Genomic DNA, 217,691 nt, shown 5'->3' with positions numbered 1-217,691 from the left:
TGACAACCCTGCTTGAGCAGGAAGATGGGCCCAGATCACCCACTGTGGACCCATTCTGTGCTTTGGTGACTGACGTTGTCTCTGCATTCTCCTGACAGCCAGGAGCTCTTCCCTGGCTGGTCCCAGTGCCCGAGCAGCTCCAGGTGACATCCCTCTCCTCAGCGTGTCCCACGGGCTGCGGGCACTCGGCTCCTCAGGCCACCCAGCGCTGTGGCCGCGCTGTCCCCTCAGGGCACCACGGCGTGCCTGTGGCTCAGGCCAGCAGTGCTGGGCTGCCTGTGAGCTGGAGGGAGCCCCAGGTACCACAGAGCCCTGGGGAGCAGCACCAGGCAGGGCCCAGAGCTGGAATCGCACCCTCCCCAAGTGAGGTGTGGCAAGCTGGGCACATCCCTTCATCAAAATGGCTCCCTGTTATTATGTGCTGCTGCTGCTGCATCCAGTGCTGTGGCTGGGATCCCTGGTTAGGCTGGATTCCATCCTTTAAGGGCAAGCAGAACAAAATGTCTCTCCTTGTCCTGAAGGAGGCTGCAATCATCAATGTGATTTGCCTAGATTTAAAATTTAGGTGTTTGCCCAAGAGCCTCTGTGGCTGAGAAGTCGAGGCTCATGTGGGAGGGACTGTTCCCAAGGCTGATATGCAAAGCTTGGATGAAAGCCTGGGAGTCCTTGCTCTCTGCCAGGCTTTGATGCCCAGACTCCTTGCCTGTAATCTGCCATCTATGCAGACAATATCAGAGCTATCAAATAGTTCCACCACAATGTGAACCTTGGGAAAAAAAAAAGAAAAAAAGAAAAAGAAAAAAGAAAGAGTCTGCTAGGAAAAGTACACAGAAATGTCCTTGGATAAAAGTGAAAAATTGGATCAAGTCAAATGCATTATGATTTTTGCTTACCGGGTTATGCTTACACAGACTTTGGACTGGGAAAACATTTTGTATTGGTGCAGTGAAACCATCACAGCACATACCAGAGTTACCAGGAAACAGCAGGGCTTACAGGCTGCTCTTACAGGTGAGCCTTGAATCCTTCCATCAATTCCTATCTGGTGTTTTCAAGGCTTTGAGGCACTGCTGGTATTTTTTTTTATTATTTCTGTTTCCAGCCTATTAGGAAAGAGCCTGCTAAATATTTGATATTTACAAGCTGTGCTGCTGAAATGCCAGAGGCATCTGAAGAATCCAGCCCAGTTCTCACACCTCTCCTGCCCCAGCACATGCTGACAGACGTGTGGATGCTCTGCTCCCATCCCTAGGTAAAGGACAAACGATCCCTGTGTGTGGTGTGGGAGGAGACTCTGCTATCTGCTATGATTCACTCTGGTAAATAACCTTCTCGAGGGCTTCTCTTGTTTATAGCAACAGCCTCAAATGCTAAAGTTTACAGACACTTTAATCCTTGCTGTTCTCACGCATATTTACTTTGCAGTTTTATCAGAAACATCTCTTGAAAACCTCAGTGTTTTTATAATTAATTGAATAATGTGACTGATGTTAAAAATAAATGGGTTTGGAAGCATGCCCAGCGAGCTGCTGAGCAGTGTGTAGTGTAGCAACCAGAGCTGCAGTCTCAGGGATGTGTGTATTTTCCTAACAAACCCAGTCTCATGACTGAGAGATTAAATCTTTATTAGTTCAAAATTCACCCTGTTGCTTTTGCTGTGTTTATGCTGCATAATTGTTTCTGGAGAAATTCACATGGTTTAAAGGGACAGAGCTCCTGTTCACAGAGGGGATGGGTTAGTCTGAGCCTCCCACAGAGGGAATGTGGGTGTAGGGTATCTTCATCCTTCCACCATCCCTCTGGCTTTGTGTTGTTGTCTGCTCCAGGTGCAATCCATGGGGCCATGTGTGTGTGACCAAGGTGCTTTGGTTCTGCTGATCCCAGTCTCACATCCCATGGATTTCCCTCTGGCTGTGCCCACCTCACCCCTGCTCCAGGAGCCCCAGGCACATCCCTGCCCTGTGCTCTTCCTGCCCCAAGCCTTTCCTGAGGCCGCTCCCCAGTGCTGCCACCACTTCCTCAACTTTTGCTGGCTCAGGGCACTGTCTTATCAGTCTGGGATATTTTTATCAGTCTGTGCTGTGCAGTTAAGTGTGGGCCTCACCTCTGCTCTCCTGGAGAGGTGTGCCCAGCTGGCCAGGGCTGGCAGTGCTGTGCTCTGAGGGTGAGCACCATCAGACACACCTTGTCTTGCCTCCTCTCTTCTCTGAGGACAGAGATAAAGCAGCAGTGGAGAAACAAGGTGAGATAAATGCAGGAGGGACAAAAGCCAGTGAGGTGAAGTGAGGTAGATCCTGTAATGCATTTGGTAAGCCTTCAAATCCTATCTCTTATCCCAAGGGAATCCCAGATGCACAAGCCCTGCAAAATACATCATCAGCATCTTCCTCTGGAAAGCATCATCACGCTAATTCATTTGTCCTGGCAGCCAGATGATTAAAGTTTTAAAACTAAATTACACACGTTGCTGTAAGAGCATAAACACAGTAATGGTTCTCTGTTACACCTGTCGCCTCTGCTGTAATGGCCTTAATGAGCTTTCAGCCTCATCATCCAGAAAAAAAAAAACAAACAAAAAAAAAAAAAGAGATTATCACAGTCGGTTTAAGCTGTAAATGCATTCTTGGAGCTGTGGGTGGGAGCTGCAGTGGGTGGGTGCCTTCCCCAAAACTGGGGCAGGTCCAGGCTGGGGAGCTCCCAAAATGGGCAGGGGGTGCAGACACCACAGCAGTGCCTGCTGCCAGTTCCCCTGTCAGGCGAATGGGTACCATTGCACAGGATTATCCCATGGTGTGGAGTTATTCCAAACTTGCATCTTCTCAGTTTAATAACAGGCTGTGAGCTGCACTTTGACCTGCTTGTGTTTTTCACTTGTTCCATATTTGACTGAACTCATCATCATAAAGGCCAGGAACTGTTTCACTTTCTGTGCCAGGCTGGGTTTCCTGTTGGATGTGCAGAGGACACACCTGCACGGTGGGTTTCTGGCCTGCCAGCACTGGGAATCCTGTTGGTGAAAAAAGGAGCCCAGGAATCTGGAGTCAGTGGATTCCTTTCCTCAAAAATGTGGTTAGACCTGAAAATCCAGCTGCCTGGCTTTTTGTGTTTACTGGTTTCCATGTCTGCTTCAGTGTGTCCTGGGAATGTGCAGCAGAACTCTCTGCTTCGTTCTGTGAGGTCTGTGGGTGGAACTGGATCTTGTTTGCCCCTTCCAAAATCTGCAGACTTGGAAGCTGCTTTGCCTCAAGGCTTGTTGTGTTTATCAAGCCTTATCCTGTGTCTGTAGGCCAGCTTCCATCCCTTCAGTGCTGTGCTGGACAAGAGACTTGCTGGTTGTGGCCTGGTCTGCCCCACTGCCTGCTAATGCTGCTGTTACCCCAAATACATCAGAAACAACAGAAGGTCTGTGGTTTTCTGTGACACAGCAACCTCTAATTTGGGATCCCAGGTGACAGAGGAAAGAAACTGTCCCTGCTGATGCTGGGATTCTGCCTCAGGTTAATCACCTGCACGTCTGGGACCCGTTTGCAGTGATACTGACTTCATTCCCCCACTCAAACATGGGCTGGAAGCTGAGCTCCTCCGTCTCACGAAGCTTCTTATCAGGTGCTTTCAAGCGAGACAGAGAATATTAAATATGTCAATTTTCACACTGACCTGATCACCCTTCTGCTGACAATACTTGCTGGCAACAACCTGTCATGTGAAAACAGGAAAAAACCCACAAACCATCCCCAGAAGGACGCTTTGCCAAAACAGGCTGGAAAACTTTAAAATCCTGCTGGAGGAAGTAGAGGTTATTTGAGTGAGTGTGTGGGGCAAATCATTCTGTCCCTTGGGGCGGATCTGCTCCCAGAATTGTGATGCGGTGATGGCAGTGGTGGGAAATTGACACATGTAAAAAAAAAAACATAAAAAACCCTTAAAACTTGTTTAAAAAACCTTAAAACCTGTTCCTTTGCTCATAATGAAGGACTTGATGTGTTTTTTAAATCCTGTGTTTGCCCGTTTGGTTCTGCAGTGAGCTCATCCCAAAGGCAGACAGCCCAGTGTCCTGTGCCGTGTCTTTGGGAAGCAGAGGGACCTGCTCCGAGTCCCCGAGCATCATGACTTTTCCAGGGATTTCTCATTGCTGCGCTCTGCCCTTTGAATTTCCTCCTCTCCAGGCTCTCAGCCCTGACAATTTTGCCAGTGGAGGGTGCAAGCAGGATCGCCACAAGGTCTGGAGGACAGGGGTGGCTCCTGGGACAGTGCAGTGCCACAGCTCGGGATCCCGGCGCGCAGTGCCACCTCCTGGAAAGCCGCGCTGCAGCTTTGCTCCGGAGGGAGCAGCGGTGGCTTGGAAAAATATTTTCTTCTCACCATTGAGTCCCCTGCTAAACTTCCCCTTCCCCAGCAGGCACGAAGATGCTGCTCAGCCCCATGTCCAAGGCACCCTGTGGCAGAACAGCTCTGCGTGGCTCCTTCCCAGTCTGGATGTTGAATACAAATCTCTAGGTACAAGAAGAACACTAGAGGAGAACAAATAAACATCTATAAATATTCCTCCTTAGCTTTTGTTCTGCTTGGGCATCAGCTGGTTGTTCAGTTGAATGTCCTGTGTTCTTGTTTGCCCTCTCAGTGTCCTGTTCACCTATTCATCCTGGTTTTAACATTAAGGGACACTTTTCTCTGTCCCCCCCAAGTTTGGTGACTGCTTCATGAGCAACAACCAAGCCCCTCATTGCACAGTTCACCCTGTATTTAAAATGTTGCCACATCTTTTTAATGAGAAAAAAATCTGTTACACAGAACACATGCTTGGATGCTGCTGGCTTGACTCAGCTCTGCATTTATCCTGAAGAGACAGGAAAAATGTGTGGTTCCAATGGCAACACGTTTAGTCCTCTAGAAAAGCAACACAGCTGAAGTGCTTAGTCACTGAAAAAATGCACACTGCAATTTAAAGCCAAAGGCTGGTATTTCTACCATTATTTTAGGCTATTGTGGATTCTTCTGAGCAGCTGGGAGATTACTGTATTACTGTATTTCAGTATTCCATCAGACACTGTGAAATAACTCATGCTCCAAGGTAAGCCTGGAAAAGCTATGATTTGGAAAAGACTGTAATTATGTAAATACAAGGCCACAAGATTCACAAACAAGAGGAAAAGCTCCTGTGACTTGTGATTGTTCACAGCTCTCCTTGGTCCCTTCACAGTGAGGATTCTGTGTTGCAAAGTTGCTGTCATGAGCTCATTTTCACTTCTGCACACACCAATGAACTGAAACAGCCTGTTTACCAAAATGTATTTTTTATTAAAATTCATATTTGTAAAGGAGAGATCATTACACAAATGAGGTAAACCAACACATATGACATAGTTCTCACTCTAAAAATAAATTTCAGTTCAGCAATTGATTTGATTCCACAAAGTCTAAGAGGAAGAGTCAGGCAAGTGCTACTCATGTGGTGAGATGCCAGACAAAGGCAGGATCCACCCTGACTCAGCTTGGAGGTGTCAGTCCCAAGGGCTTGGGAGTCTTCAGGGACCAAACCCTTCTCACTGTGGTGTCCTTTTCTCCCCCATCACATGTGTAGAAAGGAGGAGATGAGTAAAGGCTAGGGACTGCAGCAGTGACCTTGTCACCTACTGCTCTAACAGGGGTCCCCCATCAGCATCTCCCCATTAAAGGCTGTGTAAAGGTTTCATTTGATTGTGCAAATTCACTCCCTCCTCAGCCCTAAAGGAGACTTAACAGCAAGTAAATACCAGCTTTGGAAAAGTTCTGTTTCAAAAGTAATAACCTGGCAAGCAACAAGCCTGTAAAATGTAAGCCACTTTGCAAGGCAGAAGGAGAAGACTTCCACTTCCTTGTTTTCTTTCCCTAAGTTTTCTTCCATGCAGGTACCAGTGGACCTTTAGTCTAAAAGTTTATGGAGTTACTGCAAGTCTGTGAAAATCATGTTGACCAACCTGTGCAATGAGGCTTTCTCATCAAGGACCAAGATCCACAGACTGCCTCAGAAGTGGCTGTGATGTTGTTTCACCCTGTATAACGATATAGGATAGTGAGGAGAAGCTCAGCTCTGTTTGTCAGGATGAGGCCAGCCAGCAGACAAACACGGCATGGCTGCACTGGCTTCCAGCTCCCAAACAGTACAAAACAAACACCACCAGCAGCAGAATCAAGTAATGCCCCAAAATTCACTCAAATCAGTGGCTGACAAACTCCTCGACACTGGGAATTCCTGTGTGGCTGCAGCTTAGTCCAGGACCGTAGTCCAGGTCCTCTTTGATGGATCAAGGTATTCTGGAGGTGACAAACAATGCAGATGAAGCAGAGATGGAGTCTCACCGTTCCATCCACCCCAGGGAAACTCATCCAGGCCCTTGGGTGGCTGTGACAAATAAAGACATTGTGCCAAGATGCATCCCAGGAGAGCTTCTGGTACCCAAGACATGAAACTTTCAGCATATCTCCCAAGCTGATAGAGAAATTTCATGACAGCACACAGATGAAACACGAGGTGAATGCACTGTTTCAATCCCACTGGGATCCTCAGGGGAGTGAGAATGCACAGAGGCTGGGTGCTGGTCTGCATGGGCAGGATGTGATGCTGCAGGAGCAGGATCCAGGGCACTCAGTGCAGAGGGAAGGTTCTACCACATCCAGTACCACGTTTCCAGTAAATGCTTGCAGCAAGAGGCAGAAATGCATTCACTGTGTGCACTGTGGGTTCACCATCACTGTACCTTGGCAGCTGCAGCACTGATGTCCTGACAGAACTCTCCACGTCAGAAGTCAGTTTTAAATCCTATAGATCAAGAGAAAGAGAAAAGAGAGGTGTCACAATTAGGACAGATCAAACAGAAATTAAAAAATAACTTTAAAAAAAATAAATCTATTGTTTGAGGAACTAAAGCAATCCATGTTAAGTTGCTGGTTTATTCCACATCCTGCTGTGGCTCTGTATGAGAGTCTGAAAGGGCAGATTAGCACAAGATTGGCAGAGAAACCTGTTTAGACTCAGCCAAACTCCAAGGGAGCCATTCACACTGAGAAGAGGCAGCACCCCATGCTCCCAAGTGTCCTCTGCCAGCATAGGTAGGTGTTTAGCATGGCAGATGTCCCATAGAATCACAGAATTGTTTAGGTTGGAAAAGACATTTCCCTGGCACAGCCACATCCACCATTAACCCATGTCCCCAAGTGCCATATCTACACATCTTTTAAATCTCTCCAGGAGCGGTGACTCCACCACTGCCCCGGGCGGCCTGTGCCAGGGCTTGGCAACCCTTTGAGGGAGGAAATTTTTCCTAATTCAATCAATCTAAAGCTCCCCCTCCCATCACTGTTTCTTCCACTGGATCATACCATCTTGCTGCCCTGTCTGGCCAGGCTCAGTGGTGACCGACGGGCTGGGTGTATTGCTCTGCAAAAATCGACGGAAGTCCTTAATCATGGGGCGGAGGACCTGGATGAGGGCGCTCAGAGCCGCCTGCGTGCCCTCCATGGCCTGCGCCTGCCGCTCCTGGGCGCACGCCTGCACCTCCTGCGAGCGGCGAATCATCTGCAGCAAATCGTTCTGCTGCTCCAGGTGCTGGGCAATCTCCTTCACGTGCAGGTTGGTCACTCGCTGCTCCTGCAGGAGCTTGGCTGAGTTGAGGGCAATGCGGCTTTTCAGCTCCTGGGGCTTGGCAGACACCTCGTGCTGGTGGGCCATCATCTCCAGGGGCGCCTCGGCCGTCACCGTGGCGGGGGCCTCTGTGGTGCAGTACTCCACGACGCCGTCCTCCAGGCTGTGGTAGGCTGTCTCTGCAGGAACTGAGAACAAAGGGCAGATAGGGAGTCAGGGGTAGCTGGCATACAGGATTTTTATCTGCAGGACTATTCAGTGAATATCACAGGAATATGGCCTGCTCAGTGAGATAACATACAATGGCCAGCAATGCACAAAATGACCTATTTAAGTCTACTCCACCCTCAGTCGAGCTTCCTTCTGGGCTGCACAATCCAAAGGAATAGGGAATGCCTTATCTGTCTAGACAATATCATTTCTCAATCTCCAGTTTAGAACAATCTTTTCAAGCAGCATTGACTGACTGATATAACAGCAAAGACCCCGAACGGCCCCTGTCAGTAGCAGAGCTGCTCTTTGGGGCACTGCACACTGGAAAATCATCCCTGAAGATGTTTTTCCCCAGAGAGGGACTGAAGAATCTCCCAAGGTGCAAAGGATCCTTGATTCCCCTGCCCTTTAAGGCTGAGTCCAGCTGTCGAAGCTGACTTTCAGTACCTGCTTTCTTGCGGCCACTCCCCTACACCACAAGGGCAGACTGGGAGGAGCATTTCATTACAGAGAGGTGGGGATTTCTTTTTGTTGGGGTTTCTCTCTGCCCAAAGAACTTGTGGGCAGCCTGTCCCTGGAAATGTTCAAGGCCAGGCCAGGATGCATCAACCTGTTCTAGTAGAAGGTGTCTCTGCCCATGGCAGGGGGTTGGAACCGGGTGCTCTTTAAGGTCCTTTCCAACAGAAACCATTCTGTGGTTCTGTCCCCACACAAGGCTCGGGGTCCCTTCGCAGGGGGGTGCCAGGGGCTCTGTGTGACCCTCCAGTCCAGCCCAGAGCGTTGGGGCGGGCGCAGCACTCACTCTGGGTCAGGGTGACCGTGGTGGCCGACGCGGTGATGGGGATGTCGCTCCCGTCACCCGCGCCGCACTCGCCGCTCGGCAGGCTGATGATGGTGGCCTCTCCCAGCAGGTTGCAGATGCGCTGCTGCATGGGGGTGAGGATCACCGGGGCGGCCGCGGCGCCCGCCGGCTCCTCGCCCTCGGGCCCGTTGCCGCCGCCGTTCTGGCTGTCGCCTCCCCCTTCCATGGCAGCCCGCACTTGGGCCACTTTGCGCCGCACCTCGGTCTTGAGGTCGGACCACTTCTTCTTGACCTCGGGCAGCTCGCGGTGGCAGGTGGCGACGGCGTTGACGCGGCGCAGGATGTCGTGCCAGGCGGCGGCCTTGGCGGCCAGCGGCACGCCCGCGTTGAAGTGGTTGACGAGGAGGTGCTTTCCCCGCTCCAGCTCCTCCACGATGATCTCCACCTCCCGCTCCGAGAAGTTCATCTTCCGCTTCTTGGCCGGGGGCGCCGGCGGCGACGCCATGGCCATGGGGGGCACCGGGGACGGGGCACGGGGTCACACCTGGGGGGCCTGGGGGACGCTGGGCAGGGCCGAGGGGCGGCAGGGCCCCCCCACCCCCGGGGCCGGGGACAACAGGGGGGCCCCGAGGCCCCTCAGGGCCCCGAGGGGTCGGTCCCCCCCGCTCCCCCTTTGGCACCGCCAACGATACGCAAATTGCGTACGGCGCTCGCCCGGCAGCCCCGCACAACGGCCCCCGCCCTGCGGCACTGGCGTAATGGCTTCCAGAATCGGCCCCTCTTCCTGCCACGCTTGATTGGCTCGCCCGCCTGCCCGTCAAATGACTTGCCCGCCTCCCGCCTGGAATATCGCATTATTATTGGTTAACAGCCCTGTCCATCAGGCAGACACCAGGCGGCCCCGCCCCGCCTCTGGTCTCAGGGCACTGGGCCTGCGTGGGGCCGCTGAGGGGTTGGGCCCACCCCTGGATTTCCTTGCTGTAATCCCATTGGGTGCTTCTCCTGTCCATCATTTCAGAGCGCGCACTCCTTTCCGTCCTACCGGATGCTCGCGACGTCCGTCAATCTCAAACTGCCTGCCGGCTCCAGCTCTGATTGGAGGAGCTCTCCTTATCACCGCCCCCCCAGGCGGCTCAGCCAATCGCGGCTTGTCCCGCGCGCCTGCACCGCCCCCTGCACCGCACTCCGAAACACCGCGGCGCTTCCTCCCGATTGGTGCAGGCGGGGGCGTCCCCCGTGACGTCACGGCCCACCTCTCCGGGTGGGCGCCAGGGGCGCGTCCAGGGCGTGTCGCCAGCTCTGATTGGCCGGCGCGGGGCGTCACGTGGAGACGACGGCGCGTGGCGCGAAGGCGGAAGCGGCGCCATTTGCCGGTGCCGCGGGCGTGAGGGGTGCTCGGGGTGCTCGGTGCCGGCGCGGCCATGCCGGGGGCGCGGCGCTCTCTCGCCTCCCCGGTGGTGAGCGGCGTTCTCTGCCCGTGCGGTTCCCCACACGGATCTGCGGTGGAAAGCGGCAGCAGTAGCGGTGGCAGCGGCGGGGGGAACGCGGGGTCCTGCGGGCGGTCGCTGTGCGAGGCCTCCGAGCAGGACCGGCGTCTCCGCACCCTGTTCCAGAAGCTCGACGTGAACCGCGACGGCGCGCTCTGCATCCACGACCTGGCCGTGGGGCTGGGCCGCCTCGGGCTGCACCGCTCCGAGCTGGATCTGCTGGTGAGCGGCGGCGGGCGGTGGGGTCTGGCCCGGCGGGGCTGAGCGCGCCCGGGATCCGGGGCTCAGGGAGGGTTCGGCCGCTCCCCGCATCCCGTGTCCGCTCCGGGGCCCTCTCTGTGTTTGTCTCGGGAGCAGGACGTGGACTCTGGAGGCTTTCCAGCTGTGTCCCGTCGGGGCGGCGGTAGCACTATGACAATACCTGGGTCCTTTAGCGTCTCGTTCCCGAGCGAGAGCGGGGCTGGGATCCGACACGGCCGCTCCGCTCCCCTCCCCAAGCTCCTTGCCTCAGAGCCACCCTGCTGGCTTCCACGCTAGACCCGGAGGAATCGGCTTGCTTGCTGCCTGTAGGCATGTACTGTATTAACTATCCGTAGTTAATAAGATTAAAACCTTGCTGTTTGGGCAGGGAAAACCATAAAGGAAATGGTGTTTGTGCAGGACTCGGGACAGGGCAACTTGCATGCTGGCTTACACTAGTGGAAGGTCCTTTGGGAGTGATTCCTGCAGTCAGAGTAATTGTGCAGGTTTCATCCCATCACTGTGTTCCTCATATGAGTCTGGCAGCGTGTTGCTTCTCATGTTTGCCCAGGACGGCTCATGCCAGACTCGTTTATTTTATGGGTTTGGAAATATCTTAGAACGTAGGGAGGCTGCTGTGCTGTACAGTTTGCACATATAAAACATGCAGCCCAGGGAGCTTTTTGTACTCACCACTCTGTGTGATGCTGTACGCTGAGGGCTCCAAGGTTCAACATGATGCTGCTCTATTAACTGTGACTAGTGTGATTTACATGTCCATGTGGCTTGTCCTCAGTGCTGCACAGTTTCCCCTGCCCAGTCACTTGTATTTTATGTGCAGGGCCATAAAAAAACTCGGTATCATGTGAAGATAGGAGATAAACACATGGGTGCAGCCAGGGATGTGGCACTGCAGAGTGCCTGAGTTGTACAGGAAGGAAGAAGAGTTTAAGAATAACTTCTGAGTCACTGAAAAGATACTTAATTCAAGTGACAGCTCCTATTCTCTCCCTGTTCTGGGAGTGGTGCCCCACTTTGAGTGCTTTAATTACACAGTCCTTTCCAGAGTTTCTAGTCCGTTTCTAACTTTGATTCTCCAGCATCTTAACTTCTGACATTTCTTTTTGGTTGGCATCTTCCTAGCTGCTGTAAAATACGAGAATTCCTTGGGAGTGTGATCTTGTGAGTAGTTCAGTTGTGCTGTTTCTAGAAAAAACATGAGTTCTGCTGGGTGCATTTGGCTATGTGGATCTGCTTGTACCACAAGTCATCTGTGCATGCCCTGTGACACTGACCTGCTGCCACCTCTGGGGCCAATCCTTGACCTCTGGTGAAAGAACGTTCTGTGCTTACACCTGCACTCCTGCCTCTGTTTGCATTCCCTTCTCTTTGCATGCAGCCTAGCATTCTGCAGCCCAGGAGGAAGCACCTTCACACCAAGTGCATTTTTACTTCCCAGCAGAGTTTCTGTGCTTGGTGGGAGCGGCACGGAGGAACCGTTCTGCGGGGACCGGAGCTCGCTGCCGAGGGAAGCCCTGCCCTGGATGCTGCTTAACAATCCTGTCTTTCTGCTGAAGCCCCTGGCTGTCAGTATTGTTCCTCTGCCTTTTCCTTCCTCTGGCTCCTCTTCCACAGCGTGAGGGGGGTGAAATGTGGCTCAGGGTGCACAGAGAAGCTGATGCTGCCCCATCCCTGGAAGGGTTCAAGGCCAGGCTGGAATGAGCAACTTGATTTAGTAGCAAGGGGTTGGAACTGGGTGCTCCTTTCCCAACTCAAAACATTCTAGAGTTTGCAAAGCATTGTTAGTATGGTAGAGCATCCCCTCTAGCAGGGTAAAACCCATTGAGAGTGAAAGCATTGAGAGTGAGGATGCAGAGTTCAAAACTCTCAAGTTCCAGTTAAAAATGTGGGAAGAGCCCTCAGCTGGCTAGCAAACTTCTGTGTCGAGCAGTTTTTAGGGAAATCAGATAAACTTCCTGTTTGCAAGGCAGTTCTATTAATAAGTCAGTCCTTTTTCTGCTCCATCCTTAGCTAATTATGGCATCTCAATGCCTAACTAATGTGAGGTCACGCTCAGGGAAAGTGCTCAAGTGTCAAGATAGAAAACCCTTCTGATTTATCGAGCACGGTATTTGGAGACCAATTTGGGCATAAATCACATGGATTGCTTGTGATTAGTAAATTACTTGGTGCCTGTGGTGCACTTTATTTTTCCTTCCATGCAGCAGTACATTTGATATGGGAGTTGCCTTCTAATGTTTGGGAGCAGATGGAGAAAACATTGGGCTTGTAAAGTGAAGTTATCTCCCATCTTAGCTGTGAGCTGCTCATCTCCCTGCCTCAGTGGGCTAAAAGTCCTCGTGGTAACAATAACTTTTGGGCTGAACTTGAAAAGAAAATGAGCAATATTTTGGCTCCTTCAATGCTTGAGAGTTCTTGCTTGAGATAAAATCCTTTGTGGCATTCCTGGAAAATTGCTGCTTTCTCTTTCAGAGGTGGCCTTCTGTGGTGGGGGAGAGAAGGGCTTGCACTCAGATGTCCTTTGAGGTGGAATTTGCTTATGTAAACGATGTTTTCTTTTTCTTATTTTTTTGTTTTAAGCCATGCTGTTATCTTTAAACCAATTGACAAATACCAGTGTGCCAAACCAGTGAGCCTTGTAATGAAATGCTTGTTTGCACTGGTCAGCATGAAGCAATCCCCACAGTTCACTCTGTTTGGGCAGTAAAATGATAACCATGTGAAGAATTTTTTAAAAGCCTTTTTTGTTCTACTGTGTGAAGGGATAGTATTTTACTGCTAAATTTCATCTACCTCTGGGATGGTAAATGTCCTGTTACTGTTGCTTTCTGACTTTATATAGACCTATGGAGCTTGAAATATGCACTCAATGGAAATATGCTGAAACAGAATTGTTTCCTACTTTGTATCTGTAGATGTCCTATTGCTGAAGGAATGTGTGATGGTAATATTTGTGTGTTTGCTAATATAACTGTTTTCCTACTGAACCTGATTAACTGCAGGGCTGGAATGCCATTCCAAAACTTCATCTCTGCTGCTGAAGTTCCAGACAGTCTGAACTGGTGGAATTAATCCCAGCTGCCTAGAGACAGACTGAAGTGGTGAACTTTGTCTGCAGCTGCCTCTTCTGTAGTGCTCAGCATCTTCTGCTGGACCAGTTCACTTTAAGAAACAGAGAAAACATAACCCTTGTCTCTTTTCAGTCCCAGATGTCCTCTTTGCCTCTACCCTAACAGTGATGTCCTCCTTGGTCTTGTGATACTCTCCCCTCCTCTAAGTTCATGTTTTCAGCTGTGATTGCTCCCTTGGAATCAGCTTCCCTGTGGAAAACTGTATCAGCTCCCAGGCTGCTGAAATCTGCTTTCATCACTTCTTCCTTAGCCTCATATCTCCACTCTGATATTCAGGTCCTGGCTGTCCAGACTTCCCCCAAGGTCTGTTTTTTACTTTTCCCATGTCCTGAAGAAGCAAAGCTGTGCTGCTGCAGCTGGACCCTGCAGTGTTCTGTTTGCATCAGGCTTTTCTCCTGAACAGCTTTGCACTTTAAGTGTGTCCCTGGACTCTTCCAGCTGTGCCTGTGCCATTCTGGGACAATAAATCAGTTTGCTCTTTGGCAAGTGGCTCCATGGATGGATTGAGAAACTTTCTACTGTAGCAGTCGCAATCGTAAAAAAATTTAATCTTGTTTCTGATCAATGCTTTATCTCCTGTCATGACGTCATTCAATTCCTCCTCCCAGGCTCTGTTTCTGTAACTGTTTTTTTTTGTTCTTCAGCACTTTGGAATACTCTGTTTTATACTGTGCACAGTGTACTGCAATTCTGAGCAGCTGTAAGGGGCAGAAGGAGCAGGGACTTTTTCCAGTGTGATGCTTTCACCTGTTTTCCATTCACAGCCATCTGGAATTGGAGGACCTGAGTTTTGATTGTGTTACAGAAGTCAGTTTATGATAAAAAGAGCAAAATTCTAACACAGTTCTGTAACTTGGACTGGAATATCTCTCCTGCTGTCATTTAGATCTCATGATACATCTCCAAACCCACATGCATTTATGCATTATCACATTTTCATGGTTTGTGTGCCCTGAATCCTGCTGGGGCACTTGTGGAGCTTTTAGCTGGGCTTTTGTAATTCACCTTGAAGGGTTGAGCAACACAAGGTTGTATCAGACAAATCCTGTTACAGTTTGATATTCCAGCTGATAGCCTTCCCTCTGCTGCCAACAACTTCTCATCCACCCATCTCCTTACCAATCCCAAAGGATTACCTTTTGTGAATACCCCAAACCAGCTTAATACAAGGTGAAACCATTTTCAATAACATGTTAATTAAATTCACACATTCATGAGTAATGTTTATTAAAATAATAAACAGAATAGATCATATCTGCTGGATCTGCAGGGAGTGGAGGCCTGTTCTTGCTCTTTGTAATTATGAAATGTGTGGTTTGATGGAGACCCTGTTCTCATGCACTTGAGCAAGAGCAGAACTGTAGGTCAGTGATTTAATTGTAGATAAAACTTTCCAATCCGTGGTGAGTGGTTAGTTGGTATGAATTTGGGGTTGTTGCCTTCTCTGATTCAGGCTGAGGACGCAAATGAACTCAAATCCATCACATGAGTTCTTGACAGCTGCAGAAAAGACTTGGAGAAGACAGGCCTTGGCTTTGGCACAAGGAAACTTCTAGTGTTGGTTATTAATAGCCTTGGCCAGCAGCCCTGCAGTGAGAGCTGTGGGACAGGGGATGCCAGGGAGACGGGCTGTGACCCTGCCAGGGACAGCAGGAGGAGAGGGGAGCTGAGGGCAGGAGCCTCAGCCTGTCCTGGGGAAAGGCTTTACCCACGCCTGTGCCTGCTCAGCCCTGCCTTGGTGTGATTAATGCCTGAAATGGGCAGTGTGTCCACTCAGTGTTCTGAGGGGAGGCTGGTTTTAAATGCAAATATTGCACAGGAGAAACTTGCTCCTGCATGTTTTCCTTACATATAAACAAACAATTGCAGATGAGACAAGTGTTGCTTTATGTACATACATATAGGACCAGGTATATAACTCTTGAGGGATGTTTGTTCTTCCAGGATTGTTTTTGTCCTATCTTGCAGAAAATTGGAGAAGCCTGCTGGTTCTCTGGTTTATTTAGCAGAGACCTTTGTCCTATTTGCACAGTGCTGATGACCAAGGGCTGCTGGCTGACCTTTGAGAGGTGTAGGTGCAACTTGGACTAGAGCATAGAAAATTTAAATGTCAGCATTGTGTGAGTAGAAGGGCATCCTGAATGTCACTGATGTGGCCCCGCAGTGTTGCTTCCTGCAGGATGGGATCTGTTCTGAACTGTGTAGGGGAGTGAATGCCTGTGGGAACCCCTCAGCCTGAGTGGAAAGAAAGAACAGAACTCATCCAAAGCAGCTGATTGTGCCTATGTAGAATATGCAGCAGGGCTTTGGTCTTTCAGTGTGTTCTGTGGGACATTTTTTAATGACCAGCACTCAATACCTTGGTAAGTAGTGGACACATCTGCTTGTCCTCATCTGCATGGATTATTAGAATAGTTGATGTTGGAAAAGACCTCCAGGATAGAGTCCAACCTTTGACTCAACACCACTGTATAAACTAAACTGTAGCACCAAGTTGTTTTGAGAACACCTACCAGAATGGTGACCTCACTGGACAGCCTGTGCCAATGCCTTACAATCCTTTCAGTGAAAAATGCTTCCTGATGGCCAACCTGAACTTCCCCTGGTGTTGCTTGAGGCCATTTCCTCTTGGGCAGTTGCTGGCTGATTTGGAAAAGAGGTTAACTTCCTAAAACCTCCTTTCAGGGAGGTGTCAGATTACTGAGATAACAGCAGGTAAAAAAACTCCAGACTTCAGCACACTTACTGTTTTTTTTAAATTTTATTTTTAAAATCTAGTTGAATATTGAACAGAACCTTTAAATGGTTGGTGAGCATTAATAAAAGACATCAAAGCCACAATAAGGACTTGGTGTTTTGTTTGAGAGCCCTACAAGATGGTGATGCTGCAGCCCTGGGCCCTGGGTTGCACACAGTATAACATGATACAGTGCTGGGAGGAGGAGAAGGGGGAGGGAGCTTTTTCCTACAGCCCTACTTGTAGCAAATGGGAAATGAGTCTTTGTTCTTGTTCATGTCCTACTGCTATATTTGTCCCTGTGAATGTGGGACATGAGCACAGTTTAATGATGGCCCAGCCTTTGTCTTGGGTGAAGAAGCAAAGCTGTGATAACTCATGGGAAGGCAGCTGGGATGGCTGAGTTTTTCCAACTCCCAAGTCATGAGCTGCAGGGAGGTTTCTGGCAGCTAAGCTGGTTTGCAGTGAAGAATTCTACTCTTAGAGAAATATTTGAAATTTTTAGATCATGAGTTGCCTGGAAAGACAGAGCTGCTTGGTATGTGAACCTACATAGTTCAGCCTGAGGAGAGCTGTGTGGGGGCAGGCCTGGGCCAGGGCTGTCCTTCCTCACCACCTGCTTTCTTCTTAACTGTCTGGTGCAGCAAGAAGTTGATTCTCTAATTTCTGAGTATTAAGGATGCTCTGTCTCTTGGTTAATCCCTCTCTTCATATAACATGATATGACCTTGGTGGAACTCTCAGTCCTGGGCAGTGGCTCTGTGCTCCCTGTCCCTGGCCAGCTCTCTCTGTATTTTTGCATTTGGCACTGGCTCTGGATGCCTGAATAGATCAGCCTGGGTAGCTCATTCCTTGTGCCAGGGTTTCTGTAACAAGGAGACCTGGGTTGCTGTGTAGTGTTCCCTGAACTATGCTGTGTCACCTTAATATATGAAAGTACTTGAATGTCACCAGACAGTTTAATTATTTAAGCAGCACTGGCCAAGCATTGAGATTTTATGTCATGGTGTGAGCAGCACCGTGCAGGGGTTAACTTCAACTCTTTAAAAAGTGTGAAGTAGTGACATACTTAACGCTTTCCTCTTTCAGAAGTTAAATTTGAAAAGATAAGAGGTGATTGGCAGCGTGGTGGTGGCCCATCCCAGCTGGGGGCTGGGTGCACACCCATGTGGGCAGCAGGGCTCCTTGGGGTGCTGCTTCCAGGAGGCTCCCAAGGAGATGAGTCACTGCTCGTTCCTGCAGGGTCACTCAAGGAACCAGAGATGCCAGCAGCTCTTCCTGTGCTGGAGGAGGAGAGGGGTCACTGCCTCCCCCTTCTTTTTGCCCTCCCTCTCAGTTTTCACATGTTTGCCAGTTGTGGGTGATGAGGCTCACAAATTCACGCTGTGCATTTACTCAAAAGTCTTCTAGAAACCATCTTAAAGCAAAAGTTAATTTCTGCCAGTGTACCAGCCTGGAAAAGGCAAGTGTCTGTCTGAAAAGTGGAGTTTTAGACTCAGCAGGTATTGTGATGTGGCTGAAAAGGGTACCAGGATACCTGAATTTATGGCTTATGCAGAACCTCCCTCTGCCAGCTTGCAGTACTGAGGAAAATAATTGAGCAAAACATGTCAGTCTCTTGCTTTTTTCTCTCTCTTTTGTCTCCATTTGGATAGATTACAGCTCTTTATTGTCAGCTTCTGCCCAGGCTATCTAATGCCTCCCCATTTTGGTGTGCAGGGCTCTGAGGCCAGCTGCCACAGGCGCCTGCTGTCCCCATGGCTGGTGTGCTGGCCAGGAGCCAGCGTTCAGATCAGCCCTCCTGCTTTTTCTGCCTTAAACCCCACAGCTGGGTCATGCCAGCAGCTGGAATTGCAGAATAGCTGTCTCCTGATGGAGCTGAGGTTGGGAAAGCTGTTTCACTGTGGTCTAGGTGTTCATTCATGATTTCTAGAAAAAGTGAATTCTTGTTCCTCGCGTTCCTTTGTGTCACCTTTCGTGCTGGACTCACAGGATTTATTTCATCTTTTTTGTGTCAATGATTTGCTTCCTGGTGGTGTTGGTAGAGTAATATTTCCTTACAGATTCCCTGTAGGAGTGCAGTTGTCTTGCTTCTAGCTATAATCATCTTGCTGTTACTAGGTTTATAATTCTGGCCTAATAAAATTCCCCACTTAGTAAAATAAATGCTTTTAAATTTTTTTTTCTTAAATATGATTAGAAACTTCTGTCTGTTCTCAAGGCAGAATTAGTGTGCTGGCAGAATTCCTCTGAGGTTTCCTTCAGTGAGGACAGAGGCCAAAGAAGCATTGCTAAGTTTCTGCTTTAATTACACCCCAGGCATGTAATTTCTTGCAGAAATTATTATTTTCTTATGAAATCTCTGCATGAACAAAGGAAGATGAGGGGGTCCCCGATGTGCACACACCACTAATATTAATACTAATTCAGGAGAACAATTGTAACAGTGTCAGGTAACATCAGCTGTTAAATGGAGCCTTGTGAGTATTGAGTGACCACAGAGGACAAATCTCAAGTTGTGCTTTGGGTGCTTTGCCTTCTCTCTGGTGACTTGTAGCTGTGTGAGTGGCAGGGCAGCCTGCCTGTTGCTGCAGGCAGCTCAGATGCCCTTTCCATGCTTTTCTGGACCCCATCCATGAGCAGCCTCAGCTGGTTACCTCAGCAGGAAAGCTCTGCAGGGTTTTGGCTGGGTTCATGAGGTTTCAGAAGAGCATGGGGGCAAGGTAAGAGCAGGGCTTAAGTGGATGTGTGAGATGACTTGTAGTGGCAGTAAGCTTCAGATTAGTTCACAGCTGCTTGTGAAACCACAGCCTTAGGCTAATAGAAGCTGATTTTGAAGAACTGTGCCCAGTTCAGAAAATCTGCTTTGTTCCTTTGGCTTGAGAGCATTAAAAACTTCCAAATGTCATCTTAAAGGATCTGATTCACTATGTGTTAGAAAGTAGTTTAACTTTTGTGCGTGTAGCTGGGATGACTGACAGCAGCTCAGGGTAATGGAGGCATGACAAGAATTCCTCAGGCTTTTCTGCCTGTGCCTGAGCTGCTGACTGCATCCCAACTGGAACCAGGCTGTGCCATTCCTCACAGAGGGACTGGGCTTTCCCACACCCTCACCCCAGTGCTACTGCCCCATCATTTTTAAGTTTTGTGTGTGGTTACTTGTTGGTATGTGTCAAATTTCAAGATAAAAAACTTTGTTGCATACTGCACATGGACCTTGTGATTAAAAAGCATTTTTTTCTTGTTAAGTAATTCTGGTGTATTTTAATGTGGCGTCTTCTATGTACTTGTCTCTCACTTTTTCCATTACTTAGGTTCATTATAGGAATTCAATGACAGCAAGTTCCCAAAAGTGATGTTCATCTCAAAATTTATGTGCAGTTTGGCTGCTTAAGGCTCTCAGACCTTTTAGATTTTGGACTGTATTTCACATCTAATGTTTGTATACTGGAAGTGTCCTTCAGTCTGTCACTCTCTAAAGTTAAAAGCTGCAAACTGAGGTCCTTGGTAGCTCTTGCTGTGCTGTGTTGGGTGGCCCCAGGTGATGGAAGCTGTGGGTTTGTACTCATTTTTTCTGCCAAAACTTAGGGAAGAGTTGCAGTACTTTGGAAGTGAGGCATGCAGTGCCCTCTGTGGACACAAAGAATCTGGGAATATGAAGTAAGTTGATGAACTGTAAAATGGAAAATGCAGGGTGGGCTCTGGTGGGAGGCCGATACAGCTCACTAATCAATGAACAAATGCTGCTGTGGCATTCCTTGTGGAAATCCAAGCAATATCATGTGTCCCTGTGCTTATATACATCAATATCCTACCTTAGCCTAGGTTCCTCCAGCCGAGCTCGGCCAGCCGGCCCAGCAGCGATGCTTTGAGCCCAGCTCTCTCTCACTCTGCTGAATGGCCGTGGGCGCTGTGCTGGCAGCACAATGCAGCACCGAGAGCTATTGTAGGCACGGATGAGACCATAATAGACCGGGGAGAGAGAGAGAGAGAGAGAGAGAGAGAGAGACAGAGTGCGCTTAGAGGTTAATGCGGCCACGGCTGGGCAAAGCCGGCTTCTCTCTGCACAACCATCTGCCGCCCTAACAAAGAGCCGCAGCCGGGGAGCCACACGCACGCCTCGGCCGCTGCGCATCGCTCCGGGGCCGTCAGTGCCGGTGCCCGGGGCAGTCAGTGCCGGTGCCCGGTGCCCGGGGCAGTGCCGTGCCCGGGGCCGCGGGCGCGCTCCTCTGCGGGCGGCCTCCCGCGCCCGGGGCGCGCTCCCGGGCGGCTGCGCGCGCGGCCGCGCTCCGGAGCGGCGCAGTGTCGGGAGCGAGGATTGGCTGGGCACTGCTGCAGTGGGGACGCAGCCCCGGTGCTCAGCATCGCCGGGAGCCGGGACGCGCAGCTCGCTTGGCGGCTCCGAGAGGCTCCTGTCGGAGAGGTTCATCGTTAGCTCGGGCGTCTCGGCTTCTCTGCGCGAGCAGTCTCGGCTTCTCCGTGCCACGGGGCTTGTGCTTTGTCTGTTGCCATCAGATTTCTGAGGCTCTGGTACAATGAGCTGCTTGTCAGGCCAGGCACGACTGCAGTAGCAGCAATTTCAAAAGGCAGGAAGCGTCCGCAGGAGCGGTCTGTAAAGAATCGGAGCCGGTGGAGTCGCTGGGTTGAAGCTCCCGCTGGCTGCCGTGCCGGTTCCCGTCTCGGGGGTGCTTGGTAGTGCAGTCACATCATCCTTGGCAGCGGGCAGCTCCTGAGCGCTCAGGGTTTCCCTGCCTGGGATGCTCGCTGGAGCAGCAATGCTGCAGACCCTGTGGCATTTTCTGTCTAGCTTCCTTCCCAGGGCCATATGCCAAGGTCCTGCAGATGAAAAAGAGGATGAGGCCAGAAACACCACCCCACTTCCAGGCCCCGGGGAGAAAGGGCCAAAGGTGTTGGGGAAGACACAGGACAGAGGGACTGATCCCACTGAAAGGAGACCAACTATCCTACTGGTGGTTGGACCCGCAGAGCATTTTCCAAAGGTAATGGGATATCCAGGGGCCTGAGGAGGGGTTGGTGCACATGACAGTGAGTGTGTGGTCTGCTGGGAGAAGGGGTGTTGCAGGTGGAGTGTGTGAGTAGCTGTGTGTGTGTGTGAATTTGGGGAGGGGGGAGAGGAACAGGAAAAGGGAGCAGGGTCTAACGCGTGTGCTTGCTAGAAAGGAAGGGGGCGGGGGGCAGGGGAGTGACTGAAGAGAGGAGGTGATCTAACCCTCCAAACACGATGTTCAAAGTGTGGGAGAAAAACGCTGTTTAGGGGCAAGGGGGAATATGGGGGCCTCCAGGACTCCTGGGCAACTTGTAAAAAGCATGACTGAGAGGACAGGGAATGATAATGCAGGTTAGTGGCGAGTCCCACCCCTGCACCCCAGACCGGCAAAGAATCAAATGCATCCTGAAATGTTCTGGAGGCAGTCTCTGGTAATTTGGCAAGCCTTTGGTAAAACTTGCATATTTTGAGCAAATGAATAACTGGCTGAATTATTTGAATGGCAGAGCCCGGAAGAGAGTAAAGACTGTCCCTGGGGAGCGGGTGGCATAAGGGAGAGACTGAAATCTGCGTGAGGATGGGAAGTTCCCAGGGGATGGGAGAGTGGGGAGGTGGTGGGGGCGCTCAGTTGGCAGAGAATAAATGGTGAGGCTTTGTTTGGGGGGAGGTGAACAAAAGCTGCTTAGTTTAGTGCTGGAGCTCCCAGCACAGTGCTGGCCGACTGCAGTTCTGGCTTATTTAATGGAGGGAGTGCTGTCTGTGTCCCCTGAGGATGGTGCAGTCAGCTCTGACTACATGTGGTTTAAAACCAAGGGTGTGAGCTGGGATTAGGGGGGAAGGAGTTGGGCATAAGGCCTCTGAAGGGTGGGGATGATACTGAAGGGCTGCAGCAAGGATAGGGGTGTGTGACTTTCAGGATCCAGTTTATTTCACAGGGAATTTGGCATGGTTGTTGCTGTGAGCTTTCTCTTTAAATTGAGGGATGAACAGGTTTAAATTGTAGAGAGGATTAATTTCTGTTCTGCTGCTGTTTTGAATGGAAACAAGCAGGGCGGCATTTCACATTCTGGGGAGCAGAAGCCACTCCCTGCTTGAATCAGGCTGAAAAATCTGCAGGGACTTTTGCCTTCATCTCTATCCTTAGCAGTTAGCACTGTGCATCCCCTTCCAAAAAAGGAGCATGCGCGTTTTCAGGAGGACTTTGGTGCACAGAGGTTGAAGAAGGACAGAGGCTCAGAACTGAAGGAAGTGGTGACGAAAACCTTGGAATTACAGAGCTGAAAATCTCTGGTGTCTTCCAGAGAACAATGGTCTCTCTGTCAGGGAGAGTCCATCTGCTCACACCTGGAAATAAAGCTTTCTCTGAAAGCTGATACCAATCTCCTCTTTCCTGTGTGACCCTGGGAAGTTCTGCTGCATAGGAACCGTAGGATTGGCTGATGGAGAAATACCTAGAGGATAAAGATGTGGTAAAATGGAGTTATTGCATCTTAGCAAGTGACTGCCCATCTGCCAGGAGGTTGTGACTGTGTAATTTTAGCTTGCCCTGATTGTAAAGTGAAATGCAGTGTAAAGCTCTTCTGTTGAGGATTATGCAGATATGTTTCACCTTGCAATTCAGGCTGGCTTATGCTTCATCCAGCCCATGGCTCAGCTGATGGACAGTAAGTAACTTGTTAAGATGCAATGACTTGTTTGTGCTTGATCAGATATCAGTGTTCCAATTACCTGGCTGAAGGAGAAGAGACTTTGGGAAAAGTCTCATACAGCCTTAGGGATATATAACAAACCACAGTGAGCAAAGAGTGTTATTTAGTGCTAATAGAAAATGGGGGCTTTTGTTCTCTGCCACTGGCTGGCTGTAACCTTGGGAGCAGTCTCTTGATTGATAGGCCACTTCATTTTGTAAAAACACCTGTTACTACTTCTCTTCTAAAACCACACAAAATACCACACCTGGTACTGGGGTTTCTGTAAGGAATTGATGTGTATCCATAAACTTCACTGGAGGGGCTTCCTGCCTTGGTTCTTCAATCTTGTTATTGCTGTGTTCCTCCTCAGATGTTTACCTGTTCCAAGCTGTTCCAACATAAGGCTGTTATTGCAAATATGGGGAGAAAACACTGATTGCAAATGTGTTATGCTGGCCCTGGATCTGTGTACACAGGAAACAGGCATGATCTGCCCCTGATGTCACCATCTGGACTTGTAACTTTGGATCCGTGTGTTGTTGGTGGAACAGGTGACCTTCCCTGGTTACCTTTATGTCAAATATCACATAGTGCTCTCTGCTGTGCCTGCTCTCTTATCCCTCCCCTGGCAAAGCTGGGCTGGTTGCAGCTCTTTACTCTGCTGGGGTCTCTTAAATCATTAACTCCCCTCCTTCATACACTGTACACTCTCTGTGCTTTGTGAGGACTTTCTGTACTGTCCAATTAATTATAAGCTAGTTTCCAGAAATTGAAAAAGACCAAGTCAGCAGAACCCAGTGAAACCTTCTAGCAATAGGGTTGGAGCCCAGAGAGCTGTTTTGCCTCTGAAGGAGGATGTTACGTGACTGTGACGCTTGCTGGTACTTGGTATTTTTAGAGCCTTTTTTTTTAGTAAAGTAAATTCAAAATTAAACAGCATACTTTCCTGCTCCTTGTATGGCTGCATCTTTCCATCCCTTGGGAGGTACATTCTGGAGGTGATGTAGTAAACCAGTGATGAAGCAGATGCCCAGAAGTGTACAAATTACTTGGAAAGGTTAGCAGGGATGGCAGGGTATGGAAACTGGTACCTCATGCAGCATTTAAAAGAACCAAATCCTATAAATAAAATGAAAATGAGTTTGCTAAAGGGACAAAGAGCTATGTTTGCCTTCCTTCATGGCTCACTTTTCTTGTCATCAGGGAAACTGCAGAGGGTATTAGCCAGGCTAGCTCCACATGGCCCAGCAATGTGTCGGTTCAGAGTCAGAAATATCAGGGAGGAGTGACTTCATTTGAGCTCTGTGCCCTGTCCTTGCTTTGGTCAGGAATAGACAGTGCTAATGAGGGATGTACTGTCCATAGCTGGTGCCTGGAGCCCTGGGCCATGTGTGCTGCTGCCTGCAGGTGCTGGGGCAGTGGGACTGGCTCTGTGTGTGCTGAGATGTGGCCAGTGACCCCACGCCAGTGTCCCAGCAGCACTGATCCCTGCAGCTTTGGAGAGCTGCCTGGCTCCTGAGTATTTCCAGCTTTACCAGGATTTTTAAAGCTGAAATACAAAAACTTCTTAATACTTAAGTTCCCTTTGTCATTATAACCTGAATTGCTGGTATAAACTTCATTTGTAATCTGTCTCTCCTTCTTAGCTCACTGTTCTGTAATTAATACCCTGCTTAAAATCAGCTTTAACTTCATTAGCTTTCTCCTTTCCTCTGACGTAGGTAGAAGGGCTTTTTTTCCTAAAATATGCCGATTTTGCCTTTTGTCTCTAGCTGCCAAGTCCAAACAGAGTTTCTTAGGAAAATCTGCATCATGTTGGCATAGCAACTGAGCTGCCAAGCAGCTATAATAGTGATGCTTGGCAACTCGTGGGAAGGACTACGGAGGATCTTAAGGCTTTGTGAAGCAAATCTGAGTTAGATTTGTTCACTTACTGCCTGTTGCTGGGGGTACCCACTCTGCTCCCCTCAGTTTGGTGCTGGACAGTGGGGTGTAGGTGTTGTTAGGGTGCTGCTTGCAGTGGGACTGGCCTTGGTGGGAAGGCTGGGCTGTGCTGTGGGCATGCATGCAGTGAGCTGCTGCAGCAGCTGATCTTTAAGAGGATCTGGAGTCCCTGAGAAGATCCTGTTTTCATGCAGAGAGACGTCAGCAGGGAGTAGGTTAAGCCTAGTTAGGTAACCTGGCCGTGGTGCCATGGTAGGTGAGGTGCCCCAGGAAGGGCAGAGGACACCATAGTAGGTCACGAATCCCAAGGGTACTAAGTTGCTGTGGGTCGTGATCCATTAAGCTTTTATAAAAAAAAAATCCTTGAAATGAAGCCAGAGATTAAATATTCCCAGTTGGTGTGATTGACATGCAGCTCCATGAGCAGCTCATTACAGACCTTGGCTTTGCTGCAGAGAACAAAACACCACGGCAAAGACGTGCAGGCACCGTGGGCATGAGGGCCTGAGGAGGGGAGTGCTGCTTGGACTTTGCTCGGGCAGGCAGGCTGTTCAAACACAACCAGCACTCGAGAATGTTGCTGTGTCCGCAGCACTGGGCACGGCTGTTATCCTGGCTGGCTTGAACCAGTTCAGCAAACACACTTTGTTACTTCTGCTGCAGATAGGATTTTAGTGTTTGGGTTATGGGCTGTGGCTTTTTGCGTCTTCCCTGTGTGATAACTTCTCTTTGATTAATACCAAGACTATAACTTTATTTAAAAATGATGTCAGCAGTCAGTGATTCTGTCCTGAACAGCATTGTTACCTCCTGCACATTGGTACTCTCTCTGGAGAGCGAGGTGTTATCTGTACCTCAAACTCCACCAAATGCTCAGGAAGCTGTAATTATACCTGCACTAAATGGTGCTTGTGCCACACTCCCTCCAGCCTGGCTTGCACCTAATGAGAGCTCAGGAACTGCTTACAAAGCAGTTAAACTGTCAAGGGTACAAACTGGAAAATTGTTCTGCCCAGGACACTTCTTGTAGCACACAAATGATTGCAATGTTTAATTGGAGTCAGAAGAGGATGAAAAAAATTAAGCTGGTGTAACTGCTGTGTGGATGCTTAGCTAGGAGGCTTAGGAGCAGCTGGGGCTGTTTTGAAGGCTGCCCTTGATTTGGGTGATTTTCTCTGTATTTGGCTCAATGACAAACCTCCACAGGCTTTATTGCTGCTGTGTTGGTAACTGGAGTGCTACAGAGGGGAGAGATCTTTGTGTGCAGGGGTTGTCTGCTCTTAGCTGGCACAAGTGGTTTCGGGAGAACTTGCAAACAAAGCCAGTCAACTCTGGCATAATAAAATAACCTCGTAAAAGTGGAAAACTTTTGCTTAAGCTGGCTATGCTAAAACAGTAAGTGGCTGGCATCCTGTTTCTACTGCACTTTTGAAAAATAAATTTGGGAAGGCAGCGATAGTCCTCCTGATGAGACTGTGATGGGAGAGGTTGTGATCAAGACTGCTACCTGTATAAATCCCCACAGGGGTGAGAACAGGATCAGGAAAGGACTGATCAGTAAGGCACAGCCAGAGTGTGCTGGCGCTTGGCCAGGGGCCGTGGGTTAAGCGGCCCGCAGTGAGAGTTCAGTGCCGGGCTGTGATGTAAGGCGTGAGGGGAGCCGCGTGTTGGGCAATGGCGGCGCTCACGTGTGTCCCGACACCGGCGGGCGGGACCGGCCGCCCCGGTTCCCTTTTAAGCAGAAGGGCCGGGCTTGTGCAGCCAATCCCGCCGGAGCCGGCTCGCTCATAGCCGTGTGTCATGAGACTCGCTGGCATTTCCTTTCCGCTCGCTGCTGAAATTAGCTCCGGGGAATCGCTCGCTTGGACTTCCCTTCCTCGCCGGTCGCAGTGAGCAGGGCAGCGAGTGCTGGGCTCGGAAGATGCTCTGCCTCTGTCTGTACGTGCCGGTGTTCGGGGAGAGGCAGACGGAGTTTGAGTACTTTGAGTCGAAGGGGCTGCCGGCCGAACTCAAATCCATCTTCCGACTCAGCCTCCTCATTCCTTCCCAGGAATTCTCCACCTACCGCCAGTGGAAGCAGGTATGGCCTTAAGAGAGGAATAGAAGGGAAGGAGGTGGTGTTTAATACATTTAAGGGCTTGCTTGAGAGGGGGAGAAGATTGTGATGGCTCTGTTGTAATAACTGAGTGAAGCATGGAAATGCTTCTCGTGCCCCTTGGCAGGGATTGCTGAACCAGTGTGGAGCGATTCTTTTGTTTTCTTTTTGATTCTTTTGTTTTGAGTTGGATGAGGTCTCAGTGCCTATAAGACTGTTTAAACCAGCTGATGTGAGTTAAATAGAAAAAAGGGGTTTGCCAAACTATGGAGTCTTCTGCTTCTATGGGGCTGTTCAGAAACAGCATTTCACATCCTCTTCCTCCTCCTTACATCCTTCCACATGCCTCCTCCTGCCAGCAGGGCTGGAATGTGGAGTCAGCTGAAGCTGGGGAAGGTGAGCAGGTTTGTGCTGGGAGGAGGAGAGCAGCTCAGTCAGTGACTCAGCCAGGGTGGGTGGGCTGAGCTGGGGAAGGTTATGCAAGACCCTTTTGCTTTGCTGTGGAAGAGACATGCATTAAATCCGTGGTTTCCCATCCTGATGTGTCACAGCTCTTGCTTTCATCTTGCTGCTATTTTTTTTTTTTTTCATGCTCAGGCTGTCAAGAGCCCAGAGAGCTGATTATTGATCAGCCAAGCAGGGGAGGCTTTTTACACCTCTGAAAGGACATGGACAGCAGGCTGGAAGGTGTGTGGTGACCACAGGAACTTCTGCAGCCAAAATAGCTGTTAATGGCCAGATTTCATGTTGAAAGTGAAGAGGTGCAGGCACATACTTGTTCACACCTGCAGAGGAGATGCTGGGAGCTTGGCTTTCTCACCCCTCACACGTGTGCTGAGGGTTACTGCCGGGCAGGCAGCGTTTCTGTGCTCTGGCTGTGGGGGAGGAAGGGCAAAGCTTTGATTGCCTGCAGTCTCTGATCTCTCAGGCTGCATTTCTGCAGCTGAGAGAGAGGGAGCAGTTGCAGAGTCACATCTCTGTTACAGTGCCTCCGAATTATGAATGCCTGTCAACTGGTTGGGGGTTGCCAGTGAGAGGGAAGCCCTGATTCAGCTGTTCAAGCCATGTGCTGACAGCAGAGGGGTGTTGGTCTATATTTAGCCCACCAGTTGAATGTGAGGTCGTGTCTGAACTTCACAACAGTCATATGATAAATGGCAGGGTAGGAATACTGGGCATGCCTTGGAGGTCAGGGCAGCTGGGACAGCACTTTCTTATTTAAGGTGCATAAAGTGATTAGGAATAATCCTCATAGCATTAGGGCTAAAGAGGCAGGACTTGCTGGGTGAGGGAGAGCGTTTCAATAACGAATTATTTAGTACTGGAGTAATTTAAAATGACATTGAAACAAAGACTTACAGTTTATGAAGGGGACCAGTGGTCATAGACTGAGCACATATCACAGTGAGTTTAGGCTTGCCTAGTGCTTTGAATGCTAAATATTGAACAAGATACTGGTGAACAGAGGGTTAACCCATTTCATCTCAGCTCAGAGCTTCCTTAACAACCCATCTGTTATTAACATAAATGTTACAAGAATTAAAACAAAACTTTGGGTGATACACTAGACTGAATCACACCTAATTGAGTGTTGCTCACTGATGTTGGAAAAGACTTAAAGGCTGTCAAAGGCAAGTGACTGAATCAGAAGGGGAATAGGAACTCCCTGAGCCACATTCTTGAAGTCTGGAGATCACCTCACCTGTCAGCATGCAGCCATGTGCCCTCAGAGAGGACAGTCCATGGGCTCTTGCCTCACTGAGTTGTAGTTAGTTAATTAGTCATTTACCTTGTCCTAGATGTCTGGCACAGTTTGATCTTGATTTTAGCTTTGTCCTACTAAGAACCTATTCTTGCTCTATATGCATCTCATGGAAACTTGTGTAATTAAAGCACGTAGCTTCAGGGTGCCTAAACCAGTTCACAAAAGGTTTTTATCTTTGGCTGTGTTCACTAGAGCTGGGCAGGATTGTGCTGGCTGGAGTTAGTTACTGCCAGAGGGAGCTTACTTCTCTAAGGATTGTAGTAGGCATGGAATTCCTTTTCCTGTTCAGTTTATTTTTATAAGCTCAAGTTTTGTGATTCACTTTTTATGCAGATCTGTTGACTCATACTTAATTCTAGAACCTCAACCTCCACAAAGACTTTGCAAAATGTTAATCAAGGTACAGTCCTGAGATTGGACACATGACACTAGTATAATATCCCTCATGAAAACATGAGGCATTTCATCTGTGTAATGGACTTTGGGAAACAGTTGGAATCAGGTGACTTTTCTATGCTGTGGCATTGCTCAACTCTCTTAGAAGAATTACAATTCTGTCAGCTACTTTTTGGAGAAAAAGTCAAAGTTGTGTGGGAAATGTTTTAAAGATGGTAGAAGGGGAGATAGATCTGTCTGAGTGCACAAAGGAACTGACAGTTCTTTGTTGTTTTCTGAACAGAAAATTGTGAAGGCTGGAGACAAAGACCTGGATGGACAGCTGGATTTTGAGGAATTTGTTCACTATCTCCAGGACCATGAAAAGAAGCTGAGACTGGTTTTCAAGAGTCTGGATAAAAAGAATGATGGTAAGAACCTTTCTCATGCTCAGGGTGGACTGGTGCAGGTGTCAGCCTGTGATGTGTATCCTTGAGCTCACTGGATTATCTTCCCAGGCCGCATCGATGCCCAGGAGATTGTCCAGTCCCTGCGGGACCTGGGGGTCAAGATCTCTGAACAGCAGGCTGAGAAAATACTGAAGAGGTGAAGATTCCTCTGTTTTTTCTGTTTTATGTCAAGGGAACTAGAAAGAAATATAGGGACATGGAACCCTCCCTTTTCCCCCTGTATGCACTTTCCAGAGACTTTGGTTCCTCCCTTTTTTCCTGTTACTTTCTATTTTGATTTCTCCCTGTGAATTGGCATACAAATATAAAATCATAATGCTTAGTTGAGACTTACTGTCAGAACCTCTCCCTGACCTGTTGAGGGGAAGTGCTTGCACCTAAGCTGATTTGCATCCCTGTCTGACTGTCCTGCTGCCCTGAGCTTGCTGCTGTGGAGAGGGACTGTGCAGTTGCTCTTTGGAAATGCTAAGTGCTTTATGCATGTGGCACTAACATGTTAACAACCACTTATTTGTGCTGTTTTTTTCCTCTTTTTTTCCTCTGCTACCTTCCCTCTGTCTGTTTGCCTGTGTGTCAGAATAAGGACGGGACACTTCTGGGGTCCTGTCACCTAGTAAGTATTATTTTCCCTTCAGTGTCAGTTATGTCCCTGAATTTGGTAGAAGGGTTGCAAATATTGTTGTGGGCTGGTTAGAAGGGAGAGAGAGGGGAGGAAAGAGAGAGCCCACTTCTACCTTTAGCATTGTTTGGTGAACAAGAGATTTCCTGGCTTTGTCTTGTGTCTCTTTAGAAGTCTTTTAGTGGTTGCTTTGCAAAGCTCTATTTGGTGTAGGCTTGCATAATCAAAGGGAAGGGGAGGAGGAATTTGTCACCCAGTGGGAGTCTGTACTCACCTGATGATCAATCTTTTTAGCATGGATAAAAATGGGACAATGACAATTGATTGGAATGAGTGGAGAGACTATCACCTGCTGCACCCCGTGGAGAACATTCCTGAAATCATCCTGTACTGGAAGCACTCCACGGTAAGAAAAACAGGTCTCAGTCTTTGCCCAGCTTCTCGGTTCAAGTCCTGGCCCCCAGGAGCTGCTATCAGCAGTTCTTATCTTTCTCTTCATGGTTCACAGCTTCCCTGTAGCCCTTGAAGCTCAATTGCTTCCTGTCCTCTGCTGTAATCTTGCCACATATCACTGTCACAGCTGCTGGCACAGGTGATGATGACTGCAGTACTGCAGGGAGCTGAGGGTGTTCTCTTGGTGTGCACCTCCAGGAGCTCCTGCCAGGGGCCAGCCCCAGCTGGTTCAGGACCTGTTAAAACTAGAACCTGATTCCAGAGGCAGCCATCCTTCCTGGAGTTATCTGTTTGTGAATAGTACTTAATGAGATTTAACAGGCTGCCAGCTTGGAAGGTTCTGGAGAGGTCCAGCTTTTCTGCCATGCAGCTGCCTGCAGTGGGTCAGTTTGTTCCTAACTACCTGCAGTATTTTGATGTAGACAAATGTTCAGCAGTTGCCAGGATCTTGGAGAGAAATCCCGAAATCAGAACTCAGTTTCCCCAGTGACACATCCTAGCAGTGGCAGCTCCTGTGGCCAGGCACAGCAGTTAGTGGCTGTAGATAAGCTGCTGGCCTGGAATAAGCAGATCCTGTACTTGAGCACCTGCTGCTAGGAAAGAGCAGTAAAACTTCAGCAAGATCACTGGCTGATGAAGCATTTCTCAATACCTTCTTCTTTTGCAGATCTTCGATGTGGGAGAGAATCTGACTGTCCCTGATGAGTTCACAGTGGAAGAGAGGCAGACAGGGATGTGGTGGAGACATCTGGTTGCAGGTGGAGGTGCAGGTGCCGTGTCCAGAACCTGCACAGCTCCCTTGGACCGTTTGAAAGTGCTCATGCAGGTATGATGGAGCAGTTCCAGTTTGTTTAAATACCTGAGCAGATTCCTTTAACAGTTATGGTTATAATGTTCATCAACACAGTGCAGCACTCTGGCCAACGTTAATCTTGTCATTCTTTTATTACTGTTTTTAAAAGCATTTTGAATTATTTAAGTGATCAAAGTAATATTAAAAGGTTATTATTCATTGACTAGAAAAAGTACAGAGAATTTTTTTTGAGGTAGACATGTCAAAATTGCTGGTAATAATATGGAAAACTTGGGTTTTGGTGACACAGATTAAAATCCTGTGTTCCTTTGAGAGACCCTGAGGCCATGAGAGTTGAAATGAATGTGGTGGTCAGTTGGCAGAGCTTGTATTCAGTATTATCAGCATTAGGAAGGAGTTGGAAAATTTTGATTTTAGCCTGCTTTGTCACTGCTCTAGAACCAGCTGAGAAGTTGATGGGTAGTTGGTCCTGTGCTAAGTATGGGAAAAAGCCAAGACAGTTGCCTGTTTAACCTTTCCTCCCATTCCAGAGGGAGATATTGATTAGATTGATTAGTTAACGCTAGACTTGGCAAAAAAGAAAAGAAGCTTGCTTTCCCCATTGTCGAAGTTATCTGGAAGGGATTAAAGCCTTGGCAGCTCTCTGGGTAAACAAAAAAGCGCCCTTTTGTCCCAGGATTACAGAAAAAACGTTGCACTGTCGTAACGGGGCTGGAGCTGATGCAGGTTTGTGGCTTGTCCCTGTCCCAGGTGCACGCCTCGCGCAGTAACAACATGTGCATCGTCGGCGGCTTCACGCAGATGATCCGCGAGGGCGGCCCCCGCTCCCTGTGGAGGGGCAATGGCATCAACGTGCTGAAGATTGCCCCCGAGTCAGCCATCAAGTTCATGGCCTATGAGCAGGTGAGGGCACAGCTGTGAGTGCAGAGCAAGCTGGAAAGAAAGTGATGGCTGAGATCAGTCTGTCTCACTGTCTGTCTGTCTGTTGTGGCTTCTGCAGATCAAGCGGTTCATTGGCACCGACCAGGAAATGCTGAGGATCCACGAGAGGCTCCTGGCTGGTTCTCTGGCTGGGGCCATTGCACAGAGCAGCATCTACCCCATGGAGGTGAGGCAGGAGGCTGAGTCCAGCCCAGGAGGCTTGTGGGTGGGAAAATTATCACACCATCACTGTGATAATTAATTAATGAGTTCTCAGAGGTGGTACCAAGCAGTACTGCTTGCAGGACTTGCCGTGGTCCTGACAGTTCTGCTCCTAGGAATGACTTTGTACATTGTTCTCCTGCTGATTCTCCTGTAAGCCTTCATGCTATTTATTCTTGTCCTCTAGGTTCTGAAAACACGAATGGCTCTGAGGAAGACAGGACAATATTCAGGCATGTTGGATTGTGCCAAAAACATCCTTGCAAAGGAAGGAATGGCTGCCTTCTACAAAGGCTACATCCCCAACATGCTGGGAATCATTCCATATGCTGGTATTGACCTGGCAGTCTATGAGGTATGAGGCCTTAAACCTATTGTTAAGTTAAGCTTAACAATTACTATATTATGTTTTATGTTATTATTAACCTATTGTAGGGCTGTGCTGCTTGTGTGGCCTTATCACTGTCAGACTTATCAGTCATGACAGGAGTTCAAGTAATTTATCAGCATTTTCTTGAGCACCGTTACAAAGCACAAATGTATTTTTTTAACCCAAAAATGGCTTAAAAGATAATCCAATATGATTCTAGTTCATAAACCGTAGCAGCATCATGCATGGCCCCTTGTTTCTTTTCTTCATGAAAAAATTGCAGCAGAAAATTAAAGGAGGGATTTTCCTCAGCCATGACAGCAACAGCAGCTGAAAAAGATTTGAGAAGCCCTGTGCTTTTGGCTGAACTTGCCTGGAACTTTCTGGGCCTTTACTCTAGATCATTCATGAAATGTGATACTCCTTTACTTGCCTCTTCCCTGCTGACCTTGGCCTTGTTCCTTCCAGACACTAAAAAATACCTGGTTGCAACGCTACGCCGTCAACAGCGCTGACCCCGGGGTCTTTGTCCTGCTGGCCTGTGGCACCATCTCCAGCACCTGTGGGCAGCTGGCCAGTTACCCACTGGCCCTTGTGAGGACACGCATGCAGGCCCAAGGTGAGAGTTCTGGAACAGTGGCAACTCCTGTGGTGGTGTTTGCAGGGGTCCCAGGACCCCCAGGGAAGAGATGAGAATGTTGTCTCCATGTTTCAGAAGGCTGGTTTATTATTTTATAAAATATATATTTTAAAATTATACTATCTTAATATATTATTATGTTATTATATCATTATTTTTATTGTACATAATTATATATTTTATATATAATTATATAATAGAAATGCATTAATATTATTTTAAAACTATACTGTAAGAATAGAAGATTTCATTAGATTAGATTTCATAGATTTCATCAGAAGGCTAGCAGGGAATAGAACAAGAATGGAATGAATAACAAAAGCTTATGTCTGACTGAGAGTGTGAGACAGCTGGACTGTGATTGGTCATTAATTAGAAACAACCCCAATGAGACCAATCAAAGATGCACCTGTTGCATTCTACAGCAGCAGATAATTATTGCTTACATTTTGTTCCTGAGGCCTCTCAGCTTCTCAGGAGAAAAATCCTAGCAAAGCGATTTTTTCAGAAAATATCATGGCTATAAACTCCTGCCTTTGTTTTTGAGCAAGGGTAAAAGTTCTTTAGTGTCAGCATTGCAGCAACAGTCTCAGCTGGCCCCCACAGCTGAGCCAAGGGCTGTTTGTGATGCTGCAAGGGCACACTGGACTTTGTGCTGCCCTTCTGACCTCTGAGCTCAAGGACCTCCAGGACAGAGGTTCTGTTTTGCTCAGATCAGCAGCTGCGGGCTGAGGGCATCTGCAGAGAAGTTTGAGAAAATACTTGCAGTGTGCGGCACAGAATGGGCAGCTGAGAAATCAATGCTGTCCCCCACCAAGCACCTTTGCTCTGGGAACATCTGAAAGCACATGGATGAGTACTGCTCTTGGAAACAAAAGTGTTTTCACCACAGAGGCTGCATTATTTATTGTGGCTTTCCCTGTTGCAGCTTCAGTGGAAGGTGCTCCTGAAGTGACCATGAGGGGACTGTTCAAACACATTCTGAAGACAGAGGGAGCGTTTGGGCTTTACCGGGGCCTGGCACCCAACTTCATGAAGGTGATCCCAGCTGTGAGCATCAGCTACGTGGTCTATGAGAACTTGAAGATGACTCTGGGCGTGGACTCACGGTGACCAGGAGATGCTGAGGACTTGGAACTCTGAAATCTTGGGATGCAATCCCAAGACATATAAGCCATCTCTCATTCTGTGAATGTGTCGACACTAAGCTGACTAAGCAAAGCTGTGAAATCTCAGATTGTGAGTCAGTAAGGAACGGGGAGGGGAGGATCTGGTGTCCTTTGCCATCTTGCTACTCAGAGCTCCACATAAACCATCACGGGGTCCTTTTTGTTGGGCCTTTTGGGAGACCAGGAGCTGAACTCCTGGGAGATCTTAAGGTGGGAGTTGCTGAGGTCAGTTCCCAGCAGTATGACAGAGTAGCAAAGATTTGGGTTACAGGTCTGCTCTCAGCGTGTTGCCTGTACAGAGCTGTTTGCCTACAGATGAGCACCTTCTGACTTGCTGAAAGAGCTTCTTTTTCCATTCAGAGAGCTGCTTTTTCCATTCAGTTGTTTAACTTCCTGCCCGTTGTTTAAATTTGTACAAACCTTGTGTAGGAGCTGCTGCCACACCAGGCTTGTTATGTTTACAAATATTCCTTCGGGTGGGAGACATTCATGTTCTGCTTCCAAGAATTGACATGAAATGTAACTTTGATCTATACTGGTTTGGAGGGCTGGTGGGCAGTGGTTTATCCAGCCAGGCTGAAGGTTACTTAAGCCAGCCTGATGAAGAATTAGGATTATTTATTTTTTCTAGGTTTAAGTGTGTCTCATAAACCCACTAACAAGATGCACTTACTAACAGAAGCAGCAGACTAGAGCCTGCATGCCTGTATCCTTTGCATGCCGGGGTTGGCTTGTCTTATTCTCTGCAGGGACTTGGAAAGGGGCAGGAGGAGAGCCCTGGGCTGCCCGGCACTGTGATGCATGGCTTTGGTGAACAAAGACAAACCAAGCACAGCTCCTGTGCAGCTGTGCTCCCAGCACGACAGGAGAGCCCCTGCACAGCACTGCATGGACCATCCCAGCCTGCCTGGTGCCAAGGAGAGCTCGTGAACCTTTTCCAAACCCCGTGCCTATGCTGCTATCTTATCTCTTTAGACCTCTTGGTAGATCCACGTTCAGGTTTCCATTGGTGCCGTGCAGGCCCCAAGTCAGGAATGTCTGCTGTGGGAAGGGGTGTTAGGGAGAGGGGCTGTCACTGGGAGAGGGGAGATTTCAGTCCTGAGGACATGCTTGCTTGCCTTTCAAAGGGTGCTTTTCATAAGGCTAAGGGAAAGAGATGGCTTTAAAATTTCTCTGATAGCATTATGGGCTGCTTTAGTTAATAGGATCCAGCTGCTGAGGCCTGGGAGATCCTCACCCAACTTTTCATTTTGGGTAAAATGGACCAGCGTTGCATTCCACTGTTTTACTGCTTAAAGCATATTTATTTTGTATTTATTTGAACAGAGTTATTTCAGACTATTTTTATAGGTTTGTTTAAATATTGTTACTGTGCTTGTATTTCTCCTGTTTTAAAAAGTTCTCTATTAGTTCTTTTGCATCACACAGCTGAGTCGTGGGGAGGCACGCTGAAATCACTCATGTACTTTCCCTCTGGGGCTGGAACTGCCTTTCCCACGTCTGGGTTTGTTGCTGGAGGACCTCAGCCCAGAGAAATTGTGTAGCAAGAAGCCATAGGAGAGAAGGGAGCAGATGAGGAAAGCAGAAGCTTGGGGAGAGGGTGCACTGTGAGGCTTGCCTTAGCTTGGAGTGGCCTCTGTGCACACAGAAAGGCTTGGGGGGGATGGCTGAAGGTGGGAAGTGGAAGGTCTGTGGATGTTGGATGTCACAACAGTCAATTAAGAGAGCTTGGGGGAGTTTTGAGGTAAAGGGGGAAGAGAGAAATCTCAGGGACTAAAGACAATACACATTTCCAGAGGGATGGAAGGAAACTTGCACTTGGACACGAGCTGCTGCAGTTGTGCTTCAAGGCTGAGTCAGCAGCCCCTGCTCTGAGCCAGTGCTCATCACGTGCAGGAGGGCACTGTGGAGATGTGTGTGAGAAATTGGAAAAGGATTTGCTAGCACTCAAACAGCTGCTTTGCTTCTGACAGATTTTGGTGGTTCATGGAGAGTCTCCTGGGTGAGACTCTGCCTTCACTTTCAGTGCTGTAGCCACATGGAAATCTAACCAACAATGGATTAGTGATATGATTTTTTTTTTCACCCCCCTCTTCCTGAGACCTAAATTCTGCAGTGGCTCCTTCCTACCAGTGTGGCCTAATGAGAATATGAATATCAGAATGCAAAAATCAATGCAAAATGACAACCATCTTTGTAGCTGTAACCACAAATTGTTATAATGCAAATCTAACTCGGATTCTTCATGTAGGGAACAGTCTGCTAATAAAGGTCTGATAAAGAGATACCATGTCTCCATCTCTTCCTCTGGTTTATTGGTGCTGTTTGGGGCCAGACTCTTCCTGAGGTAATTCTCACCAAGGACACTGCCAGTGGGAAGGATTCTCACTGAGGGCATGGGAGAACAGAATTCTTAAAAACAAAGCCAGCAAGATCAAGGCTGGTGATAGTGGTGATGAGTCAGGGATGTTCAGACTCTGTTTACCTGTCTGGGTATTGCTGGACTTTGCTCACCTCTGCAGTATCCACAACACTCTGTTCAGAGAAGTTAATTTCCCAGAAAAAACAAAGCTCTGCAGTCCAATTATTCCCTTGAAAGAACCTGGTTTATACCATTTCCAAAATAAAGCCTTTTTGTACAGGTTTTTTCATGAAAAACAACCCAACCAGGAGCTGCCCTTGAAGGTCATTCAGGAGCCACAGCTGGTAGTGCAAGTGGCCTCTGATTTGGTTAACAAAACTTGCTCTGGGGGCCAGACTGGCTTTGTTTGTTCCTTATGTCTCCTACTCTAATTCAAGGCTTTTATTCAGCTATAAATCTACTCATAAAATCTGTGATTTTGTAATCTGAGCCACAGCTCTGCAGTGGTGTCAGCTGAGATGGGCCCTTGAACTGCAGCCCTGGAGGTGCTGCCAGCATCCCCTCAGCCCCCTGCCCCCAGGAGAGATTGTGGGAGTTGTGTTTCACATCACAAGCTGATAAAGAGGAGGGTGGAGCAAGGGCTGGCTGTGCCTCAAGACCTGGAGGGAATGGGCTGAACTTATTTTTTGTCCAGCAGAAAGCAATCTTGGGGGCACATTCTCACTGTACAATCCCCTGACACAGGAGGGTGCAGTCAGGCTCTGCTCCCAGGGAACAAGGGGCAGCAGGAGAGGGATGGCCTCAAGCTGTGCCAGAGGAGGTTCAGACTGGACATCAGGAGGAATTTCTTCACTGAAAGATTTGTCAAGATTGGAAGGGGCTGCCCAGGGAGGTGGTGGAGCCCCCACCCATGGAAAGTGTCCAAGGAGTGACTGGAGTGGTGCTCAGTGCTCTGCTTTGGTTGACAAGGGGGGGAATTGGTCACAAGTTGGACTTGACCTTGGAGTGTTCTCCAACCTTAATGATTCTGTGACCTTGTAAAATTAATTTTTGCTTCAGCAGTCTCTCCAAAGGCTTAACACTGAAATTCTGCCTGGTAAAGGCAGCTGGACAGAGCACCCTGGAGCTCCAGGGGGAGTCACAGAGCTCATTGCAGCCTTCCCTCTGGCTTCTCTCATTTTCTTCTTTTTTAAGGAAGAGAGATATTTTCAGTGCTTAATTAAGAGCTGAGACAGAATTACTCTCCAGCCATGCAGCAGCAGCAGTCTCTGGTTACACCTGCCCATTTTACAATGGCAGTGATGGTGCTGTCCCCACTCTGGGGCTGGGATAAGGGCTGTATGAGGAGCCTGATGAGTGCAGGGGTGTGCTGGAGGCACGGACAGCAACGTCATCCTTGGCACTTCTCATCTCCTGGGTGTTGAGCTTGCTGAGAAATGAGGAATTGTGATGTTTTCTCTGAAAACTAAAAATCCAGGCTGGGTGGGGTTAGCACCCCTTCCCTCTGGCAGGGGGTAATTTGTCAGTGTCAGACACGGTGTGCAAACCAAGCTGTGGATGGACATGAGCAGGGAGCACTTGCCTAGTCCAGAGGCTTTGGGCAGGAACATCTGTCCCTCCTGGCAGTCAGCTGTCAGGAGAACTGGGTGCTCCCTTTTAGCTGAACCCCCTTTTCCTCAGGCTGCGCAGGTCCAGCTCAGTTTCCACCTTCCCTACATCCCAGTTACTCCTGAAATGCGTGGTTTGCTTGTTTAAAATAGTCAGTGATTGCCCTCTCCTGGCTGGTCTCTCTTACTGCTGCATTGCAGCGCTGCTTTTTGGCTGAGCACTTTTCCAGGCTCAGAGGGCAGCTCCAGGCTGACTCTCCCAGCTCGGGGCTGGATGACACGCAACGTGAATTGGCTGTTTGTTCTCTTTTTGCAAATCTTCAGAACCATTTTCTCTCAAAGAACGGGCACCAAACAGTGTCTAATTTGAAGGGAAGGTTTATTGGCCTGTGTGGGGTCAGTTCCCTGCAGTGCCAGGCCCGGGGGTGCCTGGGGCAGGGGATGCTGTGGATGCAGCCCCGGGCTCTGGGTGGGGGCTGCTGCTGCCTTCGGCTGCTTTCACTTGACACACCTCCTGTCAAAGCAACAGAAACAGGGGCAGTGAATCTGCCAAGCTGCCAGCAACAGAGAATTTACTCAAGAAAGAAGAAATTTTCCTCTCCCCTTTTAGCTGATTCCCTGTCCTATCCAAGGCACAGTCAATGCTTGCCCAGGCACTCAGCTCCTGCTGGTGCCACTTTCCAGGCCTGTGCTGGAAAGAGGAAAAAGTTTCTGGGGCAAAGCTGGGCTATGTGTGCTCTGAAGGAAAGGGAGAACTCAGACTTTGGGGGAAATAAGTAAAAACCTTGTGGTTCTGTTAATGCCTGCAGCTGACAGGGGCTTTGTGAGGCTGCTCCTGTACTCTGCTCACATCCACCTCCTTCAGCCTGATCACAAAGGCCCCCAAAATGTTTTCTGTGTTTGTTTAGTTGGTTTTTTACTCCTCAGGTGCAGTGGCTTACTTTGGCCAGTAACTGCCAACTCCAATTGCACCAGAACTTGTAAGCACAGACAGTCCTGATCAATTCCCCTCACGTTGCCCAAATTTAAATGTGATCCAGAGACTGCAACCCCCCCCAGTCCCCAGCTGTGTGCAGTTAATGTAGAGGAGCTGGGCTCTGCCTCCCAGGTGCTGCTTGTTTGCTAAATTGGAGAGGAGACCTGCCCCAGGTGCAGCCCCATTCCCAGGGTTCCACCCTCTGTCCTATCCTCCATTCCCCTGATCGCCTGGGGCAGGTTTAAAAGCAGCTCTTGAGGCTGGAGAGGTGTTGGGGACAACGTTGGATCCAGCCTGGTGGCTTGGAGTGGGTTTGGGCACCTCTGAGAACCCAGAGCCTGCAGATGTGGGTGAGCGGGTGACCAGCACAGAGCAGCAAGGGTAAGATGTTCTTCTCCTTCACTTTGCAAACAGGAGCCCCTGCCAAGCTGACTCAAGGTCTGGGTTATTTGCAGGATAAAATGTCTTAAATCTGGTGGCAGAGTGAAAAATGGGCCTGGTTAATGTTTTGGTGGAAAACCTGAAGGAAAAAATCCTTGGGGCCTCCTGCCCTTTCTGCAGCTTCTGGGGCAGCTGGCCCTTGCTAGGGAGCAAAACCAGGGATTTCAAGGCAAAACCAGTAACTTCAGGGCAAAACTCCCTTGCCTTTTCCCCTGGCAGGGATGGCAGGCTGTTAGCAGGGCTGCCAGAGGAGATGCTCAGTGCAGGCATTTGCTTTAGGGCAGCTATTTCAAACCTCGGTTGAAGCAAGCCTGTGATGATTTAACCCCCTAAATAATTTCCAACATCTTGAAAATGTCTCTGAGAGCCCAGCTGGGAGCTGGGGGTGCAGCTGGGCTCCTGCAGCCCTGCCTGGAGGTGGTTTTGGTGATTCTTGGTGGTTTTGGTGGCTCAGGGTGCTCAGTACCGTTTTCCAGGGCGCGTACACGATCTGCTCTGCCCTCAGCCCCAGGCACTCGGCGTGCTGCTCGAATTCCTCCCGCTCTGCCGTGCTCAGGCTCCGGTTCCTGGCTGGGGGAGGATGTGTCAGCTGTTAGATGTGGCCTGGTGGCCTCAGCACAGCCCTTGGTGTCCCTGTCCTTGCTGCTCCCCTTCCCCAGCAGTGCTTGCAGTGGGTGTGCTCTGTGTGGGGGTCCCTCACCTTCACAGTGAATCCACCTGAACAAAACCAACCCTGGGCATCTCTCCCTTAACCCTCTCCCAAAAAACTCTGCTTCTGCATGCTTAAAGGGGTTGCAGGATGGTTTAATACTCCTGAAGCGTCAGGAGAGACCAAGGTGGAATATGGAGGCAGTTTTCTATCTGTGCTTTCAAAATCTCTTAAGCAACTGCTTTGCAGCGTGGCAAGGCGATGGGGAACCCTCTTAGGGTCAAAACTGCTGCTTTATGGGTTTGTGGTTAAATCTGATCAGCTTTAGCACTGCAAAGCCACATGCTCTGCCCTGGGAGGTAAATACTGAAACATCATGGTTGGCTTGCAAATATTGAGATTTTACAATGATATCAATGCTGAATTGTGTTTGCTTCCTGTTCTTTGAATATTTATGCTGTAAGTGGGCTTGGTTTTTAACTTGCTTTTCCTGCTCTGCCAAGAGATGTGGGGTTTAATGGGGTTTGCAAATCCCCTGACCCCTGGAGTGTTGGTCTCAGGGAAGTCACTGTTGGTGAGACCAAGCTGCCGTGTGGCTTTAGTTGATAACTTTGTGTGGGTGTGCCATGATAGCTTTAAATGACTTTAGGATGGAGCTCCATACCATACAGATACTGCCCCAAATAGGTCCTTTCCCTCTGCATTTGGTACTGGATGAGTAAGAGGTTTTCAGAGCTCGTGTTCATCAGCATCCCCTCAGTCTGCTGGGTCATGGCTTGGAGAGAACAGACACAGACAGAACACACAATAACTCAGATTTGCAGTGCTGCAGCAGCAATAAGATCCAGGTGTGGCAGTGTCAGTAGTCCCTGGGATTCAGCTTCCAGTAGCAGGTGAAGAAAAATGTCCTGAAATAGGGTGATTCTTTTGGCTCTTGGTTTATATAAATTGTATTTCTTAAAAATGGGGCTGGGGTGTGAAAGAGCCAAAGTTGCTCATCTCCTGTCCTGCTGTTGGGATGGGGTGTGCTGGGACTCAGGGTGTGAGGGGTCAGTGCAATTGTGTCCCAGGGGCTGTAGTTCCCACCCCAGACTGGCTCACCCCACTTCCCCAGCAAGGAGGAAGAGCTCAGAACCAGAGGCTTCCTTAATCCCTGAAACCTGCCCTGGGTGTTCCCTCCTGCCCCCGAGGGATTGTGAAATCACTTCACAAACAGGATGGGGCTCTCCTGCAGGGATGGGAGCAGGCTGGCTCCTGGCACAGCTTTGCTCTGGGAGTTTATGTGGCTGCAGAGCAGGGCTGTGACCCTGGGCTGCCCCAGGAGCAGCATTTCTGAGTTTCTTCATCTGCCCATTTCTAAAATAGTAGTGTTCTGGATGCTCTTATATAGGAACCATAATATTAGGAGAGTATTTTTTCTTATTTTTGTGAGCAATCGGTTTTGCTTAAAGCTAACAAATTATTAATTTCTCTAAAGCACTCATGAAAACCTTTATCAAATTCCCTTCATTTCTGTGGTCTCTGACACAAAGTGCTTACCTGAAAGCATAAAGCATCTGTGCCTACATTTATGGATATCAGAAAGGCCAGTAAGACATTAAAGCTAAGTTACAACACCAATACTAGTAAGGCTAATATCTAAAATTACTACAATAGCAAATAAATGGGCAGTATAACCAACTTCTCTCTGTGTTATTTGCTACTGTAGTAATCTAAAATTACTAGAATAGCAAATAAATGAGCAGTATAACCAACTGCTCCCTGTGTTAGCCTCACAATATCCTTAACAGGATTTCCACCTTGCAATCCCATCAGGTACACAGCTCTGGGGTATCACAATTCTGGGCTGGGTCCCTCTATCCCCTTTATTCCTGGTGCCCCCAGGGGCAGGAATAACCTGGGTGCCCCTGGGTTTGGAGCCCACCGAGGCTTCAAACAGGCAGAGACTCTGGGATAAAACACATCAGATAATGTAAAACGGGGAAATGGGCCCTTTGTGTGTCTGAAACCGTGGGCTGGCTGTTAACCCCTTCCGTGCCACTCACCGTTCTTCACCAGGGTGGCGTTACCGGCGGTGACTTCCAGGTAGGTCAGGTTGTGGGTGTAACATTGGTCCCCGCTGGAGAGAGAGGGCAAGGGGGCGATGCTGTTGTGTGGAAGGAGCAGCAAAGCCCCAGCCCCGCCCCGGGCACCTCTCGCCTCCTCCTCAGGGTTAATTCCTCTCGCTGTTGTAATCGAGGCGTTTCTGTCCCTCCAGTGGCAGCTCACGGTCCCAGCCCTGCCATTGCTCGCCCACCCCTTGGCGCTCAGGCGTTTTCCACCCTGAAATCACTGAAACCTCAAAGCGCTGCCTGTGTTGGCGCAGAAAAATTCATCCCCTGAAATTCTGACCCTGTGGGGGAACAGGCTTTGGTGCCTGGCAGGGTCAGCAGCCACGGCACAGGGACTTGGGGAAAGGTCTTGTCCTTGCCTGCAGGGCTCGGTGCCCGTGAGACCTCTGTGCCCTGCAAAACTTGTCTGAACCTGTTTGATCTGTTGAAATAAATAGTAAATAAAGGGGACGAGGGAGAGGGTGCACAGAGCAGGCAGGAGCGACTCCTTTTGGAGAAACCACTCTGGAACCGCGCTGGCGTTTTGTGCTGGAGGATTTCAGGGCAGCAGCAGGGCGGGGATGGGTTCGGGGTGCAGGGCCCGCATCTCACACGGCCACGAAGTGGCTGATGAGCAGCTCCTGCCCCGGCCCCGGCTCCAGGCGCAGCAAGGCGTGGTCGATGAGCAGCATCTCCACCTGGTGCTGGGGGAACTGGGCAGCCCCTGCCACGTACAGCCAGGTGCCCGGCAGCTGTGGGGAGGGAGGGACAGGAGAGTTTGCAGGAGAAACCCTGGGATTTCCACCCTCCCCGGGGCAAAATTGATATTCGCGGGTATTCCGCTCGGGCTCTTGAGTTGGCGGCAATAAGGTGAAATATTTGCAAGTGGAAAAAACCAGCTGGGTGTGGGGGTTGGGAAGGGTGCCGGCACCGGCAGGGACAGCACAGCCCGGCTTTATCGCAGGCGATTCCCACCCAAAACCACCCAACCCACCCGCCTTGTTTTGAGGTCACTGCTGGGAACGTGAAGAAACGGGTTCATTCCAGGTGTTTTGGACACCAAACTTTTCCCGTTTGCTGCAGGTGTTTCACCGGCAGTACCTCGGGGAAGCAGAGGGCACACGGCGGGGTTTTTCCCTGTCCCAGGGGCACACGGTGGGGCTGTGCCCGGTGCCATGGACACGGTGGGTTTTTCCCTGTCCCAGGGGCACACGGCGGGGCTGTGCCCGGTCCCGCGGACACGGTGGGGCTGTGCCCGGTCCCAGGGGCACACGGTGGGGCTGTGCCCTGTCCCATGGACACGGTGGGGCTGTGCCCGGTCCCATGGACACGGTGGGTTTTTCCCTGTCCCAGGGGCACACGGTGGGTTTTTCCCTGTCCCAGGGGCACACGGCGGGGCTGTGCCCGGTCCCATGGACGCGGTGGGTTTTCCCTTTCCCGGGGCACACGGTGGGGCTGTGCCCGGTCCCATGGACACGGTGGGTTTTTCCCTGTCCCATGGACACGGTGGGGCTGTGCCCGGCCCCGGGGGCACACGGTGGGGCTGTGCCCGGCCCCGGGGGCACAGCGAGGCTCCGCACAGCCCCCAGGCTGGCAGCGGGCGGGGGCAGCCCCAGCCCCGGTTCCCCCCTACCTTGGAGGCCGTGTCGCTGTCCGGGCGCTGCGCTCCGCAGGGCAGCGCATCCGCGGGGAGCAGCGCAGCCAGCGCCAGGACGGCGGCGAGCGCCGGGCCCATGGCTGTGCGGGACACACGGACACGCAGACAGACAGACACACGGACAGACAGACAGACAGACAGGCGGGGCCGGCTCTGCTGGGAGGGGACAGGATGGGCCCGGCCGGATCCGCCCCGGTGTCGCAAGCGGTGCCCGGGGGAGCCTCGGGCTCGGCGCCCGCCCCGGCCGGGATGGGGCTGCGATGGGAGCGGGATGAATCAATCGATAGGCTGGGTATTGCGAATCAATCAGCTGGTTATTATGAATCAGTGAGCTGGCGATTGCAAATCGATAAGCTGGTGATTGTAAATCAATGGGCTGGTTATTGCGAATCAATCAGTAGGTTGGGTATTGCAAATCAAAGGAGACTCGGACAAAGGGGAGAGAGGATGATGCATCTGACTCCATCATCAGAAGGCTAATTAATTGCTTTATTATGATATACTATGTACCTTGTATCTAAACTGAATCTGCCCTGCACTCACCCTTGCTCACGCTGCACTCATCTCTGATTCTCTGGTGTCTGTCCTGTGACAGTCCACACACACACCTGGCCCTGATAAGCCAAGGGCACAAAACATCCTCACTGTGGGTAAACAATCTCCATATTGCATCCCATTATCCCATTGCATTCTACTTTGACACAACACAGGCACAGCAAGAGAAGTAAGAATTGTATTTTCCTTCTTCTCTGCTTGTCTCACAGCTCCTCTCTGTTCAGAGGGCATGTGGATACCACAGCTGGTGATGCAGTTACTGCATTTAAACTCCAACCTGCCCTAAATCTGCCCATTTCCCCCCTGAGCAGCTGCTGTAGTCACCTTTTGCTCTGCTGTTCAGGTGTGCATCCTCTCCCAGAGCTGGTTTGGCTGCAGACCCCCCTCCCCAGTCTCAGGCAAAGCCCAAGGGTGTCACAGACATATTTTATGAAAAATCCTTTTGCCAGGATCTTTTCTCCTGAGAAGCTTCAGCTTCATGTTTTGCTGCTTTGGAATGTGATCTGGAGAATTGTTTACCCAGCATGGGAAATTGTTTTTACTTGGTGACCAATGACAGCCACCTGTGTCTGTCGAGGCAGTGAGCAGTCACAAAATTTTATTATCATTCCTTTCCTTTCTAGCCTTCTGATGAAATCCTTTCTCCTACTCTTTTAGTATAGTTTTAATATATCATTATATATATATAATATTAAAAGAAAATTATATTTATAATTTATATATATAATAAAATAATTAATCAGCCTTCTGAAACACAGAGTCAAGATTCTCATCTCTTCCCTTGTTGGGGTTGCCTGCAATTCCACACAAGGGGGCTTTGAAGAGAAGGTGCTTTTGCTGTCCTTGCCACAACTGGCATTGAAAGTGGTGTTTATGGGTCTCAGGGGTCACCCCTGTCCTGTTGGGCACATCCCCAGGGCAGCTCCTGTCCCTCCCTGTCCTGCTGCTGTCCCTGTGTGTCAGGCAGGTCCTGTTTCCCTGGCATTTGCTGTGCCTTTTCCTCTCTGGAGCCTCCCTGAGCACTCTGCTCTGGCTCTGGGTGTTGGTTTCCCCCATCCTCTCCCCTTTCCCTCCTCAGGGACACCAGGGGAAGGGGCAGTGTCACCTCTTGTCACCAGAGCTGTACCGGGAAAGACGTGAACAAGGAATTGTCATCCTCTGGATTTCTCAGCCCAGTCAATTCCTTAAAGAAGAGATGGTTTTGGAAAAGTAGGAACTAATTCTATGCTGGCAGGTAATTGTTCTTCCCTGGATGATTTTATCTGAGAGTTAACTTACCTTTCCTTATGCTAAAATAAGAATCCTTGTCACTGATTTCCCATTCACTGGGCTGTTACTCTCAAAAGAGTCACTATTTGCAATGATTTAGTACAAGGCAAAAAAAGAAAAATAGGACACGGTTTATGTCCAATGCATGAATTTTACTTTTTTAACTTTATGGGGATTTCTTCTGGAAATTACCCTTGGCAGAATAACTGATGGTGTTATGGTGCAGCTGCTTGTTCAGCCGCCCCACACCCCTCTGCAGTGGGGTAAGGAGAATCAGAAAAAGGTAAAAAATTGTAGTTTGAGATGAGATTGGTGTAGATGGAGCCTTGTGGGGTTTGGGAATGGAGGGTGGGGATGTTGAGGCGCTGGCAGTGCTGTGGTGGGGGAGGCTCGGGGGGTTTGCAGGTTCCTGTGTCACCCTCAGGGCTGGGGGCTCCTGTCCCAATGTCTGAGGCTGGGAGGGTGCCCTGGCACCCCAGAGCTGGCTGAGGGCTGTGCCCCAGTGCCCACTGCCACCCTTGGCCCTGGCTGGGTTCTGTCTGGAGCATTTCACATCCCTGGGTGGGTTTGGATGCAGCACCACGGGCAGGGCATGGAGGGTGTCCCAGAGGAGATGGAGCAGGAGCAGCCAGTGGGTGAAACACAGGAGTTTATTTTGGGCTCGTGAGAACAGTGAAACCGGGTGTTTAGTGCAGGAGGAAAAACCAAAACATGGATGGGATAAATAGGATAGGAGGTTCTGAGGCTGTGCTGGGGCTGCAGGAGGATGAGGATGGAGCAGCTGACCCGGTCCATGGGGTTACCCCAGCTGAGGATCTGCATTGTCTTCACCCCTGGGCAGGGGACAGGCGTGCTGGGGAGAGAGGAGAGATGTCAGCTCCAGGGGGAGAGGAGAGATGAGCTCTGGGAGAGGGGAGAGATGAGCTCTGGGGGAGGGGAGAGATGAGCTCTTGGGAGAGATCTCAGCTCTTGGGGTTCACCCCAAACCCCAGGAATGGCTGGGGGCTCAGGGGGAGTGGGGATGCCCAGCAGGGAAGCTGTGCTGTGAGGGACTAAACTCACAAAATCCCCCAGAGCCCCATCCCAGCTGGGAACAGAGCCTGGCCTGGGGCTCGCCCAGCCACGAGGGGTTGGTACCTCTGTGGAAGCGTGGAACACCTCCTGCTCAGTGAAGCCCAGGCACCTCAGGTGGGCTTTGAACTCCTCCAGGTGCTCCTTGCTCACGTTGGGTGTCCGTGCTGTCAGAGAAATGGAAAGGGAGGGAAGGAAATGGAGTTTTAGGGTTCTTTGCTCCTGGGTGATCCCTGTAGGGCAGATGGGGAGCTCACTGCCCGTTCCCATCTTTCCCCTCTCTGTACAAAGGGAAAAGGGGCTTTTTGCCCTGCTTGTGAGCACTGAAGATGTCCATGGCCCTTGATCTGCTCACCTGAGAGACTCAGATTTGGGGAGTCAATGTTGATGTGGTTCAGGATCAGCAGGTCTTTGTCACTTTGGATCAGTCTGGCCGTTGAAGCCACCCCGTTATCATCAACTGCGAGGGATGGAGAGAGTGAGATTTCCCCAGTGGTGAGGATCCACCCCATGCTGAGCCCCTCATCACCTTCCATCCTTGCCCCTCATCCCAGTGGGGACCACTCTGGTCCCACAGTGCTGCCATAGATGTGCTGGGTGGGGGAAGAAATTTATTTCCCCACCTCCAGATGTGATTTTAGGTGTAAAAGGCTCAGGGGGCCACATACTGGGGGGCAGAAGCAGGAGGGTTCAAGGGCTGGCTGAGTCCCCCATTATCCCATTATCCCATTATTCCACCCCATTATCCCATTATTCCACCCCATTATCCCATTCCCATTCCATCCCCATCCCCATGACCCCATTATCCCATTCCACCCCATTATCCCATCCCATCCCAGTGGAGCTTTACCATGCACCAGGGTGGAGTTCTCCTGGAAGACCTGGATCTTGCTGAAGTTCCTCACCACACAGGTCTCATTCCTGTGGGGCAGAGAGGTCAGAGGCAGCACATCCCCCCCCAGCTTGCCCCAAGCAAACCTGAGGGATCTGGGACATGAGCAGGGCTGCAGAGCTTCCATAAATGAGGCACAGCTGCTCTCCAGCCCTGAATTTGTGGGGTGTCTCAGCCCAGAGGGTGGAAATGCCCCGGGGATGGGCGAGCCAGCTCAGGGCATGAATCCCTGTCCTTACATCCTGATGATCTCCGTGATGTTGAGCTCGTCCTCGTGGCTGCCAGGAGAGAAGGAAAACGCCTCGAATGTCACTGCTGTCAGCTCTGCCAGGTGAGGGGGGTACCTGGAGGCACCAGCGATGTAGAACCACTGTCCCAGGAGCTGCAGAGGGGAGCAGAGAGGGGGAGGTTGGGGGGCTGTGCCAGGTTCACCCCCAGGCACCCGTGAGTGGAACCAGAGGCTGTGTCTGAGTCCCAGGAGCAGGGGTTGGGTGGGATCCAGGCTTGGTGAGGGTCCCTGGGCTTTGTCCCCTTTCTGTTGAGGCACTGCTCCAGCTCCCAGCATGGCCAGTTCTCTCTGCAGTGCTGTTTCTCCTGCTCCAGGCCAGGCTGTCATTGCTTTCCTCCCATTAAAACCTCCCGAGAGATTCGGTTCTGTTTATGCAGTGAAGGGTTTGCGGATGGAGACTCCTGACCTGAGCCACCACCACTTGAAGGACTTAAAATAGAGTGGTGAGGCATTGGGATGGTGCTGCCCAGCCTGGCTGGCTGGGAGATGGAAGCAGGAATCCCCAGAAAAGCCTGGTCATGAGATTATGGGTGCAGAGCTGCAAGGCTTCGCAGGGAAGGGGTGCCGTCCCTGTGCAGCACTCTGGATTTTTTTAGGAAAACAAGCATGGACAGGCAATGAGATAAACACATGGTTCTCCCATGACCTTCTCCTGTGTCCACGAGGGCTGGGGGCTGACAGGAAGGGAGAGGATGGTGCCTTGGCTGAGGCAGGGCTTACCTGAGGGACGGTGCTGCCGTTGAAGGTGACGGGGACGAGCGGGGAGCAGCTCTGGGGCTCGGTGGCCAGGGCCAGGGGCAGCCCCAGGAGGAGGATGAGGGTGGCCAACATCTCCTGGCTGTGCAGGAGGAGATGCACAGGATCTCCTGCTCTGCCAGCTCGGCTCTGTGCCTTATATAGGGCTGCCAGCAAGGCTGGGCATCCCCAGCACCAACGTCCCCGTTCCGCTGCTGGGCTGTTTGCTCAGGCCTGAGGCAACAGCAGGTGGAGGAAATCCAACTTGCAAAATCTTGGATTTCTCCAGCACAAAAGGGGGAAACAGCCCCCCCTTGCCCCAGCCTCATGCTTCCCCGATGCAGGCTTTTGTTCTCAGAAACTGCAATTAATTTTGTGGGTGCCTGGCAAAGCGCTCGGCAGCTTCAGGTGTGTTTGGAGAGCCTGGGGACACCGAGGGCAGCAGGACATGGCATTCCCTCACAGGGCAAAGGAACCCTGGTGGAGATGGCTGCTGGCAGCTCTGAGAGCTTTGGTGCACACTCACCTGGTGGCACAGGGGCTGCACAAGGGCTCAGGTGTGCCTTGGGGAGTCCATGGGGGCTTCCTTGGCCAAGAGGCAGGGAACCCATCAGTGCAGAGGGCACGGACCTTTTCTCTTTTTTCTTTTCTTTTAAAAACTATAAATTAGGCTCAGACCTTTTAAAAATCATAAATTACCACTTCTTTAAATGCAGCATCTCCCTGTCTAACAGCGCCGTGCAGCTCCTCTAATGTTGGCATCGCAATTAAGCGTGGTGATTAATTAATTAATTACACATTTTTGCTTTCCCCCTGTGCTCAGCAGCTGCTCCATCCCGGCGGCTCGGGGTGGGACAATGACCCAGCCGGGTTCGGGGCAGCCCCAGCCGGGCCGTGCCGGGAAGGGCCGAGCGGGGCTGGGCAGGGTCGGCTCTGCCCCTTCCCGGCGCTGCTGTCGCAATCTGCCCCGGCCAAGGCAGCTCCGCCGCTTTTTGCCCCCAAAAAACAGGATTTTTTTCATTTTACTTCCTTCTTTCCATTTGCTGCCCGCTTTTTTTGCCCCCTCCCCCCTGCTGTTGCCCTCGTCTTTCCTCTTTTCTCTCCCGTAGTTTTCCCCCTCCTCCTTTGCACCCCAGCCCAACTTTTCTTTCTTTTTTTCTTTCTTTTTTTCTTTCTTTTTTTCTTTCTTTTTTTCTTTCTTTTTTTCTTTCTTTTTTTCTTTCTTTTTTTCTTTCTTTTTTTCTTTCTTTTTTTCTTTCTTTTTTTCTTTCTTTTCTTTTTTTCTTTCCTTTTTTCTTTCCTTTTTTCTTTCCTTTTTTCTTTCCTTTTTTCTTTCTTTTTTTCTTTCTTTTTTTCTTTCTTTTTTTCTTTCTTTTTTTCTTTCTTTTTTTCTTTCTTTTTTTCTTTCTTTTTTTCTTTCTTTCTTTCTTTCTTTTTTTCTTTTTTTCTTTCTTTTTTTCTTTCTTTTTTTCTTTCTTTTTTTCTTTCTTTTTTTCTTTCTTTTTTTCTTTCTTTTTTTCTTTCTTTTTTTCTTCTTCCTTTCCTTCCCCCTTATTTTCCCTTCTTTTTCTTCCTTTCCTTCCCCCTTATTTTCCCTTCTTTTTCTTCCTTTCCTTCCCCCTTATTTTCCCTTCTTTTTCTTCCTTTCCTTCCCCCTTATTTTCCCTTCTTTTTCTTCCTTTTCCTTTTCCTTTTCCTTTTCCTTTTCCTTTTCCTTTTCCTTTTCCTTTTCCTTTTCCTTTTCCTTTTCCTTTTCCTTTTCCTTTTCCTTTTCCTTTTCCTTTTCCTTTTCCTTTTCCTTTTCCTTTTCCTTTTCCTTTTCCTTTTCCTTTTCCTTTTCCTTTTCCTCTCCTCTCCTCTTTTTATTTTCCCTCCTTTTTCTTTCTTTTTCTTTCTTCTTTTCCTTTATCTTCTTTTTTTCCCTCCTTGCTCCCCAGCACCATGGCAGGATGGGGACAGGGATGTGTCACAGCAGTTGGGAGCCCAGGGGATCCCAATTTTGTGCATTTGGCATCACAGGAAGGTTTGGGGTGTGGGTTTGCCTCCTCAGATCATTTAGGGCAACCTCTGGGAAATGGGGTGTTTCTGCACCTCTTTCCCACCTAGTTTCTTATGAAGAAAACAAAAAACCAAACCATTCCAGTCCTGTTCTGTTGCCTCAGTTTTAAATATTTATTTAAAGTTAAAAAAAAAAAAAAAGGAAAAAGAAAAGGAGAGAAAAAAAAAAGCTTTAAGGAGAACAAATGGTAACTGCAGCCTTGAGAAAACCCAAAACCAATGGCATGGGATGAGAAATGGAGGGATCTGGGGGTTGCAGGGGGCAGTGAGTGATGGGTGGTGGTGATTCTGGCCTGGGGATGAGGTATTTCTGGCAGGGGCTGCGTAGAGGGCGAGGTATTAGGGACAGATCCTGTTAACCTGTTCTGATGGTGATTGGGAACCAACCAGCAGGCAGTAGTGACAAAAAAAAAACAAACAAAAAAAAATACACAAAGAGAGACTCACAGATAATTTTTTTCCCCTCAAAAAAATAAAATCCATAGTCCATATGAGACATGAAAACTCCAAACAGGCACTGAAAAGTTTCTGATACAGTACAGCTCTGATTACATCAATATTATTCCTTATATAGAATTAAAGATTACCATAATTATCCTCTTTGAAAAAAAATCCTCCAAATTTACATATAGAGACTAAATTTCTACAAAACTTAACAGAACAAAACCCTGGCAAGCTTGGCTGGGTTCTGAAACAAGGTACCATCATGTCAGTCTTGACAGAGGGGCTGAGGGAAGAGTTGCAGAGCTGGGATTGAACGTGAGCTTAGTCCAGGGAGTCTTGTGGGCAACTCAGGACAGCCCAACCCAACCAACCCCAAAGGAGCTCTCTGAGGCTCAACACTTCCAGATGAGCTGTGGCCCTCACTCCTCTCCCAAAGCAGTGAAGTGCTGATGAACAAAAAAACCAAATTATCCCATAGGTGATGCTGGCTGTGGTGTGAGTTGTGTTATTGACACCCATGGCCACTGAAGGATCCCTTTTAAGGTAAGGTGGCTGTTTCTTTGATTTAACTGTAGAACATAATCTCCTCTCTTCCCAGAGAGATGAGTCTATGGGGCTTTTTCTTTTTTGGGACTGTGGCAAGACATTGTAGCACCTTCACAACCTTAAATAAAGTCATATATATAAAATAACACACTTTTTTAAGAGCACCAGAGATTTCACAGTGAGAGGTAGAAACAAATCAGATGAGCCCATTCCCTCTCTCTATTTTAGCACCAATCTCTTCCCCTCTCCTCTTTCCATTCCCCCTTCCTTTCTTCCTAACTGTCCCCTACTCCAACACCTCACCTTGAGAGGGAGTCTTGATTAAACTCATGGAAGGAGGAACTTGGCTTTTTTTTTTTCTTTTTTTTTTTTTCCTTTTTCTTTTTGCTTTAAATAATATAATATATATATTTTGTTTCTTCTAATATTGCACATCAAAATGCTTCCTGTACACAGAGCAGCCAGATTCAACTTGCAGCTCCGCCTGGGAGACCTGATGCAGCACGTGGCTGTCCAGAAGGCAACAAGCTCTGAGAGGGAAGCTCTATTTTTTTTTTTTTAAATCATTTTTTTTTTCCAATGGAAAGAACATTTGGTAACTCAGGAACCAGACAAAAATGGGTGGGTGGGTGGATAGGGGGGGGAAAGAACAAAAAACCCCACGCGCTGTGAGACGCTTGAGGTTTCTCTCAATGTTTTCTTTGGTCATGGAAAAAGCTTTGTGTGTGTGGAACCACAACACCCAGCCCCCTGATCCCTTTGCACTGCTCACTCCTGACTGATGCCTGCTTCCCCCACGTCCTTGTTCCTCCTCCTTTTCCAACAACTGGCAGAGTTCAGTAGATCGCGGGCTCTCGGAGAGCTGGAGCAGGAGTTGGCCCAGAAGGCACAGCCCAGCTGTCCCTGCTGCAGAGGGGGGCAGAGAGAGCCCCTGTGAGCACAGGCCAGGCTGGGGATGGAGCTCAGAGCCTGGTGCCACAGCTGGGTTCAGAGGAAGCAGACAGGGCCAACCTCGAGGTGGTACTGCTGTCCTGGCTGCGAGGGGGGCAGGTTCTGGATGCTGACAATTGGCAGCTGCTGAGGGTCCTGGGTCCGGAAGGAAAAGAGGGTCCTGTGCCAGCGTCCGTCCTTGATCTGCATGGGGAGGGGTGAGACATTAACTGAAAGCTCCTCTAAAATCTCTAAATTCCTTAATGTTTCAGATAAGCTTTATTGGAGTTAATCGAAATCCTCTAAAATCTCTAAATTCCTTAAAGTTTGAGACAAGCTTTATCAGAGTTACTTAAAATAAATGGGTAGCCCTTGTAGAGTTAGTAAGAGTTAGTAGTTAACTAATAATTGATTGCTTGTCAGCACCATGTTTGGTTAGCTGGGTTTATAATGAAGAATATAGAAACTGATAAATAGCTTTTTAGGAACATAAGACAATTGTGGCCTCCTCTGTTCTGAAAACAATTGAGGACAGGGAATGGGAGTTCTACCAAGGGTTCATTTGTCATATTAGCAAAAGGTAGAAAGATCAGAAGGAGAAAGACTTCATTTACTTCTTCATCGTGGGACCCCTCCCCATGGAAGGAACCACCAACCCATTTCAAGGAACAAGCTACACATGTTTAATGGCTTTTGAACTAATTACCATACAGGGCGGGGACTGGGGTGTCCTGAAATAATGAATATGTATTTGTATTTTGGGTATTCAACACCTGTATAGACAAAAGGACTCTGTAATCACCTGTAAATTGTTGTGTGTATTTGGGAGCTATCCCACAATAAACATTCACTTTCTAACTTTAAACTGGTAGAGAGTTTTTGTCCAATATCCATATTTTTAATAAATCAGGGGGACAAAGCTGGTGAACCAGGGGGTCAGTCCTGCTGGAAAGGAATGTGTTCCATGAGGTGTGAGCCTGAAATCCCTCTGTGAGACACAGGACTGGCCCTTGGGCTGAGCAGGCCTGGGGTGGGTTTAGAGAGCATTTTGGGGAACCTTTAACCCTTTACTGAGCTTGGGTGGCACCACCAAGACAAACTCCACATGCTGTGAGCCTGAATGCAGCCCTGTGTCTCCTGACTCTGTGTGGCAGCAGACAAGAGCCAGGGTCACCATCCACGGGGAGCCATTTAACTGCTGCTGTCCATGACAAAGAACTTCAAAAATTCATCTTTTGCTTTCTATTTGAAGGCTTTCTGCTTCACAGGAGCTGTATAGCATCCTGAACTGGAAAATTAGTGATAAACCTGACCCTTCTCCCTTGTAGGATGAGCAACACAGATGTCACTGGAGCCCCAGAGTGGGCTCTTGTGGTATTTGCCACAAGGGGTCCCCAGGACGAGGTGTTCTTAGAATGCTAATTTATTATTCTATTCTATTCTATTCTATTCTATTCTATTCTATTCTATTCTATTCTATTCTATTCTATTCTATTCTATTCTATTCTATTCTATTCTATTCTATTCTATTTTTCTCCAGGTTCTTAGAAAGCCAATATTCTATTCTATTCTATTCTATTCTATTCTATTCTATTCTATTCTATTCTATTCTATTCTATTCTATTCTATTCTATTCTATTCTATTCTATTCTATTCTCTTTCTCTCAATATTTTTAGAAGGCTCATTTATTATTCTATTCTATTCTATTCTATTCTATTCTATTCTATTCTATTCTATTCTATTCTATTCTATTCTATTCTATTCTATTCTATTCTATTTCTCTCAATATTTTTAGAAGGCTCATTTATTATTCTATTCTATTCTATTCTATTCTATTCTATTCTATTCTATTCTATTCTATTCTATTCTATTCTATTCTATTCTATTCTATTCTATTCTATTCTATTCTAATTTTCTCCAGGTTCTTAGAAAGCCAATATTCTATTCTATTCTATTCTATTCTATTCTATTCTATTCTATTCTATTCTATTCTATTCTATTCTATTCTATTCTATTCTATTCTATTCTATTCTAATTTTCTCCAGGTTCTTAGAAAGCCAATATTCTATTCTATTCTATTCTATTCTATTCTATTCTATTCTATTCTATTCTATTCTATTCTATTCTATTCTATTCTATTCTATTCTATTCTATTCTATTCATCTCAGTATTTTTAGAAGGCTCATTTATTATTCTATTCTATTCTATTCTATTCTATTCTATTCTATTCTATTCTATTCTATTCTATTCTATTCTATTCTATTCTATTCTATTCTATTCTATTTCACTCAATATTTTTAGAAGGCTCATTTATTATTCTATTCTATTCTATTCTATTCTATTCTATTCTATTCTATTCTATTCTATTCTATTCTATTCTATTCTATTTCTCTCAATATTTTTAGAAGGCTCATTTATTATTCTATTCTATTCTATTCTATTCTATTCTATTCTATTCTATTCTATTCTATTCTATTCTATTCTATTCTATTCTATTCTATTCTATTCATCTCTCCATGTTCTTAAAAGGCTCATTTATTATTCTATTCTATTCTATTCTATTCTATTCTATTCTATTCTATTCTATTCTATTCTATTCTATTCTATTCATCTCAGTATTTTTAGAAGGCTCATTTATTATTCTATTCTATTCTATTCTATTCTATTCTATTCTATTCTATTCTATTCTATTCTATTCTATTCTATTCTATTCTATTCTATTCACTCTATACTAAAACTATAGTGTTGAATAAATGATACAGACAAAAGGCTTAACAAGAATGATAATGAAAAACTTGTGACTGACTCCTCAAAGTCCGACACAGCTGATGGTGATTGGTCATTAAGTAAAAACAATGTCCACACCACACTCCAAAGCAGCAAAACAGGGAGAAGCAAATGAGATAATATTGTTTTATTCTCTGAGGCTTCTCATCTTCCCAGGAGAAGAAACCCTAGTGAAGGGATTTTTCAGAAAATATGACAGTGGCAGGCTCTGGCATTTCTCTCCATTTATTTTTTCCCTCCTTCACAGCGACATACCTTGCAATCATCAGCTGCCACCTCTGGCCTGAGCTGCCCCGTGGCCTGGAAGACCTGCCCGTTCCAGGCCCTGAAGCGCAGGGCGCGCTCCGAGGGGCTCTCGGAGGAGCCCTCCCTCCACACAGAGGTGTTCAGGCAGTGGATGGTGATGTGCTGCACCACCTCCGAGCTCAGCAGCCTCAGGAAGTTCATCTGCACTCTCCCGATGTCGAAATCCAGCTGGAAGGTGACAGAGAGGTCATGGGGAGACCCTGCACAGGGGCTGAGGGTGGGGAGCAAAGGGGGTCCCTGTTCTCTGCTTCATTCTGCACCCCTGTCCAGAGCTGGGTCTGATGTCAATATGGGCATGGGGACCAGATGCCAACTCATTTTGGAAAGTTTTTGTGGCACAAACTTTCTAGTTTGTTCTGCAAAGCAGTTCCTTTGCATTGCAGAACAAACTGGAAGGTCTTTAAGCAGGAGGAAAAGAATGTAAACTTCAAACTCAATACACTTGCAAAGCAGGTTCCAGTTCATCTGCAAACGAGCCCAGATATTGCTGTTTGTATTTTTAGTACAGGTACTTCCTCAACAAAAATCCCACAGCAGTAACTTCACTGGAAAGTTGTGTATTTAGGCTGACCTCACATCTCCAGGTGGCAGAGAACAAACTGCAAGAGTGACCCAAACGTAAGTCAAAAGTCAATAAAGGATTTGGGAGCAGCCTGTTTGTGAAATTACTGGTCACATTAAGGTTCTGAGTTCATTAAACACCACAGGAACACAGAGCATTGTCTTGAGCCTTGGGTGTATTTTTGAACTCCTGAGAGCAGCTCTGAGCGTCACCCCAATGCTCCCCCAGCCTGTGTGCTGTGTCCTTGTGGTCACTGTCCAGTGTCCTGGCACAGCACAGGCTGTGTCAATATTTGTCAGTGGGCAATGCTGCTCTGGGGCTGGGCTGGGCCTACCTTGGAGACAGTGACAGGGCTGAGACACGTCTGGCCACCGTTGGTGAAGTTACAGATGACCTGGATGGTGTCTGAGGAGCAGCCAAGGTTTGGGTCAATCCAGTAGGTACCTGAGGAAATGCAGGATTTGGGATTAACAGGGACAATTCACCTTTGCTGAGAATGACAAAAGGACAGTTTTGGTTTCTTGGTGACTGGTCCCAGGGAAGGAGAGTGTGTGAAGCAGCCCCTGTGGAGGGGGATGCAGCCTTTGCACATCTGGGGCCTCCTACCATCAGTCATCTTCTGTTCACAGTTCATGAGGTCCCGGCAGATGCGTGCAGGGTTCTCCTTGGTTCCCAGGGGTCTTTTGATGCTCTGAATGAGGTTGCTGAGGTAGTGTAGAGTCTTAAAGATCTCCCCTCCATGGTCCAGCATGAGAAGGTCTGGGTGTTGGTAACCCTGGAGAGAAAAAAAGGCAACTCAGGGGTGCCTTGGGGGCACTGAGGGCTGTAAGTACAAGGGTTTCTATAATTTTGAGAAAAATCAGTGGTCAAAGACAGGCTGTGGTGGCTTGGGGCCAGTGAGCTACAGGCCTTGTGCTGTCCCAAACAGGACATTGCTGGCAAAGTCACAATGGCAAAGTCAGGAGGTCTGCAGCTTCACAAATCAATGATACAACAGAGCGGGACCTTTGCCTGCATAAATTTCAGATATTCCACTAGAACAGTGACAAATCAGGGCTCTGTATAAACCTTCTGCACACACAGAAAGCACTGATGGGACCATTCCCAGTCTCCAGCCCAAGCAAAAACAAAAATGCCCCCTGTACCTCTCTCTTGAGCGCAGTGTTGGAGTCCATCAAGGTCTGGAAAGCTGCCCCAAAGCCATCCTGCTGCTGGTGGGGGTGAAAAAGATGGAAACTGAGATTTTTAGAAGCTGAGCATGCCCTGATGCAAGAAAACACTTCTCAGTCTAAGGCTGCAGCTCAAGCACTGCTCTGTGTGTGTCTGCAGGGTCCCAGCAGCTCTGCAGGACTTGTGATCATCATTACAAACAAACATACAGAGAATGGCAACTTACAAACGAGGCTGGAACTCCTGGTGGTCCCTGGAAATCAGAGGAGAAAAGGGGCATCAGGCAGAGGCTGCTCAGTCACTGCTGCACAGATATTCAGCCATGGCCTCTGAAATCCCCCCCAGTGCACAGAAGTGAGAGAGGCAGCAATGCTGTCTCCATAGAACTCTTGGGGATGGTTTGGAGCAAAGCACAAGAAACACTGGTGCATTCACACACGTGGTTTTGCATGTGAGGAATGGGGCTAAGCCATAATTTCCAGGGAGGGAGCAGTCCCTCTGGGGAGTGTCATGGCAATAATTTCAGCTTGGTTCAAAAAGGAACTCTTCCCTCAGATACCTACCGGAGGGCCAGGGTGTCCTCGTGGGCCTGGAGGACCCTAAAGACAGAGAGGCATCAGTTAGTGAAACATCTCCAGTTTTTATTTCCATTTCTCTTGGTTTTTACCAGCAGGAATTTGTTCCCAGCTGGGTTTTTGGCACCTCACAGCCCTCAGAGGTCCCTCAGAGCCTTCAAAGAGAGGGGTGGCCCCATTTTGTCCCTGCTCTGGGTACATATGTCCATACCTGGTCCATTCCTGCTGCATCCCCTGTTCCCAGCCCTTTCAGCTCCTCAGTTGTCACCAATGCCACATCCCCAGGCTCTCATCCCATTCCATTACTCACCCTGCAGCTTTACACTTGCTAAAAGCAGCTGTTTTATTGAAATACAAGATATCAGTCAGAAAAAGAGATGTCAAATACTTACCCTTGGACCTTGAAGACCCTGCAGGGAAAAAAAAAGTGCAGAAGCTGTCAGAAAATGCTCATTACTGCCCCAAAAATCTCCCTGTACACCCATGTGCTGTTCCCAAGGTGTGATGGTGTTCACAGGGGTCTTAGGATGAGGGAAGAGGTGTAGATCTGACTCCATGTTTCAGAAAGCTTAATTTATTATTTTATGATACATGTTACATTAAAACTATACTAAAAGAATGGAAGAAAAGGTTTCATCAGAAGGCTAGGCTAAGCTAAGAATAGAAAGGAAAAGAATGATAACAAAGGTTTGTGTCTCAGACTCTCTGTCTGAGCCAGCTGGCTGTGATTGGCCATTAATTAGAAACATCCAACATGGGCCAATCACAGATGCTCCTGTTGCATTCCACAGCAGCAGATAACCATTGTTTGCATTTTGTTACTGAGGCCTCTCAGCTCCTCAGGAGGAAAAATCCCAAAGAAAGGATTTTCATGAAAAGATGTCTGTGACACCAAGGCAAGGGCAGGCGATAGCACAGCTGTGGTGAAGTGTTGCTGGGTTAGGGAAATGGAAATGTTACCAGCAGAGGGGTGTGGATGTGTGTACAAATCTGTGAGCAGTGTCCTGCCCTCGTGGGAGTCACAGCAGAGCCCAGAGTGACCCTGGGCTCTTCAGAGGGCACTGGGGTGGGAGCAGCACTTACCATGTCCCCACGGCTGCCTTTGTCTCCCTTGGGGCCCTGCAAACACAGGAGGTGCTGTCACTGACCAGGCACAGGCTGCCCCGCTGCCCCAGGAGCTCCTGGCAAGGACTCACCTCTATCTCACCAGCTCAGGTTGTCATATTGCCTCCCCATCCCCATTACTGGCTGTTTTGGCAATGTCTGAGCTCACCTGACTGGTTTTTATCTCTGCACCAAGCTCTGAGTGGTGCCATGCTTGTGTTTCCACAAAGCACAGACCTGATCTTCCATCTGTGATCAGGGCCTTTGGCATTTTAGGGCAGGCAGGGATTTTCAACACTTCCCAAAATCAAGTGGTTCCCAGTTTAATATATATTTAAAAAAAAGTTTATTTAAATTTTTGTTGGTTCTTTTTTGGAGTTTCTCCCCACCCCAGGCCATATTCTTTGGAAAATCTGGCTTTCAAAAATCAGCAATAACATTCTTCCAGTCTATTGAAAACCTTTTACTTCTGTATTGCTGCTCCTCACTTCTCAGCTAATAATCTCCCAGAAATTGTCTATGCAGACAGAGACTAAGCCTGCACTTTTCTGAAGCTGCTGAACAAAACCCATTTTATTTTCCTGGTTACAGCAGGATTTGGGGGTTACTTGTGCTGGCCTCAAACATCTTGGATCTCATGCATTTAAACCCTTCTAAAAAATACAGGCAGGAAAGAAGTGTGGATACTTACAGGGCTTCCTGTGGGACCCTGAATGCCCAGAGGACCAATAATTCCTTCTTTTCCCTAGGAAAGAAAAGACTTGTGAGCCACCAGGTGGGACCTGACAGTCATTTTCACTCAGTGAAGACTCTGAATCTTTGCTGTTTTTTCTTTTTTTGGTGGTGGTTTTGCTGTATCTGGAATAAAACACCATTTCCAAAGAGACAAGTCTTCACAGTGTGGTTGCCATGAGCCTTGTTAAACCTCAGGAATTCCACAAATAAAGGATTTCAGTGTGGCTGGAGTGCTCTGTGCAGCGTGGCTGTCCCCAGGCCCTGTGCAGGTGTGGGGCTCAGAGGTGCTGCCATGGCCTTGAGCATTGGGCTCCTCACAGCCCCTGGAGCCTCACAGAGATGGGGGTGAAGGGAGAAAAATCCTCCCAAAGCCCCAAACTGGAGAAACACTCACCATGAGACCTGGAGGCCCACGTGGTCCCTGAATGCCTTTGAACCCAAGGTCTCCTGGGGGGCCCTGTGAGCAAAAAATGAGATGTGAGGTAAATGCTACTAAATCCTACCACTAATTAACCAAACCCTGTGTTTGTGCCCTTGCTTACAGCTCTGCTCTAATAACAGGGCTGCTGCCTCTTGTCTGTGGGACAGGGAAGACCCAATTTGTTCCAAATTCTTTCCCCACTCCTGTTTTGCAAAGCTTTTACTTTCGACAGAAAACAAACAATTTCCTCTTCACCAGGGAAATGATATGGTGATAAAATGAGTTTGAATTTCAAGGCAAGGCTCTCAGAGCTAGGGATGCACATTGGTGTCTCAGGTGCAGGCTGGTGGTTGATGCTGGAAATACAAATGTCAAAAGAGGAGAAAACAGCCACAGAATCTCTAAGACTGCTCTTTTCCTCCAACAAACATGTGTAAGTACACACTCACTCAACAAATGAAGAGTCATAAACTAAAGAAAGTTGGGATCAAAATTAAATTTCCACAGAAACTGAGTTGCTAGCAGGGCTTGCAACACTTGCAGCAAGTGTGGCATGACCTGTCCCCAGTAAAGTGAGAGCAGAAAAGCAGCTGGTCCCCAGCAGCCTCTTACCTTTGGCCCAAAGAGTCCTGCAATCCCTGGGAATCCTGCCTCACCAAAGTCTCCCTGTACAGCCAAGACAAACACAAGAACAAAGGACAGCAGTGAATTCTCACTGGTGGCTGCAGATCTCACTCAGAGATGCACCAAGAGTTCAGCAGCTCCAGAGACAGAGAAATCTGTGAGCATCCCTCAGTCTAAGCAGCACTGATGAGAAAGAATGAAAAACACCTGGAGGAGGAGCTGCACAAACATCAGGCTAGAAGCAATTCACCTGATCCCTTAGAGCTCACCAGTGCCACATTTTTGCCCCCAAAATGAGGAGGCAAACCTACACTGTTCCCACTATTCCTGGCAGATGCTTCTCTGGTTTGAGCAGGATGCAGAAGCAGGATGCAGAGCAGCTACTCTGAGATTGACCTTGGAATTTCATGCTGCAAAATAAGAGCCTCAAAGTCCTTTAAAACAAGCTCCTCTTTTATTTCTAATACAAACTGGACTGACCTACTAATTCAAACTGTGATTTTAAACTGTGCTCATTCAAGCTGTTAAAAAAGTGCATGTTCCTACAACACAACCTCCCACTCCAGCCCAGGAAAACCATATCCCTGATTCTTTTCCTACTCAACTCTGCAGGGATTTACCCTCAATTTTGTAAGAAAAATAATAATAAAATAGTTGAAAGACTATCAAGCTTGAATCAGCACATAGCATGTGCTCTGAGAATAAAAAACCCACCCTGGGCAGCATGTCCTTATGTAAACATCCTCCTTTCACCATGCTGGAGATGGTCATCCTTTAATACTTTTGGGCTTCTCAGATGTCAAAATTCAAGATGATTCAATGTTTAAAAAAAAGAAAGGGGTCAGAAACCTCCACCAGATGATTCTTCTCCAGTGTTAGGAATATTAGAGACAGACAAGGCTTCTTTGGCCTTTTGGCAGGACTGCCACCCATCCTGACTGTGCTTTTTGGGGTTTGTGAATGACCCAAGTGATGGGGCTTCCACCCCCTTTGTTGCACAGCTGTTCCAGCATCAGCCCAGAAACCTCATCCTTAGGAAGTTTTCCTTTGAAAAAGGCCATGAGAGTGAGAAACTGCTTGGCAAGAAAGGGCTTGGTTGGACTTGGTGGAGTGCAAGAAACTTTCCAAGGAGGCAAATTGATTTAACTGCCCATTTCTGGGTCCTGGAAAGGAAAATTGCTACTAACAGGGGACTAAGGTCTTTCCTGCATGAGGGGAATCAACCAAGGCTTCTTTCTAGAGGAATTTCAGGCAAAAGCACATGGAAAGTTAGAAGGGTTTAAATGTCATGGAGTCATCTCAGCCAAAGGGACACAAGGTCACTGGTCCTGCAGCAAATCAGGCAGTGACAATATGGGGCAAAGGAATGTGTCACTTGTGCCACAGAGACAAAATAATCTGTGAGATTGATCTATGGCCAATTAAAAAAATGATATATGGTGGTGTTGGTCACTGCCTTTCAGCCTGAAAACTGTTAGCATGAGTTTTTATATAAAACAGCCAAACAAGTGCATTTGATTGAGGCAGTTTGGGTTCATTTTGTCTTGTTTCATATTGAGAGGAATCGTGGATTTGTCTTTACAAACAAGCTGTGGGTCTGTTGGTAGATAAAACTAGCACTGGGAAATAAAAGGAGCAATGGGAAGGATCCCATTGATTGATGAATGGAAAAAGATATTTGCTTTTACAAATAAACTTTAGGTGTGCTGACAAATGAAATTAGACATTGAAAGATGAAAGAAACAATGGAGAAGAACAACCCCTGAATTCCATAAGAATTAAAAATGAAAAGGGAGGGTAATAGATTAGAGGGAAATCTTTGATATCAGGTGTTCTGGGAAGCCTGAACATCTCAAGTACCTCAGCCAATGGAGAAAAACCCCTAAATTCCATAAGAATTAAAAATTAAAAGGGAGGGTTATACATTAGAGGTAAATCTTTGGTATCAGGTGTTTTGGGAAGTCTGAACCTCTCAAGTACCTCAGCCAATGGGGACAGAGAGAAGGGAAATGTGGCTGGGAAATTGGGATAAAAAGGAGGCTGTGTCCTCCAAAAATTTGAGAGACCCCAGGGGATGCCCCATGGCCTCTCCCTTTATTGGAATCAAGTAAAAAGACTTCTCTGTCTCCTTTTTGGACATAAACCTCTGGTGTTTGTGGATTAATTTTCCTGACAATAGCAGTCCTCATCCCTCTTCTAGAGTCATGCTTCAGCTGGATCTGCACCCTCTCCTGGCAGGGCTCAGCTCTGCTCAGCTCCAGCACCACTGACCTGCTGTCCTTTAGCCTCAGCACCACTGACCTGCTGTCCTTTGGCTCCTGGGTCTCCAGGGCTCCCTGGAGGGCCCGTTCCTCCTGGGGATCCTCGCTTCCCTGCTTGGCCACTCTGTCCAGGCAATCCTCTTTCACCCTGAAAAGAACAGAATTCCAGTAATTCCAAAGGAGAGGAGCTGAATATAACAGCACTCAGCTGAGAAAGCCATAGATGGAAGGCTGGCAGAGATGGGGTGAGGAATGTGGTTCCATCAGGGGATGCCCCAGGTCTGCTGGGGCAGGATGCTCAGGATCACCAAGGTGGCCATGGCTCTGTTCCCAGAGCAGGAGCTCAGCAGAGCTCAGCAGAGCTGTCCCACCTGCATGGGGACAGAAAGGGCAGCAAATGTTTTCTCTTTGCACTTCCTGCATTCTCTGTCTGCCCTGCAGTTTCCCATAATCTCTTCTTTCCCCGGCCGGCTGGCAATTGATGATTAATTCATGGGAAATGCTGAAGGCATGCCAAGAGCAGGACTTCAATCCAGAGGCTGCAAAGCCAACATTTTCCCCTGTGTTAACCCTACAACTTCAACCCATAGAGAACCTTCTGCCAGCCAGCACCACACTTTGCTCCCCTTGCCAAATTCCAGGAGCAGCCCAAGCTCCAGCTGCTCAGTCTGGGGCAGACTGGGAGAGAGGAGCAAAGGCAGGGAGAGCCCAGGATGGTATAACAGCCAGAAAAGGGGTGACAAATTCCCCTGGGGGCAGGGAGTGAGTGTGTGACAAGGACACGGAGTCTCAGTCACTCCTGTTGTACTGCCCAAGGCAGCTGGAGGGCAGCAAGTGACAGACGAAGGGCTATGGAGCCCTAATTTAAATCAGATCCCAGAGCCTCTCCAAACCCAGCTGGAGTCTTCCTATTTACAGAATCTCCCTATTTACAGAGTTTTCCTATTTACAGAGTCTTTCTACAAACGACTGAATTGCTGTGGGTCCAGTTTAGATCCTGTGGTGAGCCTGGATCAGGGCAAGGACCAGGAAGAAACCCCAAGGTCACAAAAGCAGCTTGTCCCTGCTTCTACCCAGAGTGCTGTCCAAGCCCATACTGGCTCCAGTCATTCTAACCAGTAAATATGATAAAAACCAAGCAGCACAATTTCCCTCTAGCAGTTCAGGTCTTGCAGAGCAGTAGAACACCTGAATCTCCCATGGAATTGTTCATTCTGGACATCCTACTGCTAACTCTAGCAGTTCCTCTGCAACTTCTCCATGTTTTTTTGAGCCAGGTTTCTCATGATGAAACACTCAAGTGTTTGTAGTGTGTCTGCAGGCTCCTGAGCTCCTTTGGTGAGGGAGGAAAGGTCTCTGGGACATTCAGCTGCTGTGCAGATCAGGAAAATGGATGGATGGATGGATGGATGGATGGATGGATGGATGGATGGATGGATGGATGGATGGATGGATGGATGATGGATGGATGGATGGATGGATGGATGGATGGATGGATGGATGGATGGATGGATGGATGATGGATGGATGGATGGATGGATGGATGGATGGATGGATGAGGGATGGATGGATGAGGGATGGATGGATGGATGGATGGATGGATGAATGGATGGATGGATGATGGATGGATGGATGATGGATGGATGGATGGATGGATGGATGGATGGATGGATGGATGATGGATGGATGGATGATGGATGGATGGATGGATGGATGGATGGATGGATGGATGGATGGATAGATGGATGGATGAGGGATGGATGGATGAGGGATGGATGGATGGATGGATGGATGGATGGATGGATGGATGGATGATGGATGGATGGATGGATGGATGGATGGATGGATGGATGGATGATGAATGATGGATGGATGATGGATGGATGGATGGATGGATGGGAATAAAGACCTACAGAGCCTCTGGCTAAGTGAGAGATGGCAGCAGGAGCTAAGACTATATTAGACCTTGGACATCTCAAGCTCAGAGGCATCAAGCTCACAGACTGGATCCCTCACAGCAGCATCTGAGGCAGTCAGAAGCTCACCTTGAATCCTGGTGGTCCCTGGGCCCCTGGCAGTCCTGGCACGCCAGGGTTCCCTCTCTTGCCTGGCATCCCGGTCACGCCTTCCTCCCCATCATCTCCCTGCTCTCCCTAGAAAAGAAACACACAAGAGGTCAGAAACAAAACCCTTTCCCCTTCTGGAGGGCCAGGGGAGTGGTGGGATTCTGCCCTCAGCAAGAAGGGACAGGTTTGCAGGGGTGGACAGAGTTGTGTGCACGTGAGTGTCTGCCAGGCTACAAACCCCCTTTTATTCACAGATCTGCAAAGGCAGCTCTGTGTGCAAGGGACATGTGAAGATCTGCTCTGGGTGCATGTAAACTGCAATATCCACAGCTGGATCACATCATTTGTCCTGTGCTACCTTGCAGTTGTGCAGCTCCAGGGCTGTGTTTGCTGCAGTTGAAGCTTACCAGCATCCCAGGCACGCCGTCCTTCCCAGGCACTCCATCCACTCCAGGGGCACCCTCTTGTCCTTGCCTTCCCACCACTCCTCGAGGGCCTGGCAGCCCAAGGATGCCCTAAAATCACAAAAGTGTTAAAGGAGGAGCTCCCACACAGCATTTCCTGGGGCAGAAAACTGAATTTTCACCTACCGGTGAGCCTCTGCTCCCTGCACTGCCCTGTGCTCCTTGCTTTCCTTTTTGACCCTGCAAGTAAAAATAGAGAGACATCTAAAATTGCAGCAGTTCTAGCACAGCTCCACTTGGGACTGTGACTTCAGGGTGTGCTTTTGGATAATGATTGGAAAGAGTTTTATAAAAGGGACATTTATAAAGTCAGTTGCTCCAGTGCTGGGGAATGAACTGCTATTTGGTTTTATTACAAGTGATTCTTCGTATGTCTTGAGAGTTCTAGGGCAGGAATGAATAGCTAGAAGGCAAGGACCTGCATTTTTCCTAATACAGAGCAGATGAGGACAAAAAAAGGCAGAATGAACTCGAGGGAGGATTTGGTACACTGGCAAACATTAGAACAAGATGCTAAAAACCTGAGTCCTCCATTAGTTCATTGACAGCAAACCCAGGACCCAGAGAGTCCTGAGGGGTTCAGGGGGGGCTTCTGTCTGAGAAATAACTCTGTTTTGGAGAGCTAATGGAAATTAAAAAGGTGTCTGAAATTTGCAATGCTGCTTTGTGAATAAAGAAAATAAAGAAAATAAATACTCCTGAGGTTTATTAGCTGTAAAAAGGATTAATTTGTGCAGAAAGAACGGAAAACTCAGCCTCATCACCTTCACCAGGGCTCTGTTAGTGAGGTAATGTACTAAAGCACTTTTAAATTGAAGAACTCATTTTCTGTGCATTGTTTCTCCATCTGCAGAGGACCAGGCTGGCCAGCTACATAAAATAAATATTCCTGGGGGTGCTTCCCCTGCTATTCATTAGACCCAAAGAGAGTTCCAGATTATCCATTTATTTCTCTTATCACCTGGTACACTTCTTGCCAAGAAGACCTCAAACTATCTTCTGGCATTACCCCCAGCAAGGTCAGATAAAAAACCCTGACATCTGCCAAGAGAGAGCAGGAATTTGCTGAGTATTGAGGTCACATACTTCTGTTTTAGCAAATAAAACCCCTGGTCTGTGAGAATAATTAGCAAGCTGCCATAACAGGCAGATGGGGAGGTAGGAGTAGGTGTGGAGTGCCCCAGTGAACCCTGAAGGACCCACATGCCCTGGGTTTTCTTGCTCAATAAGGACAAGAAGTCAGAGGGATTGTTCCAAGAAACATCTCCATGGATAAATGGGCTCCAAACCCAGAAGGTTCCAAGCCAGAAAAGTTTATGGTTCAAGTGGAAGGGACAGACTCTTGCCTGGCTCAGCCCTCCTTGGGATGGAGGAGCCAGCTGTGGCTGGAGACAGCACTGTCACAGACATCTTTTATGGAAAATCCTTTCCTTAGGATTTTTCCTCCTGAGAAGCCTCAGGAACAAAATGTAAACGATGATTATCTGCTGCTGTGGAATGCAACAGGTGCATCTGTGATTGGCCATGTTGGATATTTGTAATTAATGGCCAATCACAGTCATTGATTGGACAGAGAGCTGGCTCGGACAGAGAGCCAAGCCACAAACCTTTGTTATCATTCTTTGCTATTCTATTCTTATAATTAAATCCTTTCTTCTATTCTTTTAGTATAGTTTTAATGAAATATATATAATAAAATAATAAATCAAGCCTTCTGAAACATGGAGTGAGATCCTCATCTCTTCCCTCATCCTCAGACCCCTGTGAACACCATCACACACCACAAAGAGGGCACAGGAAAGAGACACAGCCCATGGCAGGGACCAAAGACCTGCCCAAGAGTCACCAGCATGCTGGAGCTGCAATTGATCTTGGTCTTCTCCAGCCCCACAAAGCCAACAAACCTCTGGGCTTGGACACCCAAATGTTCACAGCCCTCCCACAAGGATCCCCACAGCCTTTCCAGGCATAGAGCATAGGCTAAAAAAAATCCCACATGCTGGGCAAAACCATGAGAATCCTCTTAATCAGAGATTTTCTTTAAATCTTTAAACTGGGACACTGCAAATCCACCCTGCTGAAACCTACCACATCACCTTTGGATCCCTTTGCTCCTGGCTTGCCTGGTGATCCAGGATCCCCCTACAAAACAGAAACAAGAAAAATCTGCTTAAAATTCTCTTCTGGCAGCATCTTGCATGAAGTACAAAGAACAGCATTTTTTGTGCCCTAATAACACTGAGTGTATGGAACCAATTCAGGGAAACTGCCTGTACTCAGACAGGCCTCAGGGGAAAAAGGAGCAGGGAGCTGTCTCCAGAGAGCATTAACAGGGTGTCAACTGCAGAAGGAGCAACTCTGCCCCTCGCTTGGGTGGTGCCTGAATTTGTGGAAATCATTCACCACATTCCAGATGGTGCCTGGAGAGCAGGGAGGTGGGCAGGAAGGAGCCTGTGTGTAGAAACTGTGTGCAGAACAAGCAATTTACACAGTGACTGCTGGTGCCTCCTCCCTCCTGAGCACTGCAGCCCCTGCCTTGGCTTCACCTGGGGGTCAGGTGTTAGAAAACTGCCCATGGGGTAAAGCAGAGAGGGTGTTTCACTGCTCTCTTCCCCATCACACCCATCTCAGTCTTTTCTCCTGGCCAGCCAGGTTGGGTTTTTGGTATTTGTGTCAGTGGCAATTTCTGGATTAAGGTCAAATAAATGGTAAGGAAGGACTCCCTGCAGAGCTCTCTCTTTTCAGCCTGTTTTTTAGCCACGTTTCTAATGGACCTTTACTAAAGACAATCCAAAGTTCCTGCTTCCATCTGAATCATCTGAGGGGCGACCAATCCCCAAATAAACTACATCCACTGGGGAATGCAGCAGCTGTACTCATTTCTGGGCCATATAACAGAGCACTACCCTTTTAAACCCAAAATAGAATCTGTTGTTCTTCCCAACATCCTTACAAAGAGTGGGAATTGATTCAACTTTATTTCCCAATACAAACTACATTTAATGTGCTGCTGCACTCACAGTTGCAATAGTCACATATAAAGATTAAATGCTACTGTATGTAACAAGGGAATAAAAAGTCCTTCCCTGGAGTTTGGATTTAATTTAGCCTTTCACAAAGTCCTTCAGTAGTTTGAGAGGAAACATCTTGCAAGTGGAATAATATGGTTTCACCTCACCAGCAGCACATCAGATGGATAATTTCCAAGCAGACACTTCCACTGTCATCCCATCACCCATCTCCAATATTTCTATTCCCTCAGGGACCATTCAGAAAGGATGGTTTTGGAAACACTGGGAGTGCTCCCTGTTTGGTCACCCATTTATCAGTCTCAAACGTGGCTCAAAATGCCCATTCCAGAGGCCTGGCTGATGGAAATGGCCACATTTCACATCTCCCCACACATTCCCACTGCAGCCCTTCCCACCTCCCTGCTTCTGCTGTGCCATTGGGTGCCTCACAATAAAGCAGCATCTCTTACCGGTGAGCCTTGCTGCCCAGGTTTTCCTCTTTCTCCATCAAGCCCTTCCTGACCCTTAAATAAAAAACAGAGAGGGAACATGCCTTTGTTCTTTTGTGGCAATGAGAAAGAAAAATGAATGTAAAGTGATTTAAGGGGCAGAAGAAGACACATGTGTCTGCATTCTGCTGATACAGAAATGGGGAAGTTGTGGGGAGTGCCCAAATCCACATCCACACTGTGGATGTGCTTTGGAATTGCTCAGGAACTGCTCAACACCAGCTAAGCAGCACAGAAGGTGTTCTAATGCATCCCAAAATACACAAAGCTCTAATGGAAGGGAACAGTTGGAGACAGCTGTCCTAGAAAATAAGGCAGCAGCACTACTACTCTGATGAATTAAAAATATTCTAATTACTATAATGAGTCACTCTGACCAGGTGCTTTTGAATGGAGGTAACCCTTGATTCCATGGAGCCTTTGCAGATCAGCCCCAATCAGCTGAACATGTCCTGCAAAGAGGGAATAAGGAGCACAGCAGGGTATTTCATAGCCCTGGTTTTGCTTTTGAGGGAAATCTTGCAAAGATTTTGGAAGCTTCCAAATCATAAAGTTCACAGATCTTCCCATGGAAGAATCTACAGCCATGGGCACATCAGTCTTGACATTTGTCCGTCACGCACACATCTTGTCTAGGATGTCTCCTTGACAATCACAGAGAACTGTGCCCAAACAGCCCTGCTCATTCTTTTAGCCTCACTCTGCAGGTGCAGGCAGGCTGAGGTGCTGACTTTCTTGCCTTCAGCAATGTTTTTATGCTTTAGGTAAAGAATTGTTCCTTATCTGAATCACAGCCGTGTGCAGCAGCTGGCCAGGGACAGCAGCAGGTTATGAGCTGGGACTGCAGGTCTGGGGGCTGATGTGGACTGGGAGCACTTCCCCAAGGCAAACATTTTTCAATCATGCATTTGGAATAAGACTCACAGGATAACCAGGGTCTCCAGGCTCCCCTCGGTCCCCTCTGTCACCAACAGGGCCCTACAAGAGCACAACAAAGGCTTGAGCTGTCATCTGCAATATCTCAGTGGCTTGTGCATAAGGCAGCAACCCAGCTAATCCACCCCCCAAAAATCACTCCAGGATTGATTAGAGAAGGGATTTAACATCTTACTCTGTCTCCAGGTGGTCCCTGAGGGCCTTCCACCTTCCCATCATCACCTTGTTGTCCCTGTGAGGAAAATGTTAGTATGAATATAAACAGCAGATTTTAGAGCAGATGTGTCTGTACAGACCCAATCCATATCATGGGAAGTCAAAGCCTCTGTTGAATTTACTCCCTTTTCATCCAAAGAAAGACTAAACAAATTTTTGTGTTGTTTGTTTCACTGACTCTCCACATTGCTTTCCTCATTTCTGGTGGTTGTTTTTCCCTGCTCTAAACTCTCCTCCTTAAGTAACCAGGTGCAGAGGGTTATTTTCAACAACTCCTAAAAACTCAGCAAGCAGGATGTAATTACGACAACATGGGAAATAGCTCTGTGCCTCTGAGTTTTATTGCTGACAGTTCAACGAAACTCTTTAATCAAACATTTCCCTGCCCTTGCTGAATGCTGCCTGGGCTGTCCTGGGAGCAGGGATGGTCTGGATGGGCTCCTGGGTTGTGTGCCACCATTATGGGCTTGTTTTACCATCAGCCAGGGGAGACACCCTCTCACACACCCCTGTCCTTGCTGGGATGCTCTCACACTCCTGTCCTTGCTGGGATGCTCTCACACATCCCTGTCCTTGCTGGGATGCTCTCACACACCCCTGTCCTTGCTGGGATGCTCTCACACACCCCTGTCCTTGCTGGGATGCTCTCACACACCCCTGTTCTTGCTGGGATGCTCTCACACAACCCTCTCCATACTGGGATGGTCTCACACACTCCTGTCCTTGCTGGGATGCTCTCACACAGCCCTGTCCTTGCTGGGATGCTCTCACACACTCCTGTCCTTGCTGGGATGCTCTCACACAGCCCTGTCCTTGCTGGGATGCTCTCACACATCCCAGTCCTTGCTGGGATGCTCTCACACACCCCTGTCCTTGCTGGGATGCTCCACAGCACGAGCTCAGTGCTCATGGTTTGGCTGGCAGATAACATCACTCAGCTTATTTATGACTGAGGTCTCTCCAAAACATGCACAGAGAGATCCCTTAAGACTTAACAGAGACACTATCCTTTTAAATTCTGTTGTGAAAGTCACTCAGGGTCACGGTGTCCTGTTTTCTTTGGAGCCCAGCTCAGAGATGGCTGTTTCTCAGCTCCCCATGGAAGGATGCAACATTCCAGCTCCTCCAGTTTTTCACTACTCCACAGCAGTCTCTGGCACTTTGGCTTCTTAGGATGAACATCTCTCAGAACTCCTTTGGTGCATCTGGGGGGTTCTGGCACAGTGGAGGTGCTTGGGTGCTCCAAGAAGCCTTGAACATCCAAATCTCAGCAGATTGCAAGTTTTTCACAGATTTGTGTAATTCTCAGTGGTTGCACCAGCCCTTTCTGGTGTATTTACAGCTCTCTTTGACCTTCTCTCTGGGCTGCTCTCCTGTTGGAGCTGCAGCTGCTGATAGTAAGGAAATTTCTTGGTGAGCCTGCCTGCCTCTGAGAGAAACTTGGGTGGCAGAGAGGAGAGGAAAGGAGGGGAAGCAAACCCTCACAGGCTCTGCCAACATTTCCAGTGCTACTGAACTTGCTGCTGGAAGCCAGAAGCAAAATACCTGGCAACTGGTTTGCCTTCCAGCCACTATCTAAGGAATGTTGCCTAGAAGGGAAACAAAGCCACCATTTCTCATCTCTCAGGGAAAAAAGAAATCATCCCAGTGTGTCTGTTGCTATGCAGAAGTCTTGGCACTGACTGCTTCTTCCCAAGCAGGATGTGCACACCTTTGCCATTTGGGACCTGAGATGAGTGTGATGAACTCAGAGAAAGCTCCTAACTCTGGTGCCTTTGAAGAGCATCAAGACTCACAGATTTTCTCCATTGTGGCTTTGTTTCCCCTTCAGGCTGATCCCCACCTTGTTCTCTGTCTCCTGCCTGAGAAAATCCTGCAGCCTGGTCAGCTCTAGGCCTGTGAATCTGAGCTCCTCCAGAGCTTCCTGGTGCCTCAGCTGCTTGAGAGAGAGATGAAAGCTCTGTGCTCATTCTTCAGAAAGTTGCAGTGAAAAAAAGTTAGAGTAAAGGGCAGCAAAGTAAACATGTTAGGATACAAATGGAAAAGGCATGGAGAAGAAGGGAAGGCTTGTTGTTGTTGGCTGCTGTCCCAAAGTGAGATACACCAGTTTGTAATTTTTAAAAGGATCCCATCTGGACTGCTTTAAGCAGCTGCCAAGAGCAGGCGTCTGCTCTGAGCAAGGCCTCTTTGAGGAGCTGCAAATGTAGGAAATGTGGTGGAGTGGCTGGCTGGGATGGCACCAGGGAGCAGGATTCCACAGCAGTGCCCCTCTCCAAACCCTCTTCTCTGAAAAAGGGAAGGAAGACCTTCCCCACCATTGCATCCTCCTCCTTCAACACGGCTCCCTCCACCATGTCACTTACAGCTCACGGAGTGCTCACGGTCCCATTCCCATTTTCTCTTTATTTCTCACTGTCAGGCTTCCATTTTTGTGTTCACACTCTTGTGAGAGGTTACAGATGTCTGGAGGGAAGGAATCTGTCTGTCTTTAGGCTGGGATCCAGGCAACTCTCGGGAGATGAGGGAGGGTGGATAGGAAAACTCAGATGCAAGATTTTGTGGATGCTGCAGGAAGGGGTGTTGGAGGCTCAGTACATGATTTTGTGCTCTCCTCATTCAGTATCTTCTCCTTCTGCTCCCCAGCAAGGTGTCAGCAGACCCTGGCCTTTCAGGAGAACATGGGTGAGGAGATCCAGCTGTCAGTGGTCATTAACAGAGCTCACTGCTCTTAGCAGTGTGCATTGAACACTTTGGTGGCTTCATCAGGCCTCAGCTTGGATACTTGCATGTAGAATTAATTTATCATAACACTGCTGTGCTCTTCTGACACCAGATCCACTCAGGGAGTGCTTTTCCACTGTCCTTTTGCAGAGCAACACCTTGTTGATGAAGGGCAAATTGCTCCACTGAGCACTTCAGATGAATAATTTGGGGATCATTTGCTACTGAAATTACAAGAGCTTTCAAGATGGCAACTTTAAATGTTTTCAAATAAAACTACAGCTGCAATTTCAGCAATGGACACACATATCTGCACAGCTCAGTGCCTGCAGGGTCAATGGCTGACCTTGCTTTTGCTGGTCATGGCTCACAACTTTTTGCCAGGATGCTCAAGATTTGACAGTGGAATTGTGAGGAACCTCTGGGGCAGGTTCTGAGCCTGGTCATGAGCTCTCACATCATCCTGGGCTGGCTGTGCTTGTCTCACACCTGCCAGGAAGTTCAGCAGGGCAGCAATGGAGATAGGGAGCAGCAGGAACAGCTGTTCCTCCATGGATGTGTTTCAGCAGCAGGAAATGGGAGAAAAAGCACAATGGCCATTGTTCACCCCCAAAGAAAGATTTCTGAGTCTTAGAGGAACACAACAGCTTGCCCTGTCCCAGTGACTGCTGGCTGCAGGGGGAATCTCCAGACAGAGCATGGTGTGAGCAGGGTGACACCAAGAGCATGAAGGGATCCTCTCAAAGCCCCAGCAAGGGCAAGTCCTTATAAACTCATTTTATAAGCATTGGAGATCCTGTCTGCACTGCAGCTGCCCTCCCACCTGTGTGCAGAGGCAAAGCTGAATGCTCTCTTGAGTAGAAAATGAGCAGGAAGAGTTCATGCACCTCTCCTCTTCATGGGGACCTCACAACTGACCAGTCCCCATCACCATCACTTCCCTTCCCACACCAAGGCAGAATCACAGAATGGTTTGGGTTGAAAGGGACCTTAAATCCCATCTTGTTCCACTCCTTGCCATGGGCAGGGACACCTTCCACCATGCCAGGGTGCTCCAATCCAACCTGGCCTTGGGACACTGCCAGGGACAGGGCAGCCCAGACCTGAGCCACTGCTTTGCCACCCTCTGAGTAGAGAACTCCTGACATCTAACAAAAATCCACTTTTGTTTTTTGTAGGAAGCTGCTCCCCTCTTTTAGACAGCTCCCTTTAAGCACTGGAAGGTCACAAGGAGCTCTCCCCAGAGCCTTCTGCAGAGAGGTCTCAGGAGGGAGGGAGCCGTGCTGCACAAGGCATGTGAAGGACACCATCAGCCCTGGGAGAGCCAAGCAGCCCCGGAGCCGACAGGAAACCACTGAGGAGTGACTCACTGCTCCAGCCTGGACTGGTTATGGCTCTGCTGACTCAGCAAAAGGGGGAAAACTCCCGGGAAAATGGAAAGAGGGCTCTGAGTCAGGGCAGCTGCAGCCAGGGGCTGTGGGAAGGTGGGGCACAGGGAACGTGGAGCAAGGGCCATGGAGAGGGGAAACACCAGCAGCTGCAGATCTGCTCCTTTGTGCAGGGAGTTACTGTGACCTGAGCACAGAAAGGCACCAGTCTGAGTCCTTTTGGCTTGGGGATGGAGCTGAATTCCTGTGGGTGTAGGCAAAGCACATCCTCAGCCCCATGCTGGCTGGCTCAGCCCCTGGCACTGGGCTTGTGGTGTCTGGGAAGGACGTGCTGGTGGCATGGGGGTCCTGGCATGGGCTGGCACAGGCAAGGCTGCAGCTTTGAGGGGTTATGTGTGTGTATGAGAGGCTGTGGGGTCAAGGAGGCACCTCTGCCTCAGCTCAGGGTGAGCACAGTGCAGATGCAGTTACAGCAATTGTCTCATTGAAGGGGAAATGAGATGGCCAAATCCCCTGAGCTTACCTTTTCCCCCTTTGGCCCTGGTGGTCCAATTGGCCCTGGTGGTCCTGCATGTCCCTGTGGAGAGCAGAGAGCACGTGAGGAGCCAGGAAAGAACTGTGGGACTGAAGGCCCTCCCTGGTTCCCTGATCCCACGAGCCCTGGGTGGTGCATGCCAGCTTTGGGGGGCACACGGGCAGAGATGAACCAAATGCAGGTGGTGCAAATGGGGACTTGGCAGAGAACTAAACTCGAGGTCAGAAATAAATCTGACTCGAGGTCAGAAATAAATCACGGTTTAAGAACAATTTGCATCCTGGAGTGGCAGTTTTGCTGTGTTTAAGAACAGGTAAAAGCTGGGAGGTGAAAATAAAACCCTTACCTGGTAACCCTTTAAGCCTGGGTCCCCTTGAGCACCCATCCTTCCTGGAGCTCCCTGGAGAGGCAGAGACAGAGGCACTGAGAGAGCAGCCCGTGGTGTTGGCACGAGGGGAGGAGGCACTGGGCTGTGCAAAGCAAAGCTCTGCACACGTGGGAGTGTGGCCTGTCCTTGTCCTGGCCACCCCTGAGCTCTGCTGCAGCACCTGATGGCTTCTCCTTGGCTTTAACCTTTTACACATGCAGAGGGCTGTGCCAGGAGGCCTTTCCCTGCCTCTGCCTGCCTGCAGCAACAGATTCCCCTCCTCACTCAGATTTGCTGTCAGAAATGGCTGCATTTCTGTGCTCTTCACCTGCCCTCCTGCACGCCCCTATATCCAAATATCCAAATTAGTGTTGTGCTAAGAAGTCCACCAGACTTCCACAGACCAGAATCACACCCTTAGCAGAGTGAACAAAGGGGTTTAAATCAGATCATCACATTAAAGTGAGTCACAGAATTTCCATATAATCCCATTTAGCATGGAATAAAGCCCTTTCCACAAGACAAAGACATGTCCACTCCAATAGACTTGCTCAGATGTTGCTTTGCTCCCTTGTGAAATAATCCACGGAGGCTTTGCCAAAGACTATTAAGAGAGGATATGTGGTGAGGCCACAATTTTTAGTGCAGGAAAACACTATCATCAAAACCATCACTCCATCACTCATTTGCTACTGTTCTGAAGTATCACCACTAATCCTAGTTCATAAATAATTCCTGATTTTGCACGAAGTTCTATCAAATAGAGTGCAAGAAGTTTCCTACCCAGCCTGCAATGCACGAGAGGCACTTTTATGCACCACTGCTGTCCTGATGCATTCATCTCTTGAGCCTAAAGCAAATTAATTTCTCCCCTCTTTGCCATACTATGGCTGCTCTCTCTGGAAGCCTCACCTTCAGTACCCAGTTCAAACCCTTTCCCATGCTTTTTCTTGCTCCAAGTGTTTTAAATAAGTAGATCAAGAGTGGGTGTAGAAACAGGGCAGAAATCCAAGGCAGAGTTCCTTATAACAACACAGCTTGACTTGGAAGCTGCTCTTGCCATGAGTGTGCAGTCTCAGAGGGGAAGATCTTAGCAAAAAATATCTTATCAGCTCACTCAGCTGAGGAAAAATCCCCAATATTTCAGCAATTTCAGCCCATCTGGGGAATTGTGAAGAGCTGCCTCCATGCAACGTGAGCTGGGCTCACGGGGCACCAACCCAGCCACCCCTATGGACTCTCCTCTGTGCTGAGTGGGACAAGGGTTGAGATGTTTTGGCCAATTAAACCCATCTAACAGCATTTTTCAGTGCATTTTTCAGGCTCTGCTGGGCTCTGTGCCCCAGCCAGGCCCGTGCCCACCAGTGCCAGGTTTCTGTGGGTTGTGTTCAGCCGTTTGCAGAGCTCTTCTCACCATCGGTCCCAGGGTACCTCGGGATCCTTTGGGGCCTTGGTTCCCCTTCGGCCCCTGCTTCCCTGGGGATCCCATCTCTCCAAGCTGCCCCTGGTAGCCTTTGCTGCCCTGCAGAGCAAAGGCACTGACATCAGTGTGGGACAAAACTCCTTCTGCAGGAAATCATCAGAGACGAGGAAGGGAAGGGAGAATCACGGGCTGTGATGGTATCAAGGAGAGATGTTCCTACCTTCTGGCCAGGCTTGCCCTTTTCTCCCTGTTTTCCTGGTTTCCCTTCTGGTCCCTGGAAGGAGAAAAACAAAAAAAGGCTGTTGGAATGGGAAAGCAAAGGAGTCACATCCCAACCAGCACTCCCAAGCTGTTTCCCTAGCACACACAAACCTGAGAGCATCCTCACCCACACCTGGGGGCCAACAAGGAGGCCAGAAGGTTATGAAGGTCAGATCACAATCCACAGGTGCTACAGATGGAGGAAAACTCATTGCTTAAAGGTGGAAAGCTCTTTGTGCTCAGGGGGCACAGCTGAAAGGTGATGCTGTGATAATGTTGATGATGGTGACTTTGAAATGACACCTTGAAGATAGGTCATGGAAAACTGTGTCCATCTGTCTCCAAGGGTGCAAAAGAAGGATCTCCAGAAGCGCACCTACCTAGCCTCTGCTACAGAATGGGCTGAAATGTGGAAAACCACAAAAGGTTTCCTCTGGTTTGCCCTGAGCTGCCATCTCTGCACCACGACTCTACCAACAGTTGTATCCTCAACTTTGGCACTAAATCAGGTGTCAATACTTTTAATATAGTTTTAGGACCCTACCAATAGAACCATTGATTCCATACCAGTTGTCCTAATTTTTTACCTTGTGAAAAAGGCAATGGTTTCATTCTCTATGCACCTACCACACACAACCTCCTGCTCCCAGTGAAACCCCCTCCCTCTATTTGTGTTACTACTGCCACACACAGAAACCACAATCTACTGATCAGGCTTCTAGAAATGCAGTGGGATGCAAAACTTGGGGTGGGGGCCATGGCAAGCAGAGGCAGGAATGCTGAGCTGCTTTCAGAACCCAGTGTGGGTGCAGAACCTGCTGCCCCTCCTTACACCCACACCACAGGCATGTGCCACCATGAGCAGCTAAATACAGCAGCCTCCTCTCCTTAGGGACGTCAAGGAACTCATTTTTTCCAGTGTTTGACCCTGTTGGCTGCAAGGGAGACAGAATATTTTTGAATTTGACAGAAAGAAGCAAAAAGTATTACTGAAGAAAATAACTCATGCTTTCTGGCAATTGTGACAAACTTTTCAACAGCATCTCCACACCAGCACCACCTCTCTCCCTCTGCTTCCCCTCCTCCTAGCTAAGAAGGTATAATTTTCATCATGGTTGGTGTTGCAGTCTCTGCTGAATAAAAGCAACTTTTAAAGTGAGACATATCGGGGGGTTTTCACTCTGATCTGAAACATAGGCCTCAAAAGTGCCTGCTCTGAACACAAAGGAGCAATTCAGCCTCATTCCAGCCCTAAAGGATTGTGCCAGTTCACTCCCCCAGAGGGAATAGCTCCATTTTACCCAAGTCAAACATTTCAGGAGTCCACCTTGCCAACAGCATTAGGCTTCACAAAGCACAGGTCCCTGCAGAGGAGCACATGAGCCTTGTTCTGTGTCTCTTCCATACTGCTCAGGTTTGTTTTTTTTTTTTTTTTTTGTGTGTTCTATTTTTTGCTGCCCCTTTCCAAGAGATCACTTTTGGAGCTGCTTTCCCACAGATGCCGAGCAGCCGCAGCAGATGAGGGGTGCCAAGCCTCCAGCATCACCCACAAGATTTACACTTCTGACAGGAGTGCAGAGAAGGAAAGCACTGATTTCACTAATGAAGGCATCAGAAATGGCCAGACCCTTCCAGCTCCACAGCAGCTCACTGGTACTCAGCACCTGAAGTAACTCCACAGCCCCTGCTCTGCAGCACTGCCCTGGCACATTATGGCTTAAAAATTTGGAGAGGGAATGGTGGGATCAGTCAAAAAGCTTTGCTGTCAAACAAGATGTGACTGAATAATGAGACAATTGGGGTTTTTAATCAGTTGCATCCATCAGTCTCCCTGGGCTGTGCTTTGAGAGCTTGTGGAACCACAAGCAGTAGATGCTTCCTGCAGACAGGATAAAGCCCATTTTAAGCTAGATCTGTTTCTAACCCAGTGATGGACAAGGCCTTGGTCTGCTCCAGCAGAGCAGTTTTGCACACTCAGATATGCTCCTGGATCTGCAGTGGTGTGGCAGCTCGTAAAACAAAGATTTCCATGCAAAGGTTCCATTCCCAGGCTGATAAAGTGTTATATTGTCTGTAAAAAATGCAGATAGCAGGTGAGACACACTCTTTATCACTGGGCAGAGCAGGTGGACCCGGTTCATGGGGAGGTCACGAGGATCTCAGGATACTTCAGAAGAGTCTGAGGTACAGCCTGGCTCCCTCCACCAGGATACATCTCCCATGGGTGTTTCAAGATTGAAACTTGAATTCTACCCTGCCTTGGAAAATGTCTTTGTTTTTCGAGAAGACAAGTTTAGGCTTTAAATTTTCCCATCTGAGAAACAAAATTTCCACACTGCTCCTGAAATCTGCCAGCATTCAAGTTCCTGCTTGCACTCACCATCACGAAGTACAGATAGAATCATCTGGGAGAGGGTAAACAACAAAAACCAAACTCTGACAGCCCAAGTCCTGCTCACAAAATTGAGCTCAATCCACAGTGAGGCTGTGCTGTGTACAAACAGCTTCTCAGACTTTCTCAGGCCTCCTTCAGCTTGTCTTTTCCCTTGGTGGTGGGTGTGAACAGAGATATGGGCTCCAGCAAACTCCTTGTACCATCTTCCCCTTATGACACATCAGCCTCGGGGAGCAGGGATGTTCATCTGCTCCAGAAGGTTCTCCTGGGTCCTCCAGCTGGGGTGCAGCTCTCTCTCCATTAATGGAGAAAAAAAACCAACATTGGCAGCACCACCATCTCCTGTCAGTGCCAGGGAGAGGAGCTGTCACTCACAGGAAGCCATGGAGACCTCGTTCCAAGCCTCCCTTGCTGTTCTTGACTCTCATCCACTGCCTAAAAGCTTGGCTGGTGTGAGAAAATGGGTCAGACCACGCTGGCGACGGCACGGGCAGAGACGTGGCTCAGATTCTGAGTTCCTGAGTCACCTCCTCGAGAGGAATGAGCTCTATCAGTCAGGGACATTTCCCTGCTCTCCCAGCACGCTTTCTAGGACTTTGGCCAGCAAGCTGTGCTGGTGAGTGGGAAGGCTACCATGTGTCTGATTTTCCTGGATATGCTTTCTCCAACTGCGCAGGAATCCTGCCCAGATGAATTTAGAGGCAGTTCAGCACTTGTCTAGGGTTCCCAGATATGTGATATCTCTGCTTGTGATGATCCAGATGTGGTTGCTGTTGCAATCCCAGATGTTCCCAGGGCACATACGCAGGGGTTTGCACAGTTCCCAGAAATCACTGCACTGCCCCACTCCACACATTGCACAGGGAAGGAAAAACCCAGCAACAACTTTGGTAGCCTGCAAAAATAGTCCCATCCTTTTTCTCTCCATTCTTCTGACTCGTCTGTCCAGGGATAAAAAAAAATCAGGGCTAGAAAAGGAAGAAAACAAGAAAGGATAAAAATAAAATTCAATGAGATGTTATCTTCATCCAGGCTCTCCCCAAAGCACATTGGGAATGCAGAACCTTTTGGTACCTCTTTAACTGCAGTGTGAAGTTCCTCAGGTTCCTAAGATTTCTTCTCTCTTTAGCAGAGATAGGAGTGAGGGCAGAAGATGTACAAAAGCCTGCACATCAAAATAAGGAAATCCAAGCTCCCTTTGCTGGACTCACATCAGCTGGGTCACTGTGCCAAGGCACTGAACACTTGGTGCTTTTGTTCCCAAGGTTTGTACACATTTTGTTGTATGCCTTGGGTTACTGGTTTGATGAGAAAATATATTTTCTTTCCAAGCTTCTTCCATCAGTGGGAATATTTTTAAATGGTGATTTCTCTTTATATGCTGCAGTCTTCACTAGAGAAGCATATCAGTACCTCCAGATGATGATGGTATTTGTGACCAGGGACAGTGGAAAGCAGCAGTTTTATTAAGTCACATGCCTTCAGCTATGCCAAAATATCCAAGGAAAGCAAAAAAATTATAGTCTTAGGTCTAGCATGTTTAAAATTTCATTGTCATCTTCAGTAAGGATACAGATTTACAAGGATTTTTTTTAGTATAGCCTTAGATATTCCCCTAAGGGAAAGAAGAATGGTTTATTTTCCAATGCAAATTGGTTAATTTTTAAAGAAAAAGAGACTTCCAGCTGCTGATGGCCTTGACAGAAAAGTCAGATCTATTGCCCAGCACAACAGCAACGTTTAGTGGGAGCAAAGAGATGAGCAGCTCAGCTTTAAATTCTCCAGACATCAACAGTTGAAATCTATGTTCCGACAACAGCATCCAGAAAAACAAAACAAGGAAGTTGAATGAACTGCAGAGAGATATGCCCTGAGCAGAGCCAAACAACAAACAGGGCTCAAATCCTGACCCAAACTTCCCCACAGCCAGTGATGCTCCTGCTGCAGGCAATGGGTCGGGGAAGTGGTAACAGAGATGTGACTCACCATCCTGCTCTGGCTGCTGGCATTCCAGAGGGCAAATGTGTTCCTGCCTTCCTTGCAGCACAGGAAGGAAGCTCTCAGGGCACAGAACTGCTGGGAGAGCCTCCCAAAGCTTGCCTCAGGTTGCTTCAGGATTGCTCAAGACTGCTGTGGAGCAGGAGCTTATTTTAAAACTATTTTTTTTGTTTTTTTGGTGCGTCATTGAGTGAAGGTCTGAGGTCACTCCTCCCTCCCAAAGATAAGGCAGGAAGAAACAGAACCACCAGAAGAATAAAGCTACTGAGCAAAGGAGAAATGTGACATGGTGACAGGGAAAAAAAAGATAAGATAGTTTGAGGCACTGGATGTAAAAAGGGCAGGAAAACTAAAAGCAGCAATAAAGGTAGGAAGCATGAACCATAGGATGACCATGCCCATATTGTCCAGGCCCAGCCAGTGAGCTCATTTAAAGGGAAATGAAAAAGCCCCATATAATTTCCTACTGCTCAGCAATGTCTCCATATGAGAACCTCCACTTAATAAACTTTGATGGAGAGAAGCCTCCCCCCATGGAGGACAGTTCACAAGCACGCAGGAAATTAGTGGGATTATTTAGGCCGGGCATTTGAAGACATAAATGTTTTGGATTTATAAGAAACACATTTCATAATCACTCTGCCTAGCAGTAGTCTGGAAGGGGAGGAGACAGGGCAGCAGCTCCTGAATGAGTATGGGGAAAGAAGAAAGACTCAACTGTTCTCGAGAAGAAAGACCTGATTGTGCTGTGAGGGTTTCACTGGGAGCACTGGGAAGCAATGGGCCCTTGGCCTGCCTGTGGAAACCCGAGTGGAGAGTGCAGGTAGAGCTGGCTGTGCTCAAAGAATCAGCAAATTGGGGAAATCCTATAAAAAGGTCTTGGATGGCAAGGCTGCAGCCAGAGTTGCTGTGACTTTCCTTTCAGCTGAGCTCCTCAGCTTAAAATGGGAATCCAACCCAAAGTTGTGTATCCTGAACTCTCTGCTTAAGAGCAAACTCTTATCTGCATGCAGCTGTTGCTCTGAAACTTGCTGCTTTCAGTTTTGAGGAGGAGGAGATCTATTTAACTTGATTTTTCTGAGCAGCCACAGTGTAAGGCAGCAAAGAGTCATGCACAGGGCAGTGCTGTGTGCTCTGAGCTGCTCTGGTTCAGTCTGATAGCCCTGAACTGCCACTAATTTGCTGTTTCTGGGATAATCCCCTTTTCCCCCTACTCTCTTTGCCTTTCCTTCCTCATTTCTAAGAAAGCACAGGAGACAAGATGCCACTAAAATGCTTGATGGATGAGTGGGAAGTGTAGGAAAAGTGCAAGGCCCCATCCCCACTGAGCTGTGAAGATTTCATACACAATGAAACCAAAATGCTCCAAAACATTCGTGTTGGAATCTGACAATGGGAAAAAAAAAAGAATAGAGACAGCACCTGGGCAGCACAGCTCTGACTGACACTCCTCCAAACACAAAGGGTTAATATCTTCCTTTTGAAGGACACAGATGCCCTGGGGTTGTGGAAGAGGAGGGGAATGAAATCCCCTCTTGCAATAAGGAGGGGAATCTTGGAGCAACTGCCCAAAAAAGTGTGTCTCCTTCGTCTGAGTCAGGAAAGAAACCCTGCCAAGCCAATGGGATTTATTTCAAATTCTGGCTCATTTTGACTCCTATTAACTCTAAACTAAGACCAGCTGGGATCAGGCTGTCTTCCCCAGCAGCAGAGCCTGCGAGGGCCAAATGGCCCTCAGCTGCTGGAGAGCAACCCCAGTTGCTGCAAGCAGCAGTTCCCTGGGGATTGGAAAAGCTCTGTGATTCCCTGCAGGATGCTCAGGGCTCACAGGCAACCCTGCTCTGCTCCAAAGGTGTCAGTGGATTTGCTGGGCTGAGTCACAGAGAGCAGAATGGTAAAAAAGGGGGAAAAAGTCCCACATAATAATATCACCCAAACAGCAAAATCCAGCATGTAGCTCTGCATTAAGTGGGGTGTTCAGGAAAGGCTGACCCTGGGGCCACCAGCACTGATTATTAAAGAAAGAGGAGAAGATGATTGCAGCTGTGGGCAGGGGTGCCCAGGGATGCTCACCTTGGGTCAGGAGGGGAAGCAGAGAGACCCAGGCCTGCAGCTCCACAGAGAGGCATTGCCCTGACTCCTGGTCTCAAACTCTTCAAGGCAGAGCTTTTCAGCATATTTGACTGCATTTCTGAGCAACTTCATTCACCTTTGGTTTTTGCAGGACAAATACCTGCTTATGGCTTTCCTGAGTGATAGTCTGCACAAGCAATGATACTCCAGGGCTGTAACACAAGGACTCACCAAGGCCAAGTGCAAATACCTTCAGGCCTGGAAGATGGGCTTCAGGATAGGAACTGGCCCCCTGATACTGGAAAGGACAGGCTGTAGGACAAGGGGGATGGCCTGCTGTGACCTCCTCTGCCACTGACTGACCTCCTGCATCACCCTGGACCCCTTCACTGTCCTGTGCATCTGCTCCTAAGACATTATTCAGGGCAAGATTTGGAGTAACACACTCATTTCCTAAGATTTATGGTGTGAGGACCTCACTGCTACCACAGACACAATGCCCTCCCCTGACACCCAGCCTGGTGCTCTCCATTCCTTCCTCTGCTCAGTCAGAGGGTCACCCCACACTCTCTACTCAGGCATTTTAAGAAATTTCATTCAAGTAATTACTCCACAGACAGCCCATGGTCCAGGGCACAAAAAACCAGCTTTTCCAGGAAACAACATCTCAGTACATTATAAAAAAAAACCCATAAAATTTCGGCATGGAGAGCAGAGATTAAAACCAGGGGTGACTCCAGGATTGTCCTCAGTGTTTTCAGGGAGCTGGATGCCATGGAAGTGGTGCTGCCAGCTGTGGCTGAGCTCATGTGCATGCAGAGAATGGCTGGATTCAGCAGCAGCAGCAGAGCGAGGGGCTTTGTTGCAGAAAACCTTTGAATCATGTTTTCAGTGGCAGGAAACAGAAGAGAACAAAGAGCAAAAACCACTCTGGGACAAATTCTGCTGTAAGTGGTGTTTGGACAGCATTGTACAAGAGCAATGTGTTGGATGAGAAGATGCTCCTGCTCTGCCCTGGCACTGCAGAGCCCAGAGGGCAGCCTGGCATTGCAGAGCAACTCGTCCATCCTGGCCAGCAAGTCATCCTTCCACTTGGGATTATAGCCTGGAGATGAGAGAGGGACAGAAATGTGGTGGGAAGGATCCTCAGGACACCATCCAGAGCTGTGTGTGGGGCTGCTGCTGCTCTGGGGAGCCAAGAGCCACGAGTTCACTCCACGCTCTGCACTGGGCTGGAGAGTGGCGTGATCTTATGAGTTCCCTCAAAAAACCTTCTCAGCTCTCCAGCCCAGCCCAGCCCTATCTGTCTACCCTTCTGAAGAGCAAATGAAAGGACTTTGGATCTTGTTGCACCAGAGCAAAAGGATTTACAGCCCTTCCAGCTCTTCTGGGCTGATGGTGCACATCTGCATGCCACAACAAGGCCGGCAAAGGCAGCAAGATCTGCTCTGATGTAATTGTTTATGGCAATTCAGAGCACTGGAGTGTCTGGCTCGGAGATTTCTGAGTCCTGACATGGCTCGAATGACACTGCAGATAGGATTTCAGGTTAAAATTGAAGTGGAAAGAACTCGACTCCCAGTTTTGCTGAACAACGAGGGAATTTCTTGTTTCAGAGCATGTTGGATTTCAGTACTTCCAGGCTCTCCAATTGCTTTCCTGGAACTGTAAACCCCTTGCTATCAGATGTCTGCCATGTATGGCAACCAGCACATTACACAAACCACAGTGCAGAGCCACAGAGCACAGCTGGAAACCCATCACCTCCCTCCTCCAACTGGCCTGGGCCTTCCTCAGCCGCTGCTGCATCTGCCATCCTCCCAGGGAAGGGCTGAAATGCCACATTTGCTGTCACTGCAGAGGAGAAGCACAGGAAGGAAGCACTTTTTGGGGAAAGAGGTTGTTCTCAGAATCCACTTGTCTGCGACCAGGTTGTTGGTGGCACACCAGTGACTTCATCCTCTGATGGGGTCAGATCCTTTGTGAGAGCAGGTTACTCTCCAGGGATGTTCTCTGGGTGTTTCAGGCTCTGTGGCACTATTCCCTCACAGCCTTACAGATGAGCAGACAAATGATCTTTTTATTTTGGCAAACCACACCATGACACTTGCACTGCTGAGGGATGCCTTGCCAGAGTTCACCAGGCTCTTGTACTTTCCAGTGTCCACACACAGTGAGGAGAATATCCTTGTTCTGCCTTGGCCATACAAAAAAATATGGATTTCCACCAATTTCTCTGAATGCAGGTGCCCAAACAGTCCCAGGCTCTGCAAGGGGAAGGGATTTTCAGCCTTCTGTTGTTTAAACCAGAGGGCAAATGGCCATGCTCAGAGGAGAATCAAGGTCAGGTGAAGGCAGCGAGTTTGTGTTAGAAGACAGAAACCACTGGGAGGAAATAATTTGTGGCCAAGCAGCTCAGGAAAGGTGCACATCTCTGGAAATTCCAACTGGACCTTGCATTGGTGCTCTGATTTCTCTCTTATGGCCAGAGGGACAATTGGCCCATTCCTCCACTGAAAGGAGCAGTGTGAACTTGGACAAAGTGACCAAAAGATAGAGGATACTCATTTATCTCAGCTCCAGCTGCCTCGAGCTCTGCCAGCCACAGCTGTGAAGCTCATCCCAGCTGCCAGGTTTGTTTGCTGACATCCACTGGTGCTGAAACACGTACAAACCACCCCTGGAGACTCAACTGGGGCCTCCCTGCTGCTTTTTGTTTGAGCCTCAAAACCACAGTGGAAACCGGTTTGCAGATATGTTAATGCTGGAAATGGCTGAGCCATGTGAAAGCAAAGAGCTCTGAAAAACCTTCCCTGAGCACTGAGGGAAGTTTGGTTGTGCTCATGTGCTATCAGCATCAGGATGAGCCTCTGGAAAATGAAGCTTTGCTCAGGAAAGTCAGATGTGCCTGTGCTGAGCCCACTGATCACCAGGTGAGTGTCTCTCTTGTGCAAGACCCAAAAAAGCAGCACAGACCCAGCTTCCTCCAGCTTTCCAAGTTGCTCTGGGGTCCATCTCTTCATCTGCCATCTCCAAGGAGCTCCAGGACTGCAGAGCCTCTAATCTCCTACCATCCTTCACGCTGGCCTGTTGCCACGTTAGGTGTGAGCTGGTGCTGCCAAATTCCCCAGCCCTCTGCCTGCTCTGCCAGCACCAGCCTGTGCTGCAGCCAGGATACACAAATCAGGCTGAAAATGTACCAGCAGTGAAGTCAGATCCTGTCAGAGCAATCTGGCACCTCATTTCCTACATCTGTCACAAGGACACTTGATAGTGAAGTGTCACATTCCTGTAGACATAAGCAAAATAAAGATTAAGACTAAACATTTCCTTGGCATCAAGGACAAACCTTCAGGACATGATGTGGCTGCAGAACCCTGTGATGAAAAGAGGTTTTTCCAGAGGTTCTTGCTGTCCATGGAGGACATATCCCTGTGGGTGCTCCCTCTGGAGTAACAGACAAGCCAAGGTTTAGGAGAATCTTTTATGTGTCCACAATTGCAGATGGGCATCAGATTCCTCAAACTAACTTCCAGAAGCAGAAGATGAGCTTCACACCCCAAATGGAGCTGGAGTTTGTTGGCACAGGTAACTGCACAGATCCTTGTGTGTGCATCTCTCCTAAGGGCACAGAAACATCAACACCTTCCCTGTGCTCTTTGTAGCTGAGCAGGATATCCCAACAAATACTGGAGCTGAGGAAAAGCCCAGGAAAGCATCAGTGGCTGCAGGCAGGAATGTGGTGAAGCACAGATGCCAGGAGAGGCCAAATGGAGATGCAACAGCCAAAGATGAAGTTCTTACCACCATCTAAAGTGATTACTGGACAGCAGAACACTGTCACATGAGAAGTGTTAGAACTATTCACAACAGGGTGGTGCGGAATCACTCAGTACCTGAAAATCCAAACCCAACATGCTCCCTCTCCCTGCAATCCGAGCACCTCCGACACCTTCCCCAACCAATTTCTGTGCCACCACACAAATCCTGGACAGGAGTTTGCCACCTTGATATCTGCCCTTGGGTGAACAACCTTCACAGCTTCCTCATGACAGATTCTTTGTTATCTTATTCCAGCAGCCTCAAAGACTTCTGAGCATTGTGCAGTTTGTGCTGGCTTTTGCAGCACGTCCTCCAGGGCATGGCTTGGCTGGATATTCCAGCTTCTGACCCTCAGAGGGGCTTGCAGTTATCTCCATCTGAGATGTAAACCTTATCTTGACAGAAATCTAAGGAAGATCCCACTGATATTTCTACTCCCCATGGGAATGTAGAATGAAATTCTCAGTAATGGGAAGAGGAAAATCATTTGTGCTTCTGTCAGAGGACTTCCATATTTAAATGAGCTCAGTGAGCACAGGAACAGCAGGCTGTGCATTAGGTAACAGTGTCTGGCAGGGCAGGCAGCACTATCTGGAGACTGTGCAGGTCTGAAAGTCTGCCTGAGCTTAGGCACAAGGAAATACAAAGTATATTAAAATAGTAGATGGAAATATAGCACTTTGCAGTAAAAAAAAAGAACCAAACCGAAAGGGAGTGATTATGAGCAGGAATCTTGGCTCTATTGACTGCTTTTTAAAATATAAATAAAACAGAAAACACCATCATGTTCCCAGGGTCATGCTGGCAAACAGCAGGGACAGAGTCTGACAGAATCTGTATTTTATACTTTATAACTTAATATGGCTTTTGCATGATTTTAGTATTTTTATTGGTTCTTCAAACATACACAAAATAAACACGTGAAGCAGCCAGAAGCACAGCACATGGAGGCACTGTCCAGCTGTGCCAGCCTGCAGCTGGGAAGGAGCTGGGCTGTTGGGGACCACCCTTGCCTGTGGCATGATCCCAGTCCTGAAAGGGCTCCCTGTTGGGGACAGGGCCCTGTGGCCAAGGGTGGCCTTATTTGGGGCAGAAATACTTCTGCACATTTATGGTGCTGCACTATAGCATTAAGCCAATGTTTCCACTTTCTAGTTGAGTCAGTGCTCAAATCCCAACCTCAGCCCAAAAATAACATAAATCCATTTCTTTTGCTGCTTCCATCCCCTCACACCCTTCTCCCTGCCCTCCTTTTAGCCAGCCACAACAGCGCCAAGAGGAAAATCAACGTTTCACCATGGAGCATCCACCCAGGGCTCGGCAGTACCTGCTGGCCCTGCTGCTTCACACCCAGCCCAGGATGGGATTTCAGGGCTGCTTTTACACTTGGGCTTCTTGTTCCTTCTCCACAGAGTGTGGGGTTGGAGCTGGGATGTTCATGAGGGGTAAACCATGTGCCACAGGGGAGCAGAGCATCCCTCTGAACTGGGCTGCCCCTCTGCTCTGTGGGCCTTGCAAAGCCATCACTGCTGATAACTCTGATCCAAGACAACAATCTCAATGAATACACCATGTCAGCAACCTGACAAACTCCACATCTCAAGCAGAAATGCCTGACTTGCAGAGCAGCCCACTGGGGCACTGGGCAGAGCCTTCCTCCACCTGGCACTGCCCTGCTTCCTCTCAGCTCAGAGCCAGAATCAAACTTTTTCTGTCTACAGCACCAAGATCAGACCTCCAAAACCTAGTCAATGCCCAGGATATTCATTGAGGACTCATGACTCATATCCTGCTGATTTTGTCTAGTTGTTTTCTATATTTAATGGGGAAATCCTAGAAGGGAAGACCAGAAGCAAGCAAGTAACCATCAATGAAGGCACAAGGTGGCCAATTCCAAGCTCCAGGCCCAAGCCAGCTGTGGAACCAACAAGGGAAAAATCAGCCCTCTCAATCCTCTGGACCTTCCCCTGTAACACATCTCACAGAGGTGTGGGAGGGAGGCACATCCCTCATTTCTCAAAGCCTGTGGCAGATCAGATTCCCATTCTCAAGTGTGAATCCTAGCTAAAAAGCCAAATCCTCCCCTGGACATAGTTTTTCATGAAAAACAGCTCACTTTACCATCATGTTTAGGACAAGTTACATCTGAGTTCCTGAGCAGTGCTCTGGGTCACAAACCCATCAGAGCAGGTGCCCAGGGTGCCCAGGGCTGGTTCACAGACTCACTCGGACACCTGGGATGCCGGGATATCCAGGAGCTCCTTCCTTCCCCTTCAGCCCTTCACTGCCCTTCTCTCCTTTCTCTCCTTCTGGGCCTTGCTCTCCTTTGTCTCCCTGTGGAAGAGAGGAGGGTGGGAGGTTTTTATATCCACACAACACGTGGGTGCAAAGGTCTTGCGAGGAAAAACACCAGCACATAATTAATATTTCAGGAGTCTGAGAGGAAAAGAGCCTGCAAGAAAAGGGATGAATGAGGATGAGTCATAATACACTTGACATTTAAAAAAAAGGAGCAAACCCAGGTTTCTTTTCTTTAAAATCTCTTGGCTGAAGGAGAAAGAACTCCCCCATTACAGAGTAACCTGAACCCCTCTGCTTCTCCTGAACCTCCCACGTGAATGAGGCAGGCAGACAAGATGTGAAACTCTCCCTTGCCTCATCCAGAATCCCTGAGCTTGGGATGCTGAAAGACTTTAAATGGGATGGGTTTGTCTGGAACAGCTGCTCAGCTCCTGCTGCCAAACAGAAATCAGCCCAGGGCTCCAATAAACACTCTGAAACTGTGTCACTGTGCCCTGCAAAGCATCCATGGCCTGAGCAGTGGGTATGCTGTCAAATCACTGCTCTGGCAATTGCAGAATCACAGAATCAAGGAATTGTTTGGGCTGGAAAAGATGTTTAAGATGAATTAATCCAAACTTCAAGCCAGCACCGACAAGGCCACCACTGAACCATGTCCCCAAGTGCCACTTGTAGGGACAGTGACTCCACCACTTCCTGCTATAATGCCTGGCCACCCTTTCAGTGGAGAAATTTTCCCAATACCCATTTAAACCTCCCCTAGTGAAACCAGTCGTTGAAATTTATGAAAAAATCTGGCAGATGATAAAATTTCAGTATTTGGCAACATCAACCAGCTGGAACACAGACCAGAAATATAATAATAGAAGTGTAAGAAGTACATTTATAGCTGCTTTTCTTTTATCAAAATAAATACAATATTGTAAATATTTTGTATTATTCATTACTACCACTCAAAATTATAGGGAGACAATGATAAAGGGCAGTTTTATACTGAGAGCAACATGTGCAGCCAAGCAGCCTTGAGCTGAACCATTTTCCTCTTGCACCTGTGCTGGGAGAGCTGAACAAGATCCCATCTGGTTAAAGAGCACAGACACATCTGCTGAAGTGTCCAGAGACACATTTGGGGTGGAAAGAGCTGGTTTGGTTCAAGAGCTCCTGGGCACAGCCAGCAGTGCAAGGGAATACAGAAGCCTTGATTGTCCTCAAGGAAGAGATTTTTGGTCCAACATTCAGAGATAAGCAGAAGCAGAGACACATGGCAAATAGTTTAACTAGAAAGAAGCAATAAAGTGCATTGTTGTGGGATGGGCTGCTCTTTCTTTCCATGGAACAAAATTGTTGGCCTGTTTGGAAAGGTTGGCTGTGGAGGACAGGAATCAGAGCCTTGTTCCAAAGGCAAGGTAGCAAACTCCCAGCAGTGAGAGACAGAGCAAACCCTGAGTGGGATCCTGGGGCTCTGCCAAGGCAAGGGGATCTGGTTTCTTTACTCTCTAACATTGTTCTGGTCAGTGGTGCAGGGGGAGAGTGATGGACAATCCTTGATTTTCCTTGCCAGGCCCAGGAATTCCTGATTAGCTGGAAATTTGATCTGTAGAGACTCAAATAAAACAGACAAATTGTTGGAAACCAGATTTTGAAGAACTTGACCTTTTTGGAGATCTGATCAGATGCCAAAAAACGTGGGCAGAGGAGTGAAACAGGAGGGGTTTGTTATGTGTGCTTGCAGAAAAAAATCCTTAGAGAGATTGTATGGCAAAGATTTATTCCAGAGAGGACCCAATAATCCCTCAGCCTCACCCTGGCTCTGGGAATCACAAGGACCTGAGTGCACAGAGGTGTGTGTGAGAGCTGGAGCTCCATGGGGTGAGGCTTACCTTGATCCCATCTGGCCCCAGCTGCCCGCTGTCCCCTTCCAGCCCCGGCTCTCCCTGTGGACAGAGCAAACACCATAAGGCTGTGCCCAAATGTGCTTTGTAGCAGTGATGGGAGCCCAGCCCTGCACTCTAACACATGTTCCTGTTTCAGGTCCTGATGCTTAACAAGGAGCAGGAGCAGGAATTCAGCCTCCTGCTCTATTCTGAGCCAGCTTCTCCTCCATGGACCCACTGTGGGAAAAGGAGCTCAGGCTGAATTCATTTAACCTGGGCTCTCCTCCTCCTGCTCCAACAACTGACCTCAGTCCTGGGAAGGGACAGAGTCCCTGCCAGCCTCAATCCATGCATTCATCCCCCTCATGCCCACACAGTGTGTGCAGTGTTTCCCTGCTGAGCTGCCTCTGCTCCAGCCTGCACAGCCCCTGGCAAACAGGAGGGGTCTGTTCCCCCTGTGCTCCCACACTGCCCCTTTCACACTCACTGGGCATCTCAGGGGCTCACAGACCCTGCTGGGCTCAGGCTGATGGGCTCTGGGGGGAAGGAACAGGGGCAGGTCTCAAATCTCACAGTGGCTCTGAGATAGGTACAAGACACTTTTCCCCAGCCTGGCTGTCAAAGAAGGAGTCAGGATTCTTCTGTTCTCCTTCTCAAGGCTGTTTATTGTTTCTTATCTATAAAATTCTTCCTCCTGGCCCGCCGAGGTCTATCTGGCAGGTTGGGTTGAGGCACTCTGGTGTTGTCTTTTTATACTAAAACTACATGTACCTTATTTACAATAAGTTCCCAATACCTATCACCTGTGTTAGACAGTGAGCTTCTACTCTAAACCAATCTAAAAATGCCAGCATCACCCAGAAGATGGAGGCCAAGAAGAAGAAGCAGGAAAAAGGACAAGGCACGCCCAAATTCCTCCATGTTGGGACCCAGAGCCCCCATTCTAAAAACCTCAAAAATCTATTTTTCATCCTGTGGTAAATTCACTGTCATTCTACTTAAACTTTCATGGTTTGTAAATCCTCATATAAGGTTGTTAATTTTTTTCATGGGTCAAGATCAAAGGCACAGGGGTCTTGTGCTGTGTGCCAAGGTCTCTGAGCCCCCTGTCAGGGTCCTGAGTCCTCCAGGGCAGCCAGAGGAATTCCCTGGAGGGAGGGATGCAGAGAACAGGCTGGGGACAGCAAGGACAGAACCCTGGGGAGCTGGTGAGGCACAGAAAGTGGCCAGGAAACGATGAGGCACAGGAGGTGTCCATACTCACTCTTTGGCCAATGAGACCTTGCTCTCCAGGGATCCCCAGCTGGCCAGGATCACCCTAAAGGAAGGAAGCACAGGCAGGGACACAAGCTGGTTACTGACACCGAGGGAGTGTGAAGTGCTTCCCATTGCACTCCTAATTTTGTCTCTTTCTTTCCTTCTCCCACACAAACACCTTCAGCTGAGGCTTCAAAGGGGGCTCAAAGGCCCAACACAGGGGCAGCAAAGGACACATCTCACAGGCTCTGTTGCAATGATGCAAAGATGGACAGGACAGGGGTCACAGAGGGTCTGAGCTGCTTGAAGCTGCATTTTCTGGCATGGCAAATGGATCCTGTCAATGTGGCACTGGGGTAGGATGGCTACAGGGCAGCTCTCTCCCAGGTGTGCCCATCCAAGCCACCTGCTCTGCATGGAGGAGAGCTCAGGAAATGCAGAGCGTTCAAGGGAAAAAGGTTTGAGATATCCATAAACCATAAATTCCATAACCATAATATCCAGAAATTCAAGGGAAAAAGGTTTGAGAAATCCATAAACCATACATTCCATAACCATAATAACCATAACTTCCATAACCATAATAGCCATAAATTCAAGGGTAAAAAAGGTTTGAGATATCCATAAATTATCAACTCCATAACCATAATATCCATAAATTCCATAACCATAATAACCATAAATTCCATATCCATAATAACCATAAATTCCATAACCATAATAACCATAAGTTCAAGGGAAAAAGGTTTGAGATCTCCATAAACCATAAATCATAAATTCCACAATATCCATAAATTGAAGGGAAAAAGGTTTGGGGTATCCATAAACCTCATCCCCCAGCAAACTGCCCTTCACAGACCAGTCCTGGTCCATCTCCTCCCAGCCTGGAGAAGGAGCAGGACAGGACTCTCACTCCAGAGCTTCCCAGCAGGTCAGGGGGTGTCTGTGCAAATCATCATGTCCTGCTCCAAGGAGGGCCAGCCAGGAGCACTGGAGCTCAAACACTCCTGCAGTGTCAGGATGCCAAAGGCACGGTAGCTCCAGTGAAGTGTCAGAAGATTTGCCAAGGAAAACATGGCAAAGGATGGGCTGGGGGGGTGGGAGGGAAGAGCAGCACAGAGGAAATTGCATTTAATCCCCACACAGAGTTTGTTCAAAAGCTCTGCTCACACGAGCTAATGTTCAGAGCAAGTGGGTTAGGATGAAATAAAACCCCCTCTGAGCTGCCCAGCACTGGGATTTTACTCAAACAAAGAGATGGCTTTTATGTGGACAAGAAGGTGCATTCATGGTCTGCAGCAGGGCACCCTTCCCCCTTAACCATCAGAGGAGCTCAGTCCCCAGAGAGCTGAGCTTGGAAACTGTGGCAGGACCTTGTCTGAGGGTATTTTTAAGCCTGAGACCTTCCTGAGACCCTACTGGTTTTGAATTAAAGGCTGCCTGGATCTCTGAGTCTCAAGGACTCCTCTCTCCATTGAGATATGGGATCTGCAAAGAGCTGAGCTCCATTTCCCAGGCCCTTCACAGCTCTTGAGGCACAAGATCCCTGGGATGGGGCTTGTCCCCAGCACTGACAGCCTCTCCCTCAGGATGGGGCTCAGGAATTTGTAAAAATGGCTAAAATTAACCCAGTTTTAGGGTTTTTAAACTGTATCTTTTATTGAATGCACTATCTGCTTTGGGATGCTGGGATATCCAGCAGATATGGATATGCTGGAGGGTAAACCTGCAATGTCACTCAGTCCTTCAGGAACACAAATTACCCTTTATCCCCCCAGTCTGACAGAGAAACCACACTCAGGGTTTTCCTTACCTTCATGCCAGGTTCACCTGCAAGACCAGGTTGTCCCATTGAGCCTGGCGGTCCCTGGGAACAAAAAAACCCCAACAAGATAATGAAAAAAGCCATTGTAACAAAGCAGAAAGCAAGATCAAAGCCATAACTCCTTTAGCAGAGCTCTCCTGGGGCAGCCAAGCCCTGGTTGCAATGCAATTACCTCCCTGGAGCTGGCTCGGGGTCCAGAGCATCAAAGAGGCCCCTGGTGCCTGGGAGGGCTCTGAGCAGCTCTCACACCTCCCCTCTCCCCAGCCTTTCTCTGCTCCTTGCAGTGCCTCTGCTCTCTGAGGTTTGTACCCCAGCAGGGAGCAGCACTGGAACCAGCTGGGATGGAAGGGAAAAGGTCCAGAACTGGATTTGGGAGCTCTTTGCAAGGGCCCAGCAGGCTGGGCTGGTACAGGGGGGAACAGGAATGTTTGGCTGTGCTCTTGCTCTTGCTCCCTGCAGCCACACCTCTCCATTCCCACCTGTGTGAGCACATGCTCTGCTCCAATAGGCTGCTCCTGATGAGGGGAAAGCTGCCCCACATCTCCCAGCTGAGCTTTGCCCACATTCCCAGAGAAGCAGGGGCACCATGGGGCTGCTGCTAAAGGGAGCTGAGAGCAGCAAGGTGACACTGAGCCCTCCAGCACAAATTTTGGCCAGATTAGCCTTGACATCCATCAGCCAGCTGTCTCTGGTTGTACAGGGCCAGCAAATATCCAAAGGCCGACACCTGGGCTCAGATGAGAAACCCACAGCCCAGGCTGGGCTGGCAGAGAGAAAGTTTCTCCCTCTCGTGTGAGCACAGACTCTGGTAGAGGGGTTTGGCACCCCTCAAAGAGCCAAAAATGAGTGCTTGACCTGGAAAAAAATAGGAATTAAGATGGAAAGATGGAAGATGTGAGAATGACCTTGCAAACTGTTCTCACTGAGTCCAGCTCCATGTGCAGCCCCTGACAGTGGGGTCACAGTCATTCACTATCTTTAGTACCAAGATCTATTGGGAGCTTTCATCTTTGTACATTTGCTCCTACCTCTGAGAAGCGTGGGGAATGAGAGTCTGTGAAACCAGCCCAAAGATGGGACAGTAAAGCTTCTCTTTAAAGGATTTGAGTGGTTTATTTACTTATGATATTTGCATTCCAGACAACAATCTCCCTTCTCTTTACAGTTGGGAATAAAGGAAAAAAGAGCACATAGTCAAGGGAGCTACCCAGGGAATAAAGCCAGTTCCTGGCTTGCTGAGGGGATTCAAGCAGAGGAGGGAGCAGGGTGTGTGTTGGGTTTGTGAACAAACGCTCGTGTCACGCAATGAGAAAATTCAAGCTCCAATGAAAGCAAAAATCCTGCTTTGGTTTCTCCAGAGGTGCCAGTGCAGAGAAAGGCTCCTGGAAGAGTTACAGATTTGAATGAAGGTCTGTACTTTCTTGGTTGGCAGCATCCAGAGTGGCTCAGAGCAGCTTTCCAGCTCCCCAGTGTGGTTTACCATGCTGAGAGCTCGCTCCATCCAGTCCAGCAGCCATGAGAATGGAAACTTTCATGAGTCACACACTTTGCATAGACTGCATTCAAAGCCACCTTCATGTCTGTGTTACAGCTCAGGACCTACAGAAAGGAGCTGTGCAAGGGGCAGTGGCACACGTGATAAAAGAGCCAAGACTGTATAATTTTAAGAGGAGTAAAATAAACCCAAAAGTGCAGAGGAGTTGGGGGAAACCATGGAGGCATCCCCTGCACTCCTTTGGGGCAGTGTTTGGCAGCTGCTGGTCGGTTTTGGTGTGTTTGTGTCAGTGCTTCATGGCAACCCCAGCCCAGCAGCAGCAAAGGCGTCTCTGAGCTTCCTGCTGGGGCTGCCTTGGCCATCTGGGCAAACCTGGGTGTGTCAGCAACAGCACCAGGGAGAGGGAAGGACTGGCACTCAGTCTGATTTGTGCTTGTATTGGCTCCCTGGCTCTGCACATTGGTGCACAAAGTTGGTCCCTGCCGTGGTCACCCTTGAAATGCATCTTCTGTTGGGGAGATGGGTCTGCACTTCCAGCAGCTGGGTGTCTGTGGCCTGTGGTGGAAAGGGTGCTCAAATTCCTGATTTTCACTGTTTGTTTTGGAAGCTGAGTGTCAGACTTCAGGGAAATCCTTCCTGCTCATTCCACACTGTAGGTGTGAAGTTTCCCTGCAAGGTCACTGCTCCCTCAGTCCTGCACTCCTGAGGGAAGGGGAAAGCAAACAGCAGCAAAGCTCACACCTACCTTCTGCCCCATTTCTCCCAAAGGCCCGGGTGGCCCCTGTGGTCCTTGGGGACCCTGCAAAATAGAGACACAAGGCTCTTTTCACACAAATGTTTTCGTTTCTGAAGGGCCATCACTTCCATGGTCTGTAAGGTAAAACTCCAGTTCCCTCCCACATCTCAGAGGAATTCTGTGCAAGATTTGGCTAGAGGGATGGGGAGGCCAGCAGTGGGTGTGCTGAGGCAATTTAACAGGCAAAGAGCTCAGAAGATCTTCATCCTCCTGGCTCCCATCTGAAACAACTGCAGTGGCTAATCTGAAAGTGTCTGGTTTACTCTCTCCCTTCTCCTTGAGCTCTGTCTGTCCCCAGTAACTCCCCCAAAGCTGTGGGCTCAGTTCTGACACCATCAGCCTCCCTCCTGCTCCTGCTTCCACTCCAACTCCTCCTCTTACATCTGACCCTGTCCCACACCCAACCTTGCCCTTCTTTCCTACCTTCCTTTCCAAAACCCACCCCAGGCTGGATCCTACACTCTCCCTGCTAGATCCATGGCTCCCTTTGGCTTTCCAGGGGTCTGACCTTGTCTCTCCTTCTGGCTCCTAGGACTTTGGCCAAGTCTTTCCCATCTCTGACCATGCTGGAGTTGGCAAGGACAGAGAAGCTGGGGATGGGATAAGTGGTGGGAAGAGACAGAGAAAGAAATGAGGTGTCCATGTGCAAGGAAAGACAGATGGAGAGAGAGTGATAAGACACTTGCCGGGTCTCCTGGAGCCCCTTTTGCTCCTGGAGGTCCAGAAGGTCCTTGGATACCCTAGAAAAATTAAAAACACCAGGGTCAGCTCCTACCCAGCAGCAATCCTTCACATCTCATGGCAGAAATGTGCACCTCAAAAGTGCTGCAATGACAGGAGGGGAGAGGTGGCCCTGCAAGTGTGAGATAGGGTCCAGAATCTTCCACCTGGACCAGGACTCAAAATTAAGGACTTGAGGCTGTGAAAGGAAGCAGAAGGGATGGACACTTACTGGGAAGCCGCGTGCTCCAGTCTCCCCAGTGTCCCCCATCTTGCCCTGTGAACACACAGTTACAGCAGTTATCACCTGGGGATGTGCTGGCACACCTGAGGTGCTCTGAGGACATGTGGCTGTGCCCAGGGCTGGCAGCTGTGGCTCTGACACAGGACATACCTGCAGCCCATCTGGGCCCACCCTGCCTGGCTCCCCTGCTCGGCCCTGCAAAACAAAGAGACAAAAACAATCCAGCAGGAGCACGAGCTGTTGGTGATGCTATTCTGCCCCAGCCCATCTCCCCTAGCATTTTTATGCATCAAATTTCCCTTCCAGCTCCCTGCAGCTTTTGAGAAGCCAAATACCTGGGATAATGCCCCAAGGAACACCCAACCAGCTGGGAGTGTGGGCAAAGGCCCTGACACCAATGCTGGATAGATTTCAGTCTGGTTGTAAGAGACTCATCCCTGCAGGTTGATCCTCGTGGAGCAATTGAACATCCCTGTTCCTGGGGGAGGATGTGGCCTTGATCCTGCCCAGAGCATTCACAGCAGAGCTGGGAGCAGCCTTGGCACTCACCTTGGCACCTCGCGGCCCTGGCTCGCCCACAGGGCCATCAGGCCCTCTGGCACCCTAGGAGGAGGCAAAAGAGAGGCAGAAATAAGAACACAGAGGATATGGCTCACTGGAAAATCCAGCTGTCACTTTGGCTTTGGCCACCAGGACAGCCCATGAGATCAATCCTGGCTTAGCCAACTTGTACCTGCTTGGGTTGAACACAGCAGCTCAGAGCCCAGGACTAAAAGGATTCTTTCTGTGTTTTGTTGCCTCTTTCTGTGTTTTTGTTGCCTCACTGTTACCAGCATACAGCACTTTTTATTCCTGTTAAACCAACTACCAACCACTAACCCAAGCCAGAGGAGAAAAGCAGGCCAGGAACAATCTTATTTTCAGACAATGGTTACATCACAACAGTTTTGTAGTGCACAAACTTGCAGTTCCAGCATTATTGACAGCAAACCTTTTCCTTACTAGAAACCTTGCTTTTCCAACACCTTTGCCCTTAACCCTTGCCACACCACACTGTCACATGGTCCCAGTGGTGGTATAGAGGGGCACAACCCCCAGTACCTTCACATTGGGCCCCAAATTCCTCCCAAAGAGAAAGGTGTATTTGCTGGCAGCTGAAATCCAAGCCCTCAGCTACAGCTGAGTGATATTTGAAGATCTGGCTGCTGTTAAGGACCAGGCAGGTGCTCATGGATATGGAGGCGGGGAGGGTCTGGTGCCATGCCTGGGTGTGTGAGTGTGAGGTGGGCACAGGGGCCTCAGGAGGTGTGTGGGACACACACCCTGCAGCAAATGAGCAGGTGTGAGTAGCTAAAATTAAACAAACAATTCATGGTACAGCTTGGGCAATACTGAGGAAGGTGCATCCTTGTTCTTTTAGAGGGTTCCAAGTGAGGAGAGCCCTGGGAAAAGGGTAAGGATAGGATCAGAGAATCACAGAAAAATTGGTTTGGGTTGAAAGGGATTTTAAAAACCATCTATCTTTCAAGGGAAGCTGAACACACAACCCTCTGCACCATTTGAACCCCAGAGACGAGTGTGTAACACAGACAGAGAATAAAGAGCCACAGTGAAAGAAAATAAAAGAGTTAAAACAGGGTGTATGAAGAGACTCTATGAACAGACATCATGTTCATAATCAGTTCATGAGCTCAGTTAGGACTCTTAGGCACTACTGCAGTATAAATAATAAATATAAGCACAGAGCAGTGCTAGGACGTAGTGGTGAGAGGAATTCTGAGAGCTGGCCAATGCAGACAGGGAAAACAGGAGCCAATGTGCTTAATCGGGATGCAAAGGCAGTGCCAAAAGTAATAACAGGGCTAGGGAGCCAGTGTGTTAGAAAAGCAACTCCAGGATGACAGGCAAAGAGAGAGACTCACAAAGAAAAGCAGTGTACAGCAGAAATGTATAGGAACCCCAGCCAAATTATTACAGCAGACAAACATTGTCAATATAAAATAATGCAAAAACTCCTACTGAGCTTGGCAGAGCCCTGTGCTGCTCAGAGGAGCAGAGACTGAATAACCAAGAGCCTGCATTGCACTGCCAGTATGGCACAGCTCTGAAGAGTGCTCAGCCTGGCCTCCAGGACAGACAGACAGACAGGCAGACAGAGGGCTGTGCCCCAGATGGGACCCCCACAACCAAAGGGGTGTTTCACAGCTGGGGCTGTGCTGCACAAATGTCACAGCACCTCTCACCAGCCCAGCACCCCAAGTGCTGCGGCTGATGCTGGCCCCTAGATCAGAGAGCAGTAAAGACCAAAAGTTTTATTAATCCCTGTCCCTGTAAACCTCAAAGCACAATGACAAAGACCAGAAGGTCACTTAAAAGCTGGGTAAATGAGAGCTGGAGTCAGACAGCCCTGCTACTGTGGCGTGGTGGGAGAGCAGGGCCGGGAGGCAGCTTGGGGCTGCCTGGGGTGATGGGACAGCCAGCAAACACCCAGACCTGCACTGGGGAGGGAGGTGGCAGCATGGGTGTGGCGTTGGCACTCTGGGAAAGCACCCTCTACAAACAAATGCTCATCCTCCCTGGAAAACAAACTGTTCCCCTTTTCTTTGAGCAGCCACTTGGATATTTTGTGCATTTACATCTCTACTGTCTGAGAGGATGTGGTGAGCTGCTAGACAAGCAGGGGGAGGATGTGCAGAGGGCAAAGATTCCTTAGCTCAGGTCTGGAAGAGGGAACAGGAAGCAAGAGGGACATGGAAATTACAGTGATGACCCAGGTTAGAGTTGGGAAAGGAACTGGAATGAGTCTGGGCCCTCCAGCCCCATCTTCTGTAGCCTGTCCTGCCCTGTCCAGCCCTTTGCCAGTGCAGGGGCTGCTCTGAGCCTGGTGGGGTTTGTTGGGTGCCCTCAGTGGTGGCTGTGGCTCTCACCAGGGCTGGCTGGGGAGGTTTTTAGAGCATCCTCATCTCTTCCAGCAGAGCCCTGTCACAGCATGGCAGGATCTGCCAGGGCAATCTCCCTTCCCAGCAGTCACCTGCCTAATCCCACCACAGCACATCCCATTGGCATCTGACCTGAAGAAGGAGAAAGTGACACTCTATTCTCAAATGCATGTGGCAACTTCATCTTCCTCAGCCTCATGGGCTGAAATCTGGGATAAAGGCTTCCCCTAATCCACCCGGACAGGAAAAGCTACATTTAGTCAATTAGCTAAATTTTTAAAATTCTCTTTTACTGACAACACTGGTTAGAGATGAGAGAGTGAGGTCCTGGCAGCTGTCCAGGGTGCATCCCAAAGCCAAGAGCCTCAAGGCTCCTGAAAGGACCTCAAGGTGCCTTCCCCTGCAGGCCTGGCAGCTGGGCTGAGCACAGCCCCTGGGCTCCCCTGGGACCCTCAGTGCAGGCCAGGACAGCATTTCAGCATTTCCCTGTGCTGAGCCACACCAAGCAGCACTATCAGATACCCCAGGCTAAACAAGGGGCTCCCACAGTGGCTGGAGGTGACAGCTCACAAAGGCAGGCAGGGGAACCCAGCTCCAGGCTTTGGCCAGGAGAGGCAATAGGGATAGATCTGCTGCTGAAGCACACAGTGCTCCTGCAGAACTCAGCAAGGTGTTTCTGCAGAGCAGTGCTGCATTTCCTGCTGTTAAACCCCTACTCAGAGCTCAGACAGACAGTGAGCAGCCTCCCTGGAGCAGCATGAAGCTGCAGGCAGTAGCTCCTTTCCAGAAACCCAGAGCTCCTTCCTTACCCAGTTATCCAAATATTGATATTTTGCTATCACAGCCTGGCCAAACAAAAAAGCAAGCAGATGCCTTGAGTGAAGCCAAAGGGAGACATCCCTGGCCATGGATCTGGAAAAGAGCTTTTCCTCAAACACTTCTAAGGCTTTCTCAGTCAACCAGAAAGATCCCTGGAAGCAGAACAATAACCTCCACTTCTCCATGAACAACAACTCAGCTGGGCTTGGAAAGGCAAATATTTCCAGGTTTGCTTAGATAACACCACTTTACAAATGCCTGGCACTTATAAATTCCTGCAGTTGGTGATGCTGGAGATCACTGGGTCCATGTGGCAGCAAAGGGCCTGGAGTGCAGGTGTGCTCCCCTTATCTTGGATTTACAGGAGTGCATGAAGGAATGGCACAGTGGAAAAGAGAAATGTGTTTTGGGATTTGAAAGCTCCCCTGTATCACCTGAGCCAGAACCCAGCAGCGAGAGGATAAAATTCTAGAAATATTGGAAGGCATCTTGGTCAGGAGAACAGGGCAGGGAAAGGCACTTTACAGCAAGATTTCAGGTGCAGCTTTGGAATGTGGGTCAAAAATCAAGGCTCTGGTTGATATTCAGCCTTTCATGGAGACTCCCAGTCTTTTTGATGACATTATCCTTAGGAGACCACACGTTTTCCTGCTGTGAGGAGCTGATTAGCAGAAATGTGCTTTAGGATTTAAGTGACATAGGACAAGGGGCTTGCTGGACCAACTGCCTCCAAATTTAAACCTTGGTTTGGTTAAATAATTAGGTTTAAGCATAGCTTAATACATAGCTGTCACTAGCTGGATGTTAAGCACATGTCCAAGTGCTACACTGAGTACAGATGAAGGGAAATGAGCCTGGGCTCACATGTCCAAGTTTCTCCTTAGGGAAGACTAGAAAGGAAATAACATTTGAGGAAGATTGTTCAATATCAGTTTGGTGGAATAAACAAAGACTTGTGAAGGAACAATAGCTCTGTCAGGACTAAGAAGAAGGTTGCAATTTCTAAAAAGCTTTTCTTTCTACAATATACATATCTTGACACTGTGAAAGCTATCACAACATAAATGCAGACCCCAAAAAGTCTCCATTGTTCTTAACAATCAAAACCATATTTGCTATTTATGTTTCCTTCAAAAGCAGAATAACTTTAATGAAGCATCCACAAACAGAGCTCATGGAATCCACAAACATCTGGCAGGGGCTGCATTCATGTTTCCACTCAGAATTGAATTACATCCCTTCTGTGAGCTGGGATAGACAGAGGGTAATGGCTGAAATTACAGTTGGGGAATCATTTCCCCATCCTGAGTAAAGCAAGAGCCTGAATCACAGAACCAAGTAAGCAAACATAGGATGCTGTGTGCCTGGAATATCTTCTGACAGTAGGAAGAGAAGGAAAATGTGAATGAGAGAGATTTGAACCAGAAATCCTCCAGGCAGGAGATCTGCTGGTTCTTACAGTACTGACTTTCCTGCATCAGATCCACTGAAATCTGTAAAATTTTACAGCAAAGCCCAGGTTTGTCCTTCCTGCTGGGGATCTCAGAAAGTGCATCTCTCTGCCTCACAAATTCTGCATGGATGAAATCACTGCAGTGCTTAAACACCACCAGATCTCCACCAGAGCCCAGCCCAGCAAGGGGAGCTGAGAGCAGGAGCACCAGCAGCAGATCCAGAGGCTCACTCCTTGCTGGTCGAGCTTCAGGCAGAGTTTTACCCAGTACTGGTGTCCTTAGGGCAAGACGGACTCCTTAATTCTCCCTTTTCCCCAGGAACTTCCTCCTTCCTGCCTCAATGCTCTGCACATCCTGAGGTGATTTTTGCAGGCACTGCAGCCTGTCAGGTACAGCCACTGCTGCATTCCTGGTTTGCAGGGCTGGGATGCACTCTGAGGTCTGGCTCCCTCTGTGGAGGCATCTCCAGAGGGAGGGAGTGGCACAGGACCTGCTGGGTGAACATCTGGAGAGGAAATGTAAGGCCAGGCCATGCAGCTGAAGGTCTGTGCTGCAGGATGTGCCATTCTGAGCATGGACAGTGCTGGTGGCAGCTGATGGTCCACAGGATTTCTCTGGAGGGTTTGACACCAGGCAACCTCCTGTCCTGGGAGCTGAATCTAGCTGTCCTTGTGGGCTGGGGACTGGAGGCCAGCATGGATGTCAGAAGCTGAAGAAGGTTTATGTGAGGGAACCTTGGACAACCCCAGAACCAGACACTGCAGTGCCTGTGCCTGCTGGAAGGAAAAGGACAGGGATGGGGATGGGGATAGATCCCTGGCTGGCAGCTGGGAGGAGGCAGTTCCTGGACTCCTTCTCTGTCACTGCAAATATTTAAGGCACTGGCAAAAGCACCTGATCCCCTGGGAGGACCCACCTCTCCAGAACCCTCACATCAGAAGGTGTTTCCTGCTCAGCCCTGGGCTGCAGTTTTACTTTGGGATATTTTCCACCATCCATTCAGAGCCTGCCATGAAGCAACATCTCCAGTTTCTCATCCAACCTGATCATGGATGTCCCAGAGAGCCCATTCAATCCTGCTGGGCAGCACAGGGGAACCACACTCCCTTTGCAAGTGACCTGGGGAGGGAACTCCATGGGCCTTCCCACCAATGGGAGCTTTCTCTTAAAAGATGAACCCTGATAAACATCTGCCAAACTTGGATGTTACTGGTGTCCTTCTAGATGTGATTTTAAAGTTCAGAGCAGTTCCAGGGTACATAACTCTGTGGTTACAAAGCTTCCTAGTTGGTTATTCCGTTTTCTTTTGCTGGTCCCAGCTATTTGAAGAAAACATTCATTCTGGCATGGGGAAACACAAAATTGTTGGCTGTCCTGAATCCCCCCAAGCAGAAGTTGCAGGAGGAGCAGAGAGTGGGAGTAGGTAAATGTATAGTTTACTCCAGTGTGTGCCTTTGAAAATGAAACAAGGAAACAGATCCTTGGGGGGAGAAATGCAAAATATGTTGTTGTTGGGGCCTTCAGCACATGCTTCATGTGTGCTGGCTATTAATACTTTGTAAAGCAGCTGGACAAGGAAAAACAACCCAAAGCAGGGATGCTGCTGCAATAAATATCCAACTGGAGAAGAAAGACTGAAGAGCTCAGTGGGACGGGGGCTGGATGTCACAGGCAGGAAAACAAGCAGCTTTGGCAGGTCTGGAGGTCACTGTCCTGTCAGCTGTCACCCAGACAGAGCAGGGAGAGCCACACAGGAACTGATTGTGGGTGTCTGAGCTCTTTACGGAGGGAAATGGGAACTCACAGCCCTGCCAGGGGTGCCAGGGAGGCTGGGGCTGGGTGAACAGTCACCTGTGCTCACAGGGTGGTACTGTTGGGGTGTACGCATCAAATCAGGGCTGGAAAAGTCCTTAGAAAGGCACAGGACACGTTTATAATTTGATCTACTGACAATGCAAGGCACACCTTCCTCACATGCCTGTGGAGCCCTGCTGGAGGTGTCAGTCCTGCAGGACTGCAGGGGAACACATGGGTAGAACAGCCCAGCTCTATTTCTGTCAGCCTTGCCTCTCAATTCTATGTCATGACATAACATTTCCTCCTTCATCTGCCTCTGGTTATATCACAACACTTCATATCTCAGCTACTTTTTCTCCCACAGCAACAAAGGCACCTTTTCTGCTTTTCTACCTGCACCCTTTCCCACAATTTCAGACAACTAAATAGTCATCATCCTCACCAGAAGCATCCATAAACTGTGTTTTGATATGGCATGTAGCTGGAAAAGACAGTCTGGACCATTTCCATGATAACCTCCACTCTGGGCACCCCTCTGCCCTTACACATCCTTTGCACCCACTTCCCTGGTAAGATTTGTTCAAGGACCTTTATGAGCAGCAGAAATGTGTCTGTGGAGGTGCTGCCCAACTTTTGCTCATCTTCACACCCCCAGATTAAATCAGATTTAGCAGATTATTTTTACAATGTGTGGAAGAGGAGAGTGATGAAAGCTCAGCACTTACCCTGCGACCTTTCATCCCTCGGAGCCCTGGTGCACCCCGGGCTCCTGCTGGACCCTGCAAGGGGAAAAGGACAAAATGAGGAAGGCAGCAGCTTTGGTAGGACCCTACATCCCTATGTGATCTTCAGGGGCCTCAGAGGCAGACCCTTGACCAGCAGATTGGTTCATTAAGCACTTGCTAAAAACATCACCGTTTTCACTTGCCTATAAATGGCTTTTTTTTGTCTTTGGATTGTGAACATTTAGGCCAAAGATCCTGGCTGAGGTTTGTATGTTTAATGACCTGCAGGCTGTTATCTGTGTCAGTGGTGTGATGTGAAGAGACGTTGAACATCCAGAATCCTCTCTGAATCTATTAAAAGCAGCTGTTTCTCAGCATCTGTTCAAAAATAATAATAATAACCAGGATCTGGTTTTTAGATGTCCAAATACTAAATCAGACACCTCATCTTGGGTATCCAAGTTTGATCTTTTCAGCCAAATACTGACTTTAAGTAACTGTTGCCCTGTTAATGCTGCATAAATATTGATACTGGCAGATAGATCCTAATTTAATGTGACTGTTGGTGCTGTGGATAATCTTGTTCTTACAATTACAAAAAGATTTCAGGTTTTCTTTTAATCTGGATTTGTACACACATGATTCATTAATGTGCATACAGAAAATGCAGAAAGCCAGGTTTTTTCCCTGCTAGAATATTTATCAGAGTAAAAAAACCAAAAAAGGGTATATTTATTTAACAGTACTTAATTTTTTATCACAGCTTTTAAACCTGATATTAAAGTTAGTGCCTTTCTGCTGTCAGAAACAAAAACCTCAAAATGACACATTCACTCCTTGCTCTCAAACATTCCACATCAAATTTGGCTTTTACATGTTAATAGCTTTTACCAACTGTCAGTCCTGCAAACTCCACCACAGATCAGAACAGAACTGGACTGTGATCTTCCTGCTGTTCCTACAACTGCCATTTATGAGGATTCTGCTTTTGTGCATGGTGTGTAAGTTCAGGATATAAATGCTGAGCTGTTCTCACTGAGGATGGAAAAGGCAGCTGAGTGTAACTGTGTTTGTGATCACAGAACATCTCAGTTTGGTAGTGAGGACAGTGGTGACTGGCACAGGCAGTGCATGTGTCAGAGGCCTGTTTTATAGAGATTTTTATGATAACCATGTGCTGAAATGAAATCCTTAGCTGGTATTTGGAATCTCCTCTGGAAGTCTCAGCCTATCCCAAACAGCTTATGAAAGTACAGGGACAGAAACATTCATTGTGATGGCAATAGCTAGATACCCTGCTGGAATTCCAATGAACTGTTTAGGATGAGATAAGTGACCTTAAATATTCCTATATATACACATTATTTCCAAAACTGTATATAAACAGAAAAGATGCACCATAATGGTGAGTAAGAAGAGGAAAAAGGAATTCACAAACCTCAGGAAGCTGAAACCAAGGGCAAAGTTTCCTACCATTGACTTTGCTCCCCATTTCCAGTCATTTGTTGAATTAATCAGCCATCACTGCTAAGGCTCATTCAAAGATTTTAACAGTTTAGGACAAACAAGAACTGCATGCCTCAGGTCTGGCTTGAAAGGCAAGTAAGGAATGTTTGGTGGAAAAACAGCTGGAGTTAATGAGTGGGGATTTGATATTAGGAGATTATTTGATTTACTGGCTCTGTGGGGAAGTTTGGCTTATTGAATTATGACTTTTTAAAATGCATTTGTGGAGCAAACATTTTGCTTGGACGAAATTGTTATTTGCCTGCAGGAGAAGAGGGAACTGAAGGAAGCAGAAGGACCAGGGGATGGCCTCAGCTCCCAGAGCTTTGCTGAGAGGTTTTGGTATCTCCACCTGCATCTGATGCCTCAGCTCTTTCTATTGTTATGCCCCAGTGGAGACAGACAAAATTTGGCTTCACTTGAAGGTACATTTAGTGGTGCATGGGATGGTGCTCAGGGCAGAAACAGCCCTGGCCATGGGTGCTCACAGGCCTGGAGCAGGAGGGAGCCCAATGAATGCTCCAGCTGTCCCCAAATAATGTGGCAGCTAATGATAGGAATTGTTAAAAATGAGACATCTACAGATATGCAGCTGTCTCTAGGCTTCTGCCAACAGCAAGTGCTGCCATGAGGGGTCACAGAGCAGCTCAGAGCTGGGGGCTGTGGGTGGCATTGTGCTGCTTTTATTGCAAGGACCTGGTGGTGCCACACTGCTGCTCTCCAGGCAGAGATGGGCCACCCTGAGGTGCTGCTTGAGCTCAGATTTTCCCTTTTCCTCACCTGCACTCACTTGTGACTGCACAGTCAGTGCCAGCTGCCTGCAGCCACTGCATCCAGAGCATCCTGGAGCTCCTGGCAGTGGCACAGCTGACCCTTTTGGAGGCCACACCTTTGGCACTTCTGGGCATTTCACTGCTGTGATCCTCCTCCCTGTTACCAGCACTGTGGGAATTCACACACTGAGCAAAATCCATTCCCTGCACCCACCCAGGGCTGCCTTTTTGTTGGCTCCAGCAGCTCTTGTGCTGCTGGGAGAGCCTGAACTACATCTAAGGAACATCTGTGGGAAACTGGAGCCAGGCTGGAATCTGCCTCCACGGCCATTGCACGCTCCAGCCACAGCTGCAGTGTGCCAGATGAGCCTGGCCAGATGGAGGGGCTGTCTGGGGGAGCTGCTCTGCTGCTCCTCTCATGCCAGCAGGGCTTTGACCAGGCAGGATGGTCACGCTGCATGCCGTGGTCACTGTGATAAATCACCATGATAAATCACTGTGATACATCACTAGATCACATAGCACCACACTGCTAGCCATTCCCAGCACAGAACACCTTGAACTAGGGAGCTTGTGTCCTGCCAAAAGATTGAGGCTGGATTGTGATTTTTGCATCCCTCCTTAGGAATACAAAATTTTGAAGTAAGCACTGTGGTTTTTTTGTGTCTCTTTCCATGTCCCATCCCTCTCCCCATATCTCTGGTTTGTATCAAACTCAAATAAACTGGAATACAGTTGCTTGGCTTAGCCCATGCATGCCCAGGATGTGGTGTTACAAGGCCTTTACTTACTGTTGGTCCAGGGATCCCAGGAAATCCCACTCCTCCTGGCATCCCAGGGTGCCCCTGAAAGGGAAGGCAAAAGAACATGCCTGCTGTGAATGTCCACAATCTGCACAGACTTTCTTCCTCCCAGTGGGAAGACAGGAAAAATGGCATTGTTGGCTGCTGGCAAGGTCAGGCAGAGCTGATATTTGTCAGGGTGAAATTGCTCAGGGGCAGAAGGAAATGGCCAGGCTGTCACTAGCCCAGCTCCAACCCAGCCAGTGATATCAGCAGCAAGATTTTCTGAACAGCCCAGAAGAGAATGGGCTGAATTAATACAAAAATATATCTTTGGGTCTTGTACTGTAGTAGACAGGAAACAAGTGTCAGAGAAGACAAGATCCAGCTGAGGCCCCCACTGTGAAATTCCTAAATGTAGCTCTCTTAAAGGCAGAGCACAGCAAGGCACAGTGACTGTGCTGCCCAAGCATTTCCAGCTGCCCTGGTCAGTTTGGACAGATCCTTGTTGGGGGGCACTGTCTGTTCTAGAGCCAGGATGGTTGGGAACAGGCAGCCCTTCAGCTCCTGGTTGTCCCCATTTGACACTGCAGGTCCTCAGCTGATGGAGCCACAGAACACACCTCAAACTGCTGGGAAAACTGCTGGACTCAGCTGCTGGGGAGAGGCTGCACTCAATATTCACTCACTCAAATGCCCATTCCTATCCCCACAGACAGGGGAGGAAATTGCAGCTGTTGTCATAAAACTCAGAGACAGGAGAAGCTGCACCCTTGGCTAGGACAGACAGAGAGGGGGCAGCAAGAGTGAGAGGATGCAGACTTACTCCTTACCATCGACCCCTTGACTCCTGGAGGGCCTGGGGGTCCCACTGGGCCACGGTCACCCTAGGAGAGAGACACAGGGAGAGTGATCTAGAGCAATGAAACAACTAAAAAAATCCACAAATTCATATCTATGCAATCGGCTTTCTACCAGAAACGGTTCCCGTATTGCTCTCTTTCCATCCATCTCATCAGAGGAATGGGAGAATAAGGATTAACTAATTCTCCACATTCCAAGAGAGGGGACTTTACTGTTGCCATCAAAATCACCAAGGTATGAAGGAAACAGGCAGATCACCTTCAATTCCAAACCCAAGGAAATCTCCAGCCCTGCCCATCCAAGGACATGTCTGTTTTGCAGTACCACAATCCCTACATGTGCTGGCATTTTCAGAGCCAGGGGTTTGAAGTCTGTTGTCACAAGGCCCTGCTGAGAGCAGGGAATCCAGCTGGAAAAAAACCAGAGATGCTGCCTGGTGCTTGCAGAGGAGACTGTGGGTGTTTGGGATAACTCCCTGTCCTGTGGCTCTTACTGAGACCACAGTGCCAGCAGCAATGACCTGGAGGTCTGATTTATGAGGGGCTCGGAGCTGGATGACTCCCCAGCCCACCCTAAAGATAGGATCCCTTCTAAAACAAGCAGTTAAAGAACTTAATGTACCAAAACATCACTTATTCATTGCTAAAGTCCTCCCTATCCCCTCATGCAAACCATCTCACTTTCCATGAGTATTTCCTTGGTAGGAGACAAGAGGGTCAAGCCTCACCAGCACCACCACAACCTGCGGATGTGAGGTGACACAAAGGTGTGGCTTTAGCACTGGGACATCAACAGCTCCTTTGGGAGATGGTGGCAGCTCCCACACAACTGTCTGTAGTCTCCCTGCAGCCCCAGGGGTGCACTGGGAATTAGGTGTGTTAGGTTTGTATGCTCAGGGGGATGAGGAAGGAGGATTTAGCAAATGCTGCCAATTAGTTTACGCCCAAAATCTGACCTACCTTCCAACAGCACAAAGTGTAAGGGGAAATATTTTCTGGGCTCTAAGGAGCTTATTAAAAACAAACCCCAGAGTTTGTGTTGTCACCAGTTGGCCCTTGTAAACCAATGTAAGGATTTTTTTTCTCCCTGAATGGATGGATTTTATTAAATGTGTATTAACTGTATTGTTCTCTTTGATAATCTTTGGATTCTACTGGCTTCAGTCTTAACTTTTGCAGCTCTCAGGATGGAGATTGCTGACTCAGCTATGTCTAATGAAAGCATATTTCCCACTTCATTTAGCTCACAAGAGCGTAGTAAGCTGTAGGATACTATGCCAACTGGAGGCCTGGTTGAGGTTTTGATTTGATGATAGCTATTTCTGTCATCCCTAAATTTGTCCTGGTAGAGAAGCCTGATGGAAATCCCATCTGTGCTGAGGATCTCCAAGGGCAGATTTTCAAAGGACAGCCTGGGTTTGCCTTGACACTGATGTAACATCATCACATTACAGAGCTGATCTGGAAGCTGAGGAGACTTCATGTGGTCAAGGCTTTGGCATGGAAGGCACAGGGACAAATGTGAACTTAATTGAATGGAGAAAAAGATCTTCCCATGTCTCCTGCATGGCAAACACCTTATTCTTCATTCAATTCAGGGCTGTAGCTGCCAATGAGACAGCTCACTCAGGCACCAATTTTCTGTGTAACCACCCTGGACACATCACTCTTTATTCTCTAAAACACAGCCCACATCATGTCACTCTTTTCAGTTCTTGTGAGCTTTGACAGCTTGGACTGAGACTGACTCTGCTACTGCCCCACCAGGGCCCACAGGACAGAAAGGCCTTTCCAAAGGCTGCTGTGGACAGACAATAAAATGGATCTGCAGCAAACACAGTATAACTGTCACAGAGTCTTTACATCATTACCCAGAGGACAGGGCTTGAAGCAATAAAAGTGAGAAAGAGAGCACTGATGTGTGGAATGCATCGTTTTATGCTCCTCGCTATCTTTACGGCCGCGCCGTGAATAATTAAAGCACCAATGAAAACCAGCAGCGTGCGAGTGAGGTACAATGAGTGACACACATGATTTGTCTTTGGGAGCTGCCTCTGAATAAAAGTTTACACTCTAATAGAAAACAAATTAACATCCTTTTACGTTTTTTATGTGAAATAAAGCCCTTTTTATTCCCCTGGAAGAGGTTTGTGTCTGTAGTGTACACAAGAGGGCACCAGCCCTGAGTGTGCCCAAAGCAATCAGGGGCAGCCAGATGGGATGGTCCTCACCAGACAAAAAGGGAAATATTTGGACCAGCTCAGATGGGTGGCTGCACTCTTGTACACCTGAGAAATTGCTGAGACCGCCTGTTCCATGCAGGCTCAGCCCTGGTCCAGCATGACCCCCCTGGGAACCCAGAGGACACCTCTGCAGAAATCTGTAACCTCAATCCCATGGACTCCTCCCATGACCAGCAACACAGGGCTGATGGATCCCTCATTCCCATAAAAACCAGAGCTGACCGTTAAATACAAATTCCCTGGCATATTATGAATGAGGAAAGTGAATTTTTCAAAGAATATTTGACAGCATCTCCCTGGAGGGCAGCACATGTTAATTCCTGAATGAGAAATGGGATGATTTTGGCCTGGCCCTAGTCTAGCTCAGACACCCTGGACGTGCTTCATTCCCAGCTGGGTGTTGCACTCACATCACAATTTAAATCTCCACAACCCTTTTCCCACCCCAGCCTCCCTATCCTGCAAAAATTACAGCAAAGATTTCATTGCAAGCAATCTTACCTTTTCTCCTGCCATTCCAGGCTCCCCCACTGGACCAATGAAACCCATGAGACCCTGAGGAAAGAGAAGAGCACAGCTAATTTTCAGTTTTTATTTGCTGAGAAAGTAAACAGTTCCTTTGGTCCACCTTGCTGGTTGCAACAGCACAGCATCCCTCGTCTAATGCTCAGTAATTCCTACTGGCTACCAGAGCGGATGGAGTTGCTCCCGGCCATGGGAATGTCTAACTCCACAGCTGGTTCTGCTTTAGGGGCCAGCTGGAACAGCAGCACCAGGATCTGCAAGAACCACAACACACAGAGCAGTGGATGAGTGAAGGAAGGAAGGCTGAGTCCATAGTGAGGCTTTGTTCTGAGAGCTTTCCCCAAAAAAGCTTCTCCAGGAGCTCCTGGGTTGCACAGAGACAGACTCAGCATCATTTTAGCAGCTGGACTGGGTAGGCTTCTTCTGGGTTAATCCAAGCTGTCTCAGCCCTTTGTGCAGACTAATTTTGCCCTGGATAGTGTTGTGCTGGTGAGATGCCAGTAGGAAATAAAGGTTCCTGCAGCCAGAGAGGCCAGCAGGGCAGTGGATCTCACACACCACTCAGAAACCATCTTGGAACAAATCTCCAGCCTAAGCTCAGGGTTTAACAATGTTCAGGATAACGAAGAGGCAAACAGAGCTGCTTTTAATTAGGAAGATGGAAACAGATGCAATCTCAAGAGAAGATTCCTGAGAATTAAGATAAAGCAACCTCCCTACCAGCTCCAGTGGTTTCTGGCTCTGGAGATGCAAGGGACTCTCCCCTCTGCCACTGCAGGCACTCGTCTCCTCTCTGCCATGATGGAAATACCAACCAGCCATGGGATGACAGCTACAAAGAGAAAAGCTCCACTATCCTGTAGGGGTGTCACCAACCTTTCTGAAGGGGTCTGTGCTTTGAAATGGCCTTTGTGTCAGAAGCTGAGGCAGTCCTGGAGCACAAGATTGTCATCATGGCCAGGCTACACTGACCAGACACCCATGGCAAGCAGAGCTGGACTCAGCACAGATTGCCCAGTGCAGGAATCAGCTGGAGAGCAGAAAACTCTGCAACATCTGCCTGTGCAAGATTGCCACTGGGTGGCATTGCTGAAGGCTGCTGGATCAATGGTCCTTTCAATAAGACAAAAGTGCAGGTACACAACTGCATCCAGTTCCTGAATTTTTCCAATAGCCCAAGGCCATGAAGAAGGCAAAGGTTATGGCAGAAAATGGCAAAGCAATGAGATGCAACAGGCAAAAATAGACAATAAAGGAAGAAAGAATACAGCTCCTGCTCATTTCCAATTTCTTGGAAAACCATAGAACTCTTTCTCTCTCCTGGGAATATGGTGTTAAAGAAATTTCTGGTTCCTTAGGCCAGTCCCTGCAGAAGAGGGATCCTTTCTCTGCAGAAAGTGTTGGTCCCATTCAGAACAAACTGAAGGGAGTTTCAAACTCCCTTCCAAGGGGTTCTGCATATCCAAGCTCAGGCTTGAAGGCCAATCTTCAAACCCACTGTTCATGGCAGTATCCACCCTAAAAAGCCTCTCAGGAATCTGGGTCCTGAAGCCAGGTGTACTTCTCAAGTTGCTGCTTTGCAGAGAGGTTTGCAGGGATCTGAGCACACCAAGAGCCCCCAACACCCTCCTGAGACCTCCCTTGCTGTCACAGATGTGCTGCTTGTTATGGCAGCTTGGGGACAAACCTGCTGGGAGAAACCATGGCCAACACTGGTCCTGCTGTACAGATGGGATGGAAGGAGAACACAGCCAACATCTCAGCCCAAACCCAGGAAAAATTCTGCCTGTGCCGGTGCACTGTGGGATGCACAGGGGAAGATGTCACTGCTGCCCACGAGAGAGGAGCATCCCATGGTTGTGGACGTGAGATGCAGAGCTGGGGCCCTGCAGCTTCCAGCACAGTAGCTCTGCAGTGTTTGCAGCCAGCACTGTCTGCTCTGGGCTAAATTAACCGACATTGCTGTGTCTGCAAGCAGACACAAATCGAGATAGATATGTCTACGCCAAATAAATCTCAGTAATTTATCAGGAGTATAAGAAAAAACAGGGGAAGATTGGGTAATGATGTTCCTCACTGGCCAAAATGGGATAGACACTAAAGGCGAGGAGATTTAGGTTTTAAGACAGAAAGATTTAGGTTTTAAGAACCAGAAGAGCTGCCAATGGCAAATGTTTAATCAGAGCAGACACGAACTGTGGTCATTACACTAAAATGGCTGTGGCACAACATATTTTTCTCAGGGTTGAAAAGAGGACCTGCACCAAGCAGGGCTCTGGGCAGTGTGTGTAATGATGCACGTGAAGTCCCAGCAGCAGTGGCTGCCCGGATAAAGGCCCACACTATACAGAAAAGAATGTAAAACATTTATATTAGACAGGAGTTCAGCATGTCGCTCATGATTCAGTCTGCTGTACTCCCCAGCCAAGGGCATGGCGGAAAAGGGATGGAGATTGTTAAAAAGTTGCTGGGGGCTTGTGGAGGGGGGGAGCAAGGGAAGGAGGGGGGACTGGTGGGTTGTAATTCCTAACTCCTGTCTCGCTTTCCCCATTTATTGTCCAGCCCTGTCATAATTAAGCCCCCCCTCTTGGCTCCACCAACAGAGAGCAAGTCAGCACTGAGGGCTTGCATAAATCAGAGCCCATTTGGGAGGGAGAAGCAGCCCAGCATGAGCAGGGTCTCCCAGGGACGGGCCCGCTGGTGGCTCCCAGCGGGAACCTCTGTGTGTGACTGGTTCACCAGAACTCAAAACAAAACAAACCAGGCACAAAGGGAAGGGACGGGAGGGAGTAAATGTACAATCCTCCCATTCAGATGAAAGAAAGGGAAAGTAAAACAGTAAATATCGCGGTTTATAGACAGGAGGACGCTCTGACCCGCAAAGAACAGCCATGTGGTTTAACCCTCTGTGCACCGGGCTCAGCCCGGCCCTGGGGCTGGGTTGGGTTTCCACCATCCTGGGAGTGAGGGGAGGGAACGTGGAGAGGTGCTGTGGAAACACCACAGTGCCTGAAAATCCCTGACTGGGATGTCTGGAGGTCACAGACGCCCTGGAGGAGAAGGTGAAGGGTTGGAAAGGAGCAGTGTTAACATGTGGGAAAAGCCAGAGCAGTTCCCTGCTCTGCTCTTGATGACCCTGTTGACTTTGGTCAAGACAATCAGGACATCCCTACCTGCAAACCTGACATTACAGCCTCTCTCCTTTGGAAGGGGAAAGGCATGAAGGAGATGGTGCTGGTGTCCTTTGACAAATGATCTTAGAATACTGATATTGAGAGAAAAGAATTTGATTTAAAGGACAAGAGAAGAGCCTTGGCTGTCCTTCCCAGCACAGAGTGATGGGTACATGGCTGACCCTGACACAGCCCTGTGGGTGAGCAGGGCTGTCACTCTTGTCCAGTACAGGGGAAGGGACTCAAACATCTGCTCCTGCTGTGACAGGACATCCCAATCCCATTAAGAACATGAGGCAACCGAAGACTCTTTCAGCTGGCACAACTCCTCACTGGGATTTTCCAGTGCCAATCGGGGCTCCCTGGGATGGCAGCACCTTCCTGCCTGCTCCAGGCCGTGGCTTCTCCCACAGGGCTCTCTGACCTTCAGGATGGACATTTTGGTGACATTCTCCTGCTGTGCATTCCCCAGCTCAGGGACAGGAAGGCTGGTGGTTTCCCTGGCCAGGGACCTTGTATTCCTCTCCATATCTTTCTGACTCCATCCATCTCCAGGCAAGGAAGGGTTAACCCACACATTTCCAGGGTACTGGGGCGCCTGGCAGCTGGAATCCTTCCAGCACAGGGAGACAACAAGCATCTCATGAATGATCTTCCCCAGTCTGTGTCCTTGCAATGGAAAAACAACGCATCAGGGGCTGCCCTGTGCCTTAAAACCTCATTTTTCAAGGAGAGCTCAAGTATAACCGGAAACCTCACAGAAACTCCCGTGTTTTCCTAAACAGATGTCCCTAAGAAAGGGCAGAAATCTCCAGTGAGATGGATGGCTGGTCTCTTCTCATGCTGTTAATGCTGAGATTTTCTACTCTGAGAGAAACCATTTGTCAGGCAGAGCAGCAGGACTGAGAAGTGTGATGTTTTCCACCCTTGCTGTGGAATAGAAAACATCAGGATCTTCACAAGAGAAAACAGGGTGAGGTGGTGGTGTCTTCAGTGCCAAGGACCCTGCAAAAATCCAACTCAGCCCCAACACCAACTGCTGAAGGAAACCCCAATGCTCCAGCATCGTTCAGTGGAGATGTGAGGGCAGAGGAAGTTATTTCTCATTACTCTGGTGAGACGTTTTTGTTCTAATTACTTGACTGGTTCAGAAATAGAAATTTTCTGGGTGATATTTCTAGACAGAGTAATTGCCTAAGAATAACACAGGCAGCTTTCCTACCACTGTGCTGGTTTCAGTGTCAGCAGAGGCCAGCTGTGTTTTCTTTTCGATGAACAGTGCCTACAGTTCTCATCCAAGGTCAGTCCTGAGGGAAGTTAAAGAATAATAATCCTAATGATGCTTTGCCCTTCAAGGACAATGTCTGGTTAAGGATCTCAAAGCACTTCTAAATACTCATTTTTAACAGTATCCACAGGTGCCACTTCAGAACAGAAGGCACTGGGCTAAGCTCTGCTCAGGGCTGTCTCACACCTCCCCCAGGAGGGGAAACTGAGGCACAAAGCACTGCAATGTGTTGCCTGAGATTGTGCAGAATCCGATAAAGCTGCAAGTAGAACTCAGATGTGGGGAACTTTGGTCCTTCAGTAGTTGCTCTTCAAGGAGAGAATTAACAACCATAACACAGAAATGGCTCTAATTTCCAAAGAGAAGTAACCACCTTTGATAGATACAGAGGCTGGTATCAGACTGCTGGTACTGAAAAGGATCCACCTTGACTTCTGTAGACTTCCTTGGTCAGAAACCCTTGGAAGAAGTGACCCAAAGAAGAGCCAGAGAGGCTGACAAGCTAAACCAAAGCAAACCAAGCTGACCATCCAGCAGGGAAAGTGTTGGGAAGGACAGCAGTGGTGGGAAGCAGCACCCGCAGTGCCAGGGCCAACTGCCACAGCCACTTTGGTGTGGTCATGCAGGAACACACAGAATTTGTTGGAGGCTCTGCGGCTTCACTTTCAGGGCTGTTGGTGGACAAGTTTGTTGGTTTCAATCACAGAGATGTGGGAACAATTGTTGCTTTTTCCTTGATGCCTGTGGTTCCCCCAAAGCCTACAGGGATCGTGCATGTCCTGGGTTATGCCAGCAGAATGTTCTCCATGGAATTACAACAAAATGCAGCTCAGTGTCTCTTTTCCCAGGGTCTGGTTTCTCCAGCTGCTGGCTCCTCTACTCCCCCAAAAATTTAGGGCAAGTGAAAGCAACATAGCACTCAAAGCAGAGAATCCTCTCCTTAAAGCCTGGAACCTGGAGCACCAGGGCTGTGGGCAGATTTGAGGTGGCCAGAAGTGCCTCTGCCCTCTGCCTGCACTCTGGGCACCCAGGACACGTTGTACAGAGGGGATCATCAACGAGACAAGGAAAATGAGGAATTTACCTGCTCACCAACTTTCCCAGGTCGGCCACGGTTTCCTGGCTCACCCTGCAGGACAAGGAGACAAAGGTACACGGGTTACTGGGTGCTGCCAGCCAGACCCTGGGCACAGCCTGGCTCTTTGTACCCATTATTTGGGCCGCAAAGTGTGAATCAGGAAAAATCTGTGAGAAACAACATGTTACAAAACCAACTGTGCCTTGGAGGAAGAAAGAACTTTCTTACTTATCCAAAGTAAGAACACTACTGACACAAACATGGAGCAAACATTTGCTGTTCTGGAGTGAAATGCCCCAAAATCTGGTCCTGCTGCAGTAAAATAACCTTCAGTGAACTACATAAGATATCTATGGTATAGGCTCAGCCTAGTCCTGATTACTTTATCTCAAAGTTTTACAAGGCATAAGAAGGAAAGACAACCCAAATACTCCCAGGCAATGCTGCACCCTGATTCTGTTGTTGTAAAACCTCAGTCAGGCACACGTTACTGTCACATGGAGCACCCACAGGAAAACCACAGCAAGAACCTATGTGAGATAACTCCTAGTGCAGGAAGAAGGAGTCCAGAGCATGAAAATGATGAAGGAGAAAGCAGGAGGAGAAGGATTGCACACCCAGCAGGGCCCAGGGCAGCTGTGGCAGGCACTCAGAGCGCCCTGCATGGGCCAGCCAGGCTCACCAGCAACCAGCAGTGTCTCCAGGACAGCAGCTGTATTTTCTCAGTAGGCAGATACTCCAGATGTGCTGCCAGAGCACATTTTTGCTATTGACTGTTCGAAGAGGTTGTTTTTGTTGGGTTTTCTCTTCCCTTTCGAGTGTGGGTTTGTGGAGTGCATTGCCCTTGGATGGCTCCTGCTGATAATTAGGCAGCAAAGATAGGAATGATGTGCATTGTTTTAGAACAAAACCATGGAGAAGCAATGGAAAATGAAGTGATGATGGAGGGAGAAGTTGGTTAATATCAAAAGAAGAACACATTTGTTTATAATAGCTTAAAAATGCACCATCATTCTTTCTGAAGAAAGAAGCAGAAGCTGAGACCCCAAAATTCTGAGAAAAAGAGAAACCCTCAGTTCTCTTGCTCTCTCTGGAATGAATACTTGGGAGAGTGGTAAAGGTGAGAAAAGACATTTCCCTCTTCTTTTCCTCCCTTCTACCCAGTGCTTTCCTGATCAGGAACAAACTCTTTTCTTACCTTTGGACCATTGGGACCAGGAGTTCCTGGAAATCCCTTCCGACCAGACCGACCCTGAAATACATGGAAAAACCATAAACATCAAAAGCTTGCAGCTGCTTTGCTCACAGGTGCTGCTTACATGCTTGTAAAATAAAATAGAAACATAAAATATTCATTTTCTGATCCACCTATTACCAATTTTTGGGATATTTTACTATCCTGAGGTGACAATTATGTACAGATCCATTACAAAATCCTGAGCTGGCAAGCTCACAGATATGAAAATATTCTTTTTGCTTCTTCTAGCTGTGTTTCTGTGATACATCACAGAGGTCAAAAGGACTCTCTCTGACTGTCCAGTCTTTTTTTTTTTATTTTTCCTCTACTCATTGAAAAATACTATAAATCAAGAAAGAAACACAAGTGCTGGTTATGGAGATGGTTTCCAATCAATGTCATTTATCTTGAGGATGAACTGTTTAAACATTAGAGAGTTTTTCAAGGTTTGAGACTCCAGGAAAGTCATAAACTCAACACCCTGTGCAAGGCACTTCCTGGACTTTCAGCCATCCTGGATCAAGTAATCAATCAAGCCCTGGACAAGATAATAATTCAAGCAGGGCAGATTAACTTCCCAAACCAGGAGGGGGGAAGCTTTTTGAGAATTTAACTACAATTCCATTGTAAAGTCATCAGTGCTGGTAATAGCTGAGTGAATAAATGAATGGAACCTACCTCTAGACCAGGGACTCCTGGTGGTCCTAAGGGGCCTTCATCTCCCTGAGGTGAAAAGAAATTAAAATAAAAGGCAAAGCAGTGACAAAATTTGGACTCACCATGCAGCAAGAATGAAATGCCTGCAGTATGAGCAGCAGTTAAACATAGGCTGTGTGTTCAGCTGTCACATTTTAACAGCTGAGCCCTTCTCTATCTTAGAGCAGCCTCTGAGGTTTCTCAGGAAAAAAAGATCTCAAGTCAAGCCCTGCCAGTAAAAGCCATCCAAAATGTGACCAAGGGAACACCAGTTGATTTGGTCTGTGATGAGCTGGACTTGGCCACTGGGGTACCCTGGACATGCTGCCATAACTCTGCTTCATTTTATTTGGCAGGGCTGTGAATGCTATAGAGCTCTCTTTTTCTCTCTTCCCCCCCAAAAAAAGCATGCTCCAAAATTTCCCACAGAACCACTTGGCAACTGTGTGAGGTTTCCCTTTTGCTTTCAGCTGGGACTACACATGCTGCAGAATGGAGCTATCACAAAATCTCACACAGCAATTGGACTCGCTCCTCTCCCTTGGCTCCACACCAATTTCTAATGTGATAGGATCAGATCTACAGTTTCTAAGAGACCTTCAATTAAGCTTCACAAAAATCATCTCAAGTGTCCAAACCCAATTGCCAAGAGAGGAATTAAAAGCGCCCTTGGCAGCCCCAGCCTGGCTGCTCTCCTTTGGGTGGGCAGCCCTGGTAATGAAGGGGCACTGGCAGGCTGAGGGTGGGACTGGGGGTCAGGAACCCAGCTCCAAGGGCACAGACAAGCCACCCACAATATGCCCCATTTCCAGAGGGATCCAACTCAATTCAGAGCCCTGACCCAGTGCCCTGGGTGAGCGCGGGGGTGAGAGCACAGTGCTGTGCTCTGCTGCACACTCTGAGCCCTGCAGCACAGCTCACACCAAACTCCATGTCCATGTCTTTGGGCTCACTTTTACACTCACTAACTAGAGCAAATTGAAGGCAGCTTGGTCACGCCTGCCTGAACCTGGAATGCAGGGCTTCGATTCCCTTTGTATTTTGGCCGGAATATTTTTTTCTTCCCCCCTATTTCACTGCAAATAAATGAGCTAATTTGCATTAATCCCATTTAGAGAACAAGCAGAAGAGTTCCCAGAAAAAGTTAAGAATTATTAGTGCTATTAAAACGAGCTCCTGCCCATGCATGTGCTCAGTATTATTTACACAATGTCTCGTGACTCTGGACAAACAGCTTACACTGGCCTGAGTGAGAGGAAATTACACCAATGTCACTGGAGTTCCAACAGGATAAACAGGGAACCCAGACATTCTCTGCTGCTCCCATCATGTACAATTAAATCAGTGACAATTGTTCCCTTCCTAATGACTGCAAGGGCAATGATGGTTCAGGTTCTGAGGTGAAATTGCGAGTGAAAGCTCTCAGGTGCTGGGCAAATGAAGTTCTGCAGAGCAGCAATTCCCATTTCCCTCTCTTTTTACAGAGGAATGTTTCTCCGTGTGAGAGGGCAGAGTCTGCAGGTCTCATGGTTGAAAAGGAGCAGACTTAAAAGGAGCAGAAAGCAGATGCCAGGCCAGGGCATGTCTGTGCAAGGGATGTGCAGGGAAAAGGGCTCTGACACCCATCTGGGGGTGGGGAACAGCCTTTAAAAGCAAAGGCAAGGCAGAATTTAGGGTCAGCGGATGCCAGCAGTGGCTGGAAGCAGAGATCACAAGATCACACAGCTCAGGGGAAGCTCCTCTTCTGCAGATCTCTGATCACTCAGTATAAACATCTGCTTCCAAATTCAGAGGGACCAGAGCATTTTAAACCACAAACACCGTTTCACCATTCATTAATTTAGAAAATTCAGCATTATTCTTTAAATCAAACCTCTTTTGAGCTGAGGACACTCACCTCTTGTCCAGGCAGTCCTCTTGGCCCAGGTAAACCTCGTGCTCCTGGCTTTCCCTGAGAAAGAGCCAAAGGAAAAGATACTCAGAAAATAGAAACATAAGCTCAGAAGGGCAATTAAAATGAGAAAGTCTCTTTCACAGCCATGGGACATTATCCAATGTCAATTTGGTTACAGAAAAAAAAAACCTGAAGAAAAGAAAACGCTGCACTTGGAGGCACCTCAAGCCAAACAGACCAAGCTGAGATGCTGGCCAGGACAATCTTTAGGAATCTCCTGGGCTTTCTCTCTTCCCCCCTTCCCACTACTTTGTTTTCCCTGGCTGCTCCCAACCCCATACAGAGCTGCAGTCTCTGCTCCACTCACCTTCAGACCTTCAGGGCCGTTTTCTCCTGGTGGGCCAATGTCACCTGGGAAGCCCTGGAGGAAATGAGGAACAGTCAGGGTGCAAAGGTGGAATTCTGCAGAGGTGAAGCCTCTGTCAGAGGTTTAGTTAGAAGCTAAGGGACAAGGTGTGTTACATGCTGGCAGTGTCCATGTGGAGGTCACCACAGCTTTGGGAGTGAAGGGAACACAAAGGAGCAGCATCATCAGTTTGATGGAAGAGCAGCCTTTCCCTAATTCCCTTTAGGTCCATCTTCTTACAAGATTTATTGCAGTGAGGGCCTTCCTGTCATCACACAGCTAAAAGCAGCGATTTGGGTTTTAATTAATCTTTCTGAGGCAGCTCATAACCTCTGTGCTCCCAGAAAGGAGCTGCAGCCTCGGCGACAAAGGGAAGCAGGCGAGGAATTAGGAAAGGTGCTGACACCCTCGTTAGCTGCCGTCAGCCTGGCAGGGCTCCTTCCCACCCAGCCACCCACCCATGGAGCAGGAAACAAAGGAATCCCTGCTTATTTCCAATGGCAACAAAGAGGAACGATTGCTAAGTGGCAGCACTCAGCTGAGAGCCCTTCCAGACCCTGTGAAATACCAGAACGCTGATGAGGGGAAAACAGACATCAGCTGTGCTGGAAGGGGCTCTCCAGCATCTTACAGACCTTGTCTGGTCACTTAGGAAGGAGAAAAAATGATGGTGTGCTGGGGGAAGCTCATCCTGCATCTAAGATATCACTGTGACCTTTTTTTGTTAAGGGAAATAAGAGGACTTTCTACCTTAAATGGTGTTTTCAGGGGGAAAAACTGAAAAAACTCCTTCATTTTATCTATGACAAAAAGGGGAAGGAAAAACCAGGATCTCATCTTCATGAGATGTAGAATAGGTCATGAGCCCATCTTGATTCTTCCTACTCCATCACCACTCATGTGCCCTCGTATCCCAGCAGAGAAGTGAAGCCTGAGGCTGGGAGCATGTGAGAAGGAGGTGGTTGGACATACCTCAGGGCCAGGGGGTCCTGGAAAGCCAACTGGTCCTTTGTCACCGACTTTTCCCTGCAGAAATTGGAAGAACATGGGGAGAAGTGAGCAGGCTGCTGGCTGTCAGGTTCCTGTTTAGAACAGCCAAGCTGTCTGTCCAGCTGGGCACAGAACCTCAGGAGGGGAGGTGAGGGAGCAGAGGGTGCTTGGTCACTTACCAGGGGGCCTGCCTTCCCTCGTGCCCCAGGGACCCCAGGCAAACCCTGGCTGCCCTGAGAGAGACACATTTCTTTCAGAACACAACGAGGCATCATCAAAAAAAATCCCAATTTTCCCCAGGCTCCAGCTTTGCTGCAGAATGAGGAGCATCTCCTAAAGGCTGAGCTCAGCCCTGCATGGAGCTGGGACAGCTGCACTGATGTCAGGGAGATGTTCCTGAGGACAGCCCTGAATTTAGCCCCAGAGAACACAAACTGCTGCAGTTGGCTGTGGCTCAGAGCCACGCAGGCTCCAGCACAGGGCCATGTGCAACATTTGTCAGCCACAGGCAGTATCACATTAAATCACAGGGGAGAAGTCATTTGATCAGAAGTTATACAGAGCATTAAGTGGTTCCCTGGGTCAGGGTTTAAGTTGCTGCATTGAGCAGACAAAATCTCCTGAGTCTGCAGCCTCTGGACCACACACATTCACACACATCCCCATCAATCCCATCCCTTCCAGCCTCTGCTAGGAGACATAGCCCCTACAAAAAAACCCTGCAGAACTGCTTTTACTATGGTAACTATAAAATCCATATTCTGATGTGGATTTTAGAAAGGCACAGCATACCCCAAGTGGGAAATATCCAAGCAGGGCAACCTGACAGCAGGATGCAGCCAATTCCAGCTCCTAGTGGAGGAACTGAGATAACTGGTGGCCACTGCTATGTGAGGGGAAAAGAACAAAAGAGAAAAGAAAAACAATTACCTTGTCTCCTTGGAAGCCAATATCTCCTGGAACACCTGCTCTTCCCTGATCACCCTGGGTACACATCACCAGAGAGTTAAAACAGGCAACAGCAACAGCCAAAATGCCCAGGTTGGTGCTCAGGAGGTGCAAAAGGCTCAACAGCAGCTGCACTCAGAACTGAGCTGCTGGCAAGCTGCAGATCACACTGAACACAGCAACAGCCCTGAACAAAGTGTGGATTGCCCAGCTTGATTCTAAGGTGAGGAAGGAAACTGCAGGAGAGCAAAAACCAGGAATTCCCCAGCATTGTGTATCTACAGGAGCAGCAAGAAGAGAGAGCACATTCCTCTGGCTAACAGGGACCATGATGGTGGTGAAGTGTTAAATTCAGCTGAACAGAAGAGCTCAGTTTTCAATGAATGAACCTTTTCTCTCACAAGGCTCTATAGAAAAGCAAACAATCCTCAGGGTTTCTGTGAGCATATCCTAGTCCCGACATCAAACATCAATCCTCTTCCATAAGAAAACAAGAGCAACTTCTGGTAATGCTTTAGTAGTACCTCCCTGCCAATCTCTGAGCTGAGCTTCCCTGGGAGGGGTCAGCTGGTGCTCACTGAGATGGGAAGCCCATCACTGACAGTATTTCCTCACCAAGCTGGCTGTCTGTCTGTCTGTCCCTCATTGGACCAACATAGCAGATTCTGCCTCCCTGAGTGGAAGCCAAATATCCCTGAAGGTTTTCCAAGGAGCAGTGGGCTACCTTGGTTTGACTCTCAGCCCTGCTGTGAGCAGCTCTGGACCAAATCACCTCCTGATGCCCCTTCCAGCCTCATGTGTTTAGTGATTGACTTAAACAAAGGATGAGTCAATGATGGGGCAGAGAAAGGAAAATTCTACTTGGGAAGTCAAGGGAGGAATGACTACAATAACTTGGTACAATGACAAGACCCAACAAAAATAACTGCTGGAGGAACTCTGTCCCATGAACTTGGCTCCCCAGCAAGGGAATGAGCCACTCCAGGGCTATATGTTTAAACATAGCCCACATGGAAGACATATGGAGTCCTGCAACAGAGCCAAAGTCCACAGAGAGATGTCAGAGAAAGTCCACTTCACTCCAGAAAAACCACCCACTCTCACCCATCAGAGAGCTGAAATAATTGCAACTACCTCAGTAACATGCAGGGGATAATCAAATTGTGGACGGTTCAGGTTTGAGTTAGTAAAAATTTTTCAAAGACAATTTTTCAGAAGAAAAATAATTAAGAACTATGCAGATTCAATGATGGAAACATTTCATGGATTCATGCTAAATTTGCTTAAATGTTTTGGCAAATGCTCCCGGAACATTTCACTGAACCATCTTCAAAACAAGTCTTTTACGTAGCAAAATTAAAATGTTAGTCTTAAAAATGTTAAATTGATTTTACTCATTTGGTTTTCAACCTAAAATATTTTAATTTGAGTCAAATAACCAACATTTTGTTTCATCTGAACTATTTTCCATATTTTTTTCCTTTGGCAATGCAAAATGGAAACAATCAGCTCTTTACACAGCTTCAGTTCGGAAGAAACCCAAGTATTAGATAGAACAGAAATGGTAAAAAAGCTACTGTGTGACCCAGCTCCTTCACAGATTTCTCTCATCTTCTCTGAATTTTCTACTTATTTTATGTAGTCCAAGGCTTAAAACACTAAAATCTACTTAATTCTGGCTCCTGACTGAAGGCAGCATGAAAACAGCTTTTCTGGAAGTGACAGGTTGGCTCTGAGATTTGGCTTTATCATCAATTCTGAGGGTCAAAGAAAAAAGATTGTATTTTTTATTAAGCAATTTTCTACCCAGAGAGTACAAGTGGCCATTGAAATACTGTTTCATAAGAAATACTTGGACACTAAGTAATAACTACTAAAATAAAAGAGTTTCCTGAGCATAGCAAAACGCAGGAACAAACTTTTGTTTCCAACCTTTAGGAAAAGTGGGGCATGACAGTGAAGCCAGTTTTTAAACAACTCTGAGAAATGGGCATTAGAGAGGGTAAGAAGGAAGCATGGAAACAAAACTCATCTCTTAACCTGAGCTGGACTTCACACCAGACGTTCACATGTTATTGTGATAGCAAAATATCACAGCATGAACAGTCCATCCATGGCTGTCAATCTCTTAAACCAGAACTGAGCACTGGGGCATCACCTTTTACCTGCCCTGGAACTGGGACCTGGGATCTGTGTCCTTAATATGAGGGGAAAATTACAGAGGAAAGAGGTCAGGCATGTTTGTTATTAAAAACTGAGATGCTGAGATGACGAAATGAGCCTGCAAGGACTTGGTTCACGGGGCAGGAAAAGGAATGCAGGATCTGAAATTACAAACAGCCCCTGCCCATGGGATGCTGCCTGTGCTTCATGTTTCACCTCTAAAAAGAAATGCAGCTTCAGACACCCCCAGGGCTTGTGTAACCCAACACAAACAGAGAGGGGCTGCAAGGGAAGGGACCAAATGCACAGCTGTGGGATGTGTTTGCTGTCTGGGGGATGCAGAGGAGGTTGTTGTGCAAAATCCCCTCAATTTTCCTCAAGTGGAGTCTCTGCTCCCAAGACTTCCTGCTCAGCAATGCAAAGGGAGCTAACACCACACAGCTTCAGAGGTATTTGCCTGAGCCATGTCCTCCACAAGTTACAGATGTCCTGATTCATAAAACTCCTTTGTGAGAACAAGGAGCTGGGATTTCCTCTGCTTCCTCCACCTTTCCCCTGCACTCATCACCCCACGTGGCCTTCTCAAGGCCCCTCTTGATTTCAGAGTCACACAGTAATTCCACTTCTCCCTTTCTTCCCCCTCTCCTTGCCTCCATGAAAACACAGGAATGCAAACAGAAGGATGACCTGGGTCTGCCTGTCTAGATTCTGGATAAAAGGATGTGATTTTAGCTGGAGGAGTGAGATGCTGTCCCTTATTCTGGCTCACACCTGGCCATGTGATATGAGGACATCCTCCCAGATGGATTGAGGTGGCAGATCCAGTGACATTCCTGCTGCCTACACAACCATCCAGCCACCCTGTCAGTGTCCTCAGCTTTTACCAGCATCCATCTGACTGCTGCTGACTGAAGGGAGTTTTCCTCAGCTACAAAAAACCCAACCTGTACAAGGCCACGTGTTTTGGATGTGACCAAGACAGATGGGATTAATAGGAGCTTGCAGACATCCAATTAAATCTTCATCAACCCAGGAAGGCAGGATGACTGCAGCCTGGAGCTTGCAGGGGAGGCAGCTGGGGGGGAAGGAAAGGTTTCCTGTACCTCAGGAGTGTGGGATTGTTGGGAGGATGGATAATTCTGCACTTGGGAGTATTGGAAGGATAACTCCAGAGACAGCCACAAACCATTTGGTTACTGGGAAATACTGGACATAAACAGAGCAGTGATGGAGACTGAACTGTCCAGGAAGGTTAATTTTGCTATACAATGATTTAGATCTTGGTGGCTTTTAAGATATTTAACCATTTCTCCCAAGGAGTGGATGGAGGAGTCTGTGGACTCCAGGATCTGGGGTTTAATCCAGAAACCAGCTACAATGCCTTAAGCTAGTCCTAAAGAAAAAGCCCTTCTCTTGTCCTGTCATTGCTCTCAACAAAAGTGGGAAAGCAGCACAAGGGAGAAATGGAAATTGCAGACACAGGAGTCCTGGCTAAGAGCTGCTATAGTATAAGAAGAGTTGAATCACTGGTTTGACACTACTTCCCCCCTGTGCAGTTTTGGGCTGCTAAATCATCCTCTAAAAGCAAACATCTAAGAAGAGAATAAAACATCCGACAGGAGGAGGAGAATACACTTAATGGTCATTTTCCACTGCCCTCCTGAGCAATCAGAGCCAGCAATAAATAACTGCACCTCCCACTCCTTCAGACTAAATAAATCCTCCAGCTGAATATCTGTAGGAGGAGGGTTCTCGTGACAGTGAGACATTTACACACACAGCTTCATGCTGATTTAGCTGGGGCTGTGTGGTTTTGTGCCAGCACCACTAAATCACTGCAATCAAGGCCCCTCTCCATTTTGCTTTTTCTCCAGTGATTTATATCAGTTTGGGACAAGGCAATTTCCTCCCAGTAGGAAGCTGAACTGAGGTGAGGCTCCTTGAACAGGAGCAGAGGTATCCAACACACAGCAGTTTTTTCAGGGGATCTACCTGGTTTGATACAGAGCTGCTTTTTCACACCACATCTTTCCCCCAAATGCATTAATGCAAACTCACTGTCAGTGTTGGATCATCTCCTCCCCATCCCATCATGCAAATAACAGAAAAACAGTGGAACATTACTGTCATCATCAGTGGGAGATGGGAGCTCCAAAGAGGATCTGAGCATAACTTATCTATACTCCATGAAAAAGGGGATGGGGGAGATATTAAAGAAAGAAAAATCAAAACTAGAGTGTCACAAATGGAGGGAGAGTGAGAGGATGGGGTATAGATGGCCAGGGTGGAATCAGCACTACAATGCTGAATAAGAAACTAGAAAGGGGGTTTCACATGCAAAATTAAAACACAGTGCAATAAGGGAGTATTCAGATCACCTTATCACCTTTCAGTCCATGTTCTCCAGGGTTTCCCATCAGCCCCTGAAACAAAAGAAAATTCAGAGTGAGGTTGAGCCATGGTGGAGACTTGCTCAGGTCTGTGACATTGCTGTTTGCAGATGGGGCTAGTGGCTCACACCCACAGCACTGTCCTAGGACAGTCTCAAGGTCCAATGCCAGACTGCTCCCAAAGTGTGCTCAATCACACAATCTTCATGTGGGAAAATGCTTCTGGAATTCTCCACTGAGAGCACCAGTGGGATGTTGTGTTCAACACCACTGCTGCCCATCCTTTCTCTCAGGACAGTCACCACTGTCCCAGGGAGGAACAGAAAAACCTTCAGCCCAGCTATGGAGGGATGAGAGCTCAGAGATTCCCTCACCTTTAATCCTTTTGGTCCTGGATAGCCAATTGGTCCAACAGGGCCCATGTCACCCTAGTGAGAGAAAGAAAATTACCACAGTCATTAGGTGCAAACCCAACAGATCCCTGCATGTGGTGTGAAATTCCTCTGATATCCAGCCTCAGTGTCCCTGAAGAAATGCACTACTGATATCAACAGCAGCATCCTGGCATGAGTCAAGGCTCTTTGAATGTGCAGACAGCCCCTAAATAAATGCAGCATTCTAAGAAAAGAGAGTGGGGGCAGGAGGTGGGGACAGAGGGGTCTCATCCTGCTGCAGTGAGAAGTCAGAGTGGCACTGTGTGTTGGACTCAGTCTAACACAGGAGGACAGCAGAGCTCTGCCTGCTGTGGGCACCCATGTGTGATGTACAACAGAAACCCTTCAGTGCTGCTGTTGAAATGGGCTCTGGCTCTCCCTGCCATGAAGAGAGGCAGTGACAGGGTGCCTGGCCTGGCCTCAGTGTGTAAATAAACAGGGCAGGCTCCCTCAAGGAGCAATTCTCCAGCCTCAGCCCCGGGCCTGCGGTCACACAGAGAGAGCTGGGCCGCAGCCACCCCAACAGAGCCCTTTTCATACCTCCCAGCATAAAGGCTGCTTGTGGAAATGCATTTGCTCAGAGCTCTGCCCACATGGTTAATTAGGAGAGCAAGAGGCTTTAGTTACACCTAATTCTGCTCTTCAGCCTCTCTTACACCGTGAACCAAACTCTGCAGGGTACGTGAGCAGAGCCTGGCTGGGCCTGGGGTGGCTGCAGGTGGCAAGGAGGAGACTGAAAGGGGACAATGTGTCACCTTCTCCATGCCCTGCAGTGTGTGCACACCCTGGGGAAGCAGCTGGAGCTGCCCTCCACAGAGAGGACAAGGCAGGGTGAATGTGCTCCCTTCTCCCCAGGAGGATGGAGGAGGTCACTGTCAGTCTATCCCACTGGAGATGCTTCAGCAGCCTCAATTCAGGAGCTGCATTTTACCCTGGGACACAAGATCTGACTCAGCTTGACCTGAATCTCAGTTTGAAGTTTGGCTGGGCCAGTGTGGAGGGGAGGACAGGCAGCTTCTGACTCCATCATCTCTAGGAGGATCATGATCACATTTGCCATCTCTGACCTTACACTTTCTAACAAACACAGTATCTGTGAGATAATGGCAACAAGGAAGAGAGAAATCTTTCCAAATATCTGTGAGATAACGGCAACAAGGAAAAGAGAAATCTTCCTAAAGCAAGGATGCCTTCAATGGTATTGTTTTAAATAGCAATCTTCATCTCCCAGTTTTTTTGACAAGTGCACATCCTTTCTGCTGCTATGGCTAAAGTAGCTACTTTCATCTCCACTAATGAAGGGAAGCAGAGCTAATTCATGGTTCCATGGAAAACCTTCCTGTGAATCCACCTCTGTCCCAATCCTCCATCTCCAAGATGGGTGCTCCACCAGATTCCCTGCTGCTCCTTCCAGGAATGTGAGATTTCTGGGTTTGTGCAATGCCTAGTGCAGTGGAGGCCTTGATCTAAGCTGACACACACTCCTGTAATTTAAATTGTGGAAAGGCTAAAGGGGAAGGTTTTAACCATTCCTTGCAAGTCAAGTTTCCATGGTTTGTCACAGTTGAGGAGGAATCATTATGAAAGAATGCTGTAGTAGTAACAGAGCCTACCAATTTATGTGCATGGAAGGGAATAACCTAAAACAAGTGCTGAGACCTAAAAATAAACCAGTTGGGCATTAACTGCCCAGCACAGCTGCCAGAGGAGGAGCTGCCACCCATCCTTACCCATTTATCTCCTGCTGGGGGAAAAGTGCAATGAAGGGTGGAATTTGGCTGAATAAAATTACCTGGATTAGTGATGGGATGGTGAAAGTGCTTTTAAAATTCCTGTCTACCCAGAGGACAGACTGTTCCTGCCCTCAGACTCTCCAGTGAACAAGAACTGTGTGTCCCTGAGGTCACTGCTGACAGGGACTTACTTTTTAAGAGATCCTGGTGTGGAAAGAATGCTGCATCTTTGAAGAAATACCCTGGCAAACGCTATCAAAAGGGCAAGTTACCATGAAAAAAAGACACTAACAACGGACTTCTAATCTGTTCCCTTTTGCTTGGAAAGGATTTGTCCTCCTCCACCTCTGAATCCACCAGGAAACCCCCTCTCTCCCCAGGTGCCACAGCTCCCCCATGCACACAGCCATCCTGCTCACAGGAAGAACAAAATCTCTGTGCAGTCAGGCAGGTTGAAAGGGTTAAAGCCCGACAAGCCAGATCTCCATTTGTTTTTGTACTTACAATGAGTCCAAGGACTCCAGGAGGACCTGGGGCTCCCAATTCTCCCTAAAAGGAAAGACAAACCCACAAGGTTACAGAACACTTTATAGACAAGGAGAGACTGAAAGGCAGCTCAGTGTTTCAGGGGTTTGAGGGAAGGGAAAAGAAGGGAAAGCACCATCCCTCCTCCTTCCATCCCCAGCCCCTTTCCCCTCCAAAGCAATCCAGAACTTCCAGGAGAGCACATCCTGGGAAGACACAGGCTGCTTGTTGTTGGCAGTCATTCCCAGGGCTGAGTCCCCTCCCAGGAGCAGGCTGGATGAAAGGAACATTTCAGTGTTCAGGGGAGAGGTGGGAGCCTGTCCCAGGTGAGACCCAGCCACTGGCAGGGAGAGGGAGCAGGGCACATGGGGAGAGCAAGGCTAAGGTGGGAAGGAGAGGAAAGCTGCTGCTTTAGCATTGGGAAAGGTGAGTTTTGGGAGTGGTTATGTAATAATAAAACTCATAGGAAAAGGAAGACCTGCATAAAAATGAAATTGGGTAATTTGCAGGTTTTGGGGCTGGCAAACGTGTCCTGGGGGTGTCTGGCACCTTGGAGCTCATCATTCCAAGGGTTAGACCGCTGATGGGGCTTGTGGGGCTGGTTTGGCTCCTCAGCTTCACCACAAACTTTCTCTGTGTGAGCTCTCCAAAGCCATGCAGAAGCACTGGATCTATCTGCTGGCATCTCCAAGTGAAGCACAGCAGAGAAGCTCTGCCAGACCCTCACCTACCCAGGTCCCTGAGCAGTTCAGCAACCATGGGGTGCTCAGCCTGTCCTGTGTCCCCTTTGGTGGCCTCCCTGGCCATGCTAACAGTGCTGGCCAGGGCAAGGACCTGCTCTGACACACCTCCATCTCCAACAGGGCCTCTCAGAACAAGTGCATTGGAAATGCTGAACTTCCCTTTCACTCAGCCAGTCCTGCCCTGCTCTGGATCATGCTGGCCACTTCCTCTGACAGCCCTGCTCAGTTTATGGTACACATCTGGTGGAGCCCCCTCCAGTGCAATAGAGGTCCCCTTTTATGGAAAGATTTGCCTGGTGGAGAAGCAAAGAGAAGGGGATGCAACGTGACTGAATGTGCTCAGGGCTCCTTGGCTAAAGGGTTACGTGTGTTTATTTTATGGGAAGTGGAGTAAAGGACTATTGGGCAAGCACACACACAAAAAAGCGTTTCATAATCTCAACCAGCCTAAAATTGCTTTTTTTTTTTTTTATGGCCAGTTCCTTTCCTGCATACTTGGGCCATCTGTGGAGCAATTGTTCCTCATGGGTGGGATTTCTGTGTCCTCAGAGCTACTGTTATAAGGCCGGCTTCAAGCCTTCAGCCAAGGCCTGGCATTCCTGGCTCAGGAAGGAGAGGGAGCATCCCAGGAATGCTGAGCACAGGAGCTGCACGGTGGCCTGGGTTCCCCAGGAAGGGTGGCTGGGCTGCAGGCTGGGGGGATGCTCAGCTCTTGGTCCCACCAGCTCCAAGAGGCACTTCCCAGATTTTCTGACTTGTGTCGTATTGCTGTTCCTCAGGAGAACGGCTGTCTGTGGAAATGCATGAGCTCACAGCTAACAGAAGAGGATTTCCTCTTGGAAGAGGAGGGGGTAGACTCCCCTGAGAGATGAGGACAGGACTAGTTGTTAATTTGAGCCATTCCCTGCTCTAGGAAATGGAGGATTTACAAGTGGCCTTTCCTGGCTATCAGTCCCTGACCTGTGAGGGAAATCAGGCTCCATTCTCCTTTTTTCAGCGCATGGAGCGGGCACTGGAACAAGAGAGAAGGAGATGAACCAACAGCCCTTTCCCACGTCTAATTCCTGTGATTAAGAGCCTAATTGGAGTGGTGAAGCACTCTGGGGGAACGTGGGATCTGGAATGCCATGGCTGACAGTTCTCATCAGCTGGCAGCGGGGAGGAATGGCCCTGGGCTGGAGGAGCAGTGCCCGGAGGGGCTGCAGAGCACATCAGAGGCTGTGGCTGAGCCTCCCCAGCCAGCAGGGGATCAAACAGAGGATGTGGCAGCCGGGCCCGAGGCCATCCTGCCCCTGACAGCTCAGCTGCACACCCCACCTACCAAACCTAGCATATTTGTGTGCTCCACAAACAGACTTTCGGGCATTTTTCTGCGTCTGTGACTCCACTTGTGACCCTGTGAACCTCCCTTTAAGTCAGCCCAAACAGTCTGTTTTCATTCTGCCATGGCCAAGGCACATTAATATTTAAGAGCCGTTGATAAGATGAAAGAGGAGCGATCCTTCTGGATGAATTAACGGGACATTTGCTGCTCTCCCAGGCTCTGGGAACAGCCATTCAGCTGACTGGCATTGAGAACATCTTCTGAATGGGGCTTAGACAACTTGCATATTCAAAAGAAAACAAAATAAGTTATTTAGGGAAAACAAAAAAAAAAAGTCTTCCTGTCCTCTAGGATTCCTGCCCTTCCTGGTGGGCTGGCTGGAAATAGCAGTACAATCAGAAAGTTTTCCACTTTGGGACTGCTGATTCCACTCTGACCCATGGCTTGAGTTGACTGAAGGATGGGAAAAGTCCTGCAGAAGTGTTCCTTGGGAACATCATTCTTTCAGTTCACTGCATTTATGATTCTTGTGCTGAATTCCCACAAAGGCTGGAGCTGTAGCTGAGCTTGGCTTGGTGATTGGAGTCTGTTGTGAAAATAACTTTTATGCTGCATACATGACGAATGGGAGCTTGCAGGCACATGTGGAGTGGGTTACTTCACACAAATCATCCCCTCAAACCCCAGAGCAGCACGGTGATTATGTGTGAATAACCAAGGCAGCAGGAATTTCAAAGATGAATCAGTGCTGCTCACATGCTAATTCGGGGAGAACCAACAAAGTCATTCAGAAAATAATTTAGGATAATTAATACATCTGAGAACTGCCACAAACCACGTTTGCAAACCATGTTCTGTGAGCAGAGGCAGACACAGCATATCCCCACAGTTTAGTGCTACAAGAGCAGAGCAAATTGAACTTTATCAGCACCCAGCTGCTTAAACGACCTCAGTGACCATCCTGACCCAATTCCCAGGAGACACATCCCACTCTTAGGAAGCCAGCAGGGGTCAGATGAAGACTAAAGGGCAAGAACTCAGGAGACTGGAGACTTTACTCCCCAGGCAGTCCCAGGGCTGGCTGAGGAATGGGGCAGGAAGCAGCTTGGGTTGTGGATTCTGTCCCTCAGTGCTCCCAGACACTGGAGCAGGGAATCTGTGCCCTGTGGTGTGGACAACATGGTCCAACACTGCCTACTCTGCCAGAGCAACATCCTTGCCCTTTTCCTCTTTATTTTCTCCTAGCCACACATTCTGGATAAGAAAGTACTTGTCATGACTGAGGCGCTGGGAAGGCAAGAGATGGAGACAGAAAAGTGATGGCAAATGACCTGACAGTTACAGGAGCCAAATAGAGGGTTTTTCAGCAGGGCAGGGATGTACATTTTTTTTTTCAGGAGGGATAAAACCAACCAGCAGCTGTCACCAAGCTTAAAAAAACCCCAACAAACTAGCATGATGCAGTACAGTGTGCTGTCTACTGCAAAAGAAGAAAAGACAGGAAAACTTGTGAACTTACAGGGTTCCCATCGATGCCTGGAGGTCCTCGTTCTCCATAATTCCCAGGAAAACCCTGAGGAGAGGAGGCAAACATGAATGTCAGTTATTGAGGCTCCCTGGTGCAGTCAGTCAGTTACAACCACTCCCCTTGCACCTGTGCAGCACATTGGGGAGCAGCAGGACACGGGGACATGTGGGACAATCAGCCTGCCTGTCCTCATCCAAACCCCTCCTGCCACATCAGCACAGCTCAGCAAGGCCAAAACCCTGATTCACAAACTCACTGCAGGGACTATATTAAAAATGGATTGTCAGTCTGAATTATTTAGTGCTGTCTGCTCACAGGACCCTTTGAAGAGCACCCCCTCCTCTCAGGAGAGCTGGACAGCACAAAGCCTCTTGGAGCCCATGCAGATGCTCAATGGAGCTGATGGGAGATGCCTGGTGAATTCCCTTCTTTTCAGCTTGCCAGAGGAGCAAATGCTTCCAAACTCATCCCAGCCCACACCCCAGGGCTGTGAAAGGCCATGTTTACTACAGGAAAAAGTCACCACAAAAGAAGACTTCGTCTCATTATATCCGAGACAAGTTTGGAAGACTTCAGACAATTGCAGAGAAGGGAGGGGAGGTGCTGAGCCAGAGCCAGAACACGGTGCTGGGACACGTTCTCCCTCACTTTTGGACAGTTCCTGTGCTCCTCTAAGCCCCCAATTCCCCCCTGATTCCCTGCCACAAGCAGATCCCAAAGCAGATTTCTCTTCCCTGTCCTGCCATACTTGGTCTCTCACAGAAAGAGCTCGAACTGGGAGTCCAAGTAAAAGTGCTTTATCCCCTTCTCTGCTCACCAGGACAACATGGGCATCTTCTGGAACACCTGAGAGCTTAAGAGACAGAGAAGAAGAAGAAAGGGAGAGGATGCTGTCCTCTCCTGCCTCCTTCCCTGCATGCTGCAAACACTGGGTGTCTGGGAAAAGCAAATCTTAGGGAAGTGAAATGTAACAACGCCAATGGTGACAACGCTTATCTGGAAACCCATCAGCAACAATGAAAACTGAAGTGATCACAACAGACAGAGCAGGAAAACCACACTGGGAAACTGTCATCCAAGACCTCCCTTGACCTTTGGGGGTTTACAGCTCCTGGTGAACAGAAAAGATATAAATTTGCTTGGTAAAATCTAAGGTGAGAGATGTGAGACCTGTTTAAGTCAACAGAAATTCTGGTGCTGACCTGAGCCAGCATTTCAGCTCTTCTGTACCAGCTCCCTACAGCATGAAGGACTGAACTGACATGATTCAACACTTCTATTTTGTGGGAATCATTGAGAATAGGAAAGTTGTCTGCCTTTCTCCAGCTAGGCACTACATCCCTGAGGCCTGTGCTCATGCCAAGAGGCTGTGGTAAGCAACCACTGGAAACAGCCTTCTGCCATCTAGAGACAAAGATGTCAAATATAACAAGAAGGCAGGGGGGCCTACAATTTTCTTTAATGAAAAAAGGAGAAAAATAACTCTGCTAACATGCCGAATCAATCAGATCAGAAGAGAGATGTGCAGGGAAAACTCATTGCTCAGGCAAGACAGAAAAAAAAAAAAAAAAAAAGAAGATTGCCAGAATATTTTGCTGTTTACAGTCATGTGGCTTGCCAAGGAAAATATGAGTGCACAGACTGATACTGTACTTACACTGCTGCAGATTTCAGCATTCCCCCATCTCTCCTTCCTTGCTCAGAGAGCCATGGGTGCCACTGAGCTGCAGCCTGGCCCTGTGGCTGCTGAGGTCTCTGCTATGGAGCTGACCTCTCACCAACACAGAGATTTTGCTACTTTGAATGGTACAATGAAAACAATATTGCTACAGCAGCACAAAATCAGCTGGGGGAATGCTTGCTCCAGACTAAAACAGCACTGTCTGAATTTGGTTTAAAACTGTTGCAGTGTGACATAAACAATGTGCTCCTGTGCCAGAATAAAAGAACCCAGATAAGGAACTATTTAAATGCATATGTTTTGCACATGTGTTTCACTCTTTTTTTATGCCTCAGTTTCCAGCATTAACCTTGCTGCTTAAAGACAGGAAATTTGAGGCACTTGGTGACAGAGTTAATAGAAGTCTACATTTACACAGGTTTTCCAGCACTAGATCTCAAAATATTGAGATTATTCCTGTGTTTGGAAGGTGGAGCTGAGCACCTGAGGTCACTTGGCCAGTACCACCCAGCAATGAAGAGATTCAGCAATGAAACCTGTTCACAGCAGGCTGTGACTGCCCACAGAGCTCAGGGCTCTGCCAGCCCTCACGGATGGCATGGAAAAGGGTCAGAGAGGGAGGAAGCTGAGAAGAGCAGCAGAACAGGCCCAGGACAGCACCCAGCACCAAAGCCCCATCCTGGCCAACATCTTTTTTGTCTTTAACACCCCATCTGCACTGCTGGCACAAGCAGCCCCAGCCCAGCTCACCCATTGCTGGGGTTCTGGTTGCTCCCTGGTACATTTTGGCCCAAAATGTAAAACAAACGCAGAGCAGGAGACAAATGCAAAGAGCAGCTTCAATTCAACTACCCCCAGGCACCCCAGCCCAGAAATCGAGCTTAGCACAGGTTTTACACATTAAATGAGGCTAAGGCTGGTGGCTGTGGCATGGAGAAGGATATTTCAGTCTGCAAAGACCCAAACCAGGTTGTGAAAGCTGTCCCAGCGCAGCTCTTGCACAGCAGGAAACAATCAATCTTTTAAGCCCCTAATGAAAAAGAAAGCACTTTGTTTCCATGGGGTAAGCAGTAGCAGTTTAAACCACAATAACAGTTCCAGTGACCACAGTGTCCTAATTTATTGGATCTCACACGTCTGTAAAAGCTGTTTTTTTGGTGCCTCTCCTGCCTGAGCCTAAAGGAGAGAGAGATGTTCCCCAGGAACAGAACAAGCACTATTCCACTAAAACAAGCAGCCCAGAAGTTACAAGCAGACTCTGTTATCCCCCTGGTTTCCCTCCCCTAAGCAGTGACACCTCTGCTCTCCCATGCTCTGCTCCAACAGCCTGAGGAGCCCAGACTGAGGAGAACACATGGGGCAGGAAGCTCAATTTTATGGTGCTGGCAGACAGGAGGGTCACTACTGGCAGCCCATTACAGGAGGCTTTTGAAAGAAATTAAAGAATACAGCAGATTCAGAGTCTCCTGTGAGTGCAGAAGGGGTTTTGGTACAGAAAATCCATAATTGTCCAAAGTGTTTTTTTCAGGAAAACTAGTCCCTGGAAATTATGCTTAAGAATTGGGACAGCAAAGGTAAACACCCCAGTGAAAAATACAGAGCCTGCTCTGTGGGAGGGACAGGACAGACAGAGAGGGAGCAGGACAGGGAAGGGAATGGCAAATGGCAGCAGAAATAGGGAGAAAATGCTCCACTAACAAGTTGTGCTGGCCAGAAGCCAGCAGGGTGCTCCTCCATAGCGCTCCAGTCAGGTATGACAAAACTTTTGGCTCTATCTCACAGCTGGGAAATTCAGAGAGGAGGTGGGGGAAAACATCCAGCTGAATGGATTTCACATTGTCTGAAGGAGAAGTTCAATGAAAGAAGCAAGATGGGGAGCTGGAGAGAGAGCACACAGGCAGATGCTTTGCACCAACAACTCTGGGTGCCCCTGTGCTTCCTTGTCCCCAGCCCAGGCAGAGCTTTACAGGGGTTCACAATTTGTGAACTGAGACACAGAGATACAAACTGATTTATCCCAGGTTACACTGAGGAGTCTGCAGCTGAAGCAGCAACAGAGTCTCTATCTTTGAGATGTTCCAATAGTGCCTTAATTCCTTTTCATCCCCACTCCCTGCAAAGGGCATCCTTTCACAGAGCAGGAGGCTCCTGCTGAGAACAACCAGACCTAGACAGACACTGGAACCAGCTCCTCTTGCATCAGGGGATTACATCCCCCTCCACCTCCCCTTTCTTTCTTCCACTGCTCAAAGCAAACAGAGCAGCCTGCCCTCTCTGCTGTCAGCCAAAGCGCTGCTCCTGTCAGAGCAGCTCCTTGTCCCTTGTCCCTGGAGGCAGCTGTCCCCAAGGAGCAGGGACTGGTGACACACACGGTGTCCTTTGCTCCCCCAAAGCCCTCTCAGGTGCTCACGTGTGGCTGGGTGTGCTGTGTGTGTACAACATCTGATTCAGTTTAAAGCACTTTCCCTGAAGGAGTAAGGGAGGCAGTCTGGCAGCTGCTGCTCTGAAGAATCCTGGCAGCTCTTCATGCCAACAGAATCGTTCTCCAAAAATAGGATTTTATTTTCCTGTTGGCTCAAGGTGAAGCTGCTCAAACCAACCAGCCCTCCTGTCTTGTCTGCAAAAGTCTCTATTTGCCAGTTGGCTCTGGCCAGGTGAATCACTGCCCAGGAGCCTCCCCAGGGACAGAACTTGCAAGTCAAATAATTTAAGTAAGGAAAAAGGAAAAAAAAAAAGGTGGCGGAGAAGCGGGGCCGAGGGTGAGAGAAAGCCTTCACTGGAAAAAAGAAAGAGAATAAAACAAACAAGTGTAGCTTATGTTGGCAGCCCACACCTCTGAGAGAATTCCTGGTGTGGGGACAGACTGAGCCCCTCACAGGTGGGCAGGGGGAGGCCCAGCCCCAGCAGGAGCCACCCCAGAGGAGCCTGGCAGACCCTGTGCTCCTCTGTGCCTCCACAATGGGGACCTCTGCCCTCCCCTGGGTCCAGGCAGCTCCCATCCCTGCAGAGAGGGAGATGTGGCAATGGAGGGGGATCCTGTGTAGTTCTGCTCCTCTGCCACCCCGAAGGAAGCTTTGCTCTCACCCCCAGGAGACTTCACAGCTCTGTGTCACCTCTTGGGACAAAGATTTCAGGGCATTTTTAAACCAAACTGTCCCTCCAGCTGGGGGAGTACAGCAGGAGCAGCACAAGAAAAAATTCCTGAAGCTCCTCCAGCCCAAAGTGAAATGCCAGCCCCTCCACGCTCCTGCTGCGTTCCTTTCCCACTGGTACAGGAACTTTTCCTGCTCTGCAGAGCCCTAACTGAGTCACCAGTGCACAGACACGTTGGCCTAATGCCAGAGAGCACTGAGCCTGCCACTGCCCCTCCTTATCTCTGCCAACATTGCCAAATCAAGCAGCCTCCTACCCAAGGAAGCCAAGCAGCTTTAGGGGTCAAAATGCTTTCAGACTCATAGGTGACAACTGCATTATTTTCCCTTATATTTTCTAAGGAGAATAATTTTTGAGCTTTGATTTATGAATGAGCTTTCCCCTGAAGGATTAAAGATGCCTGGAAGACCTTGGTTCAGTTCCTCATGAGATTTCTGAATGATGATGGACAAGTCACTTAGGAGCATTCTTGGAAAAAAATAAATCTTTGGGATTGTTTCTTTTCTTTCGGTGGAAGTTATAGCTCTTGGCACCTTTTCCCTGTGTTTTCAGTACCTTGTTTTGCTCATTCTTACAAATATGAAATACATACTGATATTGTCCATCTCACCAGGTTATATTGATGGTGTAATCATGGACATAGGAACATGTGAGAAGTAACCATGCAAGCACCTCACCACAGAGATTTGGGAAACTCCAGACGTGTGGAACACAGCTCAGGCCAAAAAGAGATGGTGACATTTGCTCTGGGCTCATGCCTGCATTTCAGAGTGGTGAACCAGGCCAAGAGGGGTGGAGAGACCAGACCAGCTGCCCAGCTCCAGTGTCCAACTTCAGCATTAAAAAAAGTCACTCATTGCTCAAACCACATCTATTTTAAAAATTCAGGTTAACAAAGCAAAACAAAAGGGCAAAGAATTTGCTTAAATGGCTAACAGGAAACATCTGATCCATGGGCTAAAAGTTTCTCATTAAAAGAGGAGCCTTGTTCATGGCTGGTTTTCAGGACCTCCACTGGACTTTTCATGCAAACAGGATGATTAAAAGCATATTCTGTTTTTAAATTAATCAGTTCCTGAACAAGGCACCAAACATTTTGGTGCAATGCTGGGGTACAGACACAAGACACCACTGGCCAGTCCTGTCCATCAGCTCCTACAGACCATCTGTGCTCCCTCCTGCAGCTCATCTTGTGGATTTACCTGTACACAGCTCTTCAGCCCACTCGTTTCTCTACTGGCTTTGTCTGGCCACAGCTGAGAGTACCATGGAATGCTGTTACCAGTTTCCCAAGTGCTCATGTGGTGCAGGAGCCTCTTGGCTCACTCAGTCAAGGAAGGGTCTCAGCTGCATCCGAAGCAGAGAAAAGACTGGAGCAAGAGAGGAGATGTTTATCACCTCAGTCCCCACAGGGAGAAGCAGCATTTGTTTTGTAAGTGGTCTGTGGCCATGGCAGCCCCTGCAGACCCACGGCAGAGCCTGGGTCCCACTGTGTGCATGGACAGCAGCTGGGACTGTGACCTTGGCAAACCCCAGGCTCTGACACTGGATCTATCCAATGATGGATCTATCTCAGGATTACACTGGATCTGTCCAAGGATGGATCTATCTCAGCCCTCCATCAAAAGGTTGGGGAGGCTACAAAATGAAACCTTCCTGACCCAGAGGCAGCCCTGCTTTTGGCTATCCAGAGGCAATTGATGTCTTTTAAAATGATGCAAGAGCCTGCTCATGCTGGTGGGGAGGACAGGGGTACCCCATGACCTTCTGACAGCTTATCACAAGGAAAAACCAATATATTGCAACTTGATGCTCACTGAAGGCAGGAGTTAATGCATGATAAAGCACCACAGAAGAAGACATGGAAAAGAGCTTGGTGAGAAGGTGAGCTCTGTGAGAGCTGGAGAGGGGGATCCTGCCTGTGGGCAGCTCCAGCAATCTGGCACTGCACTGGTGCTCCCAGCAAACTGAGGCTGGTTCCAGTGGCTGCCATCTCTCAAACTGTGGGTGACAGAGGGGAGGGACCCTGCTGCACTCACTCCCATGCTCATCCCTGAGACTCCAAATCCATGTGCCTTTTTATGGCATCTCCTCCTTGAGACATGAGCTGTCATCCTTGGCATTTCCACGCTAAGCTTCAGCTGCTGAGCTCAAAGGAGAGCTCTCCAAAGACAGTGCTGTCCCTGATTTGCACAGGGCTGGAAGAGCCAAGCAGCTTGTGTGACACTGTGTGTCATGGGGAGAAACCAGAACGATGAGCACAGAGACAGAAATATCTGCTCGTGGTGCTCATGGCTTGCTCGTGCTGCTGTTACCAAACCCTTCCAGCCCTGATCCCTGTGCTGTTTTGTGAACCTTTTGGGCCAGGGCTTTTCTTTCACAAGGTGATTGCATGGAGAGGCTCTGAGCACAGGACCAGCATCACCAGGTTCTTAGAAAAATGTAAGGAAACCTAAGTTGTGTTTAACTGACTTGTGAATAGACCTCAGACGAATCTCAAAATTACTAAGTATGTCTTTGAATTAAATTTCTCCTCCTTCTTTTCTATCTCTTTTAAAATAATACTACTAACAAAACAGATTGTAAGCAAAAAATCATAGATAAAAAATAGCACAGCTGGTGCAGTATGAACACTCTATGTGAAAAAGAGAGATATAAGCACACATCAAAACCAAAGATGAACCAAAAAAGAGCTCAAAGCTCCTTGGATACATTTCCTGAAATTTTGCCATTAAGTCTTTTCCTCTAGCAGAGCTAAAGAACTTCTGAAAATATTCCACTCCATTTGAAGTTTAATACAATCTGCAGTGCAGACACTCCTGATTGTGGCTGCCCATCTCCCACAGAACAAGAACAGCTTGGTGTTCCTTGAGCTACTTCTATCTCCTACTCTTCCTATGAGTCATTTCCTGCAGTGGCAGCACAGCTCCTTCCCAAAGCTGAACCAGGACTGGCACATTGTCTCTGCATGGCAAGACAAGCTATCAACAGCTTCTCTCACTCCTTCCCCCAGCACCCCTGATGGGGTCTTGTTTTTATATATTTTTTTCCCCAGCTGCTCAGCTGAACACCATATAAATCTACAAAAATCACCATAAAAAGACATATTTTTCAGCCACTGCACTGGCAAGACTGAAGGTTTAAGTTGCAATCAGCTCCAGCCCCCAGCCCACCTCAAAACCAGGCAGATCCAGAGATGTACAGACTCCTGTACAGAGATCCAGAGATGTACAGACTCCTGTTATTTCAGCCTCCTTAGTGCACTGGGCTCCAACCATAACTCTGCCCCCAGCCCACCCCAGCCCTCTCCCTCTCCAGGGCCCATATTTTGGGATGCACTGGCCTCCTGCATCGCTGGTGTCGGGCAGGGAGAGGTGGAGTCAGCTGTTTCCACGACAGACTCACCATGTCCCTCACAGCTCTGCAAAACTTTACTTCCCTGGAAGGATTTCAAGCTCTGACTCATGTCCAGTTCCTCTATTTTAATCATTCCCTCTTACATCATTCTCAGAGGCCCACGGTGTCACATGCAACCTCCCCCAGCCCCCAGCTCCTCCTCGGCTGAGCAGTGATCCACTGCCAGCTCTCATCCCAAACAAAGCTAGGTACAGAAATATGTGTGATACCAACTCCTTCCTCCTCTCCAGAGCATTCTGAAGGCAGCTAATATGGGCTTGGAAGAGCTCCCTGCTGCAATGATAGCACAGAGACAGCAGAGGAACAGCAGCCACACCAGCAAATCTAAGGGAGCAGGGATGGGAGAGACCAGAGAAATCCCAGACGGCTCACAAAAACCCCAAGGCAGCTGGGAGGCAGCAGTGGCCAGGAGATAAGTGTTGGGAAGAGAATCAGGTCAGCTGGTTCATGCTTTCCATTTCTCCCAGAGACTTCCTGAATAACTGTGGATGTCACTTAATCTTTCTGTTCACGCTGGGAAGTTCAAATCGTCAGCATCGGCCCATTCAAGATTTCCTATTAAACCTGATATCATAAACCAGGGATGGAGCCAGAGCTCTCTGAAGGAGCCAAGCAGAACAAAGGTGCTCACGTGTAGCCGTTTAATCCCTTCCCTAGATCCCAGCCTGAATGCCTCCATGGCTGAGAGATTCCCTGCTGATCTCAGGGGAGCCCCTTGCTCGTAGCAGTGACTGCCAGACCGAAGCCCTTGCCTGGAAGATTACAAATCCTGGCCAGCCAACAGCTGGAAGGCTTTGAGCCTGCAGCATGCTCTGTGCAGAGAGAGAGCAGAGTCCCTGCACCTAACAACAGTTGCTGTGTTTGTTTTGCCCTGGCCAGAGAGTCATGGTTACACCACGGACCCTGCACTTATTTATCACGGAGGTTTCTGGTGCAACCAGCAGCTTGCAAAAGATCTGGTATGGATTTCCAGTATCTCTCCAAAAAAAATCTGCTTGACTGCTGCCCATCTTAGGCAAAGGAGAGGCAGGATGGACACAGCACTGCTGAGGGGTCTGCACTGCCATGTCAGAACCCAGGACGTCCCTCTGGCTGTCCTGGATGGCTCAAACCCCTGCTCAGAGACCTTGGCACAGAGCCCAAGACACCTGTGATTTTGATTTTGACCCATCGAGCACATTACCACCTTTATATGAGGAATTACAAGTCAAGAGAGTTTAGGTAGAATAATAGTTTGTCATGGGGTGAAAAGTAAATTTTTGGGGTTTTAAAATGGGGGCTCGGGGTCCCAAGATGGAGGAATTTGGGCGTGCCCTGTCCTTCTTCTTTCTTCTTCCTAGCCTCCATCTTCTGAGTGATGTTAGCATTTTTACATTAGTTTAAAGTAGAAACTCACTGTCTAACACAGGTGATAGGTATTGGGAAGTTATTGTAAACAATGTACATGTAGTTTTTAGTATAAAAGACAACACTGCATCTGAGGGCAGTCAGTGTACCTCTGTCTAAACTGCTGGACAGACCTCAGCAGGCCAGAGAAAGAATGTTATAAATAAAAAATAATAAACAAGAAGAATACTGACTCCTTCTTCGACTGCCAAGCTGAAAAAAGAGCCTTGTATATATCTCAAAGTCACTCTGACCAGCAGAAATCCCGAAACTGCCAAGGTATCTGCACGGCTTTTGCAGTGAGAACATCAGTGAGTGGTGGGCGTGGGGCTCCAGGCAAGGGGGACAAGGGGAAAGCACTGGATTTTTCCATGTGTGGGTGAGTGGACATTTTGCAAGAAGCCCGTGAGTGCAATGATGTCCAGAGGTCAGAGGATACTCAGGCTAACATGAAGGACAAGGTGCAAAGGCAATGAGATACAACAGAGCTACAACATGCCTGAGCTCTCTGCTGATTCCTGGAGCAAAAAGCTTCATCCAACTTCCTAAAGGAGGCATACAGAATTGATTGGAAGAAGGTTGATGGGGTAAAGTCTTTCCTTTCTGTCCTTTCCTCTGCTCATTTCAGTATTTTTCCCACTTGCTCTTGCTTTTTGCTAGAGTCAGCACAGCCCCTCTTGTTCTCCTACACAGCTCTCACAGTTGGCTTCAGCCCCACTTGCAAACACCTCTTGCTCCTGGCCAAGCTCTCACATCTACCTGGTGCCTCCTTGCTCCTCAAACACATCTTCCCTGATCTGCTGCACCACCAAGAACAAAAAGGTTTCTACACAAAACCACACTTGCATTACACAAACCAGGATGGGACAGGGGTTGGAGAGAGGCACAGCAAGAAGAGGAGATAGATGTGATAGAAATGACAGAAGATGTGATAGAACTGGTGGGAGTGCAAAGCAGGAGATGGAACAGAGCCAGTACAGACACCTGGGACACTGCAATCATGGTTGAGAATTAAAAAGTGAATCTAGGGAAGCAATTGGCCAGAGGCAGGACAGGAGGGAAGATGCTGTGGAAGAAAATCTGAGAAATGTAAGATTCAAAGGAGCATGGGAAAAGAGCAATAACGCCTGTGAATTGAGCAGAGCATGGAAGAAAGGAAGAGAGCAATATCTCTATCTTTGGTTTTCTTCCTGCTTGAAAAGACAGACATGGAAAGGTTCGTTTGAAGATATGAAAGGACCCAGCCAAAAGCCAAATATCTCATTTCCAGTTTCATTCAACAAGGTCTGCATAATAGACGAGGAAAAACTTTACCGGCCTACCCATCTTGCCCCTCTTCCCAGGAACTCCGGGGATCCCCTGCAAGGAAAAAACACAGAGAGAGAGAGAAAAAAAAAAGTTCTGGTTGAGAAATCAAACAGCCAACCAACAATACACAGCAAAATGAGAAGAGAAAGGAGAATGCAAAACAGGCTAATGACTGTGGCATTGTTTGGGAATCAAAATGTCAGCTACTTGCAGTGGGCTGCGAGAGCAGAAGACAATTAACCTTCACCCATTAACTGCGGCCTGCCGAGGCCACGCGCAGGCAGCATCCCCAGGCTGGGGCTGGGCTGAGCAGGAGCAGTCATTAAGCTACTGGTCTGGAACCAAATGAGGGCCACTGCTGAGGCACTCGCTGCACAACTCGTGTTTATGTTTCTTATTTAGCTCTACAAGCATTAAATCAGCGTGGCCAGAGCGCGGGGCAGGCCCCTCCCAGGCAGGCACACTCCCACATGGTCCCAGGGCCTCTCTGCTTTCTGGAGATTGCATTTGAGGGAGGAAAGGCTGGAATCATACACTGTTCATCTTCCAGTGATCTTTTTAGAAGCTCTTCTAGTGGGGAGAAGGGGAGGAGATCAGGCAGGTGGGAGGATGTGGAGATGGAGAGTGGAAAAGCAAGGGATGACCTGTAAAGCTCTGGAAATTTGGGCTGGGGGAAGGCACGATGAAAAGGATGGGAGGAAGGAAGGCCACAGCCACAGCTGCCCACTCACAACCCCAGGCTTGACTGCCCAGCTCAGTGCAACTGGAAATAAAGCCATTTTCAGAAAGCTCAGCACTGTCCCTTCCAAGAGCCAAGCTCTTTCCAAACATCTCCAGCCAGGCACACAAAGTGCTGAGGCAGCGTGGCTGGGAGGGGATTCCTGTGGGAGCAGGGAATCTCCATGGACATTCTCCTCACCCTGCCCCACCTCACTAAGATGAACTGGCAGGGAGGAGAGGGAAGGCAGGTTTTTAAGTGAAGGAGAATATAAAAGAACTCCTCTGTAGTTAACACAAGGTCTGATGGCCCTGCCTGAAGACTGAACAGCTGAACATCAGCATTATACAGGGACACAGGTCCTCATTCAAGGGTAGGAAGAGACTAAAGAAGGGATAATAGGTAAGCATTAGGCATGCTTGCCTCCTTCCTCAGGGAGCAGGGATAGAGAAGGTTACATCAGGCTCTGAAGAACTGCATTCAACCAACACACCAAGGTTTTCTTCACAAAATACTCACTCGTTCTCCATCGGCTCCTGGTAGCCCAAATAATCCTGGGAGACCAATATAGCCCTAAAGAAAAGAGGAAACAAGCAGTCAAACACATTTCTCCATTAGCAGCAGTCAGTCTGTGCTTCCTGAAGAGCAGAGCAGCCTCCAGCGCTGGTCAGTGGCAGCCGTGATGAAATAAACCTTGAGGCAAGTGTATATGCCCATGGACTGCATGGTGCTGGCTTCCACGATGTAGTCCAAGGGCACATACCCTCACACCAGGGATCAGGAGGACTCCAGGCAGCAAGAGGACAGCCAGAAGAAACCTTACCTGGGCTGGCTCAAAGTGTACCTGAGGGGAATGGAGCTTGGTTCGAGGTTAGCAAAAGTAATCCACAGACCTACACCTACTTTTGTCTCTTTCTTTGCTTTTGACACTCATTTCCAGCTGTCCTGTTGCAGCAAGCCCTTTCTGTCTGTCTTGTGTCACCTGGGGGTCACACACTGCAGGCCCTTCTGAGGGAAAACCCCCTTTTTCTGGCACCAGGGCTGCCACCACACTGCAGTGGGTCCTGGCTCTGCCCAAAGCCTGTCCCTGCACCACCAAGACCTTGTGCAAACCTTCACCACCCCAAGCACTGAAGGCCCTGCATGGGCTGGGAGAGGCTGAACCTGACATTCCAGGCTTGGGGGGTTGATGTGAGGCTCAACTTGCACACCCACACCATGGGGGAACCACCTTTGCACCAGCACATTGCACATAAAACCTGCTGCTTCCCCACTCATCAGAAACCTTGTGTTTCCAGGTTTCTCTGTGGCCTTGGGGCCCTGCTGAGACAAGACAGGCTGCATAAAACACAGTGTTTCCCTTGCCTTGCCACAATGGCAGCCTTGTGTTTAATCCCTTTGCTCAGCAGCCTGGACAAAGTCACCTTGTGTGCTGGGCCTCTGCAAAGGCCCCACTGGTGCCAAGCATGCCAAATCCAGAGGAAGTGAATTTCAGCAGGGAGCCCCCTCTGTGGCACCTCACTGTTACAGGAGCCAAGTGCTAACACTGCTTTTCTCTCATCTTTCTTTCTCCATCGTTGCTAAATCTCTATCTGCAAACCCCACCAAACCTTTCCACCAGTCCATAGCTCCCTGTGGGTTGTATTTCCTTTAGGGACAGCACCTAGCTGGGAAATAACGCTACATTAAAATGAGCCTGTCTGCCTTTGCCTCCTGAATACTAAAATAAACCACATAACTCCAGAACTTTTCCTGGAGAGGGAAAAAGTAGAGGTGGAGGATGAAGAAGAGTCCAGAGCTGGCTCCGTTAAACCACAAAATGCACATTTCTTACCTTAGCACCCAATTCTGATATACTCTGGTTGAACTAAGAAAGGAGTTCCTTGGGTATTTATAAATATTTCAGTCCTCACCACTCAGGGGTGCAAAATGGAGAATAATTTCTAAATCTTACATTCTGCACATCTACCACCTGATAATTACACAAGGTCCTGGTTAGGGCAGTGAAGAGATGCCCCAGGGAAAATTTCAGCCCTTGCAGAAGTGGGGTGAGTCTCAGATTTTCCTCTTCTGCAGGAACTGAATGTGCCCTCTCCCTTCCCAGCTCAGGAATACTGCTAGCTACAGGGTCAGCATTTGTTTATTCCTTGCAGTTTTCCTAGTGATGAAAGCCAGCTGCTTGAATTTACTGCATATAGAGAAAGTATCACGTGCTAGAGAAATGGGGATTTATTGGCTTAGGATCTCATTGTGAATTTATAATTGCAGGAAAAGAACAAAATGTGATTAACAAGAGCCTTAAGTAGTAATAAAAAAAGAATCCTTTACAGTGAGAATAAAACCCCAGCAATTACTTCTGGTGAGCAAAACCAGACAGGACGGAGATATTGTTTGTATTTGCACATGGCTTCAAGATGCTGGCTTGCTGTTGTTCATAATGATATAAACCACTCCCAAACCAGGCCTGTGCCCAAATGAGCCCATACTCAGTGTGGTTAAAGTCTGCTGAACCACACTGATTGAAACTAAAGAGGCCTTTGGGACGTGGGGCTTGCAGGCTTTGATAGGAATTTGTAAGCCATTCTTTCCTCCCCTGCAATGTGAGCTCTGAAGGGCCTGACTTTATCATCAGCACTCTTGGGGGACTTTGATCAAGGTACATTCCGTGTTTAATTAAAAAAAACTTAACAGTGCATGGTTCAAATCCCCCAAACCCAACAAATTAAAGCAACCAGCTTCAGAATTGCAAAATCAAGCCTAAAGTTTCTTGAGAAGTCTTTGATAAAAACAAGCAGAGAAAAGGCAAATGAAAGGTTGCTTACCCGAGTGCCTTTTGGGCCAGATTCCCCTATGGGGCCAGGTAAACCCTAGAACAGAAGGGAAAAAAACAAAGACAAATGTGGACAAGCTTTAACTTAAAAATAACAAGCAGTGCCAACCCCCCAAGCTCCATGGTTCTGCTTTAAGTGCTTCTTAAAGCTTTAAGTGCTGCATGGTTCTGCTTTAAGATTTTGCTTTAAGGATCCAAGGAGTATCAACAAAGGAGAAAAAAAAGACCAAATAATACAAATAACAGATCTGCCATTGTTGGGGAGCTGGGATTGAGCAGAACCTGAGACTGCTGCACACAGTGAGCCTTCCCTGGGGCTGAATTTGAGATTTCTGAGGATAAAGACCACAAGGGCTGATGCAGTGGGGTGCCCAGAGGTTGTGTTACACTTGGGATGTGAGGCACAGTGATGCTCTGTGCCCAACAGCTCTGCACTCATCTTCCTGCCTGAGAAAACACATGCATAGCAAATGTATTCCAATTCCTGCTTAGGGAACACTGGTGCAATGAGAAATTCCTACAGCTCAGAGAGTCACTTAGCAATGCAGGTACTGTGATACCTCTAACCCTTTGCAGCATCAGCTATGGAAAGAATTGAAAATTAATTCCCCATTCTAATTCTATGCCTAATGCTGCTCACTCAAAATACTGCAAAAAAGAAAAGTGCAAAAATGCAGAATAAATTTTCATGTTTATTGCCTTCTAGCAAGTTTCCAGATCAAGTTTTTTTCAAGTTCCAAATTTTGATGGGATTTTGCTGGGGGAATAATAAAAATAAAAAAGGCGAAGTCCATATTTTCTTCAGCTGGCAGCAGTGCAAGGCTCAGCCTGGGATGTGAGAGTTGGGTTGTGTTCTTTCCTGGCTCCTGCATCATTGCCAAAGATTTCAGGCATCAGGGTGAAGTTACAATCCTGCCTGTGATGCACAAACCAAACCCGAGCCAAGCACTCTCTCCCATGGCTGCAGAGCCAGCACAGCTGACAGGAGTAACAAGTAGTAAAATCTCTGTAAAGCAAACAGCCCTGATGCAGGATACACACAGCATTCAGATAGGCTGAAAAAAGCTGCCTTAAAAAAATAAAAAAGTCACTTTCCTGACCCAAACCACGTTTTTAAGAAAGCAGATTTGTTCTTTGAATGTCAAGGCACAGATTTCATCCTGCTTATCTGATGGGCTGAATTGCTGAACAGCATTCATTAACCTTGTATGTCCAAAATCTCTTGGACCTCTTCTTATTAGCCATCTAACACACATTCACACCTAGGAGACTCTCTGGCATGCTCAGCTCTAAGAGCCTTTCAGAGTATGAATGGAGCATTTAGTCAGGTGCATAAAGCTCCCATCCAGTTCTGCCATCTGCACTCTCCAGTGGGCTAAGCAAGGTATCAGTTTAATTTTCAATTTAAAATGGGTCATGCTTTATGGACAGTCTGAGGCAGAGAGATGCAGACTTGTTCTGCAGGTCTAGCTCATATTCAATCCAATAACCTACACATCTGCATAAAAAATTCACATCCAAACTCATGGTAAGTCTGAAAGACTCAGGACAGAGCATTTGGGATCTTTGACATCTGCCTGGTCTCTTGGCTTACAGATAAATGTGGCTGAATCCAACATAAAATGTGTCCCTTTTAGAAAATCCTAGCAATCTTACTTCACCACAAAATGTTATAGGGCTGGATGTTCTGCCTTCCAAGAGGTTCCACTTTTTAGGATCTAGCAAATTCTTCTGTTTCTTTTATACTACTCAGCATCTTACAATAAAGTGCCCAATCTTGATCCATTACCCCATGCACACTCCTCCATTTCTAAAGTTGTCTTTGTGTAATTTTTTTCAGTGTGAGAACAATTACTTGATTGTCTTTCATTATCTTTTTTTTTGCAGATGCAAATATGATTTTTATATATATATTTACAGTTCATGTATAACATTGTGTGTGTATACATAGGTTTATGCCAGTGCATTTTACCAGAGAGAGTTCATCTAAATCTCCTCCTCCAATTAAATTGAATTAAATACACCTTTTTTCATCCTAGGTTTCTAACTTGTCCAACATTAGATGCAAAATATGCCTAGAAAAGAAGGATTAGCATCTTGCATATGTCTTTCTGTGCTTCGCTGTTCTGTTTTTTCCCTGTTGTTATACTGAAGAAAAATCTGCCATAATTTGCTGTAGAAATTCAGGTTTTATCTATCACAGCCACAAAATACTTTCTAACAACATTTCAGAGTTGAAAGACTTTGTTATTGCTACAACATTTTGAGGAGGGAAGAAGGAAAATATTCAGAGATCAAATATACCAACATTTCCTAGAGGACTGCACTGTCCTTAGTGGGGCATGTCTTTATCTACCTGCACACCCAAATCCCTACTCTGTGCACAGCACGATGAGATTTACTGCACCTGCCTGCCAGGATAACCTTTGGCACCTGGACTTCCAGCTGGTCCTCGTTCACCCTTTGGAGAAAAAAAAGAAAAGGCACAAAAAGTCAGGTGAATGTTCCACTTGGGAAGGGGGTTTAGCTGAATCATTGAGGAGTGGATTAATCTGATGCACATCTATTGAGAGCAAAACAATATTAAGGGTAGATAATGATGTTAATTATTGAGGGGGAAAACACAGGGAAGCCAAATCTACAGGATCCATGCACTGAGCAAGTGCTGCTGTTTCTCATTCTCCTTCATTTGGGGAAAAGCAACAGAGAATCTGGAACAAGGACACTAAGAGAAGGTGTAAGGCTGCATCTATATCTGGCATATGGAACCGTTTTGCTGGTGGGAAAGCACTGCCAAAATTCTTCAAAACTAAATGGATTCATGTATAATATCCTTTAACATCATTGCTAACAGGGCCTGCTATTCATTGCCTTTTTTTTTTTTTTTTTTTACTGCATTGCAAACATCAAACTTAACCAAATAGAGAGGGAGGAGAAAAGGGGAAGGGGAGAAGAAAAGGGGAGGAGGGGAATGGGCTTTGGGAAGGGAATCACATATACTCAGCACAGTGTGGTTAGTAAAGTCCAGGTGAAATTATGGTAAAAAGACAAATAAAGGGGTAAGATGGTGAGCTGGTTTTTCTTCCCCCAAGTAAATTTAGTGTGGCTGAGCAGTAAAAACTAGAAATTAGATGTAGGAACTCCAAGGCAGTATGCCATGGGTGCTGGGTCTGTGTGTGTGCCCTGGGAGCAGCTGCCTGTCCACACTGAGCAGGCTGCACCAGAGCCAAAGCAGCATCACAGCCAGCAAATCCATCCCTCCTCAAAGCTCCCCTGTTGGGAACTGGGAAAACTCACCTGGTCTCCAGGGTGACCTGGTGGTCCAGGGTAGCCTTTATATCCCTGTCAAAAGAGGATGGAAGAGATGAATACTAAGAAACAAAAATGTAGTACAATACTCTGGGTTTGGTTTCTATTTCTCTTTGCAGGTGGGACTAAAGTTCTGAGGAGAAGCAGGATTTTAGAGAGCATTACACAATCCTGAAAACTTTTATCAGGCTGCCTTGCGCTTGCACCACCCAAACCTGCTGATGTGCCCTGCTGTGGTCTGGGGTGATAAATACTCCAGAAGGAATTGCTCCATGCTCAGATCTATTTGTAATCTACACCTTGAGCAAGGCTGCCCTTAATCCTCAGGAAACCACAGAATGAAATTTTGGCTTTGGGCACATTGGGGACTACAGTTACATGAGCCAGTTGTGTTTCAGAGCTCTTACTTTTGCTTTGGAGTTTGAAATGCCACAGGAAACACCAAAACAACCATTTACTGTGACAGGAAACTCCAATTTTTCTACCTTGAACTTGTCCAGGTTCCAGCTTTTCTAATCTAATTATTACAAGATCCAGAGTGCTCCATTATGAAGCTACTAAAATTGGTGAGCAAGCTGCCTCTCAACCTGCTCTTTCTGCTGAATTAATTAGAATGAGTTTCTTAATCCACCTTGCTTACTGGCAAGTGTTTCAGGCTTCAAATCATTCTCACAGGTCTTTCACAATCCTGCTGCAGTTTGTCAATATTTCATTTTTCGGGGGGGATGCAGATGCTGGAGCAGGACAAGGGCAGCCTGTTTGACTGCAGACTGAGCACTGTGTGTCTTTTAAGGGAGTTTGCTTTCTCCTAGATTTACCTAGAGCTCCCTTCAAACACAGTGATTTTTTTTGTGATGGACAGTTCAGATTTTTTCCCTCTTCAGCTGTTTAAAACAAGCTTCCATCAAGGGAAGCAGATCAGGAGATTGAACTCAGCTACAGAGATGACTGTTTAGCTGGGCTAGCAGCAAGACTAAATTTAAAAAAAGAGCAGAAAATTTAACTTGAAACAAATGGGAGAGAAAAAAAATAAACATGGAACAATCCTTGAACAAATACTAAAGAAATAACAAATTGCTTTCAAGGGTGGGTTACAACTACTTGTCCCTCAGTCCCTGCCACTCACCCTGTCCTGCCAGGGCTCCAGCACACCTCCTCTGTCTGTGGAGCCCACAGGGAGTGTCCCTGCTCTGGAAGCCATCACCAGTCACAGGGGTGACCAAGCACTTGGCCTTTGGCTCCACTCTCCACGCAAACCCAGGGCTGTTTCTGCTCCCAGGTCCACACCTCTGCTTAACAGCTTTTTTATTCTTCCCATGGGCCATTCCAGACCTGCAGCCTGAGCCTTTGCTGGCAGGGTGAGCAATGCTCCCAGCCATGCTGGCCACTGCCCTCTCCCCTCTGCATTCCTCCTGCTTTGTTATTCCAGACAGTCTGGCCTGCAGTGATGCTGATCCCCTTCTCACCAGGTCTCTCCTGCTTGGCTTTGCTGAAATGCCATGGCTCTGGACAGAGCTGCACCTTCTGACGAGGCTGCCCTGAAAAACCCTTGGTGGAACCACCTCGAGGGTCCTTTCTCCAATTTCAGTCAGAGATTCCTCACTGGAAGTTCTTGGAGCAGGATCAGCACACAGGATTCCCTGCCTCTCTCCAGGAATGTGCCCCATGAAATCCTCTCCTGCTCATCCTCTCCCTGGCTCCCTGACAGAGGCTCACAGAGAGGAGGGAGGATGCTCCACCCTGCTTGGGTGTCTGGCCTGAAGGTGAGAGCTTCCAACAGAAACATCCCTGAGTTCAGCATCCCCAGCCATTCCCTGAAATTTAGATTTCCATGGGGTTTTCTCCTGGGACCTCTGCCCAGTTCCAGTCTGGAGCTGGAGCTGCTGTGTCTCTAGACAACTGGAGCACCAAGCTTAACAATATCTTATTTTCCACTGATAAAAAATATGTGCCTGGCTTGGCTGCTCTGAACCATGCTGCTCCAGCTGGATTTCTGCAGGATGGGGATTTTGAGCCTGCAATGCCCACCCAAAGCAGGTGGTTGCATGATGGTCCCTTGGGATGCTCAAAGCACATCCTGAACTAAATTCTGCACCAATTCTGTAGTGGTAAGTGAATGGCAATTAGGTTAAATATGTTATGTTCCTAAATATGTAGGCACTGTTATGTGCTACTGTTATGTTCTATTAAATATCCTCCTCACTACATATTCTGGGTTCTGGATGGTTTCAAAGATGTATTTCCTCATAATATACCCCAGTTATTTCTGCCTCAGGTGAATTACAATGAAGGAAAAGCAGGAAAGCTTGTGTATGTTACAGCTTTGTGTGAAAGTATTTACCTGCTAAAATCTTCTTCAAATAGCACTAAAATGACAGGGCAGAGGGTATGAAAACAACTGCATTTGCTCTTTTATCCAAACACTTCGTGATGATTACAGGGCACTCCACACAAAGGGCTGTGATTTGGAAAGGAAATTGCACTCCAGTGAAGGATTTACTCATCTGTGATGATATTTATAATCCACTCTCTCCTAGCTAAAGGGATCATCCTGCACTTTGGTAGGAAATGTGAAGAATTAAGGGGCCAGGGGATGAGGCATGCAGGATGTTTTGAAGCCCTGACCACTTCCCAGCTCTGTCTTGCTCCTTGACCCCAGTGAAGCTTTGCCTCTCTCACTGCTGTTTTCTCCTCTGGAGCAATGGTGCTGCTCTGCTGAGATCTACCTCCAAGGCAGCTGTGGTCTGCAGCCCCAAACCAAAAGCCAAAGCCCACAGATACCTCACAGGCACCAGAGGGGACATCCAAGTCCTGCCACCCTTCCTGATCTGCAAAAGCTCCATTTGCTCTGTGTCGAGAGGATGAGAAATACACCTGTCGCAGACATCTTTTATGAAAAATCCTTTCCTTAGGATTCTTCCTCCTGAGAAGCTGAGAGGCCTCAGGAACAAAATGTAAACAATGATTATCTGCTGCTGTGGAATGCAACAGGTGCATCTGGGATTGGCCCATCACAGATGTTTGTATTTAATGGCCAATCACAGTCAGCTGGCTCAGACAGACAGCTGAGCCACAAGCCTTTGTTATCATTCCTTCCTATTCTATTCTTAGCTAGCCTTCTGATGAAACCTTTTCTTCTATTCTTTTAGTATAGTTTTAATGTAATATATATCATAAAATAAGAAATCAAGCCTTCTGAAACATGGAGTCAGATCCCCATCTCTTCCCTCATCCAAGAACCCCCGTGAACACCATCACATACATCTGCTGCTCCTAAGGCAGTTTCATGTACTTGTAGAAGTGTGGAGCTAAAACAACTTCAGGGGTGCTCTGAGATCAGCCTGTCCAATCCCACAAGCCCAATCCAAGTCTGTCAGCATTCCCAAGGCAGGCACTGAGCATTGAGCCACACTGTCCAAAACCACATGCTGCTGGTTGTGGCTCCAGCTCACGCTGCTGAGACAGTGGTTTCATTTAGTGGGAAATGCATTTTGTTTCTTCTGGTGAAATATTTTACCCATTTGAAGGTTTCTACATGGTGTTCTCTGATCAAAGCCCTCAGAGCCCTTTTTGCAGCACCTCCATTGAGTGAGAGGAGGGATGTCCATTTCCAAGGCATTGCTGTTTTCCAGTAGCCAAGATGTGTTGCCCACCCTCAGCCAAGCAGCAGTGTATTTTCACTGGGAGAATGCCAGCAGGCAACCCAGATTTAAAAAAAAAAAAAAAAAAAAAAAAAGAATTTTTCCAAACATTTCTCCAACAGCTGTAAATTTTTTCTTAATGCAAGATGTTAATAAAAGCCAGGTTACACCAAACCCACTGCCAGACTAGTGCTACTGGGAGGTGTTTTTAAGCTGCACCAAAGGAAAAATTTCAACATCCAACTTGCTCATTACTTGAAGAAACAGAAGCATATCCCTGCCTTTACCCTGTCCTGTGGGAGTTCAGATCAGATGTGAAGGCCATGTGCTGGACTTGGGAATGTTTGTTCAGTCTCCTATTCCTTCTCTGCTTTTTCCACTATGAGTTCTTGCACTCCTGACATTGCATTTTGCTGATCGTAACCACAAGGTTTTGTTTTATGAGCTGTTATACCAGGAAAATGGTATTCTTTGCACCCTATTAGTTAGAACTTGTTTGTGACAGCAAAAGATCTGTAATTAATCACTCAATTGCTCCTACTCCACACAGCACCCCAAGCATGACCAGCCTTGGAGTAGAAAAATAAACTCAGCCCCTCCTCTTGGCAATTTGGTTCTGGTATAAAGCATGCAACAAATAATGATGGAGAGGGAGGGCTCCTTTCAGCCTCCTCCACAGCTTCTCTCTCTCTCCTTGGGGTCTTAAAAAATACCAGAGGAGGTGTTTGTGTGCAGCTAATTGACCTGAGCAACAGTGTATGGTCAATGGCTCATTGACTGATGAAGTGATGGAAACAAGATGCTAATTTTAACTGTTCAGGTTAGCTGTGGCAATATTGGCTTGCTGGGAGGGGGAGTCATGGCCACTGAGCCCCAAACAGCTCCCTGCAACAGGCCCAGCTTCCAAAAAAAGAAACCAACCTACCAACAGAGCCTGGAGCTGGAAACTCAGCTGAAATGTCCTTGGTATATGAAAGATCGGAGCTCCAGGTATGGATGGCTGAGGTATTGCAATGCAGGCTTGATGCATGGATAGAAACACACCCTGCTGCCTCAGGAAAACAGGAATGGATCTTGTGTTTTATCCCTACATAGCATTGTCTAGGCATGAGTGTGTTGTTTGTGATGTTAATGGTGTTGAAGCATCAATATGGAAGCAAATAAAGCAAAACCTGACCAGTGCTGACAGTCTCCAAGCAAAATAAAGAGGGAAGGCACACAGATATGTTCTTGAAATGTGCTTTACCAGGATAGACAGTGGTGATTTCCTTGGGATGCCAGCACTGTTCTGAATCCATGCTCTGAGTATTGCTGTTGGTTGGAGATCCCTTTAGATGATGCACTGGCTGCACCAGGCCTAAACTGAGATTGCTGAGGAACACCCAGCGTCAGGGTGCAGAGGGATGAGGAATACAAAGGAGGAACAGAGTTCTGTACCCAGAATTTCATTTCATACTCTAACATAGTCTTCAGGCAGCTGCTTCAGCCCATCTCCCCAGGTTATACACCTGCTGAAAAGGCATAAGGCTCTTTGGGTAGATACTGGGACTTTGAATTAAATCTTTCAGGCAGAGTTATAGAAGAAAATTTTAAAATAAAATTACTGATCTGATTGACTAGAAAAGAACACTCTTACCTTTCTACCAGGTGGTCCAGGGAACCCAGTTAAACCAGGTAAGCCCACATCTCCCTGTAGGAAACAAGCAAGTTCAATCAGTTTGCAGCAACATTTTCCCTATGCCTACTGCAGTTACCACAATTATTTTGCTAACACCAGCCCCCAGCTATTGATATTTCTGGTTCTAATCACAACTCTTCAAAACCTGAGTAGATAAGAAGAGTAGATTTAAACAACATCTCTATTAACTGGCTCATATAAATAATAACCCCAGTTAATTAATGGCAGCTGCTGCTGGAGTCCAGCTCTTTGCAAGCAGAATGAATGTGCTTTTTTTCCCCTCAATGATCTCATTCAGTCACATGCTTCATTCGCCTTTCAATAGGCATTGAAATTGCCAAGGCAAGGAAATTTTAGATTTTAAATGCAATAAGAACAACAGGTACCTGCTGCCAAATCCTGTGATTTGCTCTCACACTCTGCTACTGCCCTGGCTCAGCCCCTGGCTCCTGTTGGGATGGTGCTGGTGGTGCAATTATTTAACCTGTCTGTCTGACATGGACTGAACCTTTGCAGGCTGCTGGTGGGAGGGTTTGCTCAGTGGCCTGTGCTTCTGAAAGGGGATTGCATCACATCCCAGCTGGCAAACCCAAAGCATCACAGAACGGGTGAGCGCGTCGCTGTGAGACCTCTCCAACACCCAGCCTGGCTGTGTGAGCCCACTTGGCCTCCTCTGACCAGGATCAACAAACCCTGGAGTGCCTTCTTACTGAAATTCAACAGATTTCCAGTATCTAGATTGAAAATTAGGCATCACTCCAAACTCCTGCTGGAAACTCCTTATTCTTACTGCTGCTATCAGGGATAAAGCCTTGTTAACACAAGCTAAAGGTCATCTGGATGTCTCCCTTTTTTACACCAAGCATTGTCTTCAAGAAAACAGTTCCAGACCCTACAGGTGGATGATTTCCACGTGATGCCACTCCAATATAGTGTACCAGAAATTTGAGAAGACATCTCACAGTGTTAAGTTAAAAGCATCATTTCAGACTTAGCCTTCTGAATGATTTCTAGCATTGCCTTCCATCCTGCAGTTGTGTGGCCTGACTGTGCTTTATGGGGGCATCTGGTGTCAAATGAAGAGCCCAAGCTCCTCATGGCTGGTGCTTTCTATGAGCTGTGCATTTATAGCAAGACTTATGGTGAGAGGAACAGAGGACATGAATTACCAAGGATTGTGCAGGCATCACTGAAAGAGGTAATTGAGGTAGGTGATGTGGAGCCCTGATTGCCCTACTGTTCATTTCTAGACTTCTGTGAGGGCTTGTTGCCTCAGTAGAAATCACCCAGCTGTGAAACAGCAAAAATGGGAGTTGTAACTTATTGAAAGGAATTAGCAGAATTCTGATCCTCAAAAACTGCTAAGCCCAGAAAGCAGCTTTCCTTCCCAGCTGGGAGCTTTGTGCTGGTTTGAGCAGCCCTTGGTGGAAGCCCCTCAGCGAGGTCCATGCCTTAAAAGCCTCCACCAAGAAACCTCTACCCTGATGGGGTAGAGTCCCATGTGCCCGTGGGACTTGAGCTGGGCTGCAGATTGTGGATAACCTGGATAAATTGGTGGCCAGGTGGCACCTGAGTGCACTGTGATCATTGAGAGCCACCTCTCTTCAGTCCTGAATCCAATATCTAAGCCTTATTTCCCAGTCCTCAGCAGCTGGGTTGCTGCTGGCTGCAGTACAGAACCCCTGTGAGTGTGTGCACAGTTCTGGAAGCCCACCATGGCCTTGGGGTGACATCTCTGTGCACAGTTCTGGAAGCCCACCATGGCCTTGGGGTGACATCTCTGTGCACAGTTCTGGAAGCCCACCATGGCCTAGGGGTGACATCTCTGTGCACAGTTCTGGAAGCCCACCATGGCCTTGGGGTGACATCTCTGTGCACAGTTCTGGAAGCCCCCCATGGCCTCAGGGTGACATCTCTGTGCACAGTTCTGGAAGCCCACCACGGCCTCGGGGTGACATCTCACCTTCTGCCCATTGCGAGCTTTTCCAGGTGACAGCCCAGGATCACCTTTCTGACCCTGAAATGAAAAATTTACATTAGTGACATAACCCAAGGACCTAGCCCACAGATGTGATTCTGCTTCCACCAAGCCTCCAAATTAAAAAAACATTTTGTTTTATCCCAGTCTTCCCTGACATCCCAAATGTATTAAAGTGGCCTGGAATAGCTGTTGTGCTGGGGGTGGATTTGGTGAGTGCTGCTGCTAAAGAGTTGAGTTTTAAATAGTAGTTGACAGTATTCAATTGGCTAAAGAAAGGATGACTGGAAGAAAGCAATGTCAGGATTTTTGATACTTATTAGACCAGACAGCTGCAATTCCTTCCTTGTCTACAACTACCATCACAAAAATAATTACCAAGCCTATTACTGGGGCTGAACCATCCTTCTCAACAACTCATAGATGCTGTTGCTTTTTTAACTGTGAGGAACAGATGAGACTGCAGAGAAAGTTGTACTAATTAGACACCCCCAACAGGCAGAGCAATTGTGAGGCTCCCAGGCTGGCAGAAAGCAGCACTTGACCTTAAGTGGCAGTATTCCTTATTTTCCTCCTTAACAACCGTGACGAGGGAAATTACAGTTGGAGGCTGTGATCTTCTGACAAACACAAGCTGGAATCTCAGCAGCATTTGATTATCTAATTCCAGCACATTCCTTTGGAAATCCCACTTATCAAGAGGTGGAAAGGTAATGTGAGCACCTAACAGGGAGAGATGGAAGTAGGAAAATCTAGAAGAGATTGAGGAGTGCCAGGTTCTTTGGGTAGGAGAGAGTAAAGCTCAGCACACAGAACATCTCTTCAGGCACAGCCAGGATGGGTATCCCAGGATCAGTCACTATTTAACACCCATGAATCATAAACAAGCCACAACCTCTGTGTGCCCATCAGCACAGGACAGCTGGGAGGGTGAACTAATGGCTGTCAAGGGAAGTGCTTGGAGGGGAGGCTCAGAAGGAGCAATAGTTGTCAGAATTCAGGACATCCCTCTGGCTGTCCTGGATTGCCAGGACACCTGCCAGGGGCCTCAGAGAACCTGGCACAGAGCCCAAGACCCCTGTGATTTTGATTATGACCCATGGAAAAAAAAATTACCAACCTTATATGAAGGATTACAAGCCACAAAAGTTTAAGTAGAATGATAGTGAATTTATCACAGGGTGAAAAATAGATTTTTTGGGGTTTTTAGAATGGAGGTTCAGGGGGCAAGATGGAGGAATCTGGGTGTGTCCAGCCTTTCTCCTTCTTCTTCTTGCCTCCATCTTCTGCTGTGATGCTGGCACTGTTAGATTGGTTTAAAGTAGAAGCTCACTGTCTAACATAGGTGATGGGTATTGGGAAGTTATTGCAAATATTGTGCACGTAGTTTTTAGTATAAAAAGATAACACTGCCCTGGGGGCAGGCAGAGTGCCTCTGACTGCCTTGCTGAACAGACCTGAGTAGGCCAAAGAAAGAATTTTATAGATAAGATAAAATAAACAACCTTGAGAACAAGACCTGAAGAGTTCTGACTCCTTCTTCAACTGCTGGGCTGGGAAAAGAGGCTTTCTAACACATCTTGGGGTCACTGTGAGCAGCTAAAGTCCCAAGAAATAGTGATTATTAACTGGCATTTCTCATGAGCAGCACAGAGCTCTGCTCACAGCCTCACTGGGAGTACATTCCACGTGTAGTTCCCACCTTTATTGAGTGTAACCTCCCCATTCTGCTCCTCCTCCAGCATCCACCACAGGCTGTGAGACTCAGGAGTGAGACTGCTTGGCTCTGGACTGTAGGGAGCACTGCTGATTCAAGGCAGATGTATCTGCACAAATTCTCAATGAAGGCTCCAGCTTTCCAAACAGTAAATGAAGTCATGCAGATAATCTTGCTTTGCATGCAGCTGTTATCAGGGCAATTCTCCCACTCCCTGAGCTTCAGAGCAGTCAGTGGGTGCTGCCACTGCTGGGAACAGATTAGAGCAGCCCTTGGGATCCCTGGGTGTTCATTTCTGCTCTGCAAAATTCATTTACTGCAGCAGGTAGACACCCACCACTTTCCCTAAATCTTCCCATATGCTCCATGCAATGACTTTGAGATGTGGAAAAGAACTTTTGTTTTCCCCTGGGAAGCTGCAGATCACATTAGCCAGGTCTCTGCTTTGCTGGCTCTGTGTTCAGCCCTGCTGAGCCCATCACACAGGTGCAGAGCTCAGCCACGAGCAGGATCTCATGTCCCCAAGATCAATCAGCAATGGCACCAGCTGGATGTGAGGGCTGAAATTGTGGATTAATTGTTTGAGTCTTCTTACACAGCAATGATAACAGGGGAATTAACCCAAATCTTGTCCAAGCCAAGCCACAACACCTTTCCCACAAGTTTCTCTCTTTCCCATCCTTACTTACTGAGAACACATCTTCCTCTTGTAAAGGAAGAAATTATTTTCTTCTGGGAATTGCATAGTCTAGAGCTGTGCAACTTAAACATCTCAGTTTTGCAATCCCACTAATATTATTTTAATTATCAGTGAGCCAAACTGATGAGCTACCTTGGAGAGGAAAAAGCACTCACTAAACTGAAAATACAATATTTTTCAAGTGCTTTAAGAAGAGATTTATCCAGGGCAGCAAACCATCCTAATACCTGATGCCAAAAGCCTCCAGGTGGGAGATGCAAACCCAACTCTTGCAATGGCTTTTGAAAACACACCTTGTCTGACCATCTGCCCAATCCCAAATACTTTTAGGGCATCCTGAGAGTTACAAAACAAAGCAAAACCACCCCTCCTGTCCCCCAGCAGCTTTCAGGTGACAGCTTGTGGCTACAGCTGTTGCAGATGTTATCTGCAATAATCAGTCTCTGCCAAAAAGATGCAACAGCAATTTTACAACTGTCAAGAACAACAAGCAGAATGCAGGAAGTGGTGAGAATCCCCCTTTAGGCAGTTTCACACCACCAATTGCTGAGCTGGGCACCACAGGCTGAACTCCCAGGTGGCACAAGCAGGTGTAATGCCATGGAGTCAGTGGAACCATGCCCAAGGTCAGCAGGATTTTGGCTCAACAGCTACAAACAGCTCTGTGCACAAGATCAGCTCCCTAAGCCCAGGGAATTACAAGTGCTGAGCTCCAGGGGTGAGGATAAACTGGGCTCTGCACAGGGCAGACTGTGAAATGCAGAAACACAACCAGAGCCCTGCAGCCAGGCAGGAGAGACAGAAAAACACCCAGAGGCTGCAGTGCCACTCCACAGCCCTTGCACAGAGCTGCCTGACCTCACAAGCTCATTCACTGATAAATATTATGCTGCTGAGTCCCTTCTTAAGTGACAATGAGTTGGTGTTAGTCATGGTTTCCAAGCTGTATCTATCTGGGAAACTTCAATTTCTTTTCTTAGATTGCTTGGTTTTTTATTTTTTTATTTTTTTTTTTTTTTTTTTTTTTTGGTGTGGGTTTAGCTGCTATCTAAGCCAGACCAAGCCCAGCAGCCTCTCAGCAGAAGTTCCACTTGGAGCTGCTTTGCCCTGCTGTGCAGGCTGAGCTTTCACAAATCCAGAATTTCTGCCATGTGCTGGTTCTGTCAAGAAGGTTCCCATCTCTGAAAGTGTCCAAGGCCAGGTTGGATAGAGCTCTGTGACCTGGTCTAAGGGAGGATGTCCCTGCCCATAATGAGATGAACTCTCAGGTTCCAGCCCAAAACATTCTTTGATGATGAAGGAATCAGGTCCAAGGTGCAGGAAATTAAAACATAAGGTGAAAACTCACTTTTTGGGGCAAAGTCCATTTTCTGGGACTGCTGTAACACCAGAGAATTGAAGGGGAGGAGGAGAGTCAAAACTCTGGCATGTGATCCACACCTTCCAGAGAGCATTTCTGAAGCAGAGATGCTGTAACCACGGCTCACCAGGCTCCCCCTGCTAGAGGTGAACCTTCACCTGGGCTGAGCTCCAGCTCTGACATCCCATGGCAAACCTAATACTTCTTTTGACAAAGCACCATGAGCAGAACAATCCTGCAAATGGTGGCTGGACAAAAATAAAACACATCACAGAGCCTGATGAGACCAGATCTCTGCTGCAGACTCACAGCTCTCCATCCACTGAGACTTCCTGATGCCAGACTGTGCATTGAGATGGAGGAAAAATGCTTACAGAAAGATTTAATTTCTATTAGGTGGCCCACTGAAGAGAGCTTTACAGCCAAATGATGATTTCTGACAAATCATTAGGCTAAAAGTGTTTAAAAAAAATCCTGTAGAATAGAAACATAGCTTGACTCCACAGCTTGGACCAGGCTGGATTTGCAGGGCTGGAAGTTAGATAAAAGAAGTTTGATTTGACTTATAAAACTCAACAAGTGTGATCTGGAAGTCATTGATGGAGAATAAATGCAGAACACTAAGATGTAGAACTTTTACAGGCTCACTTTTCAGGCTGTATGTGGAATTTAAACCAGCTGCTGTTCACCAGCATGTCTCCAGTGCCTAATTTTTAATCACATAGAGGCAGCATGCCAAGTTTCCAGAATCTTTTTCCCAGAGCATCAATAGTGCTCATAACATCTCTGCCTACTGATGAGATCATGAAAAGACAGAACTATTGCTCACACCTTTCTGTGTTTGGCTGAGATGTCCTTCAGCTCCCTGGTACTGAAAATCTCTGTTAAATATTGCCTCTCCAAGCTCCATTGTTCTTTAGTCCAACACAGATGTTATAAAATATAAACCTATTCCTTTGTAAACAATCACACCAAAGCAATCCAAACCAGTTTTCCAGGAACTTCAGTCTTTAGGTAACACAAACCCTTGAACACAGAATGAGCTGGGATTTAAAACACCTTTTGGAAGGGTTTTGCTGCACATTGGGTTAGGACCCCTCCAGAGCCACATCTGTGCTCAATCCCAGGCAAAGGGAGAGGGTCCAGCTGCAGGGGGGAACTCCCACTTGGGGGGAATTTGCGTGTGCAGGAGAAAAGCACAAAGCACAGGGGCCCTGGCACTGCAGGAGGCTCTGGGAGAGGTGAGGGTGTCCAGAGGGAAGCCATGAGATCAGACTGGGGGAGTTCAGAGGTCCCAGAAACTCTGGAGAGGGAAGGACAGAGGGAGGAGTTTCAGGAGGACGAAGGCAGAGGAAGATGCTGGGTGCTGCCACTCATTCCTGCCACTGCCCAGACTCAGAGGAACTGCAAAAATCCAGGGGAGAGAAATGAGAAAGCAAAGGAATTCAGAGCTGCTGCAGCTCTGCAGCAAGGATTCCACTGCCCTTGTCTGACACAGCAGTTTGTGCCTGGCACAGGCAGCGCTTAAGCAGGATCCTAATTTGGCAGTTTCTGAAATGGAGGAGCAGCAAGGATGGAGGCACAGAGCAGGGTCTCTCTGGGCACAGGAAAAGGCTCAGCTGTGCAGCTGGAGAGCCCTAGGACAGCAGCAGGGAGGGAGGAATGGCTTCAGCTGCTGTCTGTTTGTCCAGAGCAGGGTAAAAGAAAGCTGTCCTTCCCCAGGATGTCCTGTGGGATGGGAAGGTGAAAGCTCCTCACACCAGTTCATACTTACCTTCAGTCCTGGGGGGCCAGGTGAGCCAGGGTTTCCATGGGGGCCTGGGGGACCCTGAAACACACAACAAACACAAAACAGAGTGAAAAGGAGATGGTGGGATCTGCATGGATGCTGGAGCAGTGCTGTGCCAGGCTTACAGAGCCCTGGGGTGCCCTGGCAGGGGATGGTGGCACTGGGACCCTCCCTGGCACACACAGAGGAAACTCAGCTGTGGGCTCCCAGTAGGCTCTGTGGATGTGTGTCTGTCACCACAGGACAGGTCATGACACTGAGATAATTTGGGTAAACCAAACATTCCACGGGTCAGGGGGGTCCAGGCTCTGGGAGGAGCACAGCAGAAGGGGATGGAGGCAGGCAGAGGGGAGAGGAAGTGTGTGGGGGTGTTAACAGCTTGGGTTTTGCTCAGATTGAAGAGAACAGAAGTAATTACTACAGGAAAATAGCTCAGCTCTTTAGGGTGAACTCATTTTCCCTACAAGCCAACCAGATTTTTGCCTTTGAAGATTGGAAAGAAAATGGATAATCAGACAGAAAACCAGTAGGAATAGCAGTGCATCCATGTAAACTCTTTAAAATCAACATTTCACATAGTTAAATCTATATTTTTCCTTAGTTCTCACAAGGCAGTGACACTGCCAGAGTATCTACCTCAAATCACATACACCAGTATCTCCTTTTACATCATATTTTAAAAGCACCCTGCATATTTTCCAAGGCCTATTTAAGGACTTATCTGGAATAAGCAGCTAAGAATAGTTTATGCCTGGGTTATACACAGCACAGAAGATCTGCTAACCTTTCAGGCAGGGTAATAACAATTCTAAGTCCTCTTGAACACGTTCCTGGGAGATGAAACAACCTGAAAATTCAGCTCCAAGAATTCTGCCAAGAACGTGTGAGAGCTCTGCCCTGCCATGAGGAGGTCTTTACGTACCCTCAAGTTAGGGCAGCACAGGAAGGGGATAAAAAACCACTCTGGCACTTTCTCAGCAACCTGTAGGATTTCCAATGAGCATTTTGGGGCCAAAATCTTGAGGGTGTGATTTCTAAGGAAAATCACTGCAGTTAAACATTTCACTGGCAGTCAAGTTCAGTGCCCTTGCTGTCCTCTGAGAGCACATCAGTGAACTGATCTCTATTCAGTTTTATTTTTACTGCATTTTAATAGAAAATGATGCCTTTTAAAATTGCATCTTGTGGAACAGACAGTTGCTGAATGCTCAGTGCTATTTCACAACATGCTGCTCTGCTGCAAGAGGCTGTTTAATTAAAAGATCGAGACTGAACTTTTTAAGTGGCAGCTTTTACCCAAATTAACATCCCATTCTTAAATTCCTTCCAAGTTTTCAGCCTGAACCCAAATACATTTATTTCCCCATTCTTAATTTCCTTCTAAATTTTCACCTGAAATTCTTGTTTAGCACGTCTGTGAATTTCCAGTGAAACTGAAAAAGCTTTAATTAAAATTAAAGTGTTTGAGTATCACCTTCTCATTTGAAAACCTATACAGCTGCTGGAGCCAGAGTACCTGGACACTGAGGAGTCTTAAATAAATTCATCTTCCCAAAACTGTGGAATCACCTGCCCACCTTAGTGGGTGGAACACTGAAACAGAGACTGAATGTGCTGCTTAAGGTAATTCAACAAGTCTGTGGTGGCAAAAATGCCTCAGCTCAAGTCTTTCCAGTCTCAAATATGTAGGATAATGAATAATAAGTGACAGAAATCAGGCCAGCAAAGTCTCTATAAAAGATGAGTTCCTAAAAATCTTTTACACACAAGCAATAATCGAGGTAGCTCTGAATAGGGTCCATAAATCCAGCCTGCTGCTGGATTTGAGGAGGGAATTCAGCTGTAATTCAGCTTTGGAGTGAGCAGCTTGGCCCAGAGCCCACAGCAGAGCAATCATTTGGAGTTTGTGCTCCAGCAGAGCCCAGGGCAGGCTCAGAGCAGTGTCAGGGAGCAGCTCTGTGACCCCCAGGTGAAAGTGATGGATTCCAGAGGGAAACCTGGATTGGGGGAAGCTCAGCTGCCAATCCAGAGCTGCTGGATAAGAGAATAATCACACACCCAGCAAAATCTGGGGCAGGTTCTTTCAGAGCAAACAAAGCACAGCAACAAAATCCTAATGTCACCATCAAAGAAAAATCTCTTTGCCCAGGATTCTTCACCTGGGAAGCTGAGAAGCCTCAGAGAAAAAGGAAAACAATAATTATCTGATTGCTTCTCCTATGTTTTGCTGCATTAGAATATGTTTGAAGGTTTTTTACCAACAGATGATGGTTTCATTTGTTTCATGTGAATTGTTTTCACTCTTTGGCCAATCAGGGCTAAGTTGTGTCAAGGCTCTAGAAAGAGTCACAAGTTTTCATTATTATCTTTTTAGCCCTCTGTAAGTATCCTTTCTGTATTCTTTAGTATAGTTTAGTATAGTATATATTAGTATAGTATATATCAGTATAGTATATATTAGTATATATATAGTATATATATATAGTGTATATATATATACTATATATTTCTTTAATATAATATAGTATAATAAAATAATAAATTAGCCTTCTAAGAACATGGAGTCAGATTCATCATTCCTTCCTTCGTCTGGAAACCCTGCAAATATAAAATCCTAAAAAGCCTCAAGCAGAAGGAGGGGAGAGGGGAGGAAGAATCCAGTCACAGTTTCTAGTGATTAAAAGTGTGATTATGAAAGCAGAGACTCTTGAGATAAAACAGAGCCCTCAGCACTGAGTTCAATGAGTCTGACAGAGTGCATCCAGTGTAATCCAGGCAAAGGAAGGTCAGAGACTCATCCTGTCCCTAAAGACTGATGTGGTTTTTTCCTAGTGGAATTGGCCACATCCTGGTGATGAGATGATACTGGGAAATCCAGTCTGGCATGAAGAAAACTGCTGTGACCAGTCCTGGGGCTTGTGTTAGACATCTGAAACTGCTCTGGCAGCTGTGGAGAGAAAAGGGTGTAGTCTGCCAGCAGTCCCAAAAATTGTAAAAAATAATTGATCGTGATGTGTTCCAACATGGTGAGTCCTGAATTTGGGATTCCACCCACATTCTTGGCAGAGGAGGAAGATGCTGTGTGGCACAGTTAGATGGGCTGGGTAACAAAAGGTGCAGGAGAGCAGCTGCCTCAGGAGCTGTCAGCAACACTTAATTGCTCTATTGCATTAATTAACTCAATTTACCACTCCCACCTAGAAATTTGGATTCTCCCAAATATATTTATCATCAATACATCAGTTTTGCTCCTCTTATCTACACAAGAGTAGGACAGTGCTGAGACCACTAAATGAAGAAAATATCAATGCATGTGTCACATTTGCTCATTGCCCCAGCCACTTCAGCTTCCTCTATCTGCTGAAACAATCCAACCTTGCATCTGGAAGCTTCCAAGCCTTGTACCAGAAGCTGCATGGAAAATGTGACATGGGACAGCAGCAGCCCCAGGCTGCTCCGTGGCACGGAGACAGAACAATCCCTGAATTTGTGTTCTCCAAGGCAGGAGGGGTTTCCCTTCTCCCTGGAATGCCTTCTGTGTGAATGATGCTGCTTGAGAAGGACCCTGAGCCACCCAGCACGGCTTGGGGGTGCCTGGAGATGGGACCCAGCTCACAGAAGCCCTTTTATGCCTCGTGGTTCCCAGCCCACAAAAATTAACAAAAGTGTAACTGTGCATAGCTCCCCCCAAACCCTCCAGCATTCACAAGGAAGGGGAAAAAAAATCCTCCCAGCTCCTGCTAAATGCTAAAGAGCTCCAGTCAGAGGAATGACCACTCATTAAGTCTTGGGGTTTCACTGTGTAAAGCAACTTTTTCTGCTTCTGACCTACAGATCCCACTGTGACCTCTGGCTTTCTGAAAAAGAGCTAAATATTTGAAGAGAAGCCAAGCAAACTGTTTCTTTAAACACTTTTCAGAAACTGGAAAATCTTCCTAATGGCATGAGGATGCTGGGGAATCTCCCCAGCTGACTGAGCTGCTTGTTTCAGGAGGGAAGCCCAGCATTTTGAAGCAAAGGGAGATTTTTTCCAAGCACAGACCAAATGTAACAGGGACATGCTACACTGGGACCTCCCAGTCTTTCAAGCTGCTGTGGTTCACAGGAGGATGGCAAATGCATCCTGAAGCATCAGGGAGTGCAGGTGTGTTTCCTTCACCCAAACCCATTTGGATTTCTGAGTTTCTGAGTCTCAGAGTTTAAATAAACCAAGAGCAATTACTCAATAAAGCATGTCAAGGCTTTCTATTGCTGATTCTGCCTCTGACCTGTGGTGTGGACAGGGATGAAACACTTCTTGTACCTGTGTTCGCTCACCTGTTGGAGTAGGGAGTGACTACCACTGGGACCTGGATTATTAAAGTGAATTCCTGAATTATTTAAGTGTTTTGGAAACTCTGCTGCTCTTTTCTTGCTGTCCTGGGGGCTGAGCAAACAACCAAGGCCAGGTTGGACAGGGCTTGGAGCAGCCTGGTCTAATTGAAGGTTCCCTGCCCATGGTGTCAGGTTGGAACAAGATTATCTTTAGGGTCCCTTTCAGCCCAAACCATGCCATGAGCTGCACTCCTGTGTGGCACGTGCCTCAGAATTGCTGTTTCCTTCATGCAGAGGCAAACCAGGTAAGTGGGACTTGCACAGCCTCATCTGGAGGGCAGGGTTTGAGACCAAGTGTCACTCACAGCTCTTTTCTGCAGACCTGCCCAAACTGTGGGTACTTTGCTGGACAAACCACACCAGTGGAACGAGTCCCAGCTTGTGGTGGATGCAGATGTGCTGCTCAATGCAGATGTGCTGTGCAAAGCTCAATGCAGACAGCGCTGGGTGAAGCTCCCAGAGCCTGCAGGGAGGCAGCAACAAGCTGCAGTGCTGAAGGAATGATTGCTCCAGTGGGAGCCCTTTGCTGACAGCTCCTTGCAGAGCTTGCTGGCACATCCCTGAGAGAAAATCCCAGCCCCAGCCTCTGCCTCCCTGGGAGACCCTGATTTTTGGAGAAATGCAAAAAGCTCAGCACTAATGGCTTGCACAGAACTGGGGGTGTCACTCAGTGCCACCACTCCAACTTTCCACCATGGAAAAGGTATCCTGTGACCTGCCTGGCATTTCATATCATATAAAGCTGGGGAAATCCTTCATTGGTAACACTGCCATTCCCTCAGATCTTACACAGACACCTGATCAGGCACACAGCACATTTATCCAAGAATAAACAGTGTGGACAGACCTTTTGTCTCAAATTCCTTAATGAAAGCAGACATGAAAGCTCATCCTAGCTGGATAGAGACAGAGAAACCCTTCCAGGAGAGCACACATGGCAGTACAGCAATATCTCTACAGACTGGAGAGCTCCTGAAATTGTGCTAGCCACTCCTGGGACAGTGTTATTAACCATTCCTGGGATAGTGTTCTTAGCCATTCCCATTGCAATTTTTAACTCATTTCTCTTGGAGTCCCTCAGGAAATAATGAGAAGAAGAAACACCCAGTTTTCACTTGTTATGAAAATGAAAATTTGCTTTCATAGCTGCAGAGAGAAAGCACAGGAATAGCCTGAATCTGTCTCAGTGAGCCCCTGCTGCTGGAGTCATAGGGTGTACAATTAATTCCATGCTCCTGGAATGGGGATTGGCTTTTAAAAATGGAGAAACTAATTTTCAACAAGACTACCACACTATCCACTCTGCTACCCTGCCTTGGATTGCTCTTGAATGCTGAGCTATGTCCCAATCAGAACCTTTTCCATGCTGTCACAGAGGCTGGGGTGTGTTTTGGCAAAGCAGGCGGCATTACCTCCATGGAAGAGCCACCCTCAGACTGCACAGGCAGGTCTGGTGATGCTCATCTGCTGAAACCAGGACACAGATCCATGGGAGCAGCCAGATTTCCTTACAGACCCACCACAGTCTCAGTCTCAAGGCAAAGGCTGGCCAGAGATTTCATTTTACCCTGATCAATGTGGGGGGAACAAAGGGAGGAGACAATATGGGGTGGAAATTCTGCACTACACATCAGCATGAGGCAAATTCACACTACAGAAAGTCACAATGGTGCTACTGGATTTTCAAATGTGCCAGGCAGCTGTATAAGCATTAATAACACTGAAATTATACAGAAGTTACCATAAGGGCAATAATCTCATGTATTAGGCCAAAAATTGCATTGGGGACAGAAAGATCCCTCCTTTCCTCTGCATCCAGCACTGCCTGCAATGTTCACCTCTCCTCTGGAGCTCCAAACTTGGGCTGTAGCCTGATGGGACACTCATGGCTTATCCATGGGCTGGTGCAGGAATTCTGCAGCTGCTTTTTTGGAGGATCAGGTTAGGAGACGTAGAACATGACCCCTGCAATGCTGCACGTTTATTTTTAAGTTTTTCAAGCACAATAAAAGCAAAAGATGCAAGAATTCCCCTAAGCCTGTCTTAGCTCCTGGCAGCTTCACTTTCCAATGAAATCCCTAAATCCCAAAGAGACACAAGAAAAAATTACCAGGAGAAACACTTCCCAAAGTCCAAACAATTGAGGCACAGAGCAGTCCTGTCTCCAGTGCTCCAGGCCAGACATTCACAGAGTGACCCTTGTGCCCCCTCCCAAAATTAGCACAGCCTCTCTGAAGGGCCTGAGCCAAGCCAGGCTCAGCTGTGCTGAGCACTTCCTAACTGGGAACTCTTTCCTGGACCAATTCTCAGCACCTCTGGCAGGGACTGAGCTCAGAAACCTCTGTTGCTTATTGTCTTCCAGAGGATCATCTTAAATATAGGATGGAGCCTGGGGAATGACAGACAATTGTGACACAGCCTCCGTGGTGCTATTTCCTTCAGAAGAAACTCAAGTGGAATTGGGCTGTGGAGCTGAAATTTGGTCACTCATACAGCAGGCAGGGGATGCAGCTGGGGGCTCCAGAGTTGCAGTTTAGTTTGCAAACCACGGGATTGCCAGGAGTAATAGCAAACTCCCCTCATAAGCAATGAGCTGGGGTAGGAAACAACTTCCAGCTTTAATGGGGATGCCAAGAAATGCAAACTTTGGGCAATCACTGAGGTGGGAGCAGCTTGGGCACTTGTGACAGAAGATATCAGGGCTGATGCTTCACTAAAAACAGATTGTCCCATCCATAAACATGAGCCTGGTGCTGCCTAACCCCCTCACTTACAGCCCAAATCAGCTTTTGATTCCCACCGGCCCAGGCTCAGGGCTCCTGCATTTCACTGCTGGAGAAAGCAGATGAGTTTGTTTTTGCTGGTCACTGTGAGATCTCACAGGAGTGTAACAAGTGTCCTGGGGGAATGCCTGAGAGCCTCCCAGCTCAGCCTCCTGCCTGCTCTTTAAAGACATTACACGGGGCCTGAGGCTCAGCCAAGGATGTGTGAGGAAATCTCCCTCTGCTGCCAGGCCAGGACGCTGCCTGAATCACAGATCCAAATATTCCCTTCCTCCAGCCTCAGACACTCACACCTCTGGATTCCCAGCCCACAGCAGTGCTGAGGGAAGGGGATCCATGGCTGCACCCTGTGGACAGCCCTGTGCTCCCAGGAAAGCAGCCCCAAGCTGCCAGGAGAGCAGCGCCAGCACTGCTCCGTATCCAGGTCAGGCACTCTGCCCAGCCCTGGGAGAGCTGGGCCAGAGCAGGAGGCTTTTCTGCTTTTCTCACAGCTAGCTGCAGCACTCAGCTCCAGATGTTTCCTCAGCACAGCACTCAGTGTTCAAAGATCTGCAGCAGAATTTCGTTTTGGGGAGGAAGAAATTCTGCGAGAGCCATTGCGAATTCCTGAGCTGATAAGGCATTCTGCTTTAGAGCTTGAAAAGGAGTCAGAGAGCAGCTCTGGGGAACAAAACCCACTCATCTCTGGGTGTGCTGAGTCCTTGGTCCTGTACCTTGGTCCCACCAATGGAGGACCTTGAACTAAACAATTCATGCAGCTGGGGAGAGGGAAGGGGAGCACAGAAAGCAGCCAAAGCTAATATTCAGCTAATATTCAGCTTGCAAGAAGGAACAGATACTGGAAACAAAATGAGACAGACAGATCTCATTCTCCTGACAGCCATTTGGAAACATCCATCCTCAGCCTTTGCTGATGCCAAACCTTAGCTCAAGGAGGCTGCAAATCACCAGTGTGGAAACCTCCAGCAGGGAATGAGAGAGAAGGAGACCAGAGCTCAACAGAGAGGCTCCTGAAGAAATCATCACTCAGCCACAGGAGCTACAGCAGCCCTTGGAACAACAGGACAGGCAGATTCAAATACAAATAGAAGGAAATTTTAAAGCACTTACTCGAGAACCTCTCTTGCCAGGGGGTCCTGGTAAGCCTGGCAGACCTGGTGGGCCCTAGAAAAACAAAAAAATAAAAACAGTGATTAGTGATGTTCTGTAACAGAATGGTGCTCCTGGCAGTGCTTCACAAAGAGAGAGACCCATAACACAACCATTTGGAGAAGACCTGTGGAGAAGGGCCAATTACAGCATCACAGCCAAAACTTCCTTCAACTTATGCTATTGCTATAAAGGGATAAAAATGCACAGAAACATCTGCAGGAGCACGTATTTCCAGAGAGCAGAGACAGAGCATCCCCATCTTCCTGCTGCAGCCTGCATTCCCAGGATCACAGCTGTGCCTCGTGCTTCCCCTCTCCTGGACCTGTGCTGTGTCCCAGCTTTGGATTTTCCTGCCCTGTGTTAGCACCTTGGCAAGGGAAGCACATTGTGTGTTCTGATCTCTGTCAGATGGACACGTGCAGCTCTTGGTGTTGGAGGTTCCTACATGAGTTACAACAAAATCTGTGATCATGTGCAACCCCAGCACTTCATATTTCAGAGCAGCAGGTTATAAAATGTAATAAAATTGGTGTCAATGTTGGAAATTCTTAAATATGGTTCTGTAGCAAAGGAAAGGTCGGGGCATACACGTCAGAGTAGTGGGGGCTCTTGTAAGACGGAGGAACAACGTGGAGATATCAGGAGCCCAGCTGTGCACTGATCTGAAACAGGTTAGGAAAAAATACTTAACCAACGAGGTTTGAATTTGTCCATCTATTTATTCTTTTATTTTCCAATGGGCTGGAGAATTCAGATTTCTGGAGAGCCATCTGCAACTCCTAATAACTTCTCAAAACTTCTTTTCCCCCAAGCCAAACATGTCTGACAAGAATAACTGCTAATTAAAGAGTCTCCCAGAGGATTTATATTCTGGTAGCTTGCTACAAAAGACAAGTTTCCATTGCATTCAGTGGAGACACATCCAGAGCAGCCAGTGAGGGCTGTTTGGAGGGCAGCCTGAGCTCCTTGCCTGCATGGCAGGAACAGCATTCCACAGGGATGAAGGTGCAGGGCATGGAGCAATGCAGGATGATCCCCATGGCCACATTCTGACTTTGCTCCCTTCCCACTGGACATCCCTGTGGGATCTCCTCCCTGCCAGGCTGGCCCTGCTGCTCAGAGCTGCTCAGGCTGGTGCTGCCATGAGCAGGAGCCAAAAAGCTCAAGATCTTTAGTGTAGCACCCAGGAATCACCAAGGGCATGATTCAGTAAGGAAAAATCAACCCAGGAGATCCCTACCCCAAATCTCATGCCCAGGAAAAGATTTTGGAAAGAGAAAGCTTGCCTCAACCGTACAGGTAACCAATGGATAAATATTCCCCTGATATTACCAACCCTCCCACATATAAACAGCACATTAAGTTGTATAAAAGTCCATTATCTAAAGTCTTATCTGTCTATTTAAACAGCCAAACTTGGCACAGTAGGAAAAAAATTCAATGAAGGCATAAGCAAAACCCAGCGTCTTCTGTGCTATTAATTTATCAGCACAACAAATAAATAGCAACTTTTTATCCCTGCAGTGAAGATAACAAGGAAATGTTTGTTTTAAAGGAGATTACACAGCACAGAAGAGCTGATGTCCCTCAGTGTGACACAGGGATGGATTCTGTCACCACGTGAGCCACAGGTAATGTCCCTCAGTGTGACACAGGGATGGAATTCCGTCACCACATGAGCCCCTGCCTGCCTGCCCTGGACATGTCCCATCTCCACAGTGTGGGACACTTCATCTGACCCCTCTGCCAGCTGCTGGCTAACACAGTATTAGTGCTCTTTGTATTAACAACCCTCATTGATACAGCTGACCCTGATTTTAGCAATATCCCAGTGTTTTAACCTGCCATTGTGCCAGCTCAGGGCCCCGTGCATAATGCAATTATACAGCTGTGCAAATAGACACGTAATTGTAGGGGTTTTTTTAAGCCTCATGTATAATTGTGCTCCAGAATCCCAGATTTTATTAAAAATATCCCCCTGCCATTTTAGTTGGGATGATAACTATCAAACCATGAATCCAGTGCAACTGAGGCAGCAACAGGTTTAATAAGAGTTTATCAGAGATTAATCCAAGTCCTTGATCTCTCCTCCACCAAAACCCATCCCCATTTACACCCTTAGAGGAGGTAAAAGAGGAGATGCAACTGTGTGAGCATGGCATTCCCCCTGTACCAGAATTGAGGTGACCTTTTCCACCTTCCTGCTAACAGCAGCTGCAATTGTAATTGGCTGCTTGAGCAAAAACCTTCTCCAAAGTGTGAGCTGCTCAGAACAGACTGAAACTAACACAAAAATAAGGAGAGAGTTAACACCAGCACTGGAGTGGGAATACAGAGGTAAGAGAAAGGATGGAAAAGCTGGAAAAGCACAGAGCAGACACTGCACAGAGCATCCAACCATCAAACCCTTCCTCTGCTGCTGGATGGGGCCTTTCTGCACAGCTAAGGATATTTCATTGGTTATTTTAGTAGAATTCACAAAGCCTGAAGTGCAGACACCACACAGCTCAGGAGTCCCTGCCATGGTGCTTTGATCTGCCATCCCTCCAGACTCATTTTTTCCTTGCTTGAGGAGTAAGAGGGATAAGGGGAAGGTGGGATGGGTGGTTCAAAGGTGCCAGGCACTACAGTAACTGCAGAAGGAAAGGATGTGACCACTTAAATTGAAGCCAGTGCAGGTGGAAAAGGAGTGGGGCAGGATGGGCACAGGCAGTGCTGAGAAGTGACACCCTGTGAGGCCACTTTGTGTTTATTTGTCACATTTCTCAGTTCCTTGGTGGCTGGCTTGGATGGGAAATGGGCTGTGCCCTCCTGGTGCCTCCTTTCCTCTCTGCCTCTCAATCCCTCCTCTCAGAGAAGTGGCTCAAGCTCAGGGACAAGAGCCCCACATGTCACAACTGGGGAGAGCAATGCTGAAATTCACTCAAGGAAAGTGTGCATCCAGAGGGGAAGGGCTGGGTGAGGGCCCAGCTTCTTACAAATGACGGATGCAGTCAGGAGATGCCCATCAGTGAGCCTGCACACACAGCTCAGGTCACACAGAGCCTTTGGGGACCTCTGCACTGTCCCTTAGGGCACCCCTGGGGAGTTTCAGCAGGAGCAGAGGGCAGTGCTCCAAGGGCAGCAGGATTTCTGCTGCTGGCAGTGGGAAGAGGGTATCAGTGCTCTGTCCTGCCCTCCCATCACAGGGATGGAGCCTCCTGTGGGGAGCTCCTGCCCCTGGCACTGCAGCTCTTGTCTCTCTGGCTCCTTGCCTGCTCCTTCTGCAGAGGGATGCCAGAGAACACCCACCCTGTTATCACACAAAGCAAAGCAGAGATCAAGGGGAAACTCAGCAGCAGCAACAGATTCTCTCTCTCTCTTCTCAAGCCAAACAGCTGAGCTGTTAACCAGCCTGAACAGCTCCTGAAGCAGCTCAGGGCAGCCACAATAAAGTTTAACCCTTCTCAGTTTCCCACGGTAGCATTAGCAATGACGAGCGACCCCACCAAATGATTACAGGATTTATTCTAAGCTGCTGCTGGGAAACTTGCTGCTGCAAAAGGGACTTTTTTTTTTTTTTTTTTTTTAATCTTAGCTCTCTGAGCTTCAAATTGCAAATGGAAAATTAAACATGCTTGTCTGAAAGGAAAATACATGGGACCCTGAGGATAAGGGAAATCTTGCCATTTCCTCTTGCTGTTAATTTATACCTCTGCCTCTCCCACAGTGTGAGCCCCCTCACTGCTTCCTCTGCCCACAGCAGTGCTGCAGGGAGCAAGGTGCCTTCTGAGCTCCAAACTCAGCAAGGCCAAACCTGCTGTTGAATTAGAGCCCACTGAGTACAAGAATTGGTGCTGGAAATTGGGAAATGACTGCTGAATCAACTTGGTCAGATAGCAAAGGATTCCTGTAATGGTTTCCCCAGGGGTGAGTTCTCAGCCTGGCAGCAAAGAGCTGAGATTTCCCAGGAAACTATTACAGCTCATACTCCAGTGCACACTGACAGATGGACAAATTTACTTTAGGGTATTCCCAATGTATTTCTGTCCAGCCGCTGGTGGCACAGTTCTCCTGTGTCCCAGAAAATTCAGTTTCAGAAGTGCAAAATGCTGCTGGGACTAAGGAGAGAAGAGAGAACATTCCTCTTTCTCAGCTGTAGTAAAAGTCAACTTAAAAAGGAGTTCAGAAAACACACCAAAAGCTTCTCGCCACATTGGCACCATGTTCTGAGCAGGGAGTGACATTCCCCCTGCAGATAAAGGACCTGAACTGTTTTCTTCCAAGAAGAAAAGAAATATTCCTACAGGAAAGATGGCCACAGCCACAAACCTACCCTTTAGGCCTCTATGTCTGGGAAGCACCAGCACAGACAAGCACTGGAATTCAAAATTCCCAGCTTAGGAGACGAGGAGGAGAAAACCCCTCATTTTCAACAGCCTGGCAACCTCTCCTCACCTCTCTCATTGCCAGGCTTCAAAAACTGCCTAAAACAAAGCTAGGATTTTAAGGGGGAAAACTCCCAGCACTTTGGTTACTTTCTTCTCCAAGGCAGGCTTATCGTATTAAAATTTGGACATGTCTGGGTTTCAACCAGTGTAAAAACAAAAACCCTCATAATTCTGGCAGGAGCTGGGCTGCTGGTGCAGAGCCAGCCTTGTAACACAATTTCCTCACCAGGCACAGATGTTTGCTCTGGGTCTGTGCAACACCTATCACACAAAGGTCCTTGTCCACAACTGGGCTCCTCACAGGGCAGCAGCACAATGCACAACAAAATATGAGTGTTCCAGCTTGATGAAAGGCACTTTTCTATGGAGACATTTCAGGAACAGGCTCTGCAGGGCACTGCAGTGATCCCAGACCTTGGAAGGCAGCCTGAAAGGCTGGGAAGGAATACAGGGATCACCTACTCTACTACTCACTTTCTATTTTTAAAAATTTATAAAAATACTTGTATATATTTGTACAGTCCTAGATCCTTTGCAGCACATTTATCTCAAACCCACTATCAACTATCTCTCTTCAAAATTAACTTTATTTTACACAAACAGACCTCTCTGATGCTTGGTCATTTGCCTGCAAGATTTCCCTTCTGGGATATTTCCGGTTAAATCACCAAAAAAATTTGATCCAGTTATGTGAGCAAGGATAAAACTTTCCTCATGCATTATACAAAGCATGCAGTCTCTCTTTTTTTATTATTAATATGACTCATTCATTAACAGATATTGAAACACGTTGTGTGTTCCTTAATTTATCACGGGCTGGCAGCTCAAACATCCTTTTCTGGTGTGAGGAGGACTGGAAATAGGCACTTCATATATTTTATCTGTGTTTCCAGTCACCTCTCTCCCCTGCCCACTGATTGAATTGGCTGGGATTGTTTCTTTAGGGAAGGAGCTGTGCTCCAAGACAAACTGCTCGTGCAGAGGATGGCAGCTGGAGCAGTCTAGACTGGGGACCTTGGAAACACATGTGCCTTGCAGAGAGGGAGGGAGAGGGAGCAGCCTGCCAGGCACCCCCACTGCCTCCAGCCTGGCCGTGCAGCTGGAACTGAGCGGGTGAGCCCCCCTGTCCTCTGGCTGGGGTTTTGGGGTGTCCTTCAAAAGCACTCCCTGCTCCTCTTCTGTTACTCAGCACTTCCACAGCCTGCACATTCAGCATCTGGGGTGGTTTTCTTGCTCTAAAGATAACCCTTAGGGCTTGTCAAGAGGCTTGGCTGTAGGGACAGAATTGCAGCTTTGTATAGGAGGAGAAAGATCTGACTTGGGGTACACTGTGCTAGACCCCAACCATGCCAGGGAAGGGGTTTAGCACAGCTTTACCTGGCAGGTGGTGCTGGTGGTAGGGGAGAGGCTACAGCAGCCCCCCAGAATCTCCCTGCCAAACCTGCTGCTGGTCTAGGCAAGCAAATGACACCCCATCCACTGGAGGATTCAAATACCCACCACATCACAGCGCAAGAGTTTGACATGCTCACAACAGATACTATTTTCCAGTAAGAATTTTTGTTTGGAGGGGGGTTTTAGGCTACTTCCAGCCACGTGCTGGGGTCATGCTGCAGGGCCTGGAGCTCTGGAGCAAGGCTGGCTGGGATGCTTTGGGCAGTGGGGATGATCCAGAGGGACTTTTGCCAGCTGCTGAGTCAGTGCTGCGTTACTAACTTCGCACGATATCTGGGTGTTCCTTTTGTTATTCCTCCCCTCCAAAAAACCATAGAGCTGAGATCCCAAATGCTTGTGGTTATTAATGGTTCCCAAGAAGTTTTTCTTTTTTAAGAACATATTGCCCTCCCTCCTCTAGCTGCTAGCAAACCCAATTCTCCTGAAGAATTAATGCTCTGCCTGAGTTGCATGTGGGATACAGTGTCTCCATTTTGCACAGTATCCTAGTGGTCCTTCAAGACAGATTAATACATGGAGGGTGCTGAATTTTATTCCTAAATAAATCCTTTCAGTCCTTTGCTCACACTCCTCTTACCATCAAACCCTTCCTCTATTGTTGGATGGGGCCTTTCTGCACAGCTAAGAATATTTCATTGGTTATTTTAGTAGAATTCACAAAGCCTTAAGGGCCTGAGTCATTAGTACCTCACAACCTCACACCATGGCTGCCATTGGGATGATCAGGATGAACAACAGTCCTTTTTCTCTAGGTGGAAGGGTTCTGTGGCTGCCACTCTGCCCAGAAACCACAGTCAAGGTGGCCCCAACTCTTGCTGAACAGGCAGAAAACAGTTTCCCCCACACCTCCCTCCTCAGGGTGACAATCTTCTTGAAGAGACCTTGTATCAGGCAGCAACTGGGAAAACTAATTAATCACCTTCTCCTTCCCTCTGTGCAGACAGCAGATGACATTCCCAGCCCATTCCCTGGCCTGGCCAGGCTGGGATATCACTGACCTCATCAGGAACGGCAGCACGAGGATGGCGCCAGGTAATTACTCAGGCACAGAACATTTATCAGCACTTTGCCCTCAAACATGCTCATCTGGCCATGGACGTGCTGCATTAATTTCTCAACATGTCATCCCCATTCTGATATTTTTTCCTCTTTCCCTTCCCACGTCAGAGACATCCAAGGAAGCGTGGTACAGAGATCTCTGAGTGACTCACAGGAGCTGCTGAGCTCCGTGTGGCAGCCAGCTCCAGCCAAGCCATAACCTTTCCCTCCCCAAGCCCTGATTTTGTTTCCAGCAGTCAAAGAGAATAAGGCCAGACAGAGCCTCAGAAAGTTCTCCTTTCCCTCGGTTCAGGACTCCAGTTGTTCTCAGACAGGATGGAAAAACCCTGCCATCTCTTCCCTCAGCCCTTCACAGCCTGAATCCATTTCTTTGCTATGATTCACAAGCCTGAGAGAGATTTTCCACTCCAGTTCAATAATAAGCTCTTTACATTGCAGGGGCTTAGAGCTTGGTCACCCTCATGACACTTGAAGAGCAAGGAGGTGGCAGAGGTCAGGATTGTGGTGGGCTTGGAGCAAGCATCCAGATTCACCCCTTAAAGCTAAGTGGTGTTTTAAGGGAAATGCACAGCTGCTGGATTTCTCTTGGAAATACGCCTGAAATGACTCTCCACAAAACACAGAAGCCTGCACAAAGATCAAATTGCTGGAGCTTGTTCTGTCTACTCAGGGATCTAGCAAAACTCCTCCAAGCAGCAAGACTCCATCAGGGATGGGTGCCTGCTGCCCACTCTCAACCCCTGCCCAGGGTCACCTTCACCTCTCCCAGAGAACAAAACACCAACCTGGGAACAAAACACCACCCTGGGTGACTCCATAGCCAAAGAACAGGGACAGAAATCACCACCCAGCTCTGAGATGGGACAGGAGGAAACACAAACTGCTCATCTCCCACTGAGGACCTGGGGAGACCCAACCATTCCACTTTAGGTGTTACTTGCACCAAGGAGCAGCTCTGCAGAGACAAGTGCTGGTCATTCCTTACACCAGCCTCAATATTTCCATTGTAAACTCTTCTTTCACTATTTTAAGAAGTCAGCTATAAAAATTCCCTCTAGGCTGGATCTTGGCAACCAAAGGCTCTGTCTGGGAGAAACTTATTTTACATGTACAACCCCCCTCTCCTATTGACAGTTTGGGCTGGAACACCAAATCCTCCTAAAAGTTGGCCAGTTTAAAGATCATGTTTGCATTCTCAAATTTGGAATAAAAAGAGAAGAACAGCCAGGAGATAATTAGTGGGGCCTGAGTGCTTTCAGCATTACAAAATGTGTGTATGCTTTTATAATGGCCAATATATACAACCTGAAAGGAGTTATTTTTTATGTGGAATGCAGTAGTTAAATTTATAAAGGAAACTTTTTGCATGTTTTAAGTGCAGGCTATGAGAAATAAAAACCAGAACAAAACACCCAAGAAAAACTTATACCATAAAAACAAATGAGACTTTGTTGAAAAAAGTAAATTCTGAAGCCATCTCTGCACTTGCATTTGCTGGAACGGGGCGCTTTTCTAGATTTGTGAATATCAGATACAAAACAAATTAATAACAAGTGCCAAGAAATAGTTAACTTAAAGCATGTTTTCAAGGCATCTGGGTTTTCTATGGAAGATGACCAGAGATAAACCAAGGGTGTGGAAGATAGCGCCAACCTGGTCATTAAAGTTTTAGCCAGCAATTTAAAGGAAAAGAAGGTGGGATTTCTCTTTTTTTTTCCTTTCTTTTAAAAAATCTGATGTAAAGGAGCAACTTAAACCACAAATGTTTCATGGCATCCACCATCACTGAACACTCAGGTTCAAACTGAGATTTATGCTAGAATCGTGATGATCAGGAATGCAGCAGGGCTTGGCTGCCACACTTGGATGAGCTTCACAGAAACCCTTGGAGCTCATGGTCTGCCAGCCCTTGAGCCGAGCTGTGACTGGGAACAGCCACCACGAAGAGCCTGAACCTACCTGAGGTCCTCTCTCTCCTTTCACTCCTGGAAATCCCAGTAAAAATGGAAACGGGGTGGGTCCCAAGGGGTCAAAGATTTGATAGCCATCTGTGGCAGCTGGGGTGGTGAGGTTGGAGGCCCTGGCCCTAGAGCTGGGCCGGGCAGAGCCCAGGGGTGGCTTGGTGAACACCAGAGGGATGGTGCTGGGATCCACTCTCCTGGTGGGGGACGGCTTCTTGGGGGTGGGCCCACGGCTCGGGTTCTGCGGGGTTTGCTTCAGGGTAACCAGGTGGACACTGCTCGTGGTGTTATCAGTCACTCTCCTCAGCGGCTTTGCAGTACTGAGCACTTCAGGGGGCTCAGTGGTTGGTTTTTGGTTGGTCTTCTTTTTGGTCTCTTGCTCAGACTCCTTCCTGCTGGCCGTGACCAGGCTCTGGCTCGTTGGTGGGGCCCTTTTGGCGGTGGGAAGAGGAGTTTTCTCCCTGCGTGTGCTGGGAGTGGGCTGAGACACCCTGAGGGTTGTCCCCACGCCCCGAGGGGACTGGGTGGGTACCTGTGGTTTGGGACTTGACACAACAGGTGGGGCCACCGTGACCTTGGTGGCTTTGGTGGTCAGTCTTGGCCGTGATGGTGGGGTTGACAGCAATGTGGGGATTGTTGTTGTACCTGAACCCCTTGTCTTGAGGGGTGCAGTGACCCTGCCAAACTCCAAGTTTGGGGCAGCAGTGGTCAGGTTTTTCAGACCCTGCAGCAAGGGCTCTGTATGCTGTGGGGTGCTGGGGGAGGCACTGGGATCTCTGGGCAGGAGGGGGATGAGAGGGGGCAGGTTTGGCCGGTAGGTATCTGCTTGCCTGCACTGTTTTTTCAGGTATTTACAGTAATGATGAGCTGCCTTGGCGGAAGGATAAATATCAAACTGGCAGATGGCTCCTTCAAACTGCACGGAGTGCTGGCTTATCTTCCCAAAGAGGAAAGATCCTTGTGGATCCAACACCTCGTCCTTTTTAAAATGCAAATCCGCATGTACTCTGCGCTTCCCACAAGAAGTAAATAAAGTGACAGTCTGGCCACGGATGTTGATGGCCATGTTGTGCCACCGGCCATCGTGGACATTGTAATCAAAATATACAGAGCGCTTGTGGCCCACGTACACGATGATCTTCCCGGGCACAAACTGGACCCCCAGCTGCAGTTTTTTCTTTTTGCTCCTGACAGCAAAGAGGAAGGCGTTGTTGATGCGGTGGGAGCAGAGGCTCAGCACCAGGAGCAGGTCGGAGCTGGAGCCCGCGGGGAGCAGGGCGCTGAGCGGGGCTTCCACACGGGCCCGCTGCGTGAAGATGACCCCTGACTTGAAAGGAATGACTCCTTGAGGAGCTGCACGTGAGGAGGACCATCCACTCGATGGCCTTTTCCCTGACAGGCCCAGTCTTTGAAGAACATCCACATCTGAAAGGGAAGCACAAAGATTATGTGAGGCGCTGGATGGGTGTGGAGGGAAGTCAAACCAATCCGTGCACAAATTTCCAATTACAGGAAATCCCAATTTGCATATCTAATCCCACCCTCTCACATATACAATCCCATAACCAGCATGGAGAACAAACAGCTCTTCTCACATCTCACATTGTGTGAGGAGCAAGCTCAATGTGATTTCCAAGAATTGCCAAAATGCATCAGCTCCATGGTGCATCTGGTGAGTTCTCCTGTCCCACCAGGGACCAGCTCAGATGTTCTGGAGGGAGCTGACCTCACTACGAGGAAATTTCCCACTGAGCACCCCTAGTCCTCTTCCTGGGATTTAATTCTGAGTACTGACCACATAGCTGGAAAGGAATTCGAGCAACAGATTGAGCTGGGATTGCAAAATTTTGTATCCCCAGAGGGCAAGTAACAAAACTTCCAGAGGAAGCAAAAGCCTTGTATCTGTCTCTCTCCAAGCTAGCAAGCAGCAGCTTTTGATCTTTGGAGAGTTTAGGGAAGTGCAGGTGCCTCCCAGCATGAAAAACATTACACCCAGTGAACTACTCAAGGTTCTCAACAGTACTTTTTTTTTTTTTCCCAGCAGATCATCTTACAGCAATGAATTATTTTAATAGCTTGGAACCAGACCTGGTTTGTGAAGAGCTCAGAAATTGGTTAGGGCTGTCACTGAGTAGTGGAGGTGAGATTTGCCTCCTGTATAATGTCACCTAGGAGTCAGGTGCCTTGCTCCAGCCAGGATTGGGATTGATGCCCAGGGGACCTTTCTTCCCCAACTCCAGGAGGAATTTGCAATGGACAGACAAGCAGAACCCCCTGCTCTGCCCCTGAGGTCTATCAGGAGTCATTCACAGCTCAGATTAGCAGGCACCAGCAGCACAAACTGGGGCCAGCTGGCAGCAGCCTCAGCTGAATTATTCAGGAGAAGATGCCGAGGTCTACGTGAGCAAAGCTGCAAAGGTAAATGTGCCCAGACCTGAAAAAGGTCCTTGTTGAGCAGCTAAAGGAGCTCAGCCTAGAGGAAAAGGAGGCTCAGGGGAGAACTTCTCACTCTCTACAACTCCCTGACAGGAGGCTGTAGCCAGGTTCTGCTCCCAGGTAACATGCAATAGGATGAGAGGAAAAGCCCTGAAGTTGTGCTGGGAGTGGAGGGTGTTAGAATAGAGAGTAGGAAAGGCTTCTTTACCAAAAGGTTTGTAAAGCATTGGAAAGAGCTGCCCAGTGAAGTGGTGGAGTCACCATCCGTGGAAGTGCTCAAAAGACATCAGATGTGGCACTTGGGGACATCTAATGGTTTAGTGGTGGGCTTGGCAGCCCTGGATTAACAGCTGGATTTGATGATTGTAAGGATTTTCCAACCCAAATGACCCTGTTAAGGTGTTCATGACTCTGTGACACCAGCACTGTGACAGTGAGCTAGGATAACTGCACTGCCTCTCCTCTTCCTGCCCAAATGCCATCCCCACCACTCCTGGACCAGCCAACTCTCCCATCTCAGTGCTCCTTGGGGAAGCCAGTCTGGGTGAACAACCCAAATGCTAATGTTGCAAGGCAAGAATTTAACACTCAGGAAGCTGCTGGTGCAAATCATGGCTAACACCATGGGATTGCATCTTTCCTAGATTAAAAGTAAATCAACAATCCTCCAAAGGAAAAAACAACCTAGCCCATTTTCTAAAGGGGCCTTGGTATTCAGCTGCTTTCACCCTTAACTATTAAACATTCTGCACAGAACACAATATTTGGAGAACTGGCACACAAAGAGCCCCTTGGTGTTGGCCAGAAGGGTTGTAGACTCAAGCAGTCTGAGACCTGTGATGCTGCTTGAGCCAAGAAGGGAGGAGAGTGATGAGAAAACCTCTGTTCCTTGACTTTGGCAAAACCCTCAGCCATTTTTGTATATTAAGAATGATTCAATCAGTATTTACTTTGCCTGAGTTTAGCTTTATTCCCACCTTCCTTTTTTAAAGCAGCTTGACTCATTTTCTAGCAGACACTACCCTGGAGAAGGTGTGTCAGATGTAGAAAAGGATGGAAACGTTCCCGCTCTGTGCAGAGGGGTAATTTATGCACAGCATGTCCTAGTGTTAATGACAGCATCTCTCCCATACTCTGAAATCCTTGGTCCCCCACTGTTTTTATTCCATATTGTCCAACAGGGCTGTCTCTCAGTAGCCTTCCCCTCTGCTCTGAGCAGAGGAATCATGACAGTGTCTTCATTCTGGATAATCTCCAGGGCTCATGAAACACCAAAGGCCAAAGCCTGGCTTTAGTGAAGCGAAGTGGGACCTTTGCCACAGACTTCAAAGGCATCAGGATTTATCCCTAAGAAAATAAATTTACCACTTAAGCAAGCAGCTCTTCTCCAGCTTCCAATTTCTACGTGTATTTTTAGGTTCTCCCTCAGAGGCAGACAGGGCTGTCTCTGCTGGAGATGCTGCATACTCTAGGAGTTATTTATTTGGTAGCTACTCTGCAAAGACCTGAGGATGTTTCCATGCTCAGAGGATGCTTCTGCTGCTGTTTGCAATCCCAATGCCTCGTTAGCAACAGCATCCAGGAGTGTTTAAGGGAAAAAAGCACAACCCAAACACTGCTCTCCCTCAAAAGCCGCTAAGGTGGAGCCACACTCTGAATGCCCACGCAAAATCCCAATAAAGCATCCTCCTGCAGGACACACGTGAACTTTCCAGCACTAGGTCCAGCACAGAGCTCAGGGCTCCTGTGCACCCAGCCCATCTCCTCTCCTCTCCACCCCATCCAACTGTCCTGGGCTGTTGGGTCACATCTACTGGGATATGGATGTCATCAACCAATGTGAAATGCAAGGTAATTCTGACTTCCTGAAGCAGCTCCAAGTTTAGCAGAGAATTTTTTCCCCTTCAAACTTTTTCCCTCTGTGGATTTTTCCATCAAAACACATTATTTAAAAAGGACATTCACTTAGAGCTGCCTGATCCCAGGTGCCTCAAAGCTAGTAGCAACATTTGAGCAACTGGGAAAAACTCTTTTATCAGACTCTGTGCATGAAGTGAGATACACAGAGATTCCTGAACAATCCCATGATCATCTCTGAAAAAGGGGGAAAAAATATTTTATTGCTCTCCTTCCCCTCTCTTTCTTTCCCTCCCCCTTTCACCACACAAAAAGCTGTATAAGAAAAAGAAGCCAAAAGGCAGGAGAGGAATAACTGCAGCTTCCCAGATTCCAACAGCCAAGATGTGATGCCCACAGCTAAAACTGGGTTGAATAAGTGCAGCAGTTCCAAAAGTTACTGCCCAGACCTTTAGTCAGCACACAACAAATGAACTCACCTCACAATCTTTGGGCTTTGTAACACTTATGGAAAGATCATCCTCTGTGTTCCCTGATTTTCCAGCATACAGGAAGACTCCTAATCCTTAGAGTAACAGCCAGAGTGTTTTCAAAATCCCACAGCATTGGCTGAATTTCATCCTCACACTGCCCTGTGAACAAGTTCTTACAGCTGCTGAGTCTCATGTTTGGAAATCCTGGGTGATAACACAGCCCCAAGTCACCCATGTTTTCTTGCAGCCTTTACTTCCCTGCAAGGTTTTGTTTTCTGGCACCCAGAAGGAAATGCTCTCTCTCATTGTGTGGAAACCAGGCAAGTTTTTCAAAATTCTTTTATCACAGACAAAGTATCTGAGAGGGGAGCTATCAACTACACCAAGGTAAACACAATGAGAGTGAAATGAAAGAGTTTGCTTTAGATTGAAGGCAACAAAAGACACAGCCCCAACCCATAATTATCTTAGGAGTAAAATGATGGATGGATGTGACTCTAAACAGCACATTATAATCTACTTGAAAAGCAAGATGCCAAGACACAGTATTTGTTCTGCCTCTTTACGAGCTGACATAAAACTTGCTCTGAAAACTGCTTGACTAAGTAATTCAGCCAGATGTTCACCTCCTTTGCATGGAGGCAGAATTTGGAAAATATTACATTTTTCAAAATTGCTGATGGCAGGGATCTATTCCCTCCCTCCTGTAAAAAGTGGTCCATGGGCTGGCTGACAGCTGAGTGCTGACCAAATTTCTATTTTTCCTTCATGTTTTAGAGACTGAGAGGAGAGCCCTGGAGCCTGCTAGTCCACTTAGTGCTGTCTGCTGACGGCAGGGGAAGCTGTTCACTTCCAGCAAATACCCATGTAAAGCAACCATGTGGGAAAGGTGTTGCTATTTTGAGAGGAGAAGGCTCCTTTTCAAACAGATGTTGCAGAGATGATCAGCACCCACTATCAACTGCTAAAGATTAATATTTTTTGTGTGTTTTTGTTGGGTTTCAAGTTTTAATCTCTTTTGTAGGGTTGTTGGTTATTGTACCTCAGCCTAGTCCTGTTCCTGGCAGCACCAGGGAGGTGATGTCTGGAGAAGGGGTGAGGACAGGCTGAAGGTGTCACTCCCCTATAGAATATTCCCTTACAGCACAGAGACTGAGCCAGCTATAGCCATGTTATTGTCAACCAACCCTGCACGATTTTCCTCCCTTAAATTTGCTCTTACCTTTAGAACTCACATTATTTCTATATGTGACATCCCCTGTGCTGGCAGAGGTGCCTGGGGTGCACCAAAGTCACAGAAAAATCTGCCAGAGACATTTAATTCCATAAAGCCTCAGTCTCAAGGGGCACTTTTTAAGAGCAGTTAAGTCCTGGCAAGTACAGGTGGATGCCAGTGACATTTTAGACACAAAGTGCTTCACTCCCACCAGTTCCACCAGACAGACAGGCTCTGAAAATCCTACGGGACACGTAATCACCTGTACAAAACATGGTTCTTTTGCCAGCTCTTAACTGTACCATCTATATCATCTCTACTGCAACCATCAGCAATAAATGCATCTAACTGTGCACTGGGCTCAGACAGTGATTGTTAAGTTATAATCCTACACTGGTACCAAAGCACTTGGCTTTTACTTTTGTTGAAGGAAGAGAGAAAATAAGAAGTGTAGTTTACCTTCAGAATTTCCCTGTGTGAATCCCAGGAACCAAGTAAAACAAAATATTGTCCAGAGATAGCAGAATCCCCTAAAAATGGAAGAGAAGGAAAAAAAATTAATGCATTTCTACAACAACAGTAACAAAACCAATTCCATTGTTAAAGGTCTTCTCCTTGATCCCAAGTCCAGCAAATGCAGTGGCAGGAAGTAGATTCGGGCTGAGACCTTCTTTTTCTGATTTAAAGCCATCCAAATCCCACTGAACTTAGTGGAAAGGTTTCCCAGGGGAATTAGGAGCCTTGAACAAGGAGCAGCCCTGTGTTTTGAGGGGCAGGGCCATCACTGCTGGGTCTTTGCTGCAGCTGCACCTTGGCACTCAGCCCACCCAGGACAGACCACCAGAAATGCAAGGGAATGGAGAAATCATTCAGAGCTGGGAGGCCCCAAAGCCCTGCCAGGAGTGCACTGTGGGGACATGGGGAGGAAATGGGCTGGCACTCAGTGCCCTGTCACCTCAGCAAACACATCCTGAGTGCTCCTGCTTAACCATATCCTAAGCATGCAAACCCCTACATGGGTCTGTTCCTCATTTTACACCCAGGTGCAAAGGTGGGGGCAGCTTCTCACCACTCAGCACCCACTGAGAGCCTCCTCACAAGCCTGGTGTGGCAGGAAAGTTTAGAAAATGGGAGATCCACAGACTTCCAACCCTGTGCTCTCACAGACCCTTCCATGGCTGAGAGGGAATTTGACAAACCTCTCTGTTAGCTCAGCTTTAAGCCTTCAAGTGCCATTGAAAACAGCAGCTCAGGGAAAAAAAACCCTATTACCAGAAAGGTAGCTAAAAACCCCCCTTTCCCCCATCAGCTTCCTTGATTTGTAGCCAGCTAAAGAACATGGGAAACTCCTCGGTTAGGCTCACTTAAAGCTGTCAGTGGAAAGTTTGAAGATTGAATTCCCTCATCTTCTAGAGAGGATATTTAACAGCTTCATCAGCAGAGGCTGCTGGAAGAACAGACAGAAATGTGAACTACAGAAAGTGCTCAGGCAGGAGGCAGCAGTGTGGGACATCCACAGGTTGTTTGTCACTTCAGCCCAGCCAGGGTGAGCACTGGACTGTGCAAAGCCATACCAAAGTGCAGCTTGCTCCTCTCTCCACATCTGAGGCACAAGCCATGAATCAAACCACTCTTCTCCTGCCATCAAGCCTCAGCTTTAGCCCGAGAAATCATCCTCTGAGACAATGTATTACCGTGGCCAGTCCTCACCCAGTGCAGCAGACCCTTCCCGGAGCTAAAACAAAGCCACAGTGATTTACATCAGTGGGGGAAACCTGGCCTTGAATGTAAAAATCCATCCAGGAATCCAGCCATTAACTAATATTTTAAGGCTTAAAGAGATAAAATCCTGGAGTGCTCCACATCAACTGGGAAAGAAATGAGCTGAAGCAATCCATGTCCTCCTTTGCTGTTTCCATCACCCTGACACCAGGCTGCACATTTCAAGAGCTCTGGGAGTGCTTCAGTTTATGGAAGAATAGCCAAGAATAGCCCAATCCTGGTGTTCTTTTGCCATGTCCTGACCAGGAGACCCTCACCATGCTCCAGAGATCTCCATCTAGGGAGCCCTGGCTCTTTTCTGACAGCTCCATCCCTTGGGATGCTGTTGGGATGGAGACAATGCCAGCCCAAGGAGAGCTGCTGGGGCAGACAGTGGAGGAAGGGAAGCAGAACAGGATGATTCCTCATGGCCACCTCTGGCAGTATTTTGTTAGGCGTGAGAGAGGCTAAAATCCACTTCACAAGACAGCCTGAATGTCTGTGCTGATCTCCAACAGAGTTCAAGATGTGGACACAATTCCATGGAGCGAAGACCTGACTGGTTATCACCAGCTTGACTGCCTGAAGAGAACACAGGAGGACAGGGAAGGGGATCATCACCAGCAGCACTCCCAGGTATTGAGAACCTGGTGAGGTGAGGACCTGATCTGGTGAGGATCAATTTGTACAACCACTGCCACTCACAACATTCTGAAGTACAATTTTTGGGTTTTTTTGAGGGGTACCTTCACAAACCAAACTCCTGTTGATTGATACAATGGGGAGAACAAGTCTTGGGGGAAAATCCAGCACGTAATTTCATTCCAGTGACACTCCTGGGCTGTAAAGGAGACGATGCAGAGTGTGGGATCCAGCTGGCCCCAGCCCTGCTCCTGGACCCCTCACATGGCCAACCCCGTCAGAGCTGAGAGCGGGGCCGGGTGCCAAAACACTGCAGAAAAACACTTTGGCAAAATCCACCAACTTAATGGAAAAAGCAAAAGCAGCTTCCAAATGGCAGCTGTGTGAGTGATGGGGCTGTTAATTATCCCAGGGTTTTTAATGCAGGCTCTTTTTCCACAGAGCTGCACAAGCAGCTCGAGTAGCAAGAGTAAAGAAGATTTTTCTCCTTATATAGAGCTATCAAACCCACCTTGCCTTTATCTCAGCTTCCTCCCATGAACAGTCATTTTCACTCTATCAAGAGACACCACTGAAGGCATTTATTTCTTTTATTCACAGGCTCTGTGAGTACCACAATGAGGATCCTGGAGAGGAGAATGCTCAAGAGAGAACTTAGAGCACCTTCCAGTGCCTAAAGGGGCTCCAAGAGAGATGGAGAATGACTTTGGACAGGGGTAAAGAGGAAGGCTTTAAACTGAAGATGGGCAGATTTAGAGTTGATATTAGGAAGAAATACCCTGTGAGGGTGGTGAGACACAGGCTGGCCAGAGCAGTTGTGGCTGCCCCATCAGTGGCAGTGCCCAAGGCCAGGCTGGACAGGGCTTGGAGCAGCCTGGGACAGTGGAAGGTGCCCCTGCCCATGGTAGGGGGTGGAATGAGATGAATTTTCATGGTTCCTTCCAACCCAAAGCTCTGCTGCAGCTCCTGGGTGTAGGGATGCCCCAGAGCACACATGATGTAAGCTCACATGAGCCTTTACAGTTTTCCAATGCAGACACCAACTCCCTTTATAGCAAACTGAAGTTACTGACTGACTACAGCTCAAATTTACCTCCCTGCTTTTGGCAAACTCCTGTGGATCAGGGAACTGCCCAGTGCCAGGAGTCCAAGGAAAAGCACAACTGAGAGGGACAGAGAGGCACAAACACCCTCATTCCCTTCTGACCAGACCAGGGCTGGGATGGAGCCCTGCACTGAATTAAGGACAGCAGGAACACAACAGCCTTCAGGGTAAACTTGGTCACAAATTATCCTCGAGGAAGTGACAATTTGACAAAGCTGAGGCAACCTGTAAAATAATTGTGATCAGCTAATTCCCCACTATTTCTGGAATTGGTTTGGAACAATTTCAGCTTTTTTTAAATAAAAGGTTTGCCCTGACTTAAAATAAGAAATCCAACTGATTTTGACATCTTGTTTGTTTATATGATGGGTTGAAGCTGAAGGAAATATTTCTAGGGCCCATGGCAGCATTTAATTTTTTATTTTGTTTTCTCCCTCATTTACAGTGGGGAAATGGCTTTGAGATTGCAAACATTACTGCAAGGTGGAAAAACAATTCCCCCACCACTTTTCTCCACTCAGGTGTATATTCTTCCTGTTCAAAAGACCACAAAGCCAGCTGGAGGCTGAAAATTGCTTTTCAAGAAAGGCAAACCTGCATTTCTAGCTGTAAATCAGACTGTATCTTAAAAAGGAGAAAATGCACTTGTGGCTTAAGATCCTTTGCACACGACTGGAGGTGATAATTCTGTAAGTTTTGACAAACAGGAAGGAAATCACAACCTACAAACTGAGGCTCTAAATTGTACTGTGCATCGATTCCATCCCAGCTTTTTGGGGTAGAAATCTTGTTTTGTACCAGCAGCCTCCTCTGTGGAGCTTCTGGGGCTTCTGGAAATGATGGTATTTCTCCACTACCCCTCAAATTTCTGGCAAGAGCAATGGAAACACACAACTATGTGGATGTCCCCATATTGACCCTGCTCACTCCTTTGCTGCACCTCTCCTGCAGTATAAATGAGGTATTGACTTACACCTCCAGGCAATGATTTTGTACACAGGCACTGCTGCAAAGCCCCAGGGTGATAAGGGCAAAGTTTCTGAAACAATTGAAACAATTACTTTTCAATACTCATTCAGCAGCTCCATTTTTAAGGAAAAGTATTGAGCAGGCAAAGAGATATGGCCCCTAGAAATCCATTCTTAAGGTCATTAAAAATACTAAAAAACCAGAGTGGTCTAGAAAATGTCAATATTAAGTAAGGAAAAATGAAATCCCTATCCCTGGAAGTGTTCAAGGCCAGGTTGGGTAGGGCTTAGACCATCCTGGTCTACAGGAAGGTGTCCCTGCCCAGAGCTGGGCTGCTCCTGGGGCCAACCTGCTTCCCCACATGGGAGATGCCCGACTGATAAGGCTCAAACACCCTGCAGGCAGCTCCCAGCAGCTCTCCACAGTGGGGGATCCTTCCTGGGAACCCACCACTCCTCTGCCCTTCGTTCCCATCCCTCTGTCTGTCTGTCTGTCGGGGATACTGGCTTTGCTGCTGTGTGAAGTGACAACACTCAGCGCTGGCCCTGGCCTTTGTGTTCTCCAGTAACTGGAGCCCTCTCCACAAACAGAAGTGCTAAGCCTGATCTGTCATCTAACTCCTTTTTTGTCCCTCCAACAAACGCCTTTGCATTCCTTCATTTTGTGAATGGGGTTTGGCAGAGCCATATAGAATTCCCCATTGTTTCCCTTTGCTTCAGTAAAAGCGTCCATCATTTCTACTCATGTCCCCAACAAATTGGCAAAGAAAGGCAAGAGGGGAAAAATAAACCCCACAAACCCTGTGTTTGTCCCTGGGCAGAGATTTCCAACACCAGTCTCACCACAAACCTGGGCAGCCTTCAGTCAGTAACAATCTCCATGAACTGAGATATTAAGCAGGGCAGATTTTGACCCCTCAACCAAGTGCAGAAAGGGGATGAAACTGAAGCTTTATTTTAATAAAGCACACACTCAGACACATGGAAGTAGCAGGAGGGTGGTCCTGGACTATGACACTGTCTATCCCTCATGGGACACATCTCCAGGTGCAATTGCCTCCTCTCTACCCCCAAGCACGCAGCACACACATCATTTTCCACCCTATTGCTGGAATTGTCCAGCAGTGCCATAATCTGTCCCCAGACCACTTGCCCAACATTGCAAGCAATGTTTTTTTCCTCTTAAAAGGATCCATGGCTCCCTGCAGCCCTTTTAGGCTTTCCCAGGCTGACCCACCCTGATGGTGCCCAGTGGATGCTGTGGTACCACGTGTGCATTTCTCATCCAGCACACAGATGGGCTGGGCAGCCCCAGGGCAGCATTGTGCCACCAGCCCAGGGCTGGGACAGCAGGCTGTCACCATCTGAGGTCTCCAGGAGCATCGAGCCTCCTCCATGGCCACCAAGTGGCACTGGGGCTGAATGGGCCAAAATCACTGCAGTGGAACAGCACCTGGACACGTGCTCCATGTGCATGCAATGCAAACCCTCCTCGCAGTTTTGGGGGGCCTGTGCTCACCAAAAATCGCCAAGAGGGCCACTCTAAGCTTGAAGAGCCTGTACAACTTTGTGTTCTTCTGCTTTTACAAACTTTGGCAGCTCAAGTCTTGCAGCACACTCTGCCACTGCCGCTCCTCCCCTGAGGAGCCAGCCCTGCCACTGTCACCTGCAGGTGTCCTGTGGGGCCACCAACTCCCTCAGTGCCACCAGCCCTGCTCCAGAAGAACCTGCAGGAGTGCTGGAACAAGAGGGAACCCCCAGTGCCACCAGCCCTGCTCAGAGGCAGCTGCAGGAGTGCTGGAACAAGAGGAACCCCCAGTGCCACCAGCCTTGCTCCAGAGGCAGCTGCAGGAGTGCTGGAACAAGAGGAACCCCCAGTGCCACACGGGGATCACTCCCATCACCAGCTGTCCCCAGGCAGCAAGGGTGGCCTGGTGACCCCAAGGACATGCCAGCCACGGGCTCAGGGCACCGTCCCCAGGAGCAGTGACCTCAAGGGGACCCTGGAGCCGTGGGATGCACGGCGCTCAGCCAAGGGAATCAAACCCAGCACCGAAATTCCCTCCGGGAGAGGATGCGAAGGGCAGCAAGCGACCTCTGCTGAGGAGGGACTGGAGCAGCACACGGCGGGGACAGCCCAGGGAGCACCCGGGACAAAGGGCGCTGGTTCCGAGGCACCGGGACGCACCAGGGCACACTGCCCAGGGCGCTGCACGGCTCCAGGGCTGTGCCAGCCGGGCACACACGGGGCACAGCGGGCACGCATCCCCTGCTCTGCCCGCTCCTGGGTCCGAACCGCCCTCACACGGGCTGTCCCCGGGCACGACCTGGCACCTGGGCAGCATCTCGCTGTCCCCATGGGTAGGTGATGCCCGGTGCCCTGCCAGTGGCTGTGCTGGTGCCGAGTGTCGCTGCAGAGCGCAGCCCGTCCCCTCGCTGTGTGTGACACGCTGCTCCTGCTCGCTCAAAGGAACCTTTCTGTGTCTGTCCCCCCCTTGGGGCTGCTCCCTTTCTGACGCCAGCCACCCTTGCACGCTCCCAGCCGGTTCTCCCGGACCATGCCCAGCACTACAGAGCTACAGAGGTGTAAATGCGAGATGCTGCAGCTACCAGACACGCCACAGCCACAGCCATAAATAAATAAATAATTATTTTTTAAATCCCAAACAAAACCCCCACACCGCAAGAACCCCAAAGCGCTGAGATTCAGCCCTTGTGAGTAGATAAACACACAGAAAACTTGTCAAGGAGAGCAGTTGCAGCCCCTGGGAAGGGCTCTGGGCTCTCCGTGTGGCTCCACACACAGAGGCTGAGCCTCCAAAGGGAGCTGCACATTCCCCATCCACCCCCGGCTCTGGAATGGGGTGGGTGCAGCAGGGTGACCCCGGCCCTGGAGGGGGGCTGCCCCCAAATCCTCCGGCCCCGGTGCCCCTCTTTCCCCCATCTCCCAGCCCAGCCGGGCACAGGGATCCTGTACACAACTTTTTCAAACTGCCAGGCAGAAGAATCCCAGCCTTTCCAAGGGAGTGTCGGTAAATCATCAGTACATCCGACAACGCAGCCAGCGGGATTAACCCCTTGCGGGATCCCGGGAAAAATAACAACAACAACAACAAAACCGCCACCAACAACGCGTTTAACAATGAAAACAGTAAAATCCGCTCCCGGCTGTGGCAGGAGGGGGACGGGCAGGGTGTGCGCCGGGATCCTTCCATGCACGGATGGAGAGGGAGCCGCGTTTTGTGTGTGCCGAGCACATGAAGAGCACCCAGCCTCAGCCCCCCGGGCTCTCCCAGCTCCCGCAGCACCACCCGTGTCCCCGTGTCCCCAAAGGACAGCGTGGCAGCAGCATCCCCAGGATGCTCCCAGGAGGGGCTGGGACCCCCCCGCGCAGGGTGAGGCTGAGAGGGGCAGCAGATCCGCTCCTGCATCAGCCTGGGGGCTGCAGGGGCCTCCCGGAGCAGCCCCCGGGGCTGGGAGCCGCTGTCTGTCCCTGTGCTGGGTTTGGGGGTGCCGGGGGGCTCCTCCTGCCCGTCCATCCCCGCACACAGCGCAGCCCCATTCCCCGTGCCCCGCTCCGCAGCGTGGCCTCCCTGCCCGCACAGCCCGTTCTCCTCTCCAGAGCGGGAGTTTTCACATCATCCCCTGGCACAGGAATGTCTTCCCGCAGCCCGTTCCCAAATCCCTGCGGCTCCCCGGCACCCCCAGCCCGCCCGGGATTCCCTTCCCCAGCGCGGAGTAGCGGAGTTTGTACTCACCCCCTGCCTGCCGCTGTAGCTCTGAGTCTGGAGACCGGCTCTGATTCCGGCTCCATCACGTTTTAGTGCATTGTCTCTTTCGGGCAATTTTTGCGGCAATCCATCAGAAATCGGGGGGTGAGGCGGTTTGTGGGTACATCCTTCCCAGGAGCTCGGCTCTGTGCCTCGCTAAGGGGTTCGGCTGTGTCACAGACACCCCTGGCCCGGACGGCTCACTCCTTCCTCCTTCTCTTCTGGGTCCTTTTGCTTACACAGATCTTTTAATCCCATTTAACTCCCTCTCGGCAGACTGCAATTACCTTGGAAAAAGGAGAGAGAACACAAAGTACACTCTAGGAAGCCGGGCTGGCCCATGGTCGCTGGATTTCTTGCCTTTTTTTCTCCTCTCCTTATAAATAGTGCAATTTCTGTGATCTCTGATTCCCAAAGTCCGTGATTTCAAGTGTTTTCTCTTAGCTGTTACATTTTTTGTTGTTGGTTGGTTGGTGGTTGTAATTATTATTTTTATTTGCAATGCAGATGTGCCTCCCACCCCCCAAGGATCTCTCCTCTGGACTTAGAGAGAAGAGGAAAAGGCAGATTTTGAGAAATGAAAATTATTTAAGGATGTCCTTACTGCCTCTCTCTGCTGCCCTCCTCTGTAATAGCGAAGCATTTACGAGAAATTATACAAAATAAATAAATAATTTGAAAAAAAAAAAAAAGAGAGAGAGAAGAGAAGAAGAAGAAAGAAAGAAAGGAAGAAAAAAAGAATCTCTTTTGGCCAGAACTGCAGGGAAAAAATTGAAGACCCTGTCAGGCTCCAGAGAGGGAAGCACAGACCCTTCTGCTGATGGAAATTGCAGCCCCCTGCACTCACCTGTCCAGGAGCCCCAAACTGGCCTGGACCCACCTTATAAAGTTCCTGCTATGGCTTTTCCCTTGGGATCAGCACTTGGTGCAGGTGAGCACCAAACTGGGAGCCTGTGGATGGGACTCAGGCTTGGAGGACAAAAGTCCCCCATGCTCCCGTTCCCCTCCTTGAAAAGTCCCCCATGCCCTGCTCTGCTTGCCCAGAGCATCCCCAGAGCCCTTCTCATCCCAGCCCCGAGGGATGGCATCTGCAGCCCAAAGGGCAGGAACGGGGCAGTGAGTTTCCCTGTGGAACCCAAATCCTCTTGGCCAGCTCTGCCAGGAGAGGGGACTTTCACATGTGGATAAAACCTTCATCCCTGCTTCCCCTCCTCATCCAAAGTCCCACCCAGCCAGCTGTGGAGCCACCAGCAGGTCCCTGAAGCAGGTGGGGACAGCGGTGACACTTCTGCCTGCACCCCCGGGTGTCCCTGAACCCCTGGGTGTCCCCCAAACCCCTGGGTGTCCCTGCACCCCTGGGTGTCCCCTGTACCCCTGGGTGTCCCTGCACCCTTGGGTGCCCCCGCACCCCTGGGTGTCCTCTGCACCCCTGGGTGTCCCCTGCACCCCTGGGTGTCCCCTGCACCCCCGGGTGTCCCTGCCCTGCTCCCTCCCCTGCCAGCCCCTCTGCCTCGGGCACTTACTCTGCAGCGAGCTGAGAGGCCGAGCAGCATCTCCGTGCAACCCCACGGCCCTGGGCATTCATTGTCCCAGCAGCTCACGGCAATTGCTGCTTCTTTAAAAACAATAACAACAGCTAAAAAAAAATAAAAAAAAATAAAAAAAGGAGGGAAAAAAAGAAAATTGAAACAAAGTCCCTTCCTCCCTCCTTGCCCTTCAAGGTGTCTCCGGCGCCGCCAGCCCGGGAGAGGCGGCCGGGCTGAGGGGCCCGGGGCCAGCCGGGGCTCTCTGGGCTCTCCCCAGGTTCAGCAGATAATCCTTCCCCGGGGCTGGCGCGTCCCCCTCGGGCCGTGGCGGCACTCGTGGGTCATGGATGCTGCGGGGATCCGGGAGAGAAGGGCGGAGGGACATGGATGTGAGAGAGGTGGGAGCTCTGAGGCCGCCCTTGTCCTTTTAAATAGCTGCGGCCCGGGGACTCCGCGCTGGCGGGGGTGCCCCAGGTATCCGGTTTCAGCAAACAGCAGCTAATGAGCACAGATCCAGCCTCCAGAGGGGCAGGATCAGCGCTGCCGCCGGGCAGGGGGGCACCCCGGGCACCCCAGAGCAGGGCAGGGCAGCGCTGAGGGGCAGGGCCTGCAGGACAGGGCAGGGGACAGGGCAGGGGACAGGGCAAGGCGTAAGGGACAGGGCTGAAGGGGCCACAGGACCCCCAAGGCAAGGGGATGAGGCTGCACGGTAAGGGGACAGAGCTTCAGGAGTTACAGGATCCCTACGAGAAGGGGACAGGCCTGAAGGGGCTACAGGATCCCCAGGACAAGGGGACAAGGCTGAAAAGTCTACAGGACCCCCAGGAGAAGGGGGCAGGACTGGAGGGGCTACAGAACCTCCAGGGCAAAGGGACAGGGCTGCAGGGTAAGGGGACAGGGCTGAAGGGTAAGGGGAAAGGGCTGCAGGGGCTACAGGACCTCCAGAGCAAGGAGATGGGGCTGCAGGGTAAGGGGACAGGGCTGCAGGATCCCCAGGGCAAAGGCACAGGGCTGCAGAGGCTACAGAATCCCCAGGGTAAGGGGACAGGGGACAGGGCACAGGGCAGGTCCTACGAGGTGCTGAGCACCCAGCACAGCCCCCAGAGCCCAGTGTGGCTCTGCCATCGAGGCTGAGGCACCCCAGGGGCTCCCTCCACAAAGGTGCTCTGTGTCTTACTGCATTATCCATCCCCTGAGATGGGGAAGAGCTGAAGGACAGCTGGGCATGGACACTGAACTTACCCACTCCCAAGAAAAGTACACAAAAAATACACAAAACACAGGCACAAGCAGGACCCCACATTGACCCACCAAGTACTTGAATTTGAGGCTAGAGGAGAGTGATGTTACATCACGTTCAGACCAGAAAATTCAAGGACCCACTGGCCTGAGTCAGCAATGCAGGCTTTACTCAAAAACCTGACCTCAGAGCATGGCCAAAAGTTGAGGTTTCCCCCATAAATCAGATCTCCTATATGACATCTTCTGCTCCCATGCATGCCAAGGGCTTCTCTCCCTTAATGCATATATTTGGTTTAGTTGTGCTTGCTTGCTGGAGCTGTGGTTTTCCATCTCCCAGTTTCTATAGAAAGAAGATTTTATTCATACCTTTGCTCTGAAGCATCTGCATTTTGCTTCCTTTCTCACTATAGCAGATGAAGTTTTAAGCAGAGACAGCAAAAAATTTGAAACAAGCAGTGTTGGGACTGGGGTTAACTAACAGCCTCACAGTTCCTCTGTCCTCCACAAAACCTTCTCAGAAGGGTGCAGCGAAGTTACACATCCCTGTCAGAAATTCCTATTCACAGAAAAATGTGTCTCAAACCCCTCTGAAAGCCCAGGAACTCAGATGACCCAAACAGTGCAGCTTTGAGGACTGTGACTTTAGGGACAACAGGCAGTGACACAGCTTGTCAGAAACACCATAAAATCTCTATTTTTCTTAGCTATTTTTTCCCCCAGCTGTTCTTTCCATGTTTCTCAGTCACACATTCCTCGCTGAGAAACATATTCTAGCCATGCTGAAGTGTTTAAGATAAAGCTTTAATCAATTAAAAAAACCTCCAAGTTCACATAATTGTTGGTTAATCCCTCTCCTGCTTATTTCTACCTTTTCTCTCTTCTGAATGCAGCACATATTTAGTAAACTCCCTTTCCCTCAAACAAAACCAAACCCCACCCTACTTGAAAGGAACAAGGCCTGGCTTTTTAGAGAGAGGGACAAAAAGGAAAGGAAAATGATGTGCTGCATCTTTTTGCACAGATTTATCCAAAGTGGGTAGTGGGAGAAGACTGATGATGCTTCAGCATCTCATCAAGGACCACCATAAAACTCACTGACAGCCTCATCCTCAAATCCTCTGCCCACATTTGCTCCCATGAACATTTTCAGACCAAACACATGCCTGAAAGCTTTGCTAGCACGAAGACATAAATGTATCCCAGCAGTAGGAAAAAGGGAATTACTTTAAAACAAAAGGAAACCCAACATTGCTGAAGCCAAGACTTGTGCCAAGTGAATTCAGGTTCAAAAATTAGACCTCATTCTTCAAAAAGAGAAAAGCCACAACATATGATCTGAATAGAAATATATTTAGCAGATTTATTTTTCTTCCCTTCCAAATTTAAATAGAAGCCATTTTAAAACACTGAATAAACTGAAATAAAACAGCATAGCAGTGAAATGAGAAAAAGGAAAGAAAAAAGAAAAAAAGGAATTGGAATTGACTAGTTTAATTAGCCAAAAAATAAAAAGTACAGGGGAGGAAGAAATGCCACCACAGAACATGGGGGACAGGGAACAGAACTCTTGCTTTTGATGAAACACACTCAAAAAAAGCAGCATGTCATTACAGCCTGAACAAATACAGCACCTTAAACATTCCCCTCTATTTAGCCACTTGCCAGAAGAACCAGTACCCACCTCTGCTCAGGAGCTGCAGCTGGGTTAAGCATCAAGGCTCTCATTAATGTAGTTTTGTCTCTTTGCTCCTCTCAGAAAAGCGTGGAGGCAGCCAGAGCCAGGGCAGGCGGTGTCACAGTGCCCTGTGTGACACACTGAGCCCAGCTCCACAAAACAGAGAAATCCCAGCCTAACCTGGACCTACCAGCCCTCTTTGGCTTGGCCTGGAGCACAAGCTGAATTACACTGCAGTCATTTGCACCTCTGCCCAAGTCCAAAAAGCATCCTGGATCACTCACTGCCCCCAGAACTCACAAGGAATTACAGGGATGTGTTTGGATATATTTAGATAAATACCCCATTCAAGTTTCAAACCCGTGGCATAACCAGGCAGAACTGAAAACCGCGGCACCGGAAAAGCTTGTGGGAGGGATCAAACAAACAGGCGAAGGAAAGGTGGGATAAAGAGCCTTTCACTCCCTGCTGGGCTGGGGATCCACGCCCAGCCTGGAGCAGGAGTGTCTGAACTTGGTGCAAAGGGAGCAGGGTGGTGGTGCCAGCCGGGGTGGGAGAGCTGTGCAGGGAGAGCAGGGCTGTGGGCACACCTGGGAGCCGGCAGGGACAGGGGATTCACCTGGCACAGGAGAGAGGGGCTGATCCCAGCCCAGACACGGGCACGGCGCCCTGAGCACAGCACCTGGCAAGGCACAGCATCCCAGGATGGCACAGCACCCCAGCAAGGCACAGCACCCCAGCAAGGCACAGCACGGCACAGCATCCGGCAGGGGCACAGCACCCCGGGAAGGCAGAGCAGGGCTCATCCCAGTCCAGACACGGGCACAGCATCCCCCTGGCAGGGCACAGCACCCAGCAGGGTACAGGAGGGCTCATCCCAGCCCACACTCAGGCCCAGCACCCCGGGCACAGCATCCCTGGCAGGGCACAGCACCCTGGGAAGGTACAGCAGGGCTCATCCCAGCCCGCACACGGGCACAGCACCGTGCAGGGCACAGCACCCCGGGCACAGCACCCTGCAGGGGCACAGTAAAGCTCATCCCAGCCCGTACCCAGGCACAGCATCCAACAAGGGCAAAACAGGGCTGATCACAGCCCAGACACGGGCACAGCACCCCGGACAGGGGCACAGCACCCTGGGCACAGCTCCCGGCAAGGCCCAGCAGGGCTCATCCCAGCCGCACACGGGCACGGCAACTCTGGCAGGGCAGAGCAAAGCTCATCCCAGCCCCTACCTAGGCACAGCATCCGGCAGGAGCACAGCAGGGCTGATCCCAGCCCGCACACGGGCACAGCATCCTTGGCAGGGGCACAGCACCCCTGGCACAGCATCCCGGGCACAGCAGCCCTGGCAGTGCCCAGGAACGAGCCCTGCTGACTCAGCACCCGCGCTGCAGCATCAGCAGCCTCGGCAGCAGAGCTCCGGGCCAGGGCTGATCCCTGCCTGCCGGGCTGGCACGGAGCTGTTCCTGCCAGAGAGGCCGTTTCTATCCCTTTTTACCCCCACACTTGGCTGCGGGGCTCTCTCAGGTGTGTCATCCCCTGTGTAGGATTTCCTAATCCCAACATGGGTTTTCTATTCAGATAACATGGCACTTTTCACATCCATGGGCTCTACTCAAATGACTGGCTCTAGTTCAAGCCCTGGATTAAAGTCTTCTCTACCCTGTAGGGACATGACCATGGGCAGAAAGCTGCTGAAGAGCTTCGTTTGCCTGCTGAGAAGTCTCACCATCCATGGCAGAAGCTGGCCCAGCTGGGATCTGGTCAATGGATGCTCCTAATTTGGCCTCTCTGGCCTCAGCCATCACTGCAAGTTGGGAGGTTTCTGCAGAGGAGCAGAGCATGCAGCACTCCTGGTTTTGGGGTTTGCTGTTTGACAGCTATTCATGATCCAAAAGCTGCTGTGGGTTGTGTTTCTCATTCCCAGTGCACTCTGGAAGGTATTAATTATAGAGGAGATGCACAGAAAGCTTGAAAATCACGGATGTAAGAGAATTGCTGCTCAGTGTTATCCCCCCTCTCCACAGCCCTCCAGACAAAGCCATTCCTGTCCTGTGCCACCACTGCCGGTGACACGTTTGAACTCCTGCAGCCTTTTGATGTAAAATATTTTAAATTCTTTTTGGGAACACTAAAGGCTTTTGTGTCCTGGCCCGTGCTGTGGGGATGCCACGTGTGGCAGAGACTGATCTTTCTGTGCTTTCCAAGTGCACCATGTCACACGGGGCTGCCCAGCCAGCCGGGAGGTGGGAATGGCTGTTAATCATTAAATGGAGCCCTTTTCCATGGGAATGAAAGGGAACACAAAGCAGCCAAACCCACCCTTCCCATGGCAAGGGATTACAGCTCTGTCCTACCCTCCATGGAGGTGTTTGGGGAGCTGCAGTTTCACAGGATGGCTGTGAGGTGATTGTTCAGGTCAGCCCCGACAGGGTAATGCATCACCAGGCTCTGACAGGGAGATATTACAGCTCCTAAACCCTGGCTGCCTTTAAGGTATCAGGCAAAGACTGCCTGGTTTTGTGACATCCCTTAATTTCCCTGTTTGTCCATGTGCTCTCTGTCTGGTTTAGGACCTATTCAGTCACTGGTGCTGGTGGAAAACACAGGAGAACCAACATCACCAGCCGGTTTGGAGCTGTGTTCTCCAGCCTAACACCAGCCCAGGGCCTGTGGCACAGTGTGGAGATCCTACATTTGAACAGAAAATACCAAGACCTGTTTCCCCCTTTTACCATGCAGTGAAAAAATAATTCACCATGAAATGCCCTGTGGGCTGCTTCACAGGAGGAGCAGCTCTCCCTGCCTGGGGTTTGCTGGTTAAGTGCAGAAATGCATCAGCAAGCACAAAGCACTTTTCTCACCAGTGTGCACAGGAGTTTGTTCATGCCACGGGCTCATGGAGATGCTGAGAGCTGTCCTGGATGAGTGCAGGTAACATGAGCTCTCTAAAGACACAGCCTGTCTGTCCTTCATGAAACAGAACCACCCTGAGAGTGCCTTCCCCTCAGCAGAGGAATCACCCCAGCACATTAAAGTGCCTGCTGATCTCAATAATTCCCTGCACATTCAGGACAAAAGGACAACTGCCCCTGTGGCTGCTGCTGCTATGACAGCAATTTACCATGGCAGGGAGCACACAGCAGTGTGTCATGTTGCAGCCTGAATTCTGCAGGTCACACAACCCTTATGATTTTAGGCAGCAGTGCCCAGCCCTGGTGTGGTCTGACAGAGTTCTGGATGTCCCAGTGACACTGGGGCAGATGTGGCTCAGTGCCACAGCCCTGCACCCACAACACACAAGTGATGCAGGAGAGATGAGCCTGACCTGCTCTGAACACTCTGGACAAGGATTTGGGAGCTACAGGCAGCAAACAGGGGAGGTACAGGCTGTGGAGGCACTCCAGGTCCTTCTGGAGCAGGGATGCTGTTTGCTCTGGGGATGAGGAACAAGCCTGAGGGTGAGAACACAGTGCTGGTGGCAGCTGGAGCTCATGAGCACACCCAGGCAGCCCCAAGGCAGAGTTCAAAGGGAGATGGAAATCAGCACAAGATCTTGGCCCTGTGTGCTACAGCCCAAGTGCCTGGGACAAAGGTTTTGTGCAAGACAGAAACTAAGCCTGAGTCAGATTCTGAGTAGTTTCAGTGGGAAAGGGAGAGGGAAAAGAGCTTAGAAAACATCAAAGCAAATGCTGGTCATGACAAAACGCTAGGGTAATACTATTTAAATCCAAAAGGTAGTTTTTCTACTGTCTAAGCAAGATATATTCCTTGTTTCCCACTGCTGTGGGAAGATAATTCTGTGTCCTGTTGCTGGGCAGGCCTGTGGGAGCAGTTCAGGGAAATCAGACCTGCAGGAGGAAGCTGAAGTGGAAATGAAAGTCCAGGCAAAGTGAAGGAAGGGTGAGACTGGACAGATTTGACATGGCAATTTCTTGGGCTCTACCCTGCACTAATGACAACAGAGGAGCTCCTTCAGCAGTGACAAGGATGAGGCAGCCCTTGCACAAACACACATGTATATATTAAGAAAAAGCCTGTACTCTGCTACATCCTGAGGTATCAACACCAAAAAGCAACTGAAATTGGGTTTGTGTAATCAAGTTTTAAGATATGACCCAGCCATATCCAGGAATTGCTGAAGCCAACCTGAGCCACAGCACTGCTACACCAGCACCTCCTTGTGCAGGGTGCTGAGCTATTTCTGTGAGCAGCTGCTGCGATGAGAGGAGCTGAGGCTGCACAGGGGTCTGTCTGTCTGTCTGTCTGTCCCTTCCTTGGTGTTAGGGCAGGGCCAGGCAGCTCTGCCCTGCCTCACCTTGCTGGTGCTCACACACTAACCCAGATCCCAGCAGGGCTCAGGTTTGCCTTTCACTGCTCCAGTGACCTGCAGGGTGACCTGAAGCAACTCAAACCACTGCTTTTGTGCTATTATTTTCTTGTCTCTGAAGTGCAGCTTGTGATATAGATCACCCCATGTGTAAAGAGGTGTAAGACCCTCAGACAGCAAGCACTGGCTGTTATTGCTGCACTGTGAGCTGGCAGCAGACCCTTGTGCAGGAGCAAGTGTAAATCTATTTCCAGTTCTACATTCAGCACAACCTGCAGATGCACAGTTCATTAGAGACTGCTTGGGTTTTTCTGGCTGTACAGCCCTGTGTAGAAAATAAATAATAAAATAAAGCTCTGCTGATTAAACATGCAATTCAAATCCTGGAGCAGAGCAGACAGTTCCTGGTGCTTTATCTGCAGTGGCTGAAATGCAATCTGTGCCACTTAGAGCAGAACAATGCTGGATTTCTTCATACTTCACTCAAATTGTTAACACATAAAGCAGAAGCACAGCCCATTTCCACAGAGAAGGTCTCTTCTGACACACTCAGTGTGTTAACCCAGGGTATACAAACCTGCTTCAAAGCTAATAGGCTTTTTTTCCTTCCTGCAAACACACTTCTCCACATCTGCACACTCTCACTCTCTCTACTTCAACAGCAATAGTATTTGGTAAAGCTCTCCAAACTGCAGAAAGGCTGTATTTACTGATGTTTGGGTAAGAACTAATGAGAGACCTGGTTGTGTCTCTGTTCCTTAAAAAAAAAAAAAAAATCAAGTCAATAAGTCAATATTTATACACCCACTGGTGAAATAAATCCTACCCTCCCCAAGAAGAGGGAAATAAAATGAAGTGATTGAATCAGGATTTCATGGAAGGGGACTTTGTTTCCTTATTTGTTTTCAGAGTTTGGGATTTTAAAAAAAATTATTGTAATTTGAAAGCAATTGTACTGTACAGAGCCCATCAGAGCAGCTTCACAGCGGGACCTGTCACTGAGGAGCAAAAAAAAAAAGGGGATGCAGGGAGGTGATCCTTAAATGTCCAACCCAGACCATTCTGTGATATTTCAGAAATGTAGCCAAGTCCTCATTTGCAGCATCCAGAGGAGCCTTTGTACAGACCAGATCAGGACATTTTAATTCCCATTTCCCATTCTCCCAGAATCTGTGGGATTGAAGAACTTTGTCACCAACCAGAGTTAGCTCAGGGTCAAGTTCTACATTGCAAAAACCAAGGAAAAAATGCTGTTTACTCTCCAGAGTCTTAGAAAACGGTCAAATCCCTCTTCACATGGAACTTCTCGAACTCAGCATGGGTAAACAAAGTTTATGTTTTATCAGTGTAATCTCCCTTCAGAGCCAGCCTGGACACCTGCCCTGCTGCTGTTATGTTACTTTTCTCTGATTTTCTTCATTATGAGCTAATTTTTAAGCCATTTCTTGTTTAGCTTAAAAAAGGCAACTTTCAATCTCATTCTACTGCTCAGTGCATCTTGAGATGCTCCTCTCTGAACAGCTCTGCCTCTTTTCCCACCAAACCCCTCATTTAACACACAAACTCACTGCACAACTTGCATTAATCAGCAGAATGGGAGAAATGAGACTATTTATATTTCCCATCTCCAAAAGCCTTGAATAAGCAACAATGTTCTGCTGATTTCCTTGCCAGTGGCTGTGCCCCAGGCAGGGAGCAGGTTCAGGATTTGCACCTGACCCTCATCATTAAAAGGCCAACAGTCATTAACTGATGTGGGAAATGAGGCTTTCCCCTCTGCCTTCCTCAAAGCAACATCCCAAACAGCCATCACAAAAAAACCCTCACTTTGATGTCCCTAAAGTGCCTTTCATCACATCCCAAAAGCACTTTGCAACATTGCTGTTGCTGATCCTTGATTCATCACCCCCCCAAGCAGCTTTCTCCAGCTCCCAGTTGGATGTACAGAGAACTGCAGGTGCAGGAAGGGTTAATTCTGACTCTCTGGGAGCTGCATTCACCACCTCAACCCCAGAAAGTGAACCCAGACCCTTTGTGATGGTCCCATTGCCATCCCAGGGGGAAGCAAAGCAAGGAGAGCTCAGGAATCCCTGTCCTTGACCACTGGGAGCTGCAGCAAAACTCCTGTCCTGTGCACACACCCAGCAAAGGGACCTTGTGCAGAAAATAAAGTTTCCTCTGTATCCTTCACCCCTCCATCCTCAGCTGGCTTTTACTTATTTTTCCCTGACATGCAATTATTAAACAAACTAGCTTCTGGGTAAAACTTCCCCCAAAGTAGTTGAAAGACAGCAAGAAATGCCAAGATTTCTATTTCCCTCCTTTTTTAAAGGGGAAAATAACATTAAATTTAAATATTTGTAAATGCCACTGATTAGCATTTTATTTTATAGCTTTGATTTTAAAAAAATATTTCTATTTTTCAGCCCAACAAAGACCCCCTTTCCCCGTAGCGATGCTAGGAGGGGACTCTGCTGAAAATTATAGATTCCAGAGTTTGCAAGAGAACCACAAAGGCTTAATTATAGTTATTGACATTCCAAACACCCACTGAAGGCCCAATCTTCCCTTGGCCAGAAATAACCACAAAAAGTGAAGGTAGAAAAGTAACATCGAGAGCTGGATACTGCAGTGGGGACAGAGAGGGGACAGTGTCTCCTGCAGGGGACACTGATGGGCTGGTTTCCTCGGGAGGATTTATCCCCCATTAATCACGGATGCACAAGGTGCCCCTTTCTCCAAGGAAGGACCTGGAGGAGCTCCTGTCCCTGCTGTGGGATTCAGTCCCTGTGTTCTGCATTTTTAATGCATTTGTGCAGCTCCCAGACCACACGGGTGCACCCCATCCCCCTGGGGACCTGTGGCAAAGGTGCTGGGTGGGAGGAAGGCTTTTCAGAGAGAGGTGTGACGCTCCTTGGAATGAGAAACTCACTCCTAGGAATTAGACACTCCTTGGATTGAGAAACTCCTTGGAATGAGAAACTCCTTGGGATTAGAAACTCCTTGGGATTAGAGACTCCTTGGGATTAGAAACTCCTTGGAATTAGAAACTCACTCCTTGGAATTAGAGACTCCTTGGATTGAGAAACTCCTTGGAATGAGAAACTCCTTGGGATTAGAGACTCCTTGGGATTAGAAACTCCTTGGAATTAGAAACTCACTCCTTGGAATTAGAAACTCACTCCTTGGAATTAGAGACTCCTTGGAATTAGCAAATGCCTTGACTGCTGTCCCCCATCCCTTCAGTCCCAGGCTGTGCTGGCAGATCCCCAAGGAAGGGTGCAGCAGACTCCACACCCCAACAGCTGCAGCCACATCAAAGGCTGAGTGCCCACAGAGAAGCTGAAGGGGTTAGAGAAGGTGCAGCATCCCAGGGAGCCTCCTGAGCATCATCCCCCCTGAGGGATCCTGGGTGCACCCTGCACACTGAGAGCAGGGCTCTGGTGGTTTGGGGGCTGCACTGCTCACACAGAGCCCCCTCAAACCCACAGCCTGAGCTTGTGACAGCCTGGCAGAGGCAGGAGGAGCCCAGGGGGAGGCAGCAGCAAGGACGTGGGTCATTGCCACAGGCAGAGACTGAGCCAGAGCTTGGGAGACAAAGCAGAGCCCCCTGCAGAACCCAGCATGTCAGAACCCAGGAAATTCCTCTGGCTGCCCTGGAGGGCTCCAGCCCCTGCCCAGGGGGCTCAGAGACCTTGGCACAGAGCCCTAGACCCCTGTGCCTTTGATTTAGCCCTTGGAAAAAACAATTACCAATCTTATATGAAGGATTACAAGCCACAAAAGTTTAAGTAGAATGATCGTAAATTGATCACAGGGTGAAAAATGGATTTTTGGGGTTTTTAGAATGGGGGTTCAGGGGGCAAGATGGAGGAATCTGGGTGTGTCCAGCCTTTCTCCTTGGCCTCCATCTTCTGCTGTGATGTTGGCACTTTTGGATTGGTTTAGAGTAGAAGCTCACTGTCTAACATAGGTGATGAGTATTGGGAATAAATTGTGAATATTGTACACGTAGTTTTTAGTATAAAAGGTAACACCACCCCAGGGGCAGGCAGAGTGCCTCTGTCTGTCCTGCTGAACAGACCTTGGCTGGACAGGAGTAAAAATTTTATAGATAAGAAACAATAAACAATCTTGAGAGTGAGAACTGAAGAGCTCTGACTCCTTCTTCAACTGCTGGGCTGGGAAAAGAGACTTTCTGACACATCTTGGGGTCACTGTGAGCAGCTAAAGCCCCAGCCCAGCTCCTCTTGCACTGCCACTGCCCCATCAGGGTCAGTCCCTGCTGCTGTCCCCACAAGGCCAGGCTGTTTGCTCAGGGCTGGGGAAGGTTTTCCCCCTGGGCTGCCTTTGCTCCCCATCCCCTCACCACCAGCACTGCAGGGAACAACGGCTCCACCACAATCCCCACTCAGACCAGAGCAAGGGCTTCAGGCAAAACCCTCAGGGAAGCTTGAGGAGCTGTAGGAATAAAGTGCTGAGTGCAGGAAGGTGTCTCACACCCATTCCCTGCCCCTCTCCATGGATCAGAAGGTCCAAGGGAAGGTGAAGAGAACCAAGGCTGGGTGCACTCCATGGGCTGTGTGGGGCATCAGGGTCATGGCCATGAGGAAAGCAAGTTCAGACCGGCTGAATTCCCTCCCCTTGTGTTTTTGCCATCAAGAGATGCTGCCTTTGCCCTGGCACTGGTACCTGCAGCTCAGGGCAGTGCCCCCAGCCAGCAGCCAGTGGGATTCCACCCCTGCTCCTGTCACCAGCCTGGATGGGAGCAGCTCCCCAGCCCCCCTCAGGGCAGACAAAAAGCTTTTGTGACAGGGGAAGGTCGGGATTAACCCTTTTCTGACCTGCAGGGCATGTGCACCCAGGAGATTGGTCACTCAGCAGCATGGCCCTGTGCCCGTCCGTGCCCTCTCTGACCCTCTGAGGCACAGGTGGCACCTGCAGCCCCAGACACAACCTTGAAAATGATGGAAAACTGCTGAGGAAAGGACACCGGGAAGCAGAGACATCCCAGGAGAAGTGTGGTACCAACACAGATCCCATGGTTACAGCAAATGCTTGGTGCTGCCATTCACAAGAGCGATCAAATAAATCTCCTTAAATCCAGAAGAGAGAAAGTAAATGGAGTAAAAGCTAAAATTGAGCAGGCTGGTTATTGAAAACAGCAGTATTATACTTATTTGTTTCTCCTCTCCTGTGCACCAGCTTTTGTCCACTGAATAGCTACAGAATTCACTGGCATTATTCCTAATTTTACAATGATTTGGAAGAAGAGGAGACAAAGGCAAGCAAACAAAGCTAATTGCCTTCAGTGTTTTGTTTATCTGGGTTTTGTTCAGCCAAACAAAGAGGACGTTCAGGTCCAAGCTGACTGTGGAGCCACAGATCTCTTTTGCTTGGCTGGTCTGTTTCAAAACACAGTTTGCAATTTTGGCACCCAGCATCTTCAGCAACCACCACTTGACACTACTTTCTTATCTCCAGCTGGTCACTATAGAAACTCTGGTCACTCCAGCCACCATTACTACAGATTAATCAACCCTGCAAAGCCCCTCCAAAAAAGCAGGAAGTCCTCCATGAGCCAACCCCTTGGTCATAAAAAGAACAAAGCCAGCAGGAGATTAATCACTGGATGCTATTTCCAATGCTAGCAGGACAAGCCCCAATTTTAATAACAAAGCTATGCATTGTCACCCATCCATACCAGCAGCCTTTTGTTCTTGGAGCCAGGGAAGAACATGCTGAGCACAAATGTAAATAATATGGCAAGGAGAGCGTGCTGCTGGCAACACCCCCCAGAGCAGGGGCTGCAGGAACCACAACCAACCAGTTCTGCCAGCTCTGCCTGCCCTCCCTGCAGCTCACATTTCCCAGCGCAGGCTCAGGGAGGCACAGCAGGATTTCCAGGCATCAGGCAGAGGAGAAAAGCAAGGAAGAGGAGTCTGGGAAAGCAAATCCAGCCTGCTGTGGTTGCTGCAGTTGTTTGAACACAGATGTGCCCAGAACTGAGGTTTCCTGTACCTGTAAGGCCCCAAGAGAGGCTCTGAGCAAAGCTCCCCAGGTGTGTGAAATGTGCTGGTGAGAAACAGTCCCAGGTGTCCCCACAGGTCTCTAAAGGCTGCAGGTGGGACCTGAGAGCCTCCGAGGAGCTGCACAAAAGAAAAAGGAGATTCCTGACAGTGTCACCTGTCCCAAAGTGCCAAAGCCAGCAGGATGCAGGGTTTGGGAACAGCCTGTGGTGATGCAGAGCATCAGCAGCTTGGTTTAGTCCTTGCATTTTCTCAACCAGGGTGCAGGATCTGTTCTCTGTTAGTAATTCTTAGCTGTGTGCAAGAATAGAGGTTTCCTAGAGCTCAGGAATGTGTGTAACATTTTCTCATTCACAGGAAAAAAAGGTGTTGGCAATAATTTCTATTTCTAGAAGGAAAAATGAAAAAGCAAAGTTTGAGAGCCTTGCTGTGCTCACTGCCTTGAACACCTTCTTCAAAATGATTTAATGCTCCAGGTTACATTGGGATCTTGGCAATAATTTGTAAAATTTAGGCTCCTAGAGGTTTTTGTGTTTCTAGAGTACCACAGGCTGCCCTGTGACATGAAATGAAGGGTGAATTTGGATGAGCCTTTTGCAGTGTCCAGGGCAGACAAGGAAAAGGAGCCTGACCTGCTCAAGGCTTGTTGCTCAGTAACCAGAGCTGCTACAGTGCTGACTCTACAGGAATTTGCCATTAATCCTTCCAGCTCAACGATAAAAAAGATGCTTTTAAAAAAATTTAATTAATTAATATTATTATTTTTGTGTTTGCACAGGCTGCTCTCAGAGTGGGCTCACAAGGAGCACAGGAAGGTGAGAAACAAGGAGAAGCCAATGCAAACAGGTTGGGAGGGACCCTCTGGAAATCAGGCAGGGTTCAAAGCTTTCCCTTTCAAGTGGCCTTGACTCTCCTCACATCAGAGAGGGAGCACAGAGGAACTGGGTCACTGAATCAGGGAAAAGTCAAACAAGCAAAGCTCAGCTGAAACTCCCAAGGCTGGCACGTCACAATCCCATTTCCAAGGGGGGAGTTCCTGCTAAACTTGACCGAAAGGTGAGCAAGATGGGCTTTAAATAAACCAAGGGGGTGGAACACATTAAACCCTGCCCAACTTGATTTTAAATATTGAGGAAAATGAGAAAGAAAAATTAGGTGCAAGGCATTGGATCACTAGACCCCCATTTTGCACTGGGATGGAAGCCAGGAGGGGAAAGGGGAGCAGCAGCCCACTCTAAAGTCTTGTTGAACTCAGACCTGCATTTGCCAAAGGGATTTAGGGTCCTTGGTTAGCTTTAAGGCACTTAAACCCCAGCTGTCAGTAACAGAGTGGAAATTAAACTCTTAATCTCAGTTTGTAAACACAGACAGAGGCAGGCACACAAATGTCAAAGACTTCAAAAATGACTGGGACAAGATGCTTCCACTTTTGTAACTCTATTTGTGATCCCAGGGAAAAACCCTCTGTTTCCAAAAGCACTCCTCATGTGCATCCAGAAATTATTCTATTGATAGCAAAGGGTTTCCTACACCAAAAATTAATAATTAGATACACTAAAATGTTGCCAATCTTCTCTATTTATCCCTCACTTTTCCCTTCATTGTACAACATTGATAAAATGATGCTCAGTGTTTGTCAATTAATATTCCAATGTGAGATTCCTCCTTTTTCTCTGACAGGCACAAAAGCACAGTGCTTCAGCACAAGCTCAGGTCACTGTCATTTCCAAGATTGTTGCCAAGGTGATGCTCTCTTCCCTCCTGACAAATCACCCCCAGAACAATTGGATGCTCTCCTGGTTTGACTGGTGTCAGGGAGGAGGGGGCACCACAAGAGAAACTGCCTTGAAAATGTCTGGGCTGGGTTTGGAACATCCCTGCTCCTGCAGAATTTCTACGTTAGGTTAAATATCACCAAAAAATGCTTAAAATGACTGAAATTTAAATAGTATCAAAAGAAACATTCTGATTTCTTGATTCTTGATTCTTTCCTGAAGCAACCTTAGGAGCAGCCAAAGACTTGGACAAGCTGAGGACTTTTTGCACAGCAGGTTTTTAGAGCACTGAGCACTAAAGGAAATTCTCATTACAGCCTCTTCAGGCCATCACATCACAGGGATTATTCTGTTTTCACATCAGCATGGCAGGCTTTGCACACATCAACCATGTGCTGAAGGGAAAAAGTTCCCACAAATCTGCTTTTTTATTTTTGGAAAGGGCCTGACAGGACTATCAGCTTCTGTCTTTGTCCCATTCTCCTGGGGAAAACCTCATTCACAGCCAGCAGAATTTTGAGGAACACCAACAAAGAAGAAAACAAAATCACTAAAATATAACAACAGAATTAATTCCAGCATCACAGAAGTTCTGGTGTGGGGACAGCAGGGATGCCACAAAGCCACAGACACTCACTGGACCTTCTGCAGAGCTTGTGATGGAGCTCATGGCTTCCCCACAGGTTCACTGATTGTGGAGAGAAGCACAGAGCTCATCCATGGATCCTGCCCCTTTGCACATTCCTCCCTCCCTGCTCCAAATTAGGGAGTTTCTGCTCACTCAGCAGAAATTAGACTGGTTTGCTTTAAAAAAAAAAAAAAAGAAAGGCAATTATTAACCGCTGCTTTTCTTCTTGTGTGCCAGGTGAGAACAAGAGCAGAAAGAAGAGAGGCAGAGGAACTTCCAGGCATCCAACTTCCATTGCTAGCAAAGGTGTGAGCTCTAAAAACTCTGTGCAGATCTAGGTTCCCCTGCAAGCTTCTTAAGAAAATCACTAGAAAGCTTCACTCTTATCCCAGAAATCTAATTCCATCCTTAAACTGCAAAAACATGAACCTGTCTTTAATTATAAAGGACTGTCTCTTGTTAGCAGTTGGTCCTTAACTTGCCATGAACTAGAAAGGATTAAAACATTGTCCAGATATTAAAAAAAAAAAAAAAAAAAAAAAAAGAAAATAAAAAAAGGCATAATGGCCCAAAGGATTATTTTATGGACTTAATATTTCATTACTTTAGCAGACTTAAATCTTCAGACACAGGGAAGTGTTTTAGGATCCTCCTCTATTCCCTATGAAAGCAAACTGGAAGTGGGACTCTCACTTTGCCAATATCTGATTTTCTGCCTTTTCTCCCATCTCCACGAAGGGACAGCCGGGGCCCTGCTGGGGACAAGGGGACACCAGAGGGACACAAAGGCTCACAGGTCCTCCTGGAAAATGAAAGCTTTAGCCATGGGTGCCCCCTTGTGCTCTGTGAGTAACTCAGCACAGCGAGGGACTCAAACAGAACCCTGGAGTGGTTTGGGTTAAAAACGACCTTAAAGAAGGAAAAGAACTCCTTCAGAGAGAAAACTGAATTTCCAGAGGGTTGGATTTCATGAGCAAGGCCAGGTTGGATGGGGCTTGGAGCACCCTGGTCCAGTGGAAGGTGTTCCTGCCCAGCAGCAGGATGAGGATGCTCATCCATGGATCTGGGTGAGTGTCATCCTGGTTTTTTAAGATTTTCTAAGCCTTCTGATGTTGACAGTCTTGTAGTGAGCTTTCTCGCACACTTTCTCTAAATAATTCATTGTCTTGCATTCCGTTATGGAGGAGGAGAAATTTGATGGATTGTTGGTCTGTTCAGTGTCATTGGAGAGGTGGCACTGTCACCCTCCAACCCACTGTCACCCTTGGAAATCTATAAATGTTGGAGTCAGAAAATAAACTTCCCTTTCTCCTCCACCTTGAGAACAGCGGTGTGAGCTTGTGTTCCTCCGTGTCCTACAGTGACAGATGAGTTTTAAGGCTCTCCCAGCCCAAACCACTCCACAATTCTGTGTTCCAGCTGCTCCCTGGCTGCTGCCCACCCTGGGCTGGGGATGAGCTGTGTCCACCCTCAGCCAGAGGCAGGAGCACATGGAGGCTGTGCCTTTCTACCTCAGCATCCTTCAAGCTCTGGCATTTTGGCACAGCTAAAGATGGATTTTTCCTCTCCCACTGCTGGGGGCTGTGTGTCTGTGCCCTGCTGTTCCTGTCCCTGGATCTCAGACAGGGGCAGGGTCACTCTGCATCCAACAGCAGCCACTTCACTGCTGAGCCTCAGTCAATACTGTAATGGGCCTCATTTTCCAGCTTTTGATCGAAATGCCTTCAGAGCAGCACATCTTCAAACGCTGCCTCTGGCATTCCAAAATAAACAGGAAGAACAAGATAACCTTTGTGAGGCTTCTCTCCCTACCATCTATAGCTGAATCTACACAACCTCATTTTGGTTAGGCTGGTACATGAGAAATGAGCAAAGCTGGATGTGAAATGGCTCCCAGCCCCTCAATTTGATTATTATCTTTTTTGAGAAGGCAAGGCAGTTTCTTCATCTTTAAGGAGATGAATGGATATTTTGTCTCTGGAGCCTCCCCCCAGCCTGCAGATTTGACATCTGAAGTCCAAGCTAAATTTAGTTGTGAACAATTACAAAGTCAAAGGGTCTGGCTTTGGGACTTAAAAGAATACAAAAATATATAATTTATTATAACATATAAAAAATAATAAAGATATATTATAAAATATTAAATATTATATAATATAAATATAATATATAATTATATCATTTTTATAATATGTAAATATTTTATTTATTTATAGAAAGAAATAAAATTTAAAAATATAGAAACACTCTAAATCCCACAAAACTATTCTCCTCGTGTTTGAATCCCAAGTACAGATGTCAGGGAATTTTAGGTTGTTTTTATAATTTATTCAATATTAACCACACAGGCTTATTTTAAGCTATTGCTAAAACAATTAGTATTTTTTCAAGAGTCACCCACAAAGGTTAACTCTGTTGAATACAGATATTAAAATGTAGTTATTTCTCTCTCATTGCCAAAGTTACTGCATGTTTACATGGCTTTGGATGCTTTAGGACCTGGCAGAACCTGACCAGGATTCATTGCTTCAGCGCAGAAGGTGCAACGAGAAATTTTGGGATTCTAGTTCAAGATCCTATCAGTCAATACCATCATCCCTTTAGAAATGTGGAGATGCCAATGGTAAAGATTCCAAGTGGTTTGTGGCAGAGCCAGGCTGTTCTTGGAGCCAGCACCAGTGCTGAGAGCAGACAATGGTACTCTGGATACCATAAAGGCTCAAGTATTTAATGTTGCACCAAAACTTTCTGATCAGTTTTCAAAGAAAAAAAAAATCA

General features: G+C 48.2%; 5 protein-coding genes across 13 annotated transcripts; 1 reads left to right on the top strand and 4 right to left on the bottom strand.

Moving 5' to 3' along the window:
* Positions 1 to 5,302: 5,302 nt before the first annotated feature.
* NAIF1 (nuclear apoptosis inducing factor 1) lies at positions 5,303 to 9,346 on the bottom strand. Its single transcript, XM_058038155.1, has 3 exons — positions 8,637 to 9,346; positions 7,360 to 7,809; positions 5,303 to 6,799 (listed from the first exon to the last, which is right to left on the bottom strand). Exons 1-3 carry the CDS (start codon positions 9,145 to 9,147, stop codon positions 6,780 to 6,782), a joined length of 981 nt encoding a protein of 326 aa, XP_057894138.1. The 5' UTR covers positions 9,148 to 9,346; the 3' UTR covers positions 5,303 to 6,779.
* A 675-nt stretch (positions 9,347 to 10,021) lies between these two features.
* On the top strand, positions 10,022 to 37,093 carry SLC25A25 (solute carrier family 25 member 25). 6 transcript variants are annotated; one of them, XM_058037992.1, is made up of 11 exons: positions 10,022 to 10,345; positions 29,435 to 29,561; positions 29,649 to 29,736; positions 30,178 to 30,213; positions 30,514 to 30,625; positions 31,340 to 31,498; positions 32,237 to 32,389; positions 32,487 to 32,594; positions 32,817 to 32,984; positions 33,468 to 33,618; positions 34,568 to 37,093. In XM_058037992.1, exons 1-11 carry the CDS (start codon positions 10,058 to 10,060, stop codon positions 34,750 to 34,752), a joined length of 1,575 nt encoding a protein of 524 aa, XP_057893975.1. In that variant the 5' UTR covers positions 10,022 to 10,057; the 3' UTR covers positions 34,753 to 37,093. The 6 variants fall into 6 exon arrangements, with proteins under 6 accessions (XP_057893975.1, XP_057893976.1, XP_057893977.1 ...); XM_058037994.1 differs by lacking the exon at positions 10,022 to 10,345 and adding an exon at positions 20,580 to 21,252; XM_058037996.1 differs by lacking the exon at positions 10,022 to 10,345 and adding an exon at positions 26,675 to 26,975.
* Positions 37,094 to 39,146: 2,053 nt separating this feature from the next.
* Positions 39,147 to 44,668, bottom strand: LOC131092037 (alpha-1-acid glycoprotein-like). Its single transcript, XM_058038508.1, has 6 exons — positions 44,567 to 44,668; positions 43,546 to 43,685; positions 42,889 to 42,962; positions 41,508 to 41,618; positions 40,661 to 40,764; positions 39,147 to 39,291 (listed from the first exon to the last, which is right to left on the bottom strand). The coding sequence occupies exons 1-6, from the start codon at positions 44,666 to 44,668 to the stop codon at positions 39,175 to 39,177; spliced, it is 648 nt and encodes a 215-aa protein (XP_057894491.1). The 3' UTR covers positions 39,147 to 39,174.
* A 2,378-nt stretch (positions 44,669 to 47,046) lies between these two features.
* On the bottom strand, positions 47,047 to 49,528 carry LOC131091976 (alpha-1-acid glycoprotein-like). The gene is made up of 6 exons (XM_058038389.1): positions 49,387 to 49,528; positions 48,617 to 48,759; positions 48,336 to 48,406; positions 47,841 to 47,945; positions 47,552 to 47,652; positions 47,047 to 47,267 (listed from the first exon to the last, which is right to left on the bottom strand). Exons 1-6 carry the CDS (start codon positions 49,495 to 49,497, stop codon positions 47,214 to 47,216), a joined length of 585 nt encoding a protein of 194 aa, XP_057894372.1. The 5' UTR covers positions 49,498 to 49,528; the 3' UTR covers positions 47,047 to 47,213.
* Positions 49,529 to 53,130: 3,602 nt separating this feature from the next.
* On the bottom strand, positions 53,131 to 198,236 carry LOC131091757 (collagen alpha-1(XXVII) chain-like). 4 transcript variants are annotated; one of them, XM_058037984.1, is made up of 63 exons: positions 197,694 to 198,236; positions 189,919 to 189,989; positions 183,476 to 184,902; positions 174,531 to 174,584; positions 166,249 to 166,302; positions 160,683 to 160,736; positions 158,678 to 158,731; positions 153,389 to 153,433; positions 152,499 to 152,552; positions 150,084 to 150,128; positions 147,781 to 147,834; positions 146,550 to 146,594; positions 136,359 to 136,451; positions 135,590 to 135,643; positions 131,983 to 132,027; positions 129,686 to 129,739; positions 129,300 to 129,344; positions 124,741 to 124,794; positions 123,990 to 124,043; positions 123,793 to 123,846; positions 122,782 to 122,835; positions 122,418 to 122,471; positions 120,503 to 120,547; positions 119,786 to 119,839; positions 118,594 to 118,638; positions 113,025 to 113,078; positions 110,251 to 110,304; positions 109,427 to 109,480; positions 106,357 to 106,410; positions 99,172 to 99,225; positions 98,773 to 98,817; positions 98,611 to 98,655; positions 98,345 to 98,398; positions 97,608 to 97,661; positions 95,356 to 95,409; positions 93,550 to 93,603; positions 92,292 to 92,345; positions 90,337 to 90,444; positions 77,782 to 77,835; positions 77,553 to 77,660; positions 76,118 to 76,171; positions 75,760 to 75,813; positions 71,087 to 71,143; positions 70,900 to 70,953; positions 69,937 to 69,990; positions 68,544 to 68,597; positions 66,582 to 66,635; positions 66,399 to 66,506; positions 65,971 to 66,078; positions 63,966 to 64,073; positions 61,653 to 61,706; positions 61,014 to 61,076; positions 60,576 to 60,629; positions 59,864 to 59,899; positions 59,173 to 59,190; positions 58,769 to 58,804; positions 58,432 to 58,458; positions 58,181 to 58,246; positions 57,642 to 57,810; positions 57,370 to 57,479; positions 56,423 to 56,641; positions 53,461 to 53,583; positions 53,131 to 53,355 (listed from the first exon to the last, which is right to left on the bottom strand). In XM_058037984.1, the coding sequence occupies exons 1-63, from the start codon at positions 197,747 to 197,749 to the stop codon at positions 53,218 to 53,220; spliced, it is 5,436 nt and encodes a 1,811-aa protein (XP_057893967.1). In that variant the 5' UTR covers positions 197,750 to 198,236; the 3' UTR covers positions 53,131 to 53,217. The 4 variants fall into 4 exon arrangements, with proteins under 4 accessions (XP_057893967.1, XP_057893968.1, XP_057893969.1 ...); XM_058037985.1 differs by having other exon boundaries at positions 136,416 to 136,451; XM_058037986.1 differs by lacking the exon at positions 136,359 to 136,451.
* Between the last annotated feature and the right edge of the window lie 19,455 nt (positions 198,237 to 217,691).

Source organism: Melospiza georgiana, chromosome 20 (assembly GCF_028018845.1).
Source record: "Melospiza georgiana isolate bMelGeo1 chromosome 20, bMelGeo1.pri, whole genome shotgun sequence".
Taxonomy (NCBI): Eukaryota; Metazoa; Chordata; class Aves; order Passeriformes; family Passerellidae; genus Melospiza; species Melospiza georgiana.
The sequence above is the reverse complement of the archived record's forward strand: the minus strand, read 5'-3'. Positions and strand labels throughout refer to the sequence as shown.

Bases quoted from the DNA above. Each gene is read 5' to 3' on its own strand.
- NAIF1 (XM_058038155.1), bottom strand. From the start codon at position 9,147: ATGGCCATGGCGTCGCCGCCGGCGCCCCCGGCCAAGAAGCGGAAGATG. The intron at 7,810-8,636 runs GTGAGTGCTGCG...CTTTGTTCTCAG, and splicing joins CACGGTCACCCTGACCCAGA to TTCCTGCAGAGACAGCCTAC. The intron at 6,800-7,359 runs GTATGATCCAGT...CTTGATCTATAG, and splicing joins CCAGACAGGGCAGCAAGATG to GATTTAAAACTGACTTCTGA.
- SLC25A25 (XM_058037992.1), top strand. From the start codon at position 10,058: ATGCCGGGGGCGCGGCGCTCTCTCGCCTCCCCGGTGGTGAGCGGCGTT. The intron at 30,626-31,339 runs GTAAGAAAAACA...CTTCTTTTGCAG, and splicing joins TGTACTGGAAGCACTCCACG to ATCTTCGATGTGGGAGAGAA. The intron at 32,985-33,467 runs GTATGAGGCCTT...TGTTCCTTCCAG, and splicing joins TTGACCTGGCAGTCTATGAG to ACACTAAAAAATACCTGGTT.
- LOC131092037 (XM_058038508.1), bottom strand. From the start codon at position 44,668: ATGGGCCCGGCGCTCGCCGCCGTCCTGGCGCTGGCTGCGCTGCTCCCC. The intron at 41,619-42,888 runs GTGAGTGGCACG...GTTCTCTCCAAG, and splicing joins CGCCACCCTGGTGAAGAACG to CCATGACCCAGCAGACTGAG. The intron at 40,765-41,507 runs GTATGGAGCTCC...ATCCTCCCCCAG, and splicing joins TTTGGGGCAGTATCTGTATG to CCAGGAACCGGAGCCTGAGC.
- LOC131091976 (XM_058038389.1), bottom strand. From the start codon at position 49,497: ATGTTGGCCACCCTCATCCTCCTCCTGGGGCTGCCCCTGGCCCTGGCC. The intron at 47,946-48,335 runs GTAAAGCTCCAC...CATCCCTCGCAG, and splicing joins GAACTCCACCCTGGTGCATG to TTGATGATAACGGGGTGGCT. The intron at 47,268-47,551 runs GTACCAACCCCT...CTCTCTCCCCAG, and splicing joins TGTTCCACGCTTCCACAGAG to CACGCCTGTCCCCTGCCCAG.
- LOC131091757 (XM_058037984.1), bottom strand. From the start codon at position 197,749: ATGGAGCCGGAATCAGAGCCGGTCTCCAGACTCAGAGCTACAGCGGCA. The intron at 124,795-129,299 runs GTGATCTGAATA...ATGTGTACCCAG, and splicing joins ATGGACTGAAAGGTGATAAG to GGTGATCAGGGAAGAGCAGG. The intron at 120,548-122,417 runs GTGAGTGTCCTC...TTTTCACCTCAG, and splicing joins GAGGACTGCCTGGACAAGAG to GGAGATGAAGGCCCCTTAGG.